The following is a 242,532-nucleotide window of genomic DNA, read 5'->3' on the forward strand; positions in this document are numbered from 1 at the left end:
ATAAATAATATATTATTATTATTATTATTATTATTATTATTATTATTATTATTATTATTACCACCACTGTATACAGCTCTGGGAGGACTGTACCAAATATTCTCTGTCCATTTGAATTGATTCTCAGTGTGGAACAATTAAGCATCTCTGCCTTTCTACCTCGCTCTCCTCATCTGTAATGTGGGCGACCTGCTTGCCCGCTTTGTTCAGGGACGAACACGCCATTCCTCACCTTGGGATAAGCACGGCAAAATCTCAAACTCCTCGACAATATGGGCCAGCGAGAGGGGCAACGTGAGGCCTTGTTCCATCTCGAAGTAAATTTCAGGCTTGGGATTCTTCAATTCTGTTCAGCCAGAGAGCAAAAGAGAGAGAACAAAAATCTTAGGAGAGGTTCAAGCTCACTCTCTGCTACAGCAGACATAGCTTAGCGGCAGACCACATGCTTTTCACTGAAAAAGTCAAAAGTTCAATTCCTATCATCTTCAGCTAAGGGGTCTAGGAGTAGCAGGTGATGAGAAATATCTGAGCCTGAAACCATGGAGAACGGCTGCTGGTTAGCACCCCTCAATCTGGTGCCCTCAAAGATGTTGTCGACAAAGATGTTGTCCCACCTGCCCCCAAACTCAGAAATGACCTAGTTTCAAAATATAATACTGCAGGATTACATTTTTAAAAAACCTGACATCCGTGAATATTTGGCAAGAAGTGACCAACAAATCTCAAAGAGGGCTTACTTCTGAGTCAACATGCTTAGGGTGAATTTGCAGCACTTATTCTTGGGGTTTCCTTTTTTATATACAGTGGTACCTCAGGTTAAGTACTTAATTCGTTCCAGAGGTCCGTACTTAACCTGAAACTGTTCTTAACCTGAAACACCACTTTAGCTAATGTGGCCTCCTGCTGCCGCCGCGCCGCCGGAGCACGATTTCTGTTCTCATCCTGAAGCAAAGTTCTTAACCCGAGGTACTATTTCTGGGTTAGCGGAGTCTGTAACCTAAAGCATATGTAACCTGAAGCTTATGTAACCTGAGGTACCACTGTACATAATTTTTTTTTATTAAATTCTCTGTTTTATAATTTAAAGTACTTATTTTTACATCCTTAAGATATCAGTGACTTCCCTCCTTCTCTTTCCATGGTTCTTTTTACATATCATAAATCCTTGCATTTTTTACAGAAACAGTACCATTCAGTATTCCATTATTACATCCATCGTAACTTGCTTACACTGTTGAATTTATCTGAATGCTGCCAGGGCTTTCAGCTGCACACAGTTATTTCCTATATATTCAATAAACGCTTTCCAATCTTCTCTAAACATATGTTCTTCTTGTTCTCTTATTCTATATGTTAAGGCTGCAAGCTGAGCATATTCTGTCAACTTAAATTGTCACTCTTCTTTGGTTGGGACCGCGTTCCTTTTCCATTTTTGGGCTAACAAAACATGGGCCACAGTAATTGCATACATAAATAACCTTTTTTGACACCTGGAAATTTCAGTCTGAATTATCCTCAATAGAAAAGGACTCTGGTTTTTTTGTGGGGGAGGGGGAGAGAAGTACTTTTAAACATTTTTTCCAATTCATTATAGTTTCCTTTTCTTGATTTGTCATGGGGAGGAAGAACATTATCCCTTTCTCGATATCCACACATATTCCTGCAGCTGTTCTGCATCTCCAGTAGTACAGTACTGGGTGGGAACTGCAGGCAAGAGGAGGGTGGAATTTTGCAATGCCTTTTGACATAAGCTTAAATTGGGGAGACAGTAGTGAAAGTGAGAGTGACGCCACTGCTTATGAAAAGACATGCTTTTATATTTGGTGGGTGGGGTTGGTTGTCTTTGCTGCATTTATGTTGACAACTGTTAACGGAGAAATCCGAGGGCTCCCTTGGACAAAAAACAAGGACACCAGCCGGGAATACCAGAGCAAAACAGCAGCCAGTAGGCTTGGTCTTTATTGAAGACTGTCGCGACAGGACTCCCACCTGCCACAAGGTGGAACAAGATGGAAGCCCTGAACAAAAGAGCACCCAAACTTTTATTAGCTGCTAAACCCCATGTTACACCCCCCCAAACTACATCAGTAATACATCACGGTTACATCATGAAAGGGAGGTCTGGTGGCAGTAATCTGAGCATCCTGGACCCTGCCCCATGGTTCTCCTTGCCCTCCACCAAACAACCATCAAGTGTAACAAAAGAGATATTTACATTTCCCTGATTCCCAGCCAAGTTAATCACACCCTTTTGTCTTCATCTGCGTTTGTTATTTCTGGAATGGCTACCTGTCTGGCACTCAGGTATCAGGATGCCAGGAATTATCACTCAGGCAGAGGGGCTGCTGAGTAGCTGAGCTCACATGTCTATATGAATTTCTGAAGTTTCCCCAGTGAGCCAGTAAAGGTAAAGGGTAAAGGGACCCCTGGCCCTTACTGAAATCCTGGACAGCCACTGTCAGTCTAGGTCGGGGGTCGGCAACCTGCGGCTCCAGAGCCGCATGCGGCTCTTTAAAGCCTTTGCTGCGGCTCCTGGGCGGTGGCGAGGGGCGGAGGTGAGCAGCCTGCCGCCCGGCGGGCGGGGCGCCCTAAAGCAGAGCGCCCCCCTCGCCAGGCAGACATCCGCAGCGTGGGGAGCCTTGCCGGACTTCCCGGCAAGGCTCCCGACGCTGCGGATAGCAGCCTGCCGCCCGGCGGGCGGGGCGCGCTAAAGCAGAGCGCCCCCCTCGCCAGGCAGAAATCCGCAGCGTGGGGAGCCTTGCCGAACTTCCCGGCAAGGCTCCCGACACTGCGGATAGCAGCCTGCCGCCCGGCGGGCGGGGCGCCCTAAAGCAGAGCGCCCCCCTCGCCAGGCAGACATCCGCAGCGTGGGGAGCCTTGCCGGACTTCCCGGCAAGGCTCCCAACGCTGCGGATAGCAGCCTGCCGCCCGGCGGGCGGGGCGCGCTAAAGCAGAGCGCCCCCCTCGCCAGGCAGACATCCACAGCGTGGGGAGCCTTGCCGGACTTCCCGGCAAGGCTCCCCACGCTGCGGATAGCAGCCTGCCGCCCGGCAGGCAGGGCACCCTAAAGCAGAGCGCCCCCCTCGCCAGGCAGACATCCGCAGCGTGGGGAGCCTTGCCGGACTTCCCGGCAAGGCTCCCGACGCTGCGGATAGCAGCCTGCCGCCCGGCGGGCGGGGCGCGCTAAAGCAGAGCGCCCCCCTCGCCAGGCAGACATCCACAGCATGGGGAGCCTTGCCGGACTTCCCGGCAAGGCTCCCCACGCTGCGGATAGCAGCCTGCCGCCCGGCAGGCAGGGCACCCTAAAGCAGAGCGCCCCCCTCGCCAGGCAGACATCCGCAGCGTGGGGAGCCTTGCCGGACTTCCCGGCAAGGCTCCCCACGCTGTGGATAGCAGCCTGCCGCCCCGCAGGGGGGGGCGCCCTGATGCAGAGCGCCCCTCGCGCGGGGCAGACATCGGCCAGCCCCACAAGCTCGGGGGACAGCAGGGAGGCGCAGCGCCGCCATCCCGCTGTTCCCCGACCTGGTTCGGGTTCCCCGACCTGCTTTTGGGGGGGAAATAAAGGGAATTTCCCCCCCTTTATTTCCCCCCCCAAAAAAACTAGGTGCGTCCTATGGGACGGAGCGTCCTATGGGGCGAAAAATACGGTATTTTTATAATGACGAATGCCTCATTATTAATTATTATTTACATCAGGCACTGATTATGACTTATGGTACACTGGGGCCCTGATTAATTTTCTATGGCATTTTGGGGCATTGATTATTGGGCATAGCAAGTCGCGGTCGCGTGGAATTTGTGCTTTGTGACCGTTTGAAGTGGGGTTTTTTTCTTGGGAGGCTGGGCGGCACGAAGAGAGGGATTATTTTTATAATGACGAGGATGACATTGGGCCCTCATTATTAATTATTATTTACACCAGGCACTGATTATGATTTATGGTTCACTGGGGATGGTTAATTTTCTTTGGCATTTTGTGGCATTGATTATGCAGTCGCGGTCGCGTGGAATTCCACGTGGAGTTAGTTGCCTGAAGCCCCTTTTTAGTTGCTTGAAGCCCCTTTTTAAACTTAAGCAGGGGAAAGTTTGGTGAAAGTTTGGTGAATTGCTGCCAAGGAGTGTAGTGGAGTCTCCTTCTTTGGAGGTCTTTAAGCAGAGGCTTGACAACCATATGTCAGGAGTGCTCTGATGGTGTTTCCTGCTTGGCAGGGGGTTGGACTCGATGGCCCTTGTGGTCTCTTCCACATATGTATGTGAGCAGGTCTTCTCCAACATGAACTATATTAAAAACACCGATCACGCCTCACAGATGACAGCTTGCAAGCCTGTGTGAAAATGAAGGTGATGTCTTACAGCCCTGATGTGCAGACACTGAGCACTGAGGTTCAGGAGCAAAAGTCCCATTAACCTGGTTACCTGGTTGTAAATTAAATATTTTAATTAGCTATTAATTTGTCCTTTTTTCTTGAGATTAACAGCTGACTGCACGATCCTGTATATATAGCATTAAGGCCAGAAACAATATATGCAGTGTTATATATGTTTTAAATGTTGCAATGTTTTTGCGGCTCCCAGTTGTTGTTGTTTTTTCGGAAACGGGTCCAAGTGGCTCTTTTTGTCTTAAAGGTTGCAGACCCCTGGTCTAGGTAGATGAGAGTTATGTACCCCTGACCATTAGGTCCAGTCGCACACGACTCTGGGGTTGTGGTGCTCATCGCGCTCTTTAGACCGAGGGAGCCGGCGTACAGCTTCCAGGTCATGTGGCCAGCATGACTAAGCCACTTCTGGCAAACCAGAGCAGCGCACAGAAACGCGCTGTGGATTTACATATAAGCTAAACAAGCTACAGCTTAGGGCCCCACTCTCTTGGCCTCCCCCCCAAAATATGGGGGGGACTGGATGTACATTTCCAAAATATAAGATAAAAAACAAATAAAATAACACCTGCATACAGCAACAGTGTTTTGTGTTGTGTAGGCTCCTATGATGTAAGTAATGGGCCCTGCCTGCTAGCCTGCTCCCTAAAATATCACCGGTTTGCTCATTTCTATATATAGGGTGCCTACATTCTGCATGGACTGGTTGCATGGCAACATGGGCAAATAACTTTAGATACCTATTGTTGTTGTTGTTGTTGTTTAGTCGTTTAGTCGTGTCCGACTCTTCGTGACTCCATGGACCAGAGCACGCCAGGCACTTCTGTCCTCCACTGCCTCCCGCAGTTTGATCAAACTCATGCTAGTAGCTTCGAGAACACTGTCCAACCATCTCATTCTCTGTCGTCCCCTTCTCCTTGTGCCCTCCATCTTTCCCAACATCAGGGTCTTTTCCAGGGAGTCCTCTCTTCTCATGAGGTGGCCAAAGTATTGGAGCCTCAGCTTCACGATCTGTCCTTCCAGTGAGCACTCAGGGCTGATTTCCTTCAGAATGGAGAGGTTTGATCTTCTTGCAGTCCATGGGACTCTCAAGAGTCTCCTCCAGCACCATAATTCAAAAGCATCAATTCTTCGGCGATCAGCCTTCTTTATGGTCCAGCTCTCACTTCCATACATCACTACTGGGAAAACCATGGCTTTTACTATACGGACCTTTGTTGGCAAGGTGATGTCTCTGCTTTTTAAGATGTTGTCTAGGTTTGCCATCGCCTTTCTCCCAAGGAGCAGGCGTCTTTTAATTTCGTGACTGCTGTCACCATCTGCAGTGATCATGGAGCCCAAGAAAGTAAAATCTCTCACTGCCTCCATTTCTTCCCCATCTATTTGCCAGGAGGTGATGGGCCCAGTGGCCATGATCTTCGTTTTTTTGATGTTGAGCTTCAGACCATATTTTGCGCTCTCCTCTTTCACCCTCATTAAAAGGTTCTTTAATTCCTCTTCACTTTCTGCCATCAAGGTTGTGTCATCTGCATATCTGAGGTTGTTGATATTTCTTCCGGCAATCTTAATTCCGGCTTGGGATTCATCCAGCCCAGCCTTTCGCATGATGAATTCTGCATATAAGTTAAATAAGCAGGGAGACAATATACAGCCTTGCCGTACTCCTTTCCCAATTTGGAACCAATCAGTTGTTCCATATCCAGTTCTAACTGTAGCTTCTTGTCCCACATAGAGATTTCGCAGGAGACAGATGAGGTGATCAGGCACTCCCATTTCTTTAAGAACTTGCCATAGTTTGCTGTGGTCAACACAGTCAAAGGCTTTTGCATAGTCAATGAAGCAGAAGTAGATGTCTTTCTGGAACTCTCTAGCTTTCTCCATAATCCAGCGCATGTTTGCAATTTGGTCTCTGGTTCCTCTGCCTCTTCTAAATCCAGCTTGCACTTCTGGGAGTTCTCGGTCCACATACTGCTTGAGCCTTCCTTGTAGAATTTTAAGCATAACCTTGCTAGCATGTGAAATGAGTGAAATTGTGCGGTAGTTGGAGCATTCTTTGGCACTGCCTTTCTTTGGGATTGGAATGTAGACTGATCTTCTCCAATCCTCTGGCCACTGCTGGCATATTGAGTGTAGCACCTTAACAGCATCATCTTTTAAAATTTTAAACAGTTCAGCTGGAATACCATCACTTCCACTGGCCTTGTTATTTGCAGTGCTTTCTAAGGCCCATTTGACTTCACTCTCCAGGATGTCTGGCTCAAGGTCAGCAACCACACTACCTGGGGTGTACGAGACATCCATATCTTTCTGGTATAATTCCTCTGTGTATTCTTGCCACCTCTTCTTGATGTCTTCTGCTTCAGTTAGATCTTTACCACTTTTGTCCTTTATTATGGTAATCTTTGTACGAAATGTTCCTTTCATATTTCCGATTTTCTTGAACAGATCTCTGGTTCTTCCCGTTCTGTTGCTTTCCTCTATTTCTTTGCATTGCTCGTTTAAGAAGGCCTTCTTGTCTCTCCTTGCTGTTCTTTGGAAATCTGCATTCAATTTCCTGTATCTTTCACTATCTCCCTCGCATTTTGCTTGCCTTCTCTCCTCCGCTATTTGTAAGGCCTCGTTGGACAGCCACTTTGCTTTCTTGCATTTCTTTTTCATTGGGATGGTTTTAGTTGCTGCCTCCTGTATAATGTTGCGAGCCTCCATCCATAGTTCTTCAGGCACTCTGTCCAGCAAATCTAAATCCTTAAACCTGTTCCTCACTTCCACTGTGTATTCATAAGGGATTTGGTTTAGATTGTATCTTACCTGTCCAGTGGTTTTTCCTACTTTCTTCAGTTTAAGCTTGAATTTTGCTATAAGGAGCTGATGATCTGAGCCACAGTCAGCTCCAGGTCTTGTTTTTGCTGACTGTATAGAGCTTCTCCATCTTTGGCTGCAGAGAATATAATCAATCTGATTTCGATGTTGCCCATCTGGGGATGTCCATGTGTAGAGTCGTCTCTTGTGTTGTTGGGAAAGCGTGTTTGTGATGACCAGCTTGTTCTCTTGACAGAACTCTATTAGCCTTTGCCCTGCTTCGTTTTGATCTCCAAGGCCAAACTTGCCAGTTGTTCCTTTTATCTCTTGATTCCCTACTTTAGCATTCCAATCCCCTATAATGAGCAGAACATCCTTCTTTGGTGTCACTTCGATAAGGTTTTGTAAGTCTTCATAGAACTGGTCAATTTCAGTTTCTTCAGCACCAGTAGTTGGTGCATAAACTTGGATTACTGTGATGTTAAAAGGTCTGCCTTGGATTCGTATCGAGATCATTCTATCATTTTTGAGACTGCATCCCAGTACAGCTTTCGCCACTCTTTTGTTGACTATGAGGGCCACTCCATTTCTCTTACGGGTTTCTTGCCCACAGTAGTAGATATGGTAGTCATCCGAACTGAATTCGCCCATTCCCGTCCATTTTAGCTCACTGATGCCCAGGATGTCAATATTTATTCTTGCCATCTCATTTTTGACCACATCCAACTTACCCAGGTTCATGGTTCTTACATTCCAGGTTCCTATGCAATATTTTTCTTTACAGCATTGGACTTTCCTTTCGCTTCCATGCATATCCACAACTGAGCGTCCTTTCGGCTTTGGCCCAGCCGCTTCATCAGCTCTGGATCTACTTGTACTTGTCCTCCGCTCTTCCCCAGTAGCATGTTGGACACCTTCCGACCTGAGGGGCTCATCTTCCAGTGTCATAACTTTTATATGCCTGTTGTCTTTGTCCATGGAGTTTTCTTGGCAGGGATACTGGAGTGGCTTGCCGATTCCTACTCCAGGTGGATCACGTTTGGTCAAAACTCTCCACTATGACCTGTTCATCTTGTGTGCCCTGCTCGGCGTAGTTCATAGCTTCTCTGAGTTCTTCAAGCCCCTTCGCCACGGCAAGGCAGTGATCCATGAAGGGGTAGATACCTATTAGGTCCATAAATTACCCTATAGCATATATTCAACCCAAAAAAAAGCGGCAATTTGTTGTTGACAAAGGACAGCTGGACATATAAAGGGCCCCATTACCTTCAGTAGCTTAGGGCCTCATCAAACCTAAATCCGGCCCTGGGGGAAACCACGATCGCTCCAATTAACCCACCTCACAGGATTGTCATGAAACCAAACTGCATGGCTGGAGAGCAGGTGGGAGAAATGCTTCATAAATTGTAATTGTTTAGGGAAGCTTTTAATGTTTGATGCATTTCTGTATTTTAATATTTTGTTGGAAGCCGCCCAGAGTGGCTGGGGAAGCCGAGCCAGGTGGGTGGGGTATTAAAAAAATTAATAATAATAATAATAATAATAATAATAATAATAATAATAATAGAGGATGCAAGACTTACCGAGCCAGGACAGCATGGTGCAATACTGCTGGATGTTATTCCCACTGAGTGCAAGCAGGTAAGGGTCCAAGGTGAACTCCTTTTCTTCCATTAGAACCACAGATACCTCTTCAAAGATTGTAGGCCCCTAAAGCAGAGGGAAAACAGCCCAAAAATCAGCACTGTGTTTTTATAGACTCAAAAGGGCAAGTGGTGGGAGGGGAAGAATGCCTGCGGTCCAGATCTCCCTTCCACACCCAGGTGGGCTTAGTTCAGGTGTACAGTTCAGAGGTGCAGGCTGGACGGTTAAGTCCAGTCAAAGGAGACCATGGGGTTGCAGCACTCATCTCGCTTTCAGGCCGAGGGAGCCAGTGTTTGTCCACAGACAACTTTCCAGGTCATGTGGCCAGCAGGACTAAACCACTTCTGGCGCAACGGGACACCGTGACGGAAACCAGAGCGCACGGAAACACCATTTACCTTCCTGCCACAGCGGTATCTATTTATCTACTTGCACTGGTGTGCTTTCAAAGTGCTAGGTTGGCAGGAGCTGGGACAGAGCAATGGGAGCTCACTCTGTTGCAGGGATTCGAACCGCCAACCTTCCAATCTGGGTAGGACTTGCTTTGCTAATAAACCTACCTAAGGAGTCACATCAGCTGAAGCCCTGAGCAGGGATTTCTGCTTGCACAATGGGGTTTTCTTCCTCCCCAGTTGCTGCCCCCAAAATTGGTTCTCTCTCAGTGTGTGTTAAGAGAGAGGCCAGAACAGGGCACAAAGAGGAATGCTTGCACTGATGGAATGATCAGAAAAGCATGTTGTTGACTTCCTACTAATGTTGACTTGCTCTCAACCTAATGTCCTCCAGAATTTCTTGGATCCCAACTGCCATCGCCCCAGTGGAAGAATAAAAAATCGAGATAACAAATATTTTACAAAAGAATGGAAATGGTTTCTTGAATATTTAACAGGTAAACAGATAAAAACATTGGCAGGATCATTGTAACAACCTGCAGTTTTATAAGAGTATATATTTAAAGAAGATGAATAACTGAGTGAATTAAGTTAATCTGGATATGCAGAAGATATTAAAATTAAATTTAAGGAACCGCAGAAAAGAGGGGGAAGGAAGTCAAGTTCTGAAATGTCGAAATGATTGTAAAATTAGTGAAATGTATAAATAAATAAATAAGAAAGAAAGAAAGAAAGAAACTAACTTTAAAACAACAACCACCACCATGAGGGCTGATGGGAGTTTTGGCCCAAACATATGGAAGGCCGTATATAGGTTCAGGTGCATATACTATGTTCAGATCTCCATATAAGCACATGGCAGTCATGAGTGTGGCTATAGCCCTGATCTTATCACCTCCCCATCCCCCAAAACATGTTCACTGATCTGAAAAATGCTGCCAGCAACCAGCGTCATGAGACACATAGTCCTGAACAAACAACTTGTGTGTTTTGTCTTACGTGGATGGATCTACTCAGATGCGAGTCCTGTTAAGACGTGCCTGGGAATAAGTCCCCTTGAACTACATGGAGCTTACTTCTGAGTAGACCTGAAGGGCTGCAGCTCCAAGGTTCTGCCTTTAGCATCTCTAGGTAGGCCTGGGAGTGTTCCCTACCTGGAATCCTGGACAGCCACTGCCAGTCCAGGTAGATGGTATTTAGTAAAGGTAAAGGGACCCCTGACCGTTAGGTCCAGTCGTGGACAACTCTGGGGTTGCAGCGCTCATCTCACTCTATAGGCCGAAGGAGCCAGCGTTTGTCCACAGACAGCTTCTGGGTCACGTGGCCAGCATGACTAAGTCGCTTCTGGTGAACCAGAGCAGCACACGGAAATGTCGTTTACTTTCCCGCCGGAGTGGTACCTATTTATCTACTTGCACTTTGACGTGCTTTCGAACTGCTAGGTTGGCAGGAGCAGGGACCGAGCAACAGGAGCTCACGCCGTCACGGGGATTCGAACCGCCGACCTTCTGATCGGCAAGCCCTAGGCTCTGTGGTTTAGACCACAGCGCCACCATAGATGATAGTTATCTGGACCAATAGTCTGACTTGTTCATTGCAGTGATTGCCCAGCCCTAAGGGCTCCTCCATGTTGTCCTTTAATGTGGCCAGTAAATTTCTTGCACACCCATCAATTTCCTGCTGTCCGCATGATGTTCTCTTCCAAATCCCTGCCTTCCCATATTCCCCCCTCCCCTTCAATCCAGATTTTCTCATGCCAAGGATATGCCAAAAAGGTTAGGAGATGAGAGAATCTGGATAGAGGAAAGCATGGGAAGACAGGGATTTAGAGGTCCACCATATGGACAAGAGATTATGGAGGTACAGAAAGCTTACTGTTTGCATGGAATGACAGCATAGATGAGCCCCGATCCTATCAGTGCACAAAAACCTTGACCCTGCACACCCTTCCTCTCCTGTCTTACCTCAGGGTGCTGCTCAGCAGCTGGGTCCATTTTTCTTCTGCCGCTTGGGGGCTGAGATTCATTGAAGTTGGTCTGCAGAAAGAGAACGATATTCTGCACTCTCAAATTGGGATATATATAATCTTGGATATTCCAGATTCCCGCCGCTTCCTCTCTTTTCGCCACCACCCGGCCCAATATTTTGTGGAGCGATTAAGTTTGGAATGTGTATAAAACATTGAAAAACTTTAACAGCAGCTCAGTTAACAAATAGGGAGATTTAAGATTTCTTAAAAAAAAAAAAGCCAGAGGCTGTTAGGCCTAATATCCAATGACATTCCCAAAGATAAGAAAAGTGTATTCCTTTACGCAACAGCAGCTGCCAGAATATTGATTGCAAAAAACTGGAAGGGGGAGAAAATCCCATCACTATTAGAATGGCAAAACAAACTCTGTGAGTTTGTAGAAATTGCAAAATTGGCGGCAATTATTAGAGGCCACTCAAATCAGAGAATAATTAGAGAGTGGGATGGAGTGAAGGAATACATGAAAAAATACAGTCCCGGAATTGAAATATTAATAGAGAATGTGTAAAACGTGCAGGGTTAAGTAAGAAAATAATAATAGAATCAATTGAATAATTATTAAATTATAACAACACAACAAGCTGGAAGAAGTAAAATATTGAGATCACACATGGGTGAAGGGGAGTGGGGGGTACATATATGGGAACCTATAATATCGTTTATAATATAATTTGTTAATTGTGTTGTATTTACATATAGCAAAGGGAAGCCTAGAGCAATTAGATATATTTTAATTTAGGTAATCTATGTAATAGGCTTATGTCAGAAAATGAAAATGGATTTTGAATTTGATGTTTGTAAAAAAAAAAAATTGTTTTCAAATGAAAAAATAAAATAAAATAGGAAAGGCCTCAGTATTTCCAGTCAGGGCTGAGAGAGACTCCCTGTCTGAAGAACTGCTTCCTGTAAGTGTAGGCAATCCTGCGCTAGACGACCAATTGTCTGATTCAGTTTAAAGGCAGCTTCCTGTGTACTTAATTTAAGAGGCATTGCAGAGGGTTGGACTAGATGGCCCTTGGCACCCTTCCAACTCTACAATTCTGTGATTCCTCATTTTCGGATTTCTGAAGATATCATTCGCGGCTGGGCACCCCAACTACACTAATATTAGCAATAAAGATGTTGATGATAATATTCACCAAGAAATGTGCCCTAAGGAAGCCAGACTATCCTCCACCAGGGCCAGGGCCTTTTCAGTGACTGCTCCGACCTGGTGGAATGCTCTGTCCCATGAGACCAGGGCCCTCCAGGACTTGATCTCCTTCTGCAGGGCCTGTAAGCCAGAGCTATTCCGCCTGGCCTTCAATTTGAATTAGCCTGATCCTCTATTCCCTTTTCCCTTTCCTCTTCTATGAAGAAACCCTTTCTGGGACCCCCCCCCCCCATTTAAATTCTTCCCTGGTCTCCTTGAAGGCCCTAGTAGGACCAACTTGGCCAGTTAGCCCTGGTGATCATTTGATGTCTACTGACTAGGGTTCCCCCCCCCAAAAAAAAATGACCCCTGAATTTTTGAATTTTATTGACACTGAGGCTGCATTTATGTTGTATTTTATGTTGTTTTTATGCTGTTTTTAAATCACATTTTAATCAATGTTTTATATTTGCTGTTAGCCGCCCTGAGCCTGGTTTTTAAACTGGGATCGGCAGGGTAGAAATAAAATATTATTATTATTATTTTTTATTATATAAGTATTTGGCATTTTGCAGTAACTAATCATGGCTGCTGTGAACTGCCCTAAAATCCATGGATGAAGGGAGGTATACAAATTTAATATAAACAAACAAACAAATAAACGTGGGTTCCTTCGGTGAGGAAGTTAATCTAAATTTCAACTGTAAGGAAGGGAGAGACAAAATGACTAGGCGGCCAATAATAATAAACCAACTAGGTAAAATACATGCAATTACACACCTCTTTTCCAGATCTATTATTCCACAATAGCTGCCACAGCTAGGATGCGGGCTTTTAAGCATTTAAGCTTCGTGGCTCCACTTCGAAATGCAATCGGCAAGAAAATGATCTACCTTTTAGAACATCACACACTAGCTTATGTCGTAATACATCAGCAGGTTTTTTAAAGCTGCCACAAAACTCTTTGAAGACAAGAAAAAAGGGGAAATTTCAGGGGTGGCAGATTTGTGCCAGAAATCTTGAGTCCATCTGACCCCAATCCCACTGACTTTTCAACTCATTGGGTGCAATTGTGTGGATGCTGCTGAGGGGACAGAAATTTGCCTTCCCAAGCTGTTTTACACCGAGTTAGACCATTGGTCCTGTAACTGTCTACACTGACTGGCAGTTCTGGATCTCCTGGATTTCAGAAGTAGAATCTCACCCTGCCTGGAGACCTGAGACCTACTGAATGGAGAACAGATGTTCTGTCGCTGGGTTAAGAGGGTCTCAATTTCTGCCCATTTCAACCTCCTGAAGGTCACCCAGGCCAAAGAGAGAGCTTAAGGCTTGCCCACGTTCCCCAACACTGCTGTACCTCTAGATATTTCCGCTCAGGACCTCCTGCAGCCTTTGCAAAATTTCCACTTTGGACGTCGGCACTCGCGGCGTCTCTTCGCTCCAGCATTTCTGCAGCAGGCGATCGGTAAAGCGGACGGGCTCCTTGGGTTGACCAACTACCCCAGTTCCCAGCGCCAGCCCCAAACAAACTCCTACAAGTGGGAGGAAGGAAAAGGAGCCCGGCAGCATCAACGCCTCCAACGACGTAAGGGGGAGCGATGGGTGGAAGGAACCAAAGGATGCTGAACTTGGCGCGCGGCTAGTCCTCATGAAGGCGGAAGGAAAACGGGGGCAAAGTGCCTTCGCGTCGCGAGAGAAGAGTGAGCGTGAAGCTACAGGTGGAAGAAACCATTTCAACGACGGAGGAATGGGGAACTTGATAAGGACCAGCCCCCCAAACAAACCTGCCGAGTAGAAGAAGCCTACCACTAAAAGTACGTCCATAAAAAGTCCCCACTCCCCACACCAGGTATATCCTGCTAGTGGAACGACCTCTCCTTGAAACATCCATGCATTTGACTTCTGTTCTTTCCCCCTGCCACTCCCACCAGGGCCAACTCTTTGTTATTCAGAGAGAGAGAGAGAGAGAGAGAGAGAGAGAGAGAGAGAGAGAGAGAGGAGCACCAGAGCTGGGTCTGATACTGGCCCAAGATGATCTCAAGTGTCTCTCTGAAGAAGTGTGTATGCACACGAAAGTTTATACCAGAACAAACTTGGTTGGAGGTGCTACTGGACATTTTTATTATTATTCCTTAATTTCAGTTGTCTCTCTGAGCATCTTCAGGTTGTGTCACCTTGGATCTGATTAACCACATATTTCGGAGCAATGGTGACGTGGCTTTAAGCATATTTGACCCTGGCACAAAAGCCATTTAAAAAAATTCTGAAGTAGCTTCTTTAGGGAGAGGGTCAAAAGAGTTTTCTTAAGAGACGCTCCCTTAGCCTGAGCCCCTCTTGGCTGAATGAAGGCAGGAGATCAGCCCCAAAAATGTTCATTGTGAACCCTGATGGGGGAACCAGTATACTGGGATTTGTTCGTTGAAGTGCTGGTACCTAACCATCACGTCTCAAAGCAAGTACCCCAAAACAGAGTTAAAAAAAGGGGGGAGCAAAAACTAGACAAGTGTCTGTCTGGAGTCTCAAGTGCCAGAAAACAAGTATTTCTTCTCTTCTAACTGAAGAGCAAATGTGATACAGTACTTGCTACTGCAGCTGGCAAAAGCGCAAGCTGGCTGGACTGGCTGGTTGTATGATGAGGCACAACAGAAAGAAATGTTGATGGGTGGGAGAAAGATGAGGTTATGGTTTAATCTGTCAATGCATAAAGTGCTCATTACAAAACAGCCAGCAGAAATCCAGGAAGTGAAGCTTTTTTCTTTCTTTCCCCAGCCACTGCATGCAAGGACAAGCTCCACTTGCTGAATATCTGCTAGTTGTGCAGGTGATAAAAGCATCGGAGCTGGGTTAGAAAAGTTGACAGTCCTACTTAAGAACAATAGATAAGGTAAATTGTTGTTGTTGATTAGTCATTTAGTCATGTCTGACTCTTCGAGACCCCATGGACCAGAGCACGCCAGGCACTCCTGTCTTCCACTGCCTCCCGCAGTTTGGTCAGACTCATGTTTGTAGCTTCGAGAACACTGTCTAACCATCTCATCCTCTGTTGTCCCCTTCTTCTTGTGCCCTCAATCTTTCCCAACATCAGGGTCTTTTCCAGGGAGTCTTCTCTTCTTATGAGGTGGCCAAAGTATTGGAGCCTCAGCTTCAGGATCTGTCCTTCCAGTGAGCACTCAGGGCTGATTTCCTTCAGAATGGAGAGGTTTGATCTTCTTGCAGTCCATGGGCCTCTCAAGAGTCTCCTCCAGCACCATAATTCAAAGGCATCAATTCTTTGGCGATCAGCCTTCTTTATGGTCCAGCTTTCTCTTCCATACATCACTACGGGGAAAACCATAGCTTTTACTATACGGACCTTTGTTGGCAAGGTGATGTCTCTGCTTTTTAAGATGCTGTCTAGGTTTGTCATTGCTTTCCTCCCAAGAAGCAGGCGTCTTTTAATTTCATGGCTGCTGTCACCATCTGCAGGGATGATGGAGCCCAAGAAAGTAAAATCTCTCACTGCCTCCATTTCTTCCCCTTCTATTTGCCAGGAGGTGATGGGACCAGTGGCCATGATCTTCGTTTTTTTGATGTTGAGCTTCAGACCATATTTTGCGCTCTCCTCTTTCACCCTCAATAAAAGGTTCTTTAATTCCTCCTCACTTTCTGCCATCAAGGTTGTGTCATCTGCATATCTGAGGTTGTTGATATTTCTTCTGGCAATCTTAAGAACGATAGATAAGGTAAATACCTCACATTATAACAGTGGTAATTCTTCATATCTGTCAGCAGGGGGAGCCATTACTTCTGATGGAAGAGCTTTGGTAAAAGGCATGGCCTCTGATTCCTTAGCAAATTCTTGGAATATTGAAAAATATGCAAGCTGGGTTTCACCCTGACAGGGAAAGAAGTGGGCATCAGAAATGATATTCATGAATGGGTTGTGCTACTAGAGCAGTACAGTTTCATCCATCCATTAGTTAATTAGATTTGCTCGGCTGGCCAACCAAGGTTCATTGCAATAGGCACAACTTCACTCAAATGCTGAAAAAGATGGAGGCGTTTTAATTCCTGCCTATCCGGGAGCTGCCATAGATTTGGGGAGTTGGAAAGGACCTCATAGGAATGCAACAAACTACCTTATACTGAATCAGACCCTTGGTTCATCTAGCTCAGTACTGTCTACACTGACTGGCAGCAGCTGTCTGGGATTTCAGACAAGGTAAAAAAAAAAAGGTAAATGGGGACACGGGTGGCGCTGTGGGTTAAAGCACAGAGCCTAGGACTTGCTGATCAGAAGATCGGCGGTTCGAATCCCTGTGATGGGGTGAGCTCCCATTGCTCGGTCCCTGCTCCTGCCAACCTAGCAGTTCGAAAGCACCTCAAAGTGCAAGTAGATAAATAGGTACCACTACAGCGGGAAGGTAAATGGTGTTTCCGTGCACTGCTCTGGTTCGCCAGAAGTGGCTTAGTCATGCTGGCCACATGACCTGGAAGCTGTACGCCGGCTCCCTCGGCCAGTAAAGCGAGATGAGCGCCGCAACCCCAGAGTTGGCCACGACTGGAGCTAATGGTCAGGGGTCCCTTTACCTTTACATAAAAAAAGGTAAAGGACCCCTGGATGGTCCAGTCAAAGGCAACTATGGCGCTGCAGCACTCATCTCACTTTCAGGCTGAGGGAGCTGGTGTTTGTCCACAGACAGCTTTCCAGGTCATGTGGCCAGCAGGACTAAACTGCTTCCTGCACAACGGTACACCGTGACAGAAACCAGAGCACATGGAAATACCATTTACTTTCCTGCTGCAGCGGTACCTATTTATCTACTTGCACTGGTGTGCTTTTGAACTGCTAGATTGGCAGGAGCTGGGACAGAGCAACGGGAGCTCATCCCGTCACAAGGATTCGAACTACTGACCTTCCAGTCGGCAAACCCAAGAGGCTCAGTGGTTTAGACCACAGCGCCACCCATGTCCCTATTTTCAGAAAAGAGTCACTCCCAGTCCTAGCTGTAGATGCCAGGGGTTGAACTTGAATTTGGGACTCTCTGCATGCACTTGCAGATGCTCTGCTGAAGAGCTGCAGCACATTGCAAGATCATCTAGTACAACCGCCCGCCATTGCAGGAAATGCATCACTGCAGCACCTTCTGTTTAAAAACCTCTAGCAAAGATTAGTCCATCTCCGACTAAACACCAGGAAGAATTGGCCTCCACAGTCATTTACAGACACACTGTTAAGGCTGTGTTCATGAAAGACAATCTCGCTCAGCTATGAGTAATCGCCAAAGAAGGACAGAATATTTTTTTTTTATGTAGGCTAAAATGACAAGTCCATGTGACAGCTCTTCAAATATTTGAAGACAGCTCTCATATCGCCACTTAATCATCTCTTCTCCCGTGCTAAACATATCTAGCTCCTTCAACTTGTTAAAAAATAAGGTTTTGGTCTCCAGGGCATCTGCCATCCTCCTCTGGGCGTGGAATGCACATTGTCTCCATCAGAAGTGTAGCTGGCAACCCTAAATCTACCCTAGCCTCAGGGTAGGTGGTAGTACCTCCCTCTCTGCCAGTCAATAAAAAAAAAATGTTTAAAGGGAATCAGATGGAATGTAAATTTAAAGCATTCCACCAAGGAGATGGCAAACCACAAACCCCTTGGTATTTGAGGAAGTGTGTATGCTCATGAAAGCTCATACCAATAACAAATTTAGGTAAAGGTAAAGGGACCCCTGACCATTAGGTCCAGTCGTGGCTGACTCTGGGGTTGCGGTGCTGTGATTTACAACAGTGCTCATCTCGATTTATTGGCCGAGGGAGCTGGTGTACAGCTTCCGGGTCATGTGGCCAGCATGACTAAGCCGCTTCTGGCGAACCAGATCAGTGCACGGAAACGCCGTTTACCTTCCCGCCGGAGTGGTACCTATTTATCTACTTGCACTTTGCCATGCTTTCGAACTGCTAGGTTGGCAGGAGCAGGGCTGAGCAACGGGAGCTCACCCCGTCGTGGGGATTCAAACTGCCAACCTTCTGATTGGCAAGCCCAAGGCTCTGTGGTTTAACCCATAGCGCCACCCACAAACTTAGCTGGTCTCTAAGGTGCTACTGGAAGGATTTTTTTTATTTTGTTTGGACTACGGCAGACCAAAATGGCTACCTATCTGTAACACAAATCTCAGTTCCTGCCCCCTGAGACTCAGTCAACCAAATTAGGGGGCTGCCAGCTGACCTGCTACAAGCCATTTAAAGAGAGATTTGTTATGCAGAAACCAAGACTGGAAGCTTTTCAGGTCATGGAGCAAAACATTATCACCTGCTAATTGCCAGAGGAGTTCAAATTGCCATTAAGAGGAACACAGGTTTCCTTAATTGTGCCAATGCAATTTAAACCTTGGGAGGGGGAAAGGCTACAATACTTCCTTTTTAAAAAATGCTTAGGGTGAATTTACATATGTATTTTTTAAACAATTAAAGAGCGGGAGAAGTAAGAGTGCCAGCCATACCAAATCATTTGGAGCTATATACACATGTTGGATTGCATACATCTATGCAAAATCGAAAAGCAAATGTATCCTTATTATGCAATTAAATTGTTAATATGCTGTATAATTAGCATGTCTATTATATGATCCTTGCTTCTGTTAGACTGTGAGTTCTCTTCTATCCAAAACGTTTGACTAAAATAAGCATATTCTCTTTGTGCTTTGTCTCTTTGAATGAGATGAGCAAACCTCACACTTTCTTTCCTGTGTGCTGTAGCTACTTACTTTGTCAGTCATAGACAGAAGGGAGATTGCTTTTCTCCCATTAGCCAGCTATTAATGTAAGAGCGGTAATTAACATCTTTTTAATAAACTCATAACGCTTTCTACTCACAACCTCCTCTGTGTAAGTGAGCCAAACTCTGATTAAAAGGGGAATGTTGGGCCTTGTTATCTTTGGATGGTAGCAAGCAGGCTCATCACAGAAAAGCATAAATGGACTTTGCCACTAAATGCAGAAGACCTTGGCCTTCCCTAATGCAGTGGCATCCTGTGAAGAGAAGGTGGGATACATGGTTCTCCCCATCCTCACAATAGCCCTGTGAGGTCAGCTGGGCTGAGAGAAAATGTCTGGCTCAAGGAGGATGGAGTAGGGATTCGAATCTGGATCTCATCAATCCTAGTCTGACATTGCTGGTCCAAGTCAGAAGCTGGAAATTTGGCTTCCTCTAATTATACACCCCAGCATCTTAAAAAGTAGAGACATCACCTTGCCAACAAAGGTCCGTATAGTTAAAGCTATGGTTTTCCCAGTAGTGATGTATGGAAGTGAGAGCTGGACCATAAAGAAGGCTGATCACTGAAGAATTGATGCTTTCAACTAAAATCTACTCTCCTATCATTTTTAAGTGCCTATTCTTACCCTCTGGGGAAGCCAAGAACAAGTTTTTGTATGACCCTCCGCTCACCCTCAAAAGTGCTATATAATTGCAAAATAATGCAGGTTGGGTGTGACTGAGAAAAAGAAAACAGCACTACCAGGAATCTGGGACAATAGGATGGACTGCAGCCTGTCTGAATCTTCCTTTGAATATCAGAGCTCGGAAGAAAGTCATCCACTTCGCTGACTATCTAGGCCAAGCAAGGAACAAGCAAGTGACGTCTTCGCTGTTTTCACCCTTAAGCAATTTAGCTCTAGGTACTGCAGCATCAAAAAAGAGTTCTTTCTAGCCAAAATGCCTTTCTCCCTTCCTTACATTTATAGCCCATCTTTCAGCCCATCAAAAGATCCTTTTTCAAACCATCAGTTGCTAAGGCCTACAAGTGCATCATCCTAGGGCATTCATAATGCTGTATTCTTGCAATTAATTTTGTCCATCAAAATACGGTGGGGAGGTTCTTTTATGGGGAACCCCCCCCCCACACAAAATAAACAAACCATGGTACATTAGTGTTTTGGTTATGACTCTCAGCACAAGCAAAGGTAGTTCAGTGGGCTTATCTCCTCTGTCCACTTAAAGGTAAAGGTACCTCTGACCATTAGGTCCAGTTGTGGAGCACTCTAGGGTTGCATGCTCATCTCGCTCTATAGGCCGAGGGAGCTGGCGTTTGTCTGCAGACAGCTTCCGGGTCATGTGGCCAGCATGACTAAGCCACTTCTGGCAAACCAGAGCAGCGCACGGAAATGCCGTTTACCTTCGTGCCGGAGTGGTACCTTTGGTCAAACTCATGCTGGTAGCTTCAAGAACACTGCCCAGCCATCTCGTCCTCTGTCGCCCCCTTCTCCTTGTGCCCTCCATCTTTCCCAACATCAGGGTCTTTTCCAGGGAGTCTTCTCTTCTCATGAGGTGGCCAAAGTATTGGAGCCTCAGCTTCAGGATCTGTCCTTCCAGTGAGCACTCAGGGCTGATTTCCTTCAGAATGGAGAGGTTTGATCTTCTTGCAGTCCATGGGACTCTCAAGAGTCTCCTCCAGCACCAGAATTCAAAAGCATCAATTCTTCGGCGATCAGCCTTCTTTATGGTCCAGCTCTCACTTCCATACATCACTACAGGGAAAACCATAGCTTTAACTGTGAGGATAATATGGTTCATATATGCTGCGCTGAACATCTTGGAGGAATGGTGAGAATAAAGTTATCACAACAACAACAACTAATATGCAAGAGGCGTGCACTTGGCCTTTCAAAATGTCTCCACCCTAATTGTGGTTAGAGAAACTGAGTGGACCATTTCACTGATTTTTCTCCAGTTGGTGTGGAAAATTATCTGACAGTTTCTCAAGGACTAGGAGTTGCAACTGCAGCAGAAAGGGCATATCTCTTCTTCCTTCCTTTCTTTCATCCACCTTTTTTTTTTTTTTTTTGGATGCTGCTGCTGCTGCTACATGAGGCAAGAGCTGCAACTGTGCTGGCAGCTTGGCAACCCTTTTGCATCCTCCACAATGCCCAGGACCAAATGCCATTCCACGGCCATGTGTTGGCGGTGGAGAACAGCATCTGCCTCAAAAAGAGGGGGAGAGGGAGAGAGAGAGAATGAATGGTGGAGAAGACTCATAGAAAATGATGCAAAGCAGCCTTCTTTTTCCAGAGTGGTTGAGTTAAAACCAAACCACCACCACCCATCTCAGAAATTCTTCTGGGGCGGAGGATGCCTTCTGAGAAATTTCAGCTTGGCTGTTAATAATAATAATAATAATAATAATAATAATAATAATAATAATAATGTTATGCAGAAGCCATATAACAGCAGCTCCTTCCAGCCAGCCAAGGCAGAGCTTGCCATGTATTTAATGGCCAAGTTAATCACTGTTGATAGAAAGTGTTTCTTGCTTTCTAGCTGCTGTTTATAGAATGCCTCTGGCCTCTGGCTGCGTCTCTTCCTTTGGGGGCTGCCTGGTTTGCCTCTTCTCTTCTATTTGGCAAGAAGCTAACAAAAGGCATTAGCTCCTGTCTTTTAAAAGCAGAGTCAGGATGTTGTGATCCCAGGAGAGTGCTGATTTGGTGACCGCCGCCGGTCATTTGCGAGAGGATAACCATAGCTAAACATACCTAGCTCCCTCAATTGTTCCTCTCAAGGCCTGGTTTCCAGACCTTGATCGTCTTCTTTACCCTCCTCTGCTCCATTCCAGCTTTTCAACATCCTTCTTAAATTGTGGTGCCCAGAACTGGACACAGTATTCCAAGCGTAGTCTGACCAAAGCAGAATAGAGCAGTACAATTACTTCCCCTGATCTGGACACTATACAGTGGTACCTCAGGTTAAGAACTTAATTCATTCCGGAGGTCCGTTCTTAACCTGAAACTGTTCTTAACCTGAGGTAACACTTTAGTAAATGGGGCCTCCCGCTGCCGCCACGCAATTTCTGTCCCCATCCTGAAGCAAAGTTCTTAACCCAAGGTACAATTTCTGGGTTGGCGGAGTCTGTAACCTGAAGCATCCGTAACCTGAAGCGTCTGTAACCCGAGGTACCACTGTACTTCTGTTGATATAGCCTAGAATAGCATTAGCTATTTTTGCTGCTGCATCACACTGTTGACTCATGTTAAGCTTGTGGTCCACCAAGACCCCTAGTTTCTTTTCATATCAGTGGCAGATCTTGGGGTCTCAAATTTCAGCAGCGCCCCATGTTATGCCAAAATTCGGGGGGAGGCCTCTCTCTTTCCTTTCTGCATCATAGTTGTGGCATCCCAACCAGGCATACTCTATTATTATTATTATTATTATTATTATTATTATTATTATTATTATCCCCTAAATCCACCTCTGTTCACCTGTACTCCCCCATCTTACATTTACACACCTGGTTATTCCTGTCTCAGTGTAGAACCTTATGTATGTCCCTACTAAAATCATAGCTGTCAAGTGTCCCTTATTTGAAAGGACAGTCCCTTATTCCAGCGCCATGTCCTGCTGCTGTCCCTTATTGATGGATGTCCCTTAAATGATGTCCCTTAAATTTCAAAGGAAGCAGCTCCTCTCCCTCCCTCCCTGCCAGCCAGGGAGGAGGGAGGCTCCAACTGTGTTGCTTGGCTGTGTTGCTCACCCAATAAGAAGTCTAAGAACAACTGGGGGGTGGAGCTTGCATGCCTTGTGTGTGGCTAGTTAATGCAAGCTGAGGGGTTTTTTCAATGCTGGACGCCATTTTGTTGCACGTGCTGCTGCAAACTTTGCAGTGCAAAGCCAGGCCGGGGAGCCATCTTAAGTTGAGGCTGCATAGGCCTTGTGGTGCATGTGATTCAGATTCTAGTCAGTTGAACCTCTGGTTACAAAGTTGGTTAGACAGTGTTCTTGAAGCTACCCAGCATGAGTTTGACCAGACTGCAGGACAGGAAGACTGGAGTGCCTGGAACAGGTGAGGTTGCAGGCCCCTTATTTTGGCTGCTGGTCCCTTATTTTCAAGGCTGCTGGTCCCTTATTTTCAAATCTGTAAGTTGACAGCTATGACTAAAATTCATTTTGTAAGTTTGGGCCCAGTTCTGCAATCTATTAAGGTCTTTTTGAATTCTGATTCTGTCTTCTGCAGCATTAGCTACCCCTCCCAGTTTGGTGTCATTTGCAAATTTGATAGGCATCCCCTCAATTTGTTGTTGTTGTTTAGTCGTTTAGTCGTGTCCGACTCTTCGTGACCCCATGGACCAGAGCACGCCAGGCACTTCTGTCCTCCACTGCCTCCCGCAGTTTGATCAAACTCATGCTAGTAGCTTCAAGAACACCATCCAACCATCTCATTCTCTGTCGTCCCCTTCTCCTTGTGCCCTCCATCTTTCCCAACATCAGGGTCTTTTCCAGGGAGTCCTCTCTTCTCATGAGGTGGCCAAAGTATTGGAGCCTCAGCTTCACGATCTGTCCTTCCAGTGAGCACTCAGGGCTGATTTCCTTCAGAATGGAGAGGTTTGATCTTCTTGCAGTCCATGGGACTCTCAAGAGTCTCCTCCAGCACCATAATTCAAAAGCATCAATTCTTCGGCGATCAGCCTTCTTTATGGTCCAGCTCTCACTTCCATACATCACTACTGGGAAAACCATGGCTTTTACTATACGGACCTTTGTTGGCAAGGTGATGTCTCTGCTTTTTAAGATGTTGTCTAGGTTTGCCATCGCCTTTCTCCCAAGGAGCAGGCGTCTTTTAATTTCGTGACTGCTGTCACCATCTGCACTGATCATGGAGCCCAAGAAAGTAAAATCTCTCACTGCCTCCATTTCTTCCCCATCTATTTGCCAGGAGGTGATGGGCCCAGTGGCCATGATCTTCGTTTTTTTGATGTTGAGCTTCAGACCATATTTTGCGCTCTCCTCTTTCACCCTCATTAAAAGGTTCTTTAATTCCTCTTCACTTTCTGCCATCAAGGTTGTGTCATCTGCATATCTGAGGTTGTTGATATTTCTTCCGGCAATCTTAATTCCGGCTTGGGATTCATCCAGCCCAGCCTTTCGCATGATGAATTCTGCATATAAGTTAAATAAGCAGGGAGACAATATACAGCCTTGCCGTACTCCTTTCCCAATTTGGAACCAATCAGTTGTTCCATATCCAGTTCTAACTGTAGCTTCTTGTCCCACATAGAGATTTCGCAGGAGACAGATGAGGTGATCAGGCACTCCCATTTCTTTAAGAACTTGCCATAGTTTGCTGTGGTCAACACAGTCAAAGGCTTTTGCATAGTCAATGAAGCAGAAGTAGATGTCTTTCTGGAACTCTCTGGCTTTCTCCATAATCCAGCGCATGTTTGCAATTTGGTCTCTGGTTCCTCTGCCTCTTCTAAATCCAGCTTGCACTTCTGGGAGTTCTCGGTCCACATACTGCTTGAGCCTTCCTTGTAGAATTTTAAGCATAACCTTGCAAGCATGTGAAATGAGTGAAATTGTGCGGTAGTTGGAGCATTCTTTGGCACTGCCTTTCTTTGGGATTGGAATGTAGACTGATCTTCTCCAATCCTCTGGCCACTGCTGAGTTTTCCAAACTTGCTGGCATATTGAGTGTAGCACCTTAACAGCATCATCTTTTAAAATTTTAAACAGTTCAGCTGGAATACCATCACTTCCACTGGCCTTGTTATTTGCAGTGCTTTCTAAGGCCCATTTGACTTCACTCTCCAGGATGTCTGGCTCAAGGTCAGCAATCACACTACCTGGGGTGTACGAGACATCCATATATTTCTGGTATAATTCCTCTGTGTATTCTTGCCACCTCTTCTTGATGTCTTCTGCTTCAGTTAGATCTTTACCACTTTTGTCCTTTATTATGGTAATCTTTGTACGAAATGTTCCTTTCATATTTCCGATTTTCTTGAACAGATCTCTGGTTCTTCCCATTCTGTTGCTTTCCTCTATTTCTTTGCATTGCTCGTTTAAGAAGGCCTTCTTGTCTCTCCTTGCTGTTCTTTGGAAATCTGCATTCAATTTCCTGTATCTTTCACTATCTCCCTCGCATTTTGCTTGCCTTCTCTCCTCCGCTATTTGTAAGGCCTCGTTGGACAGCCACTTTGCTTTCTTGCATTTCTTTTTCATTGGGATGGTTTTAGTTGCTGCCTCCTGTATAATGTTGCGAGCCTCCATCCATAGTTCTTCAGGCACTCTGTCCAGCAAATCTAAATCCTTAAACCTGTTCCTCACTTCCACTGTGTATTCATAAGGGATTTGGTTTAGATTGTATCTTACCTGTCCAGTGGTTTTTCCTACTTTCTTCAGTTTAAGCTTGAATTTTGTTCTAAGGAGCTGATGATCTGAGCCACAGTCAGCTCCAGGTCTTGTTTTTGCTGACTGTATAGAGCTTCTCCATCTTTGGCTGCAGAGAATATAATCAATCTGATTTCGATGTTGCCCATCTGGGGATGTCCATGTGTAGAGTCGTCTCTTGTGTTGTTGGAAAAGCGTGTTTGTGATGACCAGCTTGTTCTCTTGACAGAACTCTATTAGCCTTTGCCCTGCTTCGTTTTGATCTCCAAGGCCAAACTTGCCAGTTGTTCCTTTTATCTCTTGATTCCCTACTTTAGCATTCCAATCCCCTATAATGAGCAGAACATCCTTCTTTGGTGTCACTTCGATAAGGTTTTGTAAGTCTTCATAGAACTGGTCAATTTCAGTTTCTTCAGCACCAGTAGTTGGTGCATAAACTTGGATTACTGTGATGTTAAAAGGTCTGCCTTGGATTCGTATCGAGATCATTCTATCATTTTTGAGACTGCATCCCAGTACAGCTTTCGCCACTCTTTTGTTGACTATGAGGGCCACTCCATTTCTCTTACGGGTTTCTTGCCCACAGTAGTAGATATGGTAGTCATCCGAACTGAATTCGCCCATTCCCGTCCATTTTAGCTCACTGATGCCCAGGATGTCAATATTTATTCTTGCCATCTCATTTTTGACCACATCCAACTTACCCAGGTTCATGGTTCTTACATTCCAGGTTCCTATGCAATATTTTTCTTTACAGCATTGGACTTTCCTTTCGCTTCCATGCATATCCACAACTGAGCGTCCTTTCGGCTTTGGCCCAGCCGCTTCATCAGCTCTGGATCTACTTGTACTTGTCCTCCGCTCTTCCCCAGTAGCATGTTGGACACCTTCCGACCTGAGGGGCTCATCTTCCAGTGTCATAACTTTTATATGCCTGTTGTCTTTGTCCATGGAGTTTTCTTGGCAGGGATACTGGAGTGGCTTGCCGATTCCTACTCCAGGTGGATCACGTTTGGTCAAAACTCTCCACTATGACCTGTTCATCTTGTGTGCCCTGCTCGGCGTAGTTCATAGCTTCTCTGAGTTCTTCAAGCCCCTTCGCCACGGCAAGGCAGTGATCCATGAAGGGGATCCCCTCAATCCCGATGTTGTTCAACACCTTGATTTGGATTTGGATGAAGTAATCCCCTCAATTACTTCATCCAAATCCAAATCAAGGTGTTGAACAACATCGGGCCCAGGACTGAACCCTGCGACACCCCACTTGCCAATTTTTTTGACCATTAATGAGCACACTTTAGGTTCTGTCAGTCAACCAGCTATCTACAAATCCACCTAACAGTTACCTCATCCAGCCCACATTTTCCCAGCTTCCCCATCCTCCACAAATTAGTTCCAGGGTTGATGGAACAAAGGAATAACACTAATGACTAAGGGGGCAGTTTATAATCACTGTCTTACTTGGAGAAAAACAACAACAATGTGAAACGTGTCGAATGGTCCACCTGTCATATTTCTCATGTATTTTTAGAGCACTCGAATAACCATCTTTATGCTCGCAATTTGCAAAGGCTAATGCCGCCTCAGTGATGCATAATGAAATGGTACCTCGGACAGGTTCTTCTCTCCCCCTGATATCCTGTAATTTAGTTTTTCAATGGACACTACGGTTCCTGCGTTTATTTTTAGCCCTACTTTCCTCCAAAGGGTGGTGTTTACCATCCTGCACTTTTAACATTGCAACAACCCTATGAATTAGGTCAGGCTGAGAAATGGCAGCTCACTCAGCAGGCACCGTGGACCCTGGGCTTCCCCCAGGAGGGGAGGGTGGGAACCTTTTTTGGCCAATGCCCGTCCCTGCCCCACTGATCCTTATCCAACTCTGACAGGTCTGCCTGTCCATCACCTGAACTGACAGGCAGGTTGTCCCACCTCCTCATTCAAGTCCCTGGCACAGCTTTACCCAAGTGCCAGCTGGTTTTCAGGCGCTTGGGAACCATAGTGCATGGGGCTTTGCCGGCCCTATGCTCTGCGAAGCACCAAGGTGGCAAAGCAGCTTTCTGCAGGGACTGCATGCACGGCTGAGTTTCCCCAGGGAACTTGATCATGCAGCCGATCCATCAGGATTCGAACTCACTCCCATTGTTGGAAAAGGTAAAGGGACCCCTGACAGTTAAGTCCAGTTGCGAACGACTCTGGGGTTGTGGCGCTCATCTCGCTTTACAGGCCAAGGGAGCTGGCGTTTGTCTGCTTCCGCAGACAGTTTTTCCGGGTCAAGCCTGCATGACTAAGCCGCTCCTGGAGAAGCCAGAGCAGCACATGGAAACACCGTTTACCTTCCTGCCGGAGTGGTACCTATTTATCTACTTGCACTGCGTGCTATCAAACTGCTAGGTTGGCAGGAGCAGGGACCGAGCAACGGGCGCTCACCCCGTCGTGGGGATTCAAACTGCCAACCTTTTGATCGGCAAGTCCTAGGCTCTGTGGTTTAACCCACAGCGCCACCCACGTCCCTCGGAAGCTCTCTTATATTGAGCCAAGTCATTGGTCTCGCTCAGTACTGTTGACCCTGACTGGCACTGGCTCTCCAGAATTGCAGGCAGGGATCTCTCCCAGCCGTACTCAGAGCTGGCAGGGATTGATCCTGGCATCTTCTGCCTGCAACGCCCCTTGGCTATGGCCCTCCTGCTACTCGGCAAGTAATTGACAAGCGCGTCTCTTGTGCCAAGCCAAGGGGGCAAGCCGCCTCCTTAACAAATGAGTGCCGCCCAGGACGAGAAGTTGGTTGTGCGATCCGATGGGAAGGGCAGGTTTCCAGTTAAGGAGCAAGTGGAGCATAGAGGGAGAATGCTAATCGCCTAATTAATAATTGAGCTGGAGCATTTAGCTGGGTCTTCTGCTCCGGAGGCTTCCGTGCGCTGCTTTCGGAAGCGGTGCGGTGACACCGGGACACGTCTGCCCGGATTCCAGGAGAACCAACCGAGGCGCCCCAGAGGGCTGCCACAGCAATAAAATAAATGAGAAGAGAAATGCCTGCTTCTGAATCTCTCCATGGAGGACTGAACCTTTTTCCTTTGCTGCCTTGTTTCTTCGCTTTCATTGCAGGGCAAGTTTGTTCTTGTCGACACCTGCTTCTGTTAAGGTTGCTTCAGCCTTCTCCCACACTGCCCTCTGGGTGTTCGGGATGGTGAATCTCATAGAATCATTGAGTTGGGAGGGACCACAAGGGCCATCTAGTCCAACCCCCTGCAATGCATTCTCATTGAAAAGTCATCGGAGGCAGTGTTGTGCAGTGGTTAGAGTGTTGGACTAGGACCTGGGAGACTAGGGTTCAAATCCCCACCTAGCCATGATGTTCACCGAGTGAACTTGGGACAGTGACTACCCCTCAGATAATTCTCCCTCACAGGGTTGCTGTGGGGATTCATTGAGGAGCGGGAGAACCAGGCGGTACTCGACAGCAAGCAGTACTGGCCCCTCTTTTCATTGTCGTTAAAAAGTGTGACATTTACCATAACAACACCTATTTTTCTAGGGGGGAAAGCACTGGGGAGAACCATGTGCGCTCCTTGGAGGAAAAGGAGTGCTATAAATGCAATGCATAAAACAAATAAGGAATAGATCAGCACAGCTGCCTGGGGCTGATGGGAGTTGTAGTCCAAAAACATCTGGGGGTTGTTGCAAACTGGCTTATAAGGAGAGGGGCCAGGGCAAAGGAGGTGGGTAGGCTGCTTAGAGAGAACGAGGTTTTCTTACAAGGCAGTGTTAAAAGAGACCCCTGACCGTTAGGTCCAGTCGCAGACGACTCTGGGGTTGCGGCGCTCATCTCGCTTTACTGGCCGAGGGAGCCGGCGTACAGCTTCCGGGTCATGTGGCCAGCATGACTAAGCCACTTCTGGCGAACCAGAGCAGCGCACGGAAACGCCGTTTACCTTCCCGCCGAAGTGGTACCTATTCATCTACTTGCACTTTGACGTGCTTTCGAACTGCTAGGTTGGCAGGAGCAGGGACTGAGCAATGGGAGCTCACCCCGTCGCGGGGATTTGAACCTCTGACCTTCTGATCGGCAAGCCCTAGGCCGGGGGTCGGCAACCTGCGGCTCCAGAGCCGCATGCGGCTCTTTAAAGCCTTTGCTGCGGCTCCGGGGCGGAGGCGCGGGGCGGGGGCGAGGGGAGGGCGCGAGGGGAGGGCGTGAGGGAAGGAAGCGAGGGCGCGAGGGAAGGAGGTGAGGGGCGGGGCCGAGGGGAGGGCGCGAGGGAAGGAGGCGAGGGCGCGAGGGAAGGAGGCGAGGGGCGGGGCCGAGGGGAGGGCGCGAGGGAAGGAGGCGAGGGGCGGGGTCGAGGGGAGGGCGCGAGGGAAGGAGGCGAGGGGCGGGGTCGAGGGGAGGGCGCGAGGGAAGGAGGCGAGGGTCGAGGGGAGGGCGCGAGGGAAGGAGGCGAGGGCGCGAGGGAAGGAGGCGAGGGCGGGGTCGAGGGGAGGGCGCGAGGGAAGGAGGCGAGGGGCGGGGCGGGGTCGAGGGGAGGGCGCGAGGGAAGGAGGCGAGGGGCGGGGTCGAGGGGAGGGCGCGAGGGAAGGAGGCGAGGGGCGGGGTCGAGGGGAGGGCGCGAGGGAAGGAGGCGAGGGGCGGGGTCGAGGGGAGGGCGCGAGGGAAGGAGGCGAGGGTCGAGGGGAGGGCGCGAGGGAAGGAGGCGAGGGGCGGGGTCGAGGGGAGGGCGCGAGGGAAGGAGGCGAGGGGCGGGGTCGAGGGGAGGGCGCGAGGGAAGGAGGCGAGGGGCGGGGTCGAGGGGAGGGCGCGAGGGAAGGAGGCGAGGGTCGAGGGGAGGGCGCGAGGGAAGGAGGCGAGGGCGGGGTCGAGGGGAGGGCGCGAGGGAAGGAGGCGAGGGGCGGGGGCGGGGTCGAGGGGAGGGCGCGAGGGAAGGAGGCGAGGGGCGGGGTCGAGGGGAGGGCGCGAGGGAAGGAGGCGAGGGGCGGGGTCGAGGGGAGGGCGCGAGGGAAGGAGGCGAGGGGCGGGGGCGGGGTCGAGGGGAGGGCGCGAGGGAAGGAGGCGAGGGGCGGGGTCGAGGGGAGGGCGCGAGGGAAGGAGGCGAGGGGCGGGCGTGAGGGAAGGAGGCGAGGGGCGGGGTCGAGGGGAGGGCGCAAGGGGAGGAGGAGGCGGAGGAGTTAGTTGCCTGAAGCCACTGTTCAAAACTGGTCACTGTTTTGAAGGGGAGTGAAGAACACACACTCAAAAAAAGGTAACTTGTTAATTTAATGTTTATTATGTTTACTGATTTGTGCTTTGTGACTGTTTGAGGTGGGGTTTTTTTCTTGGGAGGCTGGGCGGCGCGAAGAGAGGGAGGCTTGTGGTAGCGTCGGGGCTTGTCTCTAGCAAAGTAAGTCCTCGCTATTTGGTCACATGCGCAGCAGTGTGGCTTCGGAGCTCCAACACTTGCTTTGCCGGCTGCTTTCAAAAGTGTCGGAATCAGCTGTGCTGTTGCTGGGTAACCGGATCGTCCCAGCAGCCATCTTATCTGCCCATGTGGTCTTCTGAGGCGGCCGCCATCTTACTATAGGAAATTCCACGTGGGAGTTAGTTGCCTGAAGCCCCTTTTTAAACTTAAGCAGGGGGAAGTTTGGTGAATTGTTTTCCTTAACGTTATGCAACAGCTTATTGCTGGTCTTTGTCGTCCCGCCTTTGTAAGCAGGCTGCATTGAAAGGGGGCATATACACTGGTCACTGTTTTGAAGGGGAGTGAAGAACACACACTCAAAAAAAGGAAACTTGTTAATTTAATGTTTATTTATATGAGGAGGAGTAATTCTGAGGGGTCAAACAAAGAAATAATAAAAAGTGTCAAAAAAGGTATTTTTATAATGACGAATGCCTCATTATTATATATTATTTACATCAGGCACTGATTATGATTTATGGTACACTGGGGCCCTGATTAATTTTCTATGGCATTTGGGGGCATTGGTTATTGGGCATAGCAAGTTGTGGTCGCGTGGAATTTGTGCTTTGTGACCTTTTGAAGTGGGGTTTTTTTCTTGGGAGGCTGGGCGGCGCGAAGAGAGGGATTATTTTTATAATGACGAGGATGACATTGGGCCCTCATTATTAATTATTATTTACATCAGGCACTGATTATGATTTATGGTTCACTGGGGCCCTGGTTAATTTTCTTTGGCATTTTGTGGCATTGATTATGCAGTCGCGGTCGCGTGGAATTCCACGTAGAGTTAGTTGCCTGAAGCCCCTTTTTAGTTGCTTGAAGCAGGGGAAAGTTTGGTGAATTGCTGCCCAGGAGTGTGGTGGAGTCTCCTACTTTGGAGGTCTTTAAGCAGAGGCTTGACAACCATATCTCAGGAGTGCTCTGATGGTGTTTCCTGCTTGGCAGGGGGTTGGACTCGAGGGCCCTTGTGGTCTCTTCCACATATGTATGTGAGCAGGTCTTCTCCAACATGAACTATATTAAAAACAAACACCGATCACGCCTCACAGATGACAGCTTGCAAGCCTGTGTGAAAATGAAGGTGACGTCTTACAGCCCTGATGTGCAGATACTGAGCACTGAGGTTCAGGAGCAAAAGTCCCATTAACCTGGTTACCTGGTTGTAAATTAAATATTTTAATTAGCTATTAATTTGTCCTTTTTTCTTGAGATTGACAGCTGACTGCACGATCCTGTATATATAGCATTAAGGCCAGAAACAATATATGCAGTGTTATATTTGTTTTAAATGTTGCAATGTTTTTGCGGCTCCCAGTTGTTGTTGTTTTTTTCGGAAACGGGTCCAAGCGGCTCTTTTTGTCTTAAAGGTTGCAGACCCCTGCCCTAGGCTCTGTGGTTTAACCCACAGCGCCACCTGCGTCTTGTAACCCGTGGTGTTACAAAACAGGGTTGTGAATACAGGAACTCAAGCATCCCAGGATCCTCAGCTTCCTTTTTTGAAGAAGGGCAAGTTCCTAGCACTCATTTCCTATCCGATGATGGGAAGTTGGAAACGTAACAATGTATTGCAGGGGTTGGACTAGATGATCCTTGGGCCCCTTCCAACCATACAATTCTATGAAAGGTGCACATCTCATATCTATAACATCAAAACTGCCATGTTTGTGTCTGTTCCTGCGCACACCCGTGTGTGTGTGTGTGTCTGTGTGTGTGTGTATCCACTTCCCGAATTCCAGAGGACCAGGTAATTCATCATTAATCTGGTTCTGTTTCTCTGCACAGAGAAAAAGCCCAGAATGACAAAGAACCAGAAAGACAAATTCAACCGGTGAATAAGGTACTTAGGCTTTAACGACTCCTGCCATTAGCTCAAGATGCTGGAGCAGGAAGCTCTGGATGGGCTGAGATGAAAAGGAGAGGCTCATTAATTTTAATGTGGGGAGTCTTCAGCCCCAGGAGGGGTGGAAATTGCCCATCTCCCAAAGACAGCCTTTGAAATGTACGGAGCAGGTTAAGTGCCACATCATCCGCAGGAGCAAGGCAGGGGAGAAAGTGTCTGGTGTGCAGCTGCTCAACATTTGGGAAGAGGCACATTGTCATCTCGCAGTGGGGTCAGTGCTTCTGACGCAGCAGTGATCATCACAATGGGTGTGAAGTGGGATGAGGCCATCACACCTCCCTATGAGGCCATCACACCTCCCTTTCTGGTTTATTAAATGGGGCGTTTGTGGTCACCAAGGGTGTGGAGCAGACGCGCGCACACACACACCACTCCTCACATTAGGACAAAAATAACGCGGCAGTTTCCAGAGCAACCATTAATCTTGGTGGAGGCTTCTCTGCGGTTAGACCTGGAGGAGCAGAGTCCAGGTGGAGCGAAAGCTGTAGGAGTCAGGAGCAGATGGTGTGCAGGGCTAGCAGGAAACCGAAGGAGACAGAAATGTCCTCGCGAGGAATGGATGTGCCTGTGGAGGAAGAAGAGATGCATGCAGAGAATGAGAGAGAGAGAGAGAGAGAGAGAGAGAGAGAGAGAGAGAGAGAGAGCTTTGAAGACACAGAATTGCTTAGGAACAGCACTCCAGGGACCCTGGAGTAAAGCAAGCTGGCTGGTCTTTCACTTTCCTCTGGGAAAGTTACAAAGTGCAGGATCTCATCCTTGAACTTCTTTTGAGGGAGGCTTCACCTGGGCAAATGGCTCGCTCAGGCCTAAGGGGAAGGCAGCGTGGTGAGTTGAGGCCTCCCCGTAATGGCGGAACCGAACCTGGGCGATAAGAAGAATCAAGGAGAGTTGGGTTTTAAAAGACTGAGAGGACTGATGAATTAACTGAAAGCATACCTAAACCGCTTCATGTTGAAAGACCTCTAAGCAGTACACAAAAATACAGCATAAACACAATTAAACGGTACCATTAAAAATGGAGGTACGGCATAAAACAAGCAATGGAACTGTATTATGAAAGCAGAACACAGGGCCTACTCTGGTGGGTCAAGGAAAGCCTGGACACACACACACACAAAAAAGACATCTCTTCACAAGGCCTCTCAGGCAACCGATGGACAATGTTTCACGTATTATGGCAGAGGGAAGGGCAGCTCTGTGGTGCTGCCAGCTCTGGGAATCAAACGGCCCATCATAAAGCCAGAGAAATGACAGGCTCCATTTCTTCTCAATATATAGAGATACTTTCCCTTCCGCTATCACGGTGTTGAAAAGGCTGGTGGCAAAGAGTCAAGTCATATGTGCTGAAATTGAGCCTCTGGACACCACGGGCCAGCCAGCTGCGCCAAAGTGGTCTTTCCTGGAGGGGGGTCACACCAGCTCCTGGTCCTTTTGCTGGATGGACTTTTCCCTGGAAGTCCTGCCTGGTGGGCTCACCCACATGATGGCAACATATCTGATTTCCCACAGGAAGTTGTAGGGCTTCCACCAAACCCTATGTCGTATCTCAGCTGGCAGGTTTTCAGTGGGGATTGCTCCCTAAGAGATCAGCGCTGGGTGAAACGGGGGTGGAATTATAGGAGACGTGGTCAGGATGTTTAAACCAACCAATATTGGTCTTCTTTTCCACCAGATAGATTTGTGATTATTCATTTCTGTTTCAGCCAATATTTCCAAAATGCAGGACCGTGAAATATCCGCTCATCTAAGAAAAAAATCAGACTGGGAATGTCAGGGGAGGAAAACTCTGGAATGATTTCCTTAATTTTGAGTGTGTGTGTTTGTAGGAATCAAATGTACAGGGATCAGTGTTTGCCCTGGAATAGAGGAAAGCTTGCAAGTGCCCCCACCACATCTTTATCAATAATTTCCACCAGCAATTTAAATGTGCAGCCCCTGGATATTTTCCTATCATATATATTCCCAACTACCTCAGTTGTTCCACAAGTCATCTGTTTGCCATAAGGCAACCTTTGCCAAGCTGCTCCTCTCTAGATATTATGGACTACGACTCCAATCAACCCTAGCCAAGACTCTTCTGGAAAGCACTATAGATTTAAAGCAGTATCATATCGCTTTAAACAAGAATGGCTTCTGAGGGTTGTCAGGAGATTCTTATTCCCCTCACTGAGCTACATTTCCCAGATATCCCTAGGAAGAGGGATTTTGACTGTTAACCCTCTCTAGGAATTCAGAAGGGAATAGGGGCACCCTTAACAAACCACTGTTCCCAATATTGTTTGAGGGGAAGCCATGACTGTTCAAAACATGAAAACTCTGATCCTAAACCGGAGTCGGCAAGGTTTACCTCGCCTGGGCTGGCTCACTCCAGCGGAGAGCCCTCTGTGGGCTGGATTGCGTGTGCACACCCGCGATTTCCAGTGTCTGTGAAGATGTGATTTTCAGTGCCACGGAAGCGAGCAGGCGGCTGGGTTCGGAGGTGACTGGTGGGCCAGTTAAACGACCCCCATGGGCTGCTTGTGGCCCATGGGCCTTAGGTTGCCTACCCCGTTAAACCCTTGCAGCCAGAAATACGGAGTCGAGTGCCTAAGATACTTGGATGGTGCTTTGTTCGTCTCCTTCCAGCAACTCCTGCAGCCAAGCAGGTGCCAAGCTTATTGCTCTGCTTTCCTTTGTACCACAGGCTGAGGGGTGGGTGGGTGTTTTGTCATCTGGGCAGCCCAGGACCTCCATACACAATTCCCAGGCTGGTCACTTCAGTGCTGCTAACACAGCAATTTGACCTCACCCTTTCATTGCCTCTCCAGCGCCAGAAACGTATCTCTACAGATCTCCCTCCCTCTCTTTGTGTGCATGTCTCGCCTGTCTGCTTCCTCTTCACTGAGCCCATCACCCTGCCCCCTGTAGCATTGTATCCCATCATCTCAACCCAAACAGCCCGACTTGACAGGTCAGAGCCTTTCTCTGCAGAGCGCCCCAGGCCTGCCTCACATGCGTGCACATGTGTGTGTTTGCTGGTGGGAAAGATGTGTCCCAGCAGATCCACGTGCCAAAGCACCCTGCCTCTGTTCCTTTAAGGAGGCCCTGGGGGAGCATCTTCCTCAGTGCCCTTGTGACTGGGAGACAGGAGCAGGGACGCCACGCGCAGAGTTTCACATTGGATGGGATTTCGTGCTGCTGCAGACTAACGTGCTGAGCCCAGCAGAAGCGGTCACATTCTCCAGGCTTGGACGATTCGCTAGCAGCAACACAAAGGTGTCGAAGCCTGATTTCCCAACACCACCAGCAGCTATGAATTGGGGCTCTTCACCCCCAAGCCTGGAGGTATCTCCTCATGGAGTGGGAAGAGTGCCAGAATTATTATTTTTTGCTATATAAGGATCTGCACCCAGAGAACAAAGGTCTGCACACAGACAACGTGATAATGTGCATTTGGTGCTGGACGTACAGTCATACCTCAGGTTACAGACCCTTGAGGTTGCATGTTTCCAGGTTGCAGATGCGCTGAAACCTGGAAGTACCAGAACGGGTTACTTCCGGGTTTCAGTGCTCATTCATGCGCAGAAGCGCTAAGGTAATGGGGCCCTTTATATGTCCAGCTGTCCTTTGTCAACAACAAATTGCCGCTGTTTTTGAGTGTTGAATATATGCTATAGGGAAATTTATGGACCTAATAGGTATCTAAAGCCATTTGCACATAACAAATAGGAGCCTACACAACACAAAACACTGTTGCTGTATGTAGGTTTTATTTTATTTGTTTTTTATCCTATATGTTGGAAATGTACATCCAGGCGTTTTTTCCCCCTTTAATTTTTTTTGGGGGCCCCCAGCTTATACATAAATCTGGCACAGGAGCCGTGATTGTTTAAAGTGGTATGATTATGCTTTAAATGCATAGTGCAGATGGGGCCTTCAATTGCCCATCCTGAATTTGCTAATATGTGATCAAACCCCACCCGGAAACAGCGACAGACTGCAAGTTCACCCCCTGCCCCCCAGGGATGGTTTGCGTGCAAAGCCTGCACTCCGTCGCTGAGCTACAATTCCATCCTAACACGCAGCTACTCTTTGGGGAAATTTGACTTTTCATACATTAGTCCTCAGAAAGCCTCTGTGTGTTAGTTCCCAAATGATTACCCTGAAACAGATGGAGGGCTAAGGCTGAGAGACCGCGAACCGGGGAGGGTGTCTGCACCTCGTGTGGGACGGTGTCAAATCTGCTTCTTACTCCGATGACATTCCTTCAAACTTCCTTTGCGATAGATCTGCCTCCTCCGGGTGGTTATTTGATTTATTCCTCCTGTGGCGAAACAGAGATTGGATTTGCAGAACACTCTTTAGCATCGATAACCATTTTGATTACCTTGTTCTGAATTCAATTTGGACCAGGTTTTGCTGGTCTGCTTTAACATCTCATCATGCAGGTCTGAACGTTTTACATCTTATTGTTTTCTTATTTCAGATCTGAGGTGACCTAGGGGAACAAACAAATGAAACAAGCCAGAAGAAAAGAGCTGACGTGTCTCCCCCCCCTCACCCCCTCCTCCCCAGGAAATCAAAATATTTTACAGTACCTGGAAATTATTTTGTTTGCATTGGAAATCTGTTTAAATTGATATGTTTATATATATATATGCATGCACACCTACAATGGAATGTCACCAAACATTTCGGCTGGAAGAAAATAATGAGTTCTTCAGTGCAGCAGGCAAAAAATCTGCGCTCCTCTGTAGGAAAATAGATTATATTCTTATGTAGAAATAGCAGAATGCAGAGAATCTGCCAACAAGGTGAGACTGGGAAAAGGCCCTTTCTTCATAATTTTACATCTCATTTTTCAACATGCAACCTGTGTTATAATATTGTTCCTATCACAGCCCTGCGTGGAAGGTTATTGCTGACAGAACTGAGCCTCTGTCAGTATATAGCACCTGCGCTCAGAGATCTGCAGTGGTTGCTGATTTTCTACGGAGCCAAGCTATCAGTATATTTAAAACCCTTAACAACATGGGACTAGTTTAGCTGTGAGGTCGCCCTACCTGCCTCAGTCTGTGGCACTGGCACTGCAGCACCGCTCTGGGCTTGCAAGAAGTCAATCTGTTAGTGTGGCTGAACCTACACTTTGGAATTCCCTGCCTATTGATGTCACTGTACAGTGGTACCTTGGTTCTCAAACACCTTGGTTCTCAAATGCTTTGGTTCTCAAACTCCGAAAACCCGGAAGTAAGTAAGTGGAAGCCGAACGTCCGAAGTGGGTCTCAGCTATTGTTTCCAGGCTGCCTGCACCAGTCAGAAGCTGTGCCTTGGTTTTTAAGCATTTTGGAAGTCAAATGGACTTCTGGAACAGATTAGGTTTGGCGCTTTTGTTTTTGCTATTTCTTTTGCCTTGCTGATCAGAAGGTCAGTGGTTCGAATCCCTGCGATGGGGTGAGCTCCCTGCCAACCTAGCAGTTCGAAAGCACGTCAAAGTGTAAGTAGATAAATAGGTACCGCTCCGGCGAGAAGGTAAATGGCGTTTCCGTGCGCTGCTCTGGTTCGCCAGAAGCGGCTTAGTCATGCTGGCCACATGACCCGAAAGCTGTACGGTGGCTCCCTCGGCCTATAGAGCGAGATGAGCGCCGCAACCCCAGAGTCGGTCACGACTGGACCTAATGATCAGGGATCCCGTTACCTTTTACTCAGGACTAAAGTCTTACTCTTTGCAATGGGGCGGACTCTGAGCAAGAGTAGCACAGGAATGCAGCCTGGAATTAAACCGCCTTGACCGCAAGAGAAATTGCTTCAGAGGAAACCCGCAGAGAATCAGGTGGCTTCTTAAAAGAAGAAAGACTCATTCATGTAAATTAGTGGCATTTACACCTGACTATACGTACCAGGTTATCAGGCTGCGAAGCTGAGAAATTTTGTTTGTTTCTAAAATTTATGAAGGCATTTATATGCTGCTTCCTTTCAGCCCTGAAAACCCCAAAGCAGCTCTGCAGTAAAACAATTAAAGTCCAATAAAACAACTGCAAATACAATAAAACCAGGAGCGAGATAAAATCATCATTAAAGGATTAGCAACAGGGGAATCGGCAAGCGCCTGTTACATAGGAATGCAGGAGGCAGCCTGAGACTGAGGCCCCTGGTCCATCTAGATCAGTATTGTCTACACAGGCGGACAGCAGCTCTCTGGGGTTTCAGGTAGAGGTCTCTCCCAGTTCTAACTGGAGATGCCACAGGCAACTGAACCCAAGACTATCTGCAGCCGCACTAGCACTGTGCTATGGCCCTGTTGTACTCAGGTTCAGCTTGTGAGCATCTAGTCAGCCACCTGTGTGGTGTCACAACAAGGATAGAAAAAGAGCTGTGCTGGATCAGGCCAGAGGCCTGTTTTCTCCTCATCCTGTTTCTCATAATGGTAAAGGGACCCCTGACCATTAGGTCCAGTTGTGGCCGACTCTGGGGTTGCGTTGCTCATCTCGCTTTACTGGCCAAGGGAGCTGGTGTACAGCTTCCGGGTCATGTGGCCAGTATGACTAAGCCACTTCTGGCGAACCAGAGCAGTGCACGGAAATGCCGTTTACCTTCCCACCGGAGTGGTACCTATTTATCTACTTGCACTTTGACGTGCTTTGGAACTGCTAGGTGGGCAGGAGCAGGGACCAAACAACGGCAGCTCACCCCATTGCGGGGATTTGAACCGCCGACCTTCTGGTCGGCAAGTCCTAGGCTCTGTGGTTTAACCCACAGCGCCACCCACGGCCCTCCTGTTTCTCATAGAAGAGCATTTTTATGAAGATTACCCGCTCTGGGATCCCACAGCTAATTCTCCCCTGGTCTCCTCGCTGGCCCAAATAGGACTAATTTAGCCAGCTAGCCCTGGTGATCATCTAATGTTTATTGGATGGATTTCCTCCCTAAATTGATTTTTGAATTCTGAATTATTGTTATTCATGTTTTATACTGCATTTTATGCTGTTTTTGTTGCATCAGTTAAGTGTTTTAAATTTGTTGTTAGCCGCCCTGAGCCCGGTTTTCTGAACCAGGAAGGGTGGGGTATAAATAAAAATTTATTATTATTATTATTATTATTATTATTATTATTATTATGGAGGGTAGGTGTGGCTAGCCAGGTTTTTTGCCCTGGGCGAAGCCTCCAGAGGGGCGCCATTGAGAGTCCCAGCCTGTGTGTGGGTGTAGTGCTTTTTTCAAGGGTAGGTAAAGGACCCCTGGATGGTTAAGTCCAGTCAGACCTGACTATGGGGTGCGGTGCTCATCTCACTTTAGGCCGAGGGAGCCGGCGTTTGTCCACAGACAGCTTTCCGGGTCATGTGGCCTGCATGACCAAACTGCTTCTGGCACAACACGACACAGTGACGGAAACCAGAGCTCATAGAAACGCCGGTTACCTTCCCGCCGGACCTATTTATCTACTTGCACTGGCATGCTTTTGAACTGCTAGGTTGGCAGGAGCTGTGACAGAGCGATGGGAGCTCACCCCGTCACAGGGATTCGAACTGTCAACCCTCTGATCAGCAAACCCAAGAGGCTCAGTGGTTTTGACCACAGCGCCACCCGCGTCCCACCCAGTCAAGGGCACCTCTTTTTCGCTGTTGTTAAAAAGTGTGGCACTTACTGAACCAGGGTGAGTCCCAGCCTCCCACTTTTCCCCACCTCTGGCATGTGGCCCTCGGAAGCTTGTCAAGAAACAAAAGTGGCCCTCGAGTAAAAAAAAGCCCCTCACCCTTGGATGAGACGCCGTTTCCTAGCCAGCATGGCTTTTTTACATTTCAGGATTCGGTGAGGTTTCTGGCTGTTGGGCTGGAACTTTCAGAGTGTGCCGTGTTCAGGGCAGAACGCAGGCTTGGATGAAGCCCCGTAGCTCTCGTAGGGCAAGGGCCAGGATGCCAGGGGGAGGTTCTGCAGTAGCGGATGCCAGCAGGGCCTGTGCCTCAGCCGGTTCCAAGGGCTGCGCATCTGCGTCCCTCCATCTGCTTCCTTGTCCCTGCCTGCTGTGTGAGATCAGAAGCACTGGCTGTTTGTTGATCAAAGCGCTCCAGGAGCTCTAGATGCTGAATCAGGGCTCAGCGGGGAGCGAGAGGCTGGCGCTTTAACCCTGCCTTGCTCAAAGCCTCTGGCAACCTCCGGGGCAGCTCTAGAGATAAACGAACAGGCTGTTGCTCTTTTGACCTTTCTCGCTGGAGATGGGGGACCTAGGAGTGGCTGCAACAGCAAACCTCTGCTCCCCTCAAAGTCCCTAGATCCAAGAGGCGACAGATAGGGATCTCGTGAATTTCTGCCACTGCACTGAAATCGGAGACCCGCTTGCAGCGACAGCAAAATCTGCTTCCCGCTGCAGACACAGGGGTCGCCTGGGGTAGAGGGCAGATCCTGCAACCACTCCAAATGGTTCTTTCCTCGCCCCATATGCCCCGGGGGCTGCTGTTACTCTTGAACAGAGGCAGTGGGGTGTAGTGGCTAGAGCTCCTGGCTGTGACAGGGGAGGGCTGGGTTTGAATCCCCACTCAACCATGAAGCTGGGTGAAATATACTCGGAGTCGAGAGTCGATTTCATGCTCTTTATTCAGCTCACAGTGGTGAGGAGGAATGGAAGTTCCCCCAGAATGTCTGCCTTATACAGTGGTACCTCAGGTTAAGTACTTAATTCATTCTGGAGGTCCGTTCTTAACCTGAAACTGTTCTTAACCTGAAGCACCACTTTAGCTAATGGGGCCTCCCGCTGCTGCCACGCCACCAGAGCACGATTTCTGTTCTCATCCTGAATCAAAGTTCTTAACCTGAAGCACTATTTCTGGGCTAGCGGAGTCTGTAACCTGAAGTGTAGGTAACCTGAAGCGTATGTAACCCGAGGTACCACTGTATACATTATTTACACAATGGGCCCCACGTGATTGGCTAATTCTGGGATTCTCCTGTAGGCCAATCAGGTTGCGGATTCCCTTCCATCTGGAGCTGGATTGGGTGATTCCTGTGGACCAATCAAACTGCTGCATTCTGGATCCTATTCAACTCAGTACATAACACTGGATGGCCTTGGGCCAGTCATTGTCTCTCAGCCTAACTTACCTCACAGGGTTGTTGTGAGGATAAAACGAGGGGCAGGGGAGACTCATGTTCATCACTCGGAGCTCCATAGAGGAAAAGGGGGGCAAATCAATGCACTAAATAAATATATAATATAGTGTTATCAAAGTGTTCAAAGCACTTCACACCCATTATCTTGCTTTAACCCTTTCATCCTTTGAAGAAGGTCAGCAGCACCCCTCCCTCTGAGCTGCAGATCAGGAGCTGAGGTTGAGGGAATGTGTACTGGCTCTGGCCTGGTGTATAGCTCTGCCTCATGAGACCGGGGCCCTGCAGGATCTGATTTCTTTCCGCAGGGCCTGTAAGACAGAGTTGTTCCGCCTGGCCTTTGGCTTGGAATCGACTTGATTCCCTCTCCCTCTTTCTTTTTTCCTTTCTCCTTCTGTGTCGGAACTCCCATTTAGGGACTTCCCTGGCTTTTTTCTGGCCCACGTAGGACCAGTCTGGATAGTTGGCCTTGGTGAAGACTTGACGTTTTCATCCCCAAAAAAGTTTTTGATTTGAGTTTCCACTGAAATGAGGCTGCATTTTAATGTTTTAATGTTGTATTTCAATCAATTGTTTTCATATCTGGTGTTAGCCGCCCTGAGACCGGTCTTGGCTGGGGAGAGCGGGGTATAAATATTTATTTATTTATTTATTTATTTATTTATTTATTTATTTATTTATTTATTAATTATTAGCCTCAAGACACTATAAGGCGTAAGTTTACTCAGAAAAAGCAAGTTCCACTGTGTTCAACGGCGCTTGCTCTCCAGTAAGCAGGCTCAGTTTATGCAGCAAATATGCAGTTTGAGCTTCCTGGTTTATGGGTCGGTCGCCTGCATCCACAATCCTATGTATGCTTACTTTTTATATATATATAAAGGGAGTTCAACGGCGCTTACAGTGCTCTTGAGCCTTGGTTGCCCAGACACTGTTGGACTCTGACTCCCACCATTCCCAGCCATCTTAACCCATGCTTAGGAATGATGGGAGTTGTAGTCCAGTACAACACCTGAGGCCCCAAGAACAGTGCTCTTGTAATATTTAGGACTGCAACCTTTCGGCTGAGAATTGGTGACTGGCCCCAGGTTACCTGGTGCTTTTAAAACCGAAGTGCAAACTAACAGCAGCCACTCACTGGGAAACCTTTATTCAGCCCAAGGGCAACATTTGCTTCTAGAATCTAGGCAACCTTATGAGGGTCACATGATAGGTGTGGGTGGAGTCAGAGGCAAAAGTGGGCAGAGCAATAAACACTGCCTTTATAAGGCAGCCTAATTTTGACACTCTTCCCTCTTCTAGATAAGGCAAGAGGCATTAGCAGATTTCCAGGACACATTCCAACCAGGGAAAGTCCTCTTTGTGTGAAGCAGAGCCAGCGAGGGGTGTGGCCCTGGGGAGGCTTCCGAGGGCCACATTCGGCCTGAGGTTCCCAAGGCCTTCTTTTGAGATGTGGCATCATCCTTCCAGGCCTCTTGCAAATTGGGGCAGAGGGGTGACTAATGAGTCCTATTGGGTCTCTGTTCTGCAGTGCCCAGGGCTGCCAAGAGCAGATAATCCCATAATCTGCCTAATCCTTTGAGGGTGGAGGGAGGGGAATCCCAGAGGAAGGACAGGCAGATGGGAAAGATGAATGGGGTTGTGGCACTCTTTGCGTTGTTGTGGGAAGTAGGGAAGGAGAGCATACTAGCAGCCCCCAAAGCTTATAGGTTGCGTCACGGAAGTTCTTCCAGGGCATCCTTGGGAAAGGCAAAGTGGGAGAAAGAAGGGATGTGGGGGGGGAGATTATTATTTATATCTACGTGTGTGCTTGTTGAATACAGTTCCCAGCACCTCTGATTTTTGTCAATGTGCCTGCACTCAAAATACCTCCTGGCAAATAGAAGGGGAAGAAATGAAGGCAGTGAGAGATTTTACTTTCTTGGGCTCCATGATCACTGCAGATGGTGACAGCAGCCACGAAATTAAAAGACGCCTGCTTCTTGGGAGAAAAGCAATGACAAACCTAGAAAGCATCTTAAAAAGCAGAGACATCACCTTGCCAACAAAGGTCCGTATAGTAAAAGCTATGGTTTTCCCAGTAGTGATGTATGGAAGTGAGAGCTGGACCATAAAGAAGGCTGATCGCCGAAGAATTGATGCTTTGGAATTATGGTGCTGGAGGAGACTCTTGAGAGTCCCATGGACTGCAAGAAGATCAAACCTCTCCATTCTGAAGGAAATCAGCCCTGAGCGCTCACTGGAAGGACAGATCCTGAAGCTGAGGCTCCAAGACTTTGGCCACCTCATGAGAAGAGAAGACTCCTTGGAAAAGACCCTGATGTTGGGAAAGATGGAGGGCACAAGGAGAAGGGGACGACAGAGGATGAGATGATTGGTCAGTGTTCTCGAAGCTACCAGCGTGAGTTTGACCAAACTGCGGGAGGCAGTGGAAGACAGGAGTGCCTGGCGTGCTCTGGTCCATGGGGTCAGACACGACTAAATGACTAAACAACAACAACAACAAATGGTGCACAGAGGAGAAGTTGCCAGCGAGTTATGCACAGGCTAAGGGAACCTCACACAAATAGCAGGTAGCTGCTTGCAAAAATCTACCATTTGCCCGATAATAAATGTTGGAAATGTAAAGAAACTGAGGGTACATTCTTTCACCTTTGGTGGACGTGCCCAAAGATCAAGGCTTTCTGGGAGATGATCTATAATGAAATGAAAAGGGTATTTAAATATACCTTCCTGAAGAAACCAGAGGCCTTCCTCTTGGGCATAGTCGGCCAATTGGTGCCAAAGAAGGACAGAACTTTTTTTATGTATGCAACAACAGCAGCAAGAATATTGATCGCAAAGTATTGGAAGGCACAAGATTTGCCCACACTGAAAGAATGGTGGATGAAGGTGATGGATTACATGGAACTGGCAGAAATGACCGGCAGAATCCGAGACCAGGAAGAAGAGGTGGTGGAAGAAGACTGGAAGAAATTTAAGGACTACTTGCAGAAATACTGTAAAATTAATGAATGTTAAAGGGATGTTGGATTGAAAATAAGCGGTATTGGTAAAAAGATTAACAAGAATATGTAAATACGGATTGACAATGATTGGAAATATATAGTTATAATAGGTTAACATATTAAGTGAAGATAAATGATAGAGGGTAAGGATTTGCTGAATTAACCATGTGAACTGGAATATAAAAAAGGGGTGTGTGAGGAGGTCAGGAAACAAGTAAATGAAATATAAGACATGAAAATATTGATTTCTTTTTAACTTTTTCTTTACTTTTTATGTATTTTGTCTTTTTCTTTTCCTTTTCCTTTTACTATTGTTACTCTTTTTCTAGTTCCTATTTTTAATTTTGTAACTTTTTATTGTCTGTAAAATTTGATAAATATCATTTTTTTAAAAAAAACACAAATAGCAGGTAGCTTTACCTGCACGTCACAAACGTGTGCAGAACTGCAGCTCACAACTCGGCAAGAAACAAAGCCAGCAGCAGGCAGGTGTGGAGTCGCACTGTCGTGCAGCCTTGAGACACCAACACCCCAGACCTATGTTGACAGAATAAGGTGATGCTGCGCATTCTCTGAGACATCCCTCCAAGGCACGAGTGTGGAAAGGCATGCACGGCCGTGAATAACTGGCACACACACTTCCACAGGCAGATACATCACCGTTAGATTCAAGTGGATGGTGGATGGTGGCTTTCTGCATCTATTCAATTTTCTTTGTGGACCTGCACATTTAATTCTGTAAGCACACACTGTTCTGAAGGGTGGTGACTGTGTGTGTGTGTGTGTGTGTGTGTGAGAGAGAGAGAGAGAGAGAGAGAGAGAGAGAGAAATGGAGAGAGAGAAATAGATAAAATGAAATTGCTGCTGGCAGACATCCAGTCACACACATGGATGTGTTCGCATCGCAACACCTCCACATACCATCACACAAAGTCTGCCTGAACACACACACACACACACAGCTTGACCCAGGCATCCATTTACACCCACAATTTTGGGCAGGGGTACATCAGTAGTGGTGCATTTTTAAAAATTCATTGCATAGCACCTCTTTTAGTCATACAGTGGTACCTCGGGTTACAGACGCTTCCGGTTACAGACTCCGCTAACCCAGAAATAGTACCTCGGGTTAAGAACTTTGCTTCAGGATGAGAACAGAAATCGTGTGGCGGCGGCAGCAGGAGGCCCCATTAGCTAAAGTGGTACCTCAGGTTAAGAACAGTTTCAGGTTAAGAACAGACCTCCAGAACGAATTAAGTTCTTAACCTGAGGTACCACTGTACTAGGACATGAGGACAAAATAACACCGGACTCCACTGAATGTGGCAATCCGAAACAGCATAAAACCACCAGAGTTTGAGGATGTATCTTTGTCTTTTATGGCTATGGCTTGGTATGCTAGCTGTGGCTGTTCTTGGACAGGGATAGACTGGATGCACTGGTAACCTCAGTTCCCCTTGTCCCTGGTGCAGAGGCTCCAGCTGGTCCAAAATGCTGCGGCTTGACTGTTGATGGGGACAGACTACTGCTTGCTCATAACTTCAATGCTCAAAAGCTTGCACTGACTGCTCATACACTACTGCACCACGTTCAAGTTTCTAACTTCAAAGGTTAGATTACCGCAACATGTTATCTGCCTCTGAAGACGGTTTGGAAACTTCAGCTGGTGCAGAATTCGGTGGCCAGGTTGCTCACTGGGGCAAGATGACATGAGCCAACAGTGTGATGCGGCAGCTAAAAAAGCCAATGCAATTCTATGATTCTATGATTCTATTCTATGATTCTAAGATGGTTTGGGAAGATTGGTCCGATCCTGGCCCGACTGCACTGGCTGCCAGTTAGTTTCCAGGCCCAATTCAAAGTGCTGGTTTGGACCTATAAAGCCTTAAACAGCTCAGGACTGCAATACCTCAAGGATGGCCTCTCCCCATATGAACCGACCTGGACCCTGCAAGCATCATCTGAGGACCTCCTCCGTGAGAGGTCCAGAGGGTGGCAATACAAGAACAGGGCCTTTTCTGTGGTGGCTCCCTGTTTGTGGAATGCTCTCCACAGGGAGGTTCGCCTGGTGCCTTCATTCCATATCTTGAGCTGTGAGGGGAAAACATAGAATCATAGAGTTGGAAGAGACCACAAGGGCCATCGAGTCCAACCCCCTGCCAAGCAGGAAACACCATCAGAGCACTCCTGACATATGGTTGTCAAGCCTCTGCTTAAAGACCTCCAAATAAGGAGACTCCACCACACTCCTTGGCAGCAAATTCCACTGTCAAACAGCTCTTACTGTCAGGAAGTTCTTCCTAATGTTTAGGTGGAATCTTTTTTCTTGTAGTTTGGATCCATTGCTCCGTGTCCGCTTCTTTGGAGCAGCAGAAAACAACCTTTCTCCCTCCTCTATATGACATCCTTTTATATATTTGAACATGGCTATCATATCACCCCTTAACCTCCTCTTCTCCAGGCTAAACATGCCCAGCTCCCTTAGCCGTTCCTCATAAGGCATCGTTTCCAGGCCTTTGACCATTTTGGTTGCAAAATTTAAAACATTTCTCTTTTACCAGGCCTTTGGCTAATTAAACATTCTATAGCCTTTTAAATGTGTTTATGGGAGGGGAGTTATTGGTATTATTATTATTATTATTATTATTATTATTATTATTATTATTATGTACTCTGTTTTGTATTTTTATGTTGTGATATTAGAACAAAAGGTGATATAAAAATTTAATTAATTAATGTCCAGAATACCTCAGAGACCACCTGATCCCTTCTATCCATGCTCAATCACTTTGGGGGAGTCAGTGTTTGTGGCCCCTCCACAGCTAAGATGCATGGCTCATATCCAATTTTATTTGCTCCAGCTGATGTCTTCTCCCTATTGAACTTCTGGCACTTGCCAAAGACTTTGTTTTTAAAATTCCGGCAGGCTTTTTAATTGAATTCTGATTTTATAATTTTATAATTTAATTTTTAATTGCTTTTTAACACATTCTCCTGTGCTCTGCTGAGAGGGGGCTGTGATTAAGAAGTATTCAGAGTTTGCTGAAATAAAGAAAAAGCCATCACCCCCCAGAGATTTAAAACACACATACCACACCAACCATCTGGAAGCAGCACAGCCCCATTCAAAATAAAAATTAAAAAATTATTAACCCGAGAGAAAGAAAGGTTAGAGGAAGAGACTGGATGGTCTTTCCTAGTGCAGGAACCCCCCAAAATGGGCACCATTTCAGAAAAAGCACAAATAACTTCTGCAGAAGCGGTGCTAAAAGAAGAGCTCTCGCAAACTCTCCGCTGTTCTGTCATTTGACAGTAAAGCCTACACTAAATAGAACGAGCGCTCCATTTTAAAGCAGGAACTCTCCAGCACTTACTGGTGTCCCCCTTAATCCGCATTCGCAAGTGCCGGAACTCGAGTTCCTGTTTCCAAGGTGTTCTCAGCATAACATTGTGTGTTTGTGTGTGTGTGTGTGTGTGTGTGTGTGTGTGTGTACCACCCTTCCCACAAAGAGTCCTTTCTGTTTACATTTGCCTTCCTGCGCGCAGTCTCACAACATGGGAAACGTGTCTTCCTGGAAATCGCCCCTCGGAGATAACTCGAGTCTCCACTCCAGATCCACGTTTTGCCTCCCGCGTGAAAGCGCTCACACAACCCCTGGTATCGCGGGGAGGCGCCAGGCGCGGCTCCGCGCTTCTTCGGTCGCGCTTTCACGCCACCCATGAGCCACCCAGCCAGCCAGCTAACCAACCGGCTCACCTCGCAAGCATGAGACCCTTTCAGCCACAACACTTCGCGCTTCCCGCTTCTCCCTCCCTCGCACGCCCGGGCCGCCCTTCGGCAGTTCAGAACCCTGGACAGCTCCCGCCGCCTGCAGGCTGCGCGCTCTGCTGCTGCCGCCGCCGCTTTGACACTTCCCTGGCCACCCGTGGGCCGTGTCCACGGGTGCAATTTGAGGCTGTGGAATTAGGGGGTGTCGGGCGTGTGAGAGAGAGATGTTGACTCCGCACTTGATCGGGACCGCCCCCTCTGTAGCCGTGCGCTACTTCGCTTTCCCCCAAATGCGGGTAAGGCAGCCCCACGCGTGCATTTTTGGAGTGGGTGGGGAGCCTCCTCCTGATCATTCCTCTGCGCGGGGTCCTGGGCATCTGCCCCAAAGTCCTGCCCGGACAGACCCCCCCCCGAGAAAGAAAGACCCTCCTTCCTTTGCCCATTGATTTAGGGATACAGGCGGGCGCGCAAACACACACACACATTTTCTCATTCTCTCTCCCTCTCTCACAGGCCCCTCCCAGCCTCCATCATCATCATCCTTTTATCCATCCTCCTCCGGAGAAAGCAGCGACAGCCGCCCAAGCGGGCGGGGGAGGCGGGCTGAGACGGACAGAGCGGCCCCTCCCCTCCCTTTCCTTTCCCGGCACCGGGCACCCTCCCCCTCCCGCTCTCGGCTTTGCGCGGTCGCTGCTCCGGGTCCCCAGCTGCTGCTCGGGGAGATCCCAGCCACTACCGCCACTACTACCACCACCACCACCTCTCCCAGCCTTTCCTCCTCATGTCTTGGATCTGCTAGGATCCAGCGCTGGGATCTACCAAGACCGCCGTCCTGCCTACTCACCGCCCCCCCAGATCACCAACACGCCCGCGCTGCCAGGCGAGATTGCTTCCTCTCCCAGCTGGGATCCCTCCATCACCAAAAGGGCTGTCCCTCTCTCTCCACAACCTCCCGCATCCGCCCGCCCGCGCGTCGGTCTCTCCGCCGCTGCCGCCGGCTCTCTCAGCCTCTGGGATGGCTCAGCCGCCGCTGGGAACCCGTCGCTGACTGGGATCTGGCTTCTCCTCGGATCGCTCGCTCTCCATCACCAAGGGGACTCTGCCCACCTCTCTACCAGAGAGCCGCCTCTTCGGGCGCCTCCTTCGCCCTCGCCTGGAAAATCGGCTACCGCGGACAGCGCCCCAGGTAAGGATTCAGTTGCTTTTTGGCCTACCGTGGGGGGGGGGGGGGAGCCGGGGGTGGCGGCAGTAGTACTGGTGGTGGTGGTGGTTATGGAGGCAAAAGCTCTTCCCCGATTCTTGCCTATTGTTCCCCCCCTCAACACCTTCCTCCACTGGCACTCAGCGCTGTGGCAATCGGGAACAGGTTGTCCTGGGGTAATTGATGGAGAAGGTTGGGCAATGGACTCTAGGCAGGGGGCATAGGGAGAGAGCAGGAGGGGAGGGCAAGTCTGTTTGTGTGTGTGTTGCTTGATGGAGGGGGGGATTTCTGGTCTTCTGGGAAGCTCAGGGCAGCAGGCGGCGTTGCTGCCCAGGTGGCCAAGCGCCAAGGCCATCCCCTGTGGGCAGGGCAGCGATTTACAGAGCGGGTGCTTTGTAGCAAGGCTTGGATTTATGCCTGGTGCCAGCCTGCTTGATTTACGCCTGTCCCCAGAGCTAGGCCAGGGAGACAGCTTAATCAGGGGCTCTCACTAGTCCTGTTTCACTTGGCATTTGCAGAGCGGCGGGGGAGGGGGAGTGCAGAGGGGTAAGGAGGAGGCCTGCATCTCTAGGGAGGGCAGCAATGGGGGGACATTAAGGCCTAGCTGGTTCTGATGCGCTCCTCTGCTCCCTCCATCACTCACAACCCTGCTCTACCCTACATTCCTGTCTGGACATGCCTCACCTTCTCCCTCCCTGCGTACTTGGAGAGTGCTTGCCACCCACACGGTGTCTTGGCCAAATGAGTTATTACTCCCTATGAACCCAGAGAAATCTTTTCTTCTTCTTTTTTAAAAAAAGCCCTTGGCTTGAGCAATTTATTGTAGCAGTCTTTTACTATCAGTTCTTTATTTATTGCATCCATATCCCACCTTTCCTGCAAGGAGATCAAGGTTGGCGTATGTGGTGGTTTGCTCCCTCCCCCCTCACAACAACCCTGTGAGGTAGACCGGGTGCAGAGACTGTGACTGGCCCAAGGTCGCTCAGGGAGTTCCATGCATGGCTTAGCGGGGATTTGAACCCAGGTCCTAGTTCTGACGCTCTAACCATTACACCGCACTGGCTCTCTCTGTTGCCGCCATTATTCATCGCATCATTGCAGGGGGTTGGACTAGATGACCCTCGTGGCCCCTTCCAATTCTAGGACAGGCTGGATGGTCATCTGTCATGGATGCTTTAGCTGAGATCCCTGCGTTGCAGGGGGGTTGGACTAGATGACCCTCGGGGTCCCTTCTAACTTTACAATTCTATGATTCCCTGAGGGTAGTGTAGACAAGTCTGGCACTAGGGCCCTTTGCCTTGCAGCACAGCCATCAGATCTAGAAAAGAGGGAGTTTATGTCTGCATGGGGGTCAGCAGAGGTTGCTAACCAGTGGCCGTCCCGACGCTATTTGGATTCCCATCATCCCTGGCCATTGGCCATGTTGACTGGGGCTGAAGGGAGCTGGATTCCCACGGCATCTTGAAGGCCACCCCTGATATCTTAGGGCAGCAGTTGGACCAGATGGTCTTCATCTCACCCTTGACTCCTGTGCTTCTTCAGCCCACAACCACGTTCTTCCTTGTGCCAAGCGCTTTCCCACACACCCCTTCAAAACTGCACGTACGCGTTCGCACGCACACACTCCTCCCTTGAGTCACTGTGGCCAAGAGTTCCCCCTTGATTCTGCCTGTGTTTAGGAAACCGTGGCTATCGTACATCTTAGCCCTCCAGGCAGCTGCAAGCATGCTTCTGGGCACTGACTAGAGGCGGCTCAGCAGAGCTAAGCAAGCATTCACTCAGGGGTGGCTGCATCCCACATCGAAGTGTCACATGAAGACAAATGGCCCGCACTTCAGGGCAGGTTGCAAGCACAGTGGAGACCGTGGACTGGGAACGAGGGGTCAATGCCAACCTGGGATAGGTGGGTACTGACCGATAGCCGCAGACCAGGTACACTGAACGGAGATTAAATTCAAAGGAGTTTTGTTGCGCAGATTTTGGACAGCATAAACTTTCATGGACTAGAGTCCACTTTGCTAGGTACATGAAGTGTATTATCAGTGTGGAATGTATCTATGGATTTATTTGTGTGCGTCTATCGTTTGAGGATAGCACTCCAGGCATTTGAAGAGGTGAACTCTCACGCACGGACGTGCGTGCTGCAACAACTAGGGTTTTTTTTTAAGGTGCCAAAAAAACCTTCCTTGCCTTTGCTTGTAACCAGACTAGCATGGTTGCCTTCAAAATGCATATTTCCTTTGGGATGTTCGGATATGCAGGTATGACTCACTAGTTTCCCCACTGGGTTGAGGTTTCATCTGAAAAGTGGTAAAGCGTATGAGACTTGAGCCAGGAAACCCCTCACTCAAAGGTCACCTCAGCCGTGAGCTCGCTAAACTGGTCTTTCAGTCTGAAATCCCTGAGTCTGTAATATGGGGATAATACTAATCACGTTTGCCCACCATGTATAGTTCTTGGAAAGCTAGCCAAGACAACATCATTGTTGCTATTTTTATTAGTAAGCAACCTCAAAAAAATCATTTGATGAGGTGGATCTTTCCCCCTGTCCCATATTAGTTAGTAATTTGTTAGTAATTTTTTATCACCTTCAAAGGGGGAAAAAAGGAGGAAAAGCTTCGCAATGTAAAATGCAATTAATCATAAGCATAGCATGCAGGCCAGGTGTTACCTAGTAACTTATTACTGTTAGCTTTGTGTGTATAAGTAGGGACAATATCTTGATTCTATGTTGTGGTGGCACGGACTACTTTGGGTTAGATCCCATGCAAAATACATGAATAAAAATTATTGTTAAAAAACCCTCCAGATCTAAAGTGCTAGGTTAAATGCAAAACATTGTCACTCCTGCCTGCCTCCCAGGACGGCTCTTACGAGGATAAATGCGCCAAGGACTGTAAAGCACTTTGCACACAGAAAAGTGGGACAGCAGCCTGATTAATATTAATGGCTGAACGAACCAAGGTGGCAGAAGTAACGGAGAAGCTCTTTGATTGCATTTATTTGTTTCCTGGCAAAGTGCTGATTCCTCCGGTCTCTAAATAGATTCCGGGAGCGGATGTTTCCCAGGGCTCAGCCCTGATCACTTCTGTCTCTTGGGGCTTCAAGGGTAAGGAACTGTCAGTGGCCAGGATGGCACTGTGGAGAAGGAGAAAGAGGAGGAGGAGGAGGGCCAGGGAACTGCTCTGAGCTTCCTTCCAGCAGTGCCTAAACTGGGCAGCTGGAGCTTTGCTGCGAGAGCTTGCCTCCAGCAGCGTCTGGCTGAAACCTTTGGTGGCGTTTCGCGCCCTGGCTTCAGGAGGCGCGGTGCCTTCGCCAAGCGTTGCTTGCCCTGCGCGTGGAGGGCTGCGGGACCCAAGAAAGTGCCGGAAGGGAAGCAGCCGAGGTGCAGCTGGGAGGAGCCTGTTGTGAGGCCTGTCTGTGTGCCCAGGCCCTGTGGCAGAGTGCGTAGCTAGGCAACCGGCTTAGCGGTTGTTGTCAGCTTTTATTAATGCCTGGGTTAATTACCCCGCTGGGGTCAGGAGACAGAGCACCTGTGGGGGAGAAGGCCCCTCTGACAGCTCTGTGCATCCTGCGTGCGTGCGTGCACATGTGCACAAACACACAAGCACACACATAGCAGTTCCCCACAACTCTGACAATTCCAACATGCAAACTGCTCTCTAATCTCAGTCAGGCCAAACTCAGGCCCGACAATGGAAGAAGAGCCCATCCACTCAGTGACTTGCTGCCAGGCAAATGTTCCCATGAGTTTACGCCGCAGAAAACTTTTTCAGCAGGGGGCCGGTCCACTGTCCCTCAGACCTTGTGGGGGGCGCGGACTATATTTTGGAAAAAGAATGAATTCCTACGCCCCACAAATAACCCAGAGAGGCATTTTAAATAAAAGGACACATTCTACTCATGTAAAAACACGCTGATTCCTGGACCGTCTGCAGGCTGGATTTAGAAGGTGATTGGGCCGGATCCGGCCCCCGGGCCTTAGTTTGCCTACTCATGGTTTACGGTGTGAGCCACGTTCCTCCCCTGAGGTTGCTCCGGCTATCTGGTATCCAGAGACATACTGCCCAGTTCTCCCTTTCAGAGGAAATTGAGCCCAGACGCCATAGTCACATCTTGTGGCAGTGAGTTCCATCAGTTCATTTTGTGTTGTGTGGATAAATGTTGTTGTTTGTTTGTTTTGGTCTCTCCTGAATTGACTGCCAGTTCTAATGATAAGAAGGAGGAAGAAAAAAGGTTCTCTTTCTGCCCGCTTTCTCCTCACAGGGCAGAATTTTATAACCCCTTTATTATATTCCCACATGCCACACACAGACACGTGACAAGATTTTTTTTGGGAGGATGGGTCCTCCTCTTCCTCAGCTTCTGTGGTTTCTCCCTATGTTCCACAGCTTTCCTCTCCTCTCCTCTTGTTCTGTACTATTCCAGTTCCAGCCCATAAAAGATATATGAATTTAGGCACCTCCATGTCTAGAACTCACACTGGTAGTCATGGACAATATCATAGTTTGATCCCAATATAATGTACTCTTTTGAACACTGCTCTGTAATTGAAATGTGTGGCACAAAGTTGCTTTTCTTCTTCTTGTTGTTGTTGTTAGACAATTATAATATTATATAATACCATTGTTGTTATCACCTTATAGCATTTTTGAGTTTTAAAACTGGCCCTACCTCACAGGTTTGTTGTAATGAACAGTGAAATAATGTAAGTGAAACGTATGCTGCGTAGACTCCATACATCTGAAGCACATTCTTCCCCTCCCAAGAATTCTGAGAACTTTAGTTTACCCTTCATGGAGCTATAATTCTCAGCACCCTTAATAAGCTACAGTTCCTAGAAGTCTTTGGAGGAAGCCATGTGCTTCAAATGTGCTACAAATGTATGCTGTGTATGCAGAGTTCACTTACATTATGTCAGTATTTGTTACAACAAACTTGTAAGCTAGGCCAGTGCTATCACTAAACTGTATTTGGTGGGGTTTGGGCAGAAGCTGCGGGAGGCTGGTTGTCATAAGATAATACAGTGAATTCATAGCAGAGGTGAAGTTTGAGTAAATCACACTGGAGAAATATTGGCCTTGCACTGAAAAATATGAAGAATGGAAATGTGCTTTACTGGATTTTAAAGCTACAGCTAGACTGTCAAAACATATTTAGTTTTCCCTCCCTTTATATCATTTGACTTTTTATTGATTCCATTTAGGCGCAACAAGTGAATATTGTTACCTCGCAATAATAGCAATGCTTAGATTTGTGCAAATAAGTCATGACAACATTTCGATTCTAAAGTTTTATGTTGCTGCATAGACTGTTTTGGGCTGGAGCCGTGTTCCAGTCTGTAATTCCTGCTTCTGAAGGGGAAGTCTCCCTTATGTATCTTTTTTCCCAACTCCAAAAATCTGTTTCACAAGTCAACATGTGGAGATTCTCAGGCAGTTGTGTGAAAGCCCTTGCTGTGTGAGAGAGTTTGTGCGTATCTCACAAAACACCGGCATTAAGAAAAGGATTGACCAGGTCATCTTCCACTGCCTCCTAAAAGCAGACACAGGGAACCATGGTTAGAAGAAAACCAACAGCTGTTTGTAGGGACATGGGAGATTGCTTTATAAAACCAGACACAGGGAACCATGGTTAGAAGAAACCAACAGCTGTGTGTAGGGACATGGGAGATTGCTTTATAAAAGCAGACACAGGGAACCATGGTTAGAAGAAAACCAACAGCTATGTGTAGGGACATGGGAGATTGCTTTATAAAAGCAGACACAGGGAACCATGGTTAGAAGAAACCAACAGCTGTGTGTAGGGACATGGGAGATTGCTTTATAAAAGCAGACACAGGGAACCATGGTTAGAAGAAAACCAACAGCTATGTGTAGGGACATGGGAGATTGCTTTATAAAAGCAGACACAGGGAACCATGGTTAGAAGAAAACCAACAGCTGTGTGTAGGCTTTACAACAGTTTCAGACTATTGGTCCATCTAACTACTGTTGACACTGATTGGCAGTGGCTTTCAAGGGTTTCTGGCAAGATAAGTTTCCCCAGCCTTACCTAGAACTGCTAGCGGTGTGGCCGAGGGAGAGGGGGATGGCCTGTGAAGATGTCAAGGGTCAGAAAGAGAGGTCTGGAGGGCCACAGAGGCGGTTTTAAGGTAGTGACCAGTGTGGTTGCGCTGGGCACCATGCTGTGGAAACGAGCTCCAAATTTCAGCGTTGCAAAGGGCACTGCTGAAATTTGAGAGCCTAAGAAGAAGAAGAGTTTGGATTTGATATCCTGCTTTATCACCACCCAAAGGAGTCTCAAAGTGGCTAACATTCTCCTTTCCCTTCCTCCCCCACAACAAACACTATGTGAGGTGAGTGGGGCTGAGAGACTTCAGAGAAGTGTGACTGGCCCAAGGTCACCCAGCAGCTGCATGTGGAGGAGCGGGGAAGCAAACCCGGTTCCCCAGATTACGACTCTACCGCTCTTAACCACTACACCACACTGGCTCTCCTAAGGCCTACCACTGAAGGCTGCATGTGGCCCCAGGCCCTGAGCTCCTCCACCACAAAATTAGGAGGACAGTGGGACAGGTGGTAACACCAGCAAGGAGGAACAGCCAGGTCAGGCGCTTTCTGGGGTGTTGGCTGGGGTAGGTGCCCACCAGCAGTGACCCTTGGCTCTTGCCTGGCACTCTTCCTTGGCAGTGAGTCAGATACCTTTTCTGTTCCTGATGAAGACATTTCCAGCCTAAACCTTTCTGACCCTTTGTCTTTTGTTCTGTGTCATTTCCCTTTTGTTCTGCTGATCTTTGTCGCCACACCGCAGCCCTTGCTGTAATAATAACCACAGCAGGAGTTTGCCGGATGTTAAAGAGCATTTGGCCACCCTGCCCCTTGCTGGGGCTTATTTCATGTGCGTGGCAGATCATACCATAGAAGTTGCTTCCTTGCCGCAAAGAAAGGGAAACAAGCGGCTACATTTCAGGTTGCAGGAAAGTTCTGAATCTCGTTTTGAACAGTCGCCCGGTTGGTGTTGCGGAAGATTTCAGACATAAAGGAAGACAGGAGAGAAGGACAAGGGAGCAAGGCTGCATATGTGATGAATTGTTTATCTGTCAGTGGCATAGATGGCCTTGGAATAGGGTTCAGCACAAAGTCCACCCTGACAATTTTTAACATAGCCTTGATTATATAGTTGTAGGGGTGTGTGTGTGTGTGTGCAGTGAAGAGCACTCCGGAGTTCTGTAGGAGCTAAAACGTGAAATTATTGATCTACCAACAACAGCCTGCAACTTGCCGCTGTAATCAGCCTCCTTAACAGACAATTGGAAGGTAGCCTACATAACATCAATTTTTAACAGCGTAGCAAGGGCAAAGCTAGAAAATTACAAGCCTGTCAACTTAATGCCTTTCCTTGGGTAAGCTAGAATTATAGATAAACAAGCCTTGCTGATGAAGGATCAGCATGGCTTTTGGGGAAAAAAGACCCGCCTCAACAACCTTTTAGCATTTGCTGCAAATGTCAGTATGGATGTAGGCAGCAGTGATCAAGGAGACAAGAGGTACCTCGGTTTCCCTCACAATTGTTTGTGATGAGGTCCCTCTCCCAAATGCTCATGAGTGAACTCTATGGTCATAGGACAAGAGCCAGACCCTCCATTTGTGTATGTTTGTTATTTGTTACCCTATTGTTGTTTTTCATTCGGGAGCCAAAAGTGACTTGGAAAGTAATTTAGAACAAGCATCCGCCAACGAACCATAATAAAACAAGGCAATAAAATTGACAGCAGCAGTAAAATGAATACAATCACAGCAGCAGGAAGGTTCTAGAGGCAACAAAATGTTGAGTAAAAATCAGTGCAAGTGAGTGTAAAGTCATATTGAGGCAAATGTCTCTGTGTGTGAGAGAGAGGGGAGGGGAGAGAGAGAGACTTGCAGTGACTGACCATGACCCTCAGTAAACATGAACAAGGCAAATTCCATGCTTAGGAAAGAACCTGGGATAGCTCAGTTGAGACGCTTAATCTCATGGTTGTGAGTTCAAGCCCCATGTTGGGCAAAATATTCCTGGACCAGATGACCCATTTGGATCCTTCCAGCTCTACAATTCTACAATACTATAACTGCGAAGGTAAGGGATGCGGGTGGCGCTGTGGGTTAAACCACAGAGCCTAGGACTTGCTGATCAGAAGGTCAGCAGTTCGAATTCCCGCAACGGGGTGAGCTCCCATTGTTTGGTCCCAGCCAACCTAGCAGTTCAAAAGCACGTCAAAGTGCAATAAGATAAATAGGTACCGCTCCGGCAGAAAGGTAAACGGCGTTTCCGTGTACTGCTCTGGTTCGCCAGTCACGCTGGCCACATGACCCGGAAGCTGTACGCTGGCTCCCTCGGCCAATAAACGAGATGAGCACCGCAACCCCAGAGTTGGCCATGACTAGACCTAATGGTCAGGGGTCCCCTTACCTTTACCTATAACTGTGAAGGCAGCTACCCATATTGCGGCGCATTTTACATAAATCCATTATGAGTTTGCATTCCGGTCACCCCTCTCTCAGTAAAAGAAAATGATTTGTTGTTGTTGTTGTTGTTGTTGTTGTTTACCTGCCCTTCAGCCTAAGATCCCAGGACAGATTACAATGTTAACATATACAGAGCTGGAAAAGATGCAGAATAGCACGATCAAAATGACCAAGGGGCTACAGACTCTTCCCTGCAAATGTCTGGAGCTTTTTGGTTTAGACAATAAAATATGGCTGGGGGTGGAGGAGGGCGTGATACGATGGGAAACGATAAAATAGTGGAAGACGTGGATGGTCGGATTTTCCTCTCCCTCTTTCGTAACTGCCTGAGACCTTGGGGAACCGTTGCTGCAGCTCAAAGGAGACGCATTCGGCTCCATGAATCAGTAGCCTGACTCACTCGAAGGCAGCTTCACGGGGGTCAGATCATTCGGTTACCTTTTTAAACTTGCTCCAGTAACGCTTTCGCACACCCAACGAAGCTGTGAGGAGAATAATAAGAGGATGAACGCTGCTTTGCTCCTTCAGTAAAAAGAAAAAAGAACCCCCAAAAGGTGTAGCGTCGTGTTTTCTAGCCTGGGAAACAGGGTTTCTTTTAAGGCAGGGATGGGGAGTCCTTCAAAGGCCCTTGGCCAGCCAGCATGGTCAGTAGTCAAGGAGGAGGTTGGGAACTGTAGCCCACCAACATCTAGAGCAGCGGTTCTCAACCTGTGGGTCCCCAGATGTTGTTGGACTACAACTCCCAACCTCCCTGAGCTCTGGCCTTGCTAGCTAGGGGTGATGTAGTTCAACAACATCTGGGGACCCACAGGCTGAGAAAGGCTGATCTAGAGCAGTGTTCCCCAACCTTGGGTCTCCAGCTGTTTTTGGACTACAATTCCCATCATCCTTGACCACGGTCTTGCTAGCGAGGGATGATGGGAGTTGTAGTCCAAAAACAGCTGGAAGCCCAAGGTTGGGGAACACTGATCTAGAGGGTCCCACTGGTTTCTGCGTCATTGCTTCAAGGCCATGCTGGTGCTCCCATTGAGCGTCAAAATCAAGTGATGGCGCCAGACCGGGATGAGCTATCCCAGAATGCAATGGTGTGGTTTTCTGCCAGTGCTGTTGTGGAACCCCAGAACTGCTTTTCACAGCAGGAGCAAAGGGCATCGCCCGCCTGCCAGAGTGGTATTTGACAGAGCAGTAAGCTTGGGGTGAGTTGAAGGACAGCTCTGGCATGGGGCACCATCCTTTGATGAGCAGGCTAGGCTCAGTGGGTGAAGAGCTCAAAGTCATCTTGAAGGGGCATATTACAATATAATTGTTCTATTATTATCCCAAAAGGGGAGGTTTCTACACCAACCAGAAGGGCATGCTTAAATGTTACAGTGCAAATGGGCCTCTCGTTGGAATGTCTAGCTTGGGCAGATAGAGATAAGGAACAAGGATTTATTGTAATACCAGGATGAGGGAGGTTGCAGGAAGGAGGGAGAAAAGACCAAGACCTTACATGGTAATAGGAACTTATTATAAGTTTCGATTTCCCAGAAATCAGGTGGTTTACAAGAAATCAGGTGACTTACAAGAGATCAGGTGGTATTCTATTCTGCAAATCTATATAGAGGGGATGCACCCTGACTGAGTGTGCAGGTTGCGTACTGATCGCCCTGTACTTTTGTTTTGCATATGCACTTCAAATAAAAATCCTGTTAATAACCTGCAAGGACGTTTTGCCACTTTGTGTGAATCTGTGCTCCGGGGACCCAATAGCAGATATGTGTGGTCCTTCAATCTGTTGAACTTCATGGCTGATCAGGGCTGGGAAGACAGGTCTCCCGGGCCCAGAAGCAGCTTGCGAGGTGGGGCAGCGGCACTATTCCTGGCAGGTGGGTGGCTGTCACTTGCAAGGGATGGAGGCTGGCACAGTGCAAATGCCCCGGCAGCCTCAACCGGCGTGTTTGCACCAGGCTGCCTCACTCCTCCCCTCTCCCTCCTGGAAGGCAACAGTGACCTTTGCCAATTCACAATTCCATGACTGTCAGCTGACCCGAACTGTTCTTTGCAGGGCATTTTGCTGTGTCCTGCTGCTTTTTGTGTGCCTATGTACGTATTTATATATATCGCCATATCTATCTTTCTGCGTACATATCTATATCGTCTATAACCTTCACTGTACTCGTTTCGGTGCCCTCTAAAATCATTTTTGTTCAGGCAAGCTTACCCAGACAGGCAGAAATTGGCATGTATTTTAATCTGTTTCCCGCTTGGTTGGTTGAATTTAATTATATTTTGAATTTTTTTAAATATCTGTTTTTAATGTCCTTTTTGCCAATTTAATGTTCTTGTTGTTGTTGTTGTTGCTGCTGCTGCTGTTAATGTTGCTGTTTATAAACCGCTTAGGAGTTTGCTTACAATCAACAAGCAGATAAGAAATATTCAGTGGAAGTCTGCTAAATACAACCAGTCAAAACAGTGTAAAATAACAAAAGCACAAAATGCCCATCAATTACATTGTGCGCATGTTTGATATGCCGGCTAGTCCTGTGGCACAGAAACAGAAAAATCAAGCCACCCTTGTCTCTCACCTAGGGTGCGCATACACCGCTTCTGTGACTGGGTGGCGTTGGCTTCACGCGCACCACACATTTAAAGCACATCGCTTCCCTCCAAGGAATCATGGGAACTGTAGTTTATCCCTCCCAGAGCTATGATTCCCAGCAAACTACAGTTCCCAGGATTCTTTTGAGGAAGTCCCGTGCTTTGCATGTATGTGGTGTCCACCATCTAAGAAATAAAGTACAGTGGTACCTTGGGTTACATATGCTTCAGGTTACATATGCTTCAGGTTACACACTCCGCTAACCCAGAAATAGTACCTCGGGTTAAGAACTTTGCTTCAGGATGAAAACAGAAATCGTGCTCTGGCGGCGCAGCAGCAGCAGGAGGCCCCATAGGCTAAAGTGGTGCTTCAGGTTAAGAACAGTTTCAGGTTAAGTACGGACCTCCGGAACGAATTAAGTACTTAACCTGAGGTACCACTGTAAATATAATACGGAAATAAATAATATTTAACATTTTTGCACTTTTACAGTAACAGACTTTTCTGGGTGGGAGGTGTTTCTGAGGCTTTTGCCTCATATTTTGAAGTTCCCAGGACCAATCTTTGGAATCTCCAGCTTCATAAACACACACACGTATCCACATTCTCAGGCAGCACAGCTTTAGAAGACCACCCTCTGCCCTACCAGCCTTTAGAGCTGTCTGTCACAGCTAAGACAGGACTGGACTAGGTGGATCAATGGTGTCAATCCATAGTGAGCAGCTTTGTGTGTGTACATGTGTTTTGTGTCCAGAAAGGAATCCCTGCTAGCTTCAATGAAAAGGAACGCTTGCCTCTCGTTATTCATTTCCTAAACCGAGGATTTATATCCGCCCCCCTTTCGCTGTAGAAATTGTGCTCAGGGCGGCTGGCAACACTTTACGAGTTCCAACAGGAATTAGAAAATTAGCGACACAATGCAACGAATGAAAATAAAAGCTCGCAGAGGTTAAATCTCTCCAGAATCACAAGGGGACAAAGCAATATCATCTGCTCTGTCTCAGTAATTGTCAGGTAAGAATGTTGTAAGCAGAGGTGTCGTTTATTTTTGATACGCGAGAAACACACCACTGGTCATCTCGCTTACCAGTAGCAAGGGAAACAGAATGAGTCTTGCATGAGTGCCAAGAGATTTCCTCCAAGCTGGAGGAAATCTTACGGGGGGGGCACTTTCAGATGAACTTCAACGGAGAGCACTAATGTGGTGTAGTGCACAGGTCTCCAACTGCTGGATTGGGACCTAGGAGTGGGTCATGACCTGATCCAAGGTGGGTTGTTGCACTTCCACCATGTAGACAAACAGTAAAAGATTAAGACATGTGTCCACAAATACATGCTTGGGTTGAAAGTGGATCCTCAGCCTGAAAAAGCTGAAGATACCTGATGTAGTGGATATAGGAGAACTGTACAGTGGTACCTTGGGTTACATACGCTTCAGCTTACAGACTGTGCTAACCCACAAATAGTGCTTCAGGTTAAGAACTTAGCTTCAGGATGAGAACAGAAATTGTGCTCCGGCGGCGCGGCGGCAGCAGGAGGCCCCATTAGCTAAAGTGGTGCTTCAGGTTAAGAACAGTTTCAGGTTAAGAACAGACCTCCAGAATGAATTAAGTACTTAACCAGAGGTACCACTGTATTCAGATTCCCATTTGGCCTCAAAGCCGATTAGTTGACTTTGGACCAATTGCAAGCCCTCAGCATAACCTACCGTACTTCACAGTGTTGTGAGAGTAAAGTACTCACCCAGCTACACTGTCTTGAGCTACTTTCAAGAAGGACACTATATACATTAATCAAGAAAAGAAATATTGGAAGCAGTGGCGTGTGGTCAGTGGACATGGGGGACCAGGCTAGTCCCCTAAATCAGGCACGGCCAACAGGTAGATCGTGATCACTGGACATCTGTGGTAGATCACTAGTAGATCACTGGCTCCCCCGCCCTAAAGAAGCTCAACAACTTCGCCTCCCTTAAAAAAGCGGGCTTTCCTTTCCTCCTCCTCTCTAAAAAAAGCCCAACAACTTTGACCAAAAAGGGGGTAGGTCACTGCCAGTTTTTAACTCTCTGAATAGATCGCAGTCTCTTGGGAGTTGGCCACCCCTGCTCTAAATGTTCCCCTGACACCTCCTTCCCAAAGCCCAGGAAGCTTCTGACCAGCTTAGGGAGAGAGGCACGCTGCGCATGCATGCAAAGTCAGGACGTCATGACCTCACGTGTGCAATGTCCCCCCACCCCACAATCTCCCCTTGCAAGCTGGCGCCTCTGACCCTAACTCAGGGGTCAGCAAGGTTTACCTTGCCTGGGCCGGTTCATTCCAGTGAAAATCCCTCCATGTGCGTGAGCGTGTCTGCGCAGACATGCACAGACACAATTTCCAGCACCGCGGAAGCGAGCCCCCATCCCACACTGGTTTAGTGCCACGTGTAGGGACTCACAATCCCTGTGGGCTGCTTGTGGCCCATGGGCCTTAGGTTGCTGACCCCTGCCCTAACTGTTCCCCTACAAAAAATTTCACCGCGGGTGTTAGGAGCAATGTACCGATGGATTTTCATGAGGATCAAAAAGTGAACAAATCGCAAAATGCTGCAGAAATGTAGAGGACAGAGTTTAAGATTGGAAGAACGAGAAAAGGAGAGACAGCGAAATCGGTAGATCCATCCATCCCTAATTACCACTGAGCCACACAGCTCGTGGTCAAAGACATCACCTGCAGCAAGTTTGCTAGAATATTGCAGCAGGCAGCTGCAGGGGGGTGTCGGGCCAGAATTCCTCCCCCTCGCCTAGCCCTATTGACCGGCAGGCAGGGATGGCATTGGTAACCCCACACCATATATTGAGAACAAATTGTTTGTGGGGAAAGAGCGCAAGGCATTACATTATCCGAAGGAGGTCTTGAATGAGGAAGATCTTCCCGCGCTCAATTCACAATTGGCTCGGACTCATCCGCCTGAGTCAAGCCATCAATGGCTGCACGTGTAATTGCAGAATGCACTGACTAATGTTTGCAGACAGTGCCTTGTGCAATCTGAAATGCCTTTGGGTGCCGGGGATGTCACAGAAAGCCTGCAATAATATAGAATAACATGCAAAGTGCGGGTACATTCCTTAGAACTGTCTCCAGGTGTGTTGAAAGGGACCTGGGAAAGGGATACAACACAAATGAATCCGGGGTGCAGGGAAGCTTTGGAGATCTGTTAGATCTACAGCACAGTGCAGCACTCCTCAACCGGTTGCCCTCCAGACGTCTCAGACTATTTTCCCCATCAGTCCCACAGCCGGCATGGTTGGTGGGAAGGCTGGCAAGTTCCTACGCAGGTGGTTGTTTGTTTTCCTGAGAAACAAGTCCCATTCTTTTCAAGAGGCTTTCTGCAAAGTAATTCTGCACAGGACTGCAAAGCTGCAGACAACCGTTGTTTTGGAATAAGTCCCATTCGAGTCTAAACTCCAGCGGGTGCAGAATGCTGCAGCGAGGCTCCTCACGGGGTCCCTGCCATAGTCACCCAGTGCTATACCAGTTGCACTGGCCAGCATGGAGTATACGGTCAGGTTCAAAGTGCTGGTCTTGACCTTTAAAGCCCTTTGTGGCTTAGGGCCCTCATATCAACGGGACTGCCTCTCCTGGTATGCCCCGCAGAGGACCTTAAGGTCCATGAATAACCATAGTTTAGAGGTCCCGGGCCCTAAGGAAGTCAGACTATCCTCCACCAGGGCCAGGGCCTTCTCAGTGATGGCTCCAACCTGGTGGAATGCTCTGTCCCATGAGACCAGGGCCCTGCAGGATTTAACTTCCTTCTGCAGGGCCTGTAAGACAGAACTATTCCGCCTGGCCATTAATGTGAATTCAGCCTGATCTTTTATTTCCCTTCTCTTCCCTCCCCCTCCCTTTTTATGAAGATCACCCACTCTGAGACCCCACAGCTAATTCTCCCCTGGCCTCCTCGCTGGCCCAAGTAGGACCAATTCAGCCAGCTAGCCCAGGGGATTATCTGATTGATTTTTGATTTTTGTTGTTATTTGTGTTTTTATACCTATTTTATGATGCTTTTATAATTAAGTGTTTTAAAGTGTTCTAAATTTGTTGTTAGTCGCCCTGAGCCGGGTTTTTGAACCGGGAAGGGCAGGGTATAAATAAAAAATTATTATTATTATTATTATTATTATTATTATTATTAAACAGAAGGACATAAGAAGAGCACGGCTGGATTAGGCCAATGGCATCCTGTTCTCACAATGGCCACCCAGTTGCCTGTGAGAAGTGTGCAAGCAGGAGCTGAGCACAGCAGCACTATGCGCACCTGTGATTCTCAGAAGAACAGAGCTATTCTGGCCAGCAGCCATTGAGGCTCATAGGATCAGGCTGCACAACTGATTTTGTTGAGTGAGTGTTGCATCCCTTTGAGACAATGGCACTCAAAATGAGTGGAGGCTAGTTTGTTGGTTGCATTGTGTGGCTCTCAAATGAATACCTCTTTAACTCATATGGTATGGGAATGTTGTAAAATTGTAGTCTCTCCCCCCCCCCATTCCCCCCCCTCTCAAATGGCCACATGGTGTTCAAGCAGATCTGTGTTTTTTCGGTTGTTGCTATAAATACAAATTGTTTTTAATGAATTCCCCTTCAGTCAGTGCCACACAGCAAGAGACAAGTACTACTAGACCTAGTTCTCCTTGAAACAGAGCAAGAAATGGTCCTCTTTATGTGTAATTAGCAGCTTCAAAGAATGCAGATTTTATGAAGTGAGACAAAAAAACAAAAAAGGTATTTCCTAGATTGTGTGTGTGTGCCTAGACTGAGAGAGATATTTTACCTCCATCGTATGAGCATTCAGAATCCGGTTCATTCTTTGGTTCATAATCTGCATATCCATTACAATGGCTGCATGCTATTTTCTCAGAAAGCCGAATATTTGTTTGTTATTGTAACATATACAAACTTCCTTTTATGAGGTGGAATTTGCAGCGCAGTCCTATGCCCGTCTGCCCAGAAGTTACTATTTCCAGATGTGTAGTTGTGTAAGACTTTTGCAGGAAAAAACAATGGAGAGTTCCATGGCACCTTAATAGCACCACACAAGTTTGTGCTATGATAAATACATCTGTTGGTCCTCAACATGCCACAGGGCTCTTGTTTTAACTCAGAAGTAAGTGCCTCTGAGCTCAACAGGACTTCCTCTCAGCAGTCACGAAATTAAAAGACGCCTGCATCTTGGGAGAAAAGCAATGAAAAACCTAGAAAGCATCTTAAAAAGCAGAGACATCACCTTGCCAACAAAGGTCCGTATAGTTAAAGCTATGGTTTCCCCAGTAGCGATGTATGGAAGTGAGAGCTGGACCATAAAGAAGGCTGATTGCTGAAGAATGGATGCTTTTGAATTATGGCGCTGGAGGAGACTCTTGAGAGTCCCATGGACTGCAAGAAGATCAAACCTCTCCATTCTGAAGGAAATCAGCCCTGAGTGCTCACTGGAAGGACAGATCCTGAAGCTGAGGCTCCAAGACTCATGGCCACCTCATGAGAAGAGAAGACTCCCTGGAAAAGACCCTGATGCTGGGAAAGATTGAGGGCACAAGGAGAAGGGGACGACAGAGGACAAGATGGTGGGACAGTGTTCTCGAAGCTACCAGCATGAGTTTGACCAAACTGCGGGAGGCAGTGGAAGACTGGAGTGCCTGACTTGCTCTGGTCCATGGGGTCACGAAGAGTCGGACACGACTAAACGACTAAACAACAACAGCAACAAATGTGTCTTTGTGTCTTATTACAGTGGTACCTCAGGTTACATACGCTTCAGGTTACAGACTCTGCTAACCCAGAAATAGTACCTCGGGTAAGAACTTTGCTTCAGGATGAGAACAGAAATTGTGCTCCGGCAGCACGGCAGCAGCAGGAGGCCCCATTAGCTAAAGTGGTGCTTCAGGTTAAGAACTGTTTCAGGTTAAGAACGGACCTCCGGAACAAATTAAGTACGGTACTTAACCCGAGGTACCACTGTTTACTCCTATGCGGGTGGCGGATCCTTGACTCACAAGTGGATGCTCTTCTGCCTTCGCCTTGTGTGTGAATGAGTGCTTATTTCTCTGACACTGTGTATGTTTCTCCGGCTCCAGATTAGCCTTTCAGGAACCCGCGATTAGGAGGCTGCAACCCGGGGATTATTTTGTCTGCCTGCTGGTCACCCACCCCTCTGCCTCTCTCCTGCCTGTCCCTGCTATTGTATGAATAATGAATAGGGGATGTCTGGCTGCCGGGAAGCCTCCGTGGGGGGATGCCGCTCCTGCGGCAATGAACACGGCTTCCCACTTAGTGCTCTCCCGCTTCGCTCTGTGCAGCGGGTTGCGGTTAGACTTCCTGGACCTGCTTCCTCCCTGAGCTGCCATTCAGCGCATAGCAGTCCCGCGCCGGCCTCCTCACTCCTCCACCGCCTCCACCTGCCTGGCCCGGCTTCGCGAAGGCTTCCTATTCTCAGAGGAAGCTTTAAAAGACTTATGTTCAGGGAAGCGGCCGGCCAGGGCCCCAGAGGGGTGCTTGCCTCTGCTTGGGCAGCCAAGTGTGCCGTGTTTGGCCAGTATTCTCCATGCTGGCGTAAGCTGAATAGTTATGAGTCGCTGCGCAGGCTTTGTGGCATGAAGATGAAGATGTGCTGAGGGCAGCACAGGTGCAAAGAGCTGCGGGGGGGGGGTTGCGAGGCATCAAGACACCCCTGAAGCAATGGCACGAATCACTAGGGCCTTAACAAAAAAAATTAAAAGGGTACCACCGGTGTTGTTTATTGCATTTGCATCCCGTTTTTTCTTCTCCAAGTAGCTCACGATGGCGTAAATTGTTCTCCACGCCCCTCTTCATTTAATGCTCACAGCAGCCTTGTGATATGGGTTAGGCTGAGGGGCAGTGACTGGGCCCAAGGGCACTCAGAGACCCTCAGGACAGAGCAAAGGATTTGAACCCTGGTCTGCTGGGTCAGAGCCCGACACTCTAATAACCTGCACAACACTGGCTTTCAAATATTTTTCAGTTCTTCTTCTTCTCTTTGCTCTTGTTCCTTTTAAAAATAGATTTTTAAAGAATTTCTTTCATTGCAGGATATTATAACACTGTATTAGGTATCAACTTTTGTATATCTTTTGGTAAGTATCAACAAAAACATATCCTTTTTTATTTTTGGTAAATTCATCACAAATTCTTTAGCACCCTACTTCCAGTAATCTGAGTAACATTGTTTAGGCTACTGACCAATCAGTCCTTTGTACTACAGATAAGTCCAGGATAGCTGGACTGATGCTTCATCAATGGGAGATAATGGTTAGGAAATGATCTTTTGTTTGCTGAAAATATCTCTGAGTTTTTGCAATAGCATTCTCCAGACCACCTACTATTAACTGAGCTTGTTTTGGATGTTTGTATGTGATGCCAATAAAAGGTTTGATGATGATGATTAACTGAGCATTCAATTCTGATTCCTAAAGTTCATGTGGAGGTCAAATTATACCAAGTCTTTCTTGACCACTTCTTCTTCTTCTTCTTCTTCTTCTTCTTCTTCTTCTTCTTCTTCTTCTTCTTCTTCGTCTTCTTCTTCTTCGTCTTCTTCTTCGTCTTCATCTTCCAGCATTCCTTCTGATATGTTTGTGTGGTGGCAGAACCCTTTAATCCACTTTAATCCAAATGTGCAAACCTAAAGTATGCAGTTAAAAGTCACCCTGCAAAATATTGACAGTCTGGAGGCACTCTGAAATATTCAGGAGAGCTGAAAGGAAAGTGACTCTCCTCCAGCTGAGGAGATTGGGCAGGTGGAGAGGAGGGACAGGTATGCTGCAAAATGATGCAAAACTGTTGCCACACATCAGCACTGTTTTGGAGTGAATAGGACAACGTTGAGTTTTGGAGTGATAGCTACGGCCCTAGCTTTGAGGAGCAATTGCTCAGTTTGTGGGAGGCTGCAAAACATAGGGTGTTTTTTCCCCTGCAAAACAACAGCTTTAGAGGGGGCTCCAAATGTTGGGGTTCATGGTTAATGTTAAGTATGAACCCCATATTTGATGTATCAATTACTCGGTTTGTGGGAAGCTACAAAATGCTGGGTTTTTGCTGCAAAAGGCTGCAAAACAACAGCTTTAGAGGGGGTTCCAAATGTTGGGGTTCATGGTTAATGTTAAGTACGAACCCCATATTTGATGTATCAATTACAGTGGTGCCTCGCAAGACAAAATTAATTTGTTCCGCGAGTTTTGTCGTCTTGCGATTTTTTTCGTCTTGCGAAGCACGGTGTCGGGAAAGTTTTGGAAAAGCTTCAAAAATCACCAAAGTCTTTAAAAACCTCAAAAAAGGCTACCACACCGCGTTCTATGAGTTGCTCCTCGAAGTCAAGTCGCAACTGTATTAACGGTGTTGAGAAAAAGGAAACAAACTTGCAAGACGTTTCCGTCTTGCGAAGCAAGCCCATAGGGGAAATCGTCTTGCGAAGCAACTCAAAAAACCCAAAACCCTTTTGTCTAGTGAGTTTTTTGTCTTGCGAGGCATTCGTCTTGCGAGGTACCACTGTACTCGGTTTGTGGGAAGCTACAAAATGCTGGGTTTTTGCTGCAAAACGCTGCAAAACAATTGCAAAACTTTGGCACACGTTTGGAGAGAGAGGTCGATTTTTGAGCTAAGACGAACCACGCCATACATTTAAAGCAGGTGACTTCTTCCCAAAGAATCATGGGAACTGTAGTTTTGCTAAAGGTGCTGGGAATTTGTAGCTCTGCGAGGGGAAAACCATTGTTCTCGGAATTCTTTCGGGGAGTGAAGTCAAGTGATTTTTATGTGTGTTGGATGAATTTTAAAGTGTGTGGTGTGACTCTGACCAGAGACAGGGGAAGAGAGTGAAGGTTTCTTGCCTTGGAGTTAGCTGAATCGGGCGTGTCTGCCCAAGCCCAATCTCTGGGAGATCTTTGGCACTGTTGGAGTTTGCCTTGTTTGCCTCTGCTCACGGCTCTGCTTGTGTCTTTGTAAATAAAGCAAGCATTATTACAATAAGTTCCTGCTGCTCCAGTGCTCCCCGCCTGTGAAGACAACTAACCTAGGTGGAGCTGTGTCCCTGGAAAATCCCCACCGACTGAGAAACTGGCCAGGATGCAGCAATATAATAGCAGGCTCCTTCTTGAACCTGTAGCCTGTAATTATTACCTCCAGGGCCATATTCCAATAGCTCTGAATCTCAGACAATGAGCATCCAAAAGGACACAGACAACCTGCATTTAACAAACCGCGTTTCCAGCACCTGTAAACGTTCTGCAGATGCCCAGTTTTGGATTTCACAAAAAGGTAAATAAACGCCGGCTCTGTGGATGGGGCCAATGGGCACAGCCTAGAGCAGGGGTCAGCAAACTTTTTCAGCAGGGGGCTGGTCCACTGTCCCTCAGACCTTGTGGGGGGCCGGACTATTTTTGGGGGGTGGGGGGGGGAATGAACAAATTCCTATGCGCCACAAATAACCCAAAGTTGCATTTTAAATAAAAGGGCACATTCTACTCATGTAAAAACACGCTGATTCCCAGACTGTCCACAGGCCGGATTGAGAAGGTAATTGGGCCGGATTCGGCCCCCGGGCCTTAGTTTGCCTACCCATGGCCTAGAGTCAATGAGAAGCTCACAGCTTGCAGGCACCAGAACAAAGGGAGAGACAATCCCTTCCAATCCAACCCTTCAGTTCTATGATCAGGGCTGCCCCCCCCCCATGAGAACCCCAACCACCTTGCCACTTCCATCTCTGGTGAAGAAGCAACATCGTCTCTCCCCAGAAATTGGCACCAATGCTGGCAGCAGAGGTGGTGGTACAGGTGTTATGGAAGTGGTGCCAGTGGAGGTGGGCAGTACAGCAGAGGTGAGAAGTGTGGCGGCAGAGGTGGCATGGCAGAGCGGCAAAGCCATGTGGCACTTCCCCTTTTGCCTCAAGTGGAGAAAAGACGCGCTGCCATGTGGATGATTCTAAAGAAGAGTTCCTGAACTGGTGTGCTGCAGTGGTTAGAGCAGGGGTAGGCAACCTAAGGGCCCCAGGTTGCTGACCCAGGGGTTAGAGTGTTATGCCAGGACTTGGAAGTCTTTGTTACACACACACACACACACACACACACACACACACACACACACACACCATGGAGACCAGGGATAGTGAAATACACTCCATAGTGGTCTTACAATATGGGATGTGCTCCAGGTTATGGAAGAAGAGGAAGTGAAGATGTATATATGGTGATACTCTGAGCCTATTGTAGCATGTTCTTTTGCCCTGTGCCTTCTGCTGAGGACTATTCTTTGGTTAGGCATCTTTGTGGTTACCGTATTGGCCTGAATATAAGCCGCACCCAAATATAAGCAGCACCTTTAAAATAGGAAGTGGGTGGGAAGGAAAAAAATTACCCGAATATAAGCCGCTCCATTCTTTGCAACTCCTGGTTGCATACTGGGGGGGGGGGACCATGCTCCATTGCTGGCAGCCTTTCCCCTTCCTCACTCTCTCCCTTCCTGGCCTTAGGAGAGAGGTTGGGGGACTACGCACGGGGCGGGCGGCGCTTTGCTGCACTCCTGGCGCTGTTTGACCCATACTCCTGGCTGCAGAAATGTAAGGTCGCAAATCTAAGCCACACTTTTCACGGTCGGAATTTGGGGGGGAAGTGAGGCTTATATTCAGGTCAATACGGTAATCATCCAGGATGATTGGCTAATATTTCATCCACAGGAGCCTGCCTGGTGTGTCCTGTTTTGCTGACTGAACCAAAATGGGAAAGTGCCACTCTGGCGCCCCCAGGAGTCTCAAAGAGAGGCAGAGATGGATGGATGGACAGAGAGACAAACAGATGGTAGGTAGGTAGGTAAAGAGTGTTTCTAGATCACTGCACATGGTGACAGCAGTCACGAAATTAAAAGATGCCTGCTTCTTGGGAGAAAAGCAATGACAAACCTAGACAGCATCTTAAAATGCAGAGACATCACCTTGCCAACAAAGGTCAGTATAGTTAAAGCTATGGTTTCCCCAGTAGTGATGTACGGAAGTGAGAGCTGGACCATAAAGAAGGCTGATCGCCGAATAATTGATGCTTTTGAATTCTGGTGCTGGAGGAGACTCTTGAGAGTCCCATGGACTGCAAGAAGATCAAACCTCTCCATTCTGAAGGAAATCAGCCCTGAGTGCTCACTGGAAGGACAAATCATGAAGCTGAGGCTCCAATACTTTGGCCACCTCATGAGAAGAAAAGACTCCCTGGAAAAGACCCTGATGTTAGGAAAGATGGAGGGCACAAGGAGAAGGGGACGACAGAGGACGAGATGGTTGGACAGTGTTCTCGAAGCTACAAACATGAGTCTGACCAAACTGCAGGAGGCAGTGGAAAACAGGAGTGCCTGGCATGCACTGGTTCATGGGGTCACGAAGAGTCGGACACGACTAAATGACTAAACAACAACAAAAGTTGATTCGCTGAAATTTGGGGTGAGTCTGGGATAGACTACCCAAATTGTTCTCTGGAGCATGTTCTGTCTCTTTGTTTCTCCTTATACTCTGCTTATATACATGCGTAAACAAAGCAGTTAAAAGTCGTAGCGCTCTTTCTCACCTGTAAGAAACTTACAGCACAATCATTTACATGTCTGCTTCAGCACTGCAAGCCATCAAAAGGCCCCTGATGACCTATTTCTTCCAAAAAAGACCCTTCTTTGATAAGCATTTTCTGCCGCTCCTAATCGATCTGCCGCTGAATTATTTTATAGGTTTTAATGATACTGCATGGAATGGGATGTTGTTAGTTATGGGTCTTGCTGCCTTGCTGGTGTTTTACTGTTTGTGATTCTAAAATCCATGAAAGCAGGGTACATTTCCATCCCGTGGGCTGCCGTGTATAGACTCCTCCAGACACAGCTCAGCAATTTGTGACAACAGGGCCTCCGTCTCCATTGCCTGACACGGGATTATTTCCTTACATAATTAATTAACTTAAAGCGTTTATAAAGTGCTTAATATTTCGAAAGCCTCTCAGTGGGTACAATATTTTTTTTTACATATTTTTAAAAAGCCATTTTAAAAACACAGCCTGAAACCAATAAAACCGCAGTATGAAAGCATACAAAACAGGCATTAGGGTTTTCAGACACATATAGCAGGGTCTGATCTTACGGGTCAAAGGAAGCCTGAGCAAAACATCTTTGTTGGACATCTGAAGCCACTAACAGTTGCTGCTTCATGTATGGCAGGGCAGTTAGTGAAGATGTCTCTTTCCACATCACTGGCTTTTGATATTCTGCAGGGTACGATCACCTCAATCTTCTTCCACCAGGTCAACAGATCTATTGCTTTGGCCAGCCAGAAACCCCCTTGTACATTTCCATCCACATCTCTAAAGGACATGGGCAAAATGCCACTGTCCAGCCTTGAGAGCCAGTGGGGCGTAGTGGTTAAGAGCGGTGGACTCGTAATCTGGTGAACCGGGTTCGCGTCTCCGCTCCTCCACATGCAGCTGCTGGGTGACCTTGGGCCAGTCACCCTTCTCTGAAGTCTCTCAGCCCTACTCACTTCACAGAGTGTTTGTTGTGAGGAAGAAAGGAAAGGAGAATGTTAGCCGCTTTGAGACTCCTTCGGGTAGTGATAAAGCGGGATATCAAATCCAAACTCTTCTTCTTCTTCTTCTTCCACATCCTCTCCCTCTGGGCTCTGCAAAAGGACTCTTGCTCTCCTGCTTTGCACCCCAAAAGGCTCGCTGCATTTTAACTCCTCCCATGTTAAAGAGTGACAAAAGGGTGGGTTTCGCTTTTCTTCCAAAGAGCATCTAAAGGGCAGAGGGATCGTTCTAATCCACCATAATGATTATGAAAGTGCCTGAGGTTAATTAATTTTGGATAAAACATTAAAGAGAGGATTATAATAGAATTTTTAAAAACCCAACGCCATCCCATAAATGTGCATTGGAAGCATGCGAGGGTAATCCAGCCTTTAACCCTCATTAACCCAGTTTAGCTAAAAGGTGGCACGTGCATATTATGGGAGAATTCATGATCTTGAGAATATGTCTGCTGGCTCGGCTGGTTTTCAGCTGGCGGGTCAGGATCCACTACTAGGCTGTGGCCTGATGTAAGCTGGGTCGCACAGTGGCAGCATTAACAACATATGGTATAACGGAATTAAAAATAGGTTCCTAAATGCATCTTCGGTAGGTCCCGGATACGAAAACACCAAATGCTATACAGTGGTACCTTGGGTTAAGAACTTAAGTCATTCTGGAGATCTGTTCTTAACCTGAAACTGTTCTTAACCTGAGGTACCACTTTAGCTAATGGGGCCTCCCACTGCCACCGCGCCACCGCCGCACGATTTCTGTTCTCATCCTGAAGCAAAGTTCTTGACCCGAGGTAATATTTCTGGGTTAGCGGAGTCCGTAACCTGAAGCCTCTGTAACCTGAAGCGTCTGTAACCCGAGCTACCACTGTACTGCTGAAGCCAGCACATTTCATTCAGTGTGCCAGTGTGGTGGTGTGGTTCAGAGCGGTAGACTCGTAATCTGGTGAACCGGGTTCGCGTCTCTGCTCCTCCACATGCAGCTGCTGGGTGACCTTGGGCCAGTCACACTTCTCTGAAGTCTCTCAGCCCCACTCACCTCACAGAGTGTTTGTTGTGGGGAGGAAGGGAAAGGAGAATGTGAGCTGCTTTGAGACTACTTCGGGTAGTGATAAAGCGGGGTATCGAATCCAAACTCCTCCTCCTCCTCTTCTTCTTCTTCTTTAAAGCATGGGTAGGCAAACTAAGGCCCGGGGGCCGGATCCAGCCCAATCACCTTCTCAATCCAGCCCACAGATGGTCCGGGAATCAGCGTGTTTTTACATTAGAACGTGTCCTTTTATTGTGGAGCATAGGAATTTGTTCATTCCCTCCCCCCCCAAAAAAAATAGTCCGGCCCCCCCACAAGGTTTAAGGGACAGTGGACCAGCCCCCTCCTGAAAAAGATTGCTGACCCTTGGTTTAAAGAGTGCAAGAACATAAAAAGAGCCTTCTGGATCAGGCCAATGACCCAGCTTGTGCAGCATCCTGTTCCCTAGATGCCTGTGGAAAACCAGCAAGGACTACTCGAGTGCAAGAGCCCTTTCCCCTCCTGCGGTTCCAGCCAGTGGCATTCAGGAGCACTGCCTTCTCTGCTTGTGGAGTTAGAGCATAGCTGTCATGGCTAGTAGCTGCTGATAGCCTTTGTTGTTGTTGTTTAGTCATTTAGTCGTGTCCGACTCTTCCTCTTCGTGACCCCATGGACCAGAGCAAGCGAGGCACTCCTGTCTTCCACTGCCTCCCGCAGTTTGGTCAGACTCATGTTTGTAGCTTCGAGAACACTGTCCAACCATCTCATCCTCTGTCATCCCCTTGTGCCCTCCATCTTTCCCAGCATCAGGGTCTTTTCCAGGGAGTCTTCTCTTCTCATGAGGTGGCCAAAGTATTGGAGGCTCAGCTTCATGATCTGCCCTTCCACTGAGCATTCAGGGCTGATTTCCTTCAGAATGGAGAGGTTTGATCTTCTTGCAGTCCATGGGACTCTCAGGAGTCTCCTCCAGCACCATAATTCCAAAGCATCAATTCTTCGGCAATCAGCCTTCTTTCACTTCCATACATCACTACTGGGAAAACCATAGCTTTAACTATACGGACCTTTGTTGGCAAGGTGATGTCTCTGCTTTTTAAGATGCTTTCTAGGTTCGTCATTGCTTTTCTCCCAAGAAGCAGGCGTCTTTTAATTTCGTGACTGCTGTCACCATCTGCAGTGATCATGGAGCCCAAGAAAGTAAACTCTCTCACTGCCTCCATTTCTTCTCCTTATATTTGCCAGAAGGTGATGGGACCAGTGGCCATGATCTTCGTTATTTTGATGTTGAGTTTCAGCCTTTACCACCAGGAATTTCTCCAGTTCTCTTTTAAAGCTGCCTTTTAAATTTGGTGGCTGTCATTGCCTCCTGCAGGAGTGAGTTCCATAGTTTAACTATTCATTGCATGGAGAAGTGCTTTCTTTTATCTGCCCTGGGTCCTCAAACATTGGATGTCTACAAGTTCTAGTGGTTTTCTGTTCCATTCCTCCTGGTTTTCTCTGTGTATCATTTTTAATAATTTTTTTGTCTTAAAATTTAAAATACTCATTTCTCATCTTAAGAGATCAGTGACTTCCCTTCTTCTCTTTCCATGGTACACTTTACATATCATAAATCCCTGCTTTTTACAAAAATGATACCATTCAGTATTCCATTATTGCATCCATCAAAACTTGTTTACACTGTTGAATTTGTCTTAATGCTGCCAGCGTTTTCAGCTGCTCACAATTATTTCCCATATGTTCAATAAACATTTTCAATCTTCTCTAAATGTATGTTTTTCTTGCTCTCTTATTCTAAGTGTTAAGTCTGCAAAGCTGCACATATTCTGTCAACTTAAGTTGCCATTCTTCTCTGGTTGGGACCGCGCTCGTTTTCCACTTTTGTTTTTTTTATATATAAAATTTTTATTGGTTTTACAAAGTTTTGATAGACATAAACAAACAAACAAACAAACAAACAAACAAACAAACACACAAACATGTATAATTTCATATCCTTTTTTTCCTTAAACCTTACTTCATCGACTTCCCCATACCTCCCCTTTCTACATCCCAATTTCAAAAGTTATTTCAGCAAATCCTAACAATCGTTTTCCACTTTTGTGCTAACGAAACACGGGCTGCAGTTGTTGCATACATAAATAACCTTTTTTGACACCTGGGAATTTCAGTCTGAATTATCCCCAACAGAAAGAACTCTGTTTTTTTTTGGGGAAATGACTTTTAAACATTTTTTTTTCAATTCATTGTGAATCATTTCCCAATACTCTTTTACCCTTTTATAAGGCCATCATTCCTCCTGGTTTTCTGTTCCCCCACCAAACGTCAGCCACCAAGCTCCTGGAGCTTCCTCACAATGGAAGGAGGTAGAGGCATCCCTAACCCATAGCTGTCAACTATCCCTTATTTGGTGGGAAACTCCCTTATCCCAGCGCCGTGTCCCGCTGCTGTCCGTTACTGATGATGTCCCTTAAATTTCCCAGGTTTCAAAGGAAGCAGCTCTTCTCCCTCCCTCCCTGCTGGCCAGGGAGGAGGAAGGCTCCAACTGTGTTGCTTGGCTGCGTTGCTCACCCAATAAGGAGTCTAAGATCAACTTGCATGCCTGGTGGTGATCAAGTCGGCCGTGTTGCCTGGGGACTTGCCTTTGCTCAGCGCTTCCCAGCGGAGAGGTGTCAGTGGTTTTCCTTGCTGCATCCCCTTTGCCGGGTTGCTGCACTGTGGGAACCACCGCTTGAGGCTTCGTTTGGCTGCTGGCTAGGCTTTCTGCCTTTGGCTTGGAGGGGCTCAAAAGTTGAACATACCTGTGCCTGGAAAATCCCTTATTTTGGCTGCTGATCCCTTATTTTCGAGGCTGCTGGTCACTTATTTTCAAATCTGTAAGTTGACAGCTATGCCCTAACCTGGAGTTATATTTCATTGCTAACCAAGTAAGACATGCCACCCCTTTTATTTTAAATGATTTCCAGTGGGTCCAAATGGAAATAGAACTAATCAAGGGAATACCAACTTCAGCATACTAAATCAGAAATTTAGAACCTGCCTACAAGTTCAAAACAGATTCACGCAAACCATGTTTAATGCCTAGAAAGAGAAGGCAGGAATTCTGACTCCAGTAGTGTTGTCCCCACTGGTGCCTTCCACTCACTATGTCAGGCTTTGGCAGCTCAGCTTCTCTCCCCCCCCCCCCCCCTTGGCCGTAGATAAGCAGGACAAAGCAAAAAGAGTTGCTTACCATTTAAAGAGTCTGTAATGATCACAGCGAAAGAACAAAGCATCCATTTTAGGAACGACGGTGCTCCCAATTAAGGCTTCCACTCACTTCCCCTCTAGTCGCATCCTCGTCTTGCAATCTGATCTCGCAACCACTGTGCCTTTTGTGTAGCCACCTTGTCTGCTATACGTGACCTTGGACTGATAGGCTGGACGCTTTCCAGTGAGAGAGAGTCTGTTAGCTCTCTCTCTTCCAGTTCTTCTTCACTTTGTTGTTCACCCCCAGTTCGTCCCAACTTTTGTGTTCAGAACTATGCCCCTCTGCAAACCACTGTTCCAAATCTATATTGCTCTGCTGCTCCTGGGAAAATTCAGGATCCTGACCAGGAGAAGGGGGAGAAGAAGAAGAAGAGGAGGAGTTTGGATTTGATATCCTGCTTTATCAGTATCCTAAGGAGTCTCAAAGTGGCTAACATTCTCCTTTTCCTTCCTCCCCCACAACAAACACTCTGTAAGGTAAGTGAGGCTGAGAGACTTCAGAGAAGTGTGACTGGCCCAAGGTCACCCAGCAGCTGCATGTGGAGGAGTGGGGACGCGAACCCGGTTCCCCAGATTACGAGTCCACCGCTCTGAACCACTACACCACACTGGTTGGTAGGCTCCCACCATTCCTCATCAGAGCAGGACTCCTCAGCCTGGTCTCTGACACACTATTTCACAACAGTTCGTGATAATCTGATGTGGCTGGATGGAAGGCAAAAGGTTTATACCGGTTTCGTGACTTTTATAACAGAAACACACCATTATCAAGGCCAAGAAATATGGGCTAAACTAGGAAACTGACAACTCCCTTGGCTGCTGCTCCACTAAAGCCACACTATTTTGGCTAACCCAGTTACCACTAGCCCCATTTGAAAGACTTGTAGTATCCACAGAAGGACAAGACCCGGGTATAACATCCACAATCTGTAAAATTCTACCTGGGGCATTGGTTGGTTCACCTGACCCTATTAAACATCAGTGGAAATGTTATTTTGGCTATGAACTTGAACCAGGACAATGGAATAGCTTTTGGACAAAAGCCCCATTTAACTCTAGTTCAGCGAGCAAGAGAGAATTAAACTACAAAACTCATATACAGGTGGTACCTACCCTCTAAGAAGCTGGCAGTGATTCATCCTGGTGCCTCACCATGTTGTTGGAGGGACTGCCTTGCCCCCACACCAGGTATATATCTCCATATGTGGTGGGAATGTACAGTAATCCAGCCTTTCTGGAATTTGATATTCCAAGAAACTAGCAAAAAACAACAATTAAAAGTTGAACCAAAATTAGCTTTATTTCAAGACAATAATCTGGATATATATAATAAAAAATTAAGAAACCATTTATTACAAGTGATGAGACACAAGTCACTGGACAAACCTTTCTGGCATGATGGTAGACAATTGGTACAGAACGGTTTGGGAAACAGCCCAGATTAACAAATAAACTACAGTTGACATGTGGACAGATCAAGAAAGATGGCTTTACCCCAGTGTGGTTTAATTTAATACCATATGCCAGTATTCCAGAAAATAAACAATCTCACCCATCAGCACTTGGCTCAGTCTGGTTGATCTAAATTTAAATTTAAACGTCTAATTTTATTATCTTCACTTTGAACTCCCCTCCCACGTCCATCAATATACCAACACTTTATATTGTTCCAATGGTAACATAAGAGGAAAAATGGCTATTAGTCATGCTTCACCTAAACACAACCACAAGGACTCTCAATTAGGAGTTTGGCTCTGCAATATCGAATGGGATCTGGTAACTCTGCTCTATTCCATTTCCCCTTTGTTTCTGTTTTTATTTAAACCAATTCACAAGCCAAGAAGTTGCACATTGACCAATAATAACGAACCATATGCCGCATATACTACTGCAAAATTTTAATGATATTTTGGTGTTATACAAATTACATGAGAAAAGCTGGTCTATGTATTTGTATTATTTATTGTTCTCAGGATCCTTCACCCAATAAAAAGTTATTTAAAAGGGGGAGGAAAGCCATCGAAGTTGGTAGCTGTCACTGGGAGCCAGTGTGGTGGTGTGGTTAAGAGCGTTAGACTTGTAATCTGGTGAACCGGGTTTGCTTCCCCGCTCTTCCACATGCAGCTGCTGGGTGACCTTGGGCTAGTCACACTTCTCTGAAGTCTCTCAGCCTCACTCACCTCACAGAGTGTTTGTTGTGGGGGAGGAAGGGAAAGGAGATTGTTATCCGGTTTGAGACTCCTTAGGTAAAGGGACCCCTGACCATTAGGTCCAGTCATGACAGACTCTGGGGTTGCGGCACTTATCTCGCTTTACTGGCCGAGGGAGCCGGCGTACAGTTTCCGGGTCATGTGGCCAGCATGACTAAGCTGCTTCTGGCGAACAAAAAAGAAGAAGAAGAAGAAGAAGAGTTTGGATTTGATATCCCGCCTTTCACTCCCTTTAAGGAGTCTCAAAGCGGCTAACATTCTCCTTTCCCTTCCTCCCCCACAACAAAAAAGGCTTTTATAGCAACAAAAAAGGCTTTTATGGGCATGTCCGTAGCAAAAGGAAGAACAAAGAAACATTGGGGTCACTCAGAGGAGAAGATGGTAAAATGCAAACAGGGGACACAGAAAGGGCTGAACTCCTCAATGCCTTCTTTGCCTCAGTCTTCTCCAATAAAGAAAACAATGCCCGACCTGAAGAATTTGGAGCAAATGATTCAGCAAAGGAAACAGCCCAGAATAACTAAGGAGATAGTACAAGAATACTTGGCTAGTTTAGATGTATTCAAGTCTCCAGGGCCAGATGAACTGCATCCAAGAGTACTAAAAGAACTGGCAGATGTGATCTCAGAACCACTGGCAGTCATCTTTGAGAATTCCTGGAGAACAGGCGAAGTCCCGGCAGACTGGAGGAGGGCAAATGTTGTCCCTATTTTCAAAAAGGGGGAAAGAGAGGACCCAAATAATTATCGCCCAGTCAGTATGACATCAATACCAGGGAAGATTCTGGAGCAGATCATTAAGCAAACAGTCTGTGAGCACCTAGAAAGGAATGCTGTGATTACCAATAGTCAGCATGGATTTCTGAAAAATAAGTCATGTCAGACTAACCTGATCTCGTTTTTTGACAGAATTACAAGCCTGGTAGATGAAGGGAACGCAGTGGATGTAGCCTACCTTGATTTCAGCAAGGCATTTGACAAGGTGCCCCATGATATTCTTGTAAAGAAGCTGGTAAAATGCGGACTTGACTATGCTACCACTCAGTGGATTTGTAACTGGCTGACTGACCGAACCCAAAGGGTGCTCATCAATGGTTCCTCTTCATCCTGGAGAAGAGTGACTAGTGGGGTGCCACAGGGTTCTGTCTTGGGCCCGGACTTATTCAACATCTTTATCAACGACTTGGATGATGGACTCAAGGGCATCCTGATCAAATTTGCAGATGACACCAAACTGGGAGGGGTGGCTAACACCCCAGAGGACAGGATCACACTTCAAAACAACCTTGACAGATTAGAGAACTGGGCCAAAACAAACAAGATGAACTTTAACAGGGAGAAATGTAAAGTATTGCACTTGGGCAAAAAAAAGGAGAGGCACAAATACAAGATGGGGGACACCTGGCTTGAGAGCAGTACATGTGAAAAGGATCTAGGAGTCTTGGTTGACCACAAACTTGACATGAGCCAACAGTGTGACGCGGCAGCTAAAAAAGCCAATGCAATTCTGGGCTGCATCAATAGGAGTATAGCATCTAGATCAAGGGAAGTAATAGTGCCACTGTATTCTGCTCTGGTCAGACCTCACCTGGAGTACTGTGTCCAGTTCTGGGCACCACAGTTCAAGAAGGACACTGACAAACTGGAACGTGTCCAGAGGAGGGCAACCAAAATGGTCAAAGGCCTGGAAACGATGCCTTATGAGGAACGGCTAAGGGAGTTGGGCATGTTTAGCCTGGAGAAGAGGAGGTTAAGGGGTGATATGTTAGCCATGTTCAAATATATAAAAGGATGTCATATAGAGGAGGGAGAAAGGTTGTTTTCTGCTGCTCCAGAGAAGCGGACACGGAGCAATGGATGCAAACTACAAGAAAGAAGATTCCACCTAAACATTAGGAAGAACTTCCTGACAGTAAGAGCTGTTTGACAGTGGAATTTGCTGCCAAGGAGTGTGGTGGAGTCTCCTACTTTGGAGGTCTTTAAGCAGAGGCTTGACAACCATATGTCAGGAGTGCTCTGATGGTGTTTCCTGCTTGGCAGGGGGTTGGACTTGATGGCCCTTGTGGTCTATTCCAACTCTACGATTCTATGAACCAGAGCAGCGCACGGAAACGCCGTTTACCTTCCCGCCGGAGCGGTACCTATTTATCTACTTGCACTTTGACGTGCTTTCAAACTGCTAGGTTGGCAGGAGCAGGGACTGAGCAACGGGAGCTCACCCCGGCGCGGGGATTCGAACCGCCGACCTTCTGATCGGCAAGTCCTAGGCTCTGTGGTTTAACCCACAGCTTAGGGTAGGGATAAAGCAGGATATCAAATCCAAATCCAAATCCAAATCCAAACCCAAATCCAAATCCAAATCCAAACTGCTTTTTGTGGGAGTGAGTCCCATAGTTTAGCCATATGCTTTGTGAAGAAGTGCTTTCTTGTAACTATCCTGAATGCTCATATTTCTATTAATACTTTATTTTATGGTTACCAGATTTTTTTCAATGAATCCAGGGACACTTTTTTTTTTTTTTTTTTTTTTTGAAGCTGAGTAGCAACAGGGCATCAGTAGTGGGGATGGTGAGGCAAAAGACCCTGGGCCCAAGCACACATGCATATTGTATAAAGGTGCAAAGCCCTTCTTTCGCACCCTGTGAAACATAAATGCAATGAATTTTAAAAAAACTGGGCAACAGCCACCCACCAATGACTCCCGAGCCTCCTCCGATCAGTCAAAACAAAGGGGGCAGGAGATCTGTACCGCCGGACTTCCCTGGTTCCCCTTCAGCAGCGGCCGTCAGCAGCCCAGAGCCAGCCTGGTAGCGCAGTTGGCTCTGGCTGGCTTCAGGAGCTGCTTGCTGCTGTGGCACCCGCCAGTTTGCCTCCCAGAAGTCCCCATATGATGTGTCTTGTGCGAAACACATCATATGGGGACTTCCAGTGAGGAAAACTGGCAGGTGCCACGGCAGCAAGCAGCTCCTGAAGCCAGCCACAGCCAACTGCGCTATCAGGCTGGCTCTGGGCTGCTGAGGCTGCTGCTGCCATGTTTTCTGGGGACAGATTTGCAAATCTGGGGATATTCCGGGGATGGAATTTGTCCAGGGACAGATCTGCAAATCCGGGGACCGCCCCCGGGAACCGGAGACGTCTGGTAACCCTACTTTATTTTATTGTTCCCTGCTCTGGGTTTTATTATATTCATTGGAACAGGTTACAAATACATTGGTATGGGGGAGAGAAAACCAAGCAATATCCGTTACAAAGAAAGAAAGAAAGAAAGAAAGAAAGAAAGAAAGAAAGAAAGAGGGAAAGATCCATTTCCATTTTGGGCAATGCAGATTGCTCATCTGGGCCCCCCTGATTTGACACAAAGTGGACACGGGTGGCGCTGTGGGTTAAACCACAGAGCCTAGGACTTGCCGATCAGAAGGTCGGCAGTTCGAATCCCTGCGACGGGGTGAGCTCCCATTGCTCGGTCCCTGCTCCTGCCAACCTAGCAGTTCAAAAGCACATCGAAGTGCAAGTAGATAAATAGCTACTGCTCTGGCAGGAAGGTAAACGGCGTTTCTGTGTGCTGCTCTGGTTCGCCAGAAGCGGCTTAGTCATGCTGGCCACATGACCCGGAAGCTGTACGCCGGCTCCCTTGGCCAGTAAAGCGAGATGAGCGCCACAACCCCAGAGTCGGCCACGACTGGACCTAATGGTCAGGGTTCCCTATACTTTTACTTTATCCAATCTCATCTACCACCCACGCCAGTGTCCCAATCTGGATAGGGCACCAGCTTCTGCAATGTGCTGCTTCCCCTCCTCTCTCCACAGATAACATAGAAGCCAAGCAGCAGTAGCAGGAGGGACCAGGGAGGGGAGGCACCGAGGGCCAGATGGGGAGTCTTCAAGGGCCGCATCTAGCCCAGATGCTGTAGGTTCCTGAATCATGTTATAGTGCATCTTAGTCCTTTTTTTTGCTAGGTTTTAAATGCTCTTTTAGAATTATTATTATTTTCTTGCTGATTGCATTGGATTTTGTTTTTTGTTTTTAAAGGATACTTGTGTTGGCGTTATTGTTCTAACTTTTTTTTATCGTTGCGTATTTCACTGGTTCTTTTTGTTTTGTTTTATTGAACGGCCTCTGAGAACGCAGTTAATGGGCGGTCAATAAATGTAGAAATAAAATAAAATATTCTCATAGCCAGCTCTCTCTTCAGAGTTCTTGGGGCAATTTATAGACGGCTGCTTGTGGTCTTCAACCAGGTAGAGATCTGGTAATCCAGTTGTGCTTGGCTCCAACATTATGGCCACATTCACACCATACAGCTTTAGACAGATAGATAGATACCGTATTTTTCGCTCTATAAAACGCACCCGACCATAACACGCACGTAGTTTTTAGAGGAGGAAAATCCGTAGGTATGCCACCCGTAGGCATTCCCTCCATAACACGCACAGACATTTCCCCTTACTTTTTAGGAGGAAAAAAGTGAGTGTTATGGTGCAAAAAATACGGTAGGTAGGTAGGTAGGTAGGTAGGTAGGTAGATAGATAGATAGATAGATGTTTTTATTAAAGGATTTTCTGTTTAAATTCGTAGTCCTTTCTACACATAACACCGGTCCTGAGAGATCTGCATTGACTCCCAATACATTTCCGAGCACAATTCAAAGTGTTGGTGTTGACCTTTAAAGCCCTAAACGGCCTCGGCCCAGTATATCTGAAGGAGCATCTCCATCCCCATCGTTCAGCCCGGACACTGAGGTCCAGCGCCAAGGGTCTTCTGGTGGTTCCCTCGCTGCGAGAAGTGAGGTTACAGGGAACCAGGCAGAGGGCCTTCTCAGTAGTGGTGCCTACCCTGTGGAACGCCCTCCCACCAGATGTCAAGGAAATAAGCAGCTATCTTATTTTTAAAGACATCTGAAGGCAGCCCTGTTTAGGGAAGTTTTTAATATTCAATGCTGTATTGAACACTCGACTGGGAGCTGCCCAGAGTGGCTGGGGAAACTCAGCCAGATAGGCGGGGTATAAATAATAAATTATTATTAAATTATTATTACAGGCCAGTTAAATTTGGTGTGATACACCGAGGAAGGAGGGTAGTGATTTTTCATTCTTTTGTTAGTGTATGTGCATAGTTTTTGTTGTCAGTGTTGCGAGGATAGGCTCTTTATTTATCTGTTTGTTTCTTTTTGTTGGCGGTGCGAGAGGTTTGGAGAGCCCAGAGCGTGGTTAGTTGCATTCAATTAAATGCAGGGTGTTTTGTTTGTGTGTGAGAGGGAGTGGGGTTCACACCGTATGGTTAATACAGACGTGCCTTGGAATTCGAACAGCTTAGTGCCCAAACATTTTGGCTCCCGAACATCACAGACCCGGAAGTGACTGTTCTGGTTTGCGAACTATTTTGGGAAGCCGAATGTCCAACGGGGATTCTACGGCTTCCGATTGGCTGCAGGAGCTTCCTGCAGCCAATCAGAAGCCGCGCTTTGGTTTTCGAACGTTTTGGAAGTCAAACGGACTTCTGGAACGGATTCCATTCGACTTCCAAGGTACGATTGTACAGTGGTACCTCAGGTTAAGTACTTAATTCCTTCTGGAGGTCCGTTCTTAACCTGAAACTGTTCTTAACCTGAAGCACCACTTTAGCTAATGGGGCCTCCTGCTGCCGCCGTGCTGCTGGAGCACGATTTCTGTTCTCATCCTGAAGCAAAGTTCTTAACCTGAGGTACTATTTCTGGGTTAGCGGAGTCTGTAACCTGAAGTGTATGTAACCCAAGGTACCACTGTACACTGTTGTGCCACTTTAAAATGGCCGCAACTTCCTTTTAAAGAATCCTGAGAACTTTAGTTTGTTATGGGTGCCGAGAGTTGTGAGGAGACAAATATATTCCCTTCGAAGAGTTTCAATTCCCAGAGTTCTCTATGAAGAAGAAAGGCTCTGAAATGGGGGCCCTGTGTTTTTTTGGGGAAATAGAGGCCTCCTTTGAACCCTCAGCACTCTCAAGAAACTGCAGCTCCCATCATAGGAGCCAACTCCTAGGGGCAGGGGTCCCTTTGCGCCCCCACTAAAATTATTCAAGTTGGTACCCCGTGGCTCCCATAATTCTTTTGGGGAGGCTATGACTGTTCCAAGTGGGATCCAGACCACTTACCAGGCACCCTTTAGCACGGAGATGTCTAGACTCCTTTAGTCCTATGATCCCATTATTATGGGTTATGCCCCCAAGATCCTAGCTTCCAAACATCATAATAGCATTTCGGCGTCCCTGCCTATAGACTCTCTATGCGCTAATTGACTTCTGGATTAGTATTATGGGATTTGCTTAATGCCATAAGTGGTGCACTTTATGAATCAATAAGGCCTCATCAGTCTTATTAGCGTATGATTTTAGTCCACCACCGTCAATAATGCATGCGCAACAAAGTACACAGAACTGTAAAACTAATGTAAGTGCCTAAGCGCCTTAATTCCTCCCCACCCCCTACTTCTTCTTCTGGGAACTTTGTGTCTCTTAAACAACAGGAAATCTTAAAACTTTCAAAGAAGGGCTGCTATTAATATGAATCTTTTTACATTTCTCTTTTGCTGTTTACTACCAACATCACCAGTTGACTGAAATCATCTCAAGTTTTCCTTTAGTCTGTTCTCTAAAATGTTTACAGTACTTCCCAGTGCTATTTTTCCATAAAAAGAGGCACTGGAGTCTGAAACTCAACATGAGCTCTGTTAAGTTGTGGGTGAACATATCAGACGACACAGCGATTCTTCAAACAGCTCTTGTTTATTCACAGGCCAGGACAGAACTGAACTGAAGGGTTAAGTCAGCCTGCTTATATAGAGCTCCAGTACAACGTAACTGTAGCAACTTTCTAAAACTATCCAATCAGTGAACGTCACTTTCGATCCCTTATTTGCATAACTATCTACAGTATCCCCCTGCTGGCCCAGGGTGAGAACATCAGTACATAACGAGCTCCTCCATTGTTCTCTTAGACCGGCATTGGCACCCACCTGATAGGTTGCCGGATCAGGCCCATCTAGTCCCACATCCTGTTCTCACAGTAGCTAAAGTTGATGGCTGTGGGCAGCCTGCAAGGACACTCTCTTCTGCTGCGGTTTTTGTCCTCTTTTAAAACCATCTAAGTTGGTGGCCGTCCCTGCCTCCTGTTGTTCCATAGTTCAACTACGCATGAAGAAGCCCTTTCTCTCTTTTTTAACCTGTCCCGAATCTTCCAACTTCCAGCTTCATGGAGTCTGCAGTACAACTCTGCGCTGCTTAAAGGCTTTGATACGTGCGCTGTGTCAATCAATCAAGTCATTCCTGGTGATTCTAAGTAGCACTGGGACCAGCCTTTCTCCCTACAGAACAGCACGTTCATTTAAGTTAAATCAGTGGCGTAGCGTGGGTTGTCAGCACCCGGGGCAAGGCAAGTAATTTGCGCCCCCTAACCCGTGGATTTGCGCCCCCTAACCCCCAGATGTTGCGCCCGGTGCGGCCGGCCCCCCCTGCACCCCCACGCTACGCCACTGAGTTAAATTGATGGGCTACTTTGAGTGAGTGAGTGAGTGAGTGAGTGAGTGTGCCCGTTTCCCACACAGAGACGGTTTCATAGCCACCACTGCGTTGTTGTTTAGTCCACAGGAACCTAGGTAGTGGTACCTCGGGTTCAGAACTGAATTCGTTCCGGAGGTCCGTTCGTAACCTGAAACTGTTCTTAACCTGAGGTACCACTTTAGCTAATGGGGCCTCCCACTGCTGCTGCTGCGCCACCGCTGCACAATTTCTGTTCTCATCCTGAAGCAAAGTTCTTAACCCGAGGTAATATTTCTGGGTTAGCGGAGTCTGTAACCTGAAGCGTCTGTAACCCGAGGTACCACTGTACCCTCCAACATTTCTACGATGAAAATAGGGATGTCTTATTCAACAACAACAACCAACCCATCTGACTGGGTTGCCCCAGTGATTTTGGGTGGCTTCCAACACTTATAAAAACATAATATATCATTTAACATAAAAAAGTATAGGGCAGCCTTCAGATGTCTTCTAAAGGTCGCATGGTTACTTATCTCCTTAACTCGGGGGTTGCACACCTTCCATACCCTCCAACCTTTCTCCAATGAAAATAGGGACATCCTACTATACCCTCCAACCTTTCTCTAATGAATATAGGGATGTCCTAAGGAAAAGCGGGAAATATAGCCAGAATATTGATTGCAAAAAAACTGGAAGGGGAGAAAATCCCATCACTATTAGAATGGCAAAACAAACTGCGAGTTTGTAGAAATGGCAAAATTGATGGCAATTATTAGAGGCCACTCAAATCATAGAATATTTAGAGAGTGGGACAGAGTGAAGGAATACATGAAAAAACGTGGTTCCAGAATTGAAATATTAATAGAGAATGTGTAAAAGGTGCAGGGGTAAGCAAGAAAATAATAATAGAATCAATTGAATAATTATTAAATTGTAACAACACAACAAGACGGAAGAAGTAAAATATTGAGATCACACATGGGTGAAGGGGAGTGGGGGGTATATGGGAACCTATAATATCATTTATAATATAATTTGTTAATTGTGTTGTATTTACATACAGCAAAGGGAAGCCTAGAGCAATTACATATATTTTAATTTAGGTAATCTATGTAACAGGCTTCCCTTTGAAAGGACACGGGTGGCGCTGTGGGTTAAACCACAGAGCCTAGGGCTTGCCGATCAGAAGGTTGGTGATTCGAATCCCCGTGACAGGGTGAGCTCCCATTGCTCAGTCCCTGCTCCTGCCAACCTAGCAGTTCGAAAGCAACTTAAAGTGCAAGTAGATAAATAGGTACCACTCCGGCGGGAAGGTAAACGGTGTTTCCGTGCGCTGCTCTGGTTTGCCAGAAGCAGCTTAGTCATGCTGGCCACATGACCCGGAAGCTGTATGCCGGCTCCCTTGGCCAGTAAAGCGAGATGAGCGCCACAACCCCAGAGTCGGCCACGACTGGACCTAATGGTCAGGGGTCCCTTTACCTTTACCTATGTAACAGGCTTATGTTAGAAAATGAATATGGAATTTGAATTTGATGTTTGTCATTTTTTTTGGTTTTGAAATAAATAAATAAAAACCAGCAAAAACTATATAAAAAAAGGAAAATCGGGAAATCCAGGAACTGGTACGGCTTCTGTAAATCCGGGACTGTCCCTGGAAGATAGGGACCCTTGGAGGGTTTGCAGGATTCTTTCCTGAAGATGCCAGGGATTTGACTTTGGCCCTCCTGCCTGCAAAAGGAGGTTCTCTGCCTCTGAGCCACAGCCCTTTCCCATGTTGCTCCACCTTCTTTTTCAGGGTGCCCTCGTGGGTCTAAGTGAAGAGTCCAGCTGCGTTTGCTTTGTCTTTTGAAACCAGCTTTAAGAAGGAAAGTAGGGTTTCTGGCATGAATGATTTGTGCTTAATAAAGCCATGCTGGCTGGCTCGTAATCTCTCCATTTTCTCTGAGTGCTGATACATTAAGGTTGCAGCCCGGCTCCATCAAAATCAATGGGGGCTCTGCTATTGACTCCAATTGGATGTGGATTGCCCCTTAATTGTGTTTTCATTTCCGCTAATGTACACCAAGGTGCAGAAGTTGAGCTAAGAGAGCTGTAATTTCCCAGGTTTGCCGCCTTCCTGTGTGAGTATATCTGCGTGCAAAGATGCAGGCGCCGCACTTGCCCTTTTCCAGTCTTCGGGGAGCGTGCCAATTCCTTCCTCATGACTGAGCTCTCCAAAAAGCAAAATCCTTCCACCCATCCGCTTCCTCCAAGCTTCCCTTTTGGGTGAGGTCCTCCACACAGATACGGCTTCCGGTTGGGCTGCCGCTGAGGTTCCCGAAAAGAAATGCAATCCTGTTGGACATTTTCCATATCTGCTATTGGGTCCCCGGAGCACAGATTCACACGAAGTGGCAACCAACCTTGCAGGATTCAACAGGATTTATGCATATGCAGAACAAAGGTACAGAGCAATAAGTTGGCAATCTGCACACCCCAGACAAGGTGCGCCCACTTTTTATAGACCGTACAAAAAAACAGAGAGTGAGACTTTATATTCTTATCCAATCAGGCTCTAACATTCCATGTTTCTCCCTTTGAAGGTTAACACTTCTTAATTTACTCATTCTTTGTTTGTCTGCCTGCTACAGCCTTCCCTGTCTCATAACAGTTGCTTTGTTTGTCTGCCTGCTTATGGCCTTGCCCGTCTTGTAACAGTGGATTTGATAACAGCATGCTGGAATTTCTATTTCTGAGGCCCTTCAATCCGATTAAGGGAGACCCTCATTTCAACTCAGAACCAAGAGGCCGTGTGAGAATCTGAATAAGCCAGAACAGAAAGACTTTCCTCTTCATTCTTCCTTTGAGCACCATAGCTCAGTGGCTGGGCATATGCTTGCGCCCCAAAGGCCTTGCCCCAGCATCTTCAGATAGGACTGGAAACAACACCTGTCTGAAATGCTAGCAAGTCATATCTGGCTGTGGGGTGTATGGGGTGTCATGAGAGGGGGAGTACCTCTGATGGGGGGACACATCGTGTTCCTTGTGGGGTAGTTTGGTCCCCCACCCTGCACTCAGCTCTCACCTGTGGCTTCTAGAAGCTGTCAGCATGTGACAGTGGCCACACCCTGGGAACAGCTTTGACTAGCCAGCTAAGCCAGGTGAGGGTAGCCATTGGTTCTCACCTTCAGTGAGTTACAGACTTCCCCTGCAGGCAAAGACAGGCCTCGGTCCAGTATACCTGAAGGAGCGTCTCCACCCCCATCGTTCTGCCTGGACACTGAGGTCCACCTCCGAGGGCCTTCTGGCGGTTCCCTCACTGCGAGAAGTGAAGTTACAGGGAACCAGGGAGAGGGCCTTCTCAGCAGTGGCGCCTGCCTTGTGGAACGCCCTCCCATCAGATGTCAAAGAGATAAACTACCTGAAATTCAGAAGACATCTGAAGGCAGCCCTGTTCAGGGAAGTTTTTAATGTGTGACACTTTAATGTATTTTTAATCTTTGCTGGAAGCCACCCAGAGTGGCTGGGGAAACAAGCCAGATGGGCGGGGTACAAATAATAAATTATTATATTATTATAATAGCGAGTCCCAACGTTCAAGAACAGTCAGCTTGCTTTGTGGCTGTGTGGGGATTTGAACCCTGGTCTCCCAGGTCCTAGTCCAACACTCTAACCACTATTCCATGTCAGAGGCATCCATGGGCTGAGATCAGGGTCCTTCTAGGAGCTGCTGCTTTCCCACTGGAAGCCATGTACCCTGTGCCACCATTTCCACAGAAGCAAACAGGGACGTTATAACACCTCTCGTCATACCAAGGGTCATTACACAAGACCCGAAATACTGTCTCTGCAATGGGCTCTCCTGGTCTGGCAGCTGAAACTGCAGGAGGGGGTGTTAGGGGGTTGTTATATATGGCTGGTTCCAGAGAATGTTTATTCTCACAGTGGATGTTCCGGAGCACTTGTAATTCAGCTCGGCTCGTTTTTATTGTCCTAGCCATTAAGCAGAACAAGCATTTATTACAGGAAAGCCGCAACATCCTGCAACGTTAACCACTCAGAGAAGCGGCTCTGGGGCATGGGCAGAAAAGGATCAAGAGGCACATTTTGTAGCCATGCATGTGCATTTTGACACCCATGTGTGTAGGTACTGTGATAGGAATTTTATGGTACCCTCCAGCTTCTCCCTGGTAAAGCAGAGGAGACATTGCCTGTGCTTGAGAACCTGCTGAATGGGTGGACTACAGCTCCCATCATCCTCGACTGTTGGCCATACTGGCTCTAGGGCTGATGGGGAGCTGGCATCCAACAAAATTAGGAGAGCCACAGGTCAGTCATACCTGTGGGTACTGAAGTCAGTGAAGCTCTGTGTTTGGAGAGAAGATTCTTAGTCCTGGTTCTCAAACCTGCACAAATATCTACTGAATTCTTTACACTCAATCCCTGCCCACTTTAAAACTGAATGAGTGAACTCTGTCCTCCTGCAAAAGTGCACTGTTCTTATATTTCCCCGACCAGAATTTGTGACCTGGGGAGGAGGTTAACCTTAGAATTAATAGCAAATCTCCCCATCCCTCTTTATCCCATCAAGGCTGGAGAGGAAACACAAGAAGACCTGGGACTGGAACATCCCACCAGCGTGTCTGGGGAGATATGATCCCAAAGAGAAAGGTAGGCGGAATCTATGGCTAATGTGTCAACATGAGCATGGAAAGGTTATTCTCTGCTTTTTTATTATTTATTCAAGATTTTCTTGATTTACAAAAGTGTTTGCAATGTCTCTCTCTCATATTCCGCCCCCCCCCCATGTAACATTTTTACAAATCAGTTTCATGTGTTGAGACATTAGGAAGAAAAGGGGGAAAGAGGTGGGTGGGGAAGATGGGTGGGGTGAGATCGGTTGGCGATGTTTCTATTTTACTTACTGTCAGGGAACTGCCATCAGAGGCACGGGAGAAGGAGAGGGTCTCTGATTCTGCAGGAAAAGGTCCCAGAGCTAGAGGGAGACTCAGCTGGGAAGAAGGGGAAGAGAATGAGTGTAACACCAGGGATCCAGGAGAGCAATGGGACAGGGAGGTGCAGGGGCTCCAGGACTCTTCGCTGGAAGTGAGTGAGGAGAGCCCAGGCACCCCGCTGCCCACGCCCACCCTGCGCAGGAGACTTCCGCGCAATGAGAGGTGGAGACAATTGGGCGTCAAACAACTCTTATGTTGGCAGCGCTTTAAGAAACGCCCACAGTCAGATTCTACGAGTGACTAAGGGCAGCCACGCTGAGATGGGCTGTGCAGTCCGGAGGGTTTAACCAGGCAATCCAATGCTCAAACGGGGCAGGATTACGCACGAGTAACTCCCAACCACTACACTTACTATATGTAGGGTTTGGTGTCAGCGTTGCTTGTGCAGGTTCTTTGCTGTTCACTTGTGATCCTTTGGTGGTGGGAGAGGTTGGGGTTGACCAAGCGTGTGGGTGTTCATTTGTGGTTGGCTGTGGTGAACTTTGTTTTCATGTGTGAGTGGGGTGGGTGGATGTTTTTGAATCAGGTTAGCCATATTGATTTGTATGCTGTTGGTGGTAAAGGTAAAGGTAAAGGGACCCCTGACTGTCGTCGTGGACGACTCTGGGGTTGCGGCGCTCATCTCACTTTATTGGCCAAGGGAGCCGGCGTACAGCTTCTGGGTCATGTGGCCAGCATGACTAAGCTGCTTCTGGCGAACCAGAGCAGTGCACGGAAACACCGTTTACCTTCCCACTGGAGTGGTACCTATTTATCTACTTGCACTTTGACGTGCTTTTGAACTGCTAGGTTGGCAGGAGCAGGGACCGAGCAACGGGCGCTCACCCCCTCGCAGGTATTTGAACCACCAGCCTTCTGATCGACAAGTCCTAGGCTCTGTGGTTTAACCCACAGCACCACCCACATCCCTTAGCAACACATGCTGTTGGTGGGTTATTCTCTACTTTAAAGCTGTGCGTGGTTAAGGTCCACTCCCAATTACTGATATATTTTAATGTAACACAAGAGCCTGTTGGATCAGGCCAATGGTTCATGCAGTCTGGCATCCTTCTTCTCAAAGTGGCCAACCTGTGGGAAATAGACAAGTGGGACCAGAGTGCAAGAGCCTTCTCTCATGCTGCAGTTTCCAGCAACTGGTATTCAGAAGCTTTGCTGCCTTTGGCCGACTGCCATCAATAGCCCTATCCTCCATTTTCAAACAGATGTTGTAATAAATGGAAATCTGCCCTTATTCCCCTATGGGGTACCCAAGAGCCCTTGTAGAGTCCTTTGCAGGTTCTCCATTGATAGGAGAGAATAACTGAGGCCAACCAGAGAATATTGAGAAGCAAAGCAGCTAGTAAGCCTGATCTTTATTAAACTGTTGCAACAGGGTTGCTCCCCTCACACGCAGGAGAAGGAGGAGGACCCCAAACAAAGGTGTGCCCGCCCTTATATAGACATTCTATTTTTTTCATTAATATTTTATTAAGTTTTATCAATAGAAAAGTTCAGAAAAATACAAAAACAGAAAAATACAAAATTACAAAATACAAAAATACAAACATTAAACACAAAAAGAAGAAAAAACACATATAAAAGAAAACAAAACTCCCTCTTTTTTGATTTCTCATCTTTAGTTAACTTATTTTCCTGACTTCCTCACGCCTCCCTTTTTTGTATCCCTTTTAAGAATTGGTTCAGCAAATTCATATCCTATTAGTTTATCTATTATCAATCCCATCTTACATTTTACCTTGTTGCTAGAACCCCTTCAATTCATTTCAATGTCATCAGCATTCAAAAATTTTACAATATTTCTTCTCCCTGGTCTCGGATTATGCCAGTCATTTCCACCATTTCCATATAGTCCTTATATAGACATTCTAAATTGCCCGCCCTGGAGTTCAAGACCACCCCCTAGAAACATCATACGTACATCACAGAAGGGGTGTAGCTCAAGACCACCAGCCAAGACAGGTGGTTTATATCAGTGTTTCCCAACCTTTTTTGGGCAACGGCACACCTGTTTAATGAAAAAAATATCGCGGCACACCACCATTAAATCCCCGCCCCGTGACGTCAGCGCGCAGCGTCACGCCGGGAGGGACGCACGAAAGTGAAAGTTTTTCCCCTCCCCCTTGCCGGGGAACCTCCAAGCTTTGGGGGTGGGAGGAGGCAGCAGAGCGAGGGACTGAGGGACGGCGGCAACTGAGGCGGCGGCGGCTGTTGTGGTGGCGGCGGCGATAGCGGGCGGAGGAGGGGGCGGCGGCGGGGCTTGAGGAGCCGTCGCCGGGAGTTGCTGCTGCTGTTGTTGCTGCTGCTGCCCGGACATGCCGGCCTCCTCCTCCTCCGCTGTCTCGCGCTCCTCCCTTTTGCACGCGCTGCCCCGCCGCTCGGCACCACCACCGCGGAGCCGCCCCCGGCTTGGTGCGGATCCTCGCCGCCGCCGCCTCTCACCGCCCGACTCGCCCGCCTCCCTCCCACGGCACACCAGCCAGCGTCTCACGGCACAGTAGTGTGCCACGGAACACCGGTTGGGAAACACTGGTTTATATATTTATGTACGTGTTTGCTTGGTACATTTATGAACATTTATTACATATCTAAGACCTTAAAATTCTTATAACAATGTCAACCACCAATAATGGTTTGAGATCTTAATGAGTGATATCTAAACGCTGCTTCTGAGTTTCCTATCCAGGAGAATGGAAAATTGAGGTCTTGCCCGGCCAAAAAGAAATGAGTTCATGTAGATCAGGGGTGGAGAGCTTTCTTACTTAGACCCGCCGGGCCTCCCCATTTGGCCCCACCAACCCACACTACACCCAATGCCATGTGTGGGGCAAGTGATGGTTGAGCTTGGATGAAGAGAGCTTTGCAGGCACCTCTGAACAGCTGTTGAAAGGGGCCTGCAAAGCCCCTTGCACAGTGACTCCAAAGAAGAAGAAGAGTTTGGATTTGATATCCCGCTTTATCACTACCCGAAGGAGTCTCCAAACGGCTAACAATCTCCTTTCCCTTCCTCCCCCACAACAAACACTCTGTGAGGTGAGTGGGGCTGAGAGACTTCAGAGAAGTGTGACTAGCCCAAGGTCACCCAGCAGCTGCAGTCCCCCCAATTTTCTCAACCACCCCTCCTAGGAATGTCCCCCCCCATTAACCCCAGCTGGCTTTAAGTATGGAAATGAGCCCAGGGTTTTTGGGAGGAGGGGGGGAGAAGGGGCATGGGGGGTATAGAGGAGAACTCGTAGGTAGAAGGAAGGGTTAATACACAAAGCAAACATTTGTGTGGATTCATTGTATTCCAGATGATAAGGAAAAAATCCTAGGGTGCAGAGATTTACTCCCACTGCCCCGCGGGTCTCTCCGGTCAGTCTCCAGCCAAGTTATAGAAGCAAAACAGTGGTCTTTATTTGTTGCAGACACAGAGAGAGTAGGAAAACCCCCGCGTGAACTTTTAAGACCTCTCCCCATTTCCCATACAGTGGACGCTTGGGTCGCGAACGTGATCCAAGCAGGAGGCACGTTCGCAACCCGCAGCACTGCGCCTGCACACATGCTGGTTGCACTTCGGCACTTTGGTGCATGCACAAAGCACGATTTAGTGTTTCCGCGCATGCGCAAGTGCCGAAGCCTGGAAGTAACCCCGGGGACTTCCGGGTTCGGCGAGGTGCACAACCCCAAAATGTGCAACCTGAAGCGTCTGTAACCCGAGATATGATTGTACTACATTTTTCAACAGCATCCTCGATACATCACAAATATGTCCCAAAGTAGGAACGTTTGGCGTAGAACAATAAAAGTATTTACACATCCCCCTAGCTGCAAGCCTTTCCTGCGCTCTTCCTTTGAACATATCGGGATTCAATCCACCATCCCGATGGATTTCTGCCTGGGGCATGTGCTGCCCTTGATTGCCTCTTGCCTCCTGTTGTGAGGCTAAGTTCACGCCTTATTGGAGGGGCAAGGAGTATGTGACCTTATGCTTAAGGGATCATGGAGGCAGAGGGAGCCCTGGACTCCTCTCTTCCAGAGGAGCCATTAGCCCTTGGAGCCAAGGAAATTGGTCAAAACATTGAATTTTGGTGATGATTTGTGAAGCTTCTACAGTTTTCTATACAGTACAGTGGTACCTCGGGTTAAGAACTTAATTCGTTCTGGAGGTCTGTTCTTAACTTGAAACCGTTCTTAACATGAGGTACCACTTTAGCTAATGGCGCCTCCTGCTGCCGCCACCACGCTATTTCTGTTCTCATCCTGAGGTAAAGTTCTTTTTTTATATATATAATATTTATTAAATTTCATAACCAAATTTTAAACAGGTTTTAAACATAAAATACATAAAACAGAGAAAATTACAAAGATAAGAAAGAATAGAAAACAAAGCACATATTCAACAAAAAGACAGTTAAGAAAATAAAACAAATCATAACAAAAACCAATAAACCCACCCCCAAAACAAGAGAAAAGAAAAATTATACCTCCAAATATTTATACTTTGTTCACTAGTTTCTTGACCTCCTCACACCTCCCTTTTTTGTATTCCAATTCAAATATTTAGTTCAGCAAGTTCTTGCCCTCTGTCACTTAACCTTATTCAACATCTTAAACTATGATAAAAATATAATTTCCATCATTACCAATCCAAATTTACATATTCTTATTAATCTTATTACTAACACCACTTATTTTCAGTCCAACGTCCTTTTAACATCCATTAATTTTACAGTATTTCTGTAAATAGCCTTTAAATTTTTTCCAATCTTCTTCCACCGACTCTTCTCCCTGGTCTCGGATTCTGCCAGTCATTTCTGCCACATCCTGAGGTAAAGTTCTTAACCCGAGGTACTATTTCTGGGTTAGCGGAGTCTGTAACCTGAAGCGTCTGTACCTGAAGCGTCTGTAACCCGAGGTACCACTGTATTGGATGGTCAGAGGAAACAGTATGATCCATGGCACCCGCCGACTGCTACACTGCTTTTCTGAGTCTCTTTGCTGTTGTCTATGTATGGTGCTTGTGTAAACGGTCCAGAATTGGCCTCCACAGTCACTTACGGACTCACTGTTAAAACCGTGTTTATGGAAGACAATCTTACTCGGCTACGAGTGATCGCCAAAGAAGATGATTGTCCTGGCCTTAGTTTGAGGCTGTGGGGGGGACTTGGGATTTTTGGGGAGTCGTTTAACTGCCCCCCCCCATTCCTGGTTTTAACACTGTATATTGGAATATTTAATAAACAATGCTAAAATAAAAAAGAAAGAGTGAAACACCTTCGGACCTTCCCATGCCCCCATATTACTATTTAGGCATTCTTAGCAAATACATCTGCCAGAATCACCTGTAGTTCTACTGTAAGTTTTTGGACCTAATCTAACAAGAAAGGGATACTACAAATTCACCATTTTATTTAAAAACTTGATCTTTTTTCTACATAAGAATAGAAAGGAATGGCATTTCTGAGTGACACAAATTGTTCAGGGGGCCTGCTCTGGTATACCAATGAAACTCTTTTAATGACCTTTTCTCTTGTTTCAAATGAAACTCTTTTAATGTTTCAAAAGGTATGGGTGTGTGGGTAAAAACAGCAGCACTTATTCTGTGTGATAGAGGGGAACACGCAAACACCAGAAACTGCCTGATTTTGTGATTTAAAGACTGTCTCTGGAACCCAGATTGCAGAGATATGGCATTTTGCAGACGTTTTCAATCATGTCCACAACCACAGGGTATAGAAACTTGCTTCTGTGCATCTTAGGTTTCCTGGGAATCTAAATATAATACTTCCTCCCTCCCTTATGTATGCATGTGAGAGTAAGCACACACACAGTAACTATTATTTGCAGAGCAAATAATCTTTAAATTACTTTATTTTATACATTCCACAAAAAACTGTCCATCTCTAACCAAAAAAAATTCCTATACATGCACAAGTACATTACCTCCATCATATTGAGCTAATTCCCATACATTATTATTATATTATTATTATTATCGTCATCATTATTATTTTATGAATTGCCTTCTATTTGACACTCAAGGCAATTTACATTATAAACCAAATATATAATTAAAAGCAAAAAAAGGCAACTCAAGATAGGCTGGAAAACAATACAATGCAGACCGAACACCTGCGGAGGAGACATTTCCTTTTTCAAATTCCCCTTCACTCTTGAAGTCTTGGGAGTCTGAGAGAAGCTTAATTTCGCACCTGCTGCTGGATTACAGGCTACCACCAATGTATTTTTTTCTCCCACCATTCATATTCCCCTCAAGAAATGCTCCCCTGTGCCAGTAGTTAAGAAGGTCTGATTAGTATCTGAATTCTTCCGGAAGCCAGGCTTCCTTGTTATCTCCCCTCTTTTATTCTCCCCACCTTTTCTTTTTTTGCCAAAGGTCTGGCTCCGAAAGATAAGGAAACACAAGTTCCTGACATTTCACTTTACAAATCGCAGGGAGGCAACGCGCAGCCACAGCAGAGCCCAGAACTCAGGAGCCTCGCATCTTTGTGGAAGCAAAGATATAAGAGACCCAGCCGCAGTTTTGCAGCAATTCGAAAGACTTGCTGGACAATCCATTTAGTATCTTCTCTTTTGCTCACTCCCCCTTCGCTTCCTCACACATCCCACACACATTCACACAAGTCACATTCAGTTCCTTCTTATAAATATATAGGCATTGCTCTCATATGCCAGCCACAGTTCACTCTCATACATATACAACATTCGCGCACAGCCCAGTCGGACGATAATTCACTTGTGTCGCAGATGCTGCTCTGCACTAAATCTTTTCTCACTGGCAGCAAACAGCCTCGTTTGGTCCCTGCTGTAGGCCTTATGGGACAGCAGGTTGTTGTTTTCATTGGACAGCAGTTCCTGAACATTCCATTATGTCACAGCAACGTAACCAATGACTAGGGAGGGCTCATTTCAGATAACGGAAGCCAAGGCTCTTGCAACCAACATTGAGGTCTCAAAGGCAGCAATCTGCATTACATCAGTGCACTCCTCCCATCAATTTTACCCGATTTGGGGGTTAACTGGACAAAAAACCCACATTTTTCTCTGAAAATCTCAGACTAGGGTTGAAAGGAAATGGGAGTCCAACAAATCTGGATGTTAACGGAGAAATCTGAGGGCTCCCTTGGACGAAAAGCAAGGACACCAACCAGGAAAATTGGAGCAAACCAGTAGCCAGTAGACTTGATCTTTATTGAGACTGTCGCGACAGGACTCCAACTCACTGCAAGACGAAGCAAGATGGAAGCCCTGAACAAAAGAGCCCCCAAACTTTTATAAGCCGCTAACCCCCAGGTTACACCCCCCCACTACATCACTAATACATCATGGTTACATCATGAAAGGGGAGGTCTGGTGGCAGTAATCTGAGCATCCTGGACCCTGCCCCATGGTTCTCCTTGCCCTCCACCAAATGCCCATCAAGTGTAACAAAAGAGATATTTACATTTCCCTGTTTCCCAGCCAAGTTTATCACACCCTTTTGTCTTCATCTGAGTTTGTTATTTCTCTAACGGCTACCTGTCTGGCATTCAGGTATCAGGATGCCAGGAATTATCACTCAGGCAGAGGGGCTGCTGAGTAGCTGAGCTCACATGTCTATATGAATTTCTGAAGTTTTCCCTGTGAGCCAGTTGTTGTTGTTTAGTCGTGTCCGACTCTTCGTACCCCATGGACCAGAGCACGCCAGGCACTCCTGTCTTCCACTGCCTCCCGCAGTTTGGTCAAACTCATGCTGGTAGCTTCGAGAACACTGTCCAGCCATCTCATCCTCTGTCATCCCCTTCTCCTTGTGCCCTCCATCTTTCCCAGAATCAGGGTCTTTTCCAGGGAGTCTTCTTTTCTCATGAGGTGGCCAAAGTACTGGAGTCTCAGCTTCAGGATCTGTCCTTCCAGTGAGCACTCAGGGTTGATTTTCTTCAGAATGGATAGGTTTGATCTTCTTGCAGTCCATGGGACTCTCAAGAGTCTCCTCCAGCACCATAATTCAAAAGCATCAATTCTTCGGCGATCAGCCTTCTTGATGGTCCAGCTCTCACTTCCATACATCACTACTGGAAAACCATAGCTTTAACTATACCGACCTTTGTTGGCAAGGTGATGTCTCTGCTTTTTAAGATGCTGTCTAGGTTTGTGATTGCTTTTTCCCAAGAAGCAGGCATCTTTTAATTTCGTGGCTGCTGTCACCATCTGCAGTGATCATGGAGCCCAAGAAAGTAAAATCTCTCACTGCCTCCATTTCTTCCCCTTCTATTTGCCAGGAGGTGATGGGACCAGTGGCCATGATCTTTGTTTTTTGATGTTGAGCTTCAAACCATACATAGATACACTTATCATTTGGTATTGTGCAGCAGAGGCCCTTTGAATAGATCATCAAGAATCTGTGATGAAGTGTTTTGTGGGGACAAATCACAAAAGTCAGAAAAGTGATTGTGCTGATTTTGGTAGTGGGCTGCATGTGTGTATCAGCTGGAGGGGCAACCCCTGCCCCCAACCTATACATTAATTCCCTCAACAGGGAGAACACCACATTGGCTAGGCCTGCCCTGGAGCATTACCCAAGATTTGGGCTGAATTCAGACAGCCTGGTGGGAGGCATCAGGGATGAAGGCCCTGCATCTTATACAATGGCATAGTGGGTCCCCACTGCCTTCAGTCTCCCATGATTGATTCATCTCTGTCTGGTTTTGGGCACCAGATGGTTTGAAACACCCCGAGGCATTTCCAAGACAGACACACAGAAATGTTCCCACAAACAACGGTAACCCCTTTCCTGCCTCCCTTGGCCAAGAGCCAAAGGCTGGCACTGCGGCAGGAATCCTCCTGGAACCATCTGGGAGAGCTCTGGGCCACTTGTCAAGCCTTGGTGATGCACATTCAAAGTCAGCAGCCTTCTCTGCAACCCCAATTTAAATGATGGAGACCGTTTTGTGGGTTGCTGACTTTGCATTCTAAAAAGCACCAGCTTAAAACAGTGAGCAGCATTACCCCCCCCAAAAAAAAAAACCTGGTATGCTTTCAAACTGCTAGAGCACTATACCCCATAGTTGCCTTTGACTGGACTTAACCGTCCAGGTGTCCTTTAAAGGTAAAGTGTAAAGGGACCCCTGACCATTAGGTCCAGTCATGACTGACTCTGGGGTTGCAGTGCTCATCTCACTTTACTGGCCAAGGGAGCCGGCGTACAGCTTCCGGGTCATGTGGCCAGCATGACTAAGCCGCTTCTGGCGAACCAGAGCAGTGCACGGAAACGTCGTTTACCTTCCTGCCGGAGCGGTGCCTATTTATCTACTTGCACTTTGACGTGCTTTCTAACTGCTAGGTTGGCAGGAGCTGGGACCGAGCAATGGGAGCTCACCCTGTCGCGAGCATTCGAACCACCGACCTTCTGATCGGCAAGTCCTAGGCTCTGTAGTTTAACCCACAGCACCAGCCACCCGTGTCCCTTCCAGGTGTCCTTTACCTTTGCCTTTTACCATCTTTTGCAAATCAGCCGGTATTTACCAAGCGGGCAGTCTCTGCTTCAAAATCTCATCGGTGTCGTGAATTCATTCAGGTGACTTTGGGTGAGCCACTATTCTCTCAGCCTCAGTTTTCCCATCTGCAATATGAGGAGAATAACAATGGCTTGCCTGACAGGCCAGTGAAGATTCTGAAGTACACACACACACACACACACACACACACACACAGCAAATGTGGATGACTCCGCTGGCAATTTGATTGCTCAAAGCCTCTTAAGTATTTGTGTTTAAGGCATTGTAGCTCCCCCTCCCAAGCAGCCCCCCCTCTCCCAAGTTAATGGCCCACCGGATAACTTTTCCTAGTCATGTTTGTGACCTTTCTTTAAATAGAAGCCATGCTGTCAAGTTGTCAGCAACAGAGATGGCTAAAGCGAAATTACTAAGGGAGAGTAAAATTGACAAAGTGTGAAACGAAATTAACATGCTGTCTGACAAGGTGGCAACCTAAAAATCTGATTAGGGTATTCTAAAAGGTGGATCCTGGCTTTTAAAGGACAACAGCCATCAGGTAAAGCCATTAAGGGCATGATCTTTGAGAAGGATGGAGCAAGGTGTGATTGCAGCCTCTTCCATAGCTGGAAACCCACAAACACAATCAATCAAAGTTTCCGCCTTTCATTTCTCATATTTGCACTCCATCTGTCTACCAACGAGCTCGGGGCAGCACATGCTGTATATTCCTGTCTTATTCCCAACTGGAGTACAGGACCCGGTTCTGGGCACCATATTTTAAGATGGAGGTTGACACTCTGGGCTGTGTCCAAAGGTGAGTGACCAGGATGGCGCTGGGTTCTGGAAAGTGGTAACAAGACCGTGCACACGCTCATAAGAACATAAGAAGAGCTCTGCTAGGTTAGGCCCAGGGCCCATCTGTTCTCAAAATAGCCAATCAGATGCTGGTGGGAAGCTCATAAGCATCACAAGACCCCTCTCCCCTCCTGCAGTTTCCAGCAACCGGCATTCGGAAGGATCCTGCCTAGCTGTGTCTTGCCATTATAGCTAGTAGTAGCCATTGATAGCCTTGCCCTCTGTTAATTCATCCAGCCCTCTTTCAAAGACATCCCAGTTGATGGCCATGGCTGTCTCCTGTGGCAGTGAGTTCCATAGTTTAACAATGCGCTCTATGAAGAAGCACTTTCTTTCCTGTGGCTTTCCAAAGGCATCCGGTTGGCAATGGAGAGAAAGAGAAGAAGAAGAGGAGTTTGGATTTGATATCCCACCTTATCACTACCCTAAGGAGTCTCAAAATGGCTAACAATCTCCTTTCCCTTCCTCCCCCACAACAAACACTCTGTGAGGTGAGTGGGGCCGAGAGACTTCAGAGAGGTGTGACTAGTACAAGGTTACCCAGCAGCTGCATGTGGAGGAGCGGGGAAGCGAACCCGGTTCCCCAGATTACAAGACTACCGCTCTTAACCACTACACCACACTGGCTCTCAAGAGGAGGCAGGACTAGACGGGCCACTTCCCTTTTCCAACAGGGCTATTCTTATGCTTAGTGATGTCATGCAGAAGAGGGGGCAGGACTGGAGCCAATGGGTGTGCGCATTTTGGCTCAGCGTTCAACTTCCTAATGATACAAGCTGTTTGGCAGCGGAAGAGATTGGCTTGGGAGGCGTTGGGCTCTCCTTCGCTGGAGGCATTCAAGCAGAGGAGTTGATGGTCCTCTGTCAGGAGTCCATCCTTTTGTGTCCTGCAGTGAACAGGCTGGGTTGGAGTAGATGACCGCTGTGGTCCTTTCAGGCAGTACGGCGTTGCATGGTAATTTTGCGCTTGTCGTTTTGAGAGGCATGAGTCACCTTCTCCTGACACGTCTCTGAAGTAACCTACTATAAGAACGTTTTAAAACACGGCAAGCTCTCGCGCATGCAATCAACTAGCAAGCCGTAGGGAGAGGCACTCCATCTGTCTCCCATCTATTTGATGGGAATGCAGTGTGACGGATTCCTTTTGGACCAAAGGTCTTCTCCACAGTATCTGAGATTACTGGCCAGAGGTGATTCCCAGACCCTGCTTTAGTGTTGCTACCCCTGGAATCCGATGCAAATCCACCTGCCTCTCCAAAGACATGGGCCTTTCCACTTTTGGTGGCAGTCAGGATTACGGTGGTGGGAACCTGGAAGTCCTTTGCTTCTCTTTTCCAATATTCCTGGTTTTCCAAAGCAGGGAAGATCTGCTATTGCAGAATGATTTGCTCCTCATTGCTAGGTGGTTAGTGGGTCTTCCAAAAGAGACCACTTTGATAAGGTCGGGTTTCAATTTATTCCTTATTTTAGGAATAATATAGAGGCGTCTTGTCCCAGACCAGCTCATTTGTCTTGGAAGGAAGAAAACCAAAAGAGGCTTGGACAACGGGGTCAGCCTCTTTTCTTTGGCCTTAGCCCCACCCCCGTCTGGCCGTCCATTGTCCTCCCTGGCTGAGGGTGGGTCAGAGGCCAGCCCAAACAGGTGGGAGTCACCACCCAGGTGAGCCCTACTCGGTGCTGCCCACCAGTGGGGAAGGGAGGGAGGAAATTGCCATTGCGGAGATGTTATACCAGATCTGACAGATGTTCTGTGGAATTTTTTTTTCTTCCCCTCCTCCACATCTGATTGAGTCCTGCTGTTAATTAATAATAATAATAATAATAATAATAATAATAATAATAATAATAATAATAATTTATTTATACCCTGCCCATCTGGCTGGGTTTCCCCAGCCACTCTGGGCGGCTTCCAACAAAACACTAAAAATACAATAATCTATTAAACATTAAAAGCTTCCCTAAACAGGGCTGCCTTCAGATGTCTTCTAAAAGTTTGGTAGTTATTTTTCTCTTTGACATCTGGTGGGAGGGCGTTCCACAGGGCGGGTGCCACTACCAAGAAGGCCCTCTGCCTGGTTCCCTGTAACTTGTCTCATGTATAGAGTCAGGGTGGTGCAGTGGTTAGTTAGAGAGCCGGACTAGGACCTGGGAGACGAGGGTTCAAATTCCCCACTCGACCATGAAGCTCACTGGGTAACCTTTGGCCAGTCACTGCCTCTCAGCCTAACCTACCTTCAGGGTTGTTGTTGGGGATAAATTGAGGAGGGGGGACACCATGTATACCACCTTGATCTTCTTGGTGGGATATAAATGCAATCAACAAATAAAATGACTAAAATGTATTATGTGTTTGCAGGCTGCACAGATGTTGTGAACTGTTGTGTGTTGTTCTTTATTTCTGCGAACTTTTTAAAAAATATATAGAATTGGAAGGGACCCCACGGGTCATCTAGTCCAACCCCCTGCAATGCAGGAATCTCAACGAAAACATCCATGTCAGATGGACCTCCGAGGTTCTTTCCTTGCAGCTGACCTCTTTGCTCAGGGGTCAGCACCTTTTCTTTTCTTTTCTTTTTCCTTTTTTCTTTTTCAATAGCTCTGTTCCTGTGCCATCAACAGCAGCTTCATGTGCAATAATTAGTTTCACAAAGAAACTAATTGCTTTCGCTCCCTCCTTTGAAAAATCTTAAGTCTGTTTAGGGAGCGGGTGGCGGAGGTCGGCGGTTCAAATCCCCGTGACGGGGTGAGCTCCCGTTGCTCGGTCCCTGCTCCTGCCAACCTAGCGGTTCGAAAGCACGTCAAAGTGTGAGTAGATAAATAGGTACCACTCCGGTGGGAAGGTAAACGGCATTTCCGTTCGCTGCGGCTTAGTCATGCTGGCCACATGACCTGGAAAAACTGTCTGCGGACAAATGTCGGCTCCCTCGGCCAGTACAGTGAAATGACTGCCACAACCCCAGAGTTGTTCGCGACTGGACTTAACTGTCAGGGGTCCTTTACCTTTACCTTTTAAGTCTGTTTTAAGGTCTCTGGGTCAGGCTGCGGTTAAATATGCAAATAGTGGCAGCTCTGCAACTGTGACTCCTCCTGCTGCTGTGTGTGTGTGTGTGTGTGCGCGCACGCACGCGCGCGCTTAGTGATCCTGCTGCCAGGGACATACAGTGGCACCTCAGGTTAATAACTTAATTCATTCCAGAGGTCCATTCTGAACCTGAAACTGTTCTTAACCTGAGGTACCACTTTAGCTAATGAGGTCTCCCGCTGCCGCCGCACAATTTCTGTTCTCATCCTGAAGCAAAGTTCTTAACCTGAAGCATGATTTCTGGGTTAGCTTAGTCTGTAACCTGAAGTGTCTTTAACTTGAAGCGTATGTAACCAGAGGTACCACTGTATAGGAGGAATTGTTGCCTGGTCTTTCGGATCTCTTGACACTTACAGGTACTCAAGATAAACATGCAAGTGCTCATTCCCCAAAGCCTGAGGAGGCAGACAGAGTAGCATCTCCCCTTCACACTCTTCATGTTTACTGTGGCAAGCAGGAGTGAAGCATCAGAGTTTATCCAAGTATAAACCTGCTCCTTAAATCTATTTCTGGCTGCTATGTAGCAGTTGTGCCCATGCTACTGACGCTACTGCACTCTAGTGGCTAGATGGCAAAATGCATGCGCAGGTTTCCGAGGACGGCATAAGGAGGATTATGCACAGCTGTGAGGGTGTTTCTTCTTGCTTAAGGACACATGGATAATTCAAGCCCACAGCGTGATGCTCTGAGTGCCCTCCTATTGGTATGTGGATTGGCCGCTACCCTGGCAGCACCCTCCCCTTGCTATCATGACACCCTTTGCATCATTTCATGTTTCCAGAGAGGTAAGAGGCACTCCTGTCTTCCACTGCCTCCCGCAGTTTGGACAAACTCAAGTTAGTAATAATATAATAATAATTTATTATTTGTACCGCGCCCATCTGGCTGGGTTTCCCCAGCCACTCTGGGCGGCGCCCAACAAAGATTTAAAATATATTAAAATGTCATACATTCAAAACTTCCCTGAACAGGGCTGCCTTCAGATGTTTTCTAAATGTCAGGTAGTTGTTTATCTCTTTGACATCTGATGGGAGGGCGTTCCACAGGGCAGGTGCTACTACCGAGAAGACCCTCTGCCTGGTTCCCTGTAACCTCACTTCTCGCAGCAAGGGAACCACCAGAAGGCCCTCGGAGCTGGACCTCAGCGTCCAGGCAGAACAATGGGGGTGGAGATGCTCCTTCAGGTATACTGGACCGAGGCCGTAGCTTCGAGAACACTGTCCAACCATCTCGTCCTCTGCCGTCCCCTTCTCCTTGTGCCCTCCATCTTTCCCAACATCAGGGTCTTTTCCAGGGAGTCTTCTCTTCTCATGAGGTGGCCAAAGTATTGGAGCCTCAGCTTCAAGATCTGTCCTTCCAGTGAGCACTCAGGGCTGATTTCCTTCAGAATGGAGAGGTTTGATCTTCTTGCAGTCCATGGGACTCTCAAGAGTCTCCTCCAGCACCATAATTCAAAAGCATCAATTCTACGGCGATCAGCCTTCTTTATGGTCCAGCTCTCACTTCCATACATCACTACTGGGGAAACCACAGCTTTAACTATACGGACCTTTGTTGACAAGGTGATGTCTCTGCTTTTTAAGATGCTGTCTAGGTTTGTCATTGCTTTTCTCCCAAGAAGCAGGCATCTTTTAATGGGGTCACGAAGAGTTGGACACGACTAAACGACAAAGGAGACTGATAGCAAAGAGAACAGAGAGTCTTGGGGCACCTTAAATACTAACAAAGAAATTATGGCATCAGCTTCTCTGGACAAAAGCCCACCTTGCCTGATGGTCATGTACTCACTGGGCCATTGAGTAGGCCAAAACAAGTTTGCTATGACGGCAAAATTGATCTTCCATGTTTAGAGAAAGTTAGGGCTACCATATGTCTGGATTTTCCTGGACATTACCAGGATTTCAAAGGCTGAATTGACGTCCGGGAGGAATTTCCAGAAGACGGTGCTTTGTCCTGGATCTCAGGCAAGTCAATCCAAAAATTGTGGGGTGGTTTTGTGTGTGTGTGTGTGTGTTTGTTTGTAAAATAAAGCTCAACAGCATTCAGGGTGTCCTGATTTTTTTACTTTTTGAAATATGGCAACCCTAGAGGAAGTGTACCACCAAACACCAATTCCTGAGGAGCAACAGCAGATTCTTCTTCTCATATTTGCATATGACCCACATTCGAATGCCCGCCCAATTGACGGCTTGTGGTCCAGCAGAGAAGTCTGCACTGTGCATGCAAATCTTCTCAGCTGGGTTTAAGGAGGAGTCTCTTAACCAAGTTTAGACCAATAGCCAAAATACAACTTTGGGAAGGTTTTTGTACTGCTCCAGCAATGGCTCTTTGGTATGGTAGCAAAATGGAACTTCCATGTTTAGAGGCATATATCGCCAAGTGCCAAGTGCTAGGAAGCCACAATGCAAGAGGGCCACTGCTTTCATAGAATCATAGAATCATAGAGTTGGAAGAGACCACAAGGGCCATCAAGTCCAACCCCCTGCCAAGCAGGAAACACCATCAGAGCACTCCTGACATATGGTTGTCAAGCCTCTGCTTAAAGACCTCCAAAGTAGGAGACTCCACCACACTCCTTGGCAGCAAATTCCACTGTCGAACAGCTCTTACTGTCAGGAAGTTCTTCCTAATGTTTAGGTGGAATCTTCTTTCTTGTAGTTTGGATCCATTGCTCCGTGTCCGCTTCTCTGGAGCAGCAGAAAACAACCTTTCTCCCTCCTCTATGTGACATCCTTTTATATATTTGAACATGGCTATCATATCACCCCTTAACCTCCTCTTCTCCAGGCTAAACATGCCCAGCTCCCTTAGCCGTTCCTCATAAGGCATCGTTTCCAGGCCTTTGACCATTTTGGTTGCCCTCCTCTGGACACGTTCCAGTTTGTCAGTGTCCTTCTTGAACTGTGGTGCCCAGAACTGGACACAGTACTCCAGGTGAGGTCTGACCAGAGCAGAATACAGTGGCACTATTACTTCCCTTGATCTAGATGCTATACTCCTATTGATGCAGCCCAGAATTGCATTGGCTTTTTTAGCTGCCGCGTCACACTGTTGGTTCATGTCAAGTTTGTGGTCAACCAAGACTCCTAGATCCTTTTCACATGTACTGCTCTCAAGCCAGGTGTCACCCATCTTGTATTTGTGCCAAGCTCACGGGAGGCCCCTGGCTGGCCCCTGTGGGAAGAGGCCCCTGGCTGGCCCCTGTGGGAAGCAGGATGTTGGGACTTGTTAAGACTTTGGACAGATCCACCAGGGCTCTTCTTACACCCAAATGGCTCTCTCGCACCATCTCCAACACTCTTAAAAAGTACTGGCTGCTTCCAGCCCGGCTCTCATGTTCTTAGCCAATATTCACAAGGGAGTTTGGATGGATGTTTGTGTGTTGTAGCCACACCAACGCCCTTGGTCCCGTGGGCATGGATGTAACGGCTCGTAGTGTTGCTACACCTCCATCAGGTTTTCATTTCCCTTTATTATACTTTCATTTTTATTTCATTTTAAGTTTTTGTTTATACTTTCCAGGTTTATACATGTCATTAGTTTTACCATCATTTTGACTTTTCAAAACTTGACTTCCATCCCCCTCTTTCTGCCGTTCCTTAAATTTGTTTTTTAATATCTTCATTTAATTTGCCCATTTATTCATCTATTCATATATATTCTTATGAAACTGCAGGTTATTACAATAATCCTGTCAATGTTCTTTTCTGTTTGCAATTTACAATGGTACCTCGGGTTACATACGCTTCAGGTTACATACGCTTCAGGTTGCACACTCCCCTAACTCAGAAATGGTGCTTCAGGTTAAGAACTTTGCTTCAGAATGAGAACAGCAATCGTGCTCCGGCGGCGTGGCAGCAGCAGGAGGCCCCATTAGCTAAAGTGGTGCTTCAGGTTAAGAACAGTTTCAGGTTAAGTACGGATCTCCAGAACGAATTAAGTATGTAACCAGAGGTACCACTGTATTTTATTTTTGAGGGCGTCTTGCCTGGTTTCGTTTGCTGCCATTTTGTATTATAGTCATTTCTACTATTAGAATCATAGAATCATAGAATCATAGAGTTGGAAGAGACCACAAGGGCCATCGAGTCCAACCCCCTGCCAAGCAAGAAACACCATCAGAGCACTCCTGACATATGGTTGTCAAGCCTCTGCTTAAAGACCTCCAAAAAAGGAGACTCCACCACACTCCTTGGCAGCAAATTCCACTGTCGAACAGCTCTTACTGTCAGGAAGTTCTTCCTAAGGTTTAGGTGGAATCTTCTTTCTTGTAGTTTGGATCCATTGCTCCATGTCCGCTTCTCTGGAGCAGCAGAAAACAACCTTTCTCCCTCCTCTATATGACATCCTTTTATATATTTGAACATGGCTATCATATCACCCCTTAACCTCCTCTTCTCCAGGCTAAACATGTCCAGCTCCCTTAACCGTTCCTCATAAGGCATCGTTTCCAGGCCTTTGACCATTTTGGTTGCCCTCCTCTGGCCACGTTCCAGTTTATTAGTTTACTTGAACTATTTTATTTCTTTATTGTTTGGGTAGGGTTGTTCCGCTTCCATTATTTCTTCTTGTTGTTGTTTGGAAGTGTTATGCATACATCTGGAGTTTTTTTGGATGAGGGGTTCCACCCTGTGGAATGCCCTCCCGTTAAATGTCAAGGAAATAAAACAACTATCTGACTTTTAGATGACATCTGAAGACAGCCCTGTTTAGGGAAGTTTTTAATGTTTGATGTTTTATCGTGTTTTTAATATTCTGTTGGGAGCTGCCCAGAGTGGCCGGGGAAACCCAGCCAGATGGGCAGGATATTATTATTATTATTAATAATAATAATAATAATAATAATAATAATAATAATAATGGTGTTGTCTGCCTTGTTGGTGGTATTTGTGTGTGAGGGTATTCTGCCTGCTTTTCATTTTATTTGATGTGGCCGGGGGGGGCTGCATTTTTAGGGGACTCCTTCCTTTCTGTTTGGTTGTGTGCATTCTGCCAACTGAGGAATCGTGGATATTGCCTGCTTTTGGTTCGCTTGTGTTTCTTTCTTTGGCAGTGGGGGCTGTATTTGTATTACCTAACAATTTTATTGTTAGTTTGGGGTGGTTTCCTCCTTTTGGGGGGGCTGTTGGTTTTGTCTGTGTTTTGGAGTGTGTGTGTGTGTGTGTTTGGTGTTTTACCTGTTTCGTGCTCAGCTGTTTTTCTTCTATTGGATTGTCATTATGTGATGTTTCTTAGGTTTCCAAAGGTGGCCCCAGACTCAGGAAAGCTTGTTGATGATTGGTCAAACCACTTCATTTTGGGCCAGTGTGCCTCTGCTTCTGACTTTCAGATACAGTGGTACATCGGGTTACAGACACTCCAGGTTACAGATGCTTCAGGTTTCAGACTCTGCTATCCCCAAAAATAGTACCTCGGGTTAAGAACTTTGCTTCAGAATGAGAACAGAAATTGTGCGGCGGCAGCAGTAGCAGGAGGAGGCCCCATTAGTTAAAGTGGTACTTCAGGTTAAGAACAATTTCAGATTAAGAACGGACTTCTGGAATGAATTAAGTTCTTAACCCGAGGCACCACTGAATAGCACACACAGAGAGAATGTGTGCATCTGCTGCCCTCTGCTGTTATTGTAGAATACAAGTTAAAGGTCCAAGAAATTACTCTGGATGAAAGGCAGGTGGCCGAAGCCTTTGGCTCGCCAAATGTTGTGGGACTCTAACTCCCATCAGCACTAGTAAGCGTAGCCAACAACCAGAGTTTATGGGAATTGTAGTTCCCCAACCACAGAGAGCCACAGATTCCCCACAACTAAGAAAAGGGCTGTGATGGCTCCTGCTCTTTCCCCAGGAATGATGTATAGCTCAGTTAGTTAGAGCAGCTCTACATAGCTCCATCATCCTGGACCTGTACTGATGATAAGCGACAAAGAAAGAATGATAAGGATAATCCAGATTAAATGGGAGCAGGAAGGTATGATCCAGGCAAACACGGCTCAAGAACTGATGAAGAATATAAACAATATTAAAACAGAAAAGTATAAAGAATTAAGTAGAATTTTTTTATTAAAATGGTATAGAACTCCGGCACAAATAGTGTATATAGTGAAAGGGTTTAGTCCCAAATGCTGGCATTGTGGTCAGGAAAAAGGACTATATTCACACATGTGGTGGGAATGTAATCTGGTTAAGGAATATTGGCAAACGATTATAAAGGTAATTTCTGGATTATTTCAAATAAACATAGAAGTTAATAGGGATTTGTTATTTTGGGGAATACTGGGAAATAACAAAGTAAAGAGTAATAAGCAAGAGTTGTACAAGATTATGATTCTAGCTGGAATGGCGGTTATTGCTTTGGGATGGAAAGAAAAGGCCAAATGGAATATGGAAAAATGGAATGATTATGTTTTTGAATACGTACAATCAGAAATATTCCCACAGATAGTGGCAGAGGATAGATGGGAAAATAAATGCCAAAGAATCACAAATAAATGGGCATTTTACAGGAACTGGATAGAAATAGGGGAAGCCAACCCTAACATACAAGCTCGAATGAACAGACAGTGTACATGGATAAAGATATGAAGAAGGAAGGCCTGATTGGGGGTGGGGAGGGCTGGAGTGGGGAGGGAGGGGAAAGAAAAAAAGGAGAAAAAGTACCGGTAAACCAGATGGTATTTTGAACTGATTTTGTTATGTAAGCCTTTTCCCCCCCCAGAAACTGTATATATTAATGTTATGTGGTTAGGCATTGTAGCATGAATGAATTTTGTTCTGTATTCTTTGTTTTATAGAATATATATAATAATTTTATGTTACTAAGCAAATCTAATAAAACGGGGTGGGGGGGAATCCTGGACCTGTGATGGATGCTGGCGGGGGCTGATGGGAGTTGGAGTCCAATAACATCTGGAGGGGCGTAGGTGTCATTACTTCAGTCTGCTAGGCAGTAATAGATGAGAAACCGGGCTGCAGGGCCTCTCCTCATCCCTGTGACACGGCAGAAATTTATTTTCTGCCTGCGGTACTCTACTTTTTATTATGCATTTATTATGTAATTTCATCACACACATTTGTTTTCGAACTCCGTTGATTTATCTGTATTTTGATGATTTTATTGTACTTTTGTTTTTCAGAGTCTGCTTTTTATTGCTAGTTTGAATGAATATTTTATACTGTTTAATGGGAAAGCCCTTAGATATATTTGATTCTTGCTAAATAAATAAACAAACCCACATGCCCTGTAGTAACCTGAATTCCCAGGCAGGATGTGTTCGTAAACTGACCATAACCCTTGGGAGTTATTGTTGTTGTTGTTAATTGAATTGATATACCGCTTCGCAGGTCTCAGGGCGATTTACATTTAATATGCTTACATTTTAGAAGAGTGCATGAACAGCCCATTGAAATTCTCAGCCCTGTTTGTGAGCCGAGAGATTGGAGGGATTTATAGATTCATGGAATCAGAGAATTGTAGAGTGGGAAGGGATCACAAGGGTCATCTAGTCCAACCCGCAACGTGCGGCTTGAACCCGCCACCAGAAATTAAGATCCTTATGCTCTACCAACTGAGCTATTGTGGCTGATCAATGAATTTTCTCAGCAGGGATAGAAATTAGGCAATATTGTGTTGGTAGTGGGGGTCACCACAAGCAGCAGAAGTAGCACAGTTTACCAGTATTTCTCTCCCCCCCCCCACCTTAAGTTTATGGTTTAGGTATTGCTGCAGCTGCAAGGGACAGCAGCAGCAGCAGCATCTAAGTGGGCAGCCTGGGCATCATTTGGCATCCTCCTCAATACCTTGGACCTGGCAGTGTTTCAGGGCGTGGAGAGTGGGGAATGGCATCTACCTACCAAAAAATGGAGAGCAATATAGTGGTACCTCAGGTTACATACACTTCAGGTTACATACGCTTCAGGATACAGACTCCGCTAACCCAGAAATAGTGCTTCAGGTAAAGAACTTTGCTTCAGGATGAGAACAGAAATCATGCTGGCCACATGACCCGGAATCTGTACGCCCGCTCCCTCAGGCAATACAGTGGGACCTCGGGTTACATACGCTTCAGATTACATACACTTCAGGTTACAGACTCTGCTAACCCAGAAATAGTACCTCGGGTTAAGAACTTTGCTTCAGGATGAGAACAGAAATCGTGCTCCGGCGGCACGGCGGCAGCAGGAGGCCCCATTAGCTAAAGTGGTGCTTCAGGTTAAGAACAGTTTCAGGTTAAGAACGGACCTCCGGAACGAATTAAGTACTTCACCCAAGGTACCACTGTATTCAGAGAAAATTCTGCCAAGCAGCCTTCTTTTCCCCTGTGTGTGTGAGAGAGAACGAAACATCTCAGAAATTGTATTCTGAAAACAGGGCCTGCCTAAAAACAAAAATGTTTTTAGCAGGTGCATAAAAGAGTACAGCGAAGGCGCCTGCCTGGTGTCAAGTGGCGGGGAGTTGCAAAGTGTAGGTGCTGCCACACAAACAACTCAAATGTCCTGCTCCCCACCATGGCCAACCAGATGCCTCTAGGAAGCCCCTGTCACAGTCCGGTCTACGGGCGATTGAAGTCACGGCTGAGGACGCTGGGACCGGGGGCAAGATGGCGGGGAGGGAGCAGGAACGAGAGTCCAGAAGCCAGGGGTCCAAGGGTCAGGAAGCAAGAAGCCAAACGCAGCAAGGCAGGAAGAAGAAGAAGAAGAAGAAGAAGAAGAAGAAGAAGAAGAAGAAGAAGAATAGTAGTAGTAGTAGTAGTAGTAGTAGTAGTAGTAGTAGTAGTAGTTTGGATTTGATATCCCGCCTTTCACTCCCTTTAAGGAGTCTCAAAGCGGCTAACATTCTCCTTTCCCTTCCTCCCCCACAACAAACACTCTGTGAGGTGAGTGGGGCTGAGAGACTTCAGAGAAGTATGACTGGCCCAAGGTGGAGGAGCAGAGACGCGAACCTGGTTCACCAGATTACGAGACTACTGCTCTTAACCACTACACCACACTGGCACGCGTTGCTGTGCCAAAGAGCCGAAGGGAAATGCTGACCTTCTATCCATTCCTGGCTCTTACCACCAGGTGCAGTGAGTTACCAAGAGGCCTCACCTGTGTGGCCACGCCTTGCCTCTGCAGAACAAATTTAGGAAGGCCCCAGTCCTGCGAAGCCCTACTGGTCACAGGGTCTGGCTCCTGCATGCACTCCTGACAGCCCCCAAGCTGGGGATCAAAGCTGTAGCCCTCTACCACTGTTCTTCCTGAGCAACTGGTAGTCAGTGGCATGAGTGGTATACTACCTAAGTTAGTTCTTGGTATGAGCTTTCGTGTGCATGCACACTTCTTCAGATACACACTGTGTAACTGAAGAAGTGTGCATGCACACGAAAGCTCATACCAAGAACTAACTTAGTTGGTCTTTAAGGTGCTACTGGAAGGAATTTTTTTATTTTGACTATGGCAGACCAACACGGCTACCTATCTGTAACTGGTATACTACCGTCGAACATGGAAGTTCCATTTTCGCATCATAGCAAAACAGCCATTGATAAAAGTTCCATTGCTTCCATTGCTCCAAATAAGAGGATGCTCCCTCTCGAATGCAGCTAAAATTTCCATGCATGATGCAGGTCACCTGCTGAGCCACAAGTCATGAACTGTCAACCTGTCAATGGGCATTCAAATGTGGGTCAGAATAATGCTGTATTGTTTCTAACACTTGATTGGAAGCCGCCCAGAGTGGCTGGGGAAACTCAGCCAGATGGGCAGTGTATAAATAAATTTATTATTATTATTATTATTATTATTATTATTATTATTATTATTACACATCTGATCTGGGTGCAAATACGGTCTCCTTTCATGCGGTCTTACTTTCGTGAGAGCAAAAGTGGAGCCTGCGGGATCAGGCCAGCAGCTCATCTAGTCCAGCATCCTGCTCTCGCTGTGGCTTACCTGTGGGTTACCAGCATTCAGGATTCGAACACAGGAGCCGCACTACCCCCTCCTGCGCTTTCCAGCAACTGATATTCAGACGCATTCCTGTCTCTGTGGAGGCAGAGCATAGCCATCGGGGCTGGTAGTCGCTGATGAGCCTGTCCTTTATGAATGGGTCCAACCCTCTTTTAAATAGGTGGCTGTTATGTACTAACCTGGGACGCGGGTAGCGCTGTGGGTTAAACCACAGAGCCTAGGACTTGTCAATCAGAAGGTCAGCAGTTCGAATCCCCGTGACGGGGTGAGCTCCCGTTGCTCGGTCCCTGCTCCTGCCAACCTAGCAGTTCGAAAGCACCTCAAAGTGCAAGTAGATAAATAGGTACCGCTCCGGCGGGAAGGTAAACGATGTTTCCGTGCGCTGTTCTGGTTCGCCAGAAGCGGCTTAGTCATGCTGGCCACATGACCCGGAAGCTGTACGCCAGCTCCCTCAGCCAATAAAGCGAGATGAGCGCCACAACCCCAGAGTCGGTCACGACTGGACCTAATGGTCAGGGGTCCCTTTACCTTTATGTACTAACCTTGGATCCTAGAACAATAGGCAAGTAGGATCCTAGATTGCAACAACTGATTGGCTTGCAGGAGAAGACCAATGAGACTCCAGGAAGAAGTTAATCAGCCTATTAGTGGTTTGTAGTGGGATTGTAGAATGCAACAACTGCAGGAAAAGACCAATCAAACTCCAGGAAGGAAGCAGAATCAGCCAATCAGACAGGACTCATTGTGTAAATAATGTATATAAAGGCCTGAGGTTCGGAGGCCAATTCAATCACAGTTTTACAAGCTGTAATAAATAGCATGAAATCACTACAGGATTCTGAGTATATTTCAGTGGCCATCCAGTAGGAGTGAGTTCCATGGTTTAATCATGCACTGCTCTCTCTCTTGAGTGTTCCAATAAGATCTGCATTCCCAGTAGCTTCAAGAACACTGTCCAACCATCTCATCCTCTGTCGCCCCCTTCTCCTTGTGCCCTCCATCTTTCCCAACATCAGGGTCTTTTCCAGGGAGTCTTCTGTTCTCATGAGGTGGCCAAAGTATTGGAGCCTCAGCTTCACGATCTGTCTTTCCAGTGAGCACTCAGGGCTGATTTCCTTCAGAATGGATAGATTTGATCTTCTTGCAGTCCATGGGACTCTCAAGACTCTCTTCCAGCACCAGAATTCAAAAGCATCAATTCTTCGGCAATCAGCCTTCTTTATGGTCCAGCTCTCACTTCCATACATCACTACTGGGAAAACCATAGCTTTAACTATACGGACCTTTGTTGGCAAGGTGATGTCTCTGCTTTAAAACAAACTTAGGAAGGCCCAATCCTGAGAAGCCCTCCAGCACCATAATTAAAAAGCATCAATTCTTCAAATCAAACCTATCCTGTGTACTCGCAATGATACCTAATGACCACACGAGGGGAGCAGATGCAAGGAATTTCTTTTAAAAGCAACTATTAACCGGAACATCCACTAGGAGGCAGCCGCGCTTTTCTCCTCCCGCATTGCTATTCCACGTGCTCCCCTTGCTTTTTAATTTCCAGACTGTGCTCAATAACAAGCGTTGCGTCTGCGTCACGGTTGTTTCTCCTCTCACCTCTCTTATTGTTTCAGGGAATAGAATGTCTTTAGGAACAATGACGTGATTGGGGATTCAGAGGTCCTGTTCGTGGCCGTGAAGAGTTTGCCCCTGCCTGCCTTCTCCTCCCAGCTCATTCATTGTGGGGGGCCCACCTCGCCTCTCCCCCCACTTCTCCCTTCGTGCTCTGTCAATAGATGATCATATAAATAGCCACAGTCTGTGCTGGGAGAAGTGTCTGGGCAGCCTTGGCTCAGAATTAGCGACGTGTGTGTACATGAGAGAGAGCAGATTGCATTGAAAAGGTGGCTGCATCATCGTGTCCCACTTAGCAGAGGGCAGTCCTTTCTTTGAAGGAGCCCTTTTTCTGGAAATTGGTCCACTTTATAAAGATAAAGACCTCCGCAGTTGGAGCTGATAGTGCTTCTATTTGCTGGAAGCTGCAGGAGCAGAGAGTGCTGTTGCGCTCAGGTCCTTGTTGGCAGATTTCCCACAAGGCCATTGTGAGAACAGGAAGCCGGACAAGAAGAGCCATTGGGCTGATTTAGTTTTTTATGTTCTTATGTTTTTTTATACAGTGGTACCTCAGGTTACACTGGGACGCAGGTGGCGCTGTGGGTTAAACCACAGAGCCTAGGGCTTGCCGATCAGAAGGTCAGTGATTCGAATCCCCACGACAGGGTGAGATCCCGTTGCTCGGTCCCTGCTCCTGCCAACCTAGCAGCTCGAAAGCACATCAAAGTGCAAGTAGATAAATAGGTACCGCTCTGGCAGGAAGGTAAACAGCGTTTCCGTGCGCTGCTCTGGTTTGCCAGAAGCGGCTTAGTCATGCTGGCTACATGACACGGAAGCTGTACGCCGGCTCCCTCGGCCAATAAAGCGAGATGAGTGCCGCAACCCCAGAGTCGGCCACGACTGGACCTAATGGTCAGGGGTCCCTTTACCTTTACCTCAGGTTCCGGAGCTCTGTTCTTAAGCTGAAACTGTTCTTAACCTGAAGCACCACTTTAGCTAATGGGGCCTCCTGCTGCCACTGCGCTGCCGCGGCATGATTTCTGTTCTCATCCTGAAGCAAAGTTCTTAACCCAAGGTACTATTTCTGGGTTAGCGGAGTCTGTAACCTGAAGCGTCTGTAACCCGAGGTACCACTGTAATCTGAAGAAGGGAGAGCAGGAGGGGTCCTGAGGTTGCCCATCAACAGTGAGAGCCCAGGCAGCGGGCAGACCAGGCACACAGGCCACCTGCTCACCGTCTTCCCCCACTATTGTGGCAGATGTGTTACCTTCCAGCTTAAATGGTAGCAGTCCTATTTAGCTTTGCACCTACAAATGCAAATTTCAGGCAAATCTGCATTCTCGTTTTTAGCCACACATTTCTTTTATTTTTTTCCCTTGGCAGCAGAACATAAGTGGCCAGCTGGTCACCTTATTACAGAACCATCTACGCAAGAGATGGCAAAGTAACCGTTTCGCAGAAGAACATGAGTGTGGAGATCTGGAAAGCCAAGTGCGTGGTGGCGGGGTGTGTGTGTGTGTGTGTGTGGAGGTCATGCGTATTGGAAGTGTAAAATGAATTGATTTTAGAATGCATTTCAATTAACTGATTGTGATTTTATGTAAACTGTGTTACTTTTATTGTTGTTAGCCACTCTGCGCCCGGCATCGGCTGGGGAGGGCGGGATATAAATAATTTATTATTATTATTATTATTATTATTATTATTATTATTATTATTATTATTATTATATTAATTAATTAAAAATCACCTGTGGAAAAAGGGCTAAGCACCCTCCTCACTGCTTTTTTGCCAGAATTCTGCCCCCCGTCCTCTTGTGATCTAAAGGTACGAAAAAGACTTGTCCGAGGATAACAGGGCATTGGCATACAACTAAATCAAGAGGGAAAATGAGTGGTGCAAGAATTTGAGATTCCTGCATTGCAGGCGGTTGTACTACATGACCCTCGAGGGTTACTTCCAACTCTACCATAATATGATTCTACAGAACCTGTGGCCCTCTAAATGCTGTTGAACTACCAGCTCCCACCAGCCCCAGACTGCATGGTCAGTGGTCAAGAATGATGGGAGTTGTAGTCCGCCAACATCTGGAGGGCCACAGCTTCCCCTGCCTTGGCAGTAAGCACTCCTTTGTTTGAAGATTTATTTAGTCTGTCTCCCTTTCCACTTTGTTAAAGAAGATTTCGTTTTTCCTACGTGTATGAATGCAGATTTGGACAAGCACATGAACATGTGGCGAAAGGTGGTGGATACTGTGCAGACTCCACAGTTATGGGAGTAGAATTCCTTTTCCTTCCCATTGCAGCCCCTTCCACCCTCCAGCTACCCAAAGCTGCTCCTGAGAGTCAAACAACCCTCTAGGTTTGTGTGGGTTGCAGGGCTGGGGGAATGCAGTGGGAGGAGAAAACTGACAGGAATTGGAGACCTGCCCTGAGGTGGGGTGGGGTGGGAGAGGCTTTCTACTTGCACAAAGGGCTCCCTGGGCATCACCCAATTTATCATCATCATCATTAATCACCTGCCCGATTCCTTAATCTTTAATTCCAGGATGGGTCACAACAATAAAAACACAATGTTGAAAACACAGAAATAAGGTGGGCCTTCAAAGGGTATCTTTCTGGTGTCAAATGCCAGAGTAAAGAGGTTTTTCTTTAGCATTTGTCCAGGAACGGTTTAATGGAGGCAAAATGTGGGGAAAGAGTTCCACAACTCAGTTGCTGCCACAGAGAATGCCCTCTCCTGGGTCACCTGTGCCTCTGAGGGTGGCGAAACAACCAAGAGGGCTCATTTTAGCACCCAAGGAGGTCTGTGGGGAAGGAGGTGCTTTTTCAGGTATTTGCGGACTGAGTTGTTTAGATGTTGCGAGCATCTTGAAGTGGGCCCAGAGATGAACTGGCAAGCAGTCACATGCGCTGGTTTCCCCCCAACTTTTTTGGGGGGCTGGCATGAGCATGTGATGCCATGCAGCGGGAGGAGGCCATTCCCTTCCAGCCGTCCTGCTGTGAAGACCATCACCTCTGCTCTGGCTTAAATCAGCGACCCGGGCTTCTGAGCCAGGGCACACTATCAGCAGATAGAACTGCTCACACAGAATAGGTGTGAGGCTTGTGGAAGCATACTACAACCACAGATTTATTAATCATAAATCAGGACAAAGAAACAGGAGAGAACAGCTAAAAGCAAAAGCTATACACACAAGGGAAGCATACTGTGCTGGAATGTAAACAGACATGTGACACATAACAATCCCATGTCTGTCTGTTCCTTAAGGTGGAATGGAAATGTCAACAGGCTCTACAAGGCCTGTCGCAGCCACAGGCAGGCCCAGAGGGGCCCAGTGTTTTTGGTGACCTTCGTCCAGAGGGGCTCAATGTAGCCTCAGGAAATCCTGCCAGGGCTCACTGCATGCTGTGGGGGTCTGGCCGCCTGATTGAAAATTGGTGCCCCTGCAACCAGTGCAGCTGTTTTAAAAATGGGGTAATATGGAATCTAAATGGAAACCCAGCGAGGAAGCTAGCTGCTGTATTTGGGGCCAGTTGGAGTTTCTGAGCCGTCTTCAAGGGCAGCCCCCCGTAGAGCGCATTGCAATAACTCAGTCTGGAAGTTACTAGAGCATGGAGTACAGCGGCCAAGTCATCTCTGTTCAAAAGCAAGCTGTAGCTGGCAAACCAGCCATAACTGGAAAGCTACCTATGCATGTGTGGTAATATTTTTGAGGAATTGAGCACTGCTTTTCACTGAATGTGGATAAAAGGGGGGGGACCACTTCACAATGTTGTCCAGATGGTACAGTACCCCATACATATTGCAATATCGCAAGTGGGAACAACAATTTCAAGGGGCTGTAAGTACAGAAGCACACACAAAGGAGATTTGTTTCATTTATAATGTAGATGGTCGACTAACAAAGAAGCGCTCCTGGGAAATAAATAATGAAAATTGAAACGATTCTTGGATTTATTAATATGCACTTAAGATGGTGCTTATGTTCTTACAGGGAAAGAACTGGCCTCTTTTATGATAACAGCTGTCGGGATTGTGTGTGCCAGATAGTGGTTATTTTTTTATTTTTTTAAAAAAACCTAGTTATTAAGGAATAGATAAATAAAGCACAAGACAATGTCCTTAAGGCAAAATTAAATCATGATATGAGCAGAAGGGGAGGAGAGTTAAATTGATGGATTTAATCAGATCTCTCCTGTTGTTGTGCGCTATGGAATCAAGATGTTGTGAAATTAAAATAAAAGGAAATGGAAAATAGTATTTAAAGTTTAAATTAAAAGAAAGGGGTTACCTTCTTACTGCTTCTTGTTAGGAAAACACATCATATGCATGGAGTATGCTGTCGAGCCATGCGTTCAGCTACCAGAAGATCAGAGCTTTCAGGAAGATGGCAACTTGGAAAAAGTGGGATATTGCTGAGATTACAAACAGGGTCGCTTGTATTTTATTATGCTACAATCTCACTGTACAAATGCAGAATTTGGTATCGGACGCAGCACTTTGGCCTCCAGAGAATTTGCACTTAGAGCACAGGAGCATAGGATAGAAAGCTGCGATATACCGAACCAGATCTTTGGCCCATCTGGGCTCAATATTGTCCAGCGTTTCAGACAGGGGTCTGTCTCAGCCCTACCAGGCATTGAACCGGCAACCTTCTGACTGCAGAGCAGTTGCTCTACCGCTGAGCTATGGCCTTGCCCCTTAAGGTTGTGGAAATAGATGAGCACATCTGTGTTATGTCCCCATTCTCAGTCCCCACTGCCATCGGTCAACATGGTCACCATGCTGGGAAACATCCCTGTAAAAAGCTGTTTCTGGGGAGAGCTGACGACACCGGCTAGATGGATGAATGTTCTGACTTCAAATGGATGTTCCAATGAGTGCCCTTCCGCATTCAGTGAATGGGTGAGGGAGAGGCAGGATTGCACCTAGAAGCCCCTTAGAAGCAGAATACCTGCTCTGAGTGGCTACATGTCCAGCACTGGAGCAGTACAGGAAATATATATATATACAGTGGTACCTTGGTTGTCGAACTTAATCCATTCCGGGAGTCCGTTTGATTCCTGGAACAGTTCGAAAACCAAGGCACGGCTTCCAATTGGCTGCAGGATTTTCCTGCATTCAATCAGAAGGTGTGTAAACAGCGCCAGACATTCAGCTTCCAAAAAACAGTTGCAAACTGGAACACTCACTTCCGGGTTTGTGGCGTTCAGGAGCCAAAATGTCTGAGTGCCAAGGCGTTCGACAACCAAGGTACGACTATGTGTGGGTCTTCTTCGGTGACCAGACAGAGAATAAAGCCATGCAAAATTGCTCAATATATGCAAATGTGTACCGATCCTAAGGTCACATTCCTCTCTTCCTGTCCTCAGATGCCGCTTCTCCTGGTGCTGAGCTTGCTGGCGCTGACGACACCGCTACCTGGCGACGGGGCGCTTCACCTGAACACTTCCGAAGGTAAGAACCTCTGTTCCCATCCCCGGCTTCCCCACATCTGCTCAAGGAGCTGCAATTCTGGCTCGCTGAATTCCCTGTGGGGTGCATATGAATGAACAGCTGAAGGCTGGTTCTTTCCAGACACTTCTCCCAGTTTGCATCACACATTAAACGTCTGCTCAAACAACCGTTTCTCGTTGTGTTCCTGTGTCTTTGACATTGTTAGCGTTTCTTATTATTTATTCAGCAGTTAAAATATTGCCGAGAAGCCTGCAGCCGAAGGATATCGAGCGGCTAGGCCCAAGTGCGTGTGTTGAACTTACCTCAGATCCCTCTTCGCTTTGACCTTTTCCTCAAGCCTTCTTTGTTTTCAACCCACCCTTTCCTCCAAGGACTCCTCCTGGTGTGAGGACCTCTCTGGACAAGTGGATCTTCCCCACCTTGCTTCCGGTACTCCCTCAATCGACAGACTTATCGCTGCCACCACCGCACCAGGTTGCAAACCACCACATTCTGAGAGGGGCTCATGTGAGCGCCGGCTATTTTGACATTCCCACAATGCCCACAGAGTTGCATTGCTCTGAGGCACTGTGGGAATGTCAAAATGGTGGGTTTCTGCCTGCCTGTGGCTGCCCCTCTGTAAATTTGAACTGAATGGTTGGGGCAGTGGCAGGTGGCAGGGCTCAGCTTAGATGCTGGACCCCCAGAACTCAATAAACACACAAGACGTAACCGGATGTACTTTTGAATAAAGAAGGTAGACTATTCATTGTATCAAATTGTAGGTTTCAACAGAAGTCTCATAAAGTTCAACAAAAAAAGAAGAAGACCCAGTGGATCACTTCATTCTCTAGTCAGTTCATGCAGAAGGTCCATACATGTATAAGTGTCTGTGAAAGGATTCTGTGGAACTGGAACAAACCTTCTTGTGGATTATTGGACTCTGTGAACAGACAGGTGGAATAGACACATACATTTATGGAACTTATGCATGAACTGACTAGAGAATGAACTGAGCATGTTTCACGTAACCATAGCTTTGTTGTTGTTTTGGACCCCCAGAACTGCCTGACCATGTTGTGTGTGCCCACTCTCAAATTCCTGCCTCTCGGTCCATTGTCTGCTCTCTGTGTATCCATTGTATCCCCCGCCCCACAGTTCCCCTGCCTTTCTGGGACCTCTTTCTGGTCCTTAGTCTGCCCCTGTCCAAAGCTGTGTGGTTTAACGCCAGCCAAAGCGACAACTCTCCCTTCCCTCGGAGAATCTGAGTTGCGAACATCCTAACTGCTTTGTTCCCTGAGCAGCTGGAATGTTCATGAAGGTTTCAGGCCCTCATGCCAGTCGTTGTCACAGTCATCCTTTGCCCCGCTTTACAGTTACTTAAACTATTATTTATTATTTTACTTTTATTTATTTGATTTGTATACCCTTATCCGTAGATCTAAGGGCAGTTCGCAACCTGAAATCAGAAACAGGCTAGAGGAAACAGCTCGATAACTATTTACGGTAAATAGAGGATAGTCCCCTGAGGTAAAATGGAGGACTGCCCTCCGTAAAGCAGGACACAGGACCGCCCTCGCCACTTGTTGCCTCTGTTAGTTGTCATGAGCTGTGGCGTATTTGGCCTGGGGTTGTCGCTTGATTATATTTTGGATGGTGTTTTTGTGCTGTTTCCTCGTTTCAGCATGTGATGCTTTTATGATGGAAAGAGGGATCTTTGTTTGTGGTAAAAACCTGATGCGGAACATTCTTTTAGCCAGCATAAAAGAATATTTATGAGGACTGAGCTGTAAGCAAATGCATCCAGCATTGCAGCTGTTACGACAGGGGTTGCTTCTCCTTTTTTGCCAAAGTTGTTGAGATTTCGCAAATAAGTTTTTGAGCTCTTTTTAATGGAATTTGCCAAAATCTACACTACCCGCATGGGCTGCCATACTTCCAGATTTTCACAGACATTTAAGCGATTTCCGTCTGGACATTGCTTACTATGTCCTGGAAATTCAGGACGTAGGGCAACACCACTTGCCACCCACTCCTGAGACGGTATCAAGAAGAACGACGGATGTGCATTATAGCACCAGGGAAAGTCCTGGGTTCAAATCCTCTCTCTCTCTCATGAACTTCACCACTGCCAATCTAGCAGTTTGAAAGCACACCAGTGCAGGTAGATAAATAGGTACCGTTGCAGCGGGAAGGTAAACAGTGTTTCTGTGCGCTCTGGTTTCTGTCACGGTGTCCTGTTGCGCCCCATAGTTGCCTTTGACTGGACTTAACTGTCTAGTGGTCATTTACCTTTACCTAGTAAAAGTGATAACTACTCTGAGCACTTTTAGGGAAGGATAAGGTTGAATTGTAATAAACATGGGAGTTTCTGACACAAGGGGGGGCAGTTCTGCTCTCCTCAAGAAAACTATATCCACAGAGAAAACAGAGCTAAGGGTAAAACACTCAAAAGGGGAGTTACAAACATGCCAAAAGTTATTTAATATTTCGGGTTGCCATATTTCAAAAAGTGAAAATCCAGACACAAAAGTTGTTTAGTTTTGCCCAAAGCTGTTGAATGTTTAATGTTTCATAAGAAAGCATGCTATGGCTGGCATTTTTTTAAAGATGTGTGTGAGAGAGAGAGCGAGAAAGAGAGAGAGAGAGAGAGAGAGAGAGAGAGAGAGAGAGAGAGAGAGAGAGAGAGATTTTCACCTCATCCTGTGGAGACTGGCGTTTTAACCTTTCCCTCTGCTATTGGTTTTTCTAAAAAAAACATGGTGCGCTTTCTAGTGATGCATTTAGCATCATGTCTAGTGTGGCCCTTACAGTAAAACAGTATGGATTTTGTGGCTGAATAATTATCTTAAAATGTTCTTTATTGGGAAGTTGGCTCTGCAGACTGGCTCTTTTATGAGGAAGGAAGTCTCCCAACAGCACATCCATCAGCTAGTCAGGAAAGTACTGGCTGTGTGTACATTTAAGGATGTGCCAATTCCCCCCCCCCCCTTCCTGGCTTAGCTGGTTGCCAAAGATAGGGATCTGTTTTTCACCTGCTCTGGCATCTTTTCAAGTTCCTCTGCTTTCTCTCCCTTGTTTAGCTGAAAGCATGACCAAGTACAGTGGTACCTCGGGTTACGAACTTAATTCGTTCCGGAGGTCCGTTCTTAACCCAAAACCGTTCTTAACCTGAGATGCGCTTTCACTAATGAGGTCTCCTGCTGCCGCTGTGCCACCAGTACACGATTTCCATTCTCACCCTGAGGTAAAGTTCTCAACCTGTGGTACAGTGGTACCTCGGGTTATATACGCTTCAGGTTACATACACTTCAGGTTACATACACTTCAGGTTACAGACTCCGCTAACCCAGAAATAGTGCTTCAGGTTAAGAACTTTGCTTCAGGATGAGAACAGAAATTGTGCTCTGGTGGCGCGGCAGCAGCAGGAGGCCTCATTAGCTAAAGTGGTGCTTCAGGTTAAGAACAGTTTCAGGTTAAGTACGGACTTAACCCGAGGTACCACTGTACTGATTCCAGGTTAGCGGAGTTTGTAACCCGAAGCGTTTGTAACCTGAGGTACCACTGTAAACATAAATTAAACTGTTTGGGGAAGGAGAAAAACCCATTCAGATAGAGTGGGACCCCTACTTCCCACCCCACCCCCAAAAGCTGACTTTTGCTAGATATTCCAGTATATATCCAGCTGTAACTGCTGCATGTTGCTGGCATCCGTCTGTCTCGGGAGATAATAGAGCAGTGCCCTTTTTGGGATGAGGTCAAGCTGTAGGAAGGTTGCAGCGCCTGCTGTGACTGTAGAGACCATACACAAATCTGGGGTGGAGTCCCAAAGGCGGTTGGATGGCATCTTATATACCTCCTTCTAGCAACTCCTGCAGCCAAGCTGGTGCTGACTGCTGCATGCACACATACTGTATTTTTCCGTGTATAAGACGAGGTTTTTTTAAGTATTAAAAATGCTAAAAATTCTTGGTCGTCTTATACACAGATAGTGCAGAGGTGGGACGGGCAATTGGTAGCTGCCGCGAGCTGGAGATTGTCAGCAATGTTTGGGCGGGTGATTGGTGGCTGTGGCAAGGCCTGCCGGTGATTGGCTGCTGCGGCAATTGGGCGGGCGATTGTCGGCTGGCAGCGAGCGGGCAGACAATTGGTGGCTTCATCGATGCGTGTGATGGGCAGCAGCAGTCAGGCGGGTGAGTGATTGTCAGCACCCCACTCCCAAAAAAAGCTCAACCAAAGCTTAACAACTCTGGGCAATCTCCCCCCATTTCCTCAATTTGGAATCCCCCAAAATAGGGTTCGTCTTATACACTGGGGCATGTTATACACAGAAAAATACAGTACATTTGTAGCACATAGCTTCCCCCTAGAATTCCCGAGAACTGTAGTTTTTCCAGAGCTACCATTCCAAGTTCCTGTCACAAACTACAGTTCCCAAGATTCTTTAAATGAATGCTGTATACAAAGCCTTAAATTAAGCTTTTTCGGATGGGGGAATGAGTCCTGATCACATATCTGCATATGAATTTCTATATCTTAAAACTCTGTTAGTTCAGAGTTGGGGAAATTCATCAGATTGGAGTTTATTTTTAGCACTGGTAATCAATGGATGTCTCCCCCCCCACCCCAAATGTCTGAGGCGCATGAAGTCACAGCTTTGGCAAGCCATACTTTAATTAAACAGGAACACTTAAAATGCTTAGAATATTGTTACAAATGCCCAGAGTCTGTCCTTCTTTCTGCCAAGCCGTGGCGAGAGCGCATGGAATCTGTGTCCCTTTTGAGAATAGAAGACGTGGCGGAGACTGTCATGCTTTAAGAACTAGGGTTTGTTCACCTATTTACACCCTTGGTCTGCTTGGAGAGGGTCCAGAACGTACAGCATGGCCCAGAGCATTGCAGACAGTCCTTCCTTCCACCTCGCCAAGAAAGAACGCCCCTTTCTTCTTCCCAGAAGCCTCTCCCCCAGAGCAGTTACCCTGGCAACCTTCCAAATCTCCAGCCTCTGGTCACACCTGGGACACTGAGTTGTTGCAAACCGTGGCTGGCACTCTATTGTAATATTAACAGCTCTCCCCTTCCCTCAGCCTGCCAGACTGGTTTGTGTAAGGCAGCCCAGGAATCCCCTTTCAGCTTATATTCTCCCTCCATATCACAAAGAACACCAAATCCTAGCATTTATTAATTTCTAGGGTTTTGGGGGGTCCCTCCCTACTTCTGTAACAATATCATTGGGGCTGTGGGTTTGTCCGCACCAGAGCATGATGTCTTCCACCACCTAAACATTAGGAAGAACTTCCTGACAGTAAGAGCTGTTTGACAGTGGAATTTGCTGCCAAGGAGTGTGGTGGAGTCTCCTACTTTGGAGGTCTTTAAGCAGAGGCTTGACAACCATATGTGCTCTGATGGTGTTTCCTGCTTGGCAGGGGGTTGGACTCGATGGCCCTTGTGGTCTATTCCAACTCTATGATTCTATGATTCTATGATCCAAGTGTTGCTTTCTATTTAAGATTTTCTTGTGCTACAAAACAAATAAACAGAGGGAAGTACTTGTCATCTCCACTTTCAATTGATGGAGTCTTTTTCACAAGGTGTTGTTCTTCTTTCCTTCTGGTGCATAGTGTTAGGGGGGGGGGGTTGTGTCACCACCACTGTGGGGAGGTCTTTGTTTTTACAGATACAGGGGTGTGGGTGTGTGTTTGTGTGGGTGTGTGTATGACATTGTGAGAGAAGGGGAAAATCCCACATTTGAAGGTGAAAGGTCCCAGACACAGCTGTGATGGGGAGAACCCCTACATATGTTTCATTCATTCATTCATTCATTCATTCATTTTCATTTACAAAAGTGTTTGTACACTGTCCTCTCTCAAAACATCAGGGACTGCTAAATGCCTGCCTTCTGGCTAAGGCTGGTCTGGCCTTTGTAACATCGGGGGTAACTCACAACGCTCCTCCAGTGATTTATGGAGGAACAGGTTGGTGCAAATCCACATATTGCTATGGCATGGACATGCACTCTGTCTGAACAGTCAGGCTGCATTTAAAGCACATGACTGTCCAGGAACCGTTGTCTACCGCTCAGAAAGCTACAGTTCCCAACACCCTTAACAAACTATAGCTCCCAGGACTCTCTGGAGGAGGCCATATGCTTTCAGCTTATGGCGCATTTACGCAGCAAAATAGTCAGTCTCCAGAGACTAATTCCAATTCAGTTCTTCCAGATGCTTATGAGTTTGCAGCCAAAGCCGCACCACCCACAAACAAGAGAATGGCAGGAGCTGATTTGGGGTAACCCCGAGGTACATGGCCATATTTTAAAAAGGTTTAGCAAGAAAACCTAAAGCGGGGGAGCTCCCTCCGAAAGCACAGCCCCATAATAACTTGGTGGAGGTGGGGGGAATAAGAGTTGCTGGAACATTGCAGGCAGAGAAATGTAAATATAGAAAGGTTAGAAGGGTTGTCTCATTACCGTTTTTGGATAGGTCATTTCCTGCTTCCTGCTGAGCAGCTCTTTTCTAAACATCCTCAGGGACAGAGCAAGAGAGCTGGCCATAGACATTAATGGAGATATGAAACACTGTGATGCAGCTGGGGATGGGTACACTTCTGTCTGTCTGTCTGTGTACACACAGGCACACACAGAAAAAAGAGCCGAAGGACAGGGAAACCGTCCAAAACAGGCTAATGAGGACTGAGCATGCTCAGTGGACATGGAATTCTGTTTGATGGTTGAGGGGGAACTTAAGAAACCTAGAAATGGTTGTATTGGGCAAGGGGGGAAGAGTTTTGCAGGGAAAGGAAGCTAAGGGGTATCCAACTAGTTTTGTATACAGTTTTGCAGTCTTCTTCTTCTTCTCCTTCTCCAATCACTTGTAAAATTGTCTTCCATGAGTAGGGTATTAACATTGAGTCCATAAGTGAGTTGAGAATAGAGTACAGTGGTACCTCGGGTTACATACACTTCAGGTTACAGACTCTGCTAACCCAGAAATAGTACCTCGGGTTAAGAACTTTACCTCAGAATGAGAACAGAAATTGTGTGGTGGCGGTGTGGCAGCAGCAGGAGGCCCCATTAGCTAAAGTGGTGCTTCAGGTTAAGAACAGTTTCAGGTTAAGAAAGGACCTCCAGAACGAATTAAGTACGTAACCAGAGGTACCACTGTAGTTGCTTTGGAAGACAATAATCAGGCATCCGAACAACATGACCAGTCCAACAAAGTTGATGCTGAAGAATCATTGCTTCGACAGTGGTGATCTTTGCTTATTCCAGTACACTGGCATTAGTTTTCCTGTCTTCCCAAGAAATGTGTAAAAAATTTAGGAGACACCGTTGATGGAACATTTCGAGGAGTTGGAGATGCCGTTTATAAGTGGTCCATGTTTCACAAGCATACAGAAAAGTTGGTAGAACAATAGCTGCAATAGGGGACGAAGACCCCTCAGCTCCTATGGTTCCTTGCTCTTGATTTCAAGGCGGGTGGGAAAGGCATGTTTGTGGTTCTCCTGGAAAGAACCCCCAGCAAAAAGGGGTCCATGGTGGGGATGCATGTCCTTCCAAATGACAGGTATGTCACTGGTATTACAAATGAAAATCAGAATCCAAACCATTCACCTTGACTTTAAAGGTAAAGGGACCCCTGACCATTAGGTCCAGTCACTGACAACTCTGGGGTTGCGGCGCTCATCTCGCTTTACTGGCCGAGGGAGCTGGCGTACAGCTTCTGGATCATGTGGCCAGCATGACTAAGCCGCTTCTGGCAAACCAAAGCAGCGCACGGAAATGTCGTTTACCTTCCCACCGGAGTGGTACCTATTTATCTACTTGCACTTTGATGTGCTTTCGAACTGCTAGGTTGGCAGGAGCAGGGACCGAGCAACGGGAGCTCACCCCGTCGCAGGGATTCGAACTGCCGACCTTCTGATCAGCAAGTCCTAGGCTCTGTGGTTTAACCCACAGTGCCACCTGCGCCCCTTGACTTTAAGCAGGAGCAAATGCAAGGACTCTGCTTCCCTGGAGACCCCTTCCCTTGGATGTGTCATCGGAGAGCTTTGAAATGTGACTTAGAATTCAGTGGCCGCTCTCTCGCTCTCTCCTCAGATCCCAGTCGGAGGCCTATTTAGAATACTGATCGCTGAGCTGACCCATATAAGGGCCAGAACTCTGTCTGAAACGCTGGCCTTTTTCAGAGGCAAAGGCAGGAAGAGCTGATAGCAAAGGGAGGCGATTACCTCTGTGCGCGGCTCTGCTTTGTTATCTGGCAGAGCTCCTGTGATGTTTCAGCACTCGCTCAGAAAGCGGAAATTCAACAGGTGAAGCTGTTCCCGTGTCAGGTCACCTGTTGGATTCCTGACCGTCAGGTTGCTGTAGAATCAGCAGATGGCCAGAATTAAAGAAACAAATGGTCCGGCCTGCTCTTGCGCTTTTATCAGAGTTAAAAGGATCAAAGGAATTGCTACAGGAGCCTGCACAAGAGCTGGCAGCCTTATGGGAATCGCAGCAGAGTAAGGGCTGGCAAACGTTTGCCTTCAAAGGGGAGCCATGTCTAGGAACCTTAAGAAAGCAAGAGAAGGGCAGGCATTGAAGTTAAGGCCAATAGAAAAAAGACAGTCACGTAACTGAGAAATTGCACAAAACAAATGAAATACCGTGAAAATCCCTTTAACATCAGCAGTAACATCCAGACCATGGGAGCGTCTCAGCCCTGTTCTTGAGTTTGTTGAATATCTGGAACAGCTTATCTTGTATTCCTTTCTTTGAATTTGTGCCATTTAGGTCTTTAAAGCTTTTTGTAAAAGCAGCACTAGAATTTTCACAGTTGAGTCCTCAACCCTTTATTACTGTGCTTTGCTTTCTTCAAGTTGGGCTTTGTTTAAAACTTGCCATTTAGGTTTTCAAACCTTTTTTGTAAATTCAGTATTAGAAAATGTACTTTTGAGTCCTCAATCCTTTATTACTGCACTTTGCTTTACCTAGGTTAAGCTAGGACTAGAAAACTTCAGAATTTTTCGGGGTTCTATCCTTTATTTGAATTTTGGTCAATTAAAGTTTATGATTTTTCTATTTCCTTCTGAGGAAACTGAATAGTTCAGTGAAATGAGGTTTGTAGCCAGCATCCCTTTAAGGCTTTGTTCTATCTTAGGTTTTTCTAATTCTTTTCCTTAAGCTTTTTGATTTTTTTATTATTTAGTTTATTTCCATAAGATAATATTTCTAGCCGATTAATTCTCGTTTCAGGGATTTTCACAGTATTTCATTTGTTTTGTACAATTGAAGTAGAGGCAGCAGAAACGTACATGCAGTGGTACCTCGGGTTAAATACTTAATTCCTTCCGGAGGTTCGTTCTTAACCTGAAACTGTTCTTAACCTGAGGTACCACTTTAGCTAATGGGGCCTCCTGCTGCCGCCGCACCACCAGAGTCCGATTTCTGTTCTTATCCTGAAGCAATGTTCTTAACCTGAAGCACTATTTCTGGGTTGGTAGAGTCTGTAACCTGAAGCATCTGTAACCTGAGGTACCACTGTATTTGGGCTGTGCACCTATTCCAGCTGAATGCCAGATCCTGAGCTGAATCAGGCCAGCTGAGGTTGACCCAGGATTTGTCTGCAACCGAAAATTTGGCCAGAGTTGATTGAGGAGTGATCTGGAGCTGTCAAAGGAGGGGAGGCGGCCCAGCAGAGAGGAGCAGCAGCGTTCAGGCTGCCTGTGTGTGTCTCCTCTTCCCTCCCAAATGTATATTTCATTAGGTTTTTGAGCCCCAGTTAAAAGATTACGCAAGGCTCTAGATTTGGTTTGTGGCCGCTCCGAAGTGCTGAGTAAGGCTCTGAATTAGATTGGGGGTGGGTGGGCATGCACTGCTGTCATGGACTGGCTGGATGCAGAAAAGATGTGGGAGGTACCAGCTGTGAAACCCCCGGGGGGGGGGGAAGGCTCAGAGCCAGGGGACTGGTGGTGGGACTACGATGGGTGACCAGGGGGTGAAGAGGGAGCAGAATAGGAGGAGGAGGCGCCGGAAGCTGAAGGGGCAACAGGGTTTAGTGAGCAGGAAGAAGCTGGGGCAGAGAGCAGTCCAGAAGCAGAGGCAGAAGCAGAGGCTGGAGAGGAGAAGGGTCATGTGATGGCCTGGGAATCAGATTCGGAGGCTGAACCTGAGGGATCCCAGCCTGCACAGGATTCCCCGCCTCCAGAACCAGCTGAGCCGGGGCTGGGGCTTGAGCCTGAAGGGTCCTCACCTGTGCTGGATCCTCAGGTGCAGGCACCAGCTGAGTCTGCTCTGGCTCCTGAGGGGATGGAGGACCCATTGCCTGCAGGTGCTCCACTCTCAGCCCCGTCAGGGGAAGGTGAGGTTGCCTCTGGTAACCCTCCAGCCTCTCCTGAGCTGCAGAGGCTCAGGGCAGAGAGAGGCGGAGGGAACTAAGTTCCCGCAAGAGGAGTGCTCGCCTCCAGGCCAGGAGAGGCGAGTCACCTGAGGATCGGGACCGCCCTATGCCTCAGGGGAGATAAAAGCCAGCCAGCCCCAGCCCCAAGTTGCAGGAGCAACATCACTGGTTGTCAGTTCCAGCCTGATCCCTGACTTGCTTCCCTGCTGGAGCTCCTGACCTCACCCGACGCCCTGCCCTGCACCCAGCTTCAACTTCTACGGACTGCCTTCATTTTGCACCATTGACCTCGGACTGGACTCGGACCTCACCTCTTGGTTAGCCCCCGGGACCAGCACAGGTCAAGAGGCTGCTGAGGAATTCAAGGAGTCTCCCCCTCCTGCTGTGACCAGCTCCCTTCTCCCCTGGTCTCACAGAACACACAGAGAAATGAAGAGGGTGGAGCAAAGAGAGACCAAGCGAAGGAGCCTTAGGCTGCTGGGAAAGGAACCAGGGGAGGAGTCTTAGAGAGCGCAAGAGCCTCATTGGGGCAAGACCTACTGGGAAGGGTGGCTGAGACCGTTAGGACTGAGCTGTTCTGTTTATTTGAACAAAGAGCTCGCTTTCCTGATTTCGGGTGATTTACTGTATTGTTTCACCCTGACTTCAGCTCCTGACAACAACCCTCGTTTGCATAGAACTGCCTGCTCCCATAGGAACCTAGGATGCTGCCTTCTACTGATGAGTCAGACCACTGGTCCAGCTACTTTAGCTCAGAATTGCTTGCACTGACTGGCAGGGGCTCTGCGGGGATCCAGGCAGGGAGTTCCTCCCAGGAGATGCTGGAGATTGAATCCGGTGTTGCTGCACCACTGAGCCATGGCTACACCCCTGTCCTAAAATCCACAGAGACCTTTCCTCAGGTGCCAGTGGCGTAGCGTGGGGGGTGCAGGGGGGGCCGGCCGCACTGGGCGCAACATCTGGGGGTTAGGGTTAGGGGGCGCAAATCCACGGGTTAGGGGGCGCAAATTACTTGCCTTGCCCCGGGTGCTGACAACCCACGCTACGCCACTGCCAGGTGCTCCCTCAGTCTGAAGCGCAGGCGGTGGCTATGATGAAGGGGGACTTTTTAGCAGTGCTATTTGCCCCACTTGTGGAACAGTTTCCCTAGAGCCTGGCACCGACGTTGTTATCAACGCAAGGCAAATACTTCCTTGTTCTCCCGAGCTTTTTAATGCCTTCTGACATTTTAAGAACACCTTTTGAAGATAATTTTAGCACCGTGGAAAGGCTGGGTTGAATATTAGCGCCCTTGGTCTTAACAGAAGTTTCTTGAGGTTTTTTTCTTTAAAAAAAAACACCCTTAATGAAGTTGTTCAGCGCGTTCAATCGATGAGGCTCTTGGATTATGGTCGTTGCTGCCTATCTCCCTAGGTTGGTGTGGGATTTCTATATTGAATTTTCTTGTGGTGTTGTTATACCATGCTTTAAATTCTCTTTGGAAACTAATGGCTGTATGTTGCCTGGACAACATAATGTTAACCGAGTGGCATGGCCTCCACTACCAGCAGCAATACATGCCTCTGAATGCCCGTAGCTGCTTGCAAGCTTCCCATGAGTATCTGGTCAGCCACTGCAAGAACAGGATCCTAGGCTAGATGGGCTGCTGGCCTGATCCAGCACACCCCTCTTACGTTCCTATGGCCATGTGTCCTATTTTAGAGAAGACTGTCCTTGGTTTGAAGGACCGTCGCTGGTCCAAGTCCAGTTTCTTTGTTGCATTGTTGGCATCTGTCTGTCTCGAGAGACAATGGAGTGTTCCTCCAGGGGTGAAGTCAAGCAGCTGCATGAGCAGCGCCGAAGTGACCTGCCTGGGACGCAAACCTGGGCAGCGGGGATGGAGGTCCTGGGCCGGCCAGACAATGGGGTTTGACTCAAACCAATGGATTCAAGTTACAAAGAAGGAGATTCCGACTAAACATGAGGAAGAACTTTCTGACAGTTTTTAAAAAGAGAAGATCAGTATTGCAAAGCCCTGACTAAACAATATAGCTGTGCTGTGTCCCATTGGTGAAGTGGTGGTCACAGTTGCCCTTCTCCTCATAGGAAATGCTCTCTGAGGGCGAGGGAACAGAACATGGTGGAATCAAGGAGGGTCAGTTGGGGTGGCAGCGGCCGCGTGAGAAATGTCCCTATTTCCATCTGAGGAATGTTGAAGGGAATGCAGGGCCTGCTGCCCCAAAGGCGTGGCCCCTTGCAAAGGCTGTTGTGTTGTGTCTCAGGGGCATGGGGAACCGCCAGAAGTGTCCCCTCAGAGGATCTCAGGGATGGAGAATGGAGCACAAGGGATCAGGTGGTTCTCAAGGTACTTTGAGCCCAAGTTGTTTAGCGCTCTGTGCATTATTGTGGGTTAAACCACAGAGCCTAGGGCTTGCCCATCAGAAGATCGGCGATTCGAATCCCCGCAAAGTGCAAGTAGATAAATAGGTACCGCTCCAGCGGGAAGGTAAACGGCATTTCTATACACTGCTCTGGTTCGCCAGAAGTGGCTTAGTCATTCTGGCCACATGACCCGGAAGCTGTACTCCCTCCGCCAGTAAAGCGAGATGAGCGCTGCAACCCCAGAGTCATCTGCGACTGGACCTAATGGTCAGGGGTTCCTTTACCTTTACCTTGCCTTGAACCTGGCCCAGGAGGAAAAGACCACCCAGTACAGCTCTCTCTGCAGCAGAGTAACCCATTTGCAGCAATCTGCTCCTGTGAGCAGGTCCATTCACTGCTATGTCAAATCAGCCTCTCTCTTCATCCGCTGCTTTCTTAAGGTGATCAGCAGAGTTTGCAAGTACCCAGAACCGGCTGGATGTTGATCATCCAGTTCAGTCCATATGGTTCCTTTATTTTTCTATTAAAGATGAGCCGAAGAAGGGGGCGGGGAGAGATTGTGGTTTGTTGATACGCAGGTTGAAAGCGGAGCTGGGACTAAGCTGGCGTTACACCCCTGATTTATTCTTCTCCCTCAATCCAAAGCACCAGTTTGTTTGTTCTTTAATCATACTGAGAGATTGGATTTGATAAGGTCATATGTTCGCCTCAGACTCCACATGGTAGCAATTTAAGGTTTGGTTCAGGAGGCCAGATGGAGTCAAAAGCTTTTCAGAACTCAATGGAGCAAGCAACAATAGCCGAAATCTGTGCTTCCTCTTTTGCATCCCCCCCCCCACCTTTTTGGTATGTGGGGATAAATGCCTTTAATGAATACGAAAATGTGGTTGGTGGTTTGCTGCTTCTTTGTCTGGAAACGAAACCCACTTGAATGCCTGTTAATTACACGGCAATTTTCTTTGTTGAGGAGACTGCTGAGCGGTTTGCCTTCATTACAGGCTAACATAATTATCAGATGCTGGGGACAAACAGCAGGGGACAGCCATCTCCATCATACCCTATTTTTGAACTTCCCAGGGGCTTTTGGCTGCCCACTGCTGGGTACTAAGTGCTAAGACTAGATGGGCCTATAATCTGATCCAGCGCAGCAGTTCTTAAGTTCCTAATGTTGCAACTTTGGGAGACGGCGTATTTTACTCTGCTAAATTTCTAGGTTACACCAACTCCAGGGCTTCCAATAGGACCAAAGCTGCTCAGTTAAAAAAGAAAAGTTTACGCAGCACATCGTTAAACTATGGAACTCACTGCCACAGGAACCAATGGTGGCTACCACCTTGGATGGCTTTAAAAGCGGATTGGACACATTCTTAGAAGAAAGGCAGGATAAGGACAAGAATAGATTACTCTGAGAAAACAGCTGAATCTAGACCCCTTGTCCATTCCTTTTAATAGGCCTGCTAATCTGAGTGCTGCCTAATAACAATAACAAATATTCTTTATATACTGCCTGAAAACTGCTAGGCCCTGGGTCTGAAAATTTTGGGGATTTATAGGGCAGAGTCATTCCTGGGCTCAAAAATGCTTCACTGGGGATTTGCTACCTGCCGTTAAAGTTGCTCACACCACAGGGCAGTTGCCTACAGATCCTGGCAGATCTAAGCAGGGGTCAGCAAGGTTTACCTCACTTCAGCAGAGATCCCTCCATGGGCTGGATTGTGCACACACACACGATTTCCGGCATCTGTGTCTGCGAAGGTGCAATTTCCGGCGTCGACGCAAATGCAATTTCCGGCATCTGCACATGCACAGACACTATTTCCGGTGCCGTGGAAGCAAGTCACCACGCTGTGCCGGTTTAGCGCAGCGCGAGGGGATTCGCTGAGTGGGCGGCTCAGTTCGGGAGCCCATGGGCCTTAGGTTGCCAGCCCCTGATCTAGAGAGATTCCCCATTGGCACTATATTTTCAAGGCAGCATCATACATCAGACCTGGCTGTTTAAAGTGGTATGGATCCTGGGAACTGCAGTTTGTTAAGGGTGCTGAGAGTTGGTAAGAGACCCCTGTTCCCCCGCAGAGCTATAGTTCTCAGAGTGCTGCAACGGTCAATCCCTCCTCCCAGGGAACTCTGGGAATTGTGTTCCTTCCAGTTGACCCAGTCACCCTTGTTGGCTCCTGCTCTTTTCCCCTGTTTCGTTTGAATGGCCTTGGAAGAGCCCTATTCCCATTGCTTCTCATGACCATTTTATGCCCCTTTCTAAGGTCCGACAAGGGATGCAGGTGGCGCTGTGGGTTAAACCACAGAGCCTAGGACTTGCTGATCGGAAGGTCGGCGGTTCGAATCCCCGCAGCGGGGTGAGCTCCCGTTGCTCAGTCCCTGCTCCTGCCAACCTAGCAGTTCGAAAGCACATCAAAGTGCAAGTAGATAAATAGGTACCTCTCCGGCGGGAAGGTAAACGGCGTTTCCGTGCGCTGCTCTGGTTTGCCAGAAGTGGCTTAGTCATGCTGGCCACATAACCCGGAAGCTGTACGCCGGCTCCCTCAGCCAATAAAGCGCCGCAACCCCAGAGTCGGTCACAACTGGACCTAATGGTCAGGGTCCCTTTACCTTTACCATTTGAAGGTCTGACAGAGCACAGTTCCTACTTGGAGCAAGAGCTGAAACCTGAAGTGGTATCTCAGGAAGACCATTACCACTAGCTGCAGCCAGCCAGCCTTTCTGGGAAAACTCACAGGTACGGAAGAGCAACATCTTCGTCTCCTAAAATGCTGCTGCTGTTAGAGGCACAGCTATCAGAGCCAGTTGAAAAGTTGGAGCCTCTTGAAGAAGAAAGAAATCCATACATAAATGCAGCTACATTGTGAGCATAGGAATAAATCTCCCTGTGAGGTATTGATGGTAATCAGTAACTCATTGTTTCCCCCCAATCATTCCTTATCCTTCCCATAATGTGCCCAAGGAAGAAAGTCAGTTCCCCCAATGGGTGTTTTTCTCAACTACATGGTTACAGTAATTGCTTGATTTGCATGCGCAGCTCAGGTTTTTTCCTGCACTGAGCACACCTGTTTCTTCCCTTTTGGCTCTGCTCAGCCAAGGCACAAAACCAAACCGGTGGCGCATCTTTCCTTATCAACCTTCCAAGAAAGGCCTCCTTCCTGTTTTTCTTAAATAATATATATATATATAAGCCATAGTGGCATCAGGCCAGTCGAAGGCTTTTGCGTTGGTCTTTTCCCTTGGCTTCGAGGCGGAGTGGTATATTACAATTATATGAGTTGTGCCAGTAGAATGATGTTCTGTCATGTTGCTGTTGTTGCTGCTTGTTTGTAAGCCGCTTTGGGATTCGTTGAATGGAACGCTGCATTGAAATGCAATCTGTCAAGTGAAAGGGGATGACATGGGACACCTCTAGACTGTCACCGTTTTCTGCAGGAGGGATATGAGCGTGCTCTCGCCGCTTTGCACATTTGAAGTGGATTCGAGGGCTCTGCTGCCCCAGAGCAACAAATCCACTCCTTCCTCCCTTCTTCTTTTTAAAACTGCGACAGACTCTTTGTGGTTTGGGCAGTGACAGGGGAAGCGCATTAAAAAGCGTGGGATGAATGAATGATTAACGGAAAGACGGTTTAAACACCCCGCAAGCAAATCAGGACGTACGCTTATTGTCGCTTAAGTGCCCTATAAACAAATCGGAATAAATGCCGAATAAAGACTCTTTATATACCAGCCTCCCTGTAAGCTTGGTGCAGGCAAACCCAAAGAACAAGAATCAGGAGATTCATGCACGCACGAACCGACACATCATCTCTCCGCGGTTCACGCATTCTGTCACGCTGAATACCTGGAACATTCTTTGCCCCACTCTGTTCGTTAACTTGCATCGTTCCAATCATTCCACATAGAATCACAGCATTGTTGTTTTGGGAGGGACCCTGAGGTTCCAACTCCCTGGAAGGCAGGAATCAAAACCAAAGAAACCCTGGCAGATAGCTGTCCAACCTCTGTTTAAAAACCTCCAAGGAAGGAGAGTCCATCACCTTCCAAGGGAGTCGGTTCCACTGTCAGAACGACGCTTGCTGTCAAAAAGTCCTTCCTAATATTCAATCGGAATATCCTTTCCTGTAACTTGAATCCATTGGATTGGGTCCTACCCCACTGGAGCAGCCAAAAAAACAGCTTGCTCCACTGTCCGTTTGACAGCCCTTCAGCTATTTGAAGATGACCATAATATCACCTCTCAGTCTTCTCCGAGGCAAACATACTCACCTCCCTCAACCGTTCCTCATAAGGCTTGCTTTCCAGAGCCTTGATCATCTTGGTTGCCCTTCTCTGCACACATTCCAGATTTTCAAGGTCTTTCTTAAGCTGTGGTGCCCAGAACTGGGCACAGTGATTGCTGCTGAGCCATTGTCAACCTGCCTGCCAAGACCTCAGCGACCGTGCTTCAGCCATTTGCAGAAAACAACTCCCATTCTCTCCCTCAAGTAGATATAGATAAGCTCAACAGAAGCTGCTTTTAGGTATCTGGGACTTGAGTTACTACACCTTGTCCAGTAACACAGGTCCCATTGGCATAAGAAAATAGGCCCAGGGCCTCCTCCAGAATCTTAAAGAAACAGCCTCCCTTAGAATACCATGGAAGGGACCCTGAGGATCATCTACTCTAACCCCTTGCAATGCAGGAATATGCACCTCTCCCATACCAGGAATTGAACCTGCAAGCTTGGCATTGTCACCACAGTGCTCTAACCAGCTGAGCTATGTCCCATCCAGCTCTGCAGTTCTACGGTTCCATTCTATGTTCTCATTTCTTCCTAACCAGAACCTACCTAGGAGGGGAGTTATAATTAGCCTTTCTTATACATGTGATTGGCTCCTGCCAAGGGAGAAGAAATGGCCAGTGCTTTCCCAATGAGAAGGCTTAAAGAGGAATTTGTATTCACACACCATTTTTTGAAGACATCATGAGAGCAGGTATCTCCAGGGGGTCCCCACGCCTAGCTGGATGATTCACCAGCCATATCAGCCTAAAATCCCTCGGAAGCCATCTCCCTAGATCGGCTTCTTCTATTTTAATTTATCGCCTCACTATCTTAATAAGGGTATCTGCAGACAGATTATATTTTCCGGGCAGGATTTTAGCAGCTCTTGGAACTTTAGGTTTGCATAATCAAAGCGGATTCAAGTGATCTGCCTGCCTAGCACAACAAATCCACTTTAAAACACACACACACAATTTGGTGCATCTGTGGGGGTGGGGTTCTTGAATATTGGTTGTTGCTTCTTGTATGAATATGTGAAAACAATTAAATATTGGGGGCGGGGGACCAGATATTATGCGGTTTGGAAAGTGATGGGGAAATGAAGTGAGAAATGTGGAGTGGATGAATGATTGACAGTTGGTTAGAGCATGGTGCTGGTAATGCTGAGGTTGCAGGTTCGATCCCTGTGCGGGACAGCTTCATATTCCTGAATTCCTGGAGGGGTCTAGATGATCCTCGGGACCCCTTCCAACTCTACAATTCTATGATTTTATTTTTATTTTTAAACTTTATTCCAAAAACCGAAAAAGAATTACAAACATCAAATTCAAAATCCATATTCGTTTTGAAACATAGTTGACTAGATTAAAATATACCTAATTGCTATAGGAAGGGACGCAGGTGGCGCAGGTGGTGCTGTGGGTTAAACCACAGAGCCTAGGACTTGCCGATCAGAAGGTCGGCAGTTCGAATCCCCACGACGGGGTGAGCTCCCGTTGCTCAGTCCCAGCTCCTCCCAACCTAGCAGTTTGAAAGCACGTCAAAGTGCAAGTAGATAAATAGGTACTGCTCCGGCGGGAAGGTAAACGGCGTTTCCGTGCGCTGCTCTGGTTCGCCAGAAGCGGCTTAGGCATGCTGGCCACATGACCCGGAAGCTGTACGCCGGCTCCCTCGGCCAATAAGGCAAGATGAGCGCCACAACCCCAGAGTCGGCCACGACTGGACCTAATGGTCAGGGGTCCCTTTACCCCTTTACCTTTAATTGCTATAGACTTCCCTTTGCCATATATAAATTTATATAAACTTCTAATATAATATTTCTAATTACGTTGCATTTATATATCTACAATTCTATGATTATATGGCTTGTAAACACCCTGTAAGCTAATCAGAAGAGATGCACAGTAAATGCCAAATATAGCCTAAGCAACCCATAAGCTCTCTGCATGCAGATCAGGAGGATTGCTGAATAAAGGGGTCATTCGGCAGAACCTTAAATTAGCTTTATTAAATTAAGAGCATCACCTTTGAGTCTGGTGATTAATTACAGCTCTGTTTTATTCCTATCTGATAACAATACCATTTTAAAAAATAAAATACAAAGCCTTTCATGGTGAGCCTTCCTGGTTGCCTGCTCTTCCCTCGCCACCCCCGCAGTTCCTTGTCAGCCTCTGGCCTCTTTCTCTTTCTTGCAGAGTTATGCATCTTCAAACCCTCCTGGACAAGCTCTGTTAGGAAACTCAAAGCAGACCATGTCAGATTCTCCCCTTTTATTCTCGCTTCAACCGCGTGTGGTGTAAGGAAAGCCAGAGCATGCTTTTTATTCCTGAATCAACATCGGAGGCACCGTTTCCTCCTCCTTTTGAAAAAAGGATTGCTTTTAACCTAAAGGAAGAGCAAGCCTAGTTTTTCTCCATGAGGCACCATGGAATGCAGAACTTCCATGTTCAGACATGGTCAATGCTCATTGACTACCAATTTGCTGGGGAACCAGAGATGCCCAGAAGCATCTACTGGTCTCTATTGGAAACAAGATGCTATGCTGCTAAGGTAACTTTCTGTTCTGACCCAGCAGGTATCCTCTTACATTGTGTAAAGATTTTTTTATCCCGTTCTTCGATTTTTCTTTTTAAAAAAAGGTTCCCAAGAGTTGCCTATTTTGGAGCCTAAAAAGAGGTTCCTGGGGTGGCTTACAAGTCAATAAAAACAACGCAGTTCCTGCCCACCATGCTTGCAATCTACAAAGGCACGACATAAGAGGAAAATCGAATTGGGAGGGAGGAGGAAATAAGAAAAACCACATACCTGTTCTTTCGTTACGCGTCTTCCTAATGGCCAGCTGAGATAGAAACAGCTCTCTCTTTTGAGTGGGTGCCTCAACTTGGAAGAGGTAAGGCCAAGAGTGGTGACTAATGCAAAGAACGAACAGGCAATTTCCTTTATGGGCAGGTAATCGCACTGCATGTTTGCATCAGAATTACTCACTGTCAGATGAGGTCACTCGCTTTGAGTAGGGGCTACGGTCTTGTAGGGAGCCTTGATTTAGTTACCCGCGGAATGTGAGCAGGCAAATGGCTGCTTGTTGCTGAGCAAGGGCGATTGTGCCATCGAAGTCACCCAGGTTATAGACTGAGAGAGCTGAGGGGGACCCATGGAGGTCATCTAGCCTGACCCCCTCACTCAACGCAAGATCAACATTGCCAGATGATGCAATTACAGCACACGCAAGGGATGGCCACGGTCCTTCTGCTGAAATACCTGCCGCAAAGGAGGGCTCACTTCCTCCCAAGGCAGCCTGTCCCATGGTCAAACAAGCCTTACCATGGGCATAGCCAGGATTTTTATTAGGAGGTGGCTTTTTGTTTGGGGGGGGCAGAACCTCAGTTTGCTATGTATATTTATTGATTTTTATTGGTGGGGGGACAGCTGCCCCTCCCTGCCCCTCCCCTTAGCTACGGCCACGTTGGGAAGTTTCTCTTTGCATTCAGTTGAAATGCAATTTAGTTTCTAGTCCTGCCCTCTGGGGCAGCAGAGAACAGCTCTGCTCCATCTTCTTCTGTAATGACAGCCCTTCAGATATTTGAAGGTAAGGTAAAGGTAAAGGGACCCCTGAACATTAGGTCCAGTCGCGGACAACTGTGGGGTTGCAGCGCTCATCTCACTTTACTGGCCGAGGGAGCCGGCGTACAGCTTCCGGGTCATGTGGCCAGCATGATTAAGCCGCTTCTGGTGAACCAGAGCAGCGCACGGAAACGCTGTTTACCTTCCCGCCGGAGAGGTACCTATTTATCTACTTGCACTTTGACGTACTTTCGAACTGCTAGGCTGGCAGGAGCTGGGACCGAGCAACAGGAGCTCACCCCATTGCGGAGATTCGAACCGCCGACCTTCTGATCTGCAAGCCCTAGGCTCTGTGGTTCGGACCACAGCGCCACCCACTGCTAATTAAACAGTCATGGCTTTCCCCACAGCCTCCTGGGAGCTGCAGTTTGTTAAGGGTGCTGAGAGCTGTCCCTCCTCAATTCCCATCAAAGAGCTACAATTCCCAGAGTTCCCTGGGAAATAGGACTGACCATTCAACTTCTCTGAGAACTGTGGCTCTGCGAGGGTCTCCTAACAACTCTCTGTAGCTTTCACAAACTGCTCGAAGTCCCATAATGTCCCTTTCATTGTAAAGTGCCTCCCCTTAATCTCTCATCCAAGCTGAACATACCCAGCTCTTTCAAACATTCCTCTAGTGTGAGCCAGGTTGGGACATCCCTAAGTAGGTGATTTGAATCCAGGTCTCCTGGTCTGAATATTCCATCCTCTCCGCTACCCAGCACTAATCCTCTGGTCTCGTGACCTACCCGCTTTCTCCCTTTCCCTAGAAATGCAGTGCTAATGCGCTCCCTGTTGCCTCTCCCTACTTCTGCCTGGAGCATATAGAATAATTTGTTATATTTAGGGGGGTATGCAGATGGCCATTTACGAAGTAGCAACTTGTGGGCATCAATCCATACGGGGAGCCACCATCTGCCTGGAGCATCCGCCCAAGTGCTAAGCTGAGGAGAGCTGTACCAGCTCCTCTGCTTCCCTGGATTCCCTAATTGGTTGCGGAAGTGCGATAAAAACCCTCTCCAGGTGGGCCGGCAGTATGGCTGATCAGCGCCCCAGGTGGCTGCCTGCTCACTGAGGAGTAGTTATCATCTTGGGAAATGGCTCTCTGTACAGTATTCCCTCTGTGCTGATGCAGTTTGCTTAACCTTTAGAGCGTGGGTAGGGAACCTGGTGAACCGGGTTCGCATCTCCGCTCCTCCACATGCAGCTGCTGGGTGACCTTGGGCCAGTCACATTTCTTTGAAGTCTCTCAGCCCCACTCACCTCACAGAGTGTTTGTTGTGGGGGAGGAAGGGAAAGGAGAATGCTAGCCGCTTGGAGACTCCTTAAAAAGGGAGTGAAAGGCGGGATATCAAATCCAAACTCTTCTTCTTCTTCTTCTTCTTCTTCTTCTTCTTCTTCTTCTAGGGAAACTAAGGCCCAGGGGCCAGATCCGGCCCAATCGCCTTCTAAATCTGGCCCGCCAGACGGTCCAGGAATCAGTGTGTTTTTACATGAGTAGAATGTGTGCTTTTATTTAAAATGCATCTCTGGGTTATTTGTTGGGCATAGGAATTCGTTCTTTTTTTTTCTTCCAAAATATAGTCCGGCCCCCCACAAGGTCTGAGGGAGAGTGGACTGCCTCCCTGCTGAAAAAGTTTGATGACCCCTGCATTAGAGGGTATCTATGTAAAATAACTCGCATCACATATGGCAGAATTCCTTCGCCGTGTAAAGATTTTCGTAGTGTACCTGAATTGGCTCCCAAACATTTATTCCAACGGGCCAACTGAAAATTGCTTAGGGTCTTGGATGATCACTTAACAATGTTTCTGCTTGTTGTAGTAGTTGCAATGTGCTGTGTTAGATGCGGCATACTTTTTAATTGTATTTTAAATGCTTCTTTTATTTCTAGCATGCTGGGCAGCGTTCAGCTCAGCGAACACACAGTGGAACAACTTCCGCTTGGGCAGCTGGACTCCCCCAAACTCTCCTCCTTTCACATGTGGCCTGTGGCATCCACAGATCTGCTCTGGAGGGCTTGGGGGACCCCCCAGGACAGATTTAGAGGGGGACCCATTTTTTAAATTGTGTTATAGAATCATAGAATTGTAGAGTTGGAAGGGACCCCGTGGGTCATCCTAGTCCAGCCTTTCTTAACCTGCGGGTCCCCAGATGTTGTTGAACTACAACTCCCATCACCACTAGCTAGCAAGGCCAGAGCTCAGGGATGATGGGAGTTGTAGTCCAACAACATCTGGGGACCCACAGGTTGAGAACCGCTGTCTAGTCCAGCCCCCTTGCAATGCAGGAATCTCAGCTAAAGCATCCATGACAGACGGCCATCCAACCTCTGCTCTAAAACCTCCATAGAAGGAAGTTATTATTTTCATTCCATAAGATTCCATAAGGTGGCATATATGAATGAAAACATGTGCTTTCTATTCTCACAACAGCCTTGTGGAGTTTGTTGTTGTTGTTTAGTGTTGTTTAGTCGTTTAGTCGTGTCCGACTCTTCGTGACCCCATGGACCAGAGCATGCCAGGCACTCCTGTCTTCCACTGCCTCCTGCAGTTTGGTCAAACTCATGCTGGTAGCTTCGAGAACACTATCCAACCATCTTGTCCTCTGTTGCCCCCTTCTCCTTGTGCCCTCAATCTTTCCCTACATCAGGGTCTTTTCCAGGGAGTCTTCTCTTCTCATGAGGTGGCCAAAGTATTGGAGCCTCAGCTTCAGGATCTGTCCTTCCAGTGAGCACTCAGGGCTGGTTTCCTGAAGAATGGATAAGAATGAAGTTATGTAGGGTCAAAAAATGATAGGCTCCAGGTCACCCGAAAAACTTTGTGGCTGAATGGACATTTGAACTCAGGCCTCCAAGATCCTAAGCAGTATAGCACCCAGACTCTCATGATGCAGGCTGCTTATAAACCAGTGTTGATCACTGCTTAAAAAATAAATTAAAAATTGAATTGTTCTCTTTTTCTTTCCCCCCTCCTCTACCTTGCCTTCCCTCCACCTCTTCGTCTCCCTCTCCCATCCCAGGCTGCAAACTCATCTTCCCTCCTTGGGATGGCGGCATCCGGTACCGAGGCTTGACTCGCGAACAGGTCCAGAGTGCCCGCTTCCTGCCCTTCGACTACGAGATCGAATACGTGTGCCGGCCCGAGCGCGAGATCGTGGGGCCCAAAGTGCGGAAGTGCCTGTCCAACGGCACCTGGACGGACAGTGAAGTCGAGAGCCGCTGCTGTGAGTCCCATGTGGCAGAGGGGGAAGAGTTGTTATTCTTAAGTTGTGGGTGAACATATCAGACGACACAGCAATTCTTCAAACAGCTCTTGTTTATTCACAGGCCAGAACAGAACTGAACTGAAGGGTTCAGCCAGCCTGCTTATATAGAGCTCCAGTACAACGTAACTGTTACAATTTTCTAAAATTATCCAATCACTGAATGTCACTTTCGATCCCTTATTTGCATAACTATCTACAGTATCCCCTGCTGGCCCAGGGTGAGAACTTCAGTACATAACAGTTATTGCCATGCACGTCTTTCCCCAGAGCCAGGCCAGGCTGCGGAGAGGGGCTGAACCACTGCCCAGACTTAGCAATGAGTTGGATGAGGGTCAGTTAAGCTGAATCTGTATCTTGGCAAGTGGTCTGGTAGCTCCTGAGGCCGGGGATTTACCTGCTTTGGATGGGATGCCACCCCTCCTGTGTCAGGGGCTGGTCTGAATCAGAAGATTGGGGAATGCAATCGCAGCAAGATCAGATCCTAACAGAAGAGGAAGGGGAATATTCACCCACCCCCTTTGCTTCCAGTGTCTCCAGAATAATAATAATAATAATAATAATAATAATAATAATAATAATAATTTATTTATACTCCGCCCTTCCCAGTTCAAAAACTGGGCTCAGGGCGGCTAACAACAACGTTAAAACACTTAATTGTAAAATCAGCATAAAATACAGTATAAAAACATGAATAAGAATAAAATTCAAAATTCAGAAATCAATTTAGGGGAAATAAGCATTAGATAATTCCCAAAGCTAGCTGGCTGAATTGGTCTTACTTGGGCCAGCGAGGAGGCCAGGGGAGAATTAGCTGTGGGGTCTCAGAGTGGGTAATCTTCATAAAAGGGAAGGGGGAGGGAAGAGAAGGGAAATAAAAGATCAGGCTGAATTCAAATTAAAGGCCAGGTGGAATAGCAGGGAGATAGGCAGACACGCAAGCTGCACAGTTGAGAGAGGAGCTGCCCAGCTTTGAGACAGTAGCTAAGCAACCAGAAGGGAGGGGGCAGCTGGGCAATATATCGGTCAAGAGTGGGAGGGAATCCCCTCCCTCCCCCAAACTCAGAGGTCCGAGTGTGTCAGAGAACAAAGGAAACACAGGGGGAAGAACTTCCGTTTGGCGCACTTCTTGCTGCAGAAATCTCAAGGAGGAGTCAGAGGAGGCAACTAATGTCTTTGCAGAGAGTTGCCTGTTTGCGCTGGTAACAGAATGCTGTAATAATAAGACCATAAATCTACCAAATGCTCATTAATTCTTATTGGTGAGCCACCAGAAGGGAGATGGGAACTCCTGTACCTGACATCCTGAAGGCGCAGGTGTGCAGCTGGGGAGCTCTCCTTGATTCAACGGGATCATGTGATGTCCAAGTGTAAATAGCTCTAAGTGAATAATAATAATAATAATAATAATAATAATTTATTTATACCCCACCCATCTGGCTGGGTTTCCCCAGGCACTCTGGGTGGCTTCCAACAAAAGATTAAAAATACATTAAAACATCAATCATTAAAAACTTCCCTAAACAGGGCTGCCTTCAGATGTCTTCTAGAAGTCAGATAGTTGTTGTTCTCTTTGACATCTGGTGGGAGGGCGTTCCACATAGCGGGCGCCACCACCAAGAAGGCCCTCTGCCTGGCTCCCTGTTACTTGGCTTCTTGCAGTGAGGGAACCGCCAGAAGGCCCTCGGCGCTGGACCTCAGTGTCTTCTGGGTTGAACGATGAGGGTGGAGACACTCCTTCAGGTATACTTATGCTACCAAGCCAAGCTACATACTCTAGTAATCGGGCCATGCTTCTCAAACAACTGCTTATTTCTTTTCCCCTGCAGTGCGCACCTGTCCCAAGATGCATCTGAGCCTGGAGAACGGGCAAGTGCATGTCCGGGCGATTGAGCGGGTGCCTGTGGAAGGCACCTGGGTGGAGTATCGCTGCAACCCTGGCTTCCACCTGGTGGGCAGCCCCCGTAGCAACTGCACCAAGGTGGGCCGCTGGAGTTCCTCCAAGCCTGTCTGCGAATGTAAGTCACAAAGCAGGACAGCGGGTGGAGTGGTTGGATCAGGGCAAATGAGTAGATGTCCTGGGTTGGGGGACGACAACGACAATTGCACACACACGCCCCCAATAATTGAACCATAACCCCTAGATTCTCATTTGTGGAACCTGAAATGTGCAACGAAAAAAGCACAGGTGCTACTATTCCCTCTTTTTCAGTGAGAAGCTGGCCTGCTGCTCCCCTTTCAGTATTTTACCAAATTTTTTGCTCTATAAGACTCACTTTTTCCCTCCTAAAAAGTAAGGGGAAATGTGTGTGCGTCTTATGGAGCGAATTCAGGTTGCGCAGCTATCCCAGAAGCCAGAACAGCAAGAGGGATTGCTGCTTTCACTGCGCAGCGATCCTTCTTGCTGTTCTGGCTTCTGGGATACAGAATATTTGTTTTCTTGTTTTCCTCCTCCAAAAACTAGGTGCGTCTTGTGGTCTGGTGCGTCCTATAGAGCGAAAAATATGGTACTTTCCTTTCACGACCAGCCCCCCCCCCCCGGGAAAATTCCTGTGGACACCCATAACTATATTTGGAGCAGAAAGTTCTCACTCAGAAAAAAGTGTGTGGATCTGTGACTCTAGCAGAAGTTTCCGGGAATTTTTAAAATATATAGCTATAATGGGCTTAGAATTAACACCACAACAGCTATGTTTGATACTTTTTTGGTACATGATGCACTCTGGCTCTTGTTCCTCTTCTCTGCTGAGAGAGTAAGGAATGAAATGGTATTTCTTTGGGGGGGGACACTATGGAATATAAGGCACTTGCTTGGGAATTTCAAGAAAACTAAAAATCAGTGCAGTTTTTATACTGGTGATTAAAATCAGTGCAGGTTTGGTAGGGTCAGGCTGCCATCTTGATTAAAAAGAGTGACCAATTGTAACTAAACATAGACAAGAACCTGCTCCTGGATCTCAGGAATCATCAAGGAATATTTGGTTATGGTGTCTTGAGAAATGTGCGGATGCATGCCATACAAGCAAGCAACTTTCCAAAATATATAGGAGATGAGTTTCAAGAATGAGGTTATGAGAAAGGCTTTGATATGGAAAGAACTGGGGGTGGGGTTCAGGAAAGCCTCTAGTCCCCTGGATTGTGCTAACAAACTGGTGGCCACACAATAGATGGCTGGTGTAAATTTGCACCATTGACAGAGGCTGAAAGTGTATAGCAGGGATAGGAAACTTGTGAGCACCCAAGTATTGTTGGACTCCCATCACCTGGAGGGTGGCAGTCTCCCTATTCCTGGGGTACAGAAATTACAGTCTCGTACTCCCATCAGGGTCACCCAAGGAAGTAAGGACAAAGGGGAAGAGCCAGACAAAGAACGAAGAAGGGCTCACCACTTTGGCCCATTATAGCCATTCTCTTGGCATCTCTGTCCTTGCAGAGGCATATTGGTTGACATAATAGGGCCTTTGCCAAGATCCCTTATTATGAGCTTCCTTATATCTTGCCCTTCCCACAAAGTGGAATTCACAGAGGCTTGCATAAGAGCCCGTCGTGCAGTTAGTTTAAAAGAGGCAATATAAAATTTGATGGCATCAAATGTCATCTAGTAAAACATTAGTAATGGCGGTAAACATCTCAAAAATAACAAAGTAAAGAGAGCAATCAATCACAGGCCTTCTGGAACAGCCATGTCTTGGGCAGACTCTAAAAAGGACAAAATGTCAGACCCTGGTAATTTTTTCTTTTGAGTACACATCCCATTATCCAGTCCCGTAGGCTCTTGAACCTCACAGGGAAGTGGGTTGTACCTAGTGAAGTTAAGCCGTGACAGGCAAGGCCAGATCAAACAGGTAAAATCTAGTCTATGTAAGCAAAGCCAAGTCACCCCCGAACAGGCTGGATCAAGGCAGGCCAAGTCTGGTCAGAAACTCTCTTAGACAGAAAGCAGAGAGAATCAGGACCCTGGACAGCTCCAAGCGTTGCTGGAGCTCTTATGTACCAAGCTGGGAGCTAAAACCAACTGAATGCATAGTACACTTTCCACAGAGGAAGTCTTCTTATACTGGCCCTTGTCTGACTTTTCAGTCGTTGTCTTCTGCAGAGTTGGGGAGGGCGAGAGACAGCTGTGGACTCTGAGGGTGGTGGTGGGGCTGTGTTATCTGGCCAGGAGGCTCCTGGAAATTGTACTGATGGTTTTCCCCCACTGAGGAAGCAGCCTGAATCTCATGGCCTTGAGTATTCTGCAGCACGCTGCAAGGGCCCAGGGTCTGGGGTCATGACATCTATGGAGTGGGGCTGATACCAAAAAGGCCCTGCTCCTGGTGGCTGCTGACTGCGTTTCATACAAAGTGGTACTTGGAGCAAGGCCTCAGATGTTGAACAGAGCATGTGGGGGGAGGAGGACCATATGGAAGAAGGTTGTCCTTAACATACCAGAACCAAAACAGCTTCCAAAAATAAGCAGGAACTTCATCCTCAGTCTTAATAATAGAAGTTCGCACTTTGGGATTGCAGCTGGGACATGTCTGAGTGATCCATTAAAGTAGATTTATATACCAATTAAATCAATTAAGGTTTATGATCCTAGGTATTTTTAATTGTGCTGACAGGATGATAAGGTTTCCCTCAATTCCGCATCATTTAATCTGTCCTTACAAACTTAATTAAAATTTCTATTAAAAAAACCACCCTACCTGCTGTGAAAAATCAGTGGTGGTTCAGACACTCTCCCAGGCCAACTTACCCAGAATGCCTTGCTCTGACAAAGGACCTCTTCCTCAAAGGGAAGCATGGGGTGGGATGGATGCTCTGCATCTCCCCACAAGAACTGGGTGTGTGGGCTGGCCAGCAAAAAAAGCCCACGGAGGCCCCTGGGGTGAAAATTTGCCATGCCCATTGCCTGAGGCAGTTGCCTCAGTTTGCCTAATATTGGGGACAGACCTCTCTTTTGGTTCTGATTGCTTTTTCTACCTTGCTCCCTCCTACAGTGTGGCGGCCTCCTGTTTACACACCTGGATCAGGTGAGTTGTGTTCTGACTGCCCTTCCCCCTTGCTCTCCCACATCTGCAAAGATGTCTTGCCTTCACCCTTCCGCTTTGCCGAATCTTTGCCTTGGCTTGTGTGGTTGTGACAAACAGGTGCCTTCACTTCTTGCAGCCAACTCCAGCTGACCCTAAAGGACCTGATAGTAGACAGAGCTTTGACGCCCCTCCCTGCCCCACTGGGATCCTGAACCCAGTAGTGAGACTCAGGCTGCAAACATGTACACACACCTGCCTGGCAGCAAGTCCCACTGAACTCAGCAGACCTTACATTTGAGTAGACGTCTGGAGGAGGGCCCTGCTGCCCTCTCATGTAGAAAGGAAGGTGCGTTAGCATCACGAGGGACTACATACAGATTCCACATCCCTCCCTAATCCCAGGCTGACCTACATCCCTTTGCTGGAATGACACGCAGCTCAGAGCTCTTCTTGGACCAAGCGAAAGTAGCAGGTTGGTAACGTGGCAGAGATAACAATCAAGGAGAAGGAATAGGCAAGCGGTTGCTTTAGGGAAAAGATGGGAGTTAAACCGTCAGCTCAGTCTTGTGTCCCTTTTGCTAGGGACTCGCCAGATGTTGCTAGACTACAGCTCCCATCATTCTTGACCACTGGCCATGCTTGCTGAGGCTGGTGGGAATTGAAGTCCAACAACAACTAGAGAGCTACATGTTTCCCATCTCTACACCAGGGCTAAGGCTGGCCACAAGTGCTGTTACTGTTGCTGTGGTCAAAGTTCGCAGAGGAAAGGAGGCCCAATGGGAGGATTTGTAGACGACTGATTTATCTGCCTTTAAAAACGAATCCACCACATCCAAATCAATCTGCTTAAATACTTTCTCTTACCAGTAAAATGGTAAGTGTTAAAAGCTCTTTGTGGGTGATTCCATTAAAGGCTGCGAGCAGAGGGGGTGTGTTTTCAATGCTCCTCCATGTCAGCAGGGCGAAGCATTCCTTGTACAGTGGTACCTCGGGTGACATACGCTTCAGGTTACATATGCTTCAGGTTACAGAGTCCGCTAACCCAGAAATAGTGCTTCAGGTTGAGAACTTTGCTTCAGGATGAGAACAGAAATCGTGCTCCGGCGGCGCGGCAGCAGTGGGAGGCCCCATTAGCTAAAGTGGTGCTTCAGGTTAAGAACAGTTTCAGGTTAAGTACGGACCTCCAGAACGAATTAAGTACTTAACCCGAGGTACCACTGTATATACAAATACTGTAGATCGAGGAGAAGGCTCGGTGGAAACCTTCCTCCTGATAGGCTAGATTTTCACATGCAGGGAGGTTGAGGTGTGTGTGAGATAGAGAAAGGGGAAGAGGCAGTATTCAAATATACTGATACATCACACACAGCCTGAAATGATACATTTCAGGGAACTCTCCCCAATTTACTCCTTGGGTGCAGAAACAAGCCTTTGCAATTTAATAAATGAAAGCTACCACCCCAAAGGGAAGGCTCTACATAAGATTGCAGTGGCAGATGCCGTTCCTTTCACCCGAACTAGCTACAAAGAATTCTGGTAACTGTATGTAGTTTGTTAAGGGTGCTGAGAGTTATTAGGAGACAGGCACCCCACAAAACAAAGTAACTTCACCATCACAGGCCAGGGTAAAGATGCCTATGGATTGACCAAGGTCAATCAGCTGTGAAGGAAAGGCACTCTTTGTGTGCACAGAGGTTAACGTCCACAAATTCTCATGTTCCATGTCACATCTGTACTATTCATCTTCTCACAGAACTACAATCCCCAGAGTTTCTATTATGTCAGGAGTGCTCTGATGGTGTTTCCTGCTTGGCAGGGGGTTGGACTCGATGGCCCTTGTGGTCTCTTCCAACTCTATGATTCTATTCTATGATTCTATGAGTTCTGCAGGGAAGAGAGGCTGGTTGTTAAACCACTCTGGGAATTGTAGTTCTGTGAGAAGATGAATAGTACAGATGTGACATGGAACATGAGAAATTGAGGACGTTAACCTCTGAGCACACAAAGAGTGCCTTTCCTTCACAGCTGATTGACCTTGGTCAATCCATAGGCATCTTTACCCTGGCCTGTGATGGTGAAGTTACTTTGTTTTGTGGGGTGCCTGTCTTTGGCTGAATTTATACTTTTCAGTTCCATTCGGAACAGTTTTACTGGTTTTATAATCAAAATAGTTTTACTTTCTTTTAAAAATTGTATATTTAGTCGTTGTAACCCACCCTGAAACCCTATAGTGAAGGGTGGCTTAAACACACAAAACCTAATAAAATAATATTGTAACTAAATCTAGGAAACAGGATGGCTTAAGGGTTAGAAAACATGGCATTCATTTTACCTAAGTGTAGACCCCACCCTTCCTCCCCAAGGAGTTCAGGATCAGCCCACTTTATCTTCACAACAGCTCTGAGAGGTAGGTTCGCCTGATCGAGAGTGCCTGGCCCAAGGTCGTCCCGTGAAGTCCATGACTGCGCATCAATTTGAACCCGGCTCTCCCTTTTCTCGGGACGTGGGCGGCGCTGTGGGTTAAACCACAGAGCCTAGGACTTGCTGATCAGAAGGTCAGTGGTTCGAATCCCCGTGACGGGGTAAGCTCCTGTTGCTCAGTCCCTGCTCCTGCCAACCTAGCAGTTCGAAAGCATGTCAAATTGCAAGTAGATAAATAGGTACCGCTCTGGCGGGAAGGTAAACAGCGTTTCCATGAGCTGCTCTGGTTTGCCAGAAGCGGCTTAGTCATGCTGGCCACATGACCCAGAAGCTGTACGCCGGCTCCCTCGGCCAATAAAGCGAGATGAGCGCCGCAACCCCAGAGTCGGTCACGACTGGACCTAATGGTCAGGGGTCCCTTTACCTTTTACTCCCTTTTCTCAAGCCAACATCTTAACCGTTCTGCTTTAAAACTATCTCTCATCCATGCATCCGAAAGCACCAGCGTCTCTCTTTCAACGTGTGCTTACCTTTCCATAATGTTCTGTCTCCCCTGGTTTTAAGGCCATTTCGGGGGGGTTGGCTGCAGAATCAGTTTCATGCTGTGACTCCAGCTGAAAATAGCCTAAAGGGTAAAAAACCTTTCTCTTCCTCTACCCACCCCAGTTTCTGTACCGGCCAGCACTCAGTGTTCCCCATGTATCACTGATGCATCTCAACGGTTGCTTTCAAGGGCAAGAGTCCGTTTCTCTCCCCCCCCCCCCCAATGTGGGGCGCACCTGCCCAGAATCCTTGATGATTGGCGGTGCTTAACAGAGCAGCCGCCACTGCTGATGTGGCCAGACTGTCTCCATCCGGGCCCATCTGCATGCACACTTCGTCTCTCCGTCAAGCCTGAGCCTTCTTGTCACGGAGCCACTTCCTCTGTTCTTTCCCTTTGGGTCATTCTTTATGCTGTCAAAAGTCAGATCGGCTCCTTTTCTCCTCTCACCCGTCAGAAGCTCTCTGGTTTCGAGTCTCTTGACACACATTGTTCACGTGCAACCCCCAACCCCACCCTACAGTCGCCAGGAACTGGTATGGAAGTCACCAGGGTTGCTCTATAGCTTCTCGCTGGGAATCTTCACCCAGGTGGGCTCCAGAAGCCAAGGGAAGCCGCTGCCTGCTGGTTGTGTATCCTGAGAGGCAGCAGCGTTCAAGGGTCTCAGGCCTAGAGGGAGGCCTTTCTCATTGCCTAATAATAATAATAATTTATTATTTATACCCCCCACCCATCTGGCTGGATTTCCCTAGCCACTCTGGGCAGCTTCCAACTGAATATTTAAAACAATACAGTGTCAGACATTAAAAACTTCCCTAAACAGGGCCGCCTTCAGTTGTCTTTTAAAAGTAAAATACAGTGGTACCTCGGGTTAAGTACTTAATTCGTTCCGGAAGTCCGTTCTTAACCTGAAACTGTTCTTAACCTGAAGCACCACTTTAGCTAATGGGGCCTCCCGCTGCTGCCGCGCCACCAGAGCACGATTTCTGTTCTCATCCTGAAGCAAAGTTCTTAACCCGAGGTAATATTTCTGGGTTAGTGGAGTCTGTAACCTGAAGTGTCTGTAACCTGAGGCGTATGTAATCTGAGGGACCACTGTAGTTGTTTATTGCCTTGACATCTGGTGGGAGGGCGTTCCACAGGGCGGGTGCCACTACCGGGAAGGCCCTCTGCCTGCTTCCCTGTAACTTGGCTTCTCGCAGCGAGGGAACCGCCGTAAGGCCCTCGGCGCTGGACCTCAGTGTCCGGGTAGAACGATGGGTGTGAAGACACTCCTTCAGGTATGCAGGACCGAGGCCGTTTAGGGCTTTAAAGGTCAGCACCAGCACTTTGAATTGTGCTTAGAAACGTACTTGATCTTTCAAACTAGGCTATTGAACCTGAGACCTTTTGCATGCAAAGCTTCTTCTGTTTCACTGAGCTGCGGCTGTTCCTAATTGATCACCATTTGGCAGCACCTTCACAAGGGTTTTATGCCTGACATCCACACGCAGAGGTGCCCACTGGCCGGAAGGGCAATGAATCACCTCGGGTCAGTCAACCAATGGCTGGAAATGGCAGGACGGGGGAGTGTGCTCTTGTGGGTTTCCCACAGGCATCTTGATGGCCATTGGGAGAACAGGGTGCCGGACTTGGTGGCCCATTGGCTTCATCCAGGAGTCTCTTTTTAGGTTATATGATTAGCTCAGTTGGTTAGAGCATGGTGCTGATAACGTCAAGGCCGTGAGCCAACTGTGTACAGTGGTACCTCGGGTTACATACGCTTCAGGTTACAGACTCCGCTAACCCAGAAATAGTACCTCGGGTTAAGAACCTTGCTTCAGGATGAGAATAAAAATCGTGCTCCGGTGGCGCGGCAGCAGCAGGAGGCCCCATTAGCTAAAGTGGTGCTTCAGGTTAAGAAGAGATTCAGGTTAAGAACGGACCTCCAGAACAAATTAAGTTCTTAACCTGAGGTACCACTGTATTCCTGCATTGCAGGGGGTTGGACTAGATGGGGGGTGTATCTTCCAACTCTTATGATTCTATATGTTCTTAATCCTTAACTTGTCCCTCAAACAGTGGAGGCTGATCCAGTAGGGATATGGGGCACTGCCCTAATAGCTTCAATCTGCCCTTGGCCAGCCTGACCTGCCTGCCTTCTAACTTCCCACAGCATTGCAGGGGGTAGAGAAGAGGACCCTGATGGTCCCTTCCAACTCTATGATTCTATTATTCTGTTCCAGGGAATGACAGCACTGCCTGTCAGCTTCCTCCTCCTTAGAAATCAACAGGAAGGAGGAGAATGAGTCGGCTCCACCTCGCATTGGCTCTAGCGCCACCTACTGGCTGGTTCCCTGCCTTCTGCCCTACCAGTCCCAATGGGCACTAGCCAACACTGCCATCGGAGTCCGTGTTAGATTTACAAGTCAAGTTTCTTTGAGTCGGGGCAATTCTTGACCTGCTCCCCTCCAACCCTGCTGCTTCCTGCCGTTCAGACAGGCTACTAGTGCTGTGGAGCTTTGAACCTGAGGTCTTTGGGGTGTTGTCCATGAGATCAAAACTAGGCTTCATCGTACTGATTTGCAAGGCTTGTGTGTGTTCTGAACAAGCGCAATAAAAGCAGAGAACCTGCTGCTAGATACACAAGTTCAGCACATCTTCACAATCCCATTTTTGTGGCATGTGGGTTTCTGCTTTTGTGACCCTTCTAGCTCTGAGGATCCATATGGAATGTTGTGGGGAATGTCTCTTAAGATGCACACTGCCATCAGCCTCGTAATGCCAGATATGGACACCTGAGCAGGAATGTGTACAAAAGAGAAAGTTTTCTAAGAAGGGAAAAGATCAGGGGCTGGGGAGGCTTGAGCCTGTCTTTCCCCCTAGAACAACCTTTCTCAACCTGTGGGTCCCCAGATGTTGTTGAACTACAACTCCCATCACCCCTTGCTAGCAAGGCCAGAGCTCAGGGATGATGGGAGTTGTAGTCCAACAACATCTGGGGACCCACAGTTTGAGAACTGCTGCCCTAGAAGCTCTGTGTTGGCTAAAAGAGAGCATACAGGCACTGGAAGGTCACTGGAAGCTGTCTGATATTGAATCTGACCATTGCTCCATCTAGCTCACCCATGACTTATCAGGGTTTCATGCAGAAGTCTTACCAACCCTGTGGGAATGCTCAGGGATGCAGGAGAGGATATATTATTTGATCACAGCCTTTCCAACTTGTGTAAACAAGTTCACAATATAGCAGAGTAACATTCCCCATTTTAAACTTACAGCGGATGTGTTTGCTCAGGCTCGCTAAAGCCTCTATAATAACTGTTCTGGTATTTACCCCTTATTCCTCATAAAAGATAAGACACGACACAGTCTTCTATAAAAGTATAAAAAGAGTTTACCCACATTCTGTTCACAATCAAATCCCAGAAGGCAAACTTAGCTTAGAAAAGTAACATACACCTGGAAACTATCTCATAAGGATGACAGTCCCTTTGTCCTCTCTTGGCTGGAAGCCAGGAGAGCATCTTTGGCTAAGCAGATGTTGCTTCTTCAATGCATGTTGTCAAAAAGAGAGAGATGGCTTCCCTGCCCTATGCTTTTGTGCACAGGTGCACAGGTGAGGCCACACCCACCTCTAGTAATATGCAGGGGAAGTCTGTCCCAGTCCAGAAGGAAACAGGAAGTTTACCTGCTGGCTGGACAAACATTCCTCCCCATGTGTAAACATGTTCACTCTAGGAATGTTGTACTTGACTGCTCTTGTGTTTCACATCCCACAACCCCAAGAATGCCAAGGGTTAAACCTGGGACCCTAAGCCATCAAAGCAGGTGATCTACCAGCTGAGGTGCATCTCTTCCCCTGCCTGCAGTAGGTAATATTCTTTTCTCTACAAAGATTAGGACCAATACCCATATTTTAAAGTTCTCAGCCTTGGCCATTAGGGTGCACCAGTGGCGTAGCGTGGGGGGTGCAGGGGGGGCGGCCGCACCGGGCGCAACATCTGGGGGTTAGGGTTAGGGGGCACAAATCCACGGGTTAGGGGGCGCAAATTACTTGCCTTGCCCCGGGTGCTGACAACCCACGCTACGCCACTGGGGTGCACACCATTCTGATCGCTTCCGCCCGTATATCAGAGATGGGTTTTGGGCTACAGAGATGTGGGTTTGAAAGCCAACTCAACCATGAAGCTCAAGGGAGGTGGCCTGACAGCATACAGGCAGCTGGTGCAAGCCTTCAAGCTCTGGAGAAATGTGCCAGCGATAGTCTGCCCCCACCAGCAGTCTAGCCACCATCTGGACTGGTGCACAAGTGGCAGCCTCCAGACCAGGCCCAAGCATTGTAATAATTGAGCCTTGAGGTTATTAATGCATGAAACTGTATACGTTCCAGCTGGAGCACAGATTTATATATATATATATATATATATATATATATATATATATATATATATATGCTTTCGTAGATTTTCACGGGTATAGGAATGCAGGTTTTGGTGTCTTCGGGTGTCTTCCCGTGTAAGAGTCGGGGTGTCTGTGCGACGTTTCGACGAGGTCTCACTCGTCATCTTCAGGCTGGTGCTTTCGGCTTCTTGTTACTGGAACAGAGCAGAGTCTGGTGTTTGAGTTCCTATAAATACTGTTGAGGGGTGTGGTGTATAGCCTCCAACGTTCTGGGTAGAGAGGAAGTTCCTAGATTGGTGTGCCTTTTCTTCTTTTGTTCCTTAATTACTTGAGGGATATCTTGGGTGATATCATGAGTGATATTCTGAATATCACTGGGTGGGTCATTAATTACTTGAGGGATATCTTGGGTGATTTCATGAGTGATATTCTGAATATCACTGGGTGGGTCATTAAGTGTAGATTAGTTGCTAAAGCTCTCGTGTCTTGACCTCTTGAGCTTGTGAAGAGTTTTTCTGAGAAGATGGCTGTGCTGCATTTAGTTGTGCTCTGGCTTGGCTTCAAAATGACCTCTTCCTTCCCGGACAGAATGTGTCCATCCATTTAATGACATCAGATTACTGAATACCGAGCAATGAGGTAACCACCTTGTTTTTCATGGGCTGTTTGCCTTTCTTCTGGCATCCATCCTTTGGGGTTTTAAAGACACAATTTGGAATCTGCAAAATTAATTTCGTGTCCTGTTTCTTTCATGTGTTGGAAAAGAGAGGAAGTTTTTTCTTCTTTTTTGACGGCATTCTTGTGTTCTGCGATACGTGCATTTATTCGTCTGTTTGTTTGTCCAATGTACGTGGCTGGGCAGACTTTGCAGGGTATTTCATAGACCCCTTGGTTTTCCAGCTGGATTTTGTCTTTTGGGTTTCTGAGGATATTGGCTATTTTTTGGTTGGTGCAGAAGGCTGTTTTGATATTGTGTTTATGGAGGATTTTGCTGATTTTGTCTGTAGTGCCCTTGATATAAGGAAGGAGGGCCATGCCATTGTTTTCTTCTGTGTCTTGGTTTTTGGGGGGTGTTTCTTTTTGGATTAGCTTCGTAACCCTGTTTTTCTGGTATCCATTGGCGATTAACACATTTGAGAGATTCTGTAACTCAGTTGTCAAGTGGTCTTTGTCAGCCAGGCGTTTGGTTCTGGAGATGAGAGTCTTGGCTACGGAGTTTATTTGTGCAGGGTGGTGGTGTGATTGTGCATGTAAGTAGCGGTTGGTGTGTGTTTTTTTCCGGTAGATAGTGTGTCCTAGGGAGCCATCAGGTTTTTTGTAGATTAGGACGTCAAGAAAGGGGAGTTGGTTGTTGTCTTCTATTTCCAAAATACAATTCACTATGGAAACCTATGGACACACTATCTACCGGAAAAAAACACACACCAACCGCTACTTACATGCACAATCACACCACCACCCTGCACAAATAAACTCCGTAGCCAAGACTCTCATCTCCAGAACCAAACGCCTGGCTGACAAAGACCACTTGACAACTGAGTTACAGAATCTCTCAAATGTGTTAATCGCCAATGGATACCAGAAAAACAGGGTTACGAAGCTAATCCAAAAAGAAACACCCCCCAAAAACCAAGACACAGAAGAAAACAATGGCATGGCCCTCCTTCCTTATATCAAGGGCACTACAGACAAAATCAGCAAAATCCTCCATAAACACAATATCAAAACAGCCTTCTGCACCAACCAAAAAATAGCCAATATCCTCAGAAACCCAAAAGACAAAATCCAGCTGGAAAACCAAGGGGTCTATGAAATACCCTGCAAAGTCTGCCCAGCCACGTACATTGGACAAACAAACAGACGAATAAATGCACGTATCGCAGAACACAAGAATGCCGTCAAAAAAGAAGAAAAAACTTCCTCTCTTTTCCAACACATGAAAGAAACAGGACACGAAATTAATTTTGCAGATTCCAAATTGCTCTTTAACATGGAACATCACCACAAGAGAATAATCATGGAAGCCATCGAGATAGAGAAACACCCTCACAACATGAACAAGCGTGACGACACGTCCCGCCTGCCAGACATCTGGAAATTAGCCCTCCCCACAAAAACCGACACCAGAACCAGAGGCACACAGAACGCCGTCACCAATCAACCACACCAGACCCAAACCCAGACCCTCTCCACAGACATATTACAGACTCCATCCAGTAGCCAAACTATAGTGGCACCTCCGGATGCTGCACCCCCCTGCAATCCCTACACAGATCTGGCTGGCACAAGGCACAAAACCATAGCTCGCCCCTATACACGAAGCCAAGCCAGAGCACAACTAAATGCAGCACAGCCATCTTCTCAGAAAAACTCTTCACAAGCTCAAGAGGTCAAGACACGAAAGCTTTAGCAACTAATCTACACTTAATGACCCACCCAGTGATATTCAGAATATCACTCATGAAATCACCCAAGATATCCCTCAAGTAATTAAGGAACAAAAGAAGAAAAGGCACACTAATCTAGGAACTTCCTCTCTGCCCAGAACGTTGGAGGCTATACACCACACCCCTCAACAGTATTTATAGGAACTCAAACACCAGACTCTGCTCTGTTCCAGTAACAAGAAGCCGAAAGCACCAGCCTGAAGATGACGAGTGAGACCTCGTCGAAACGTCGCACAGACACCCCGACTCTTACACGGGAAGACACCCGAAGACACCAAAACCTGCATTCCTGTACCCGTGAAAATCTACGAAAGCATATATATATATATATATACACATGCTATGGGAAGGCTGTTTTTGGAAACAGCATTTTCACATCGAACATGCTTTGGTTTCACAGCCTTTTCCTTCAGGAGCCAGCTTCCCTAGTGGTTGGGCTCCCCTTCAACAGCTAATGCGTTCAAAGGCTGCCAGGTAGATGCATCTGCTTCTCTTACCTGCAGTACTGTCCCTCTTATTGTGAGATGGGACTTCTCAAGGAGCTACAGGAAGGACATGGGCGGGGGATAATTCTAGGTGTCTTCTTGTCCCCTTCCCACACAGTTATCGAGTGTGTGGCTTGCCTAGGCCAAAAAGCAGCAAAATGACCTCTTCCTTCCCGGACAGAATGTGTCCATCCATTTAATGACATCAGATTACTGAATACCGAGCAATGAGGTAACCACCTTGTTTTTCATGGGCTGTTTGCCTTTCTTCTGGCATCCATCCTTTGGGGTTTTAAAGACCACCACAGGCCCATGTGACTGCCTCTCTCTGAAAATTCGTCATCCTCTGCCAGGGATGACTAAGCACTATGTTGTTTTATATCACTTTTAAAATTCATTTCATTGTATTTAAAAGCATTTCTAACCTGCATGATATTTTCTATATCTAAAATAAATAAATAAATCCCTAAGTGGTATACAAAAATAACATAAAAAATAAAAATAAAACGGCATAATAAAAGCAGTAAACCGTCAGTATGAAAACAGATAAAAACCAGGATCAGGTTAAAGCAGGAATTCGGAAACAAGAGATTATTGTGGGTCAGGGAAATCCTGGGCAAATGAAGAAAATGTCTTCACAAGACATCGGAAGCCACTGGATCAATGCTATTTCACATGTGGCACAGGGATAGGGCATTCCACGGTGCAGGAGGCTATGGTGGGAAAAGGCCCATTTGGGCTCACCGGCCTCGTATTCTGTTGGGTGGGGTCCCATGAATAAAAGTTCCCCAGATGATCTAAGTCAGTAGTCCTCAGCTTCTTGACCCACCTCTGGCACAAAGATGTGTTTGGGTACCCACTTCATATTTTCTTTACCATATATTCATATGGTGGCAATAGTGCTGATGTAACTTACCTTATGTTAGGCTGCATCCCAGTCATGCCATCTGACCCAGCAGCTGAAGATCTCAGTGATTGCACAGGTTTTTAGAGGGGCAAGCAGCCTGCTAAGTGACCTACTTGTTGGGCTTTTGAGAGGCTCTAATTTTTTTGCCCAGAGGTGGTGATGGCAGACTACAGCTTTGGGCCCATAGATGTGCTTTAAAAGTTAAGTATTTTGGATGTGGGTGGCGCTGTGGTCTAAACCACAGAGCCTAGGTCGGCGGTTCAAATCCCTGCAACAGGGTGAACTAAACAGAGTAGATAAATAGGTACCACTCCAGCGGGAAGGTAAACGGCATTTCCGTGCGCTGCTCTGGTTCACAAGAAGCAGCTTAGTCATGCTGCCCACATGACCCGGAAGCTGTCTGCAGACAAACGCCAGCTCCCTCGGCCTATAGAGTGAGATGAGCGTGCAACCCCAGAGTTGTCCACGACTGGACCTAACGGTCAGGGGTACCTTTACCTTTATTTTGGAGGTGGCACTTATAACTTTCTTCTAGACCCTAAAATAAATATGGGAAACCCCTGTATGTCTCCCCCCAGCTATGTTAAGAGTCAGTCCATTATGTTCTTCTGGGCGCATGTGGAAAAAGCAAGGCACCTTGTCCCTTTGCGAAGATGTCCTATTCCTAACTCTGGGAGGACACTGGTGCCTAACAGGATGGGAATGTGATTAGAGGAACTAATCTGCCCAAGCCCAAAGCCTGACACCCCAAACCTCTAGTTTCCATGAAAGATTAGTAGGGTTCAGGGCAGCCTGCACCAACCTAGCTACCTCCAGATGTTTTGAAATGCAGTTTCCAGTGGCCAGGGCTGATGGGAACTGTAGTCCAAAACAGCCAGGGAAGGGTGAGGAGGGAAGGCTAGCTTAGGGCAGGCGTAGCCAATGAAGTGCCCTCTGGTGGTTAGTGGACTACAATTCCCTTCATTCCTGACCGTGGCTATGCTGCCTCTGATGGGAGTTGTAGTTCAGCAACACCTTGGTTATCCCTAGACCCTGATGGGTGAGAGCAGGGAGATTTGGAGAACCAAGAATTGCTCTTTTCTGCTTGCACTTCCCCTCCCTTCCCCCTCCCTGTTTTCTTCTGTGCGTGCCCTTTCCTCTCCCCGAGACTCCGTTTCCCCGCCAGGGGTGAACCCCAGCGAGCGGCTGGTGAAAGTACATTTGATCTGCAGGGAAGCTCTTTATTCCTTTCTTTGCTTCCGTTCCTTTCCCAGCCACCTCCGCATGTCTCCGTGCCAGGAAAATGTCAGCAGCCAGCAGGGAGGGGAGCTGGTGACATACACCACCTCCTCCCCGTTTCCCAAAGCTGGGAAAAGAGCCGAGGACTTCACAGTGCGCCCCCCCCCTCCACCACTACCACCAAACACACACACACGTACCACCATCGTTGTATCATCTGGGCTCCCCTTCCAGGGAATCTAGGAATCCTGACCCCCCCCCCAGTGTCTCTGTTCTAAACCAGAAAACTGTTCTCTCCCCCCGCCCGCCCCACACACAGCAGGAAAGGGAACAGATCTGATGCAGTTCAAAGCAACTGCTTTTAGCTTGTTTTCACATCAGGGTCTCTCCTCCCCCCCCCCCCCACTTTATCTTTTGCTGAACTAATATATAGAAAGAGTTTCTTCTGGTCAGCTGGAAGTTGAGAAGCATGATGCACCCCTTAGATGGAGCTCCGTCTGCATGTGGGGCTGGGATCCCTTTGCTCCCCACATCCTGCCCTGGTGGCTGTGAACCCCTGTCCTTCATTAAGCTGTGCCCACTGCGTCCTTGTGTCAGTGCTCTCCGCACCTCTCATACTGCGGCCTCTGCTTCTCCCTCGGTATCAACTGTTTTGATCGATCCCATCTGCCTTTTCTGCTCTCCTTTTCTCCTCCTCCTCCTCCCCTGCCCCCCCATCTCTGTACATCTCCTCCACAAAGCTTCTCCCATCTCCTCTCCTCTCTTCCCTGCTCTCTCTGCTTTGCCTCCAGACGATCCGTTTATTCAGCATTTGTCCTCATTTGCTTGCGCACAGTTTACGCAGGGGTTAGATTACGGGCACTTCCAGGTTCTCGCTTGTTTTGGGGTGGGATCCAGTCGCATCTCAGCACGTTCAGGTTGCACAACTACGGGAGCTCTCGTGCAAAAATAGGTAATTGAAATTAAACCCTGATTCCCGAGAAGATTCTCTTGTGATAAGGCAAGTGGAGTGACATTTGCTTGGATGCAATGTCGCCGTCCAGCCTCCGGACAAACAAATCAGAGTGAACGCTCATTAAATAGCCAGTGTGTCATCTAATCTCCTTGCAAACAATGCCCAACAGCCTGTCCGTCCGGAAATGCCTTACATCCAGGCTTCACTGAGCATTAGTTCAGATCTGCTTGTGGGGCAGTAATACGACAGTGAGAGTTTCTCCTGATTTGCTTGCGTCCATTTAATTTCTGTGTCTTCTTGTTTGACATTTCCTCACCCCACACTTTTCAGTGAATTTCCCCATCACTTTTCCAAACTACAAAAAAACCTCCCAATTCTTTTTTTTTTAAAAAAGTGGACTTGTTAGGGCAACAGAGCCCTTCCATCCACGTTGATAGCGCAAACCTAAAGTTATGGGATGTGAGCGACTCCTTCCAGAAAAGCAGGAAGAGTCTGGAGGCACCTTCACCAGCTTCTTCTTCAACCCTCCTTCATCCTTTACCCCATCGCTGGGTTTCCTCTCTCTGAATCTCTGCATCCCTGTCAGTTTCCCTTCTCCCTCCCTCCCTGCAGCAGCCCAGCTCTCAACCCCAGCTCCATCTTTCCCGGTCTCGTCTACTCCCTTTCTGCCCGGCTTCGCCACCAGCTGCTTTTCCACCCCTTCAATCCATCTCAGTCTCCCTTCTCTCCCTCTCTCATCTCTTTCGCCTCCATACTTGAGGCCTGTGCCACCTCCTTCCACAAACCTCAATGCATCTTCTCCTCACTGACTCTTTACACCAGCCTCTTCTCCATCCCCTCAACACAGGGATGTGGGACACCTGTGGCTCTCCAGAGGTTGTCGGTTTCCAACTCCCATCAGCTCCACCCAGCATGGTCAATGTTCATGGGAGGTGGACCCCAGCAAGACCTGGAGCTAGCCTGAGGTCCTTCTAGTCTTCCTCTTTTTAGTATGCCCGCCCTCTCTCTGATCATCCATCCACTTCTGTTTTTCTCCACCTGCCTCTTTCTCTCCATCTTCCCCTGACTTTTCGTCCCCTGGGCCTCCGTTGCCTCTTCACTCCGAGTCTCCATCCAAGCATCTTTTCTTACCAGCCGGTTCCCCCTGCCTCCTTCCCTTTCTCTCCATCCTATTCTCACTTCCCCACAATCTCCTAGCCTTCCTCCACCACGTGCTCTTACTTCATCACTACAGGCCATTTCCCCCTCCTCCTCACCTCAACTATTTGCCCCTCATTCCCATCCACCCCTCTTTGATTTCTATTCTGATCCTTCCTCCCTTCCCAATCTAAACCTCTCAAGTTCTCCATCCCTGAGCGCCTCTAGCCACCCAGCCCTCTTCCTCCACCCATCCGTGGATGTCTTCTGCTCCTCCATCTCTTCCCCGCAGCCAGACACGCACACCTGTGCTCCCGGTTCCTTCACCTGACTTCCCCGTCCCTCCATCACCCTGCCACTTTCCCTGCTCTCCACCAGCACCCGGCCCTTCCTTTCCTGTTTCTCTCCATCATCCCAAGTTGTTTCCTTATTCCCCGTCCTCCCCCCCTCTCTTCTCCATCACCCCCATCTTTCCCCACACCTCCTCCTGTGGCCCCCCTCCCCCTCTCCTTCCTCCACCGCCTCCTCGGCCTCTACCTCCCTCGCCTCGCTTGCCCTGGTCCCCATCCCCACCCCTTTGCGCCGGGACGTGGCGCCGCGGTGGGCTCCCCTTGCAACCCCCTTCCCCAGCCCCGGACTAACGCCGGCTCCGCGCTGACATCAGCCCCCTCCCTCTCTCCCTCCTCCTCCCCCTCCCCTCCCCGCTCTCCCTCCTCCTCCTCCTCCCTCCTCCTCCCCTCCCCCCTCGGCTGGCTCGCTCGCCCGCTCGCTCACTGCAGCACCGACGCCGGGCAGCGCCATGGAGGAGCCGGCTCTGGCGCCCTCGCCGCCGCCGCACAGTGCAGCCAGCGCCGCCGCCGCGCGCCCTCGCCGCCAGCGCCGCCGCCGCCCCTGACCTCCGGCCGGCCGCACACCATGGCCTGGCCCGGCCCGCGCCCCGCCGGGGGTGCCCAGGCGGCCTTGCTGGTGCTCACGGGCTGGCTCTTGCTCTCTCCCCCGCTGGGCGCAGGCAAGAAGAGGCTGCACATCGGCGCGCTCTTCCCCATGACCGGCGGGTGGCCCGGGGGCCAAGCCTGCCTGCCCTCGGCCCAGATGGCCCTCGACGACGTCAACAGCCGGAGGGACATCCTGCCCGACTACGAGCTGCGCCTCGACCACCGCGACAGCGAGGTGAGACGACGGGGCGACCCGTCCCAGCCTTACCCCACCCTCCCAAGCGCCCCCGGCCCGTTCAGGGGGCGACACGAGGGCATCGCTGCGGGGATGAGCGGCTCTGGAGGTTGGGGGACGGGGGACGACGACATCCCATCACACTGGACGGGCGGGAGGGGGGGGCATCGGCAGGGGTTGGTGGTGCACCTCCTGGTGCAAGTGCAGCGAAGTGAGCCCTGGGTGGATGGACTCACCGGAGTAACTGAGGTGCTGGGGCTGGTCTGCATCCTTCCACCCACTCCCTCGCAGATTCTAGAGGGGCACGGAGAGCCCAGGCTGCGCTGTCCAAGGGCTGTCCATCCTTCCCCCTAGAACGCCCCTGGGAGAAGGCATGGATGAAAAGACCTTGAAAGTAGGAAGCAGATGTGTGGGAAGGTGTCAAGACAGCCAGTCAGTACCCCATGAGAGCTGGGAGGTGAGGGGCGAGGGAGCTGGCCAAGGCCAGAGGGATGCAAGATTAAATGGGGCAGTGCCGCGGACGGTCCCTTCTGCCCCCTCACCTTTCATATGGGACCAGAGCATCTCCTTTGGACAGAGAACCTTGCCAAGAGAGGAAGGCAGAGAGGGCTGGGGGAAAACCGGGCATGGGGAGGTTTGGTGGGCTCCAAGCGGAAAGGGGGTGCTGGGAGTGAGGGACGTGCCACAGAGATACCTCGGGGCTTTGGGAGAGATGCAAGCCAGGGTTGCAAAGTGGGGTGATTGGCCCAACATGGCAGCAGCAGTCAAGGTGAAAAGGGAGGCAAGAAGTCTGCAAAGGGAAGAAGCCGTCTCAGCAGTGCATGCAGTGGGAGAAGAGTCCTGGGGGAGTGGAGCAGGTGGGAAGTGGGGGGGGGGGCTTCCAGGGACGTAGATGCAAGGCAGGTTGCACAAGAGGAAGATTCGCGTTGAGCCTTACCAGGTGACCCACTGATGGTGTGGACAGAAGGAGGCATAGGGAGATGTGCTCCCCATGCTTTTTTCCTTGCAAGGTGGGGGAAGCTGGGGAGATACAGGACCTCGCTTCTGTCAAGGGAATGGAAGGATCAGCATGCAGGGATGATGCTACTGTTTGTGGCTATGGGAAGTGTGACTCGGAAGAGCAGCATTAGATCTGTTGGTGTCAATGGCGTCCTGTGTGTCAGGGCTACAGAAGGAATCCTCTCTGTGTGTTGGTGTCCCCTCTGGCAATATGGACCAGACTGTGGGTGATGACTACTTTGGTGGTCTCTAAGGGGAAGACTGTCTCTTGGATTGGGATCCAAACGAGAGGTCCTAGGCATGGGAGATGGGATGATGTGGCACCAAGGTGGTTGCCCGTGCCAGTGTGGATCGGTTTCCTGGGATAGAGATTGCAGGAGGGCAAGTGGTCCATTTGAGAGGGAATATCTGGAGCTGCCTTATTCAGAGTCAGACTATTGGTTCCTCTGACTCAGTGCTGTCTGCACTGTCTGGCAGCATCTCTCCAGGGTTTCAGGCAGGGGACGTTCCCAGCCTCACCTGGCAATGGCAGGGCTTGCACCACCTGCAACCTTCTGCCTCTCAAGCAGAAGCTCTTCCACTGAGCCACAGCCCAGGTGAAGCTCACCTGCACTTGGCTCTCCGTTGCCTCTTCCTAGAGCCGTGAGCTTGATTAAAGCTTGTTTCTGGGATTGCTGACCTCAATTAAGAGTACTCATCTTTAACCTTGGGTCTCCATACATTGCTGGACTACAACTCCCATCATTCCTACCGCTGGCTAAGTGGGCTGGGGATAATGGGAGTTGCAGTCCAACTATATCCCCAGCCAATGTACCCAGTTGTGGGAATGGTAGCAATATGGGGATCCAAGGTTAGACATTGAAGAGAATTCAACAAGGAGTTATGGCGGCAGAAGGTGGAGGGTGGTGGAAGAATCCCAGCATTTTTTTTAACCCTGTCAGTTCTTTCTTTCCTAGAGGTACCTTTTGAGCCAAAAGCATAAATGAATTTTCCCGCTCCAGGATGTGTGTGTGTCACAGCCAGTATGGGACAGAATTAAGAGAGGTGTGCAAATCTAGAAGGCACTGCAGCATCCTCAAGAGGCAAACTGTCCAAGGCAGGACTTCCAACTTGGCCCAGGTCTTGCCTGAACTGGGAACCTGTCCCAGGGTCTCCCCCTGAGCTGCCAGTACAGTTGCAGGCAGATCTGGGCCTTGAGAAATGCTCAGCCTTCTCAGGCATGCTGCCCTCTCACTCTCTAACTGCTTTACTGTATATTTGCATATATGTTGTTCTAAGTCGGTGTCCTGCGCAAGTGGGACTTAGCCATTTAGGTACGAACGCAATGGAACGGCATCCAAAGGCTCTGTCCAATTTGATTCCACAGGCAAACAGCATGGTGGTTTGTACAGCCAGATTTTGCCACGTGCTCTCTCTTTCTCTCCCGTTCTCGTTTTTTGTTTTCTTTCCCTGCGCATTCATGCCTCTGTGTACTCATTCACTCTGCCTGTTGTGCGTTTGTGCTTGCCGTGTGTTTACAGGAACATCGGAAGCATCCTCGTTCTGAATCAGACCATTTGTCTTGCCGAGCTCAGTACCATCTATGCTGGCTCTCAGGGGGTCTCCAGAGTTTCCAACAGGGGACAAAAACACTGACTGGCAGCCGCTCTTCAGGGTCTCAGACAGGGAGCCGTTTGTAGTCTTACCTGGAGGCGCCAGGGATTGAACCTGCAACCTCCTGCTTGCAGAGCAAAATGCTCTCCTGCTGAGCTACGGCCCCTTTCTCAAGGGGGCCGGTGTTCCCTCTTTAATGTACCTTGTGCCATTCTTCAGGTGCCAGTCCTGTCTGGTTTCCAATACGTGCATTCGTACCTGTTAGCAGTTCACCCATGCTCCTCAACACCCACCCAGCTCTTCACACTTCTGTCTTCTACATTCAATGACTTTCAGGATGATAGCAGCAGGGCACCTCCCTCTACTAATGTCCAGGGGTAGCCCTGCTTCTAAGCACCAGTTGCTGCAAACCTCAGGAGGGAAAAGGATTCTTTGGTTTGGGTCCTGCGTGCAGGACCCACACGCATCTGATTTGATTACCTAGATAGGCTATTGGCCTGATTCAGCAGGCCCTTCTTCTGTTCTCATCACCAGTTTTCTCTGAGCATCGAAATGTGCCAGAGGTCAAGAACAAGAAGAGGAACCCAACTGGCAACACAAGGGGAGAGAGGAGCTCTCACTGTACGGCTTCAGCCTTCTAGGGTTTCATCTCAGCCAAGCAGGGCCTGGGAGGAAGCTATGCCGTTGTTGTTGTTGCCAAGCTCTTTGGCTTTCACTGGTAGTACTGGAAAGGCCATTGAATCGTAGTTCTCTGTCTCCCAGGTTGCAATAAAACCAGGCCACATTTCCTCATCTCCCCAAACTGGGAGATGGCATCTGCTGGAGTACGTACCTTTGGCTTTCTGAGTGGCAGGTGCCTATAGATTGCTTGCATTGACCTGAGCATGGTCATAGGTAAAGACAGACCTCTCTCTGTGTGCATGCATCTTATCCCAGAAGGCCCATATTGCAGCAGACTTGAGTTTGTGGCGCATGTTTTCGACATAAGAAGAGCCTTTCGGGAATGAATTGGACCACAGGCCCATGGAGCCCGGCATCCTGCTGTCACAGTTTTTTTGCTCTTTTCTATTATGGGCTGTGTGTTATTCTGCTGCAAAAGGCCCCCGAGATCAGTGGAGGATGGGTGGCATACAAATTTAATAAATGAAATTAAATTCCTGTGCGGAGTCCCTGAAACGCAACAGCCGCTCTTCCCCTGCACTTGCAGGTGCAAGCAACGGGCAGACTATAGAAAGCCGAATCGGCTTCCAGTGCCCATTCCGTGGCCACTCCGCCTTCCACGAACACACGTGCCCTCCCACTCTCTGTCTGGCTCTGCCCACGCTTCTTGCCAGAAGTGGCGTGTTCCTTCCACATCCAGCGCTGTGCACCTCACCCTAAGCGCCCCCATCTCTCTGTTCACCCACAAAACCGAGTCTGTCGCCTCTCCGTCTGTCCTGCCCGTTTCCTTGTCCCCAGCCATCGTTTCCAGAAGCGCTGCTCTGTTCCGTGCCCGATCCCAAAATTCACAGCCACTGATCCATCCGCCCCTCCGTCAATCTCTGTGGTCTCGTCTGTCCCTCTTCCCACGCATATACATCAATCCTCCCCCCCCCTGAAAAAGCTGCCTTTGCTGTGCTGATTCTTCTCTATTCTCTCACTCGCTCTCTTCGGCTACCCTGGGTGCTTCCTGGACCCCCACCCACCCTGCGCCCCGCGTTCCTCCTTTTGTTCCCTCCCAATTGAAGCCCCGCTCCCTGGCGCTGACAGGTTGCCGTGGCAGCGCCTGCGATGGGGTTGCCATGGAAACTGATCCTCTTTCCCGGGCGGCTATGCCCTGAATAATTCATCATCCCCTTGCGGTGGAGGCGCACAGCCAGGAGCAGGATGGGCAGCCCTGGCGGTTCTTGGAATGGGGGGAGAAGTAGAGGGTGGGATGCCTAGTATATTTGCCCAAAGAGAGAGAGAGAAAGAGAGAAAGTGCAACGCAGCAGGTCGGAGGTCAGGTGGGGTGTGTGGGAAGATCTTAGCTGCACAGAAAGGGAGAAAGGCGTTCCTTGCCTCTTTAAGTCCTTCGGAAGCGGAGGGTAAATTGGCAGCTATATTTGGGAACCTGCCTCCCCAAGCTGCTGCTTAGAACGCCAGCAGGCCACGTTGTTCTGTGCCGTGCTTGTGATGTCGAAGAATGGAGCCTCCATGTTCAGGGACAGGATATCTCCAATCCCAATTGGCAGGGGAGGGTGGTCTCCCATTATGCTGTGCTGGTGGAAGAAGGGATGCAGAGACAGCCTTCCTACTGGTCATTAATAGCAGGATCAGTGCAGGAGGAGATGGGCCCTTCGGCAAGAAAAAGCCATCCCTTGTTATGCAATGGCTTCGCCTGCGTTTCCTCCTGCCCCATCTTTCCTTTTGCACGATGGCAACAGAAAGGTGGGCAAACCAGCCCCATGCAAGACCTAAGGGAGGAGGAAATCCATCCATCAAAATCTCAGCAGCTGTTGAAAAACCTGCACAGGGTCTGGCTTTGTCGTCTTACGTTTTTGCAAACAGAGGGACGATTCTGCCCCCACCCTCACATATCCCTTACTGCTCAGGGCAGATGTGTAGATGGCCTGTTTAAAGGGAAATAACTTTCCTTCCCGGTTCCTGCATCAAACCAAGCACCACCGCTCTTGGCCTTGTTCCTTAAGCCCTGAGCACTTGAGGCCTCTCCAGATGTTTACGCTGTTTTCATAGGGTGGGGATAGGAAAAGAAGGCATTGGAGAGGGGGAAGATCATCTGCAACTCTCCCTCTCCCTCTCACCAGCCATAGGAGTGAAACCGAGGAAACACAGTTGATCCCTTGCCTGAAAGTGCAGGTTAGCGTTGCACCCCCAGGAACACGGAACTATTAGCCTGTCTCAGTCAGCAATGCACTGTGCTGGGGGTCGAACTTTTTACATGCACAGCATCATGTTCTAGTCATCACTGAGCCACAGTCCCCACACCCCCAGGGCCTTTCGCCTCTCTGTTCGTCGAGCTCCCTTCTCCATCCTTCAGATCCATTTTGCTAGCAAAGCTTCTTTCATCCCATGGCACATCGCCTTGCCCAAATTTTCACGGCCACCTGACCCTTTCCCATCCTGTCTCCACCGCTGCCTTCTCAAGCACTGACCTTCCGTGCCTGCTAAGTCGACGGCAGCTCTTTTGGACAGGAGCCACGTCCTGCGTCCGCGTCATGTGCAATGCCGAGTATGTGATTTTAGCCTTTCCTCCCAGCTGTCTCCTGGGTTTGTTTCCCCGAGTGTGTCGGGAGTGTTTGCGTGCAAGTTAGGGATATACGTTGCAACCTTTGTGACGGGATTTGTTCTCTGTCCGCCCCGCTCCATGCAGTGCGAACCAGGCGTGGCCACCAAATTCCTCTACGAGCTCCTCTACAATGACCCCATCAAGATCATCCTCATGCCAGGCTGCAGTAGTGTCTCCACCCTGGTGGCCGAAGCAGCACGCATGTGGAACCTCATTGTGGTGAGCATACCTTGCACTTTGTGTATCCGTTTGGGTGTGTGTGTGTGTTGCCTGTGGATTTTCGTGGGGGAGCCGGGTCTTCCCTCGAAGCAGGGTTCAGCTCAGCAACCTTTTTTTCAGAACTGGAAGCTGTGACGAGAGTGCCTCTGAGCGTGTGCAGAGTGCACTTCTGTGGACACTAAGCTAGCACAGCCCACACCTAGGACTGGGAGATAAGGTTTCCAGGTGAAACTTCTCTGCGGGGGTGGGACCCCCACAGTGGGTGCTTCCAGACAGTCATGCTTTTTCGGTGGGATTCAGTCACCCACCAGCTGATTGGGGTTAAACCATTATAGCTGTTTAGAAGGTCTTGCGGAACAAAGAAAAAACAACCGGACTGTTTGCAGTAAGGAAAGTGGCAAGAAAACATGTTGGAAATGTGGGAGGCGGCGCTTGCTTTGACGCAAGGTCCTCTAACACCCCCGCAAAACAAATCAGAACGAATGCACATTAAATAGCAGGTGTGGTGCTACCCACCACTGGCCCTCAGCAGACAATGCGGCCCTTGGGCTACCAAAGGTTTTATCCGTTCCTGATCTAACCCCCCTGCAAACAAATCAGGAATAATCCTCAATAAACAGGCCGCCTGGAAGCACCTCTAGAAAGCAGGTTTGAGAGCAAGGCTCTGAGGGATAGCTCAGTCGGTAGAACATGGGACTCTTAATCTCAGGGCCATGGGTTCGAGTCTCACGTTGGGTGAAAGATTCCTGCATTGCAGGGGGTTGGACTAGATAACCCTCGCGATCCCTTCCTGGTTCTGTGATTTGAAGGGTAGGGTGGTGTCTCTGTGCCAGAGTTAACGGTGGGTGAGAAACTTTGAACCCATAGACTGAATGAGGCCAGTGTTGGCGGTGTCAGCCTTTTAAAGCCCTGTTTCCCGTCTCTTCCTCCTTTCCTTGCAGCTGTCCTACGGCTCCAGCTCTCCGGCCCTCTCCAACCGCCAGCGCTTCCCCACCTTCTTCCGCACGCACCCGTCCGCCACTCTGCACAACCCCACCCGCGTGCAGCTCTTCAAGAAGTGGAGCTGGACCAAGATCGCCACCATACAGCAGACCACAGAGGTGTTCACCTCGGTATGGAGAGACCCCAGCCTTGAGCAGAAATCCCCCACCTGACACACCTTTCGGGCATCCTGGGACTTCCTGCAGCATCTCAGCCCAGAGCATTGCCCAACCCTCCCCCCCCCAAAAAAACCCCAGACAGCGGTGCTGCTCAAGCACTTAAAAGGACCACAGATTTGATAGGGGAACGGGTGGCGCTGTGGTCTAAACCACTGAGCCTCTTGGGCTTGCTGATCAGAAGGTCGGCGGTTCAAATCCCCATGACAGGGTAAGTTCCCGTTGCTCTGTCCCAGCTCCTGCCAACCTAGCAGTTCGAAAGCACACCAGTGCAAGCAGATAAATAGGTATCACTGCGGCAGGAAGGTAAACAATGTTTCCATGCGCTCTGGTTTCCGTCAGGGTGTTCCGTTGCCCCAGAAGCGGTTTAGTCCTGCTGGCCACATGACCCGGAAAGCTGTCTGAGGACAAATGCCGGCTCCCTCGGCCTGAAGCAAGATGAGCGCCGCAACCCCATAGTCACCTTTGACTGGACTTAACCATCCAGGGGTCTTTTACCTTTTTTTACATTTTACCATGGATTTGAACAAGATTTGCACAAACTTCTAGGAAAGTAAGAAGATCCCACCCATGTCGCTGTTTGCACCATACTTCCCCCGGGGGATCTCTTAATTTGTTAAGGGCGCTGAAAATTTGCCAGGAGACCCCTCCCAGAGCTACAGTTCCCAGCACTCTTAACAAACTACAATTCCCAGATTTTTGGTGGGGGGTGGGAGCCATGACTGTGGAAATGGTATAAGAGTGCTTTCAATATATGGTGTGAATGTCACCTTAATGCCCTATATGCAAGGCTTAAAGAAATGTGTTTTCCCAGTACAGAAAGGAGATGGAAGGGGGCAGGAGAACCACCATACAAGTCCCAGGGCTTGGACCCTCTGGGACATCCCCAATGAGTCCCCTGGTGCCAGGTGCAAGTCCTGAGGCTGTCCTTGTAATTTGCATTTATTTAAACAACAGCAACAAACCAGTCCCCAGTATTTGATTGATTCTGGCAACAGCCAAGAACAGAGTTGCTTTTCAAGGGTTCCCATTAAGTTCTGTGGCACCAAACAAATGGGCTATATTTTGTGGAACACAATAATCTTCTTGATACTGTGTCAGAGCCAATCCATTCTCTAGTGCCAGCAGCAATTCTCCTGGTTGTTACACCAAACTGGGGCTGATGGATGTTGTGGTCCAAAATATCTGGAGGGAAAGTTGGGAAAGGCTGTTTTAAAGAGTCGTTTATCTACCGGAACTGATCTTGTGAATTCCCAAACTTCAGCAGGCTATCAGAGTTTGTCTGTCTCATAGCACAAAAACCCCTTCTCTGAGCTGAACTTCAGGATTATCATCCCTAAACACAATCCAACTGAAGTTCAAGGCCTTTTTTCTTAAAAATCCTCATCTGTGTGTGATGTTTCCTTCAGCTGTAACATAACCATTGCTTTATCCTGAACACACACAAATCCATGCACTATACCGTAATATTAGAACCTTGAAACTTTCAGCTTTCTTTCAAAATAGGTTTCTAGTCCTTATGAGGACCCAAGCTATCTTTAAGTCCTTGTTTGTTTCTTTTACTTTAATGCTTCTAAACCTCACTTTCATCTTAGTAAAAAAGAATCAGAAGGAAGTAGACAAACTAAAAACCACAGTATTACAGTAAAAACGATCTAAAATGTCAAACACATCAGCTTGTGCTTGATTAGTACAATTGTATCAATATTATGCAGGCTGTTAATGGGATGCGGGTGGCGCTCTGGGTTAAACCACAGAGCCTAGGACTTGCCAATCAGAAGGTCGGTGGTTCGAATCCCCGCGACGGGGTGAGCTCCCGTTGCTCGGTCCCTGCTCCTGCCAACCAAGCAGTTCAAAAGCACGTCAAAGTGCAAGTAGATAAATAGGTACCACTCTGGCGGGAAGGTAAATGGCATTTCCGTGCGCTGCTCTGGTTCGCCAGAAGCTGTCATGCTTAGTCATGCTGGCCACATGACCCGGAAGCTGTATGCCGGCTCCCTCGGCCAATAAAGCGAGATGAGCGGCGCAACCCCAGAGTCGGTCACGACTGGACCTAATGGTCAGGGGTCCCTTTACCTTTACCTATCAATATTATGCAGGCTGTTAATGTGCCGGGTAATATAAGCAGCAGGGAGAGAGGTCTCTGCTGCAAGGAGCTTGCAGTCTGAAGTTAGGCAGCTGAGAGAGAGAGGAGAAGAAAAGAATGAGATAGGAGAGGCATGGATAAAACGAAAACAGGAGGAGGCAGGGATGTTGTTAGTCTGCCTCTAGACTGCTCTCTCTGGCATGAAGCATATCTCTCGGTCCCTTTTTCCTACTGAATCTTAATAAATGTCATCTAAGATCTCTGCCGAGCGCTGTTCCCTCTCCAAGATGTCCTAAGAAGAATTACCACTTCCAGTTTCAGACAAGGAAATCGCACCGACAAAAGAAGTGGAACATTTCTACCAGCTGCGCTCCGACATGTCCATCACATTAATGCAAATGTTAAGCTAATGAAGCTATTTTTGTGTGGACCGCGATAAGCAAATGGGCTGCAGCCCTCCGTGCCTCATTGTGGTACATTTCCACAAGCTCCCACAGGGCCGGGCAATTCTCCTGCTGCTGAAGAAACCCCTTTGTCTAATCTCAGTCCTTAAAAAGAGCCACTTAGAAAATTTGTCTGACCATAGTTGTGCTGATTGGCGCAATACGTGACTGGTCACAGAAGCCATCCCACGGTTCTTACAGAATCTTGGGGGCGAGTATTATTATTATTATTATTATTATTATTATTATTTACACCAGGCTCACAATGCAGCACAGATTCCTGTACTGTTAGACGCCAAACTTCCATGTTACATTAGTCATGCATTTTGGAAAGTGTGCTTATTTTGGAGAGAGAGGACACGCTCCTTACTTTCGACACCTGTATAGCAATCTGCCTTTTACTGAGTCAGACTATTGGGCCATCTGGCTCAATATTGACCACGTTGATTGACAGCAGCAGTTCTTCTGGGCTGCAGCCCTACCTGGCAATGCCAGGATCCGAACCTGGGACCTTCTGCATGCAAGGCAGAAACTCTGCTACTGAGGTATGCTAAAGGTAAAGGCAAAGGGACCCCTGACCATTAGGTCCAGTCATGGCCGACTCTGGGGTTGCGGCACTCATCTTGCTTTACTGGCCGAGGGAGCCGGCGTAAAGCTTCCGGGTCATGTGACCAGCATGACTAAGCTGCTTCTGGCAAACCAGAGCAGTGCACGGAAACACCGTTTACCTTCCTGCCAGAGCGGTACCTATTTATCTACTTGCACTTTGAGGTGCTTTCAAACTGCTGGGTTGGCAGGAGCAGGGACTGAGCAACGGGAGCTCACCCCGTCGTGGGGATTTGAACCGCCGACCTTCTGATCGGCAAGCCCTAGGCGCTGTGGTTTAACCCAGAGCACCACCCTGCACCACCCTTTATCCAGTGGATTTTCCTAGGCAGTGAACCATTGCTTTCTGTAGACTTTATGCTAATGGCGTTAGGTGTGCTTAGGTTTGTGTCACTTGGGAAGCGGTCGCCTTCCAGAAGCTTCTGGACTGAACCAGTCCCTGCCTATTGGCTGGGATGGATGGGAGATGGGAGTCCAGGAACATCATAACCCCGTGTTAGATAAAAATAAATAAGTGAATAGATTATGGCTCAGTGTGAGGAAAGGGCAGGGCTGGATTTAGTTTTGATGAAGCCCTAAGCTACTTTATATGTCCAGCTATCCTTTGTCCACAAATTGTCACTGTTTTTTGTGCTGAATATATTCTATATGGTAATTTATGGACCTAATAGGTCTCTAACGCCATTTGCACATGTTGCCTTGCAACCAGTCCATGCAGAATGTAGACACCCTATATATAGAAATGAGCAAACCAGTGATATTTTAAGGAGCAGGTGAGGCCCATTATACCATAGGAGCCTACACAACACAAAACACTGTTGCTTTATGTAGGTTTTATTTAATTTGTTTTTTATCTTAAATTTTGGAAATGTACATCCAGGTGTTTTTTCCCTTTAAATTTATTGCGGGCCCCCAAGAGAGTGGGGCCCTAAGCTATAGCTTGTTTAGCTTATACATAAATCCGGCACTGGGAAAGGGGTTGAGGTTGGGACAGTAAACACTTCTCCTCACACTCAGAACTTTTCCTCCAGAGACTCCTGCCTGTCTTTCGCTGATAAAGGATCGCCAGGAAACTCCTTTTTTTATAATAATTTTTATTGAGCAAACTCCTTGTTATCCTCCTCCTCCCCTACTCTTGCCAATTAGCTTTCCTGTCCTGCCTGTTCCCTGCCTAGGCCTTTACTTGCAAACAGGCTCTTACTCACAGCAAGCAAATAGCCCAGTGGAGAGCTAATAGCTCGGGGGCGATTCTCATTAAACCAGTGCAAGAAGGAAAGGACATCTTCTCGGTAACTGCTATGCTGCAGTTCCTCTCTGGCTTGGGGGTGGGGTGGGGCCCTTACATTGCCTCTTCTTTATCACCATCATCATCCTTGTTGTTTTTTAAGCACGTTTAACGTAGTGCGTAATTTGGCTCCTAAGAGGAGCCCAATTAGCTGTCACCTATGTTTTGCACGGAGGGACACGGGTGGCGCTGTGGGTTAAACCACAGAGCCTAGGACTTGCCGATCAGAAGGTCGGCGGTTCGAATCCCCGCGATGGGGTGAGCTCCCGTTGCTCGGTCCCTGCTCCTGCCAACCTAGCCGCTCGAAAGCACGTCAAAGTGCAAGTAGATAAATAGGTACCACTCTGGCGGGAAGGTGAACGGCGTTTCTGTGTGCTGCTCTGGTTCGCCAGAAGCGGCTTAGTCATGCTGGCCACATGACCCGGAAGCTGTACACCGGCTCCCTCGGCCAATAAAGCGAGATGAGCGCCGCAACCCCAGAGTCGGCCACGACTGGACCTAATGGTCAGGGTTCCCTTTACCTATGTTTTGCCCAAAATTGGTTTTGTTTGCCATGGCAAGAGGCAAGGAGTTATGGAGAACCCCTGCCCAGTGAAGCCGTCCCCTCTCCAACAACAACAACAACAACAACAAAAGGTTTCTAAATATTTTTCAGGTATTGCCCTACAGCTACAGGGGCTAGAAAATTTTTCGAATAAAATAGAAACAGATTCTCAGGAAGATGCATTTGCTGTTGGATACAAAAGGTGGCACTGTGGGTTAAACCAGAGAGCCTAGGTCTTGCCGATCAGAAGGTCGTCAGATCGAATCCCCGCGACGGGGTGAGCTCCCGTTGCTCGGTCCCTGCTCCTGCCAACCTAGCCGCTCGAAAGCACGTCAAAGTGCAAGTAGATAAATAGGTACCACTCCGGCGGGAAGGTGAACGGCGTTTCTGTGTGCTGCTCTGGTTTGCTAGAAGCGGCTTAGTCATGCTGGCCACATGACCTGGAAGCTGTACGCCGGCTCCCTCGGCCAATAAAGCAAGATGAGTGCCGCAACCCCAGAGTCGGTCACAACTGAACCGAATGGTCAGGGATCCCTTTACCTTTACAAAAGGTGCTTTACCAGTGAGATTGTAGAAGCACAGGGAATGTGCACTGCTGATTTTTAAAACCCATATCCTTAACCACCACTGTATCCCCTATTTTAGCATTACTTATACACTGAACCATTGCTCCTCTCCAACACCACCTATTCCTTCCTTATCTCTGTGCCTCCTTCTTCATTCCCATAGACCTTGGATGACCTGGAAGAGCGAGTCAAAGAAGCTGGGATCGAGATCACTTTCCGCCAGAGCTTCTTCTCTGACCCTGCTGTGCCCGTCAAGAATCTGAAGGTGATCCTGGCTGCAAGGGGTTGTGTGAGGGGTGGGTGCGCACTTACCACAGGTTTAGAGATCCCTGTCAGCAGGGAGGGCAGAGGGACTGAGCTCTGCTCCACCCAAACCCCCTTCAACAAGGGTGGGTGGAACATGCAGATTGCTTTGAATCTGTGTTTTTTGCACGTGCCAGATCTGTGCTTTTTTCCGCCTGGGACAGCTTCAGGCTGTTGTGGGGCAGGGACGGGCTCGTGCGGAGCTGTGGAAAGTTTTGTCCCAGTGTACATATCGCAATCGGACAGCAGAATCCTAGACGTGTTTGCTGGAAGATAAGCTCCAGCGTCTTCAGCGGGGCTTTCTCCCGAGTAAGTGTGCTCCAGGTGGCAGCCGCAAGGAGGGTTCATAACCACGAGCCACATCCCTTTGGTCTCGGCTAACCTCTAGAGCAGGCGTTATTAACCTTTTCAGACCCAGGGCCCACCTTTAACGCAAACTTTCGTTTGGGGACCCACTTCTTAATCATTTGACATATATCCGCAGGGTGATACTTCTTCTCTGGCGATCACTTGTAGCCGAGTAAGATTGTCTTCCATAAACACGGTTTTAACGATGAGTCCATAAGAAACTGTGGAGGCCAATTCTGGACCCACACGTCCTTCCACAGTGGAGACATTGGTTTCCGGGTGGGAGTTGATCATGGTGTGGATTTGCCAAGCGTGCCTTCCTCTAAGCACGTTTCTCCCTTGCGTCCTGAGCTTGGTAAAAGCTGTTCTCCGATTGGAGTGCTCGCAGGCAAGTGTTTCCCAGTTTTTGGTGCTTATACTGCATTTCTTTATATTTGCCTTGAGACAGTCTTTAAACCTCTTTTGTTGACCACCAGCATTATGCTTTCCATTTTTAAGTTCGGAATAGAGTAGTTGCTTTGGAAGATGATAATCAGGCATCTGCACAACATGACCAGTCCAACGAAGCTGATGTTGAAGAATCATTGGTGATCTTTGCATCTTCCAGTACACTGGGATTAGTTCGCCTGTCCTCCCAAGTGATGTGAATGGAGGGTTAATTGACTGAAATTTTGAGAATGCCCTTGCTGTGTGTGTGTGTGTGTGTGGCAGTGTGTTATATTACCCCAAGTGACAGAGTGTATGTGTATGTGGGGGATGTGATCTGGGTGGAAGGAAGGGGGTCAAAACTTTCTTGCTTCCTTGTCCCAACCCCCACTACTTGGCCGACTACCAATGATGCTTTTTTACAGTTAGGGTTGCATCCAATCTTAGTCCCATTCAGAGCAGATACTTTGAAATTAATAGATAGGACTAACTTAGGTCCATGCATTTCAGTGGGTCTACCCTGAGGAAAACTTAGTTGGATGCAATCCTTAGATTTTGAAAAACTATGCCGAAAATTTTTGGGGGGGGTTGTGTGCGCATATATATATATATATATATATATACACACACACACACACACACACACACCCCGTATTTTTTGCTCTATAAGACTCATTTTTTCCCTCCTAAAAAGTAAGGGGAAATGTGTGTGCGTCTTATAGAGCGAATGCAGGCTGTGCAGCTATCCCAGAAGCCAGAACAGCAAGAGGGATTGCTACTTTCACTGCGCAGCGATCCCTCTTGCTGTTCTGGCTTCTGAGATTCATTTTTCCTTCTTCTTGTTTTCCTCCTCCAAAAACTAGGTGCGTCTTGTGGTCTGGTGCGTCTTATAGAGCGAAAAATCCGGTATACACACACACACATACATATATACATATTCAGTTTATAGCAATTTAACAATGTGTAATACTTATAAATTTGCAATCTAATAACAGAGGAAAGAGAAGAAAAGGGAAGAAAGGGGGAGAGATAAAGGAACTGAGTTAAATCATGCAACATTTCTTAGATACGTTCGTTAACATTATCTGAGTAGCAGTTTTCTAATTATAAGAACGTAGAGAGTCCAACGAGCCTGGATCAGGGATGACTATTAATAAATTAAATGCTTCCTTTATTAGTACAGTTACAGATGGGTAGCCGTGTTGGTCTGCCATAGTCAAAATAAAAAAATTCCTTCCTGTAGCACCTTAAAGACCAACTAAGTTAGTTCTTGGTATAAGCTTTCGTGTGCATGCACACGAAAGCTTATACCAAGAACTAACTTAGTTGGTCTTTAAGGTGCTACAGGAAGGAATTTTTTTATTTTTATTAGTACAGTCGTGCCTTGGCTTTCAAACAAAATGTGTTCCGCAAGTCCGTTTGACTTCCGGCACGGTCAGAAACCAAGGTGTGGCTTCCAATTGGCTGCAGGAGCGTCCTGCAGCCAATCGGAAGCCACGGAAGCCACACCAGATGTTCGGCTTCCGAGGCAAAGTTCGCAAACCAGAACACCTGCTTCCAGGTTTGCGGAGTTCAAGTTCCAAGTTGTTTGTGAACTACACTGTTCGAAAACCGAGGGATGACTGTATATGCGAGTTACTGAAAGCTTTTAACTAGCAGTTACTGATATATTATTGAAACATGGATATCGCGTTTGAAATGCATGGCTGCTCTTGTAATTGGAACACTTTTGGATTAATTTTTGCAGATATTTGTTTACCCTGCACTTTGTCAGGCAAGTAGGACAGGAGTTAAACAGCCACTCTGCTCCCTTGCAATAGCCTTGTCTTCCACAAGGTTGTCTGTCTAGGTGTCTGTCTGTCTGTCTGTCTGTCTGTCTTCCAAGTAGGTGGCCATCCCTACCTGCTGTAGATTCCATAGAGGGGCCTTTCACCTCCCCCCCCCCTGATAAACTTGGAAATTTCCTTCTGCTATTTTTTGAGGCGATCGTCTTTCACCATTACTGGGACTGACTGGAAAAGAAATAGCATTTTTGGCAAAACATTTATTTTTACTGCTGCTATTTTTCCTAACAGGGAGAGATTCATTCTGCTCCATATTTCTAGATTTCTTTTTATCTCGAGCCACGCTTTTTCATAATTGTCTTTGTAGATATTTATATTTCTTGATGCTAAGCATATCCCTAAATATTTAACCTTTTTATGGACTTCTTTCTCAATACTTTGCTCCAACTCTTTTTTCTCTTCTTCCTTCCAATTTTTAACAGAGGGAAAAAACCTCCCGTCCACTTTCTGCACCCTAAGCAACTCTGAACGCCGTTTCCTTTGTGGAAAGGCAGAGTGTATATCAAAAAGTGTAATCTATGTAATCTATGAGATGGGCTTACATTGCCCCCTAATGCTTCAAGCCAAGCACAATTGGTAGGTGCTTCTGGCACACACACGTGCTGGTGGAGGCCGGCAGGGGGTGGGGGGGCAGGGGGAGACAGAAAGAAGCCACCCCTGAAATTCAGTGCCTTTCTCATTCTGGTGGCAGCTGCCATCCCTTGAGCTGACAGATGGACAGACAGCGCCACCCCCAATCCTCCTGACAGCTTCTGCTCAGGGGAGAACTGATGCCACCAGAATGAATGAGCCAGATACTGCCGCGGCACTTCGCCTCCCCTGTTGGGTTGGGTTTTCTCTTTTTAAAAAAAGAACAAGCAGTCAAAGCTTGCAAGAAGCATCCAGCAGCAGCAATCGGAATATTGCTGCCTTGTTCCCTTTTCATGTCAGCGAGTGGCTGCATTTATCACTGCAGAAGAAAGCAGAAGAAAAGAAGAGAACTCTCTCTCTCTCTTTCTCTCTCTCTCTATATATATACACACACACACCGTATTTTTCGCTCTATAAGACGCACTTTCCACCTCCTATAAAGTAAGGGGAAATGTGTGTGCTTCTTATGCAGCGAATGCAGGCTGCACGGCTATCCCAGAAGCCAGATCCCTCTTGCTGTTCTGGCTTCTGGGATTCAGAATATTTTTTTTCTTGTTTTCCTCCTCCAAAAACTAGGTGTGTCTTGTGGTCTGGTGCATCTTATAAAGCAAAAAATACAGTATATCTTGGAGGGAGGTCTGTTTGATTGGTGCAGATCTTATCTCCTGCCTACCGCAAAGACGGCGCCCTCTGCTGGTTGGGACCCTATGGGGCCAAGGTGGCTTATAGGCAACCTGGCCCCTTTCCCCTCACCCCAGAAACAGGGTGTTTTGCATCGTGACTTCAGATCACCAGGCTCCTCGGGAAAGCTCTATTAAACATTAATGAAAACTGCATTTCGGATTCATTGGCGCTCGCGCTGCAGGAGCAAGAGGCAGGAACCCCAAGCAAGAGGCGGCGCGTCTCTCTCATCAAATGCCTTGTCTCCTTCAAATATGCAGAATTCGCAGCTAGATTGGGCCAGCCGCCCCGTGAGCCAGCGTGATGTGCAGCAGTAAGTTCAGGGCGCACAAAAGAAAGCTCTCCTTTGCACAATGTACAATCAGCGCAGGAATTCAGGACCGCAATTAGATGGTGACGCCAGTAGCTTTGATGGTTTTGGGGGTTGTTGTTGGTTTTTTTTGGAAAGAATCAGACTAACTCAGATTGCTCATAAATAGCACTCCCATAATAAGAGATAGTAGCCTACCACTGAGCAGTGGTTGTCTGCTGGGACAAACAAGGGAGAACAACCATCACTTTCATCCTCTGCTTCAGAGAGGCAGCTTGTTGGCAGGGGAGTAGGAAAGGGGGGGCAGGGGGGCCACCCCAGGTGCCATCATGGGGGTGACAAATTATCAAGTAACAATTACTGCCCTACTAGGGTGGTTCATAATGGGACACGGGTGGCACTACTGAGCCTAGGGCTGGCTGATCAGAAGGTTGATGGTTCGAATCCCCGCAATGGGGTGAGCTCCCGTTGCTCAGTCCCTGCTCCTGTCACCCTAGCAGTTTGAAAGCACGTCAAAGTGCAAGTAGATAAATAGGTACTGCTCCGGTGGGAAGGTAAACGGCATTTCCGTGTGCTGCTCTGGTTCGCCAGAAGTGGCTTAGTCATGCTGGCCACATGACCCGGAAGCTGTATGCCGGCTCCCTCGGCCAATAAAGCGAGGTGAGCGCCGCAACCCAAGAGTCGTCCACGACTGGACCTAATGGTCAGGGGTCCCTTTACCTTTACCTTTTTTAGGGTGGCTCATCAAAAACTTTTTTTAAAAAAATGTTTGCTCTAAAGATCTTATCTTACTACACTAGGTATTATATAGCTATATATGAACTTTTGTGCATATCAGTTAATATCTTGACCCTCCTCCACAAAAATAGCTGTTTACTCATGTAAACTATGTCGTGAAGGCTGAAATTTCAATTCAGTGGAGCACTTACTGTTCCCAATCCTAACCCTGCGGAAAGCCATCTAACTGGACTTTAATTTGATTTTGACATGTTTTTAGGAGGTAATTTAATTCTTGCTTGATTTTATACCAATGTTATGTATCTGATGTTAGCCGCCCTGAGCCCGGCTTTGCTGGGGAGGGCAGGATATAAATTTAAAATGTTGTTGTTGTTATTTCCTTTGTAAGAAAATATGAAATAATGTAAAACCATTTTTGCAGGCAATAAAAAACGTCAATGTGGGGTGGGGGGGGGTGACAAAAATGTTTCCTCACTGGGTACCACCTGACCTTCCTACGCCTCTGCTTGTTGGAAGCATAACGCTAAGCTAGGGAACTATAAGCAGGGAGAGCTCAGATCTTGCTTGGGGGATTCTCAGAGGCATCTGGCTGGCCACTGAGAGAATAGGATGCCATACCCTCCAACATTTCTCCGATGAAACTCAGGATGTCATTATTATTATTATTATTATTATTATTATTATTATTATTATTATACCCCACCCATCTGACTGGGTTGCCCCAGCCACTCTCGGCGGCTTCCAACATACAGTGGTGCCCCGCAAGACGAATGCCTCGCAAGACGGAAAACTCGCTAGACGAAAGAGTTTTCCGTTTTGGAGGTGCTTCGCAAATCGAATCTCCTATGGGCTTGCTTCGCAAGACGACAATGTCTTGTGAGTTCCTGCTGGTTTTTTCCCCCCTCCCCCCCTTTTTCTAAGCCGCTAAGCCGCTTATCAGCTGATCTGATAAGCAGATAAGCTGCTAAAAGCAGCTAAAAGCCGCTAATAGCGCTAAGCCGCTTATCAGCTGATCCGATCAGCAGATAAACCGCTAAAAGCCTCTAAAAGCCGCTAATAGCGCTAATCCGCTAATCCTTCAATGGGCTTGCTTCGAAAGGCGAAAAAAACCGCTAAACGAAGAGAATCACAGAACGGATTCTTTTCGTCTTGCGAGGCACCACTGTATATAAAAACATAATAAAACGTTAAACATTTTAAAACGTCCCTATACAGGGCTACCTTCAAATATCTTCTAAAGGTTGTAAAGTTACTTACCTCCTTGGCTTGGGAAGGGGCTTCACATAACTCCACACCCTCCAACATTTCTCTGATGAAAATAGCAACTTCCTAAGGAAAAGGGGGACATTCCAGGATCAAATCAGAAATCGAATCAGGGACGGCTTCTGTAAATCCAGGACTTTCCCTGGAAAATAGGGACACTTGGAGGGTCCGGGATACTGGACAAGATGGGCCTTTGGCCCAGTTGTGTGTGTGTGAAGCAAACTCCGTGCTCATATGTTCAATTCATTAAAAGATACATGGAAGTTTGAGTTATGGGGGTGAGGAGAATGTGTTCGTGAATTAAGCAATGCTCAGTTTATTTTTGGTTGCTGTTTTGGGAATGTTGTTAATACAGTTGTTTTATAGATTGTGAATGCTGTAGCACTTTGTGAATCCTGTGATGCGATTTTTGTTGCAATTGCGACGCTTACCTTATTTTTAGTAGTTGTGTTTCATAGGCGGTAATTGTTTCCTTGATAATTTGCGGTCGTTTTGCTGACGATTTGTTAGTTCTTCTATATGATTTGTGCTGCATTTGTGACGTTCTGCTCTGTTATTGTCATCTGTTGCTTCTAAGCCGCTTTGGGATTCGTCTGAACGAAAAGAGGCATAGAAATATAACCAATCAATCTGCGATAAGTAATTGATCGCGCTTGACTCTGTGGAAACGCCCTCCAGCCACCTGACCCTACTTTTCCCCTTACAGCGCCAAGATGCCCGTATCATCGTTGGACTCTTTTATGAGACGGAGGCGCGGAAAGTCTTCTGTGAGGTGGGTGTCCAGGGCGGAGGTTCCTCTCTGGGAATACAAGAAGCTAGAGCGAAGGAGCTTCCTTCATTCCCAACTTTAACTAGAGATGTTGGGGATTGAACTTGCGACTCTCGGCAGGCAAAGCAGAGCTTTACCTACTGAGCTACAGCCCTTCCTCCTAGAATGTGTGGTAGTGAAGGTGAAGGACCTATCTAGGTAGGTCCCTATCTGTTACTAGGAGCATCAAGGACGCTGCAAGAGTCAAACGACAGCCGGAAAAAAGATTTTTTTATTTTGTGAAGCAATTGCTTGGACACAAAGGCACAGACCAGCTCATGCTCGGAGTCTGGCCCCGAATTCTAAGCGAGCCAGCTTTTTATACATTTGCAGAATACAATACCACCTGATTTATTGTAAACCACCTGATTTCTGGGAAATCGAAAGTTATAGTAAGTTCCTATTACCATGTAAGGTCTTGGCTCCCTCCTTCCTGCCATGGCCTCACTACACCACGGCCATGTGCGTTCCTGAGTTTGCTTATCTCTTTACAACCTTGAATAATAAACATTTGAGCCTGTTCCATCAATGCCAGCCTTGTTCTCCTGATGGACCTCTCCTTTTTAAGAAAGGCCTTGGGGGGGGGGGTTGCTATGGCCCTACACTAGGAGGCTTGAGATGAAATGCAAGCCATGGCATGGCCCTGACTGGACCACTCTACTTACTGGCAAACCTTCATTTCTCCTCTCTTGCGGCACTGGGGACAGGTCTACAAGGAGCGTTTGTTTGGGAAAAAGTACGTCTGGTTCCTGATTGGCTGGTACGCCGACAACTGGTTCCGCATCAAGGATGCGAATATTAACTGCACGGAAGAGGAGATGAGGGAGGCCGTGGAGGGCCACATCACCACCGAGATCGTCATGTTGAACCCAGAGAACACGCGCAGCATCTCCAATATGGTGAGGGAGCATCTCAGAGGGCATGGGGGGGAATAGGGAGGTGCGGGGGGTGCTGTGGTCTAAACCACAGAGCCTAGGACTTGCTGATCAGAAGGTCAGCGGTTTGAATCCCCGTGACGGGGTGAGCTTCCGTTGCTCAGTCCCTGCTCCTGCCAACCTAGCAGTTCAAAAGCACGTCAAGGTGCAAGTAGATAAATAGGTACCGCTCTGGCGGGAAGGTAAATGGCGTTTCCATGTGCTGCTGTGGTTTGCCAGAAGTGGCTTAGTCATGCTGCCCACATGACCCAGAAGCTGTACGCCGGCTCCCTCGGCCAGTAAAGCAAGATGAGCACCGCAACCCCAGAGTCGTCCGCAACTGGACCTAATGGTCAGGGGTCCCTTTACCTTTTTAAATGTCAAATGTTGGGGTTTTTAAGCTTGCCTGGAAGTCACGCTCTGACGTTTGGAAGCAATAAAATAATAATTATAATATTTTTTTATCTATACCCCGCCCTTCCAGGTTCAAAAACCGGGCTCAGGGTGGCTAACAACAAATTTAAAACACTTTAAAACACTTAATTGTAAAAGCAGCATAAAATACGGTATAAAAACATGAATAACAATAAAATTCAAAAATCAATCAGATAATCCCCAGGGCTAGCTGGCTGAATTGGTCCTACTTGGGCCAGCGAGGAGGCCAGGGGAGAAATAGCTGTGGGGTCTCAGAGTGGGGAATCTTCATAAAAGGGGAGGGGGAGGGAAGAGAAGGGAAATAAAAGATCAGGCTGAATTCAAATTAAAGGCCAGGTGGAATAGCTCTGTCTTACAGGCCTGACGGAAAGAGGTTAAATCCTGAAGGGCCCTAGTCCCATGGGACAGAGCATTCCACCAGGTCGGAGCCATCACTGAAAAAGCCCTGGCCCTGGTGGAGGATAGTCTGACTTCCTTAGGGCCCGGGACCTCTAAACTATGGTTATTCATGGACCTTAAGGTCCTCAGCGGGGCAGACCAGGAGAGGCGGTCCCGTAGATACGAGGGTCCTAAGCCACAAATGTTGTCAAATGTCCCAAGCCTAACTCTTGTTGTTGAGAGCTGGCTCCAAGGCGAAAGTCTGGAGAGGTCTGGTTCAAGCTGAGAGGTGATTTAAAAAAACAGAAACCAGATGTTTGCTCAAGCTGCAGGTTATGGGCAATGGTGAAAGCAATATACATTGTCAAAGGGAGCAAGAAACTTTTGTAATATTCCGAATGGACAAAAACCAAATTTTAAAAACCCGCTTCCCCCCTCCCAGATTTTTAAAGCAAGATTTCACCTTAATGGATTTCTGTCTGTTAAAGAGAGTCGATTCATGTGACAGTTAATACTTTTAAAACTTTATTCAGTCTTAAGAATTTTACTCCAGATCTTTGAGAAGCCATTGATTTTTTTTCTTTTTTACTAGGTAGGATTAACTTAAATAATAATAATAATAATAATAATAATAATAATAATAACAACAACAACAACAATAACAACAACTTTTATTTATAGCCCGCCCTCCCCAGCCAAGACCAGGCTCAGGGCGGCTAACAACCGATATAAAAACAAATTGATTGAAATACAACTTAAAAACTGTTATGTACTGAAGTTCTCAGCCTGGGCCAGCAGGGGGATACTGTAGATAGTTATGCAAATAAGGGATCAAAAGTGACGTTCAGTGATTGGATAGTTTTAGAAAATTGTTACAGTTACATTGTACTGGAGCTCTATATAAGCAGGCTGACTGAACCCTTCAGTTCAGTTCTCTTCTGGCCTGTGAATAAACAAGAGCTGTTTGAAGAATCGCTGTGTCGTCTGATATGTTCACCCACAACTTAGCAAAAACCAAATTAAAATACAACATTAAAACATTAAATAGCTATTATAGAGTCAACATGGGGTGGAAGGACTGGGGTGCCTGGAAAAACAAGACTTGCTGCCACTCTAAGGCTCAATCCTGTTGCAAAATCAAATTGTGATCCAGAGGGAACACATTATCCATCCGACCTTAACCATAATTTACATGTTTAGGGATCATTTTCAATCTTTCTTTTGTCCCCTACAGACATCGCAGGAGTTCATTGAGAAGCTGACGAAGCGGGTGGAAAAATCCCCAGAGGAGACGGGAGGCTTCCAGGAGGCTCCGCTGGCCTATGATGCCGTCTGGGCCCTGGCACTAGCACTCAACAAGACCTCCACGGAGCTGGTGAAGAAGGGCCTGCGACTGGAAGACTTCAATTATAACAACAGGACTATCACAGATGAGATCTACCGAGCCCTCAACTCTTCAGCCTTTGAGGGAGTCTCTGTGTGTGGCTCTTGTGGATGTTTGAGATTTAGAAATGCCCACATATCTATCTGTCTATCTGTCTGTCTGTCTGTCTCTCTGTCTGTCTGTACAGTATTTGTATGCTGCCCAGAAACTTGGGAGACCCTGTATTAATATGCACAGTGCTTTTTTCCCTTAAAAAATGTTTAGGGGTACTCTCGTTTTGACTCAAGAAAACCACCATTTTATAGTTCAAATCGGGAAAAATAAATACAGTGGTACCTCGGGTTACAGACGCTTCGGGTTACGCATTTTCAGGTTACGGACACGCCGAAACCCGGAAGTGCTGGAGCAGGTTACTTCCGGGTTTTGGAGCTTTGCGCATGCGCAGAAGCACCAAATAACGTCCTGCGTATGCGCAGATGCAGCGCTCTGGGTTGCGAACATGCCTCCCACATGGATCATGCTCGCAATCCGAGGTTCCACTGTACAGTAAATGGACAAAAGTACAAAGATTCACAAAATGTTTAGGGGTATGCGTACCCCTGCACCCCCTCCCCCGAAAAAGCACAAGCACTGATTATTATTATTATTATTATTATTATTATTATTATTATTATTATTATTATATCCCACTCTCCCCAGCCAGGACCGGGCTCAGGGCGGCTAACAGCAGAGTATATAATACAATCAACACATAAAATCCAACAATCAATTAAAATACAGCTTAAAATCAGATTAAGATCAGAATAGAAACAGATGGCAACCCACAAATTATAACTATAGGAATTGGGAACATTAAGTACTCACCAGGCCCAACTATTGAATATGCAACTCCCTTTCCCCCCCAGGGACATGTGGTCTTTGACGCCAGCGGCTCTCGGATGGCCTGGACCCTCATTGAGCAGCTTCAGGGTGAGCAAGGATCATTGTCGTTGTGCTGGGTGTGTTGGTTTCTCTTCTGAGATTCCTGTAAGGCAGCTGTTCTCTGTGTCCCATGATAGTTTGGGAAGACCCCAGATGCCACTGTGCAGTACTGCTCCTGATCAATCCCAGCCTCCCATTATTCATTGTCTTATTATTTGTTAACTTCCTTAACACCCTTTTCTTTCTCCCTCTCCCTTTCTGACACCTCTCTCTCTCTCTCTCTCTCTCTCTCTCCACCCAGCCAAAGTTCTGGACCCCCCCCCTTTTCATCCATTTAGGCTTTCCCCTCATTTTCTCTCCCCCCTCCCCGTTCCTTCCATGCTGCCCACATCCGCATGAAATTTAAGTTGAGAGCCTCTGGCCCATCCCCTGCCACCGCTAGGGGTTTGTTCCACTTTCCTACCCAGCATCAAGGCCTCACCTCCCTACTGTATGTAATGCCTCCTTCTGCCAACAGATGGCATCTATAAGAAGATCGGGTATTACGACAGCACCAAGGATAATCTCTCCTGGTACAACAATGAAAAATGGATTGGTAAGAGACTGACTTTTTAGGCATGGCAACCAGTTGTGTGACTCTCGCAGGACCCAAAATAAAAATAAGGAGTGATGTAATGCACGTTGTTGTTGTTTAGTCTAAGGTTACCAGATTTTTTTTCAGTGAATCCAGGGACACTTTTCAACTTCCTACTAAATAGATGGATTTTGTCAGGGGACTGATTTGTAAATCCGGGGACTGTCCCTGGGAAACGGGGACGTCTGGTTACCTTAGTTTAGTCGTCTTAGTTGTATTCGACTCTCCGTGACCCCATGAACCAGAACATGCCTTGGAAACTCTCACTTTCTTCTCAAAGCTTCTCCTTTTTTATGTCCATAGAGTTTTCTTGGCAAAATAATGGAGTGGATTGCCAGCTCCTTCTCCAGGTGGATCACATTTAGTCTAAACTCTCGGCTATGACCTGTCCGTCTTGGGTGGCCCTGCACGGCATAGCTCATAGCCCCTTGGAGCTATTCAAGCCATTTCACCACGACAAGGCAGTGATCTATGAAGGGGATATAATGTATACAAAATAGTTCATACAATACTTTCAATTTCCTTACTTCTTGGGTTCATTTTATTTGTAAGTAGGTGTGGCTATTCACAAAAGCGAATGAAAAATTTGTGTGTGTGTGTGTGTAATTTATTTACTGCATTTAAATCCCATCTTTCCTCCTAGTAGCTAAAGGTGCCATACATGGTTCTCTTACTACTCATACACACAGAGATAGATGATAGATAGATAGATAGATAGATAGATAGATAGATAGATACATAGATAGATAGATAGATAGATGATAGATAGATGATTGATAGATAGATGGATAGATGATAGATAGATAGATGATAGATAGATAGATAGATAGATAGATAGATAGATAGATGATAGATAGATAGATAGATAGATAGATAGATAGATAGATAGATAGATAGATGATAGATGATAGATAGATGATAGATAGATGATTGATAGATAGATGGATAGATGATAGATAGATAGATGATAGATAGATAGATAGATAGATAGATGATAGATGATAGAGAGATAGATATAGATAGATGGTAGATAGATAGATGATAGATAGATAGATAGATAGATAGATAATGATAGATAGATAGATAGATGATAGATAGATATAGATAGAGACATAGAGAGATAAATATATTTAAAAACAAGTCAAGTCCCAGTGTCTGCTGAGACCAAGCTGCTGTAAAGCACCTTGGGCATAGCTGTGAACTTTTCCCTTTTTTAAAGGGAAATTCCCTTATTCCAAATAGGATTCCTCGCAAGAAAAGGGAAAAATTGACAGCTATGACCTTGGAAAATATGTGAAACTGGGTTGAGGCAGGAGGCAGCCTATGCGCTTGTTGAGCCACTCAGGGCAGTTGCCACACAGCCACATCCATGCACACGGCGGCCTTGTTGTTGTCAGATTGGCTGGTGCCAACTTGCCCTCTGTCTTCCAGGGTCACAGAAAGGGGCAAGCAAAGCCATTCATGGGGGAAAAAGAAGATAGTCTTCCTGGATGTGAATGGTGGAAAGGACTATGAGGCGCCTGAGTTTCTCTGTTCTTCCCCCCCCCCCATACCCTACAGGCGGTGTCCCGCCGGCTGACTACACAAAGGTCATCATCACTTTCCGGTATCTCTCCCAGAAGCTCTTCATTTCTGTCTCGGTGCTCTCCAGCGTGGGTATCCTGTTGGCCATCATCTGCTTGGCCTTCAACATCTACAACGGGCACGTCAGGTGGGTAACCCTCAACCTACTTAGTCACCCACTCTTCTGCTGGCAGAGCTATGGAATAGCAGCTCAGCGAGTCATCTGCACCTGAGGAATTTGTGCAGCTGCTCCATTCACTTGGATTTTGTAAAGTCTGGGCATGGGGGGAAGCCTTAATAGAAGCTGAGAAGGGAAAACATGGGAGGAGTACCGTATTTTCCGCTCTATAAGACACACTTTTCCCCCTCCAAAAATTAAGGGGAAATGTGTGTGCGTCTTATGGAGTGAATGCAGGCTCCATGGCTTCAGCAAAAGCAACGCAAAGTCTCCGGAGCGCAGCAGGAGCGCTCCCGCTGCGCTTCGGAGGCTTCGCGTTGCTTTCGCTGAAGCCAGGAGAGCAAGAGGGATTGGTGCGCACCCATCCCTCTTGCTCTCCTGGCTTCGCTGGAGAGGCGCTGTGCAGCTTTCCCTCTCTGCGCAGCGCCCCTTCAGCAAAGCGGGAGGAGAAATGGAAGGGGCTCCGTTTCTCCTGTCACTTCGCTGAAGGGGCGCTGCGCAGAGAGGGAGAGAATTTTTTTTTCTTGTTCTCCCCCTCTAAAACTAGGTGCGTCTTATGGTCTGGTGCATCCTATAGAGCGAAAAATATGGTATATTTTGATTGTGACGCCATGCAGATGCCTTATAAAAAGTGAGCTAATAACATGTGAGGCTAGGTTCCCAGTGTGGATGCAGATCTATACATTTTCCGAAAGGACTTGGCATCTGTCTTATCCCCCTATGCAAGACTCTGTGTTAGACACCATTTATCCGACACCTGTTATTGGAGGCCGGAAGGACTTTTGTATCAGACGGACAGGCAGCAGAGCTGCGCAGGGAAACGTGCCAGGCTCCATGTTTGTTTTCCTTGGCACTCAAGGCACTATTGGCCTCTCCGTTTGCCAATAACACCACCATGGCTCTTGAGGATGTAAAGCCCGGACGACGTACCTTTAATCTGTTGCTCCCCATAATGTGAACAAACACAAACCCCTGTGTTGCAAAATGTGACAATCTACAAAAATGGAAACGCAACACGCTGGCTGTTAGTAAATATATAATCGGTATGATGTCATTCAAAATATACAAATGTACAAATAAGCCACTTCAAAATAATATATATACAGTGGTACCTCGGGTTAAGAACTTAATTCGTTCTGGAGGTCCATTCTTAACCTGAAACTGTTCTTAACCTGAGGTACCACTTTAGCTAATGGGGTTTCCCGCTGCCGCCGCACAATTTCTGTTCTCATCCTAAGGCAAAGTTCTTACCCTGAGGTACTATTTCTGGGTTAGCGGAGTCTGTAACCTGAAGTGTCTGTAACCTGAAGCGTCTGTAACCCGAGGTACCACTGTATATATATCATACAATACATCTCAAAAAATATACAAGTAACTGCAATTCAGATACTGAAATATCAAATAATATGGAAAACAATGTGTAATAGAAAAAGAAGTATGAAATTAGGGTAAAGGTGTGTGAAAGAAAGTAATAGAAGTGGAAAGAAATTGTAATTGAGTAGATTGGAAGTCAAACACAAAGGTGGGGTGAAGGGTTGGTGGATGGTGATGGGGAAAGGAACTATTTGTGGGATTGAGAGTAAGTATGTTTGAACATTTTTAAGGATTGTATGAAATGTATGTTTGTATGCTTGTATATGTGTATTAATGATGAATTTAAATTAAATAAATAAATAAATAAACTTAAAAAAACATAAAAATTAAAAAAAAACCAAGTAACTGCAACTCCATAATGTGGGCATAGAGGGCAGCCGGGGTTAGATCCTTTCAGATGCAACCACCCCCCACCCCCCGCTTTAGATCTCTCACACCTTCCGTTCTTTCACAGATACATCCAGAACTCACAGCCGTACCTCAACAACATGACAGCCGTGGGTTGCGCACTGGCGCAAGCGTCTGTCTTCCCGCTCGGACTGGATGGCCTCCACATCAGCAAGGGCCTCTTTCCCTTTGTTTGCCAGGTACATGATAGACTCTCTAGAGGTCTGGGGCATCGTCTGTTGGACATAGACCTCCCAGTTAGATCACGCATAGGGCTGTTTCTGAGACCCGTAGCTCTCTTCTTTTTCCATCTTCCCCTGGGATAGAAGCGAGAGCTCCCCATGGAAATTGATGGACGAAATCCAAGTTTTGACATAGCAACACTCAGGCACCAATTTGCCTCCTCCCACCACCGAAAAAAGAGAGCAAAAGGTAGCAGGCAGTGGAGGATTTGATGCGCTTTCTAACTAGGAATCTGTGGGGAAATGGATTCCTTTTTTAATTTTAAAAGACGTTTAGAGGTATATGCATGCAACTCGATGGAGTTGCAAGGTTTCCGCTCCAAGGACCGTTTTGGGTTGCAAAACCAAACTAGCCTCAACCCTGCCGCTGAACTACATTGCAGGGCTGCTGTAAGATACTCTCTTTCTCTTCTTTTGCCACACCCATTCAGTCAGCAGAATAGGAATATTATTTAGCGGAGCAGACAATATAAAATCTTAATTGACCATTGAAGCTTAAGTTAAGTTGGTACGTCCTGCTGTATTTTACCAATGGGAAAAAGTAGGTGGCAGTCTTGACGCTTCCATTAGAGAATTGTAAGCGATGGCCTCCAACTTGGATGGCTTTGAAAGAGGATTAGACAAATTCATGGAGGACAAAGCAATCACTTGCTACTAGCCACAGTGGCTATGTTCTACCTCTACTTTCCTAGAATCATAGAGTTGGAAGTCTTCTTCCTTGGCGATCACTTGTAGTCGAGTAAGATTGTCTTCCATAGGCATGGTTTTAACAATGAGTCCATAAGTGACTGTGCAGGCCAATTCTGGATCCACACATCCTTCCATAGTGGGGACCTAGGTTTCCTGGCGGGAGTTGATCACAGTGAGGGTTTGCCAAGCGTGCCTTCCTCTAAGCACGTTTCTACCTTGCGTCCTGAGTTCAAGTGTCTTCAAAGCCAATGACACCTTTGGTAAAGGCTGTTCTCCAACTGGAGCGCTCGCAGGCCAGTGTTTCCCAGTTGTCAGTGTTTGGCGCTGTGGTCTAAACCACAGAGCCTAGGGCTTGCCAATCAGAAGGTCGCGGTTCGAATCCCCGCAACGGGGTGAGCTCCCATTGTTCGGTCCCTGCTCCTGCTAACCTAGCAGTTTGAAAGCATGTCAAGTGCAAGTAGATAAATAGGTACCGCTCTGGCAGGAAGGCAAACGTGATTCCGTGCACTGCTCTGGTTTACCAGAAGCAGCTTAGTCATGCTGGCCACATGACCCGGAAGCTGTAGGCCAGCTCCCTCGGCCTATAGAGCGAGATGAGCACTGCAACCCCAGAGTCATCCGTGACTGGACCTATTGGTCAGGGGTACCTTTACCTTTATACTACATTTTTTTAGATTTGGCTTGAGACAGTCTTTAAACCTCTTTTGTTGACCACCAGCATTACACTTTCCAATTTTAAGTTCGGAATAGAGTAGTTGCTTTGGACGACGATCATCAGGCATCCGCACAACATGACCAGTCCAACGAAGTTGATGTTGAAGAATCATTGCTTCAACACTGGTGATCTTTGCTTCTTCCAGTACACTGGTATTAGTTCGCCTGTCTTCCCAAGTGATGTGTAACATTTTTCAGAGACACCGTTGGTGGAATCTTTTGAGAAGTTGGAAGTGACCCCAAGGGTCATTCTAGTACAACCTGCTGCGGTGCAGGAATCTCAACTAAAGCATCCATGACCAATGGCCACCCAGCCTTGGCTTTAATAATAATAATAATAATAATAATAATAATAATAATAATAATAATAATATCTTTATTGTCATTGCCCCCTTCGGGGACAACGAAATTACTTGACTGCTCCATAAAAACACTAATTAAACAATACAGTATAATACAGCAAGGAAGATTAGATGACTTTCAAAGTCCGGGCTTCCAATTCAGGGCCGAGATCGCTCTGGAGAAGAAGCTGTTCTTAAGACGGCTCGTTCTTGTCTTCATTGACCTGTATCTCCGTCCCGACGGCAAGAGCTCGAAGAGACAGTGACCAGGATGCGATGGATCTTTTACTATGTCCAGTGCCTTCCTATGGCACCTTGTGGCATAAATCTGCTCTAAGGTGGAGAGTGGGCAGCCAACAATGCTCTCTGCTGCCTTAACAACCCTGCACAACCCCATCCTGTCCTGGGTAGTTCAGCTTCCGTACCACACAGATAAGCCATAAGTGAGCACGCTCTCAATGGCACAGTGATAGAAGGCAAGCAGCAGTTTCTGCGGAAGATGGTTTTTCCTTAGTATTCTCAAAAAATACAGTCTCTGCTGCGCCTTCTTCACAAGCCTCCTTGTGTTGACACTCCAGGACAGATCCTCTTGTAATTCAATGCCCAAAAATCTGAACGTTGTTATCCTCTCCACACAGACCCCATCAATCAAAAATGGCTGGACGTTGCTCTTGTGTCTCCTGAAGTCCACCACAAGCTCCTTTGTCTTCCTTATATTTCTGAGCAAATTGTTAGCTCTGCACCACTCTGTCAGCCACTCCACCTCATCTCTAAAACCTCCAAGAAAGGTTTCTCTAAGGCAGCATGCTTCCAAATACAACTCCCATCAACCATGACACTTGGCCATGCTGGAAGCGGATGGGAGTTGGAGTCTAGTGCAGGTTCCCCAGACCTGAGGCGGAGAAGGAGGCAGGAGGATGGCAGAGGAAACAGGGGAGGGAAATCAAAACGGCAGGGAACAAGACTGGAATAGATGGTGCATTACAGTGGCACAACCCAGCCAGCTTTGCTCAATTCACATGGAACTTGGGTGGGTGGGATTGAGAATTTAAAATACGGCAGAGGTCTCCCTTCCCCAAAATGGTGCCCACAACTCCTGTCCGCCTCTGGCAGCACAGCTGGGTGAGACTGCTGGCAATTCTGGTCCAAAACCTCTGGAAGGCAGCAGATCAGGAAAGCCTGGCAGAAGTGGTGAGATGGGAGATCAGACTCTTCCAGCCATTTCCCTCCTAACAGGTGATGCTTCTGGTATTATAATATTATACAGAGACAATAAAGGTAAAGGTAAAGGGACCCCTGACCATTAGGTCCAGTTGTGGCCGATTCTGGGGTTACGGCGCTCATCTCGCTTCATTGGCCGAGGGAGTCAGCGTACAGCTTCCGGGTCATGTGGCCAGCATGACTAAGCCGCTTCTGGCGAACCAGAGCAGCGCACGGAAACGCCGTTTACCTTCCCGCCGGAGCGGTACCTATTTATCTACTTGCACTTTGACATGCTTTCGAACTGCTAGGTTGGCAGGAGCAGGGACCGAGCAATGGGAGCTCACCCCGTCACGGGGATTCGAACCGCCGACCTTCTGAGCGGCAAGTCCTAGGCTCTGTGGTTTAACCCACAGCACCACCCACGTCCCTTACCGAGACAATAAGCTTGGGTAAATCAGGGTTTTTTGGGAGGATGGGGGACAGAGAGAGAGAGCACCCACGCACTGAAGCTGCATTTTAAAGCCCTCTCCACTCTAGACTGGCAACCACGTGGCTTTTCCATCCAAGGTTGCCTCCATAATGTCTGGTTTGTCTCTGTGCTGCAGCTTTGTGGGAATGTCTGGCACTTCTTGGGTATGTTGGGCCAAATGTGGCAGTGCTCTTAACCATGCTCTTCTGTTGCTGTTTTGGGCTCTCCAATCCACAGGCTCGCCTTTGGCTCCTGGGCTTGGGCTTCAGCCTGGGCTACGGCAGCATGTTCACCAAGATCTGGTGGGTGCACACGGTTTTCACCAAGAAAGAAGAGAAGAAAGAACGGCGGAAGGTGAGGCGCTTTGACCTGCTTTACCAAGGCGCCAGAGACGAACTGCCTAGCAAGGATGAGGGAGCCTGTGTGGCCCTTCAAGCGTGGCTGGACTACAACTCCCATCATCCATGACCCTTGGGCCATGCCGGCTGAGGGCTGATGGGAGTTGGAGTCCAACTCAGGTTCCCCATTCTAGTTGCATAGCTTTCAGAGGTTAAGTCTGAAGCTATGGCAAAACCCAGCAAATAGTCTCTTTTTTTAGCACGTGAAAGGTTCACAATTTGTTTGTGGCATAAGCTTCTATGGATTGGGGGGGGCTGTTTTTGTTTTAACTTTCCATTTTGTGCTTTTATCCTGCATTTTTATCTTGTGAACCAGCCTGAGATCTCTGGATAAAGGGTGGTATATAAATTTAATTGATGATGAAGAAGTGGGCTCTAGTCTGTGGATGTTTCTGCTGTCATAAGATTTGCTGGCCGCAAGACACTTTGAGGTTTTCGGTTGCAGGTAACACTGTAGGGAGAGCGTTCAGCCGTTTGGTGCTGAGAAGGCCTCTCTTTGAAACGCCATTATTTATGAAACAGTTGTGACTAGCTAGATGGTGTGCGAAGATACCTTGGGAGCATTGGGCGAGAACTATGCATGAACCATACCTGTAAATTGCACAGCTTCCGCCAAAGAATCATGAGAACTATGGTTTGTTAAGGCTGTTGGGGACCCTGGCAAACTATGTGAGAGGCAAACGATAGTTCCCAGCATTTTATGGGTGGGGGCTTTGGGGGTGATCGCAAGACCGAAGCCACCCATTTCAGAAGAAACCTATCTGAAATCAACACCGCCGCTCCCTTGTTTTGGTCTCATAATGCAGATTATAGTTGCCTACTTCATATCTGGCAGGTGTGTCTCTAGGTTAAAGGCTATTGGGTGGAGTGGTTCATACAATATAGCGAATCTCAGGTGTGCCATAGAGGGGAGCCTCTGTGCTTGACCTCTGTGAATGTTTTTTTGTGTATTCTGGAACACCCCTTTCAGCTGACTCAGGGCTCTCCCCATCTTTTGAGCACTCATCCTGATTAGTTTGCTGGGAGATTAGGTGACATTGGGCGTCGACTGAGCGTTCATTCCGAATTGTGTGCAGGGGGCGCAGATGGCATTGCGTCAAAGCAAGCATTATCCCACATTTCCCACTGATTTCCCCACCGCTTTCCTTCTCAAAAAAACCCCACCCAATGCTGAATGGCAACTTAAATTGACAAAAAATGCACAGCTTGCAGATTTAACGTATAGAATAAGAGAACGAGAAGAACATACGATGAGAGAAGATTGGAAAATGTTTATTGAGTATACTATGGGGGGAAACTGTGTACACTTGAAAACGTTGGCGGCATTAAGATAAATTCAACAGTGTAAATAAGTTTTGATGGATGTAATAATGGAATACTGAATGGTTTAGTTTTTTGTAAAATATGCAGGGATTTATGATATGTAAAATGAACCATGGAAAGAGAAGGTGGGAAGTCCTTGATATTTTAAGGATGTTTAAATAGTAAAACAGTAAATTTAAATTATATACAAAAAAACCTGCCCAACCCTTTGGGGAAGTGGGTTTGCTGCACAAGGTCTCCCAGGCAGCTATAACTACACAACCTGAGCCAGCCACAATGGGACTGAATCCCACCCCCAAATAACAACCATCTGGAAGTGCCCTCAGGCCTCCTGTTCCCTCATTCTGTCTTTCCTCTTCTCTTCCAGACTCTGGAGCCCTGGAAGCTCTACGCCACGGTTGGGCTGCTTGTCGGGCTTGACTTCGTCATCTTGGCCATCTGGCAAATTGTCAACCCACTGAAACGCACCACAGAGGTAATGCCCTTGCGTGTGGCTCTCATGCTGGGAGGCTTAAATAGCTTGCAGGGCGATTGAACACAAGTCACATCCACAAATACACAAGGTGCTCCATGCCCAGTGCTTAATTGGTGACAGAACCAAACTAGGAAATCAATTTTCGGTACAAGGCCTTAATTACTATTAATTATTTGATTTATTTGATTTGTATACCCCGTTTTATCAAAAGATTCCAGAGCAACATTAAGAAAGCATTTTACGGAGCACAATAATAAAAACATAATAAACTGCATAATAGCAGACAGCATAATAGTAAAATAATCATAACAACAGTCCACCCAGCCCCACAGCTTTAACAGGCCATAGATTATTTAACAGCCAAGAGGAATGTTTTTGCCTGGTGCCTAAAGGTATGTAATGACAGCACCAGGCAAGCCTCTCTGGGGAGAGCATTCCACAGATGAGGAGCCACCACCGAAAAGGCCGGTTCTTGTGTTGCCGCCCTCCAAACCTCTTGGGGAAGGGGGACATAGAGAAGGTCCTGAGATGACAAGTGCAGGGTGTGGGTCGGTTTGTATGGCTGTCCTTAAGGTATTGAGGTCCTGTAAGGCTTTATAGGTCAAGACCAGCACTTTGAACTGGGCCTGGAAACCAACTGGCAGCCAGTGCAGTCGGGCCAGGATTGGTGATATATGCTCAAACTGTCCTGTTCTGGTGAGAGCCTGGCCATCTAAGAGCCTTTCTCAGACGCTGGACTTCCAGCACCAATCAGCCTCTAATAACGTGAGCAGCGGGCAGGGATAATGGGAGTTGCAGTACAGCAATATTTGGAGGGTGCCAGGTTGGGAAATCTGGCCCAGTGCAAAGGGTTGTGCTACTGCTGCTCAGCCCTCCCCCATCCTTTCCACCCCATCCCCATTTAAAATCCCATCTGCAGCACACAGTGATCAGGGGAGTGTGGCAGTCTTTTCGGTATCCTGGTCCCAAGCTGTACTGTATAAGGCTTTGTAGACCGACACCAACACCTTGAGCCTTGCTAAGCGGCAGCAACCAGTGCAATTCTTTCAGCAGCTGATGAAATTCCGAGCACAATTCAAAGTGTTGGTGCTGACCTTTAAAGCCCTAAAAGGCCTTGGTCCAGTATATCTGAAGGAGCGTCTCCACCCCCATCGTTCTGCCCGGACGCTGAGGTCCAGCGCCGAGGGCCTTCTGGCAGCTCCCTCGCTGCGAGAAGCCAAGTTACTTTTTGGGAACCAGGCAGAGGGCCTTCTCGGTAGTGGCGCCCGCCCTGTGGAATGCCCTCCCACCAGATGTCAACGAGAACAACAACTACCAGACTTTTAGAAGACATCTGAAGGCAGCCCTATTCAGGGAAGCTTGTAATGTTTGATGTATTAAAGTATTTTAATATTTTTTTGGAAGCCGCCCAGAGTGGCTGGGGAAGCGCAGCCAGATGGGCGGGGTATAAATAATAAATTATTATTATTATTATTATTATTATTATTATTATACGATGGCAATATTCCGTCCTGGTCAGAAGTTGAGCCATTGCATTTTGCACTCGGTGCAGCTTCCAGGTCAGCCGCAAGGACAGCCGCACATTGCAGTCATCCAGTCCAGGGATTTGCATGGACGATAGGTGTCAGGCTGCCCTGTTCCAGAAATGGCTGTGGTTGTCTTACCAGCTGAAACAGGCCAACGGCAGCCACCAAGGTCGCCTGGGCTTCTAGCAGTGATTCCGCAGATGGATCCAGCACCACCTCTATGAAGCTGCTCCTTCAGGGGCAGTGTGACCCCATCTATAGCAGCCAGTTGGCCAATGAGCTGGGCTCAGGAGTCGCCCACCCATGGCACCTCCTTCTTTCTAGGACTCAGATTCAGTTTCATCCAGATTGCCACCAAGTGCTGGCACTGGTCCAGGACTTCTCCCGATGGGCAAATGGAGCTGGGTAGCATCAGCGTACTGATGACACCTCAGCCCAAAGTCCCAGATGACCACTCCCAGCAGCTGAATGTATGTGTTAAATAGCATAGGGAGTAGGATATTGTGGAATGAAAAAATGGAGAGGAATACAGTGGTACCTCGGGGAATGGACGCTTCAGGTTACAGACTCTGCTAACCCAGAAATAGTGCCTTAGATTAAGAACTCTGCTTCAGGATGAGAACAGAAATCGCGCAGCGGCAGCGGGAGGCCCCATTAGCTAAAGTGGTACCTCAGGTTAAGAACAGTTTCAGGTTAAGAACGGACCTCCAGAACGAATTAAGTTCTTAACCTGAAGGACCACAGGACCACTGAGTGTATACAGAGTGCCTTTATGCCCACCCCGAGCATCTGCAGCTTGCCTACATATATTTAAGAGTTATGGAACAGGGTGTCCAATGCAGGCGGCAAGGTTTCCAGGCACGCTTGACTCTCTTTTGAGGACAGACCATTGTTTATTAAAACAGAGCTGACAGGTTTGTCTGTTTTTGCAGTGGAAGAGGGCAATGCTATACTCACAGTAGGCAAATTGTTCCGTGGACTGCGTGACCTTGCAGGAAGGGCTGTAGTGATGGTTTTCACTAATAAGCATCTACAAGAACACTTATCCCGAGCTGCAGACCATGGAAGAATCTTCCTCCACCTCCCATTTTGCCTCTTGTTTCCCCCCCTCTCTCCCCTCCACTACCTGATCCTAACTCTACTCATTCTTCTCCCACAGCCTGCCAATCTCACCCAAATTTCCTGGCTCCTTCCCACCCTAATAATCCTGACTCCCCTTTTGCCCGTCTCTCATCTGTGTGTCTGCTTCTTTCTCTCTCCCTCCCTCCTCCCTGACACACGTGGGGTTCGTGGCAAGACGTCGCCGGTGGACAGCAGTTTTAAGATGTTTGTCGAAGGATCAGTTCAATCTGCTTTTTAAGAATTTACAGCTGTTGCTTCATGTTTTGCGCACTTTGTCGCTGGCACACAAACACGCCCCGCTTGCTGCACATGGATATTCTTGTAACCATTGGTTTCTGACATGGGACAACCTTCCTGGGGAATTCCCATGTGGAACTCCCATGCATGTGAAAATTCTAGAATCGGTTAAAGTTCAGGGAAGTTTTTAATGTATGACATATTAGTGTATTTTTGGTCTTTGTGGAAGACGCCTAGAGTGGCTGGGGAAACCCAGCCAGATGGACAGGGTACAAATAATGAATTATTATTATTATTATTATTATTATTATTATTATTATTATTATGTGACTCTTGGGTCCTCCACTTGCCATCAAAACCTTTCTTTATAGGCGGACATTCTGCAAACCTGGGATACTTTCAGTCGGTTAATACCTTCTGAAAGCCTTAAAGGGGAACCTCTTCCAGCCTTACCTTATCCTGCAAGGTGACAGGGGACCGTCCTTATATTTGTGTTTTTGTATTGTATTTTACATTGTGAACCGCGCTGAGATCTACAGATGCAGTATATGCAAATTTATTACAGTCGTACCTCGGAAGCTGAACAGAATCCGTTCCGGAAGTCCGTTCGACTTCCAAAACCAAGGCGTGGCTTCCAATTGGCTGCAGGAAGCTCCTGCAGCCAATCGGAAGCTGTGTCAGACATTCGGGTTCCAAAGAACATTCACAAACAGGAACACTCACTTCTGGGTTTGCGGCGTTCAGGAGCCAAGACGTTCGGCTCACAAGACGTTCGACTTCCAAGGTACGACTGTATATCAAATTTATCAGAACCCAGGCTGGCATCTTAGAACTGAAATGGACGCAGGAGGTCGATGATACGTTCTCCCTATGGTCCCCAATACACATTTTAATACAGCTGGGGAGGCGCACTGCAATTGCAATCGGAGCACCGATGTTGGGAGAAGGCGTGTTTCCCCGATCTAAAATGCCCCCCACCCCCAGAAGCAGCTTTTGGAGCAGCAGTGGAGAAAGGGCAGACATAATCCCCCCTCAAAAAAATTGTGGGCCTAACAACTGTTATATAAGAGTGATTTAGCTCAGGGGAGCAGCACAGCAGAATGGTCCATTCTCCACAACCACTGCAGAAGCATCCCACCCAGTTAGGGGTGAGGGAGTCAGGCGGTCCAATCACAGACGTGGGGAAGGGCCACGGCTCAGCAGGTAGAGCATCTGCTTTGCATGCAGAAGGTCCCAGGTTCAATCCCCGGTATCTCCAGATAGGGTTGAGGGTGTCCCCTGTTTGAAATCCTGGAGAGTCACTTCCAGCCACTGACGGTGTCTGTTGCCCTTTTGGACTGATAGGGTAGAAAGCAGGGAGACTGACAGTAGGTGGCGCCAGAGCCGAGGGGCAAAGCCCACCCTCACTGGTAGTGAGACAGCAGGCTGGTGGGTCCAGTTGAGAGCAGACGAAGGTTGATGGGACAGTGTGCCATTTCCCTCCATGGACCAGCCTGCACTGCAGCCCGCCCAGTCGAGAGCTAGATGGACCAATGGACTGATTCAGTATAAGGCAGGTTCCCATCTTCCACCGCCTGGTAGTTGCAACACTGGCGGTGCTATTAAAGTTCAGGCATCTCTATCTGACCAAGCGTTACAAGCAGTTATTAGCCGCGGTTATGGCCAACGTGATGCAAGAGGGACAACTTGGAACAAAAGAAAGTCACCAATAATTAATCTGTCAAAGGCCAAGGCTTGCGAACTTCCTGATTCCAGAAGGATTAGAAGTTTTACAGGGTTTTGTGTTTTCAGGTATAAAGGTATGTGCTTACAGGTATCTGTGGTAAGACCAGCAAAAGGAGCCCTCTCTATAGCTGCACCTCCCAGGAGAGGACATTCCCTATGGCAGCCCCTAAGTTGTGCCATTCACTAGTGTTTCTTCACTATACATCTTCAGGCAAATTCTGAAGGCACACCTAACTTTGCCCAGTTCTTTGGCACCTGAGATGCCAAAGGTTGTCCATGCCCAGCTTGAATTGTGGTCCCTGGAGCTGGATAAAATTGTGTGTCTGCTGCTAGAAGACCCGTCATCTCCTCCTCAAACTCAAGCAACAGCTACACAACGTTTCTCAGCCTCCTAGATAGTCGTTGGACTGGGAATGTCTGAAATCCTGGAGAGCTACTGCCAGTCTGTGCAGACAGCATTGAACTAGATGGACCAATGAGCTGACTTGCTGTTAATCCACCTACCCCAGCATTATCTACATAGACAGGCAGCAGTTCTGCCGGGCTTCCCAGCTTGGAGAAACTGGAGAACCTGGGAACCTTCTTCATAAGAAGTTGGTGCTCTGCCATTGAGCCATAGCCCTTCCTGAGGTGGGGGGAGGGGCTCCACAGCTGTTCTTCTCATTTGTTCTATAAGACATGCCCCCTAAAACGGTCGCACAACAGCTACACAACTTTCCTCAGCCTATCAACCCTCTGCTGAGGACAGTGAGTCAAGCAAGGCCCACAGGATTCAGAAGTTGAGATTTGAGGGCAACCAATGGCCAAGATGAGGAAGCAGCCGTGGGGGCTTGGAATGTGACATCTAAGTGTTTAAGGAAAGCCTCTTTGCATTCCAACCCTTGTGGAACCAGGAAGTTTGCAAACCTCTGCCCTTTGACAGATAAGTGATTAATTACTGGTGAGTTTCTTTTGTTCAAGGAGTCTCTCTTGCATCATGTTGGCATGTGGCTCTCGGTCAGATAGAGATGCCTGAACATTAATAATATCAGTTACAGATAGGTAGCCGTGTTGGTCTGCCATAGTCAAAATAAAAAAAATTCCTTCCAGTAGCACCTTAAAGACCAACTAAGTTAGTTCTTGGTATGAGCTTTCGTGTGCATGCACACTTCTTCAGATACGAAGTTGGTATCTGAAGAAGTGTGCATGCACACGAAAGCTCATACCAAGAACTAACTTAGTTGGTCTTTAAGGCGCTACTGGAAGGATTTTTTTTATTAATAATATCGCCTGTGTTGCAACTACCATGAGGCAAGAGTTAGGAACCTGGCTTTGAGTGAGTCAGACTATTGATCCGTGTGATGGTCCTGGGAGGGGGGGTTACCGTGCGGTATGGTCTAAGTCCGGTTCTAGGTTGAGGGTATGGAGGCTGTCCGTCAGGGGCGAAGCGAGGTCCAAAGTGAGGAGTCGGGCATGGTCAGGAACTCTGGCAGGAGAGCAGGTCAGGGTGCCGGCAGGAACAGGTTACCAATGATGTTGCTCCCGCAACCTGGGACTGGGCTGGCTGGCCTTTATCTCCTCTGAGGCCTAGGGCGGCCCCGGTCCACAGCTGACCCGCCTCTCCTGGCCTTAAGGCGAGCACTCCTCCTGATAGAACTTAGTTCCCTCCGCCTCTCTGCCCTGAGCCTCTGCAGCTCCGGAGAGGCTGGAGGGTTACTGGACCCAGAGGCAACCTCACCTTCCCCTGACAGGACTGAGAGAGGCACACCTGCAGGCAATGGGTCCTCAATCCCCTCTGGAGCCAGAGCGGATTCAGCACAGGTGAGGGCCCTTCAGGTTCAAGCCCCAGCCCCGGCTCAGCCGGCCCTGGAGGCAGGGACTCCTGTGCAGGCTGGGATTCCTCAGGTTCAGCCTCTGAATCCGATTCCCAGGCCATCACAATCCGTCTAGCTCAGATGGCTACAGTAGAGGCTGGTGCTATGGGGGAACTGGCTTCCTGTCCCTCCTCAACCTCAGTCTGCTTTCAGTGAGGTCCCACCAGCCTGCCGTCTTGCATCCCGTCAGGGACTGGGCTTTGGCATAGCATTGGCTCTAGCGCCACCTACTGTTGGCCTCCCTGCCTTCTGCCCTACGGGTGTCAACGGGAATCAGTCACTGCTGGTGGACTGGATTTCAGCCAGGGGACATTCTCAATCGTACCTGAAGATGCCAGAGATTGATCCTAGGACCTTCTGCATGCAAAACAGGTGCTCAACCCTTGAGCAACAGCTCTTCTGCAGTGGCCGGCCAGACTCAAAGCTTCCAGTCTGCCCCCTATCATTTGTAAATCAGGGTCTGCAATTTGCAGTACTAAAGGGATGCGAGTGATTGCCAGTCAACCCCGGTGCCACATTTATCCACATGGTCTGCTCGCAGAGTAATTTTTCATTCATTCATCATCCCCATTTACCTGCTGCTTAATATGCAAAATCCATAAGGGATTTTAAACATAAAACACAATGAGATCTAGAGGCGGACCTACATTTTGGAGGCCTTGAAGCCCGAACTGTTATGGGGGCCCCTTTGAAACTACCACCGAGGTCTAGATAACCACTGTTATCTTCTTCCGTGGGGTCGTTTACAAAAACCTTTACAGCATCTGTGCTACGGAGTCTCAAACTTTGGGGATGTTGAAATATAGGTAAAAGGAAGGTAAAGGGACCCCTGACCATCAGGTCCAGTCGTGACCGACTCTGGGGTTGCGGCACTCATCTCGCTTTATTGGCCGAGGGAGCCGGCGTACAGCTTCCGGGTCATGTGGCCAGCATGACTAAGCCGCTTCTGGTGAACCAGAGCAGCGCACGGAAACGCCGTTTACCTTCCCGCCGGAGTGGTACCTATTTATCTACTTGCACTTTGACGTGCTTTCGAACTGCTAGGTTAGCAGGAGCAGGGACCGAACAACGGGAGCTCATTCCATCGCAGGGATTCGAACCGCCGACCTTCTGATCGGCAAGTCCTAGGCTCTGTGGTTTAACCCACAGCGTGCGACTCAAACAGGGTCTACTACACACAATTTTTTAAAAGCGATGTGGGCTGAAGTTACTTCTGGGGCCCCCCTCCAGGATTAGGGGACTTGAAGTTTACGCTCCATTAGTTACATTGTAGATCTGCCCCAGATCATTAAGAGAGAAAAGAAAGATGTATACACAACACCATAAGCAAACATATAAAAGCAGAGAACCCGCAGGTAAAACATCTGGGCAAATTTCAACAGGTCATAAAACAGAGCGTTGGGATAAAATCCTACAAGCCGGAGAACGTCCGCTTAAATAGATGGGTCACCAAGAGGTGTTGAAAGCTTGCCACCGTTTCTGCCTCAGAAAAGGCACATGGAAGGGTGGAACCCTGGCCATGGTTTGAAAGACAAACCCAGCGACAGGCAGCAGGCACGAGGAGAGCCTAGTTCAAACACATTTGCCACATGCCCTGCTCTCCAGTTTGAACCGCATCTCCGGCTGCTCCTGTGTTTGGGGCAGGCCTGACTCTGCCCGGCGTCACACGCACTTTGGCCCACACAAGGCAACAACTAAATAAATGGCTGGCACTGTGACTCATCCTTGTTAACTGGTGTTTCGCATCTTCTTCAGTGATTAAACCCTTCCTTCCTCCCTGCAGGAATTCACCAAAGAGGAGCCCAAGAGTGACATTGACGTGCTGATTCTCCCTAAGCTGGAGCACTGCAGTTCGGAGAGGATGAACACTTGGCTGGGTGAGCCTCTTCAGCCATGCTGCTGGGGGGCTGGTTTTGTCCAGCTTCTGCCCATCCCTTCTTCCCTGTGCCTGTGCCCTCCTTCCTGTCCTCTGGAATACCTGTTTCCCCATCCCAGGACTATTAGAGACCCTGCCAGACTGGTGTGTGTGTGTGTGTGTTATGTGTGTGTTCTGCAACATGTCATCAGTGCAATAATAGTACATTAGTAATGGATCTCTGGGGATGCAGGTGGCGCTGGGGGTTAAACCACAGAGCCTAGGACTTGCCGATCAGAAGGTCGGCGGTTCGAATCCCCGCGACGGGGTGAGCTCCCGTTGCTCGGTCCCTGCTCCTGCCAACCTAGCAGTTTGAAAGCACATCAAAGTGCAAGTAGATAAATAGGTACCGCTCCGGCAGGAAGGTAAACGGCATTTCCGTGCGCTGCTCTGGTTCGCCAGAAGCGGCTTAGTCATGCTGGCCACATGACCCAGAAGCTGTATGCTGGCTCCCTCGGCCAATAAAGCAAGATGAGCGCCGCAACCCCAGAGTCGGTCACGACTGGACCTAATGGTCGGGGACCCTTTACCTTTAATGGATCTCTGCTGCTTTCACAATGCTACTGCATTCTTCCCATCTGGAAGGACACTTTTACATTACAGCGCACCATAAATGGGACACACCAATTGCAGGACATGCACTGGTTGGAAATGGAGCAGTATGACTTCCCATAAACCTTTGGCAGGCAGAGTGTTGAAAAGCACATTGGGTATAACCACCCCATCAGCACCATGAGCCCAAATAATTATCCTAGAGCTGGAAGGGACCACGAGGGTCATCAAGTCCAACTGCCTGCAATCTTTTGCCTGATGTAGGGCTCGAACCCACAACCCTAAGATTAAGAGTCTCATGCTCAACCGACTGAGCTATCAGTGAACTAGGCAAATTGGTGGTAAGTTTGAACAAGGTTCTTTTAAAGTTAGTTATAGTAATGTCCATGGACCACCCATTCCTCCATTCTGAAAACACGCCTTTCAGAATTGGTGCTATAATACCAGATTTTAACCCAACTGCTTGCTATTAAACACCATATATGCTAGGGAGAAAGCAGCTCTTCTGGCTTCAGAAAACAGGAAGCTGATGGTGGCCAAGCTTCACGTACAAAACCATTCCCTAACCTATTGTTCCAGCAAAGGGACCATGTCTATTTTGAGGATACACTTAGACTATCCACAAGAACAGATTATGTATAATTTAAAAGGATGTCTGGAGAGGACCCAAAACAACTCAGTTCACCGTCCCACACATATTGCGATCCATCCTTCCTTCTTTCTCCCAGCAACACAACTCCTGTTTCATGGCTTGTGCTCTCAGATGTTCCTCTTGCATGGTTCAAATCCCCACTCGGCCATGAAACTCACTGGGTGACCAACTGTTAGAGTATATTGAACTGGCTAGAGAGGCAATTAGAGATCACACTAGACAAGAGTTTCAAAAAGCACGGGGGAAATGCAGAGAATACTTCCCAAAACAGTGTCCTAAAATACATACCTGGACTTGTTTCGATTAATGTCTGCAGGAGACTTTGTGGATATTTAGGTTATAATTAGAAAAATCTTAATAATTATTCATAAAAGAAACAGTTTATAAGAAGTAAATAAGGGTACAGGATAAAGGAAGTATTTTATTTCGTTGTTTGTTTTGTTGTATGTTATGCTCACTGTATGTTGTGGTCACGTTTAATGAGGGTGGATTGTGTATTGGGGGGTTATGTTATGTTGTAAAAAAAAATCCAATAAAAATTTTAGATAGATAGATAGATAGATAGATAGATAGATAGATAGATAGATAGATATGAGAAACTACTAACTGGGTGACCTTGGGCCAATCGCTCATTCTCAGCCTAATCCACCTCGCAAGGTCGTTGTGAGGATAATCAACGGAGGAGGAGCAGAACCGTCTACAAACCACCTTCAGCTTCTTGGAGGAAAAGGGGGGTACAAGTAATGGGAACACATAGAAATGAAGGGTATGACTATCAGTCAGCAATAAACCATGTGCAGAGTCTCCACTGCCCACTGCAGTGGCCTTTTCCCTCTTTACCCTTCTCTTTCATTACCACTTTGAGGGCCCCTGCTGACCCCTTCTTTTCTCTCTCCCTGTCTGCAGGTATCTTCTATGGCTTCAAAGGGCTGCTTTTGCTTCTGGGCATCTTCCTTGCCTATGAGACAAAGGGAGTCTCCACGGAGAAGATAAACGACCACCGCGCTGTGGGCATGGCGATCTACAATGTGGCTGTGAGTCGCTTGTCTCTAACGTGTCCAGACCACTGGACTAGCTTGAAAATCTCATGTTCTTGTTGAGTGGGCTTTCTGAGAGAGGGAAATCAAACCTGGACTGCAGTCAAGAGAGAGAGTCAAGTCAGTCAAGTCCTCCTGACCCCACAACCTCTGGGGAGAAAGAGCAAAGTTTTGCCGTGTGTTCCTGCATGCGAATGCTTGATTTTGAGCCATGCTGGTTTACAGTCTGCCCTGGAGAGCTGTGACCAGTCATTATAGACCAGGGGTCCTAAACTGGTCCATGTGGCATGTCTGGATTTGTGGTTCAAGTCAGGCATTGACATGTGTTGTTGGTGTTTAGTCGTTTAGTCGTGTCCAACTCTTCGTGACCCCATGGACCAGAACACACTAGGCACTCCTGTCTTCCACTGCCTCCCGCAGTTTGGTCAAACTCATGCTGGTAGCTTCGAGAATACTATCCAACCATCTCGTCCTCTGTCGTCCCCTTCTCCTTGTGCCCTCAATCTTTCCCAACATCAGGGTCTTTTCCAGGGAGTCTTCTCTTCTCATGAGGTGGCCAAAGTACTGGAGCCTCAGCTTCACGATCTGTCCTTCCAGTGAGAACTCAGGGCTGATTTCCTTAAGAATGGATAGGTTTGATCTTCTTGCAGTCCATGGGACTCTCAAGAGTCTCCTGCAGCACCATAATTCAAAAGCATCAATTCTTCGGCAATCAGCCTTCTTTATGGTCCAGCTCTCACTTCCATACATCGTTACTGGGAAAACCATGGCTTTAACTATATGGACCTTTGTTGGCAAGGTGATGTCTCTACTTTTTAAGATGCTGTCTAGGTTTGTCATTGCTTTTCTCCCAAGAAGCAGGCATCTTTTAATTTTGTGACTGCTGTCAGCATCTGCAGTGATCATGGAGCCCAAGAAAGTAAAATCTCTCACTGCCTCCATTTCTTCCCCTTCTATTTGCCAGGAGGTGATGGGACCAGTGGCCATGATCTTCGTTTTTTTGATGTTGAGATTCAGACCATAATTTGCACTCTCCTCTTTCACCTTCATTAAAGTTTATTTAATTCCTCCTCACTTTCTGCCATCAAGGTTGTGTCATCAGCATATCTGAGGTTGTTGATATTTCTTCTGGCAATCTTAATTCCAGCTTGGGATATGCATTGGCATACGCATCACATTAAATACTTGCCATGATTTTTAATTGTATTTGTTTCGCTCCTCCTATCTCTTATATATTGCATTTTGCCGTGTTACAATTTGATTTCCGTGGAATTCGGATTGTAGTGAAGCAAAGAGGAGGTTAAGGGGTGATATGATAGCCATGTTCAAATATATAAAAGGATGTCACATAGAGGAGGGAGAAAGGTTGTTTTCTGCTGCTCCAGAGAAGCGGACACGGAGCAATGGATCCAAACTACAAGAAAGAAGATTCCACCTAAACATTAGGAAGAACTTCCTGACAGTAAGAGCTGTTTGACAGTGGAATTTGCTGCCAAGGAGTGTGGTGGAGTCTCCTACTTTGGAGGTCTTTAAGCAGAGGCTTGACAACCATATGTCAGGAGTGCTCTGATGGTGTTTCCTGCTTGGCAGGGGGTTGGACTCAATGGCCCTTGTGGTCTCTTCCAACTCTATGATTCTATGATTCTATGAAAGTGGATTATATAAAACATAAAAGGGGCAACGAAAATACAATGAAAAGTCAAGCGCATTAGAATTGTTACAAGGAGGCAGCAAAATCATTAAGTGATCTTCCAAGGCCCCCAGCAATTTCCAAGTGGGATGAGAGGGGAGAATGTCTGAAAACCACTGATGTAGCTATGACTGATCTTGATGGACCAGTGGTCTGACTCGGTATAAGGCAGCATACTGCATCCCTATGTACCCTGGTGCCAAGCTGTCTTTCCTTTGGGCATTAGAGGTGAGTTTTGTGCTTCCCCGGACCCAGCCTCCACTTTGCAGGGAAAGATGTTGATTCTGTGACTGGGAGGCCCTTGGAACATCTGGGTTCACTCTAGCCATGACCCCCACATGGCCTCAGACAAGTTGCTGTCTCAGGTGTAAAGCGCCGCAGTGCCAGCCACCTGCCTTTGTGCAGTCTTGTTGTCACACTGTGTGAATTCAGTGCCATTATCTGCCCTGAGCTATGCAGACAAGATTGGACTATAAAGCACTGCTGTCAATTTTGCGGTACAGAATAAAATATCCCTGCATGCCCTCGTTTCTAATGACGGCTGCAGTGTGTGTTTTCCGGACTTGCACAGCCCCCCTGACCCTGTCTCTAATCCTTCCCTCCTGCAGGTGCTGTGTCTCATCACTGCCCCAGTCACCATGATCCTGAGCAGTCAACAGGATGCGGCCTTCGCTTTCGCCTCCCTCGCCATTGTCTTCTCCTCTTACATCACCCTGGTTGTGCTCTTTGTGCCCAAGGTAACAACCAAGCTGGGATTGAGCTACGCATTGGTAGCAACTGGCTCCTAGCGTGGTATGCAGCAGAACTTAGCGCATGACCAATAATCTCAGGTTTCAGTTACCAAAAACGGGGCCAAGATTCTAGTCCCGATAATTTATAGTCCCTGACGTAAAGCACGGATAACGTGCTGTGATAAAGTCTGCAAACCTACACATGTCTATTGCTTAGTAAGCCCCACTGAAATTAGTGTGATTTGCTTCCAAGAAAACAGATGGAGGATGTGGTTATACTCAAGGATGACATTGGGGGATGGTAAGTGCTCCCCCAAAAGGAGCTCCATCCCACTAACATACAGGCAGTGACAATTTTGCATGGGGGGGGGGTCCATTCTTCCTCCTGCGGGGTCCAAAAGGACCCATGTGTTAGCCTAAAACGGTCACCGCCTCTACAGTCATACCTCGGGTTACAGACGCTTCAGACTGTGCATTTTCAGGTTGCGCACTACGCCGAACCCGGAAATACCGGAACAGGTTACTTCCGGGTTTCGGCAATTGTGCATGTGCAGAAGCACTAAATCATGCTTTGCGCATGCGTAGAAGCTCCGAATCGCAACCCACACATGTGCAGATGTGACGCTGCAAGTTGCGAACGCTGCAGGTTGCAAATGTGCCTCCCGCACAGATCACGTTCGCAACTCGAGCATCCACTGTATACTGTTACTTTTCCCCCCAGAGACTTAGCTTGCCCACCTAGAAATACGCTTTGTCCTTTCTGTGCCCCTCACCCCTGGTGCCACTGCTGGTTACACTGTGGTGTGGATAAAGGGATTTGCAGCGGCAACAGACTAATTTGCTGTTCACATTTCCCTGTACTTCCTCATCAATCCCAGTCCTTAGTTTCACCATTCCCAACCTTAATGCCTGTTAGCATCTCACCGAGTCCTCCCACAGATCCAGGGACACAGAAACAGAAACAGAAGTAGTTTAACCAGTTTCCACACTGGCATCTTACTCAGGAGAGCTGGCTGTGTTCTCTCATGGGCAGCTTTCTGGGTGGCCGTGGTGGGTGAGGTTCAATGGCAACAAGCAGGTGGAGAAACTGGCGTGAAGCTACCTTTCTGTACAGTGGGCTGCATTCCAGCCACACAAAAGCCAGAGGTTTCCTCTACACACATCTCTCCATCCAGGCAGGCCAGAGGCATTACTACAGGGCACAGTCCAGCCAGGCAAAAGCACTCAAGGGAGGGTGAGGAGCAGGAAAGGCTTGACTCAAAAGGATGCCCAAGCGTAGATGGAAAATCTGCTCCTTCATCTCAGGAACTCCGTCATGCAGCATTTGGTTAGGAGTTTGGATTTGATATCCCGCTTTATCACTACCCTAGGGCGTCTCAAAGCGGCTAATGTTCTCCTTTCCCTTCCTCCCCCACAACAAACACTCTGTGAGGTGAGTAGGGCTGAGAGACTTCAGAGAGGTGTGATTGGCCCAAGGTCACCCAGCAGCTGCATGTGGAGGAGCGGAGACGCGAACCCGGTTCCCCAGATTACGAGACTACCGCTCTTAACCACTACACCACACTGGTTATGAAATCTTAAGAGGTGGCGAAGGAACAATTTCCCAAAATATATTGCCTAGTGTTGCTTGGGAGTTTTACAAAACCAAAACAACAACAACAACCCAGTGAGGAATAAGGCTTGGGGAGAGTCCAAAGGCCCAGATAGAGAAGCGTTTGGCCCCCATGCGCCCCCCCTTCCACATTTTTAGGAATCTCTCCAATCTCCCCCTAAAAAATTCCCCTGCTTTCAGACCTGAGGTTGGCACTTTTGGCCCAGCCCCAGAGTTCCCCCTTCCTGCTGCCAGGCTCGGTCTTCTCCTTCCTGGACGCTGAGGTGCAGTCGTACAGCTGAGCCCCATGTTCTTGTGTGTGGCCTGTTCTTTCAGATGCGGCGCCTCATCACTCGGGGAGAGTGGCAGTCAGAGCAGCAGGACACCATGAAGACAGGCTCATCCACCAACAACAACGAGGAGGAGAAATCGCGGATGCTGGAGAAGGAGAACCGCGAACTGGAGAAGATCATCGCAGAGGTGAGGCAGGGTGTGACTTTTTCCGGTGAAGTTGGGTGTGAGTCTCCCCCCCCCCCTTGCCTTGTGCTTCCTGCCATTGGTGGCTTGTCTCTTCTGGAACATAAGAAGAACCCTGCTGGATCTCGCCCATCGAGTCCGGCCATCCTGTTCTCACAGTGGCCAGCCAGCCTGTCAGCAGGATCTGGGCACAACAGCCCTCTCTCCTCCTGGGGTTTTGAAATATACTCAGAGTCGAGAGTGGATTTCATGCTCTTTATTCAGCTCATAGTGGTGAGGAGGAATGAAAGTCCCCTCAAAGTATCTGCTTTATATACATTATTTACACAATGGGCCCCACATGATTGGCTAATTCTGGAATTCTCCTGTAGGCCAATCAGGTTGTGGATTCACTTCCATCTGGAGCTGGATTGGGTGGGTCCTGCAGACCAATCATACTGCTGCATTGTTCTAGGACCAATCAGACTGCTGCGTTCTGAATCCTATTGTTCTGGGACCAATCAGACTGCTGCATTTTGGATGCTATTCAACTCAGTACATAACAGGTTTCCAGCAACTGATATTCAGAAGTGGCTCTGACAGTGGAAGTAGAACATAGGCATCATGGCTAGTAGCCATCAGTAATCCTCTTCTCCGTGCATTTGCCCAATCCTCTTTTAAAGCTATCCAAGTCCGCAGCTGCCACTGCCTCTTGTGGCAGTAAGTTCCATAGTTTAACTGTGTGGTGCATGAGCGAGCCCTTTCTTTTATCTGCCTGGAATCCTCCAACGTTCATCTATGTTGAATATCCTCCTGAACGCCATGAAAGAGGGAGAAAAGCTTTCCCGATCCACTTTCTCCATGGCATATATAATTTTATACATTTTGGTCATGTCACCTGCTGCACATCATTCCTCTAAGCTAAAAAGCTGCAAATGGAACAGTCTCACTCTGGAGGTGGTGGAGTCACCTTCCCTGGAGGTTTTTAACCAGAGCTTGGAGGGCCATCTGTCATGGATGCTTTGGCTGAGATTCCTGCTTTGCAAGGGGTTGGACTAGGACATGGGTAGGCAAACTAAGGCCCAGGGGCCAAATCTGGCCCAATCGCCTTCTAAATCTGGCCCACGGACGGTCCAGGAATCAGCATGTTTTTACATGAGTAGAATGTGTCCTTTTATTTAAAATGCATCTCTGGGTTGTTCATGGGCCCTACCTGGTGTTTTTACATGAGTAGAATGCGTGCTTTTATTTAAAATGCATCTCTGGGTTATTTGTGGGGCATAGGAATTCATTTATTGATTTATTTTCAAAACATAGTCCGGCCCCCCACAAGGTCTGAGGGACGGTGGACCGGCCTATGGCTGAAAACGTTTGCTGGCCCCTGGACTAGGGTGACTCTCAGGGTCCCTTTTGACTCTTAAGATTCTATGAAATATTATTTTCCCATAGGGCAGTTGCTCCACACTCTTGGTTGCAATTGAAATCTTTTACAACTCCACAGTATCTTTTTTTAAGGAGAGGGGGCCAGAATTGCACACAGCATTCCAATTTCCCCCTACATTTCTAAATACACGTATAAGATGGGGGTTGGGGTGGGAAGATGTTTTGAAACAAAACAGAAAGAAAACCTCAAACCAATGATTTTTTTTTCCTTTGGCTTTTGTTGATAAACCCGCTCTGCCGTGAAAAGTCCCAGGATATAGTACATCGACAGTTAAAATCAGATTAAATACAATAAAACATAAAGCCACACACCAACCGTGAAGCCATCAAATGTACTACATATAAGGGGTGATGATAGATAATGTTAGTCCTACTCAGAGTAGACCTGTTATAACCAGTGGGTGTACTCTTGAGTATGACTTGGCATGATCTCACCCGCAGGGCACACAAGGCGGTGTTACGATGTTTACTGTTCCTATAACTCTTCCTTAAGCATTCAAAGTACTTGGCGTACGATCTGAGTAAACCAAATGTACCAATAAATATGGTACGACTCAGCTGGTCAAGGGAACGAAGCCTGATTTGGTTGCCAGGCAACCTTAGGGCCTGCTGTTAATTACTTCCTGGGTCTGTTTGCAGAGGGGAATCGTACAGGGGTTTTTTTAAAAAAAAATTCCCTACATCCCTGACCATTGCCCCTGCTGGCTGGGGCTGATGGCAGTTGTTTTTGTTATTAAAACAAAAACAACAAAACCTCCCTGGGGAGGGCATTCTACAATGGGGGAGCCACCACAGAAAAGGCCCCGTTCTCGTCTTGCCACCCTCTGGACCTCACACAGAGGAGGCACACAAAGAACGGCCTCATATTATGAACGCGGAGTCCTGGAGAAAGAGAGGCAGCCCTGGGGGTATTGAGATATACACCTCTTTCATGCTTCTAAGTCACTTGCAGCCACCCGTTTCCCCTCCTTGCCCCCCCCCAACAATAAGGGACGTGGGTGGCACTGTGGTCTAAACCACTGAGCCTCTTGGGCTTGCCAGTCGGTGGTTTGAATCCTCATGACGGGGTGAGCTCCCGTTGCTCTGCCCCAGCTCCTGCCAACCTAGCAGTTCAAAAGCATGCCAGTGCAAGTAGATAAATAGGTATTGCTGTGGCAGGAAGGTAAACAGCATTTCTGTGCACTCTGGCTTCTGTCACAGTGTTCCGTTGCGCCAAAAGCGGTTTAGTCCTGCTGGCCACATGACCCGGAAAGCTGTCTGTGGACAAATGCCGGTTCCCTCAGCCTGAAAGCAAGATGAGCGCCGCAACTCCATAGTCGCCTTTGACTGGACTTACCGTATTTTTCGCTCCATAAGACGCACTTTTTTCCTCCTAAAAGGTAGGGGGAAATGTGAGTGCGTCTTATGGAGCGAATGGCGCTGTGCAGAGAGGGAGAGCTGCGCAACACCCATTCAGCGAAGCGGGAGGAGGAACAGAAGAAGACCCTGCACAGAGAGGGAGAACTGTGCAGCACCCCTTCGGGGACGCGCCTGTCCTGTCCTGTCCTTCAGGGACTCCTTCTGTTCCTTCTCCAGCTTCGCTGAAGGGGCGCTGCGCAGTTCTCCCTCTCTGTGCAGCGCCCCTTCAGCGACGCGCCTGTCCTGGCTTCTGCCTTAGCTATGCACAGCCTATTCGGACAGGGGGAGCCTTCATCCCGCTTCCCTGAAGAGGCTTGGCGCGGTTATCCCAGAAGACAGAACAGCCACATGGTATCCCAGAAGCCAGATCCCTCTTGCTGTTCTGGCTTCTGGGATTCAGAATAATTTTTTCTTGTTTTGCGCCTTATGGTCTGGTGCCTCTTATGGAGCGAAAAATACGGTAGCCGTCCAGGGGTCCGTTACCTTTTTTCTTTTTTACTCAACAGAAGGAAGAACGAGTCTCCGAGCTCCAGCAGCAGCTGAAAGAGCGGCGGCAGCTGCGGTCCCGGCGGCGCTCCTCCAACTGTGCTGCCGACAACCACTTCAACAACTCGGCCTCGGCCTCGGCAGCCACCGCCCCAAACCTCTACCAGCCCAGCCTCCCTCTCGTCCGCTGCCTGGTGGCCGAGCAGGCTGACAAGCTGGGACGAAACAACTGCGATGGCAGCCGCGTTCACCTGCTCTACAAGTGACACTTTTTCCTGGGCAAGCGACACGGAGAAGGGGAGGAGGGCGGGTGGCGCCGGCACAGCCAAGGCAGGTCGGGGCAGAGGCTCACGAAACCAGTGGGAAGGGACTTGTACAGCCGGCTGGGGAGTTTGCTCAGAGTTCTTTCGTTCGTTTTCTAAGGGGGGAGGGAAGAAGAGAAATCATAACCTCTGGTTTTTGTAAAATACCTTTGTGTCCGTCCACCTGCCTGTGCCCCTTGAACCTGGAATCCAGGTGCCAACTCTATGGAGACTTGTTTTAGAAGTAGCGGATTGCAGGGGACACCGCCGTCTTGCCCCTCCCCTCCCCAAATGCACATGCACACTTGGTGACTTGACAAATGTGCCTCTCGGAAAAGATCGGTGTGCATCAGGCATCAGGCAGAAATAAGGGTTCTGTGGCTCTTTGTGGTTGGAGTGTGTGTGTGTGTGTGTGTGTGTGTGTGTGTGTGTGTAAATCTCTCAAGACTCTGAACAATTGCATCCTGCAGTGTCTGTTCCCGTGCAGCTATTTGGCTATTTGGCTGCTGCTGCCTACAGAAGTACGGTTCAACTGCAGCATAGCAATTGACAGTTGTGCTTGCAGTTACCAGTGGAAGCTTTTCCCTCCTTGCTTCCCACAAGCATATCGCTTCCGGGCACAGCTGGTTGTCTGGAAAAGGTAGGCACTGTAGCTCTGAGACAGTCCGCCTGTATGAACAGTATTAAAAGGGATAATCCGTTTACTTGTGGGCCAAGCCAGCCTGTTGCACAGCTCGGCCAAAGCGTTTTTGTACTGTGCAAACCCCGAACAATTCCACACAGTTAGACTACAACGGATTGGTTTCGTATATCATTCGGCATTGAAATGGTCAAACTAGGCCCCCTGCCCAGTCAGATTGTGGCTGTTTGTGTTGGGAACTAGAAACACACACACACACAAACACACATTCATTCCTCCAGTGGTTGTGCATGTAAGCCACATTGCACAAGGCCATCGAACCTCATTTTGACCTCCCTTGATGCTTGCGTACACGAGCGCAGGATTGTGCACGACTGCAACCTAGTCCCATCTGCATGTGTTAAGACTGAAGGCATATGTTAAGGAGGTGGGGATCAAGTGCAGTCAGCTTGTAGGGCGGTGGAAGTTGCAGCATTCCTGCACATTCTCAGTTGCAGAATGCACTACTTAAACAGGGAGAAGCTCCTATCCAGACACCCAGGGGTATATCCAGAGACTGTGTAAGAAGGCTGAAACCAAGCAGGTTGCTTCCTTTTCAGAGGCAGCTGTCAGCCACTGAAGACACAAACACCTTGTAGCAAAGTTCATAGGGAAGCGTCGCTCTTCGGCGCATGGGGTGGGCAGAGGCATCTCCAGTGTGCTTGCCAACTCTGAGCTCTGCCTATGAGATTGCTGCCTGCATTGCACTCTCTGCCAGACTCTCCACAAATGCCTTCATCTCTCACCCCACCAGGAATGTAGGCTCTGAAGCCACAGGGAGGGTAAGAGCTGGGCAGGATGCTGGTGAATATTAGGGAAATGTGGGTCAGCAGCTCCCTTTCGACCAGTAGCTTGTGTGTATGTGTGTGTGTGCAAGCAAGCATGCATGCGTCAGCACCTGTTTCTCCCCACACTTTTCCAATCTGAGCACTTTATTCTCCCAACAGATGTGGGTGGGAGCAGTGGGTGCTGCCAAGGGGAGCGGGGGAGAGAAGGGGAGTCCAGGTGCCTGCCAGGTGTCCCCACCCAGCGTGCAGATGTTCTTGAGTAAAATAATACAATATGAGATTTGGGCTCTCGTGTCATCTGTGAATGAAACAATTTCCCCAACCTGTGCTCCATCTTTCTCTTCTTGCACCATCTTTGGGTAGCGGTGGTGCTGCTCGTAAGAGGTAGATGAATTATCCATTCACTAAATTAGTGTGCTTTAATTTCTTGAATGGACAGCGCAAAGCTGCTCTGGTGACTGGGCAGAGGAGGTTTCTTGGTGACATCGGAGGGGCCAGCCAATCTGCACCGGCCACAACCGGCTGTTGCTGCTGCAAACTCGCAGAACTTGTTTTCTTTCAGAGCCCAGCTCCAGGAGAAGGAAGGTGCGCTTGGATTCAAAGGCGGCGAAGCTGCTTCCAAATTGGCTCTGAAAAAGGTGTGCTTGTCTTCAGCTTAAACGGAAGCTGCACACGCAGGCTTCTGATCCATGCACAATATATGCTTTGTCACTTAAGCCCTACAGTAGCCAGGCTGGTGGAAAAACTCAGGTGGAGGGGTGAGTGAGTGAGCAGGAATGGAAGATGCTTGTAGGGGAGCATGGAGGAGCTGTGAAGGAAGGCTCTAAGTGGCCGGCTCACTCAGCAAACTACAAGTCCCAGGATTCCCTGGGGGAAAGCCATGACTCTTATACCACTTGTAACAGGCATGGCTTCCCCCCAAGAATCCTGGGAACTGCTTTAACTGTATTGTGTGGATGTGGTCTAATCCACTGAGCCTCTTGGGCTTGCTGATCGGAAGGTTGGTGGTTCGAATCCACACAACGGAGTGAGCTCCCATTGCTCTGTCCCAGCTTCTGCCAACCTAGCAGTTCGAAAGCACACCAGTGCGAGTAGATAATTAGGTACCACTGTGACGGGAAGGTAAACAGCGTTTCCATGCACTCTGGTTTCCGTCACGGTGTTCTCTTGTGCCAGAAGCAGTTTAGTCATGCTGGCCACGTGATCCGGAAAGCTGTCTGTGGACAAACTCCAGCTCCCTCGGCCTAAAGCGAGAGGATCGCTGCACCCCATAGTCACCTTTGACTGAACTTAACCGTCCAGGGGTCCTTTACCTTTATCATATTCTGTTATTTGCATAGACAGCTGTCTGTGTTCATCATTCAGCCCGTAAGAATCTGGCCACCCAACTTATCACTAGAGTAGTCTTGCTCTAACTCTAGAGCAGGCGGAGAAGAAAGTACAGTGGGGGATCTACTGAGTGATTTGCAGTAGATCAGGAAGGGCTTCCCAGTTGTCGTAAGAACAGCAATAACAAAGGAGGTTTCCCCTGCCCTAAAGTTTGTTGTTAGAATCTGTAGTAACACACCTGTAGTTTTGTACCTGCATATACAGGTTGTCCCAGTGTGAGCTTCAGAAGCTGAGGTAGGCAATTAGCTTTGGCCCATGTGCCATTACTTTATACCTGGTTATGTGTGGTGGCCCTTCCAGCAGAGGAAAAAGCTAGATCCCACATGCCTTAACATTTCCCCATATCCTGCCCTCTTCTATATGCAATATATCTCTGCATGTTTACATTGGTCTGTGTTATATTCCATTTGTGAAATCACAGGGTTTTTAAACTTTTTAAAAAAAACGGAATACTGTTCTGGAAAACAAATTTTATTGGGGGGGGGGAGACAAAGAGGGAGGGGGAGACAAATATTTGGGGAGTCCCTTCAATCAGTCCCGTGGGAAACAATGGGAAGTGTCCATAATCAAGCTTCCATCCTTTGTCCCAAGGTTTCTAGTTAGTGGAGATCAGTTGGATCAATTCATGGAAATCCATAAGTATCCATCCAGAACAAATCCTCAAGGGGTTATTTAGAAACCTGTGGGCCTGTGCTGGTAGTGGATTCCATTTTTTAAAAAATATGGTTATGTCTCTGAGGAATATCCGAGTTTTTGGACCAGCAGCATCACTTAGGGGAGGAAGTCATGTTGGCTCTTGCCCAGCTGCCCAGCGCAGACAAGCAAGACATGAAATATAAAATGGAAAACAATTTGCTGGAGCACTAAATTTGAGTGGGTGCGAAATCAGGTTGCCAGTTCTTGAATGGTACCCCCACTGGCGTGACATTGACAGGAATCTGATCTGCAGGAAACTGGCAGCCAACCATGATCATTTCTGTGCTTTACCAGATTATTTCTGTATCTTAAAAAGGCACCAAAACAAGCCAAGGCGGTCTCTCCTGTAACCATTTTGCCCTCTAAGTCCAATAACAAGTTATGACGACTCTGTGATGGAGACAGAAATCCCAAATCAAACTGGAACGTGTCCAGAGGAGGGCAACCAAAATGGTCAAAGGCCTGGAAACGATGCCTTATGAGGAACGGCTAAGGGAGCTGGGCATGTTTAGCCTGGAGAAGAGGAGGTTAAGGGGTGATATGATAGTCATGTTCAAATATATAAAAGGATGTCATATAGAGGAGGGAGAAAGGTTGTTTTCTGCTGCTCCAGAGAAGCGGACACGGAGCAATGGATCCAAACTACAAGAAAGAAGATTCCACCTAAACATTAGGAAGAACTTCCTGACAGTAAGAGCTGTTCTGACAGTGGAATTTGCTGCCAAGGAGTGTGGTGGAGTCTCCTACTTTGGAGGTCTTTAAGCAGAGGCTTGACAACCATATGTCAGGAGTGCTCTGATGGTGTTTCCTGCTTGGCAGGGGGTTGGACTCGATGACCCTTGTGGTCTATTCCAACTCTATGATTCTATGATTCTATTCTATGATTCTATGAAATCCAAACTGGATTATCCTTCCTCTTGTGCTGGGCTGTCCCCCCCCCCAGGGCTCCTGTGCCTTTAATTGCTGTGTGGCAGGTAGAAATTTAACAGGTGAAGCCACTACCACCAACCTATCGCCACAGCTATGCAATTTGAATTTTTGCTGGCCACGCAGCTGTTCAAGACACAGAAAGCAAGCTGGCTGTCTTGCTAGCTGTTGCGAATGTGAGAGTCAAGAGAGTCTGTCCATTCCTCCAACATGATGTCAAGTTGCAAGCATGCGCACTTAGGCTGTCAAGTCCTCATCCTTGTGCATGTTAATTAAGTTGGAGAAATGGTCATCCCTTAGGAGCCGTACCCGCATTGCCCTGGTACAAGGAGTCAGCATTGCTGAGCACCTGCTGGGGCCCCACATCCCTAGCTAGGACCCCACCTCTGCTGACTCCCAAAGCCCTGGGAACCCCCTCACCAAGCAAGTGAAGAGGGACTGGCCCAAGGAGAAGCAGCCGCCTCCAATCCCCTTGCCCTCTCCTCCAGGGCAGTGATGGACAGGGTGAGTGAATGGGCAGCAGCAGAGAGGTGAGGCCCCCTGGCCAAGTTAACTTCCCCACCCTCACCCCCCACCAAAGATCTAGAGCCTATGCTGCAAACTCTACACACAGAGATGGTAGAGTGGATTGTGCCCCATTTGCTTTCCTTTGTCCCAAGTTACAAATCAAGCACATCAAGGAGGGAAAGGTTTTTTCCTCACACAGCTGCTGCTGAACTAGTTTTCCTACTACGCAGGTTGGTATGTTTTTATGCAGGAGAGCATTCCAAAAAGGCAACCCCTTATCCCCTTCCTCCACCTCGGGGTTCTGCCATCACCTTCTTGGACCAACCCAATAGTCCTATTCACACATTTACTCATTTTGCATTGAGAAGGTGGATTTGTTCTCTCTGGACTGCCCTGCTTCTGAGTGCAGCGACGAGATTATAGACGGTAACTTAAGGCATGCTACGCCATATTGAGGCAACATGGCCCCAGACGGCTGTGGTGGGAATTCTTCCGGTCATTCAAGCAGCAATTCAACTGGTAAAGTGCAAGTGCCTCCACAGCTTCAGCCAGTCTTGGACACGTGGCAATTCCCCCAGTATCCTGCTTCTGAGTGAGGCAAGCAGCCTCTGTGCAATCGGAGGCTACAAGTGGTGCAGCCGCTACAAATGGCAACTGGAAGACAGGAAGGGGGCAAGCAGGACCCTTTCTCCTTCGCCCCTCTTTAGCCCTAGGGTACAGAACCAGGTGCTGGGCTGGAGGTCCAGTTTGACCCTGGCCCATGACTCTGGTTACTATGATGTGGGCCTCCCATGGAAACAGTGTACATGGACGGCATCAAAAAGATGTAAATGCCACAGGTAATTAAGCCAATGGTAACCAGGAGGGCGACCGCCAAGGCCACGTAGAACGGCCAGCCTGAGAGGGCCAGGTTGCGGTTGGCTCCTGGCGGCGCAGGCCTGCCAACGTCAACGCTCAGGCTGACGGTGTTGAGGGAAGTCCCGGGCTTGGGCCCGGCTGGGGCGCCACCTCGGCTCTTGCCCGGCAGGTAGAGCAGCCCCCGGCGACGGTCAAAGCGCACGGAGCCCGGGGGGACAGCGGGCATGGAAGAGAGTTGCTCCAGGAGGTCGCTGCGGGTGGGGAGGCCCGGCAACCCCTTGCGGGAGGGGAAGGCCGTGGGGGCCCGGCAGATGGGGCAGGTGAGGGCGTTGACATCCTCGGAAGAGACGTTGATGCGCGCCAGGCACTCGAGGCAGAAGATGTGGCCGCAGCTCAGCTCCTTGGGCAGCCGGAAGAGCCGGTCGTAAGGGGTGAAGCAGATAACGCAGTCAAGGGCGCCGGGTTCGGCGCTGGACCCCTCCTCCTTGCAGGCCGGCTGCTGGGCCGAGGCCTCAGGCTGGAAGCTGACGTCAGGCTGGTCCATGGCCTCATTGACCCCGGCGCTGTGCCCGGAGGCCGAGGCCTCCTGTTCCGCGTCAGCAGGCAGCATCTCGGCTCAGCCGCCCCAGAGACTTGGGTTGGGCCCGTGTTGACATTTCTAGAAAGGAGAGAAAGAGAGAGAGAGGCCAAATATTTACCCCCGGCGATAAGGGGTCGCACAACCACACTGGTACAGGAGCCACCTTTCCCGATGTGGATTAAAAGGGAGGTGTTCCACTGTACCTGGAGATACCATGAAAGGGCATCCAGATGGGGGAAACCGGGCAAACCACATTAAAAGTTGGCGCAGGGCTCAAAAGGCAGCTAAGTGATTCTCGTTCTCAGTTGGGGTTAAAGCCGGGGTTGTGTTTGTGGCAGTGGCGTAGTGTGGGGGGTGCAGGGGGGGCCGGCCGCACCAGGCGCAACATCTGGGGGTTAGGGTTAGGGGGCACAAATCCACGGGTTAGGGGGCGCAAATCCATGGGTTAGGGGGCGCAAATTACTTGCCTTGCCCCGGGTGCTGACAACCCACGCTACGCCACTGGTTTGTGGGGGTGCATCAAAGCACAGCATTTGGTAAAGAATGACAGGGCAGAGATGGGTTGTGTCTAATCTTCATGGGTGCACCACTTCCCAAACCAGTGGTGGGAGCCCAGTGTGTTCAGAGAAGAGCGTGCAAATGGTCCTAGTCTCTCTTACACATTCTGTCTGACATATTCGAAATAAATTTTAAAAACTGTCCAGTAGCACCTTAGAGACCAACTAAGTTTGTTCTGGGTATAAGCTGCGTGCACACGAAAGCTTATACCCCCAGAACAAACTTAGTTGGTATCTAAGGTGCTATTGGACAATTTTTTAATTTTCTTATTTATTTTGACTGCGTCAGACCAACACGGCTACCTACCTGAATCTAGAATCACGTCTGACATATTTTATGCTTGCCAGCGTTAGTAGAATCATAGAATTGTGGAGCTGGAAGGGACCCCTGAGGGTTATCCAGTTCAACCAAGGGGAACACAGGAATTGAGAATTGAAATATATGGAGTCGAGAGCGGATTTCATGCTCTTTATTCAGCTCACAGTGGTGAGGAGGAATGGAAGTTCCCCCAGAATGTCTGCCTTATATACATTATTTACACAATGGGCCCCAAGTGATTGGCTAATTCAGGTTGCAGATTCCCTTCCACCTGGAGCTGGATTGGGTGGCTCTTGTGGACCAATCAGACTGCTGCATTCTGATTCCTATTGTTCTAGGACCAATCAGACTGCTGCATTCTGAATCCTATTGTTCTAGGACCAATCAGACTGCTGCCTTTCGGATCCTCTTCAACTCGGTACATAACAAGAACAATAGTCTGATTTGTGCCACCCCCAAACTGCAGCCCTATTTATGCGCTACTCGTACGGAGGAGCAACACTGATACAAAGAGTCTGCTGTTTCAGTCCAGCTCCCGAAGTTGCACCATGCCTTCAGGGGCTAAGGGATGACATCTGAAGCAAGGAACCTTCTCTGTTGATGCAGACTCCCCCTACAATTTTCAGCCCCCTAAGTTCAGGCTTCTAATTGTGCAAGGAGCTTCTACAGCTAGGAGGAAGCAGGTGACCTTGAGACCTGGGCTGGACATGCAGCCCCTTGGTAACCGTGATGCCCCTTCCCAGAGGCGATTCAGCCATAGCTCAGGGGTAGAACATCTGCTTTGCACGCAGGTTCAATGCCCAACGACATCTCCAGGTTGGGCCAAGAAACAAAACCCTGTGTGAAATCCAGCAGAGTCTCAGCCAGCCAGTGCAGACCAGGGTTGGTGAACCCGTGGCTTGTCAGACTACAACTCCCATCCTCCCTGGCCAGGAGTTGAAGTCCAGAAACATCTGGAGGGCCACAGATATTCCCCAACACTGGTGTTGGAAGCACTGGGATAGAGAGACCAATGGCCTAACCATCTATAAGGCAACTTCCTGTGTTATGTACGAAGAGAGCTTTTATTGCCGCTGTTCAGACACCACACATTGTGTGACTGCTTATCCTCCAACATGTTCAGTCCCCAAACCGGGACTTGTGTCTTCCTGGCCGAGCAAGATCACAGAGCCCAAAATACAAGCTTTTTTTGTGGAGTGGGGATCATGCTCTTGCATGAGAGCACAGTGCCTCAAAACATGAGTTTTAGAGCGCTGCACAAGATTAAAGGTAAAGGTAAAGGGTATTAGGTCCAGTCGTGGCCGACTCTGGGGTTGCGGCACTCATCTCGCTTTATTGGCTGAGGGAGCCGGCGTACAGCTTCCGGGTCATGTGGCCAGCATGACTAAGCCGCTTCTGGTGAACCAAAGCAGCGCACGGAAGCGCCGTTTACCTTCCCGCCAGAGCGGTACCTATTTATCTACTTGCACTTTAGCATGCTTTCGAACTGCTAGGTGGGTAGGAGCTGGGACCAAGCAACGAGAGCTCACCCCCTCATGGGGATTCAAACCACCAACCTTCTGATCGGCAAGTCCTAGGCTTTGTGGTTTAACCCACAGCGCCACAAGATTATGGCCCTGAAAAAAAGCACTTTTTTTGGGGGGGGGAGATCTTGGCACAAAATCATGCAAGATCATGGCGCCCAAAGTGGCTGCTATGCTCCTGCAGGAGGGCAAAACGGGATGCCCTGTTGTTTTTCCCAGGACACTTGCAGAGTATGTGACTGAATGTGCAAAAAGTGGCTCTCATCTTCTCTTGCCAACTTCCGCAACTAAGATACCATGCATACCGTCTGTCAACACACAGGGTTCTGCTCAGAAGTCACAATGAACATGAAAGGGAGGAAGAGGAAGAGGCTGTAGGATCAAGCCCGTGGCAAGTCTAGCCCAGCTTCCTGTTTTCTCATAGCAACCAACCAGATACCTTTGAGAAGCCCACAGGCAGGACCCGAGTGCAAGATTATGATTCTGCTGTCCCTCAAAAACATCCAGTCACTTGCAGAAATATTATCTGAGCGGAGTTTTGAGAGCAGCTGGTTCCTCCTCAATCCCACTCCACAGGCGCCACGGTGCTGGCGTAGATCAGCTACCACAGCCTGCCCTCTTTGCTCTAATAATCCAAGTGCATCTCACTGACTCTAAACATTCACCGCCTGCACTACCACGAACCCCCCACATCCTACCCTATAAACAAGGCCTCTCAATCCCAAACCACAGCCTTCTCTTTTTCTTTTTGAAATCATTTTTATTTGGTTTTACAACTACAAAGTTATAAAAATCTAAATATAAGTCCATGTACAGAGATTCCTCTCTGATTCTCGCGACTTCCCCCCGCTCCCTCCATGGGGTCCCATTTTGAACATTTGCAACTGCATATTCTTCCATATTCTTAACTTTTATATCAGTCTATATTGTCCACGGTATTTGTTGGACTACAAGTGAAATCAAAATCCTGCCAGTGTTTCCATCTGCTTACAGTGGTCTCCTAAATAACTTCTAATCCCCCCCCCAATTCTTTTATAAAGTTTTTGTCCTCTTGGTTTCTGAGTTTTCCAGTCAGTTTTGCCATTTCGGCATCGTCCATCAGCTTGGTTTGCCATTCCTCTCTGGTTTGCCAATCCATAGCCTTCTCAAGCTGTTCTGATCCTTAGCAGGAACGGCAGAATTATCCTGCTCATTATTTTAATACAGAACAGCTTCCAGAAAGGAAGGGCCTGGCATTGCCACCCCAAAGGACTAGCTTCTTCTGAAGCAGGCTTCTTAAGCTTGGGTCATTAACTTGGGTCATTCACCATGTAGATCATGGGTAGGCAAACTAAGGCCCGGAGGTCGGATCTGGCCCAATCGCCTTCTAAATCTGGCCTGCGGACGGTCCGGGAATCAACGTGTTTTTACCTGAGTAGAATGTGCCCTTTTATTTAAAATGCATCTCTGGGTTATTTGTGGGGCATAGGAATTCGTTCTTTTTTTCCTTCAAAATACAGTCCAGCCCCCCACAAGGTCCGAGGGACAGTGGACCAGCCCCCTGCTGAAAAGGTTGGCTGACCCCTTAACCTTGGGTTAAGAACTTAATTTGTTCTGGAGGTCGGTTCTTAACCTGAAACTGTTCTTAACCTGAGGTACCACTTTAGCTAATTGGGCCTCCCGCTGCCACCGCACGATTTCTGTTCTCATCCTGAAGCAAAAGTTCTTAACCTGAGGTACTATTTCTGGGTTAGCGGAGTCTGTAACCTGAAGCATCTGTAACCCGAGGTACCACTGTAGATGTTTCTCCTCACATTCCAGCAAATCTCTGGGGAGGGAGCCTGCAGCCCTCCAGGTGTTGGACAGCTAATGGTCGAGGATGATGGGAGTTGTAGTCCAAAACACTGGGATAGCCACAGGTTCCTGTTCTGTTGGAAAAAATGTTCCACAAGAATGGACCCACCAAACGCCGCTTTCACTAGGAAGCCAGCATCCTCCTCCACAGGGCTGGGGGAAGGTGTGTTAATCTAAGCGGGATCCCGGCCAAAGCCATTACCTGGGACAAAGGAACTGGTTTGGCAAGCTTGATCTTATACATTTTACCACAGACATACATGCGCACAGGTTTGGAAGGGGCACAGAGCCCTGTGGGATTGAGAAACATGCTAAAAACAAGGGCTGCAAAGGCTTTCTGCTTTCTGCAAAGCGTCACCCCCTCTCCACCCCAAGAAATTCCCTTCTCCGTTTCCTGTGAAGTTCCTGGAAACATTTCATCTCAAGACAGGCATGCTGAACTCAGTCATGACTGCTTCTTCCCAGCTGGGGTGGTAAGCCAGGTGCGAAAGAGGACTGGTGTCCTCGCTGCAACTTGAAGAGTGAGGTAGAACAGGGGAAACCCAGCAGCTGCAGGTTACACAATTCCCTGTTTTGCCCCACTGTTAAAGGTGCAGCCAGGACACCTGGCCATCCGATTGTCCTCCCCCCTCCTTCCACCACTCCCTATCAGTTCCACTAAGCACACCCCATCCTATTTCGGGACTTACCACCAGCTTAAGGAGCTCTTGTGTTTTGAAAGACAGAACATCTACTCTGCCTTCGAGATCCTTGTTCTCCTGTAACAAACTCTTCCTTTCAAAATCCGGGATAATCTCATGAGCAAATGAACCTCTGGCAACTCTCTAGTGCTGCCAATTTGAGCAGGAAGGAGGAAAAAACTTTTGTGGCTTAGTTTAACAGGACCCTGCTCTGCTCAGATAGGCAAGTAAAGCTTTTCACAGAAAGGAGATAAGCGTTATCACCTGCTAAAGGCAAAGATGGAAAGCTACTGTTAAAGGAACCACAGAAGGGGCTGCTGGGTTCTCCTTTTTTTAATGTTGCCCCCCCCCCCCAATTCATGCACATATGCTCCCTGCCCTCTGCTTGGTGGTCCGGAAGCTCCACATCATGAGAATCTCAAACCTGACAGGAAGAATTATTGAAATTTTGTCTCTCGCTTTCTGCCTTCATCTCATTTGAGCCTGGCAACCAGGGGTGGCAGCGGAAGTCGGTTTGTTTTTGAAGCCAAATTGATCAGATTTTGACTTTCCAGAACAACAGATGACACTCTTTAACAACAAATTTTTCAATACAGTTCTCGAGGCAAAGAATGTGTACCAAAATCCATACAGATGGGGGAAAGAGTGCATAACGTGAATATTGTATTTATCTCCTGGCGAATAAGTCTATCCATGGCTATTAGGTAAAGATAAAGGGACCCCTGACCATTAGGTCCAGTCGCAGATGACTCTGGGGTTACGGCACTCATCTCGCTTTACATACAGCTTCCGGGTCATGTGGTCAGCCATTTACCTTCCCACTGGAGTGGTACCTATTTATCTACTTGCACTTTGACGTGCTTTTGAACTGCTAGGTTGGCAGGAGCAGGGACCGAGCAACGGTAGCTCACCCCATCGCGGGGATTCAAATTGCCAACCTTCTGATCAGCAAGTCCTAGGCTCCGTGGTTTAACCCACAGTGCCACCCGTGTCCCTATGGCTATTAGACCTCATCACTATTAGACCTCTGCCTTCATGGTTGGGGGGCAGAATTGCTGCTGAATCCCAGTTGCTGGAAATCGCAGGAGGGGAGAGGGCTCTTGCTCTCGGGTCTTGCTTGGGGGATTACCCACGGGATCTAGTCGGCTACTGTAAGGACAGGAAGCTGGTCTAGATGGCCACTGGCCTGATCCAGCTCTTCTCAGGTTCATGGTTGTCTGTTCTGTATATGTAGTTTCTTTATGGTGCTGAGGGTTGCTGGGAAATCCATATCCACAGTAAAATTAACTACGAACCCCAACATTTGGAACCCCTCCAAACCTGTCCCAACTTTTGCAGCCTTCGCATCTGGCTCACAGAGCTACGATTTCCTAGAAATTCCCTGCGAAGATTAGTTTTGAAACCACTCGAGGAATTGTAGCTCTGTGAGGGGAATAGAGGGGGTCTCCTAACAACACTCAGCACCCTTAACGAATAACAGCTCCCATAATTCTTGACTGTTTAAAGTGGCATCATAGCTTTCAGATGTTTTGGTGTGAAGGTGGCCTTAGTCTGTGCCATGACGACATGTGGATTTTGAGGATAATGTTTGACAGCTTTTGTTTTGTTTTCTTTAAAAGATATTTATTAAAAAAAATTTAGAATATAACAATGAAAAAAAAAGAAACAAAATACAACACAAAAACAGTTAAAAAACAAATAATTTTCCATAATATATCTTCCTTACGCTTATTTCCCCAGACCTCCTCATACCTCCCTTCTTTGTATTCCACTTCAGTTTGTTAGTTCAGCAAATCCTTACCATTAAGCTTTTACCCATTTATAAACCTTTTTTTCCCCGTATCTCCTAAAGCATTACAGCTGGAAACCCCTTAGTTTCTATCCAACATCCTTCTAACATTCATTAATTTTACAATATTTCTGTAAATAGTCTTTAAATTTATTCCATGTTTGACAGCTTTTGACAGGTAAAAATAGGGTCAGATGGATGTGTAATAACTAGACCTGCTCCAATCCATCAGGCTTCAGGAGAGGGAGAAAGGGATTGGCAGGCCTCTCCTTTGGCACTGCTGAAAGACCAGCAGCATCTGTCCGCCTCTCCTTGAGATTTTTCCATCCCAGTCGGCTGCTACTGCACCTAAACTCCGAGCCGCCTGTTGTTCTTTCCCCGCCTTGAAATAATTTCCCCTTTTGTGTTGTGTTTTTAAGATGGCCTGCCTCAGGGCAGGGACTGCCTTGTTTCTGTTACTTGCAAACAGCTTGAGCAGCCTGCTTTGGCTGAAGAGCAGGATGAAGATGCTTTTAAAACAAACAGGTAGACTCACGAAAAGGAGTCACCTCCACAGGGACAACCTGCCCCTTCTGCACTCTCTTCTTCGCTTGCTCCACCATCACACATCTACTAAAATTTTGAAAAGTCGTTTCTGCCTTTTCTACGCATTTGGGTACCTCTTAAGAGGGACGCAGGTGGCGCTGTGGGTGAAATCACAGAACCTAGGACTTGCCAATCAGAAGGTCAGCGGTTCGAATCCCCACGACAGGGTGAGCTCCCGTTGCTTGGTCCCTGCTCCTGCCAACCTAGCAGTTCGAAAGCATGTCAGAGTGCAAGTAGATAAATAGATACCGCTCTGGCAGGAAGGTAAACGGCATTTCCGTGTACTGCTCTGGTTTGCCAGAAGCAGCTTAGTCATGCTGGCCACATGACCCAGAAGCTGTACGCCGGCTCCCTCGGCCAATAAAGCGAGATGAGTGCCGCAACCCAAGTCGGCCATGACTGGACCTAATGGTCAGGGGTCCCTTTACCTTTAAGGGATCATAACCCAAATCTGCACGATGGTTCCTGAGATCAAGGCGCAGGTTGTCCTCCATGTTTGGATTCAGGCGGGCATCTTTTTTGAACCAAGATGCCCAACGGAACCTTTCGAACCTGCACTGGTTTTAACCAGAGATTTCAAAATGGCGTCGACTTTTTCGGTTTCTTCCAATTCCCAAGCAGCACCAATGGAATGGCAGCATACAAGCAGCTTTGTCAATAAAACAAAACAAAATGGTCTCCAGTAGCCACTGACAGCCAGAAAGAATTGCCCTAACCTCAAAGGATGATGACGCTCTCCTGGTCGTGCCTTGACCTGACGAGGCTTATTCTAGTGGCAAGGAGAGAGATGGCCTTTTCTGTAGGAGGCACCATTCCTGCAGAACCACTGTCCAGACGACAAGACTCCCCTCTCAGCCTCATTGATGTGGTCCAACAGAAAGCAGAGCAATGTGTTTGGCACCAGCTGGGTTACAGGAGATGCTGGAAGAAGACATATCCAACCATCTTAGGGACCTCAACTCCAGATTTGTGTAGTAGGGTTTACTCCTTAGCCTTTTCTTGTCTCCGATATGGCCCTCAATGCAGTGGAGGTTTCCATCAGAGTTTTCCATTGCTACCTTCCCAGCTTGGCAGGCCCCATCTGCCCCTCACGTCCCTCTACAGCATGTGGAGAAACTGCCTTCTTGACCATTGGATCCACTGTTGGTCTCGTCTGTTCAATCTGCCAAAGCCTGTCTTCGCATGCAAGGGAAATTCCTAACTCACTGAGGGTTTGAGGCCCATTGGCTTCCCTCACCTGGTTTGTCCAGTCAGTCAAAGCCATTTCCTGGGGTGTGGCCACTGTCAGCTTCCAGGAACCGCAGGTGAGAGCTGAGCACAGGGTGGGGACCAAAGGTGAACAAACTACCCTAGAAGGAGCACAATGTGTCCCCCACCAGAGGTACTGCCTCTCCCATAGCACCCCAGGCTGGAGTAAGCCAGCTTATACACACACACTGTACAAAGGTAAAAATGACATGAGTTACTCCACCCACTTTTATCTCTAGCTCCACCCACCACCAGCACGTGGACCCCAGAGTGTCACCTCAGATGAAATGTGGCCCTTGGGCAGAAAAAGATTCTCCACACCCAAGCTAGTGGCTTTCGTTTCGATCTGGATTTTGTGGGTCTCTTGTATGTTTGCTTTCTGCACACCACTTGGTCATTGTGCATGAAAGGCAATATACAGATAAAAAGATATTGCAGTAAATGGCTTGCAGTAATTGGTAGGGATCTTAACTCATAATACTACTAATATTAGTAACTTTAATATTACCAGCCTCGATCATTTTTGGGTGCCTGCTGAAGACATTCTTATTTAGACAAGACCGCCTAGATGTTTAGAAAGTTTGTATGAGTTTGTTTTAGTCTGCTCTGTTGTGGGGTTTGTAACTTTCCGTATGTTTTAGATTCTGGTTTTAATTTTTTTAGCGATAATTTTATTGCTTTTGTTGGGGGGGGGTAAACCGCTCTGAGGTTTACACTCAAGCAGTACAGCGTGTATGTACCTCTGGTTACATACTTAATTCATTCCGGAGGTCCGTTCTTAACCTGAAACTGTTCTTAACCTGAAGCACCACTTTAGCTAATGGGGCCTCCCGCTACCGCTGCTGCTGCTGCTACGCAATTTCTGTTCTCATCCTGAAGCAAAGTTCTTAACCCAAGGTACTATTTCTGGGTTAGCGGAGTCTGTAACCTGAAGCGTATGTAACCTGAAGCATATGTAACCCGAGGTTCCACTGTACATAAATTTCATGAAATAAATAAACACTGTAACTGCCAATTACTACAAATACCCAAACTGAAACAGGGGACTGAGTATTGCAATGAGGTCTTAGTGCTGATGTCCGTACACTTGCGTTCGTCAGGGCCAGTCCAAGAAAACTTGGGGGCCAGCAGAGGAACAAATAACACCCCCGATCCAAGACAAGGTGCCTAATATTCAAGGCAGGTCAAGGGATCTGGGGCACCAGAGGCAGATTCCCACAAGTCCCTCTCCCCTCCCTGGCAGTACAAGTACAGCAATAAACTGAATGACTAACAGCTTTCTGCCTTTTTATGACATCCAAAGTCAGCTGCCTGAGGCAGCCGCCTCAGACCGCCAAATGGTACAGCTGGCTTTTAGCATATGCCTTAGACGCCAGGGGCACCATCTTCCCAGATTTCTCTTCTTTAGACTCAGGACCAGGGGCAGAGGAAGGGGGGTACAGTGGGTGCGGACCGGCCCGGGTGTCACCATTGAGGAGGGTGGCAAAATACCAGGCGGCACTCACTGTGGGGCCTGTCCCAGAAGAGACGTAGGGCTCGGGCGCGCACAGGCTCTGCGCTGCCCAAACGGTCCACCCGCTGCCTCCCCACCAGCTGTAGGGTGAGTGAGTGGGAGGAGGCTAACAGACTCTGGAGGCCCTGCAGTGTACCCAGCCCCTATGGGTGGCTCGCCCGGCCCCTGGGCATGCCGCCCCAAGTGCCCAAGCAGCTTCCTCCGCCACTGCTCAGGACATCGGAAATGGGATTTGGAAATTGCCGCAATTCTCATGTTTGCCCAGGGTCAGGGACGGAAACCACAAAAATGAACATATATTTATAAAATTAAAAAAATGTCCAGTAACACCCTAGAGACCAACTAAGTTTGTTCTTGGTATGAGCTTTCATGTGCATGTACACTTCTTCAGATACACTGAAAATGAATGTGGGTGGCATTTGCAATTGTTGGGATTTTTTAGTCCGCAGGTGGTTACACATAAATAACCATGTTGTTCCCTGGCATTGGTTTGGCCCTTTCCTTTCCATTGAAATGCATTGAATGACATTAGTTGCGATCAATGTATATTTCAGCAGAAGCCAGACTGCAGCGGAATGGAAACAGCGCTGGTAGCAGTGAACATAGGATGGCACACAAATCGCTGCCTCCTGCATGAATGTTGATTGCCAAAAAATTGGAAAGGAGAGAAAATTCCAACGAAGGAAGAATGACAAATTAAATGATGTGAATACTTTGAACTAGCAAAGATGACAGAGGCCATCAGAAATCAAACAAACCAAAATTTTAAAACTGAATGGGAGTGTTACAGAGTATACTTAGAAAAACATTGTTCCCAAACAAAAGCTCTAATACGCTTTGAGTAATTTTCACAAACTAGTTAACAGACGGATAATGTACGCCATGTGAGATCAATGAATCAAAAGGTGAAAATGGACACAGTTAAAAAGATAAAAGAAGTCAGGACCCGCAATGTGGTGGAGGGAAGTCACTGTTAAAGATGTTGTTTTATTTTTTATGTTTTGAAGAATGAAATGAATAACTGTACAGTGGTACCTCGGGTTAAGTACTTAATTCGTTCCGGAGGTCCGTTCTTAACCTGAAACTGTTCTTAACCTGAAGCACCACTTTAGCTAATAGGGCCTCCCGCTGCCGCCGCCACACGATTTCTGTTCTCATCCTGAAGCAAAGTTCTTAACCCGAGGTACTATTTCTGGGTTAGCGGACTCTAGGGTTGCACGCTCATCTCGCTCAAGAGGCCGGGAGCCGGCGCCATCTGAGGACACTTCTGGGTCAAGTGGCCAGCGTGACAAAGCTGCAGCTGGCGAGCCAGCACCAGCGCCGCACACGGAAACGCCATTTACCTTCCCGCTATAAAGCGGTACCTATTTATCTACTTGCCCTTAGGGGTGCTTTCGAACTGCTAGGTGGGCAGGAGCTGGGACCGAACAACGGGAGCTCACCCTGCCGCAGGGATTCGAACCACCAACCTTACAATCAGCAAGTCCTAGGCACTGAGGTTTTACCCACAGCACCACCCGTGTCCCAACCCAAGGTACCACTGTACTAATACAGTGGTGCCTCGCAAGACGAAAAGAATTCGTTCCGCGAGTCTTTTCGTCTTGCGATTTTTTCGTCTTGCGAAGCACGGTCCATCGCAACTGCGCCTCTTCAAGCGGCTTTAAAAAAAAAGCGCAAGACATTTTCGTCTTGTGAAGCAAGCCCATAGGGTAATTTGTCTAGCGAAGCAACGCAAAACCGAAAAACCCTTTCGTCTAGCGAGTTTTTCGTCTTGCGAGGCATTCGTCTTGCGGGGCACCACTGTAAGCAAACTCAATAAAGCATATTGCAAAAAAAACCAACCAAATCTCTGCCTCCTCAGATCCCCGTACCAGAGGAGACAGTGAGGAACTCCCGCAACTTATCCCAACTAACAGGGCATCCTTCAAAAGGCAAACGTAGGAGCCATTGTGTTCCTAATGGAGGATTGCATTGCAAGATGCAGCTAGGGCCAGCTGCCCAGCCTCTTCCTAAATAATTGCAGTGAAGGAAGGTCCAGCCTTCTCCAAAGGGCTGTGTGCTGCACCGTCAAACAGCTTGGGCTGTTGAGAAGATTCAGCCAACACCTCCTTCCTTGCCATTTCCTCCAATTAGTTCTAGTTCTGACCTGTGGAGAAATGTCTTCTGCATGACAGCCCTTCAGGTATTTGAAGGCGACCATCCAGGCCAAGCTCACGCAGCGCTTCCAGCCATTCCTCGCAGGACTCGGCAAACCATATCCGAGACACTTTTGGAAGGAGTACAGAAAACTGGGCTGCGTAGACTTTAAATCACACATACCCCTCTCCTTAAAGAATAGTCACACAGCTACGGTTGTGTAGATCTCATGGAGACAGCGGTTTAGAAGGTGATTCATATTTGAATTGCAATACAGTGGTTCCTCGGGTTACAGACGCTTCAGGTTACAGATGCTTCATGTTACAGACTCTGCTAACCAGAAATAGTACCTTGGGTTAAGAACTTTGCTTCAGGATGAGAACAGAAATTACACGGCGGTGGCGGCAGCGGGAGGCCCCATTAGCTAAAGTGGTACTTCAGGTTAAGTACAGTTTCAGGTTAAGAACAGACCTCCAGAACGAATCAAGTTCTTAACGCGAGATACCACTGTAACACAAAGTTACAACAAAAATCATCCAATTATCAGCACTCTTAACAGATTTTTTTCACAGGATTTTTCTTAATTGGATTTTTCAGATGATTTTTTTTTAAATGGGGTGAGAGGAGGAATAGGAATGTGTTTTAAATGTATACACAGCCCTGGAGGACTCTAGTGCAGGTGTGTAATCACCAATGCGATTTTATTTTTATTATTTATTAAATTTCTATATCGCCCTTCATCCAAGGATCACAGGATGGTTGACAATATAAAAACACAAAAACACATAGCATAGCAACATATAAAAACAATACCGCCATCCAGTTTAAAAGGCCATAGATTGTTCTGGGTGAAGAGGAATGTTTTTGCCTGGCGCCTAAAGATATCCTAAACTAATTCTAGGGAGTCTTCCTTTAAAGGTAACAGAGGGACAGTGTTTTAGCCAGGGAAATGAGTAATAGGCACTGTCCTTAAGACACCTGAAGCCCATGTACAGATTGTCCTGTATTTCTCTATTATTGCTCACCTGCGGCTTCAAACGTGGAGTATGGGATGCAAGCAGAGCAAAGGCAGTACATATAAACAGAGCCAAAGAGTTATTCTGTTTGCCTTGTTCTTTGTGTACCACTACATTCCTCCATCCCACCCCATGGCCCCTGCTTTCCAGAAAGGCTCCCTAATTTTCCACGACCGGCCTCTCTATAGCCCTGATCAAGCAAAGCTATCTGCTCACAAAACACACACAGGAGAACTGTGCAAACAGCTTAGGAGTGCTCTCAGGTTTTCATGGCTGCTGCTGTTTGCGCTGCTGAAGAGGCTAGCCTTTTCTTTCTTTCTTTCTTTCTTTCTTTCTTTCTTTCTTTCTTTCTTTCTTTCTTTCTTTCTTTTTTTTTTGGTGCTGCCGAAGAGGCTAGCTTGCTCTTTCTTTCTTTCTTTCTTTCTTTCTTTCTTTCTTTCTTTCTTTCTTTCTTTCTTTCTTTTTCTTTTGCACAGCCTCTTCAAAGAAATCTCTGACTCTTCAGCGCCTTCCTCTGCTATTTCAATTGTGGTCCTAGGGACCACCTGAAAACACGACAAGGGTCACTTTCCTGGATCACAGGGCCTCAAAGCAGAGACCAAGCAAGGGAGTGATCTCAAAATGCAGAGCTTTGTTGGGCTTGGAACCCACCACAGACCACAAAACTAATTCCCAGATTGAGTATGCAATCCCGGAATATGTGAAGTCAGGCACACTTGTGACGGAGTGCCCCTGAGCATGTGCAGAGTGCACTTCCCTCACACTGCTGGATAACTACAAACAGCTCCCATATGCCCACCATGGGATTTCCTTGTTATGGGATGGGACTTCCAAACAGGACTGAGCCCTATTGCAGACGTTTGAAATCCCTATCTATGCAATACGACCATTCCTTGCCTACCACTTCCATTCTAAATATTAAGCCATTAGCAGAAATGGCCTTCATAGGTTTTCCTGGAACCACGGGGACTAGAAGCAAGTTTGTACTGTATTCATTGTCTGCTTTTAGGAGGAGGTTCTCAGCGTTGGGTGGTTGCCCACCACCTTCCCAGAGGGGCAGTTGTAAACCCAATGTATCACAATTGCATGCCAATATACCCATTGCTCAAAACAAACAAGCAGGCATCCACCATCCACTGAGTGCATCGCTAGGAATAGTTTTCAGCACATTGTGTGTCACCCGGAAATCAGCTTCCAGCCACATCAAAAGGCTTCCCTCTCTTTTGCTCCTGGATTGAGCACCTTCTGCTCTCAGCTGGCCCCATTTTGGAGGACTTGCCCTTTTCACAATCTCTGCCAGCCCCGCAAACTCCTGCCCATCTGTCTGCAGCCCCTTGTTCCTTCCTGGCCCACCCCTGCCAGTTCTTTGCAAAGCCTCACCTGATCTCGAACGACAGACGTTTTCCTGCAAGAGAGCTCTGTCTCCAGCTAGCTGAGTGCCAGGTTCGCTCCTGCCCGTCTCACGGTGCCTTCTCGTGTTTCCAGTCGCCCGCTTGCTCGCAGCCACTCCCTGCCACTGGAATCTGCCCCCTGGAGAGAATGTATTCCCAGGTCACACCCCACCTCAGGGCTCCACCTGCTGCGAGGCAAGGCAGGGGTGGACGAGCCGGTGTCGCCACATTCTCTCCTTCAGGCTGCTTGGGGAGGAATTTGCCGGCACATAATCCTTCCTCAGGGTTCCCAGAGTGCCTCCTTCCAGCCGCGACACCAACTGCAAGCTGCAGAGTCCAGCCTTCTCGCAGGACAGAGGCTCTTTTGGCCTGTAAACACCGGTCCTTATAAACTGGCCACCTTCTTATACATGGCCTACAGCAGGTCAACAGCAGCACATTTGCCATGCATTACTATGTGAGGAAAGAGCTCTTCCGAAAATTAAAGTGGGTGCAAAGGATTCTATGGGATGGAGCCCCCCAACCCACCCTAAATCATTTTATAAGCTGTCCCCTGCCACCTAGCGCCTTTTCTCCCCTGTAGATTTATTACAGCTGGTCATAAATCTCAAAATGTTGATTTTCAGAGGTGCAGGATGTGCACGGAGGAAAGAGCAACTGGGAAGAACAAACCCCACAAAGAGAACAGCAGTGGTTTACAACCGGCGGTCCAGGGGTCCTCTTCTTCCTCAGATGGTTTGAAAAATGAGATTCACTGGCAAAGTTCTTAGATCTAGAATACCAAAGCCTGAAAAGTCTTAATATATCAGTCAAGTAATACGCAGTTCCCAGAGTGGTTAAAAACCATTCCCTCTCCATGAATCATAGAATCATAGAATCATAGAATCATAGAGTTGGAAGAGACCACAAGGGCCATCGAGTCCAACCCCCTGCCAAGCAGGAAACACCATCAGAGCACTCCTGACATATGGTTGTCAAGCCTCTGCTTAAAGACCTCCAAAGTAGGAGACTCCACCACACTCCTTGGCAGCAAATTCCACTGTCGAACAGCTCTTACTGTCAGGAAGTTCTTCCTAATGTTTAGGTGGAATCTTCTTTCTTGTAGTTTGGATCCATTGCTCCGTGTCCGCTTCTCCGGAGCAGCAGAAAACAACCTTTCTCCCTCCTCTATGTGACATCCTTTTATATATTT

The 242,532-nt window shown here is 47.7% G+C and overlaps 2 protein-coding genes and 1 long non-coding RNA gene across 7 annotated transcripts; 1 reads left to right on the forward strand and 2 right to left on the reverse strand.

Moving 5' to 3' along the window:
* Window positions 1-49,366: 49,366 nt before the first annotated feature.
* On the forward strand, window positions 49,367-222,071 carry GABBR1 (gamma-aminobutyric acid type B receptor subunit 1). Its single transcript, XM_082209305.1, has 24 exons — window positions 49,367-49,877; window positions 92,108-92,187; window positions 122,865-122,949; window positions 146,549-146,752; window positions 148,621-148,809; window positions 151,774-151,806; window positions 167,310-167,470; window positions 173,415-173,549; window positions 174,491-174,661; window positions 180,400-180,501; window positions 187,486-187,551; window positions 188,295-188,486; window positions 190,549-190,791; window positions 191,604-191,667; window positions 192,137-192,214; window positions 193,814-193,964; window positions 195,823-195,955; window positions 199,652-199,768; window positions 201,503-201,610; window positions 209,857-209,950; window positions 212,099-212,226; window positions 214,528-214,656; window positions 216,578-216,721; window positions 220,045-222,071. Exons 2-24 carry the CDS (start codon window positions 92,170-92,172, stop codon window positions 220,288-220,290), a joined length of 2,991 nt encoding a protein of 996 aa, XP_082065431.1. The 5' UTR covers window positions 49,367-49,877; window positions 92,108-92,169; the 3' UTR covers window positions 220,291-222,071.
* On the reverse strand, window positions 177,569-179,643 carry LOC309525573. Its single transcript, XR_014216432.1, has 2 exons — window positions 178,124-179,643; window positions 177,569-177,772 (listed from the first exon to the last, which is right to left on the reverse strand). It is a non-coding gene; the product is annotated as an uncharacterized lncRNA (long non-coding RNA).
* A 3,376-nt stretch (window positions 222,072-225,447) lies between the features above and the next one.
* Window positions 225,448-241,514, reverse strand: RNF225 (ring finger protein 225). 5 transcript variants are annotated; one of them, XM_082210671.1, is made up of 2 exons: window positions 241,330-241,491; window positions 225,448-226,828 (listed from the first exon to the last, which is right to left on the reverse strand). In XM_082210671.1, exon 2 carries the CDS (start codon window positions 226,778-226,780, stop codon window positions 226,022-226,024), a length of 759 nt encoding a protein of 252 aa, XP_082066797.1. In that variant the 5' UTR covers window positions 226,781-226,828; window positions 241,330-241,491; the 3' UTR covers window positions 225,448-226,021. The 5 variants fall into 5 exon arrangements, 4 of the variants coding, with proteins under 4 accessions (XP_082066797.1, XP_082066799.1, XP_082066798.1 ...); XM_082210673.1 differs by lacking the exon at window positions 241,330-241,491 and adding an exon at window positions 235,274-235,351; XM_082210672.1 differs by lacking the exon at window positions 241,330-241,491 and adding an exon at window positions 234,753-234,853.
* Window positions 241,515-242,532: the final 1,018 nt, after the last annotated feature.

Source organism: Podarcis vaucheri (genome assembly GCF_965113315.1).
Source record: "Podarcis vaucheri genome assembly, chromosome: 2".
NCBI classification, from domain to species: Eukaryota; Metazoa; Chordata; class Lepidosauria; order Squamata; family Lacertidae; genus Podarcis; species Podarcis vaucheri.

What these genes read in the sequence shown, in the direction of transcription:
- GABBR1 (XM_082209305.1), top strand. An exon ending in TCGACCACCGCGACAGCGAG is followed by an intron (nt 167,471 to 173,414) that starts GTGAGACGACGG and finishes CGCTCCATGCAG; the next exon opens with TGCGAACCAGGCGTGGCCAC. An exon ending in CAACAATGAAAAATGGATTG is followed by an intron (nt 192,215 to 193,813) that starts GTAAGAGACTGA and finishes CATACCCTACAG; the next exon opens with GCGGTGTCCCGCCGGCTGAC.
- RNF225 (XM_082210671.1), bottom strand. Translation starts at nt 226,780, where the DNA reads ATGCTGCCTGCTGACGCGGAACAGGAGGCCTCGGCCTCCGGGCACAGC.